Raw genomic sequence first — 288,358 nt, 5'->3', positions numbered from 1 at the left:
GTGATACATAGATAGTTAAGGTTACCTCCAGCTAGGAGAGTCTGACAGAGGCAATGGTAGTGACAAAGGAGTGACCTGGAAATGCTGCCCTTGATCATTCAATACGGAAATAAGAGCTCTGACCTTGAGTACCAGAAGCACGTTATCTCTGCACATACAACCTGGAGATGATGAGAGAAGATTTAGAGGGAAGCTTGGGGTGCACACAGTAACTGCTGAAGGAAAGTATACATCAGATTCATGACTCAGTGTGAGCATACTGACTCTGTGGAAGAAGATGGGTGCCTATCAAAATCTTCAAAGGCGCACACAAGTGCAGCAATTTCCTGGTTCTCTTAGTGGCTGCCCAGACTCTTCCACGCTCTATGTGTTAGCAAATAGGAGGTTCAAAGCTGGCATTAAAAGCAGCCTTCTGTCAAAACTCGGAAACAAAGAGTAAGATCCTGTCCTATTCCCTTAGGTGCTTTTGCAGTCATCTTGTTGGCCCATGGCTTGCTTTTTCTCCTCTCTCTACAGAAAGAGAAGCAAAGAAGGAGCGTGTTGCATGTGCGAAGCCTGTGAAAGCCTCGAGTTTAGTGCATGAGTAAGACTTGATGTGAGGAAGCTGGGTTTTCTTAGGAGTCCGGTTTCAGTGCTCCTGTGGGAAGAGCTGATTTCAGGTTCTTGGTTACTTCCCACCTGAGAAGTTATGTGACTAGGAGGCTCAAAAGGGGAAACTTAGCAGCTGTTTTCTTGGAAATAGCTTTATTTAAACCTCATATCTTTTGCAGAGTGCCCCAGAAGCATACAACTGTGCAACCAGGGACTATATGAAATACTCAATCTTTCCATTCTCCTGCAGTTTTTCCTGCTTGCTTGGCATATGGAAGCACTAGATACGCTTGCCAATAAAGAACTCCCCTGGAAGAAATCAAAGAAACCATTTAACAAGGGATGAAAATGTGATAAATGTTTTATAATCAAGGTCCCATAAGCAAAAGTGAGTGTGAGGCAGCTCTTATCCATCTGAGTGGAAACTGGCTGGAAGTTTTAATAGTCACTTGGCACTGGATTTCTCTGGGTTTTGATGTGAACAGACTTCTTCTAGTAGGCTCATTTTTACAGGCATTCATCTCTGCTGCAGCTGTTCCTGCTATAATTTTTACAGATGCTATTATTCATAAGCAGTCTTGTCTCCAATACTTTTGATGTTAAAATCTTTTTGTTGTTGTTGTATTCCAAATCAAAGGATCTATTTCTGCAAAGTATAGGTAATTCATGCAGTTTCCCTTATCTGCTTGCTGATGCTAAGGAGTCTCATCTAATTAAAAAGCTGTTATCAAAAGTCTCTTCACCCCACAGACAGCAGATAAAGTTGGTTTACCAGCTTCATTTCTAACCTGAGGACTAATGAATATAATTTTACTGATCAGGGATTTCTGTGTGATTCCCCATGTGAACTGCACGTATAATCTAATGGAGAACTAGCTGAGCTTGCAGCGACAGTCAAGTCACTTTTCATACTGGGGCAAGCCAGTATCTTTTAAATCAAATTGTTACTCTCTATTAATTACTGCAACATATTTATCTGAAACATAATAACTGGAGTGACAGTGCTTATTAACAGCTAGGCACTTGTAAGTATGGTGGAAAGATCATAAATGAGAATTGTGAGAAACACTAATGAGAGACAGGGGGATATTCAGTTATATGCAGCAAGGACTTTCAGTGTCCAGGTACCTGGCTGCTGATACTAACATCTGGCAGCAGCCATAGCACTGCATCAGCTCCCAGGGCTTTTATGGAGGCTTCATGCCGGTGATCTATCAAGGTGGCTGCCACAGCACAGCCTTTATATTTGCCTTCTCATCCAAAGATGCTGTCCTGGTTTCGGCTGGGATAGAGTTAATTTTCTTTCTAGTAGCTGGTATAGTGTTTTATTTTGGATTCAGTATGAGAAGAATGTTGATAACACACTGACATTTTCAGTTGTTGCTAAGTAGTGTTTATACTAAGTCAAGGATTTTTCAGCTTCTCATGCCCAGCCAGCAAGAAGGCTGGAGGGGTACAAGAAGTTGGGAGGGGACACAGCCAGGACAGCTGGCCCCAACTGGCCAAAGGGGTATTCCATACCATGTGATGTCATGCCCAGTATATAAACTGGGGGGAGTTGGCCTGGGGGGGATTGCTGCTTGGGAACTAACTGGGCATCAGTCAGTGAGTGGTGAGCAATTGCATTGTGCATCACTTGTTTCATATATTGCAATTCTTTTATTATTGTCATTTTATTATTGTTGTTATTATCATTATTATTATCTTCCTTTCTGTTCCATTAAACTGTTCTTATCTCAGCCCACAAGTTTTACCTTTTTTTCTCTCCAATTGTCTGCCCCATCCCACTGGGCGGGGGGGGAGTGAGTGAGCAGCTACGTGGTGCCTAGTTGCTGGTTGGGGTTAAACCATGACAGATGCTCAGGGGAGGACCGACGAAGAGATTTTTGTCCTTACAGAAAAGAAAAAGATTTAAGCAGACATGTAGCAGCTGATGAGGGTTGTATGTGCCAGTATGTGTGTAGATTTGTGCTCATGTTCAGAGATAGGTTGCAGGGGAGAATGTGTTGCCTATGGAGATGTGGTAGACTTACTGCTCTGACCTTAGGAGAAGGATCAGGCTGCTTTTATGTAATGATAACTAGATGAAAACTTGACTTGGGGCATGACATGAACAGAAGACTTCATTTTTTCACTAGGAGAAACTTGAGGCTTGTAGATGTTTTCTTCCAAATACTCAGAAGAGCAGAACCCTCAGCCAGGCCTACTGGCCTCACTGGCATTCTAGGAAAAGCTTTCATTTTGGAAAAAGTGTTAAGTTTTGGGAGGGGGGGGGAATGTCCATAGTGCTTCCCAATCTTGTAGTGCATCACAATTTTCCCGGTGCTTCATTATGCAAAGAAAGATCCACCTAAATCTAATCATCTAACCCACTTCCTCTACTTTCTAATCAGAAAATCAGCATGGTCATGAGCTCTTAATCTGCTCCTTATTTACATTCCCTGGCTAATGTCCCCAGAAATTGTTACTGCTGTTGATGAGTCAGCAGACTTACCTGAACGAGGGTTTGTTCCCTTACTACAGCTGTTAAAATCTTGGACGAAGGAAGAAGAAAATTATTCTACCTCTCAGCAGTTAAATGCTGTACTGCATGGCTATTCAATCAGGTCACACAGACCAGAATAAGTTTTCAAAAACCAGATGGTTACAAACCTCTGTAAAATCTGCATGTGTTCAAATGTCAAAGGCAGCACCTTTTTGAAAAGTCAAGTTAATTAATACCTGTGATTTTGTAGGAAATTAAATGCAGGAAGCATTCCCTTATACCTTGCTCGTGACTGGATGGCTGGAACTACAGTAATTGCTTTGTATCAGGAATGTCATTTTTCATTTCTAGCAGGTCTTGTTTAACCAGACAGGTTCTTAAATTACTGTTCATTGTCTGCTCTGTAGTGAAGCAAACCTTTCAGTACGGTTTTTCATATGTGGAAGCACGAATTCAGGAGGTGGCCAACACATACTTTGCAAAGGCACGTGCTGTGCAAAGCTCTTGCAGGCTGTGTGGCTCCATCAAAGGATTGTTTTCTAGTAATAGTGGGCTGCTGTTTGTCTTTCTGACTGATCTCAGCGGAAAGGGAACATGGAAAAACATCCCACTGTTTAACAGACTTCAGAGGTGTTTGAGGTTCTGTTTTGACCCATTGCTTGGGTCCATGGATAATTTTGTGATTGGGTAAAGAGGGGATAAATCACTAATATTCACCTTATGATCTTAATTAAATCTCTAGGGGTTTTGGTTTCTTTTTTTTTTTTTTTTTTTTTTTTTTCCAGAACCAAGATCATTCAGCTGTTACTGACTAATGAGGGATATTTTTCAGGGACCCACAATTATGCAGGAAACAAATCCAGAGAGACTGGGGAAAGAATACAACAGGCCCAATTCTAAGGCCAGGATAATTCATTGGCCACAATGGAGTTGTTTCTCCTGAAAAGCAATTCTTAAATTTCTATTTCAGCTGAACCCGGCACTAACCAAATGTCCAGGTGTACCCAGCTTTAGGCATGCAGGATTTTCATGGGACTTTAAATGAGGTGTGAGCTGGTCTCCCTGAAGAAAAATTATTTCGTCCCCTCTTTGTAATCTGAATAAATCCGGTGTATTTTCCTGTACATACTTTTTATTAATTATACCTTCCTTGATCCTTATGTTCTTTGTATCCTGTGAATAGTTTGTAGACCATGTATGATGTTCTTTGCTATTGCTGATGTAAGCTCTGCTGTATAGTTCATACATTTAAAACTCCTTAATCTGTGTGCAAAAAATGTCCCCTTACTCCCTGCATATGTTCCATGCAGGCAAGGTTGAGTTTTTTATTATTATTAAAGTCTAACATAATTCTCATGAAAATTTAAAAATCTGCTACTGCAGATGACTAGTGCGTGACAGATTTTCATCAAATACGCTTTATTCATTTACAGATGTTTAAAGGAATGATGCACTAAGAGCACTGAACTGATTCAATCCAGTGCTAAGCCCTCTGACAACAATATGAATGTATAATTCTTATGGTGAGAGCTCAGCAGAAAAGTGTTCCCATTAATATCTGGTCCCTGGCAACAGTGGGGCTTAAGAAATAGGGAAACAGCATATTTATTCACCACCTAAATTTTTAAACAGCAAACATTTTTAAAGTACTTGCTAAAATATTTAAGCCAGGCAAATAACAAGTAGATGATGGATGACAGGGAGAATAAATACCTTGACTTATTGAAGGAAAAGGAATTTAAGAACTTGGTGTGAAGAACTTTCTAGTTAAACTGACTGGTGATAATTCTCTAATTGAATTGTTTGTACTAGGTTATTGAATTTGAGAATCTTTAAAGGAGTTCCAGCCCAAGGTTGTAAACTGAGCCATCTAACCCTTGCAAATGTCATTTGCTAGCTAAGATTAATCTAGAAAGGTTTACAGAGCTGTCAGCAAGTTCACCCAAAATCAGCTTCTTGGCAAGAATGGATTAAGAGGAGCCTTTAATGTGCTTACGCTGCAACCTACCATCTCCTTCATTTTCTGCTGGGAGTGGGAGAGAGAAGTCAGGTTTCGGGCTTGTGAGCTGTCAGACTCCAAGTTCTCTATCAAAAAGGAGTTCAGAGCCTGTATTTCTGATTTAAAGCTCTTCATTCACATCTTCCCTGCCCTCCCCCCACCCCACCACCTTTTCTTATTTTACAAGAAGGAAGCATCTGAAGGGCGTCCTTACCCAGAAAGGATAGGAAGGAAAGAGAGAAGTAGCAGATGTACAGCTCTTATAAACAGCCATTGTTTCTTGGCATTTATGGGCTGCATCATTTTAACAGCTGGATATATGTTCCTTTATCTGCAGTTGATCTCTTAAAGTGGCACTTGTTCAGCGACTTTTATGAACCTCAGACTTTAGATGTCTATGCATATTTTGAACAAAAAGTGAGAATTAATAAACTACGTTAGTCCTCCTCAGAAATTTCCGAGCTTCCTAACTCTGTTTGCATTTCAGAGCAATAGCTCCAAGGTTTTGTTGGTGGAGGATGCTGTGGCTTTTCCAAAGGCAGTATGAAGGGAGCAGGTTACACTGATTTCCCTTCTGGTTTCTCATCCCATGCAGGCTAAACTGAGATACACTGGTGCTTTCCTGCCAGCAGTAGAGCTACTAATGAAGCTTGCTCTCATTTCACCTTGCAACCCTCGTGTTCCCTGTGAGCACAGGGCATAGTAATTCATTGCATCTGCGGCAGGGACTGGAAACCGGAGTGAGACGCAAATCTGAAACACTTTACGAACTTAATTTTCCTTTTATGTTTCTCTTTGTATCTGGGACAAGCTAGCAGATGCTAGCGTAAGATAAACAAGTGCACTGAGTTCTCCTGGGAGGGAAGGGTGTATCTATTTGTCAGGAACCCCAAGGAGCAGTTGGCTGGCTGACTCTAAGCAACGCTGAAAACAGATTTAGCCTACTCTTTACTGTTTAGTATCACATTGCAGCTGATGGGAAGGAGGTTTTAGTGAATTTGGGAATAATCCAACAAAATTCAGGTTGGTTCTTTATGCTGCAATGTCAAGTTGTGCTTGGAGTAGGTCATAAGGGTGGTGGCAAGATAATGATACTCCAGGTTCTAATCACAGAGCTAGCTCAGATGAACTGTGGAGGAACTAGAAGACGATGGAAGTTTTACTTCAATGATTTGGAAATAATTAGGCAGATGACTTGATATTTTTGTGACAGAAACTGTAACATCATATGCTTACACGAGCATTCATGTAAAGGTGAGGGGGCTTTTTGCTTCATGACTTTCCTTAGTCATGTATATTTGGGAGGAGAGGATAAATCAGATATAGTATTTCTTAGGCTGTGAGCCAGCAGTTTTGTTTCTGATTGGCAAATTATATTATTATGTGTTCATTTTAGCTACTTAAAAAAATCTCACTATCAGAGTTATGAACAGTCCTCTTTTGCAATGAGACCCAGCAGTCACTGTGTTCATTGCAGATTTCCCCGTAAGACATGTCTCCAGTAAACAAGCAAATGGAGGAGCTCACAAAGCAAGAGCATAACACCTGAACGGTTTAATACTTATCAGTTGTCGACCCTGAATATCACTGGGTCATCTTTTCAAGTGCATGACTGCACTAACCTTGCTGTGTCAGGAAACTTTCTGTCCAATCCTGTAATGCATAAAGATGTCCTGGTAGGAGAAAGGTAATAGAGTTTCTTTGCTGAACTCCAAGTGCAACCTGTCATTATTTATTAAAGAGCAAGTAGCTGAAAATTCAACCATTCTTGACACTTCAACCTTTCCTAGCCTTATTTGTCCGTGTGGTAAATAGTCATTTGCAGAGAAAGACATTGCCAGTCACTTCTGAGGGAGCTGAAATAATATCATTCTACTTATTTAGGAAAGGCATCTCTTTTTATTCTTGTTTTAAAGGTGGGACAATGTGGTCAATTCCCTTAATGCTTGCGGGTCTCACTTCAGCATGCCTGAAAAGGGAGAGTCCCAGCAGAAATCTTGGGAGCAAGCTGTAATTAATTGAAGCAAGCAGATGGCTCCAGCTTCTTGTGCCTTAGCAATGTGACAGCATCTCATGGAGGAACTGTGACAGCATAGGACGCTTGTAGGAGAGGGGGTGGGATGAAAGCCCTCAGTGTGCATCTGCAGCAGGCTCAAGCAGCGTCTTTATTCAGGCAAATGTTATCTCACCACTCATTGAATTATCTGTCTTGAATGGCCTTGGATAAGGGATAGCTGTAAGGGAAGGAGAAAGAGGTGAACCAAGATTTACGCTTATACTCAAGAAAGTGCAGAATACGATGCAAAGTTTGAATGTCAAGCCATTTAACTGGTCCTAATTGGCTCTGTGGGTGGTTGCTCTTATTTTGGAAGAGGAACGCCTTTTCTGAATAAACGTCTATTCTAAATGGATTAAGCAAATTCAACTAAAAATTTGAAAATGTCGTTAAAGGATGAGCGCAATCACATATGGAATCAGTGTCCAAAGTAACTTCTGGCATAAACATGACCTTGCAAGAGTAAACAAGCAGTTTTGTTTCTCTTGTGTTTCACATAGTCTAATTTAGTATACACATTCCTGATGTTAGAAGTCAAATCCTTGTTTTGATTTTGATTACTCATAAATGGGCTTATGTAGGAAGTGTTTGTCATTCTCTAAGAATTTTCCAGATCTCAAAATTGTCATTAAAAAAATGGAATTTTCTTATTTTTTTAAATAAACAAAATTAAGGGGGTAAGAAAGAGGAAGTCTGGGTCAACTAAAACATTTCTATTTTTCGACTCTTGGTATAAATTTAATTCTTATTAACAGAAGTAATTTAGACTTATTTTTTAAATACAAAACCAGAAGATCTTTCACAACTTTGAACCAGTGAAATAGCAATATCAGGCCCTTCCTCGTTACGAATTTGGTCTCTAAACAGTTATTTTTTAAAAAAAATTAAGCCAGAAAGTTGCCAGTAAGTTCCACTCACATGCCTCAAGTGAAGTACATAAAGCAGTGATTTGCTAAGCATGTGTCTGTGCCTTAGGCTGACCATCTGAACCTCTCGCATTCCTTACTGTGATACATTAATACTTATTTGCGAAGCACTGTGTGATTCCCCATACGCAACACCTTTCACAAACATAAAGTCTTAGTCTCCTTTGAGACTAGAATGAGGCTAGAAATCACACCAAAATCCCTAGGTGAAGTGTCTCTTCAAATAGCACCCTGCTTGAAGTGAATATTTAAAATACTGCAAACAAAAAAAAAAACGCTTGGAAAATACAAAATTTTACTTTTAAGCTGTGTGGTTTAATTGATGGAAGTATGATGTCAATTGGTGCTTTATCTGAAGGCTGTGTTTGGTATTTAAGTCAGGGCTCGCGCTGCGGTTTTGAGCATAGAATTTCAAGAGTGTCTTTTCTTTAGGAGACTCCTTAAGGATACATAAAGTGTGGCAGATGGAGAAACTTGCTGAATCTTGGATAAATTACTCTGACATTGCTGAGTTGCTGTAAATATTGTAGGACCTCGTGACAGCCAAAGGAGGTGAAAAAAAGACATCTACACAGAAAGGATGCAAACTGTTTGTAAGCTTCCAACTTTTAAGAAGGAATAAATATCTATCTGCCTACAGTTTTGGGTCTTTAGACCACAGTCCTCTGTGGAGAGTCACGGTGAAATAGGTCTACCCACACCACATCAGTGTCTAGAGAAGGACTGCACAGTGTTTCATTAAGTACAACCTTATTTGCTGATGGTTTAGACCCATCTAAGCCATTTCCCGGCTGTCATAAGTACCATGCCGTAAGTATTTGCTTCTGAGGGAAAATCAGACTCTGGCCTGACTCTTATAACTGCAGGTGACAGGGGTGGTTCAGTTTCCCCTTTAGTTATGTCATCTGTTTCTTTCTTTCGTTTGCATGTATCAAATTTGTGACGTAAGCTTAGTGCCATTTTCTCACGGTATCCTGAATCCACAATTAGGACAGACTTTTCTTTTTAAGATTTCTATGCACTGCAGTCAGCAGAGTTTTTCTTTAAATCCTTAGATCTTATTTAACCTCATGAGTTAAAAAGATTTTATTAATTATCTTATTATTTTATTGTTATCTTTAGATACTCTAGAGTTTGACCTGCCAGCTTTTTTGCTGCCATTTCTGTTTGTGAGGACAAGTTGTCTTGTGTGAAGACCCTGTAGAGCAGCTCCATATTCTGGATGGTTTTGTACAGCTTTCATTCAGGCAAACTCCCAGATGTGGCAGGATCAGGCCTCCTATTCTGAGGATGCTGATAATTCTAGTTGAAGCCTTCCATAAAAACTTCTTTCAAGTTCAGCATAAGCATAACTGATACAGTCAAAAAGAGTTCTCTGCTAGTGCTAAATTAACGCTCAGCTCTTCTCTTCTGACTCCAAAGAGATGGTTGGATGAACCTTATATGCCCCTTGGTGCAAATATTTTCCAGCTTTTTCTCCTACATATTTTCTATTTTTGTACATGCATACACTTTTTAAGGGAAAAACTTGCTTATGTGCCAAAAAATTCTATTGCTGCTTTTTCTTTATTCCATGGTTTCTCCATTTAAATTGCCTCACAGCAGTTCCTTTTCATTCACAAGTGTTTATCAATTTTTAACAATTTCCAATTACCATATTAATTTCTAAAATTTGCGGAAGTAATGTTGCTGATGCAATGCAGTAAATATAATGCTTCTTTCTAGCCTACCTGAAAAAACAGTGAAAACAAGTGTGCTATTTACAAAGATGTATCACTTTGAGTCAAGAGTGATCCAAACCAAATTGTTACACGCTGACATCTTTGTGATTTGAAGGAACCTAAACTAGTTCTCACTTTGTAGCCTACACCCTAAAGGTCTTTTCTGGGAAGGGTAAGTATCAAATACCTGAAGGGGTGTATTCTTAACTTTCAGTATGTTCTTAGCATCTCATCCACATTCTGCGCTCACAGTTACAAAACACAGTATCTCAAGCCATAAGAAATTATCTGAAATTGTGGAAAACTTGACCTGCATATACTTTTCCTTTCAAACTTTCATTTAATTTTAAAAAGGTCAAACCAGTTGGAGCAATAATTAGCAGAACAAACACTACTGTCCTCAGAGGAGACTTTGTCTGCCAAACTACTGACTCGAGAGAATGGTTACAGCTGAGTTACAGCCCAGACTTCTTTCCTGCTCTGGAAAACAGACCTGACTTAAGCTGGAAAATGCTGACAGACCCTGAACTTTATCTGTGCAGGTGGGTGTCACGCTATAATAAAGCACACCTCAGTCAAGCACATAAAAACAGGATTTAGTTCAGAATCTGACACTTAACTCTGCATCACCAGTCTTCCTTCTCCATATTAATCAAACCAAAATACATACTGGTTGCATCTGTTAGTACTCCAGAGCCTGTTTGACAACTGGATGCAGCTGAAAGCTCTTAATTCTTGATTTGTATTTTGGTTTGGGAGGGGGGGATTGGGCTTTTTTTTAACACAAAGCAGTTAACACAGCAAAGCTAGATGCTAAGAGCTGGCCTGTCCTCCACTGAAGTTTGCCCAAAACAGAAAACCAATGTGGAAGAGCAGGCTCTACTCAAGAGCTTGTTAAATAGAATTTGAGTGGATTGACAATTATTTGAGGCTGGTGCCTATTGAAAAATTACCCTCAGTGAGTGTTTAGGAAACACTAGTTTTCAATAAACAAGGAAATTGGAACTATTATACAGATGCTAATGAATGGGACTTCAACTCTGTCAAAATTAGTCAAATTCATCCCTGCTCTGTAATACCTAGTATTTTACAAAATAGTAAGATCTCTGGACTCTTCCAGATGAGAGGTGGGTTGTACAGAGCACTTCAGCCCTGCTAGTTTTACTGGAGGTGTGCTGATTTACATCAGCTGTGAATCTTGTCCTATTGCAATCTGGAAAAGTCGGGGGCTGATAAGTGGAAAAGTATGCAATGATGGTAGGGCCGAAGATTCAAATCTGATCACAAAGCCAGGCAGCAAATGCACGCGTTGGCCCAAAGCCAACCTTCACATGGGCCTCCGGGTACCTTCATCCCGACTGTTACGTGCAAGGTCACTGAGAAATTGCCGAGTTAGTGCTGCGGATGCCGGCAACGCAGTTCTGTTCTGTCCCCTCGCACCTCCTGCTCTTTTCTAGGCAACGCTTGTCAGATGTCCCAGATTTTGCTAAGACTGCAAGGCTTTGGGTCTCAGCCTTCTGCACTTCTCCATTAGCTGGCTTGGTGTTGCTGCAGCTGTGCTGGAGATGGGACTGTGTCCTGAGATTTGGACTGGGAGCGATGCTATAGGTCACCTCAGCATGGCAAGCAGGGAGTTTAGGAAGTGTCAGCTGGGGAAAGAGAGAAACAAGCTGAAGACACAGCAGGAGAGAGGGTTTGTCTGGCACAGCCACTGTTGTAGCTGATGTCCGTGCTTCCTCTGGCAAATGCAGAAGCCCTTTGGACAATTAGGAAGCATGAGGGTGCTCTGTTTCCGTAAAAAAGGGGATTTCCATAAAAAAAGGTCTGGCAGTTCTGCACAGCAGAGAAGGTTTTCTCAGCTGTAAAATTCCTTTGTTTCCCTTACAGCTAGTTCCCTTCCCGCTGAATTCAATGGGCAAACCAACCACTCTCCCTGTCTTTGGGGGTTCCTGTGCTTCACCTAATGCTAAATCATAACATTGTTTTTTAGACTGAAACACTGCAGCCTTCAGAAGAGAAGTGCTCTCTGGCTGCCGGGGGATGCAGGACACCCAGCTGGATGGACCCGTGGTGCAACGCAGGTCATCTCTTCTTTGGCAATGCCTGCTCTGTTAAGTGTAGCTGTAGCGGTCCCATTTGAGAACACGACTAGAGCAGAAATCCTATCTGTACACTGCAGGACCATGCAATGGGTGAGAAAATCTAGTTATGCTAAAATTTCTCTTGCTGTCTCTCTTTTGACCTTTTGTGGGATCTGCTAGCTCATTTGTTTTGCAGCACTAACAGAAATATGAGTAAGGAAGCAAAAGAAAAGCTGAGCGCTCACAAAATTGAACACAGATTCAGATGAGACTAGCAAACCTAATTTTTCTTGCAGAGATGTCCCTTATCACTTTTTTATTCACTAAGGTAAGTCAAAACTTTTCAAACTGGGAAAATATTTTTTTATTGTCTATTGAACCCAATCAAGCCACAATTCAATTAACTGGATTGAGAGAGAGAGAGAGATGCTAGTGACTTATTTGTGCACCTGGCAGTGTGTGCAGAATACTAATAGTCTGGGTAATATTCTCCAAATTCTTGATCAGCAGCAGCTGGATCAAACTTTTTTACTTTGATGAGTAGGGAAAAACAACAAAAAAATTCTATTTCAGTGCAGCGACAGTAGTATATTTACATTACAAACTTGGCAATTGCTAAGCATTACTGGAATTCAGTGGCCAGAATAAAGGCAGTGGCATTCATTTAGTTTCATTTCCAATTATAAGAGATCCTGTTGGTTTTTTTCTCCAAAATAAAAACCTTGCAAACCTAGCTTAATTACAAAACTACACTGGCTGCTAGCCATCTTGTCTGACTATGGATGTCATCATCTGTCATCCCAAGCATTTTGAACTCATTCAGCTTTGGGGAGATGAAAGGCAGACTTTGGTCCTGTGATTATTGTAAAACTTCTTTTATTTCATAGCTGAGCATGGAAACAGGCAGCCTGGTACTGCGAGGGATAGCTATCCATGGTAAATCGAGAACATCCCTCATCCCTTTGTTCACTGTTGGAGCTGAATCTTTGGCAAACAGCTCCTCTTACTAGAGCAAACGGTGACATTTGTTAAGTGCTTCCAAACTGGCACTTTGTGAATTTTCGATACACCTACCCCATATCTGATCCAATTGTCACTGAAGTGAAATCAGTGGGAGTCTTTCTACTAACTTCAGTGCAACTAAGAAAGTCTCCTGCTGTATGGTTTGTACAAGCGGGGGGTGTGGGAGCGTGTGTAATATAATTTACTGGTAGTTGGGGAATTTCTTACAGTGATAGCATTGCAAGGAAGGCTAGTGAGGACAGAGGTTATAGGACATCAGTGACCTAGGACAGCAATTCAGCCTAGTCAGTACGTTGCCTGCAGCTCCCATTTCAAGACAGGGGACCCAGTAATAAACATTATTCAGGGAAATTTGGTGGGAAGAGATATTTTAAAAAATGTAGCACTTTGGAACAAATCCTGCTGTCAGCACAGAAGTGATTTTACTGAAAGAATGGGGTGGAGTGAATCTTTCTTTTAAAGTTCTGCTCCAGAAAGGTTACTGAGGCTCTCCCTTTCTTTCCACACTGAGGAGCGATACCCCCAAACCCTGCCTGAGACCCCAGCCCTTTGACCTACCCGCAGAGGTTTTGGGGAGCAAAGGAAACTAAGTCATTGCAATAGGCACAATGTCTAAAATCTCCTGCACAGGGCCTCCTTGGTTTACAGCAGGAATGAAATATTTCAGCTGTGACATAAAGCTTCTCATATTTGTTGAGCAGAGCAATGCATGGATTGGATCTGATTCATTAATAAACTTTTGTATGCGGTAGGTCTGTTATTTCTTCAGGCTCTTGCTACTATACAATGAAGTACATGATTAAAACCAGCAAATGTCAGCTCAGAATCAATCTGGTTTGGGTAGGTCCTTTTAAATACAAGTTACTTTACAGTTAGAGTTGCCGCTTGCTGAACAGTTGGAGGGTATTGGTTGTGTTACAATTCTCAGGAAAAACTAATTCTATTCAGACCTAGTGCAAGCAAATTTTATTGTGCATGCAGCTGTTCAAGATTAAGTAATTATTTGATGAACCTTTGGAGGCAATGAATTTTAGATGAAGCATGTACACATTTTTATTATGCATACATTTTTCTTGATCAGTTTTCTCTTCATTTGGTCACTCGTTTATGTGGAAGCAATGAGCAAAATCTGCATATTTCACTCTTTAGAAAGAAAAATTCCATTTACATAACCTTAATGTTTTCAGCCCACACATCCTTCAGTGAATTTTCAAAACCCACTGATCTATTACATTCCACATAGCAATAAACAGGTCATCTCAAAAAGACCAAGGTTAGACCCTCAGCTGGGCTCAACAGTCTTTTCTCTTTTGAGCTCTTCTTGAGCTCACTTAGAACCACTTCACCTTCAGCTGAGCAGGGGTGGCTTGTAGGGGATCATGACCCTGGTCTCGTCAGGGGATGTTCTACATGCTTTTTTGTTGTTTAGAAAAGGTTACAAATCAAAAGTTTTCCCTCTTTATTTTGTTCTTTGCAGGCAGCTAAAAGTTCTTTTTGTTAAAACTGGTTTCTGAAAACACCAAAAAGGGAGAAAAGCAATTCTGAAACAATAAGCAAAACAGTGTGTTTTCAAGAAGAGGAGCGAGATGATTGCTTTTAAGCCTTTTAAATATTTTGCAGTCCATATTACCTAAAGTATATGTATGTAACTGGTCCAACCTTAGCAAAGCCAGCAGCAGCTTTGGGTTTCAGGCCAGATCCATTCTTAAGGAGGACACCATGATTTGGGCTCCAGATCACATAGAATGACTTTTACTGCCACCTTGAGCACTCACGTGCCCCCCTGCTTAGATCAGAGACTTTGCCCTGGGGCAATACATTCTGGAACTGTTCCAGCAAAGGCTGAAGATTTTATTTTCTGGTCCTTATACCAGATCCACACACTTACGGGACCATCCAGCAGCATAGATTTGAACCAGATCAGGCACGGACATGCAATTGCATCTCTAGTGAATTAGCTAAAATATAAGATAAGGAGCATATGTTTATTTTCTGGTAGCTGAAGATAGTATGGGATCTCAGAAAATGTTAAAGTGCTTCAGGCAGATGGTACGTGATCCAGCATAAAGCCTGCCAGTGAAAACTTAACCTGTCAACATTTATTTTTTTTTTAACAAATCTGAATCAGCAGAGCAAATTTATACTGGATCAGTGCTTTGTGTCTCACAGCTGCAGTAGGTTTGATCTAAGATGGATTTATTATATCATTGAACCATGATGTGAGTGTGCAGAAGATGTGAATACAGCTGAGGGAACTGTATTTCTGTCAGGAAAACACACCCGATAAGATACCTCACCCTGAAGCTGTTTGTCTCTGGCTACATTGCTTTTAAGCCTGCGTCTGAGAGCCTTTTTCCATGATTGCCTTTCCTTCAAGCCAAGCTTCCACAGCACAGTGCCATGGTGTGGTACACAGAAATATTAGCGCTCTCTATGAAGAGATTATATAGCAAGAAAGAATAGTGTATCTATGTAGATACAGGTATTTATAGACAAATACAGGTACAAAGCTCTATAAAAGAGCTCTGCTGGTTTCTTCCACGACAGCCCACACGGTGCCAGCAATATCCACCTGTTGTGTTATCCTGGGTGTCCTTCCAAGGGGATATTCTCTTTCCTGCTGTCCCTTGCAGGTACAAGAATGGACTGAGATATTCAGCTGTGCTCAAAAACCCCCTTCTCATACTCCCGGTGCCGTCGGAGGCCGCACACATTGTGACACCCCGGAGGTGCTACCAGGAGGAAAGTAGCTGAGTAATTTGCCTGCGTAAAGTCTGTTTTGCACAGGGGTGTTGGACGAGCTGGAGTACAGAAAGATGTTGAGGTGCTCCGGATCTGGGTGGGTGCTACTGCCCTTTCCTGGGGTGCTGCTCTCTGCTGCAGGCGCCTCGAGGCACAACACTTGCATCCTCACGGGAGATGACCACTTTGAAGTTCATTTCATCAGGCCCAGTTTGTTTCTCAGCATATATTTAAGAGGAGAGGGCTACAGAGTCTGCTGCTTGCCAAGTCTGTTGCCTGTGTGTATCCAAAAGCCCCAGATCTTGATTATAGGTGGGATCTTCCAGCAAGTTTCTGTTTGGTGAGTAGCACTTGCACTAATACACAAAACATCCGTTGTCTTTACTTTGACTCATATAGTGCTAAAGCAAGTTTCATAAGCCTAAACCAGGTACATATTGAGGAAAATCCTGTATTTTAGTGAGACCCATCCACACCTGTTAGGATCTGCGTGATGGATCAGTGTTAAGACCTCAGCTGACTTGTTATCAAACTCAATCTGGAGCAGGAGCACAGTTACATTCATTCAAGACTCCTGCTGTATCTCTTTGATTTAATACACCGGTGAGTATGATGGATCAGTATCATAGAGCACTTTTTTGGATTGTTTTTGGTTTTGACAGCTCAGTTGTGTGCCAGTTATCTGTGTTAGTTGGACTTGATCTGAAATCAGTGGAAGGACTGAACCTTTGACTTTGGGAGATTCGGAGGAAGCCCGTAATGGCTGGCAGTGCTTGGAAATGGTCCAGACATCTTACTGCTAAAATCACATTCGAGAATTTCGTCTGTCTATGTGGCATGAAAAGGAGTTGGTTACAAATGTTCTGGAGGGTTTATGCTTTGGGGTTTATTTTTATAGTTTTTGCCTTGGTTCCCTTTTTAACTATGTTTAAAAAAAAAAAATCTACAGGGTAAAGCAATAAAGCAGTAATGCCCTTCTCAGCTCCTGAAGCCCCTAGAAGGAACCATGTCTCTTCTGCATTGGGGTGTAACAGGTTAAATGGGTTAGCATGGTGGGGTTGTTTGTTTTCCAGCTGAAAACTGTAAATGCATTTTCTTGTTTTTATTATTCTTCATTCTTTATCTTTAGAATTACAGTAATTAAAACCAGGTCATCCTCCATCTTTCTCCAGAGTTTAACAACCAGTAACCACTGCCCTGCTGAAGGTATCCCACTGCTGGCTTTACCACATGAAATTTGTATGCTGTTTTTTAATAAACATAATAAAAAGTTTGCACATATACCCTGATACTAAGTGGTGTCTCAGCTCCTCCAAAACATAGTTTGTCACACTGGTGTCTAAAATATTGATCTGGGCCTTGTCTCAATCTGGCAGCTTCAAATCTTTGAGCATTGCTTCTCCTGGCCCCGAACACCTGTACAGGGAAGGTTTGGAAGAAGGAGGTATTTGTGGACTTTCCCTTCTGAGAAACCAGGACTTCAGGAACTGCCCACTTATGTTCACATAAGTGCTTTTCTAGTTGAAGTTCCCCGGAAATTGTAAAGTTATTTGCTTTCTTTAGCACTTACGCACAACTTGGCTTGCAGCCTTACCCATTAACCAGAGTTGGCTCATTCATAAAAATGATAGCATGTGCTCTTTCATTTCAAATGCAATTTTACTAGCAAAACTCAATTCTAAAGCCATTCTTCGTGATGAAATCATATTCGCAAAGTTAGATTGGCAAATAGTAGCCCAGAGTTACCAGGATCACCTGAGCAGAAATCAGATTGCCTGATTCTGTTAGGGATAATTTGGAGAGCTGACGATCCCAGGAAGCCCTGTTAGGCATCTCGAATGGTACTGTTTCTTCAGTGTGGACTCTCACACGTACAGAACATTACCTTGAATGACCAAATTGTGCGAGGGCTTGATCTTTACCCACCCTAAGTAGGGAGTAATACAAAATGGATGCTGGCCCAGAAGCTGCATCTCTACTGTGGGATAAGAAAGCACTTTTCAGCTGTCTCCGGGGTGAGGTGGAGCCCCGCCACACACAGTTCTCCTGCACACTCTGCTTTCAGTAGGGAGAAAACACTGGTGCCTGGGCTGGAAAGGAGTTGTGACGCTGAGATGATCAGCAGACCAGTGCCAAGTGTGAGCTGTACAAAGGTGGCTTTGCTATCCCTTATTCCTGTCCAGTCAAATGCCAAAATACGCCCTACCTGATGCATGGGTGGAGCATGAGTTGGCTTTACAAGGTCCAGCTGAAGTTCAACCAGGGAGAAGACTTATTTTTCTTGTAAATACCAGCCGGGATTCCCATCGCTGGCAGACCCTTTATCTGGTGGTGAACAAAGTTATCATAAGCAGGTGCTTTTTAGTGGTGTTATAAAGAAGTACTGTGTGCTCAAAAGTAATTACCCGTTTGTCAGGCAGGGACGAGGATGCTCCATAAGAACTTGCTATGAAATAAAAGCCTGGTCTGTAATGTAGCATTTTCAACCCAAGGGCTTTCTAGCCCCATTATGCTATGTAACAGAATACCAACAAGAAACACAGGTAAGCCCGATACATGCTACAGTAACTTCATTGTAATGTTATTTTCTGTCAATAACTCCTAAGAAAAAACTGATATTGTTCAAAACAAAGTATCTGGAAAGTGATGTGTCTTTGTGATCCTATGCACTTCAGTATTGCATACACGAAAAAGGGTAGCTTGCTGTAGAATACGTTTTATATTACTTAGACTCTGTCTTGTCTGTTCAGACTGATGCCTCTTGTTCTGTATTTTATCTAAATGTATGTTATAAACTGCTTCATATGAAGGCAAGAGCAGCAGTATGGTACCAAAGAAGCTAAGGGGCTTTGCTTATATCAGTGCGTCATTGACTTTAGTGGAGCAGGGGGTGACCCCCTAACAGGACTTTTGATAGTACATCAAAAGCCAGTGTTTGTATTGCAGTTGCCAATAAATGAAACCAGCAGATTCTTTATCAAATGGGCCTTGAAGTGAGAAGAGGTTTGCCTGGGTATACAACGATGAAAAGAAAGGCACCAAACTGTCCAAAGCTCAGCTGTACTCATTTTTTCTTGGTCTGTCACAGCCATCAGTAACAATGATTGTGTTGCTTGTCTCTCTTTCATATGTAGGAAAAACATATGAATAGGTGCAGATACTTTTTTTTTATTTGCAGCCATTGTACAATGAGAGGGGGAGGAGAGGAAAGAACATTGGTTTTGTGAACAACATTCATGAAAACTAAAACTTGAAAGAATAGCAGAAATCAGAACAAAAACATTTCATTTTAGCTTTTGGCATCCTGCACAAAAAAAGCTTTTAATGAAAAATCGTTCTGCATCAGAAAACAAAATGTCGCAGTGAAATGTTTTGACTCCTTTTCATGGTTTTTTTAATGGAGTTAAATAAAGTCCAGAAAGTTGTACAAAATAATACCATGGTGTCCCTATGCCAGTATTTCTCCTGTATGCTCCAAAAGCACAGAAAATAAAAAAAAACCCAAACCAATCATCTGATTTTCCTCTGAGGATTTCCAGTTTGGGACCAAAGCACATGCTTCAGGTTTGTCTCAGTTGCCTAGACTGGGGCGAGCTGCTGCTACGTAGTCCTGACACGCTGAATTTGTCCTCCCTAACACAGCCTTGGGGTGTGAGGCAGTACTGACTGGCTGTGGGCATGGTATTTACAGAAATGCTGCTTTTCAGAGCCAACATGCTCCGGTGTGCTCATCAGCTGCAGGTACAGTTATAGTAGGGTAAGGCCATGTTTGCAGGGACTTCTGCAGTAGAAGTTTCAAGAGAGACACAGCAAAGCTTTTGTTTTGTAAGATTCAAACCTTCCAATTTCTTACTAACAAACTCTGCTTTTATCCATGAGGTTGTGCATGAAAGAAAACTTTAGAACAATGACTTTTATGGCATCTGCCAATATTTTCATTTTAGCTTAACGGGGGATTTAAATTATTATTGAGTCTTATTTTCTGAAGAAAGCAAATGCATAGAAATTTGATTATATTGAGCCTCTAACTGCATAAACACAATACTAGCCCCAGTGGACTAATTCCATTAAGACTTGAACTATCCATCTTGAAGTTGCTCGTGAATACAAACTGCCAGAGCTTCTGGCATTGCTGGGTTTGCAAAACAACTTGTACATTTTTGTGTCAGATAATAAAAGTCAGATTTATTTAGAGAGATATTAAAATAAACAGGTTTAATAATATATTTAAAAACTTCATTGTTACTCATGTGTTGTTTCTCTCTGCTTGAATAATAGTCTTTATTACAGCTGTATATTACGTTCAAAATGCCTCTTGCTTTGAACCTTGCAAGGTGCTGAATCTGTAAATATATGATCTGTGGTATAGGCAGGTGGAGAATTTTAATTCTCGCAGCAGTAAGGTCCGTTTCAGTATTTTGCCTATCCAAACTGTGCTCTGGCTTGCCAGTTTTTCAGTTCTACCTATCTTTTAGATAACTCTTTTCTACCTAAATAACATATTACTGCTGAGTTTTGGGAGTCATTAGGGAAGATCTGCCCAATTAGCATGTTAATTAGGACCTACCCAATTCGGGGATAGGGAGGTGATTGTTTTATTAGCATTCTGTGAGATGAAAGAAAGATTAATGACTGTGCCTGCACCCCTTAAGGGGTGTAGAAGTAACACTTCTTATTTGAGATACCTGCAAGTGAGAGGAGGTATTTGAAATGGCTGGGCTTACTGAGGGAGTTGCCTGCTGATTAGTTATGCCTGGAGCAGAGAAAAGTATAATTGAGTTTGTTTCTTGATGAGAAGGAAATGATAGTACAAAGCAAACATAACAGGGCAAGAACGTCTGCTGTTATGAATAAGCGAAGTCCCATTGATAGCAATCTATCAACTAAAGGTTTGGTCCCTTGAATTGGGTGAGCTTATCAGTGGGCTGGCAGGACAAGATTCGTGTCTGTTATATGCGCTATAGGTATACGTAGGTACTTAGATGCCTCGCTGCTATGGATGGAAAAGGTTGGCTTATAACCAGCAAGGCTGTACCTCTCTTCCAGATGCTGTGCTTTCTCATGGCCACATACTCCCATACAGCCACGGAGTCTGATCCGTGGGTATATTGAACAGGTTATGCCCAGGGCATTAAAATTCAAAGGGCCTAAAATAAAGTCAGCTGGGGAAAAACGAATGAAGTGTAGGCAGGAATCTTATTGAAATGTAGAAAGAAATAATAACACTAAGCAAAAAAGAGCTCTGGGCAACATTATCTGAGACAAACATGTAACCTTTCTTTGTAACTTTATGATTGCTGTCCCTTCCCACAGCATTTCACATTAAACTAATGAATTCTGCTGCAAGAGGAAATACTATGTGCTCATAGTACGCTGAAGAAAGAAGGAAAGCGGTGTCATCATTGGTCTTTCTGTCAAACTGTTTAATCATTTCTGTCTCGTGCTTGATTTAAGACTTGTCCTTTCCTGCTTTGGTCAATGAGCTGAGTTCTGGAAGCAGGGGATAGCAGGGGACTCCAGCTGCATTCTGCCAAGTCTTCTACTACTGCCTCTTGCGACAGCACCTACAAACTCCTGCAGTTTAGCACTTCGTACACTGCTTGGTGCTGCGCACGGAGGTAAAAGGGCTGAAAGCGCTGAAGAAAAAAATGAGCTCACGTAAACAGATGTGAAAAAGCGGTCTTTTTTCAATCCTGATCTGAAGCACTCTGTGCTGCTCTTCCAACCTCGCCATGGAAGCTCTCGGTATCAGGATCCAGCCCATCACTAAGGACTGTGAAAGACCGAAAGCTGCAATGGGTATGAAGTATTCAAAGGCCTAATGAAGAGTAGGAAGAAACAGCTCTGAGTGGTACCATACAGATTTGTTCCTCTTCTCCACGTATGGCTGTGAAACTGATGCATTCCAAGATTCTCTGGCAAACGCAACTCACGTCTGTCATTTTGTTGCAAAACTCCAGCACTAATTTATTCCAGGGCTCTGAAATATTCATGTGCCCAAGGGAAACACCAGAATGTTGGTTTCTTTGCTGCTTCTGAGTTCTCCATAGACAGCAGCTATTTTGATGCAGTTCTTTCTTATATAAAAATCTTTGTTCCTCACTTCTTTTGTCAAATTCTTGAGTAAACAATATCAGCCTCTCAAAATTTAGAGGGTTGTCAGTGTGGTCTTGTCCACAAATGCACAGGAAATTGTGTTCCTGGCTTTGGGATTTGAGCAAATATTCCTTGTAAAGCAAAGGATACCTTTTTCCCAAGATTATCCTCAACAGCATGGAGGAGACCAAAAAAGATCCCTGTGGACTTTATTAGTTTATCATAGCTTGATCTTGTTACAAAGGCAGGCCATTCTTTAAACCTTTGTTCTACGATTTCGTCTGGTGCTCACACATACATCTCCATTCATACGTTATTCATGCCAATCTTAAAATTGCTTTTATAAATTGTTGCAGTGCCAGGTAGATTTGCTAGAAATAATTCTATTATATTTCTCTGTGTTTCTGTTGGCCCTGGATGTCTCCACCATTAGATGACCATAAAGTACCATCTGATGTAGTAAATTCCTGATATGAGTTCCCATTGCACGAGCACAGACCTTACGCTTTCAACAGTTTACTTTGCTTTAACAATAGGATTTTTTTTTAATCAAGTAAAGCTGGGGTGAATTGCTTTATTCATAGATGATTTTTTTTCTTTTGTCATCCCTATCCATGTGAATGCTTCTGGATCTGGACTGTAAATTAATCTCTTACTGAATTTTAAATTGGGATATGAGCAGCTTGTTCATCTCACTGAGAATGAAGAAAACTATGAGACGTGTCTCTGTGCTCATGTGAGTTACAGCCAGAGTGTTCAATAAAAAGCTGCATACAGCAATAGTATGCAATAGTAGTGTGGTTTTTTTAAAGTCACCCTGAGATGGAGTTTGCTATTTGTCAAACAATAGCTTTTTGATACTGGTAAAAACTGCATACATTATCTTTCGATACAACCAACAGTACCTGTGGGAGACCAGTTCTGTATAAAACAATTGATTCTACTGATATAAGCAAATTAGGTTTTTGTGACACAGGGAGGAGTTTTCCTTTTAGTCTAAAATGTTCCCCATTGAGAACTCCCACCAGGTGTACTATGCTTTCTGAAGTCATTAATGTAGATCAAAGAATAATTAGGCTTTGGCAAGCATAAGGGGGTTTGATTAATCAGACTAAACAGCATCCTTTTATCTCATAATGCCAACTGCCTGTTGAATCAGTGTGGTGTGGCCAGGTTTTAAGAAAGTACTTTCACGATTATTTTCTTCTTGCACAAAAGCATGGCATTAAAACCAAGCAGAATCCATCCTTTTGTTTCTTGCCTTTCCCGACACTGAGGACTAGGAACAAATGTTTATAGCAAATAGCAGATTCCATGTGGAAATAGCAAAAGGTTGTCATGAATTTGAAGCTGGTTTTTACTGGTGGTTGACACATTGCTGTTCTCCAGGACATAGCAGGTTTTTTTCTTGATTTTTTCAGAGACTGGCAGCTGACTAGTGACAAATGCCGAATGGTAGTGGAGTCAAATGCATGAATCTAGCAGGTGCCGAATCTTTGCATGTGTGGGTTGGAATCACCAAGACTTTCACAATCCTCATGTCTCCATTCCATGCTGGGGTTCAGGTAACCAGAAAATTTAAGAAGCCTTTTTTTTTTTTTTTTTTTTTTTTTTCCTCATATGAACCAGTACTTTGTGAGAAGGAAATCTAGTAAATCTTCTGAATTGTTCACTCCACCACTGTGGTATTTCTTGAAATCTGTAGCTAGAGATCAGCTCCGTGACTTACAATAAAAAAAACCAGGGTAAGCTGTGGGACTTGCCCTTCTATCAGATGGGTAGTATCAAATCTAAAAGTATCTGGATGCAAGGGATTATTTTTTCTACTGCAAGTTGTTAAAAAGTCTTGTGAAGCCCAAATTGAACAATGATTCAGACGCAGCACTGAACAGATACTGGACCTGAACACCTAATTCTTTGTGAATGATAGAGACTACCCCTCCACACAGATGTGGAAAATCCATGTAGTAGATTAGTTCCTTGAGGACAGTACCGTGCAGCGAGAGAGTGATTCTTACCCTGTATGCGTGTCATGGTTTAACCCCAGCCAGCATCTAAGCACCACGTAACCGCTTGCTCACTCTCCCCCAGTGGGATGGGGGACAGAATCAGAAGAGTAAATCTGAGAAAACTCATGGGCTGAGATAAAGACAGTTTAATAGGTAAAGAAAAAGCCACGCACACACGCAAAGCAAACCAAGCAATTCATTCCCCACTTCCCATGGGCAGGCAGGTGTTCAGCCATCTCCAGGAAAGCAGGGCTCCATCACGCGTAACGGTGACTTGGGAAGACAAACGTCATCACTCTGAACACGCCCCCCTTCCTCCTTCTTCCCCCGGCTTTATATGCTGAGCATGACGTCGTATGGTCTGGAATATCCCTTGGGTCAGTTGGGGTCAGCTGTCCCGGCTGTGTCCCCCCCCAGCTTCTTGTGCCCCCCCAGCCTCCTCGCTGGTGGGGTGGGGTGAGGAGCAGAAGAGCCCTTGGCTCTGTGTGAGCACTGCTCGGCAGTAGCAAAAACATCCCTGTGTTATCAACACTGTTTTCAGCACAAATCCAAAACATAGCCCCATAGTAGCTACCATGAAGAAAGTTAACTCTATCCCAGCCAAAACCAGCACAATGTGTCAGAGAACAGAACGGTACGTTCTTGCTCACTTACAGGAGTTTGATTTATTTCTTGAAAGCTGTTTGCTGTTCGCAGTCCATTTTTCCAAAGATTCCCATACTCCTTGCTGACACCTCTGCCATAGCTTTGTAAAAAGGGCATGCCCTGCTACCTCTGCTTGCAGATGGCTTATCAATGCCTGGGATATAAATGTGTATTTCATATGAATGAAGAGAGGCAGAAAGTCAATGGTGTTAACATGATCTTGTGTCTGTCGAGCACTAGTAAGACTGTCTGGCATAAATATGATCAGGGCTTGGCTTACAGAGACCTCCTCTGGCTTAATCACCTGGCAAAACCCTAGAAAATTACTGTCAACATTTTAAAGTACATTGATTAGGGTAGACAAAAGGAGAAGAATCAAACCAGAATATTTTTTAAATTGAGTTTGTATGCTTCTGTTAAATAAGAGCATACGGTCCTTCTTCAGGGAGAAGGCAGCTGCTCAGGTCTGTTTTGTTGTGCAGCCCTGGAGAAAGAGAGCAAGAACAGGTTTTGTTGTTAAAATTTAAGTTGACTGTAATGGCCATTCTAATGTTTCATTTTGAACAGATCCCACAGGGAGAGGATAATAGAAGTGGGGGAAATACAGTTTTTTTGACTGACCAGCACTCTGTGTCCTGAGAACAGCTGACTGTCCAGGGTGCTTCTCTCCTCTCTGCCGCTGCAAAGGGGCAGCACCCACGGGCGTTTCTGTTGTGCAGGTGTGTTATGATGTGGGTGATCTCAAGAACAACTGAAAAGCAGAAGGGGAGAAGGGGGAGCAGAGCAGGGTTTCACAGGAGCCATTTCACCGAGTGCAGAAGCAATGGCTGGGACTTGCTGTGGGTGCTGGGTATAGCAACATTATGAATTTTCACCTTTCTCCCAGAAATTATTCCCATCAAGTTGTAATGTAAGAGTATGAAACACCAGTAATGTTATTGCTGCATAAGAGCAGGTGCCTGTGGCGGTTGCTGCAGGTGTCTAAGGTGTGCTAAGAAAAGTCCTGAAAAAATAATTGGATCAGGACGTGCTGGGCTGCATCCCTCACCAGGAATGAGGAATGCTGACGTGCGGAATGGGACTTGATAGAAGACTGGTAATGAACTACTTTAACTCTAGAGGTTAAATAGAAAATAGTAGGGAAAGCTTCTCCATGTTATGTTGCATTTCCATAGGAAATACATCTAATTTCTTCCTATTTGTTGGGGTGGGAAAACTAGAGAACCATAAAATAAACTTTGCTGTTTTATGATGATAATACGATTTTCAGCTTCACTGGAAATGAGCTTTTCCTTTTTTTTTTTTTTTTTTTTTGTAATTGGAGATACTATCATCTTTCTGGTAAACTCAAGCACTGTTACAAGACCTACAAGGTCAGCTATTAGCAACTAGAAATGACAAGGTCCTAGGGACATGGGAGCTATGAGGCAGAACACCCAGAGCAACTGCAGGGTCAGGGCTTCAGCCTTGTTTCAATTACAGATTAATGGAAATTACTCAGACTAAAAATTTTCAGAGGATTTTTAAGGTTTGCAGAAGTTTCTAGTGGGTTTTGTGTCTGGTTTCCATGGAAAACGAGAGGATTTCCTTGCAGCTGTGGAGTCCGTGAGCTCAGGGAAGGTGGGAATTTGTACCCAGGCAAAGATTGACCTTGCAGTACGGTCAGATGGAAAAAATACCAGAAATCTTTGTGAAGGGAATATTCTTGAATTGGTCTCAGAAGAAAAACATCCACATTTGTTGCATTCTCTAAAAGGAGCCTCTAAATTGTTTAATTCCTCACTGCTTTCCATCATTCACAGCTCCCATGCAAGGCAAGTTAGCGTCACAGCACGCATCCTTCTTTGGTGCACCACAAAGCACTGGCTTCCTTCCAGCTCTTAGGATTGTTTTGAGTTAAAATAAAAATGATAGGAACGATTCTTGCAAGTGTGAAGATGCTTTACACAGGGAATGACGCCAAGTGATGTAGCTGGATGTGCACAGTTTTGCTTATTGGATACATTTGCAGAAATTCAGCCACCTTCTGCAAAATGGAGGCTCAGAGCTTTGCTCAGGGGAGATGCCTGGCCACGCACTCAGCGAGGAGCAGAGCCACGGGCAGGCGAGAGAGGCATTTTTTGAAATTTCTATCCCTTCTACATGCTAGGAGCAGAATTTGTCTTCAGAGACCAGGCAAAGAGAAAAGGGAAAGACTTTTCTCTTTCTGCGCTTTCTTCTGAAGTGACTGCTACTGACAAAGCAACAAGATGCAGGACTGGGGGAGCACGGACCGGCAGTTCCCGCACAGCAGATCTCTGCCGGCGCCGCTGTCAGAGCTCCTTCCCGAGATGCAAGGAAAGACAATGTTACAGCAAGTAGGCAGCATTTTCCTAGCAATATTGTATTGTTTGTCTTCTTTACTTACATCGATATTTCAGTGAGGAAACAACAAAGTGTTTCCTTCCACCAAGCAGTGAAAGAGATCTCAAATAGGGGAAGTAATGCTTTTATTACCAAAGTATCTGTGGAACAAAGTGCTTCCTTTTTTCCTATTTATTTCTAAATCACATTCACACTAACTGTTGCATCCATTTTCTGCATCTCTGTCTGTGTGAAAGAAACTTGGGGAGAAATTACCTCAATAACGTCTTTCTAATCTTCCTTGTTTACAGCACACTTTTTGTTCAAAGTCATTATGACAGTCGTGGAACATTCTGAGTATGATGCAGTTATTGAATTTTAAATGAAAACTAAATTGGCTGTGGTAGAGGGGGAAAATATTTCATAGCACAGTAATTTTTCCTCAGGGTACAGTTGCTACATTTTATTAGAAATAAGCAATTTTCACTATGTCTCCAAAATGTATAGAGCAGATAAACGTGAGGTATTAATCTAAGGAAAAAAGGCTTTTACAAGTATTTAACACCAAATGGTGGTTTAAAGTTTGCATTTTTTCTATGTTTTTCTGGTGTGCTGGAGAAGCTATTTACTCTTTTTACTGAAGTAAAACACATCTTAGCTTTCTGCATTGGTCAAAAGCCTCCCGTGGTGTCAGTTAGATGGGATTTAATTGAGCCGATTGGAGTTTTTTTCTGCTTGATTTGTGCATTTGGGAAGCGAGGAACATCATCTATATGTGAAACGTATTAAGGTGCCCACGTGGCTGATAAACAAAACCGCCTGCTGAACGGGCAGCACTCGGCTCCCGTAGCGATGCCCAGGCATCTCCCACCTCTCTATCCCCGCCAGCCCCGCACAGGGAAGAACACCCCGAGGTTGTCTCCGGGTGGTTCCGCTAGCAAGGCAAAGGGGAGGCGCTTGGAAAGATAAATATTGGGATAAAATAAATGCACCTTCATCCCAGTGTTGCAGCAGGTTGGCAGGTATTAATTTCACAGAAGAGCTCTGTCAGCCGGCAGATCTCCGCAGGGAATAGCGCTCACGCGTGGCACGGCTCGGAGGGTGCCGGGAGGGAGCTGGGAGCAGTCCGGCACGGCGGGCAGCCCCTGAGCCCTGTCCGTGGGGGAATGTCGCTGGCAGGGCCTCTGGAGAACAGATTTCTGCAGCAGCTCAAGCTGCTCCGGCAGCATAATTCAGCCATTCCTTTGTAAGCGAGCAGCGCCGATGCCCTGGTTTTATGTTCATTAGATTTGCTTCGTTCCTTCTGCAGCTCTCAAGCTCTAGTTAGGCTGCAAACGAGAGCAATATTCAAATCAGTGTTTAGCGAATTCTCATTAACCAGTATTAGTTCTCGTTCAGCTTCGGCTCCAATTATAGTTTGTCAAACTGGAAGTAGATATGAATTAATTGTAGCAGAGGAAGACGTGGATTTTATGTATTTGCAAAGCATACAAATTAGCATGGAAAATGCATCCACACACGGTTAGTGGTGTCCGTAGGGTCGCGGTTTTGCTCGGCTCGACTCAGAGCTGCAGCTGTCGCCAGCCCATAACATTGACATCGTTCCCATCCTTTGCATACGTCTGCCTTTCGGCTACGGCTCTGCTACGGATCCGCCAAACGCTGCGCAGCCCCTGTCCCGTTAACGAGCACGTAGATTTTCTCTGATAGCTCTCATCCACCAACATATGGATGGGGAACACAGCCTCTATGAGCACTTATGTTCAGGAGCAACCCCACAGAGCTATGGATTCCTGTTCCCAATCAGGCCGTGTTCGTACATGCCCCTGTTGATGGCCTCCACAGGTTTTGGTGGTGTTGGCACATCAGTGGCCCCTGCTTGTGTCTTCTGTTTGTTTCGTGGCTGTAGATCACGTTGCAAATCCAAATGCACGGAGTGCCCAGAGTAGGGTAAACGCAGCAAGCAGGCAGGAAGAGGTTCAATTTGAGCAGAGCCTGTAGGCTTGCAATGGGATGCAATTATGGAGAAATCATGGTTTGCTTGGCCCCAGGTTGCTTTGTGCTTTGGGAAGTAAAACCTGCATAGGCACTGAATGTAAAATGAGCGTTAGAAGCGCGTTCAGGAGAGTGCGGATAGAGGATTTTGTTAGATCCTCACAAACTGGTGCCATTTGCAGAAAATCTGGTCTGGGGTTGGATTTTTCACACTTTTGCCAGGATGCTAAAATAGAAATTCAGGGGAGGTTTACAAGCCAGCTCCCAGCAAACCTCACACTAAGTAAGCTAATTCAATTTATCGGTACTTATCGGATGCTGGGATGAGAGACCATTTAGAACTGAATATGTTAATGTAAGTCTCTCTCCAGATTAATCACAAGCAGTTATATTTTTATGATTTAGCAGTGTTGTTTATGACTAACATTTACAGAAGATTACTAGTAGATTTTCAATAAAAGCTTTTCAGCTAAAACTAAGATTATAACAATTTTAGAGATAATTGGACAACCGTTGAATTCAAAAGCTGGTAAATATAGGGAGTTTTTCAAAACTCTATCTTGCATGCTGACATAATGGCAGGTTAGACTTCCAGATGCATTGCTATATGATGAATGTATAGCTTGCGAAAAATCATGATACTCTTCATCGGTTGAAATAATATGTTGCAGCCTGTAAGCAAATGAACGGGGTCCCCCCCATTTCAAATTAAATCAGTTGTGAAAAGCATTTTCTTATTAACAGGTCTCTTCATTTTAGAGCAAATAGCAAAATCCCTGATAGTATATTCTTCCTTCTTCTGTTTTTTCTCTTTGTAAATATGCTAGCATGTTGTTAATCAGTCGCTTTGCTTCCCACATAGTCTGTGTGGGCTTCACAAACCGAAATGGGACAGAGACTGTATTAAGAAAAATTAAGAAAACATCATTGCAAAAACTTGGAGGAAAACTTGTGGTTCACATGTAATTTCTGGAAATAACATTTGTTCCTCCTTTCATGCTAGCACGTGATACACAGGTGCCAGTGTCCTTTGGAGGCTCTGCACCCCCAGTCGTAAGGGATCGGATTATCTCAGCTGAATGAGTGGCTGTGTAGCAGCAAGGCTAAAGTAACCATGAGCTGGATTTACGCAGCCACACAGGATAATTTTTTACCTTGCAACGAATCTAGACATGTGATCTGTGAGCTGTCACAGATAGCGGGAAAGAAAGGTAAGCTTATAGACATCACGCTTAGATAGTTTTACAGCAATCTGCATCAGCCTTGAAAAAACTTTATAGTAAACAAGTTGACAAAGGTTGAAAATCTCTAGTTTAGGGGAAAACTTTATCCCCTCTCCCTCCCAAACTGGAATTTTATGGTCTTTACATTTTGCTATCAGATTTGCTGTAAAAGCGCTGGAATTTTAGTACAACTGCTGCTTCCATTAACTTCATACAAAAACAAACTCTTCAGAATGTTTCTACATGTGTATGGGTGCATCTTTACTCCTCCATTTAATGATATTTTAATTAATTGTTTCCTGGGTTTCAGCTTCGTATTGGCTGCCACCCATTCAATCTTAGTTTTATTTTTTGGACAAACCTGGCTGTAAATAGCATTTCAATGTCTACACAACGAATGTAAATGTTGTTCTAATTTCCAGCATCATTCAAATGCCCACATAACCGTTATCCTTGTGAAAGCAAATTGAATCTGTCACGTCATCTTCTATGGCAGTCTAGTTCTTGGTAACAAAAGATATTGCAGCTGACAGATGGAGCCACACACTACATAATTAAGTCTCCAGTGTGTGTCAACTGTAGCCTTTCAGACACAATTAGAGTCTGACCAGTTCACCCATTTAGGTACTTTAAAAAAAAAAAAAAAAAAAAAATCCCTTAGGTGGGTGCGGAGGTTTCTGTGAAAAATGAACTCCAAAATGCGCTAAACAGAAGAAAATAGGATCGTGTTCATTGCCAGACTTTCCAGTGATAAAATTTGATACAGCTCTTTAAATCCTCACTTTACGTCCTTTTCTTTCGCATTTATTATGTCCTGAGTGTAGCTAAGCATAAACTCTTCTCAGTAGGGAGGCTCATGGAGGCAGTGGATGGAAAATACATTTTCTTTAGAAAACTAGCTTTGGGAACCCCCAGCTGTGCAGGAGATACAATTGTGTTAGGTTTGTAACAGTAGATTGTAAAACTTTGGAAAAAACTACGAAACAACAGAAAACTTTAAGAGAAGAAAAAAGGTGCTTAGTGGTGTGCGATGCATCCAGAATTAAAGAGGAGCCTGATGCACTACCTTGTGATCTGCATCTCAGTATCTGCCCTGCTTGGCAATCTCCATGTTTAGGACTTTTCTTCATAGAGTCACAAAGACAAACACAGAAGAGGTTTTAGGTAGTCTGTTCCACTGCTCTCCTGATAAATGGTTAGGCATCTTACAGTAATCACCTCTGAATACATGAGGCGTTCTGGCCTATAAGAATACCTGAGCAATACCAGATCTCAGGTTTTTCCTGTTATACCTGTATTTCAGCTTCCAAAGTTGATTCCATTATTTCTGATATACACTCCTTTGTTCATTCTTTCTTCTTTCACTAGAACACACACAGCAGTTGCCTGATAGTCATTATAACGATGCACCAACGGCAGCAAAAGCAGCTCTCAGAGTACAACAGTTTTTTCACATTCCTCTTCACTTTTTAGGTATGCTTTGCTTCATTAAAGAGAAGTTCCATGCTGCTTTTATTACTCTGGCTACTAATGAAGGATAGGCTTATTAATTCAGAAGTTTTAATTAAATCACTTTCAGAGGGACCTGCTTGGCATGAAAATATATTCTGTGTCTGACTGTAAGGAGTCTCCGGTGAAACAGCCTTCCTCGCTGACCGTTCACATTGGACACCTGTATTTCAAATTGGCGTTGGCAAGGAAATCGGGAGGCAGGAGACACCAGGACAGCGTGCACAGAGCAGCGCTCCCCAAATGCAGGGCTGCGACCGCCAAGCCAGTCTTTCTGTAACTGTGTCGGCCGACATCTCAGATGTAAACACCCATCCAGAAATGGAACCGGACCATGGGGAGCGTTTGCAGGCGTACTGCTGGTGCCCATCCCACAGCAGCATGCAGGAGGTGAGGTAGCCACACGCACGGCAGCTTCCCTGGTCGTGTGGGAGGGTGGTCTAGAAGAAGTCTAAACTAAATGGAGAAAAACAGGTTGCCAAGAAGCAACTCAGTCAACTTTTCCTACACAGCTAGCTTAAAATGGGATGGACTGCCTCATGGTTGGCCCTATTGAATACCTAGTTCAGGCTGGGTAGTCACTTTTAGCAGTTTAAATTAGGGCTGGAGTGGGATTTAGCCACTTTTTTTGAGAAAGAAATCTCCAGAAGGCATATACGCTTCTGTAACAACAGATCTGCATTCAGGAGAAAGGAAGCTAGGTCCCAGAACTTGGTTTAGCTTGGCTTATATGGGATAGATTAGATTTTAAGAAATAAACCTTTCCTCGGAAAAAAGAATGAATCTGTCTAATTCTGGGAACTGTACTTGATGGTGAATTTGCCCTCTGACCTACCTCTTTCATGCTGCCCACCCCAATCTGGCACAGATTTAGAAAATTGATTTAAAGACTTAGCTTTCTCATGCCATTTCCATGCTTTCCCCCAAAGTAACCAAGTTACAATGCTTTCCTCAGGCAAAATGCATTTTCAAGAACGCCATTACTCAATAAACCACAGGTGAGGTCAGGCAGGAAATATTTTTCCTTGCAGTCATTTAAAGAATAGGAAAAGCGGGAGGAAGAGTCTTGATTTCACCTACCAGACTACACCCTGCTCACTCCCCTTCTGGCCCGTCTCTCTCAGATCTGTGGTTTGAGCCATTAAAGTCCTGGTCTGGATGGGCTTTAGTACCGGGAAGGTCTGATTCAGGTCTTGCACGCTGGTGTAGGGCAGGAGAAACCCCACGGTCAGGACCTCTCCACTGTAAATCCGACTAAAAGCCATAATAGCCATGATACATCAGGTAGAAGACCTGGAAAGAGCAAATGCTCTCATCTCAAACACTGAATTTACAGTAATTAACAATTGTAAATGCAATTGCAATATTTTATAGGCTGTCCTTCCTATGATTGTGGAGAATGGAAGTTAATGGAAATACACTTGATAGTACTTGTTGGCTGAAGGGCTTACATTAGCTGATCTAGTACCTCCAAATGCACACTTAGGTAATAATGTAGTAGATGAATCAGAGAGGAATGAGATTTTTTTTTTTTTTTTGAGAAATAATAAACATGTTTCTCTCACTAGGCTCAGCTGGGATATTACTGCTGTTCATATAGCCAAGTGTTTTGTTGGAGAGATGAAGTGCTGCGTATAAACTTGTTCATTACCAGTAACCTGACAAATACTGAACTAATATCATGTCAACAATAAGCTGGGGATAATGCATTTCCTCTCCTTCTAATAGATTTTTTTCTTACATATAATCATAAGTAATACTAAAAAAATTACAATGGGAAAAAACGGCCGCCGGAAGATGTCTGTTCTCTGTGATACAGAGTTCTTTTGATTTGAAGTATCAGGGGCAGAGAAGATGAGAATAATTTGTTTGGGGATTATCTACACGCAGAAAGAAACTTGATAATCACTTGAGTGAGTAGCTGCTGTATTTGTTTTCTACCCTCTTGCCTAGTGATCATTGTTCACTTCGGTGAAATTATTGTTTCCAGGGGTGGGGAGTGAAGGAGAGTTCATTAAAGTGCCTCTGCTCCCCTGTTGCAGAAGTGTTAGCAGCCACTTAGCAGGATTTGCACGCTCAAGGAGGTGTGTTAGTTGGATCTACAATATTCACTGATCAATTAATGGTTGGTTTTTTTTTCCTTAGGGGAACACAAACACGTTAACACAAACAGGAAGATTTAATATACAGACTAGCTTAGTCCTCAGAAAAGGCCTAGTGCATCTTCAACACAACATAGCACTTAATGGCACATGTATAATTATGTTTTATAAAGATTTTATAAGAATGGCCAGAATAATATTAATGATGTGTGAACATAGGTGGCAAGACTAGATTTATGTTTCAGGCAATTACATTTTACAAGCTGAAGTAGAGAACAGAGGTAATTAACAAGAATAATGAAAGCACTACCTTGCCATAAATCACTGTTAAAAAAGAGTAAATAATAGAAGACAAAGGGATTATGAGTCAAGTTCAGTCGTTATCCATCAATTTTAGAGCAGAAGGGTGGGTTTAATTAGTGAAATGGCATAGCACTTGTTTGGTGCTTTTCAAATAATCTTGATGCTCTTCTATCAGGGGGAACAAACATCTGATTGAATGCAAATGACAGTGATTGCCTTCTCCACTTTTCTAATCAGTGCAGGAAATTTCATTTTGCCCTCCTTTTAATGAAGCAAAGGGAGCGATTAGCAGGCATGCTGGACTGGGGAATTTTGCAGTCCTGATTGCAGATGAGGGTAACAGTCTCCCTAATCTGTGAAGGAAAAAAAGCACCCAATGCTCCAGCACTTCCAGTTTCCTATGAATTGTTTAGTTCCAGTTTTTAATCTGTAATGCTTTGTGGATCAGAAAGCAAATCAGCCTCTACTGGGAAGACCCTTATCTATTAATTACTTTTTCCTCTTCTTATGCTAGGAGAAGATATTTCTCATAGTGAGCCACAGGAAGCTGATGTTGAATTGTAGTAACAGCAGGTGTTACTAGGACGCTATCACAAGTCTGAGGCGAACGGGCTCTTTGTGACCAGCTCCGGGCAGAACCCCAGCATCTTCTCCGCATGTTTTCTTTGCATGTCTTGAGGTAGCAGCTCATCTTCAGCTGAGTTTACCCTTTCTCCTCATTCTGTTTAATCTTGCGAGAGGAGTAGCTGCTTCTCTGCCCTGCAGCTGACCTTTGCAGAGCAGAAATGTTTGACCTTTGCAATGCATGAGATCGCAGAGACGACACGTGCTTAAGATACTCCTCTAGTCTGCTCTGCAAGGGCTTGAATTCACCACTGCCCTTTGTGTGAATTGCCTGGTTCAGTCCTGACAGCGGTGAATTGTCCAGGATCCTCAAAGGTTGTCAAAACCTAGGACTGGCTCTGTGCTAGGTGTTTCTGGCTCTCAGAGCAATTTCGTGTTAGTTTTTCTTCTTTCTTTACGTGTGGGATTCATCCTCAGCGCCTGCAGGAGGGAAGTATAAGATTCTTCCATGCCTGTTGTTTGTAGCTTATATTTGCACATGATGCCCTTTGGACAGGTCAGTGTTAACTTGCTATTAGAAGCCTCTGTTTTATGAAAATCTTGCGACTCCTCCGCTGCTGTGAGCTGTTGGCCATCAGCACCTGGACGCCGTGCCCATAAGCGTGCCGTGACTACTCAGAAAGCAGAGCCTAAGAGCTGTCGCACCGCGAGAGCGGGCTCACCATTTGACACAGGTGCAACAGTGCAAAGTGAGGGCCTCAGCCATCCCGGTCAGGGATAGATCTCTCCCAAACTAGGACATGCCACTGACTTCTAATATTGTGTCTCCCCGCTGCTGAATAACAAAATTGTAAGAGGTGATGTCAGTTATCCCCCAGCAAATTCTCCTTCATGTCCAGTGTTACAGGAGAGACAAGGCACCATTTCCTTCTGAGCCTTCACAGTGTACGTTGTCGTAAAAAAAGAAATAATGTGGCAGATTCTTGCTCAGCCCGGAGAGGATAGAGACGAATATGCCTGTCCCATCAACACCTGAGTCAAAAATTAAGAGTATGTATTTGGGCACTAAGCCCCGCTCTCCCAGAAATGTGAAGCTTGGTAGAAAGATCCCAGGGGAAGCCGCATGCCACTGTGTAAATATGGATTTTCCCATGGATGAACAAAATATATTTCTAAACATCTTGTCTTAACATTTTAGCTGATACAAGGACTGTTTCTTTGGAAGTTGTTTTGTGTTCTAGTTATTCATCTCAGAGCTGAGCGAATATGGGCTGAAAACATGACTGACTGGTGAGAGGGCTTTTTCATCCTGATCAGCTTGGGCTCTGATTTTGACTGACTTCACTGACTAAGGGATAAGATAGTTGCTACTTGTAGACGCATCTGATCTCTCATTGCCAAGAGGACATGCTGCCATTCTGATAAGGAAAAGTAACGCTAAGTTATTTCTCCATTCACAGAACACAAATCTGTTTTTGCAAGCAGTTTGCCAGACTGTGATATTAATCAATATAGCCTCTTTACTAATCCCTAGCTGAGGGCCATTTCATTTCCACTTGGTATCTGTGTGGTCTAGTCTGAGGTGAGTGGGGAGTTTCTTTGCACTGCTGAAGATTTGCTACAAGGCATCACGAGAGATGGCTGTTTCACTGCTGGGTGAAAAACTCTATATGTATGCAATATGTTTTGCAGAGCATTAAGGCCCCCTTTGACTGAAAAGTAATGAGAAATGGACTATTTACTATTATTCATTATTACATGTGCAAAGCTTGTGAGCTAAGTTTAATTAAATTCAATAAAGACATACGCAATAAAAATGAACAATTAGCAGCAGTGAAGGATTCTGATCTGAATCTGTGAAGACTTTCTTCATCCCTGCAGCATAGCGAGAAACAAAAAGACTGTGCAATCTCAACTGACACATATAGAAAGGGAAAGCTCTACGTTGCCCATATTGCAAGTGGGTAAGTTCAGTTTAACCTGCGTTTGTCCTTGATTACACACTGCTTTCTCCTCTGCCTATAGAGCTCAGCATAAACGTCTAGCCACCCAAGTCACTTCCAGATACTGACAAAATGCTTTGTGTCACACAGAGAGCACACCTACTAAATATAAAAGGTTGCAATGGAAGTCTAATGAATACTTTCAGGAGATTTGCTAATCTGTAGGAAGAGTCGTTAGTGGCTAGCCGGTATTGCGGCGTGCTCCACCCTGCTGACCACAGGGTGAGTGATAAATGATGCTGAAGGGACGGAAAGCTGAGCTGGGGAAAAAGGTGCTCATTCAATACTGCAGATTCTCTGTGCTGTATCATCATCTCTGGTGATGCTAGGATGAGAGTAACAGCGTAGATCCATTGTGAAAAGGTTCAATATTTCCTCGCGTACTCGGGCTGGGAAAAATCTCTGTGGTTCAGAAGCTGCATTGGCTGATGAGAATCACATTGCAGCCCTTTGGGTTGGAGGCCTCAAGAATCTGGACTTTCCAAACCTTTCTAGATCTAACTGAATCAAAAATCAAGCCTGAAAAAATATTTTGTGATGGTCAAATTTAAAAAAAAAAAAACCAACAAAACCAAACCCAAACCAAACAAGAAAAGATAAATTATTCCCATCATTACACAAAGTTAAATCAAACTCTGCGCATCACGTAACTCTTCATGGCCCAAAATCCAGATGTAAGTTTTGATATTGGGCTTCCTCCACATCCTAAACTGTCATGCAGTGCCATATTCAAAAAGGAGAGTATAGAAGGTTAGCTGTGCCTCTTAGAGTCTTGTCCTGGACAAAGATTTTTGTGAGCTCAGTTTTTCTTGCAAAGGGATGAGTGCAGCTCTGCTAGCACTGCAGGTAGCATCTGTCCTGCAACTCGCAAAAGCTGACGTAAACTTGGTGCAAACCCTAACAGCTTCAGATGTGGACTGCCAGTGTGATGATACAGAGTCATAGCTCAATAAACCAAACCAGCTTCTTCTGGTGTCCTGCCTGCTCGAGCGCATCACTAGAGCTGATTGGAAACTGGCCAAGGGAAACAGTTCCTCTGGCAAAATTCTGACGCATTAAAAGCAAAGCACTTTATGAAAATGCCTCAGTTTTGAAGAAGCAGGGCGATAACTTTCAATTCTGAGCTTCTTGGAAAGTAATGCTATGATTTTTTCTTTGAAAAAAACATTTTCTTTGTTTTTAATACTTGTACTTACGCAGTATGTATGTGTATATAGTGCACAGTGTACAAAAGAGTTGTCCAATTTCAATGACAGATTTTTTTCTTGATTGAAACAGAATGTTTCAGTTGTCTGAAAAGAAATCTCAAGTATTTTAACTTGTGGCAAATACATTTCTTTAAAAATCCTAGAGCCGCAGAAGATGAAAAAGTGGCAGTTTCATGTAAAGCAGAAAATCTGATTTCAGTTCAGCTTTACAGACAGCACTGCCCGTGTATCTGTAGCTTCAGAAGATATCTTCATATGAAAAATACTCATGCAACACTGATGTTGTTGCATTCCTATCTCTAAAGATCTGAATCTCTGGATTGACTACTTTCAATTTCAGACCTAATAGGTAAAGGCATAATAAGGGTTTTCCTGGAAATCCTTGGAGTTTTCAGTTTGTTGGGGGCATATTCTTATTCCTCGTGTTCACCTCCCTGCCTTTGTCTGTATCTAGGCTTGGTGAGTAAAGCAGAGCTGCCTTTTAAGGATGCCATTGAAAATCAGGGGAGGGGGGAAAAATCTTCAGAGGCTATTTGTGGGCGTGTGGAGGGAGGGGGGATTTTTAATGAGATTTAATGGAGCTGGGAGCTGGGTTATTTAAGACTGGTGCAAAGATCCTTTGTATTGACAATTCACTGTATGAGCCATAAACTCTTCACTCTGTGCATATAAAAGATGAAAGGACCAATTACTTATTGAGGTATTAAACACCCAGGGGACAAAGATGCCTGTCTGGCAATAGTAAACATATTGACTGAAACCTATTTGAATTTCAAATTGCCAAATGTCCCAATTTTTGAAAAGCTTCCTATGATAACCAAGGTCTGGAAAGTCAATTGAAACTTAATTCTCCTGGATATCTCATGGGGAAAAAGTACATGAGTCCGGACAGATTCAATTATTTAATTTTAATGAAAAAATAGATAGCTGCTTTATAATTTCCTTATAGAGCAGTAGATGGGAATTCAGCTCCTTTTTCTAAGGTGTTATCCTAGGATAAATTACAATAGAGGTCTGCCAAACACGGGTTGCCAAGAGGTTTATGACCAAGGATTTCCTGCTTCCTCTTGTCCCTAGATCTTTCTTTTTCCTCCATCTGGGACCAGGTCTTTCTGGCATGCCAGCCAAGTGTGGACTAGCGTTTCCTCTGACCACAGATGGTGCAGATGGTATTTATAAAGCATTGCACGGGGGGTCTGTTTCAGGGTGCTGTACATCCACACATTGCAGAAGGATGTGTTTGCTGTCTCATCTATTAGAAAGACTCTCACAGAGAAAATCAGCCACAGGTCAGTGCTGCTGCTATCAGCATCGTGCTGGTAAGATATCCTGCGACTGTCCTTGCTGGGAGGACAAAGTGAGTCCTGAAAGCAACTGGGGAAAAGAAGCCGCTCCAGTCCGCCCAGTATGCTCGCTCTGACCATCTTCTTGGGTTGTCTGAAGTCCCCCACCATCAGATGCTCTCGGGGTGAGCCAGGGACTTGCTATGATCTCAAGACCCATCAGCTGTTTGCCACGAGGTGGCTGGGCAGAGCTCCAGTTGAATGAAAAGTTACAAGTAACTCTCCCTGACTTGCACTACTCTTGTCACGTTCAGGAGTAAAAGAGTTCATCATGATTAGTGCTATTACTCTGAATACCAATGAAGTTATTGATTTCCTCTGTATTGGACAGCATTGCCTGAAACGTTGACTCCGTCATGAAACCATGAAAACACTGCTGTGTAACCATGGCTATTTGTTGTTGAATTCATTTTCCCTTTGTTTTTACTGTAACGTCATATACAAAGCAAAGGTGCGCAGCAGCAAGGTTGTTATCAAAACCTCAGAGGAGTTTATCCTCCCCTTTATATGCTCTGCACACATAGAGCGAGCATCCATAATCATAACAGTTAGCTGCATGTGCACTGCCATGCAGAAGAGACACCTACTACTGTACAACTGTCCTTGACCTTGGCATAATAAGACTTTTATCAGATACAGTCAACAAGTACACCAATCGGTGCTTCTGTCTGAATAAAACTGGTATTTGTTGTTGCTTTTGTTCTAATAGCTCCTTGTTAAATAAGAGAGGACGAGTTGCTGCATATCAGATACATTCACCTGACTGTGAAAGAGATTTCATATCTCCCCCTTTGTCTCTGGTGGTTTCTGTTGGGATTCCCATCATGCAGTCATTTTTCTGTATTCCATTTTCTCTCTGTCTTGGTGTACAGTCATAAATGAAGGCAAGCATTTATCACCACAGCAGCTTTAAATATCAAATGCTTGATGAATTTACTCTCAGCTGGCCGGAAGCAATACTGTAATTGCAGCATTTTATAATCATCAAGACTTGTTTCTCTGAGCTGAATTAATTTGCATGAGCAATGTGTTATTAGCAAAGTTGCTGGTAACCAGCATGTACAAGCAAATTGTGGAAGAAGACTCCTGCAGTCTGTGCTTTCCTTGGGGAAACTCGACTTTGTGAGATGTTTTAAATGGGTGGGTGAAGAACTGTCTCTGGGGGAAAAGGTTTAAAATGGGTGCAAGGAATCCAGCCCCATGTTGGATAAAGACTGCAGAGCCAGGCTCTACCTCTGGCCGTACAGGGCATTCCCCTGTTTCTACCAACGCTTATCTCCAGCCATAGTCTTATAGTACAGTAAATCCCGCGCTAGGATTTGTAATGCCAAGACAAAAATACAAAGAGAGACATTTTTCTTGAATAAACTCAACCCACCATTCAAGTGTGCTCAAGAATTCTTGGTGAGTTAATTGTGTACCACCAGATCAGGTATCGCCCGTGCTCCTTTATGCGGCCAGAATAAAGCTGCTTGGTGCTCTATATCGTGCATGCTGGCTAAATCAACAGAGGTAAACTCCAGCTTGCCCTTCTCTAAACCTAGTTTTTACATCTAGATGGACTGGTAATATATGGGTCTGGAAGGATGATTGGGCTAGCCTTTGTTCTGACTCCCTCGGAGGACTTCTTTTTAAGATGGTGGAATGTTTCTCTATCATGGCTGGGGATGGACTTTTGTGTCTGTGGCAGGAGCTTCAGCTATTCCTTTCCGTGAAGGTTCTTAAATGCTTCTGACAATTACTTTAAGTGGAAGGCAGTGTTCACATTTCCCAGCCTCAATGAGATTTCTCCACCTCGTTGTGGTATTTATTGCTGCGTTAATTGCTCATGTACAAAAGCTTGTGGTGCTGTGCAAAATGCTAATAACAGATCCTAATGACTGTGCACCTCCCTCTCCTTCTCTGGTCTGTGCCTTATTGGTGTTTTCATTAAACTGTCCAAACAGCGATGCTGGATGCACATACCAAAATGTTTCCTTTTCATTGGAGAAAAAGACCCTAAAAGGAATTGGTGGTTGGAGGATGCCAGACAACTAGCTCTGAAGGATGAACTCTGAATAATGATGCAAGAAGTGACGGGGTGGGGGTGGCAGAGGGAGAGGCTGTGCCTCCACAGAGCTCACAGGGAGGCAGCTGGTGGTGGTAGGATGTTAAAAGGCATTTTTACGTTTTTGAGAAACTTGTCTGAAAATGGGTCCTGATCTGCTAGGGATGCTAGGAGACATTCATCTGGTAATGAAGTATACTCTATTTGGGGAAAAAAGCATATGGAAAAAAAATCTAGTTTTTCAGATGCTTGTGTGTAATTGTAAAGGACTGAACACACATGGAAACTAATTTACCGATACTGAAGTACATCCCTTAGGAGAATCCTCTCATTGCCTCAGGAGGGAGGGAGATGCTGGACAATAAAAGCCACTACTAGAATTTCCAGGAAATTCTTCCTTAACTATGCTGAGAGGAAGGTAATGAGGAAAGCCTCTGGGCAGCTTTGGGTGCATCCTTGAAAGATAATGGGATGACCTGTTATCTTGAAGTCTCCTGGAGCCTTTCTAAAATTATTTACAAGTCCCGTTTTGCCACATCCACTACTGCAGGGTTCTTAAATAATTCTGAAAAGGGGAAAAAGCTCTGGGAAAGCCAGGAGGGTCAGGTATCAGAAGCTTTTGTGGCAGGGTAGTGTCATACAGAAAGACATATAGCACGTGCATCCGAGGCAGGTGAGACTTCCCACAGTCCAGAAGAGCAACCCCCAAGTTGCTTTTGCTCCAATACCTGAAACTTGGCTTTCTGGTAACCATTGCTGCTGTTTCTTGAGGTGGGCGGGAAATCACAAGAGGTTGGTCAGACCCTGACATGTGGTCATGGCTGATCTACAAGGACTTTCAGCCTGCGCATGGTTGCAAGTGGCAGAATTTTGTGGTTCCACATGAAGAGAGCTGATAGCTCAAGGGCCGAGCGAGGCAGGCAAGGTAGCTAGTGGAGAATGGAAATTTAAAGACATAGCTGGAGTCAGAAGTACACTCAACCTCATTATCTATAACAATGGGAAGAGCTTATGCTAATCATAGATCTGATGATGATAGAGGGCAACCATTTTATTTCATCAGAGGATTGGACCGGGAATTGAATACTACTGAGAACAAAGCCAAGCCTTTCAGTGAGATGTAGAGAACTGGCTGCAGCTTCTGAAAGTCCAAGGTTGTTAAAGTGTCTAAAGTATTCAGAATAGAGGGACAATGTGGTGGACGTGCAAGTTTTTAGTGGAATTCACTTGGAACAACTTGCATAACTTGTAATGCCTCCATCCAAAACTTGTGTTATTCTCACAGCTTTATCGTGTACCTATCTTCTCTTTATCCTTCTAGGTACATATATACATCTGTCTATGTATTTGTATATGCATTAATTTATCCTTGGTTAATGCTGCCTTTTAGAAAATAGCATAGTTCCTTTGTCTCCTAAACTGAGGACTCCATCAACCCAGTTTTTATTGGAGCTCTGGGAATGGTATATGTAAAAAGGTGCAATAACTCTTTGTTCTTTGTGCTTTTCTTTTCATCTTATGAATTTTGTCAGATGTGAGGTCAGATGTGTCACTCTTATTGAATTCATAAATTACATTCAACCTTTATTTGTCTGTTCATCAGATCACCCTCTATTTTGTTACTCCTTTGAGAAGAATCCAGTGTGAGTTTGAATTTATGAATGAACAGTGCCTCCTATGCTGACCGAACGTTCTAGGTGTTCACGCATTTAACTGTTTTCTGCAGTTTGGTCTTGATCTAGTGATCAGAAATTGCTTCTTTTTGCAGGCAGAATATCTGGAGATGTTTCTTTTGCAGCTGATGTGAGATCCGTGTTACAAAGCCCCCGCGCTGGCTGCACGGGACTCCACCAAACCTGATGGATAAGCATGAGTAATAACTTGTCGTTTGGTAGAGCTTTTCATCAGAGACATTTCAAAGCTCCTTACAATGGAATTATCATAAGCTTCATATACCAAAGGAGAAATCAAGGCACAAAGCTATTCAGGAGATGAGAAAAAGCATCCAGATCTCCCAAAACTTCCCTTCAGTGCTTTGGCAACTACCTTCACTGTTGCTCTTAACCTGTGTCTTGCTGTCATTCCGCCTTTCTGTCTTCAGTCTAGGGAGCTACTGGGGAGAGGGCAATGATGTCATATCTTCATCAGTGTCATAAAACACATAGCAGACCTAACATTACAAAATAACAGTATTTTTTTTTAATTCCTAATATGAGTTTGTGCTAGAGCTCTGTAGAAATAATTGATTAAGTTTCAATTTATACTCAGAATAATAACTGACATGGTAGTAAATGTGTTCATTGATATCTAATTTGGTGTGGCTAATTTCCTCAATGCCGGCTAAATGCCTGGGTATTTCTTATCGTGTTAATGTATTATCTGAATCTTGTTGCACATTTATTCGGTGCTTTTGTAACTATGGCTTAATTACATGGCAACTGAGTTTATACCCTGGTATGGAAGGATTGCTCCTCAGACAGTTTCCTCAGATAAACAATAGATAATTGCCATGTTCCTGCTTTAATTAATGTAAATTATAAGATTATTTGAATGATCTTAGGTCCAGCCTTGGTAAGGCACAGATCACTTCTCAAGTCATGCTGAGCTCCCGCTGAAGTCAGTACTGTCCATCAGTACAGGCTTTCATCCTGCTGTACAGAAATCAGGACTTTTGCATATGAAAATACTGTCCCTCAGTGTGAGGGAATGACACGTACATAACAACATTTAAAATTTTGTTCGTTGTGGCAAGAATTGCCTATCCCCAAGCCTCAGAGAAGGATGTGCATTATGTTCTTGCGCTGTTTGACCTACTTAAAGCAACTGGGAGTCAATATCTATTAACTTCTCTCTGTTATATCAGTCAATATTTTGTCCTTAAAGCAGTTGTTTTCCTCTCCCTACTGCACAGTTCATGATCACAGGGAAAAAGGAACTTTTCTCACCTCCATCCCCAACGCTTTTTTCCATTAATACAGTCAAGTGAGCGCTGATTTTCAAACCACACCCGAGACAAGATGGACAAACGCGGGAGGGGGACACTGCAGCATTCTCCGTGCTCTCCCCTGCTGGGTGAACAACTCCCACTTTCACAGGTTTGTTATCTCCTCCTCTCCCGGTGGGGTGGGCAGGGGCTGCGGACAGTTTTTGTCGAGATTCAGCCTCTAGGTATGTTGTTCAGCCTATAGGTATGTTGTACGGCCTGGAAGAACCAAGAGGGACAGAAAGTGCTGCTGTGCAGCACGATTCCTGAAACGATGGAGGGAATGTGCATGGAATCGGAGATGCTGGGGAAAAAACCATGAGTGATCCTTCAAGATACTTAAATAATGTTTCATGACTCAAGTGAAATGCTCTTGTTAGGCCCTCTGGAGGAGAATTTGACATTTTCTGTGCCACCTGCAAGATTAAAAGAAAATGCTGTTGGCTTCTGCATTGTCTCGTGAAAGGCACAGGGGCTGACAGAAATGTAATTAAATTACCTGCAGCATTCATCTGTTGTCATAGCAGCCCTTGCAATGAATATAACAATAATTTCATCTACAGCTTAGCTTAGTGCAGCTTTGCCTGTACCAGCTAGAAAGCAATTTTCTATCCCGTATCTGGCAGAGGGAGAGAGTTCAAGAGTTCCCATTTCAGTTTCACCAACAGTGGTCTACAACAGGGTAAAATCACAGATGATGCCTTTGCTGCATTCCTCCAACATCAGATAGCCCCCATTACCTGTGGGTGATCTCATGTGATTCAGGAGGTCAGATTAGATGATTGTATTTTCTTCTAGCCTTAAAAATCCCAGAATCACTGCATCAACTTACAAGCAAGTAATAAAAGCACAGTGCAGTGTTTTTCCCCATCTTGATAGAGTCCACCAAGAAGATCTGGCTGTGCTGCCAACATATGCCCTTCACTTTGCTGGAGCCGTGTTTGAGTTTGGATGTGTGGAGCACAGTAAGGACACAGCCGTTCTGGCACTGGTGGAGGGCACAGCAGAGTGGGTAGAATTTGTCTTTTTTGTTTTTTAACTTGCCAAGTAGTATGTTTCAAACTGAGATGTTATTGATGGACCCAGGTGGCTCCAAGCATCTCATGACTGTCCTTTGGTAAATGTGGAATGAGCTCCCTGGCTCAGTTCATTATCCCATAGGTAAGTGGTATCTATCACCGTGCTTGGCAGAGAGGGGCCAGCAGACTGTTTCTGCAGAAAGACTAAAGGGTTGAATGATCCTGAACACCTGGATAATGTCTAATACCTAAAGGTGGAGCATCCATTAAGTCCAAGAAAGGGTAACAGGCTACTAATTTTCATGACTTACCCTTCTTTGGATATGGAGGACTTTGTCATTGATTTATCACTGTAAGAAATTTCATCAAAATTCACTTCACTTGCTGATATTCAATTTTATTTTATTATTTGCTGCTATTTATTTACTACTTTCTTCTAGAAATGACTGTTATTTACCAACATTCTCAATTAAACATCCACACAATTCAGGTATGTAGGAGTAATAGTCCAAGAGAACAATTAAAAACAAGTCAAGAATAGAAGAATATGATAAATGAGACATACAGCATCTGCAAGAAATCTGTGGCTCCACCTAATACACCTGGGAAATGTCCCCTTCTTTTTGCTTCTATCCATTCCATTCCTGTTCGGCAGCTTTAGGGAGCTGAGGTTCATCCTACAATGACTTGTTTTTATCTCACATATTCAGGAATTCGCAAGTTGAAGAGTGTTTAAATACCATGTGAAAAAAGACTAACTTGTGCATGGCCAAGATAAGCTGATTTGTAAGCTGAGGCTTCCATGAGCCTGGTGTATGGAGTATTCTTCCTTCGGGCATGCTGTGCTCAGAGCATTGAAGCTTTCTCTCTCTGGAGCAACTGTGTGTAATGACCTTCCCAGGCTAAACAGTGCTAAAATGAGTTGTTGCAAATTGCTTATGTGTTATCATTTTACTTTTCTTTGTATGAATAGACCTAATAATATATCCACATGCACAGTACCTTTCCTATGATGCTCTCAAATGCTTTACACAGGTGCATAAATAGTATTTATTCCTATTTTACAGATGAGGTAAGAGGGATGGCAGTAACAGAAGAGCACAGCTGAGTATCAAGCAGGGGTAACAAGAGTTAGATGTGCCTTTGCCATGCTGGATCATACCAAGCAGTGCTTTCTTAGAGTTTGGTAAGTATAAAATAAATATCAAAGGCAGGTCTTGCCTCAGATTGTATGTCTGGACATGTACATCCATCCCTTTGGACTGACGCAGAGGCAGGTAGAGAACAGCTGTATTCCTTCAGCTAGAGAGTAAGGGAGAAATGGTGTTCCCCACCTCTTCTGTGCCCCCGCCTCCTGCTAAAAAAAAAAGGCTAAAGTATCTTTCAGAAAGGCATCGGGAGATGAAGAATCTATTATTTAACATGGTGCTGTGTTCCCCTGGTTTTCCCCTCATTTCTTCCTGGCTTGAAATCTGGGGAGCACACAGTCACGCGGTGTGGGAGCTCACGCTCCCTCCTACCGAGGGATTTGCTTAGAAAGGAAGCAGGAGGGGTAAACACAAGCACTCATCTGTCCTTTGTGGCCAAAATTAATTGCTGCTCGTATATAAAATTTGCCTTTTGGGGGGTTCAGATATGAGCTGGCCGTTGGTCAACTCCAGTTCCCATTTGGGCCAAATAGGGTAAATTCAGAGCTATAAATGATTGTGAGTTGCAGCCAAGTGAACTTGGATCCGTGAGGTTTGCAAGGGCTTGCTCACAGGGAAACCCTGCTAGGTGTCTATCAGCCAGTATCTGCAGCACACAGCTATGAAACCCAGTCTCTTTTACAAGACAGCAAAGCTCCTGAGTCAACAAAAGTTTTGCTCTGACTTGTATTGCAGGGGCCGCAGGGTTGGAAATAACAAAAAAGTATTGAGTGGCTTATGCGTCATGGCCTGGCTAACTTACAAATCACTGATTTTCCTGGGATTTGCATGTTATTTTGAAAAAGCTCCAGTTTCTCCTTTGGAGGATATTACAGATTTGAATCAATTAAATTTGACTTAAGTAACCTACCCCTGAGAGGCACCAGCAGCAGGTTTGTTCCATGGCCCGCAGAAGCTGCTCTCAGTAGCTCTGGTGTCCCTGGCTGCTCAGCGGGTATCCCGTGGGGCTGCAACCCATGATGCCTTTGAGCATCGTTTTCTGCTACGTCAGGGATCGTGGGGAAAGGAAAGGAAAGAGCCGGCCTCCCACATGTCCTTCCCAGTCCCAGGACTCCTTGGCTGTTTGCTTTACAGTCTGTTAGGGAGCATTGCAAATGGAGAGCATGTTTCGGGGTTTAACGAGGGGAGCCGCTGATGAAAATTGAGACCTGAGAAAGGACTGAATGCCACCGGTATTTCTGGTCTGACACAACAATGAGGTCGGTTGTGAAGGAGTAAATTAAAGACAGACAGAAGTTTAAAGATCCAACAGTAAATATGCTGAAGGTTGTGGGACATAACAAGTTAATAAACTCAACTGGATAATTTAATTCAACACAAAGAATGCATCTGTGTGCACTGAATAGTAGGTAAGAATTTGACACGGCAAGATGGGAAGGCTTTGTTATCCTCTTGTCTTGCTGGGATTTGCTTCAATTATGCCAAAGAATGTTACTTCATTCTTGCCCTAATAACACTGTAGAGGAAATTAAATTACTCATATATAACAAAAGTGAACTGATTTTGACATCTCTTCTAGGCAAACCTCCCGCTGTATTAGCTCCTAAGCGCATTCTCCCTCACTTAAGGTCTCATGCATATGTATGATTATCACTCATAGTAAATATAAGCACTTTGTGAGAACACAAATTAACTGCAGGATGTAATGGAGGTTGCCAAGGGTATTTTTTATTGTTGACTATAACGTGAAATCTACAATACAGGTACAATAATGAATGGATTGTGAGGCACGGAGAAATAATCCCATCAAAGGGTTCTCTGACATCAGAAACCACAACAGTGAAACTGATGTCACTAGAACCTTGAGCTGCTTTTATTGTGCCTTTATTTCATTTCATTGCATTTTAAAAGGAGCTTTGGTTTAGCTCGAAATTTTTCTTTATTTTTTATAACTTATTGATTGTTGAAAACAATTAAAGGCTGTAGAGCTAAAAAAGAATTAATTTTATTTTTTAAGGCTGACAGACCTTAGCCTTTGGTTTTAGCTGGATTAATAATGGTGGGTTGTCTCTGATGCGATGGCTCTTTCTTAACGTTTGATTGCTTTTTCATTACATTAGCTAGGTTTTCAAAGTTTTTTATGGTAAATTTAGCCTCTAGAAATAAACCTCACAACCTTGAAACTAAGGTTGAACCCTGCAAGGCGCAGACTATTGCACCAATGATCTGCTCTTGCAGGCTTTCATTACGAGGAAGCTAACACATCCCAAATAATACAGCATTTACGACAATGGAGCTTTGTTTTTAAAACCCAGTACTTTTCCCAGCCTGTTCCAAATGCAGCTCTGAACCTTTGTTCTTTCGATAAAACAGCCTCTTATTTGACCTTTTATTCAGCTCCATCCCCCAGCCCAGCAGTACCTCTGTGTTCGGAGCCTGCCCGTGCCAAGGACTGTGCCGGGAGGGGTTTCTGCTGCAGCCAGGTTTTGGGGGTAGATGCAGGTAGATTTCATCACCCATAAAGTGATGTCCTGGGCAGCGAGAGCTAGTTTTGAGACGGACGTTCCTGCAGTATTTTCTGTAATTTCTGTCTTGAGCCTCAGCTTCTTCCTATGAAGCGGGGATGGAGTTTTAGGGTCTTTGCTGGGCTTTTTGTTTTAAACTCAGTAAAAGAACCAAGAAAGGCTATGAGGAGAGCCAGGGCAGGCAGGAGGGAGGCTAGTAATTGCCCGGCTGTAGCAGATGGGAGTGGGAACAGCTCTGCCTGCCTTTTCCTAAGGATGGCAGCACTGCTGTCCTAGGGAGCAGGAGACGAGAGTCCTCTTTAGGCCATGACGGCTCTCCCCATGCACAGGGATATACTGCCATTGTCAGGCATGTCATCGTTATAAAGGAACGGATCAAAGAAAAGCAGGCAGCATATGTATTGCAGGCACGGGAGGAGCAGGAGGAAGGGAGCCGAACTTCCATTGAAAATGGCAACATCCTCTTCATCCATGATTGAGTAGATGAGAAAAATGGGAGAAAAATGGAGACAGATGTCCCTGGGTTAACTGTAACCTTGCTTTGCTGCAGTTCAGCATCACAGGCTTCTCTGCAAAGCACGTCGCGCGGGTCAGCTCTCTTGGCACTGAGCAATTGCGTGCGGAGCGAGGCGCTGAGACGGCAGAGAGTGATCAGCAAGGCGCAGCAGAGCCTGCAAGCGGGTCAGACTGCTGCGCCCGCAGCATCACACATCCAAGGGCTAAATCATTCTGATGCAGCCTTCAAAGAATAATTCCAAATACCAAGCATTATATAAGACATTTACAAAATAAATGAAATATAGAAACTAATAGAGAATGAAATTTCTGCTTATTTTACCCATCATCATTTTTGTTTCTAAAGCACAATGAGTCTGGCATGCAGACAATGGGAAACACAGTGTTTTAGTGACACTTACAGCATCCCAGAGGACCATTCAAAGCAACAAAAAACCCCAGTGATGTCCTTAAAGACAGCAGATGGTTTCTTCAAGGTGAATAATTTTATTGTTTATTGCCTGCTCTGTATACTACACAAAATGACATTTAAGAAACTGCTCAAAGATGTTTTTTCAAAGTACAAAGAAAACATTTAGGAGCCAAATTATCTATACCAGTGACTGTGTCATCACCAGAGCTTGGAGTCTGGCTTAGAGGCACGTAACAGATTTGGGAGAGTGAACTTTCGGAAAACATGGAGTAGAGGTCAGGTTTGTGTTTCTACCAACTTCACCGTCTTTGCAATGACCTCCAGAATGGGCTCAAAATCTGGAGAGGAGGGGAAAAAGAAACCACCACCCCCAGGCTGAAATCTGTATTAGGCAGCAGCAGAGCTGTCAGTCACTTCGGTGTCACTCACCGTGCTGCAGCCACGGCGCTGTTTTAAACTTGATGCCACGCAGCTTCGCTGAAGAAGCGTGTTAAAAGGCTAAAAGCACATTAAATACCAAACATAAGGCGTCTTGCAAGGAGGTAGTGGTTTCACTGTATTTCGTGGCTCAGGGGCTTTTGTGACAATGTCTTTGCTAATGAGGGGACGGTGGCTGAACTGACTTGTGTGCACTACAGTGGCCTCTGTGTGTAATGGGCTCATTCGGGTGGGATGCTCCTTCCCAGCTGCTGGAACATAGCAGAGTCCTCCAAAATGTGGCCAGGTAAGTCCTTCATCGGGGTTTAGATGGAAACGGGCCCTGAGATTCAGGTAGTGATAAAAAAAAAGCCAAGGGTTCAGAGAAAATCTCAGAACTGGAATGCTTTTACATGGCATATGAAAATACAGCCTGTGAGAAAAAAGTGTTGTTATAAAAGCAGAAGATCTTGTGAAGCGTTTATTTCATAGCTTTTTCATTTTTTCAAGAGAATGAAATACCGTTTGAAAGCTTTCCTTTTCCAAGATACTTCAAAGTTTCCAGATCTGGCCAAAAAAACAGTATATAGTGCAATAACACCTGGGAAGTGTCCTTAAATCTCCTGTAAGCTCGTGTTCAAAATTTCATTAGTACTGAAGACTTTAATGCATTCATATTTGGCCAAACCTTCCACTTAATTTTCAGGGTTGGTTTTTTTTTTTTTTTTCATTTTTCCTCTTCATATTCATATTCTCCCTTCAATTCCTGTCCCAACAGACATCTGTCACTTCTCCAGGGAAGTATTAACTCCGAATAAAAATTCAAGTGTGACCTTTTCCACGTGTAAAAAACTTACTGCTCTCTAGTGCAAACTGTTTTGAGACTCTACGTCCCTCATGCTCTGCCCAAGCTGTCTGCTGCCAATGGCTTTGACCATTTTGTTCTGACTCTGTAGTTGGATTTGAAGCCTGTAAAGCAGGCACGTGCTTTTGAGGGGCAAAAAAACCACTCTCTGAAGGTAGAAGAAAGAAAATATCTGTTTATAAATCTTTTGCTTGACTTTGGGGGGTTTTTTGGGGTTTTTTTTTCAGAGTTACTTCTGGGAGGATGGTGAAAAGGTCACAGCAGAATTACAAGAGAAAGGTGTTCATAGATCAGCTGTACAAGCTACTTTCAAAGCAACTTTTCAGGACAAAAAGATAAAACATGATCAAAGACAACTACTTTTTTTCCTTTTACCTGAAAGACCATGTAAAATTTCAGCCTTGAGAAGGATGGAGGGAGACACAATCTCTTAGACCAGGCAGAGCATCGCTCATCAGCTGTCTGCGGCAGCTCAGGCACCACATGGCTCCAGACTCCTCGCCTATGCGGTCGGAGCGATGCACCTCGGGAGAGTGAGTGTATTATTTGTCACATTTGGAGATTATTTTTTTAAAATGAAACCCCTCAGGGAGCCCATCCTGCGTGGGTGTCAGGGGCCACGACAAAAATTTAGACCTTTCTGGGGTTGTTTTTTTTCCTATCCAAAGATAGAGCATCTCTTGGAGCAGAAAGTCTGGGGCAAATTAATGGGTATGTGCTGAGAGAAACCTGTGAGTTCTTAAATGAAAAAGAAGCAGCAGGAAGGCAGAGAAAACACGGGCTTTGGGGTTATTGCTTTCATTTTTACTACTTACACAGGAGGCCTGGAGTAGGGGGTTAGCAGCTAGAAATGAGTAAAGCAGAAGCCAGGCCTATACAGCTTGCTCGTGAAAATTAGTCATGGAAACACTCTGTTAAATCCAATAAGCATACGCATGCAATCTAAAGTAGAAGTATCTCACTGTAAGAGTTAGGTGCAAATCAAATGAGAGTGAAGAGAGGGAACTTCGTACTTAAAGAGACATTGTCAGGAACGGCCGACTTGCCTCGGTGCAGCCAGAGCTGCAAGGGTGGGCTTGGCTCTTAGTCCAGATGAATACTGTCCTGCCTTTGCGCCTCAGCAGAGTGTATGACCAAACCTGCTAAGACATGTTTGATTATGTGGTTGGCTTTTTTTTTTTTTTTTTCCAAAATTATAAATTTCATAGCTTTAGCAATGAGAAAGAAAGTAGCTGGAAACACTGTTTAGAAACACTAAAATGCCAAAGAGAGAGAAAACTCCTTTTGCATAGTAAGAAGCTGTTATAACTAAGACTTGTGAGATAATTAAGGATAAGAAGATTTTGGGTTGAGTGTCTGACTGGTGTGATTTAACAGGCTGCAGAAAAAGTAGCCATGGAAGATAGTGGAATCTCATTGGATTATAGTGGAATCACCGTGATGGTGCTCTCATCTCCCATCTGTCTCCCAGATTTGGGGTCAGGTATCACAGGGGAGGGAAGGCAGCAGCTTTCCTTTGTGGGTCATCTTTGAGATTTAGATGTTGGTCCTTAGCAGACCTGCTAAGCCAGAGCTTTGTTCACCTGAGCACGTATAGTCTGGAAAAGCACACATTGCCTTTACCTTCTTTAAACCGTTAAAGCCATTTTCCTAATTGACTTACAACTGTTGTAATGTAAGAGTTTTAACACTGTGAATAAAGATTACGTATGATTAGATAAGCAGTTTAAAAGCTCAGAGACCTGAATCATTGCATTTATTAATTGTGCTCACTCATTTATCTTTGTGCTTTATTTATTATGATACAGTCCCTGAAACCTTAATAAAATTGATTCAGAAAGAAAAACTCATTACTTTACTTTAAAAAAAACGTACATCACTCTTTTAATTAGTTCAGTTTATGTGACCCTGCACGGAGGGCTCTTGCTATAACCCAGGCGTGGTGCAGAGGTTCAGAGCTGTCTGTGCACCAAAGACACCAGGGTTGAGCCCCTCTATATGAAGCAGACACGTCTTTCCCCCTCTGACGGATCGTCTCAGAGAGGATCACAGGTATAACTGGATAATTTAAACTGGTAATTTAAACCATTAAGTCTGATTAATTTGGGTTTTTTTAGACCAGTTTCTAGTCTAAAACCACTAGTCTAAAGCAGGGGCATGGCAGTCTGCCTTTAAATGCAAGGCAAAATCTTAACGTCCTTCCTCTGTTTGAAGGGAAGGATGAGGGTTTATGCTTTGTTTTGTTCCTCTGGCTGAAAAGAGATCACACTGAACTGTAAAGGAGGACTCGGGTTTTGTCTTGTGTATACATTTTTTTTAAAGAAGTGGCAAATTAGAAGTAGTGACTTGGGCATTGCGTGTTTGCACTTTCAGCCGGCCACAATAAATCTTTACACTGAACTGTTGAAAGTATTAAATTACTACAGAGAAGCTTGGCCTTGTTCTTCACTGCAGAGACAATAGGATTTTAATAAACAATATCTTTGATTAGGTTCAGCAGAAAAGCCAAGGATAACTAAGTATTTGTATCTGTCAGGGATTCAGCAAGAATCCTTGTAATTCACCTTGACTGCAAAAGCTCTTACAAATGTACGTGAGACTTGATAACAGGTTTTGGGTGTTGGTGAGAGAGGGTTTCTCTGAGTCTCCATATCTGTACTGCTGGAAGCCTATCTGTGTAGTGACAAAGGCTTTTTTGATTTTCCCTACTACATTGTAGAAAATACAGAAATATTAATATCCCACCCCAGGTTTGTGATGTGTAAAATGAAAGTGTCTTTCTAAAAATAATGGCAGCCCAACATCGGTGCATTAAAGCAAAAGCAGTATAAGTGATGCCCATAATTCACAGGGTCACCTAGAAAGCTGTTATCCACCAGGGAAAGGCTGTTGGAGTACTGTGGCGCTCGCCTTGCCGTACAGCGGCACAGCCGACTGCTGAGCTCAAGGACTCAGTGTTTGCTCTGACGATACAAACCCAGCAGGCCACCTCATGCTAATGTCAAGTAATGACCAAAAAATTTAAAAAAGAGCCGGCCGATACATGGCAGATGGCACAGAAGACCTTACCCTGCTTTAAAATACAGTAATGTGGTCCTGGCCGGGGATGCAGAATAGCACTAATTTCGTGCCCAGGAGTTGCTGCTGCTGAAGCAGAAATGCCTCCTGACCTGCCCAAGCAAGTAAAAATATGACACTGCAGCTTTTCAACACCATTAAAAATTGGGACTATTTAGGCCAGTTGCCATGGAGCTTGCTTGGTTTGAGGCTGGCTTCCCACTGGGTACTAAGGCGGCAAAAGCCTCAAGCAGTTGATGCGAGTCAGTCTGCATCCTGCAAAATATTTGGCTTGCAGGAGTGCAGGCTGGATTCAGGGCTGCGAAGCGCTCTCCCAGCCGTGTGGGAGACTACCGTGTACAGCGCGTGGTGCTCGCAACACACTGATTTTCCTTCTACCAGGCCAGCCCCGCAATGTCACGGCTTGTTCCTCTGTGCATTCATCCAACTGTAGAAGTTAGCTGGTGATTTAAGCCATAGATGTTATGCTTTGCTGTATGCAAAGCCTCTTGCTACCCGCTCCGGAGTCCGACTTCCAAGGCTTGTGCGCAGATGTTAAATACTGGAATACACCAAGTACAGCGGTGCCATCCCCTTTTGAAAAAAGAATCTCATCTTAAATACAATGGCTTGAGCCTGGGTAGAGAATACGGTGATAATAATTGCTTATTATGATAAATGGAGTCATGTTCCTTAAAGAAGAAGCAGCAACTCATGAAAAAATAGCCAAGGAAAATGAGACTCGACGGGCTGAACTGGCTTGATGAACAGTAATGATATATAGCCACAAAACAGACTTGCAAAATGCACTTTGACTTAATTTTAACATTGTTTAATATTCTCATGATATCTGTAAAAGCTTCCAAGACAGACTTTACACTGCTTTAAACATATTATTATTTATGTTCCAGCCACAAAGAAAAGGGCTGGAATAATGTGGCCAGTACTTAAAATGAAAGAAATGCTCAAAATGAAAGCGGGCAAAGAAAACTGAGAGCTTTTGTTTCAGAATAATGACTGTCCCAATGGGATAATTAATTTCCCTTAGAGCAGCTTGTTATTTTTCAAAGATATGATACTTATGCAGATTTAACTGTAGAAATATTATATCGTTGTAATTTCTCCAGTGTGATGCAGCTCTAATTACTCACTGCTCAGAGCACGAAAAGGAAATAAAAGATGAACAGCAAGTTAATTTTTATTTTAAAAATGAACAAGAAAGATAAGTTTTAAAAGAAAAACAGACCATCATGTATCAGACTGGGAGCACGGATACTCTTCATGGAAAGAGGAGCTGCAGTAATTCCGGTGTTCCTGGGAGGATGTTGCCAAAGGTGAGCTCCAGCCTGGAAAGAGGCTTGAGGTTATTTACACCAGCTACAGTGGGATGAAAGAAGCATACCCTGAAGTACATGCCACCAAGTGCAAGAACTAATGCACTGTGCTTCTGTCACCTGTTTCTTTGGATTTACCCTTAGTCTGGCTATATACATCAGTTTCGACAAATCTTCCCCAAAACTAAGAATGCCGTGGTGCCTACGGGGCCGTTCGGCTTAAGGCGGCTGGATCGGATGTGCTCCCAGGACAATATTTCAGTCTATTCAGACAACAAACCCGCGTTCACAGGCTGCTGTTTCTGTGTCTGTCGCACCTCTGCTTTGTGTCTAGGGCTTATGCTGTACCCTTTAAGTAATCCAATCATTTTTCCCAGGCTATGAAAACTCTTTTCTGCCTCATTGTTCCTTGTCTTTCCAAGGCCTTACGCGACGAAGTGCTGATTACTGCCAGTGCCTGCAGACACACGAAGCTCCTGATCCCTCTGCAGGTTGGAGCAGTAGTGCTCAATGCAAACAAATTCTTCAGAGCTTCAATACATCTGCTGAACAGCTCGGATGCTGCCTCCTGCCAAAAGCATAAGCCTTAATGCATCAGTGTGTGAGCATGGAGCAGCGAGGAGAGCTCCGTATCTTCCACGGGATGCTGGAGCCAATTTGCCTCGCAGTTTGCCCCACCAGAATTGCAGGTACGTCGCTTGCGCCCCTACAGCAAACCCCCAGAGCGGAAGGAGCAAATCCAGCAGGTCTCACCCTCGAAAGCACCCATGCACATCGCTGGAAAAGGCTTGCCATGATTGCAGTCCAAATCGGCTCTAAAGCATCCATCACACAAGTCAGTGCTGGCTGCTGCTGAGGCAGCAATTAAGGAGGTTTATTAGAGCGCTGGCCATCGATGTGCCACGGGACACTGACAGTTCCCTGATTTGATGGGAAGCCACAGCATCTGATTGTCAGGATCTTGGAAATGAGTTGCACTTGGTGCCAGGATTTCCAGATCTGCCACGCTGCCGTCACATAATGATCATCAAATGACTGTGGAGATATTTTTTTCTCTCTCAGCCACACAGCCTTACAAAAATACTCTTGATGCCAGTGGAGCTTTGCCTAGGAACTTGCACGCTTTTTCCCTCCCTGTCTTCTGGTCTCCTCCTGCGCTTAGATCTTGGGTGCAGGTATTGAGGATGTTGGACTGAACGATGACAGACCAGCAAGCTCTTCCACTTGCTAACCTCATTTCTGACCAGTCATTTCTATAATCCTCCACCACCAAAAAGGAAGATTAAATTGCTGCCCAGTTTCTTTGCCACGTGTCTTACAGCACCTACCACCCACTCTCACAAGCCCGTGTCACTTCTATCACCTGCTTGAGCTCTAGGTTCAGACTTCTCCAACTCCAGGGAGCAGAAAAGGCTGCTTTGTCAAGAACAAGCATTGCCTTTATCTGCAGAGATCTGAAAGAGATTTCATTAGACATTTTACGCACAATTTCAAGATTTAAGAGTTTGATTCAAAATGTTATTGTTTTCTATAAATAAGCCTCAGCTGCCACATGACAGGAAAAAGCCTTTATCAGAAACCCGAAGGCTGGTACCACACAAGCCTCTCTTCCCTCTTCCTTCCTCTAGCAGATAGCTCATCTTTAGGAACAATGATTCATTTTAATTAAGTTGAGGAATATCTTTAAACTGGGCATGAGAACTGAAACTTATTATTCCTGATGTACAGAACATCAAGGTTATGGTTCACACTAGAATTTAACTTATTGTTCATCCACGTAACATAGCACGAAGCAGGAGGAGAGCCTATAAGAATACATAGATTTGACGTTTAAAGCCACCAATGAGCCCACGTGGAAGTTAATCACAGCGTAGAGTACCCCAGCTATGTCTGATATGAGCTGCAAGCCATACTGGACACTGTAGCCCTCTCCAGCAGTCACTAGATGATGCACCATACTGCCCAGCAGTGCTCAGTGGCCACCCCAGTGGTCCCACTGGGGCTACGTGTGGTCTGTGATCAGAGCAGCTACTGCCTGGGTCAGGATTATGGGCATGATGACTTTCCTTCAGTTCTGCTCACCCATCTCATGAATTCAGAAATTCAGCAGCATGCAGCTAGGAGGAGGTGTGAATTTTTGTGTGCCATCCCCTCTGAATGAGCTGGTGCCTCCTGGGCTTCAAGTGCACAGCCCGAGCCTGCTCCACAGCCCACATTCAGCTGGGTGCTCTCACCAGCTGGCTAATGACTAAGATATTGGCCAGGAACCTTTCCTAGCTCAAAACAGTCCTGGAACGGTGAACCTGCCAATGCCGCATGCCTGCAAAAGGCAGCCTCCCCGGGGAACTGCTACACAGAGCTTGTATATTGAGGTGCCGCAAACAGGTCAAGGACGTGGCCCCTGTACAAAGGCAGCTAATTAAATGTACAAATCCAATAAAAATAAATATGCCACTTGAATATGCAGGTCCTGCTGTTCCCAAAGATAATAGGATGCAAGTCGGTTGCTGTAGCTACCACGATAACGGCAAAGAAACCCGGGCTAGCCCTGGAAAGAAATAACATCACCACCTAGTCCCTTTCCAACCCTCGCTGCAGCAGGCTTCCCCAGGCTGCTTCCTTGGGTCTGGCTTTATGGACTGAGTGAAGACAAGCAGCACTTCCCTGGCCATTAACTCTCTTTTGCCTTATTTCCTTATTGTTTTGCCTTCAGTACTATTTTATTCACAGCGACTGGTGGTTTTGTTCTGGAGGTGCCGAGGGGTTCACTGTGCGGTAGGATTGACGCTCCCACCGCTGTATCGTGTTGGCCTCCACTGGTGTTACTGTCTTTTGTAAATGAGAAGCAAATGGGACATTGCAGACCCAGACAGGGATCTGCAGAGCACCCGGCCACCCTCTGCTTCACACCCACCCTGCCTGCCCCAACACCCAGCCCTTGCCTGCTCCAGCCATGGGCTGCCTGGGGACGGGACACAGCAGCCATGGTTTTTATCTGCTACATTAAGAGTCAATACAGAGAAAAAAAAATCTCCTCAGCTGGGCTTTTGCCAGTCGATGGGGTCACTGTACATAGCAAGCAATAAAAAAAAAAACAAACGCAAATTAAAGTGGCAACTGCATCCGAAATGAAGTTTCTCAAACCAAAGGGATAAAATGCCACCTCATGATTACCTTTTGGCTTTCTAACCAACACTGTAGCCCATGCCATACTGGACAGGGGTGCTTAAGGAAATGAGCAAAAGCCTCATCCTAATGGAAAAGCTAGGGATGCAACAGCAAGGAGCGGAGCTCTAAAGAAGCATCTCCTCAGTGACCGAAGCAACGTGAGCTGCAGACACATGTCCTGCTCCTGGTTTCTGAATTCCAAGTTTGGGTGGATTGACACAAACTACAACCCCCACCTTATTTTTTTTTTAGAAACAAACACAATTTCTGTAAATGACCCTTTGTTATTGTATAGCAAAGCCCGGACTTGCCAGACAGCAGTCTAGGTGTCGTGCAGAGCTGGCCGTGCAGCTGGTACTCCAGATGCTCTGGCGTTTGTCATGGTCACTTGGATGCTTGTGAGCCAAGAATAGCCCCAGTACTCATCAGCAAGCTTGCAGGGAAGCAAAGGCTGCCTCTGTCCTGTCAGCTATTCAGAATGAAGCCTCAGACACAATTTAAATACATAAGTAAGCAAACACTTTTAGAAAGGAGAAAAGTATAGAGGTTGCCTGTGGGCCAGGATGATGCTACAGACCATTAGTGCTCACTCACGGGTGTGTTGGCACAAATCAAAGATCTTTGCCATTTCTTCCCACCTTCCAAGTCAGCTCGGACATTGTGCTTTCCAGCCACAGGGTTAGTCAGCACAGTTACAGCATCATGACCTAGGAGGAGAGCCCTGCCAGTGAGCACCAGGAGGTCATTTTGGCTTTGGGCTGCAGTCCTGCTCCCGCTCCAGCAGCGCCTGCACGTTTTACCCAGGCTGAGTGCGTGCTGGGGGGGGATCAGGGTTATGTTACCAGCACCATGGCACTCCATCAGCCCTCTTAAATGACGGGCACTGTCTGTGCTTATTTCTGGCTCCTAGAGAGATGCCAACGCTTCTGGCCGCACCCTTTCACAGTGTGACCCGCTCCTGCAGCATCCACGCTGCTATCAGCATCCACCTTCATCGCAGCCCCTGGCCCGGCCCGGCCCACGCTTTGGCCAAGAGCTGTGCCAGAATGGGCCCCCAGGCTCAGCGAATGCTAGAGGTGATAACGCCCATGTGTATTTATTGGCCTTTCCATAGCCAAAGCCACCTGTGGGGTCTAGTGATGTGGGAGAGGGTGGGATGGTGCTGAGCTAATACATCTGTAGGGTACATTGCGGGGCTACTGGTGCTACAGCAACAGACCCCTCAAATCTTCTCTCTGCCTCTTGCGTGCAATAAACATAAAATAAAGTCATGCTGGAGTTTTTAAACCCAATTAATACAAGCTGCTATTAAAGAAGTAAATGCCTGAGCAGTTTGTAAAAAGCCCTCAGAGGCTTTCTGCTCCGCCTGCAAGCTGGACAAACCATAAATTAGCAGTGCGCAGAGGCTGCTGGTGGCTGTACAATACATACGCACGCACACAACCCCCCCAAACCCTTCAGCCCTGGACAGACAGACAGACAGAATTGGTTCAGGTTGCTGTGTGAAACCCCACACAAGTCAGGCATGCTGCTGTTTTGCAGCTGGTGGTGTAAGGTAGTACATTAAAAGCTCATTTACGGTTCTCAAAATAAAGTACCGGAATTTGCCAGTTGTTCAGTTAGCTATCACAGTAATGCCACCAAATCCAGCAGGAGGGGGAAAAAAAACCAACAACAAAACCAACCAACGAACCAAAAAAAGGCAAAACAATACAGACCCCCTCCCAAGTTGTTTGGAAAAACAAACAAACAAACAAAGGCAAAACAATACAGGACACCCCCACCCCCCCCAGGTTGTTTGGAAAAACCTGGAAAGATACAATAAGATGCCAAGTATTCATGTTTACAGCAATTGTATCAAGTGTAGGGCATGAAATCGAGCACATCCATAGCACAGACAAAAATTAAACAGCAAATTGAATGCCATGATTCAATTCTCACCTAACAACAGCTGTAACAAGGACAGGAAATGGAATTCTTTAACTCAGTTGTCATGACAATACTCTTGAAAAATCTCTGCCATAGGATAAACCCTCACTGCCTCCATGTGACTAGAGAGTGCACGTCGTCTTTCCCCCCATTAATGCAGCACTTTCTTTCAGATCAATTCCAGGACCCAACAATTACACTCAGCTGTTGGATACGAAAGCAGTAGATACCAATGGTGCAGTTTATAATGCAGTTGCTATAATTAGTTTTTGAAACTAGCACTGCACCAGGAACTCCTCAAGCTATGTTATCGTACATATAATGGGCTAATTGCAACGCGGTCACATTATATTTCTTTTTTACTCACATTTTTCATTGCTAATATGCTTGTTAAATAGTGACAAGTACAAACGTTCGCAGCAGAAAAATGAAATGCAAATGCTATTGCCATGCTAAAAAAAAAAAAAAAAACCCCAACAAAAAACCCCAACCTACTGCATAATTTTTTTCTGTTACTACTACTTCTGGGCTGGTCTTCAGAATTACACTTCTAAGATGAAAATGCAGTGTATTTCTTGGAATATGAGCTGTGATTAGAGTAAGAAAATAGTTTTGACCTTATTCTTAGAACTTCTATTATACATATTAAAAAAGCATATATTATCTATAAATTTTAAATTTTTATAGATATGTAATAGAGGGAAGGGGAGAGAAGAAAGAAACTGCGTGTCTCTGCTGTTCAGTGTCAGCTTTATTTTAGAGAAATTTAAGAGCTAACTGGGCAGCAAGGGAAAAAAAATACACACTTTCATCCATGAGATATCCTGCTAATTTACTTCCCCTTATTGACTTCATAGCAAGGATGTTAGTAATATCTCTTCCAAAACACTGATAAACTTTACTGGTGTGTCATTTAGCCATTACTGGTATATTTTTTTGTGAAAGCAAATAGAAGGAGGGAAAGAGTGGGGGAAAAAAAGTAAACCAGAAACTTGAGAAAAAGAGCCCTGCTGGGTGATGGACAGAGTTTGCCCCAGAAAGAAGAATAGGAATGAGGAGTTGCCAAGAGCAGAGTTTGCCCAAAGTGTGTAATAGGCACGTTATCTCCTTGAATCAGCATTTCAAGGGCAAAATGAGGCAGAAAGCCTCGCTCTGATCAGTTCTGCGAGCGCAGTTCAAGTTAATCTGAGGCAAAGCAGCAGCTTTAACATATAGATCCCCAAATCATGCTCAAAACAGTCCATTATCCTTTGCAGTAGATGCCCTCGACACTCGCCTCCCCCCCCCTTTTATGAGCTGCTTTACAACCGCTCAGCGCAGAGGTCACCTTTCCCGCTGTAACCTCATCTAGCAAACAAACAAATTGCTTTAGAAAAGAGGGGGTTACATTTGAATTCCCACTTGACCCGCGCGCTCGAGCGCCTGGTTGGATCCCGGAGCAGCCGGCGCACGCAGGGTTCGACAGGCTCACCCTCGCCCGCGGCGACCTCGCGTCTCTACAAACATCTGTGCTTTCTGCTCCGCTGCGGGCTTTTGCTACAGACTGCACAAAGCTTTAAGCAGAGACATCGTACAGTGGGGCCAGAATAAAGCACGGGCTGTTTGCGTAGTAAGGTGGGAAGCTCAATAGATATGGCAGGGTCTGTGCTATACAACCGCTGGTTTATTTGCACATGTGTGTGCGTGACGGAGAGTTTTGGGCTGACCTCAGGACAGCAGCTGAATGACCCTGCCACCACCAGGCATCGCCCCGCTGGACAAACCCCTGCGTGCCCATCGCCAGGGCTTTGGGGCTGCTCACCCCTCAATACGGGGCTGAGGGGCAGGTGCCACACACGAGAAGAACGATCCAGCCCCTTCTCATTCTGAGGCTCGGTTCAGGCTGTTTTAGCTCCTCAGCAGCTCTCTGGAAACACTTGCCCCACTGATTTTTGCACTTACTTATGCACAGCGATGGGAAACCAGTTGGGGTTGGCCAGGCGGTGGGGGACGGGTGCTGGGAGGGCTGCAGCATGGGCTCCCACAGCCCAGGCAAAGCCCTGACGCCGCTCCAGCCGTCTGCCGGCCTGCTTACAAAAGCTACCGCTGAATCGCCCTGGAGAAGAGAGAATTACGATCAGATTTTCACCATATTGAGTCACCTGGAGGAAAAAAGATCTTCCTTTTGACGTTGCTCTTGATACTCCAGCAATTGGATTATTACCACTGAAGTAGGTCCTCACTAATTGTCATTTAATGAGGCCAAACGGGGCATAGAGGCGATGCCTCCCCAAGTCCTGGCAGTCGGTGGCAGCATACAGTGGCTACTGAGCTCTTTATGGAAAGGACTGAACAGGCCCATGTCTCAGGTACTTATATACAAGTATCTTTTCTTCTAAGAAGTCTAATGCCAAATCATTTCTTCTTCTAATAGTTTTAATTATTTTTAACACTATATCTGTTTACACTCCCTTCTCCCCCATCAAATCTCTTTCCCAACCCCTTTTGTCACTTCACAGATATTTTGCCTCATCTCTCACCATGCCTTTCCAAAAGCCAAGGGCTGCTCTCTGGTTGTTTGAGTTATCTGCCTCAACACCGGCACCAGCCTTAGCATAACTCCAGGGAACTGGGGTCCTCGTGAATTAACTTACACGCCTCTGCTTGCTCAGCAAATGTATTGGGGTTGCATGGCAAGGTTTTGTAGCGGGGGGCTACAAGGGTGGCTTCCCTGAGAAGCTTCTAGAAGCTTCCCCCATGTCCGATGCTAGAGCCAGTGCCAGCCGGCTCCAAGATGGACCTGCCACTGGCCAAGGCCAAACCCATCAGTTACGGTGGTAGTGCCTCTGGAATAACAGATTTAAGAAGGGGAAAAAGAACCTGCACAACAGCAACTGTAGCTGAAGAGAGAAGGGAGAATATGTAAGAGAAACAGCCCTGCAGACCCCAAGGTCAGTGAAGAAGGAGGGGGAGGAGGTGCTCCAGGGGCCGGAGCAGAGATTCCCCTGCAGCCCGTGGGGAAGACCATGGTGAGGCAGGCTGCCCCCCTGCAGCCCAGGGAGGTCCATGGTGGAGCAGATCTCCACCTGCAGCCCGGGGAGGACCCCACGCCGGAACAGGGGGATGCCCGAAGGAGGCTGTGACCCCGTGGGAAGCCCGCGCTGGAGCAGGCTCCTGGCGGGACCTGTGGCCCCGTGGAGAGAGGAGCCCACACTGGAGCAGGTTTTCTGGCAGGACTTGTGACCCCACGGGGGACCCACGCTGGAGCAGTCTGTGCCTGAAGGACTGCAGCCCGTGGAATGGACCAACGCTGGGGCAGTTCGTGAAGAACTGCAGCCCATGGGAAGAACCCATGTTGGAGAAGTTCATGGAGAACTGCCTCCTGTGGGAGGGACCCCATGGTGGAGCAGGGGAAGAGTGAGCAGTCCTGCCCCTGGGAAGGAAGGAACAGCAGAGACCATGTGTGATGAACTGACCCCAACCCGCATTCTCCGTCCCCCTGCGCCACCGGGGGGAGGAGGTAGAGAATTCAGGAGTGGAGTTCAGCTGGGAAGGAGGGAGGGGTGTGGGGAAGGTGTTTTAGTTTTTATTTCTCATTACCCTACTCTGATTTGATTGGTCATAAATTAAATTAATTTTCCCCAAGTCGAGTCTGTTTTGCCTGGGACAGTAACAGGCGAATGATCTCTCCCTGTCCTTATCTCAACCTATGAGCCTGTCATTATAATTTGTCTCCCCTGTCCTCAGAGGAGGGGAATGATAGAGCAGCTTTGGTGGGCACCTGGCATCCTGCATACACAGCTGATGTCGTCTGTTCTAAACCAGCTCAGCGCAGTAAAGGGATGGGGGTTAGAATCCCCACAGCCCGTGTTTCCTGAGCTCCTTTGTGCAAGTAGGATCTGACTCATGGTTACAGTCCTAAACACCAGGGAAAACAGGTGGCTGGCTGCTGGCCTCCTCCTCCTCCTCCTCTGCTTGCACAGGAATAAATGCCTCAGCCATGAGAAGCAAGGGAGGAGCAATATTAACTACTCCTGATTTCCACCAATGTGCAAGAAGAAGCAGGGGGTCCTAGAGCTGGGCGAACTCATGAGCAGTGTTTCTGCATTTCACCCATTTACCCACATCTTTTTCTGTAAAGGTTGGCATAACCACAATTTTTAACTGCTGGAAAAGGCATTAGCTCTCTCAACAGATCAACGCATCTCAGCAAGGTGTCATTGCGCACAGACAAATGTGTGGGTTACAGGTACAGATACATGGAAAACTTTTGACCTAGTCCCAGTAGATGAATTGCTGTTTGCATTGAGCTAGACTGAAGCAACTTTTCGACAAAACAAACAATATATGCAAGCAACAGGATGCCATGCTTTTTCTATCTTGAAACCCAGAGAGCCACTCAATTCCTGCTTAAATCAGACCCACTCTCTGACAGCTCTTCAACAGCATACTTTGAAGATAAGAGCAGATAGTACCTCAGATGATCCAAAAATGTTCCACACAGTAAGCTGAAAGTTCAAAATGAAAATTAAACCAGGACTTACTTAAACAAAAAAAACCCTAAAAAATAACCTTGCCCTTTTCTCAGATGATCTGAAACAACCTAGAGGAAAAATAATACCATACAGAAGCACAGTGTCAGGCACTGTGAGGATGTTCTCATGGTTTGGCAACACCCCGCGTTTTTTCTTTCCTTGCTATAAACGAGTTGGCAAGAGCTGTTATCTGAGAGCAAAGCCTTTGCTTCAAACCTAACCAGGACAGGGTTAATGTGGGAACGCTTTCCAGAGGTAAGGGAAGAAAAAGCCACCAGGTTACAACAGATGATAAATATTTCTTCAAGAAGCCTTTAGTTTGGCTAAGCACAAATTACAAGACATGCGAGGTGACTGAGGGGAGATACTGGAGCAAGGAGGGAGGACTGCAACCAGAAATTAAACTGTCAGCTCAACAAAACGCACCAGGCAATAAAGGTAGCATCTCCGCAGCTGTGAACTGCACGTGGGGTACCGTCCTGCTCCTCCTCCTAAAGGTCTAAAGGCCATCTACTCGTCTGCCTGGGACCGGGAGGAACTGCTTCTCAGAGAAAGCCGGAGGAGCCTGGAGTTACTGGGCACTCATTTGCAGCACAAGCAGAAGGCAACGACTCCCAGAAGACCACCGTGGCGTTAAATGGTGTGATTCTGTTTCAGTGTGAAAGGCAGCCCCAGCATAGCTCCAGGCTGGGAAGCTCTCAGCCAAAATCCCTGACGGCACATTAAGTCAGCGGCATCTGGAAGAGGGAGCGGGACGAGGACCAGGCTGGCTGGGCACAACCTGCTGCCGCAGCTCCAGCACGACACAGCTCTCGGCGGTGCAGGCTGCAAAAAACACACAAAGGGACAAATCAGATCGGATGGGACAGGCGGCACACGTACCAACACATTTGCCTTTAGTGAGTCCATTTTCAAGGTCACCAGCACCGTGTTCAGACACAGCATGAGCTGGCCCAGGACAACACTCTTGATGTTAAAAGGAAACAATCCATTAAATATACCTCTTGATGTCCTTTCATCCTTGCTGGTGATCCAGCCCACCTCTGCCAGCTCAGGGAATTAGTCATCAGAGTGGCGTAATGTGACCTACAGGTCAGCGGCGGGGATAGCAGGTACCTGCCAGCCTGCAATTTTCTAGCCATCAAATAGGTGTGGATGGCTTGACAGATCCAAAGTTACAGTGCAAGTAGGAACTGAAGGTTTTACAGGAGAAATTATTATTGTCAGGGTTTTATGGAGAAAATAACCCCGTAGAATGTATTTTAAAGTAGTAGTTTAGACAGGAGCATGATAACATCATAAACCATAAGAGGAAAACTTGAGGCATTTAAAAACATCAGAGGAAAAACGAGAGTGAATTACTACTGTCTTGCCCTTCCTAGTTATTTGTTGTCTTAAATGATATGTGTATGCCTGTGTGTGCATTTGTAAATATATTTCTTTAATTCTTTTTAGACAGATTTTACAAATGGAAGAGCTCACAGTGTTGCTTTATTAAAGAGTGAAAAAAAAATATCCGTGAGTGTGTACAAGCACCAGCTGGAAAGTACAGGTAAGTAACCGCATCGCTACAGAAGATGAAGGGTGCTATCACACAGCAGCCCATCCATCTGACTTCAGCCACCCGGGCCAGCAAAACTCCCTTTTTGAAAACTTCCCATCCCTCCTCCCTTGTGTTTCAGAAGGCACGAGCGCTCTGCCAGAGCAGGCACACACCCCCATAAGTAGGCTTGATTTGTTTGAGGACCTTCTCGGTGGTCCTTTAGGTGTCAAAACATACAAAAGCTGCATCAGTGCTGCCTGAAGAGTGAGGTGCAGGTGCCTGGGTATGACTAAGGGGGTGCAGGCACGTCAGGCACCACCAGCGTGGTGGCCTTCTGCTGCCTCTGTGGAGCAACCAAAGTCCTCAGAGGTGTATGTAGGCACAGCCTGAAGTTCGCCTTAAATTGCACTGCCCCGTGTCATCCCACATGGGGATGAGCCTTTGCTCTAACACAGCGCTGCCCCTATCTCAGATCAGGTTTCCTAGAAAGTGGAAGAGGCAGACGGCAATAACCAGGGCTGTAAAACGTTCATCCACATGCATTTCAGCATGGAGGCCGTCACATGCTCCGCAGAGCCGATGTGGGTTGTATAACATCCATATGTCTTCCATTTATCATAATTGAGTGGCATAAACAAGTGTCCTCCAGCCAGCCTAGAAAAGGAACTAAAACGTCAGCGTTTCCTGAGCCTCGTTAACCAGACACTCGCGCCGCGTCAAGGGCTTCTGAAGGAAAGCAGAAGGTCTGACTGCACAGGGAAGGGCGGTGGGAACCACCTCATCTTTCTGCGGTGGGAGGCTGGAAGCTGGTACAGCTGACTTTGGGAGCTGCCTACACACACAAGCGGGCTTATGGGCTGGGTTTGAGCTGTTTCTTACTCATTTGTAGGGGGCTGACCGTTCCTGTTAAGGTTCAGGTTAAAAGACCCATGCATGGAGATGCCCGTTCTCCACACATACCAATTTCAAGCAAGCAGAGCTGCCCTTTTGGCATTGCCTAATACGGGTAGAAAAAGGTCACCGTGGGACTGTCAGCATCCCGGGGCACTCTGTGCCAGTAACCTCATGGTAATGCAGCATTTTTCACAGATCTTAGCGCTTCTGAGGAGCTATTACTTAGTCCTTGCCAGGGAGCATCCAGGACAGCTTTTTCTGCACTGCTTTCCAGCTTCAGTTCAAAGCTCGTTTGAAGTTAACAGAAAAGCTCCCACAGGCTCTCACAGACTTGGGAACAAGGACCTAAAAACCTGGTGGCAGCTTTACCTGAACCACTGAGCTGTGAGGGTTTTCCATCTTTTCCCTCAGTTTCTAAACATGCCTAACACCCAAGGGCAGGACAGTTTTTAGCAGTGCTATAGCTTTGCTGGGAGACCAGCCATCCCTGCACACACGCAGGTTATCCCCCGGGACCGAGCGGCCCCAGGCTGCTCTGTGCTGTCTCCAGCGCAGCCAGCTCGCGTGATCCCCGATTGCTTCAGGTCCCAACAGGGAAGAACACGGGAAGAACGTACCTTACGGCTCACAGACGGACAACTCTGCACTGTAAGACATCTTCTCGTAGATTCAAACCTCCGAGTCTTTTACTTGGCTCAGATTAGCACAAATTGCAACGAAAACCCAATTTAAGCTAAAAGTGCCAAAGGATAAATACCTGTAAGTGAAAGGTACCTTGTGGTGAACAAGCAGGGTGGGAAGGTGCCCACACAGCTATTTATCCCCAGCTTAACACAATGCCGTCTGCATTTTGCCAAAAAAATCATAATGTATGTCTTCAGAAAGAGTTCAGTTATGTAGGGAAGGTAATACTACACTTAAATCTTGCTTTCTTTCTTTCCTTTAATCTGCTCTAGGTGTGTCTACATAGGCATGAGATTAAGGAGATTCTCAACAGAGGCAAAATCACCAGTGCACGACTGACTTCCCTCAACAGCATATGTGCCCTTGAGGTGATGTTCCCTCTGCCTGGAAACTCAGCCCTGGAAGGTATGGTCCCCAAGGCACCAAATCCCCAGCAGAGTTAAGAATCGAGTTTTCCTCAGCCCCCGCTCAAAGCTTTGCTCCTCTGCTTTCTGCAAACATAGATCAGGTCACACTCCTCCTCCTCCTCCTCCTCTGGCAGTCTCAACCCAACGTGCAGCACTTTGCCCAGCACTTGCAGCAGATACTTGCTTTCCTAATAATATAATTAAACTATGGAAAATGATGCATATGAACTACACAGGTTTTCACTACAATTATTTTCGTTAAAATACTGTATCAAAAGTACCGCAGAGCTGCCCAAGCTCTATTGGAGAGGTAAAGAAATTAGAAATGGAAAAGGCCATTCAATGACAGGTCCAAGAAAAAGGCTTATTAGCTCAGCATCCTGCTCTGCATACTGGCATATCACCAAAAGCTTGCGTCTGATAAAAGAAGACTTGAATGAAAATCTAAAATATATTTAAGCAACTTTCTAGGAAGGGTTTTCTCTCTTTTTCAAAATATGATTAGGATCCATTACTGTATTGAGACTCTAGCCTAACATCTTCACTGCAAATCACTAACCAAGTGGGAAGCTGATGAATGGAAGTGTCTCGCTGACACAAAGAGAGGCAAAGTGATTTCACCCTTCATGGAATCCTTGCAACTTTCCAAGGCTTCTTTCTCAAAGTCCAGTTTTGCAACTTCTGCTGGAAGTCTTGAATTACAAAATCCTGCTTCTCAGTGCAGGATACATGGAAAAAGCAGAGCTGGGCATCTCCCAAGGATGTGAAGAGCTGTCTGTCCCTTTCAAACTCACAAGCAAAGAAACCCAGCTAGCATGCTGTGGGCAGGCTGTGGCCTGTTACACGTAAATAAACACAGCAGAGCTAATTGTAAACTCAGTGTGAGACCCGGCATTCCTAGGTGTAAGGACAAAGCGGCTTCTCCCCAGAGGACAGCTTTCTAGGTGGTGTAAACCAGCCTGGATGCGGATTTCAGTGGGGCAATGCTGATTTCTGTCATTTAGAGATCTGTCTCAGACTGTTTAAAAAGTGGGTCTCTGTTAGAGCAACTCTTCACGGTGTAAGACACCCTTCCCTTGCAAACTGTCAGCCAGTAGCATGAGTTATTTCAATGGCTACATCACTTCAGACAAAGCCTCACCATCTGCTCTACCCTCTAATTACAAATGCAGAAAACATAATTCACAATCAAATCACATAAAAAAGGAAAGAAAATGAGCAATTAAAATGCACATTCTGCCAGGCAAATCAACCTTCCCTTCCCAGCCACGCAGTACCCAATACTGCTCTTGCCTCTTACAAGCAGGGTCAGAATTAGTCCCGGACCACTGGAGACTTCAGTCCTGCTGATTTCACTGACAGCAGCCTTCTAGTCTCGATCTTCTCATCTACCAGGGACTCTCTTCAGCTCTATCCTGCTGCTGTATTTACTGGTGACTCGCTAACCCTCGGGATAATGTTTTCCGAGGGACCAATTTACCTTTCCAACATACAGACATATCTTTGTTACTTCCCGCTCCCTGCCTCTCTTCCTGGCTCATAAGTCAATAAAAACTTGAGGGTTTGGGGGGAATAGGAAGGGATTGATGGTGGTGCACTTGCCAGCAAACATCCCAGGCTGAAGTCATCTTTGGTGCAACGTCGCTGCACTTAGTGAAGTTACCATCCGCTCCGTAAAGTGCGTACTGAAATGTACATTAACATTCAGGCATCAGATATACTCTATAAACAATTCAAGTCTACCGAGGCAATTTCTTGCATGTTCAAAATTCAAAGTCTCCTTCTCTAACATCATCTGGTTCAGAAGAGCTGAAATCCAGCTCTGAGGCTGAAGGGGGGTCCTTGGAGAGGGATGTTCTGCTGGGGGGAAGCATTTGACCACAGTGCCTTACCCCCACATACCTGACCCACAAGACTGGAGGACAGACAGCCCTGTCAGTCAGTCCGTCCATCACTGATGCAAGAGCTTTTAGGAGCAGCCCCAACGCCCATCAGGTCCATCCCAGAGGATCAGGGTCAGCGCTCTCCAGTGGTGCAGAGCAGGGGGGAAAAAAACCTCTGCTCTATTAACGTCACTCAAGGAATTCAAAGCTCTGCATCTGACGTGTCTACAGAGCCCTTTCTCGTGGCACATATTCCCACTCCTGCGTGGGTGGAGGAAAACCCCTTTGTGAGCCAGCACTGCAGTCTGATCTTCCTTCCCTCCCATCCCTGCTCAAAGCCTGCAAAAAGCTCACGCTGTCTTTTTGGCAACGCTCAGGTTTCCACGCTGTGCCTCAAGAAACACACAGCAGATGGTCCCCGCTGTCCCCTCATTGTATAGCTGTTATATGGCACAGCCACAGGAGGGGAAAGGGATTGGGCTTAGCACGATGGACACGCTGCCAGCCGCGCTCTCAGATGGGAAAGCCCCACTCCCATGTGTGGATGGGATGTGCTGTGGCACTCCGTCATTGCAGGGGCTTCATCTTGTAGAGCAAAACTCCAGCAACAAGTGGGCTGCCATGGACCCAGGCTGAGGGGGGTCCCTGGCTGGATCACGTTGCTAAATAATTTCTAATTTTCCTTAAAAACCTGCTCCAGTAACCTTCCTCCCCTGCCTACCTTCAAAGCTGCTCCATGAGATGCTCGTTGGCAAGGAGAGCACGAGGCTCTGATATTATTTCGGCAATGTTTCAGGGCTTCACAATAGTTTTACAATACCTTGCAGCAAAGTGGGGATTCTTGCAGCAGGTGGGATTCTAGACTAACCAATACATTAAGCAGAGTCAAGTGCCAGATCACTGATCTGAACTGAAAGAAAAGTTGTAACTCAAAAGAATACAAAGGTACCATCAGTTCTGTAAAGCAAGAAGATCTGCGACTTGTTCTGCAAGCAGTCCGGTTCCCAGATTTGCAAGCCCTTCCCGTGAGCTCGGCATGATAAAAGGAGGCGGCATTTCTCTTCCTGCACCTGATGCTGTGCCCGAGGAGGAACCGCAGCCCTGATTGCTGCTGCGGGTTATCACAACTGCAGCTCTTCCTTAGCATAAGGCTGAACACAGGCAGCCTGAGCTGAGCGCAGAGCTCGGGCAGCTCTCCCCAACCCAGTTCCCAACGCTGTGTTCGCCTTCCCTGGCCCAAATCTGCTCTTCGTGAACCAAAAATGTATGATGTTACTTGAGAAGTGCTGGGTGCGAGCAGCAACCCAAGATCCCTGCAGCTGGCCGGTTGCACCATTTGGAAGGCAGCTCCACAGCTTCCTCCCTCAGGAAGCAGCATTTGCCATCGGACACGCAGCAGACTTCTCCGGCAATTAGCAAACGGGCCTGAGATGATTCACAGCTCTCAAGTGCCGTCAGAGCGATGACAAGGCCTCAACCAACAGCCAAGGGTCACCTCACTGTTGCTGGCAGCTGGGAACTGGTGGCCGGGAGGTTGATTGGGCCATTAGGCAGCTTGCCATTAAGGGACGAGCGACCAGCTGCCTGGCTGTAAAAACCTGTGATACGCAGCTCCACGCGTGGGAGATGAGGCAAAGGGGAGGCCAGCAGCCTCGGCGTTCGGCACCGGCACTCCTGGCCACTCACAAAGTGCACTGTGACCCCCCCACTTCTCTCTCCTTTACAGCTACAATCTTAAATCAGGACTTGCAGGGGTACCGTGCTGAATCAAGAAAACCAAAGAGCTCCTAGCAGGGGAGAAGAGATCTGTCCTTCCCGTTTTCTTAACAGCCCCTGTGCTGAGTCAATACCCATCACCTATTATTGCACAAGTTTTTTTGTTTTTTTTTTTTTTTTACTGTTTGGAGATTATAAAAGCTAAACAAAAGACATGCAACAAGTTATAAATTCAAAGGAGATCTTTTTAAGTGCTAAACCGCAGCTGAACTGTAGTTATGGTTATTATACAGAAACAGACATAAAGCTATAATGTGGATCAACACATTTTATCATAGTCATTCAACAAAATACTGAGTCCATGCAGCTTAGCTATTACCTTTCTACAACTCTGAAAGATTTACCATAGTTTCAGCTTAATCTAGAATTTTATTATGTAGTTATTTTAATCTCACTGCTTGGAGTCCTATTATCAAAGTAAGATCATGTTTAGATATAGCAATGATGAATAGTGTTAGAAACAGCTAAACCAGAAACAGAATCCAGCTCTGTTTTGCTATACGCAGTAGAAAACCATCAAGAGAGCCTTTGTGATGCATTATAGAGTGATAAAGGGGTCGTTCCTACTGGGTGGCTGGGATGAGTGTTTAATTGGATGCTCCGCTCACCTCATTATTTATCTGTGTGAGCATCTCTCACCCATCATCAGACTGAAAGCCAGAGGAGACCACGAGGCTATTTTCTCTGAGCCCATAGCTGAATATTCGGCACTAGCCTGATTTTTACATTCGCTTACGCACGTTTTGCTGAGGTAAAGTACTTGTTCAGGCAGAAGGACAAACCCGCACCAGAAGATCCCTCTCCCCTCATTTATTCCGTAACACCGAAGTAAGGCTGGGACTCTTCGACTGCAGCCAGTGATGCTTGCCAATAGTCACGAGAACATGAATTCCACACAGGCTAGGAGATTGCCAGTGTGGGAGACTAACCCTAGCCCGTGCTCAGAGCTGACCATGTAGGCAGGGTCCCAGCATGCCAAAACCAGCCCTGTCCCCAGGGGCGGGCAGTTCTGGGGACAGAAGAGCTGGTCCGACACCCCCCCCCCACCAGCGGCAGAGCCTCTCCTGCAGGTTTCCTGCACGATCGCACCGAGTGCTTGGTCTTGCCGTAAGGTTTTTGGAGATGGAATTGCTGCTTAGGTTGAAGGGCGCTCTGAGAGCAAGCCTGGTACTTGGGGCTGCAGTTTTTGCCCTGTTGGTATTTTGTTCAGATGTCCTCTGGTGAGTGCTTTGCCACCCCAGCTCCTCAGTAAGGAATTCAGGGGAGCATTAAAGACATCCAAGTGCTCTAAAGCACAAATTTACATCTCATCTGCCAAGACATTTAAAGCATATCTTTAAATGCTATCCTGAATCAGAATACTTTCTTAAATTAGGACTGAAGAACTTTAGGACGTGCTTTAAAAACGTAAGGATGAAATACCACACGTGGCTACTTTGGGAAGAACCAGGAGAAGGCTGCGCACGCAGCAGAGAGCGACGCAGCATCAGCAAGCAAAGCCTTCACTGACACGAGCTCAGCCATTGCAACCGGTGACACACGTGTCACCGGGACCAAAGGAGGGTCGGAGTCCACCTTCTCACAGCCTGTAAGTCCAACGCTGGGAGGAAAAACGGGCACCGTTCATTCCAAGCGCGATCATCTCCTTCCCCTACCCCGCAACCAACACCTGCTGAGACCCCCTGTGAGAGAAGCCCAGCAAGAGCAAGGGAGGACAGATTCGCCTCCCTGCAATCACCTCGCACCGAAACGCAGCCTGGCACTTTGCGATTTCTATTTCTCCCTCCTCTCTTTTCAGCATCCGCAGTCCCGCAAAGCCGTCCCAACCCACGGCACACCGGGATCACGGCGGGGCAGTTTCTTAGGCAGGTCCGCGCCAGGTCCCGTTAAGCCCCGGGTCTCTCTGGTTTGCTGGGGGATTTACTCTCCTCCCTGGTTACAGGCCGGCGGTGATGCTCCAGCCCGGCTGGGCACACGTATTCCCAGGGGAAGCCGGAGGAAGCGGAGGCTTCGGTGGAATCTCGTAGCAAACGGGCTCCGCGCTGCCTTCGCTACGCAGCCGGCAAGTGCCATCCGTGCCGGAGCCGCCTGGCCCGGTCTGCACCGTCCTCTAGTGGCCACCAGCGCCCATTCGGTGGCCCGGCTCTGGCCCCCTCCAGGGCAGGGGGAGCAGGGAAAGCCCCCGGGCAGCTCTGGGTCACATCTGCCCGCAGGACCCTGACCGCAGCCCCGTTCCACGCAGCCCTCGCTTTCTCCGTCGCACTGTGCCCTCGCCGCGGCGGGGTCCCCTCTTTTCCTCCCTCTTCCCCCATTGAGTTGAGCCTGGGACTGGCATCGTCGCAGTAACGACTACTGCAGCTAGCGTGCTAATCTTCAGCAAGGCTCTGCTTTTCCCCATCACCCCAAAAGCAGAGATGGGGAGAGCAATTGCCGCTGTTTCTTCCACCCTTTCCAAGGCTGGGCTCTGTCCCAGCAGGCAGCCAGCCCCGCGGAGCGGGAACGGGGTGCTCAGGTCTCGGGGGGACCTGGATGGGAAAGGCCGCTGTGATGGCAACGCAGGTCCTGGGCCAGTCCTGAGCGTGCTGCTCCGGTCTTTGCGACCTGCTAACCTGACAACAGGTTAAAAATTGAAAATTACTGAAATTACTTCCCACGACAGCTCTCTTGCCCCTCCCCGCTCCATTCTGGCTTCAGTGTGGCTCTAGGACAAACAACCCAGCAGGGTCATCCTTCACCAGCAAGTTTCCAAAGAGCCAGTTCCCCCATCTTCACACATCAGACATCTTCTGAGAACAAATGACCTCACCGGTCTCCGCATCGAAATGGTGGGACACTAAACTGATCTTACAAACAGACTCTGCTTTTCTTTCTGGTGCCTGTCTTTTAGTTTCAAACCAGAGGTTTTTAATCTGTTTTTTTCCATGATAGCACACGTTGCCAGCTGCTAAAAGCAGAGGCTTTTCCACAGTCTTGTAACAAGGAGATAAGGGACCAGCAGTGGATGAAACTCCCAAAGAGCAATCGCCTGCTGCCCAGCTCTGGACAGAACACCCAGGGCAGCATTTCCCTCCAAACAAGACGATGAGCATGCGGGAGGGCAGCTGGGACAAACCCCCCCCCAGCTGCTCCCCAGGGCCTGGGTGCTGCAGAGGACCACACAGGATGGCTTCCAGCTTCGCTGGCCTGTGGGACGCAGCCTGGCAGGCTCCACATCAGCAACTCGCACTACCAGGACCAAAGCCCCAGGCAAAAGTTGCCAGTGGCAGCAATGCCCCCCATGAGGAAGACGGGGGGGGGCTTCAGCCTTCCACTCTTGGGCACCAAGAACAGGGAGGATTTTTGCCTGGAAAACAATCTCTGCTGCCGAGTATGAAATGAAGAGAAAGTTTGAAGTAAATCAGGCACTGCGGTGGGACTTCACTTAACTGCCTGCATCCCTCCCCCTGACCTCCCCCTGTAAGTCTACCTGTGTGACACAGCAGCAAATTTCACCTACAGCTTCTCTCAAGACTCACTCAACTCCAGGAGCCATTGCCCAAGTTGCAGGAGGACCTTACCTGGGCAGAGCAGCACACCCAGCAGAGATCCGTCTCTTCACCAGCAGATGAGATCGAAGGCCTTCCACTTGGGAACTGCAGTTCTTGGTCATCAAGCCTCTGTTTCTAAGACCACAGCACGTGGTATCTCCCATCTCCAGGTGAGGTAACTAAAATTTAAATCCTCACTCTCCCAATCTGCAGGAAACTGATGTAGGCAAAAGGGATCTGATGATTCATTCTGTATCTTGGAGCCCAACACTCTTTCCCCAAGAGCAGCACAGGAACGCACTTTGCCACCCACCTAAATATTTGATAAAAGTTAAATACAGTGACCTGCGATTGATGCTTCTCCTCACATAAGCACTCCAGCCACAATCTGGATAATGCGCACCTTTATTAAAGCTTCAATTATCTCTAGCGCAAGCGGAGCTACGTTAGCGGGACTGCAGTCTGCTCATTTTGATAAGGTTTGCTCCATTCGTTTAGCAACAAAATGGGGATATCAGCAGGCCATGCAGGTTTTAACTCTGTTAGGATGGAGTTGACACTCACCCCCTCTGTGCATGCACCATCAACCAGAGCATCCTGGGGTTTATTTCTCAAGAAGAGGAAGGTTGGCACTACACCCATGAGGAACTAGCGGTCATCGCTGGCAGATATCCTCCAGCTATAAAACATCGGGTAAGTTCCCGGGATCCCAGCAGCGTGCTTGTGTCTGACCGATAGCGCTCCGGGTACAGAAGGAAAGTGGCCAGAGAGCTCAGGCTTGCTGCTGAGTGGGTGATGTTCCCAAACAGCTCGAGTTTTGCTCCACTCGTGTGCATGTAGGATGGTGGCTTAAAAAACTACAGGAAAGCAAGACTGTTGTCCCAAAAGTGGGTTTCGGTACCCGGTGTGCGGTGAGCCAATCTCACACACGGAGACCAGATATTGTTTATTACAAAGTTGTGCAAGTTTGGGTGCTCGGTGCTTTCCCACTAACTAGCACACCTCGGTATTCTCCAGAGTTCCTTTTATATACATTATTTTCACTCGCTAGGTTCCCACAGACTTCCCTCTAATACTGATTGGTTAGTAATTTGCATATGGTTACACAATCTCTGTTCTCATTACGCATGCTCTATGAGTAAGGGTCTCCGCCTGGGCCGGGGTCTCCTGCCCAGTGGGTGTGAGTTTTAGTATTATAATGAGGGTAGTTCGCTTAAGGACGCAGTTTAGCTAACTATCCAAAATGAAGTACAAACATGATAATTAAAAGTACATATAGTTGACATATTTTCCAGGATGTTTCTCCTTCAAGGATAGCCAACTCCTGATTAGTAGTTCTCTAATTCATCGCTTCTGACAACCTCAAGGACGGTCATCCTGACCCTAGACATTGTGTACATATTTGGTTTTGTTAGTATGTGCAACATCTAACTTCACTAAATTCTTCGTAGATTTTTAACCCTCTGCTTGCTTAGATAACAATTCCCCCCTTTGAGATTTATACAAAGAAACTTGTACTTCCTATTTAAGTCTCATAGAATCTTTTCATATACTACTTTTCTTACAGTTGAACAACATTTAAAGTACATTTTAACACAACATATATGCATATAAAGGCAAGCAGTATAATTATTATTATAGCTATTAACCTTTTAATCCAAAAGCTCAGGTCAGGAAACCAGGAAGTTAACCATTTCCATGCTTCTTCAAATCCCCAGGATGTGTCATCTTTTTGAATTTCATGTAATATCTTAGTCTGTTTCCAAATTTCATCTAGATCAGTGGAAATTCTTCTGAATCAAACAATCAAGTCGTTCAATTCCTATATCTCTCTAGGGTCAATATTAGTATTAATCCACAAATTTTGCCATGACACATTTGCGGGAATAGGTAGATCATGGTACACTGAGCTTGTAAGCCTATGGTACAAAATTGAAACAGAATGATTCCCACAATTTGATACATATTTTAACAAATACCGAATAAACGGACCAGGTACAATTCATGAGGCTTTGGAGATCCTCAGTTTCAGTGGCTGTATCTGTTCAGAAGTCTACTTTTCTCCCAGAGCCGTTTTTACTCAAGTGTAGTGAATCCAGGAATCTATTCCCTTTAATTTGACGGCAGTATTTGTTACCAACACCACAATATACGGTCCTTGCCACTCCTCCTTTAATGGTTCATCTCTCCATGTCCAGAGATACACTTGATCCCCAGGTTGGAAGAAGTGTACTGGCGTGTTAATGGCACTGGAGTTCTTGTTCGTTTATACCTGTATAGGGGGGAAAGAGTCTTTGCCATTGACAAAAGATATTCAGAGAGCATCTGATCTCCTGTTACATGCATCTGCCCATGGTCTCCTGTTAGGTTTACGGAATATGGTTTCCCATACAATATTTCAAAGGGACTTACTTTCTCTTTAGTTCTAGGTGTAATTCAGATTCGCATTAAGGCTATAGGCAGCATATCTACCCATTTAGAATAAGTTTCTTGGCACAATTTTGCAATTTGTCTTTTTAGGGTCTGATTCATTCTTTCTACTTTTCCACTGGATTGTGGCCTCCATGGGGTATGTAATTCCCATTTTATTTGTAAGAATTTAGAAACTTCTTTCACTACTTCAGCAATAAAATGGGGGCTTTTATCTGAGGAGATTTCTTCTGGGATTCCAAACCTAAGAATTATTTCCCTCAATAATATCTTTATTACTTCTCTAGCCTTGTTGGTGCAACACAGGAAGGCTTCGGGCCACCCTGAAAAGGTATCCACTAATACCAAAAGGTACTTATATCCTCTACTTTTTGGTAACTCAGAAAAATCAATTTGCCAGTATTTGCCAGGGAGATACCCTCACTTTACCTCTCCAGGTGAAGGCTTCTTTTCTATTTTTGGATTATTCTTGCAACAAACTTGGCATTGTTTAACAAGTCCTTCAGCATACTGTTGCACTCTGGGTCCTATTGTATATCTTTTAATGCTGAAAACCAGTGTGTCAGCTCCCATATGTGTACTTTTATGAGTCCTTTCCAATAATTCTCTCATAACTGGAGCATTAACTATGCATTGTCCATTCGGGGTAACCCACCATCCATCCTTAGTTTTTTCACAATCTAAAAGTTTGGCTAACTCATTTCCTTTTTCATTACGTTTTGGAACTTCCAATTTTGTCATTGTTTCCGGCACCAGCGTGCCCATTACTTGATTAAAGGATACTCTTTTCGCAGTTTCATCAGCTTTTCAACTATCCCTAATTATGTCTGTATATCCAAATTGATGAGCTTTGCAATGTATTACAGCAACTTCTTTCGGCATAGTGACTGCTGTTAATAACTTTAAGATTTCTGCCCCATGCTTCACAGGAGTTCCTTGGGATGATAAAAGTCCCTGTTCTTTCCATATGGCTCCATGAGCCTGCACAACTCCAAAAGCATATTTAGAATCGGTATAAATATTCACTCGTTTCCCTTGTGATAACTCTAAGGCTCCGGTAAGAGCAATCAATTCAGCTTTTTGTGCAGAAGTGTGTATAAGAAGAGGCCGAGACTCAATTTCTTCATTCAGAGTCACTACTGCATATCCAGCCTTTTGTTCTCCTTTTGAAACAAAACTACTACCATCCATAAATAAGATCCAGTCTGGATTTTCCAGAGGGGTGTCCTTCAAATCTGGTTGACGGGAATACACTTGTTCAAGAGATTGAATGCAATCATGTACCAAATTCTCATCACCGGTAATAGGCAACAATGTGGCTGCGTTCAAGGAGGAAGATGTTTTCATGATTATATCATCTTGTTCCAATAATACAGCTTGGCACTGTATCATCCTGCTTGGGGATAACCAATGCTGTCCTCTCTGCTCTAATATCCCAACTACTGCATGCGGAACAAATACAGTAATTAATTGTTCCACAGTCAATTTCCAAGCTTCTTGAATCAACAATACAGCTGCAGGTACAGCCCAGAGACAGGCTTGCCACCCCTTACTTACTTCGTCTAGTTGTTCAGAAAAATATGCCACTGGTCTTTTCCACTCCCCCAACATTTGGGTCAAAACTCCCAAGACTATGTGTAATCTCTTGTGTACGTGTAATGCAAAAGGGTTTAGTAAAGTCTGGTAATCCTAAATCAGAAGCTTTCATCAGGGCCTTTGACACTCCAAAGTCCATTCTAGGACTTCTCCTGGTCCTTTTATGGCTGCATATAGAGGCTTGGCCATTAACCCAGAATTGGGTACCCACAGTCTACACCATCCTGCCATTCCTAAGAATCCTCTTAGTTTTCTTTTGGACTGAGGTAGGGCAATTTGACATACCGCTTCTTTACATTCAGTCCCCAGTTTTCTCTCTCCTTGTGATATTTCAAATCCAAGATAGATAACAACCCTCTGTGCCACTTGTGCCTTTTTCTGAGATACTCGATATCTAGCTAATCCCCAAAAGTTCAACAAACTTATGGTCGCCTCCCTGCACTGCTGTTCAATTTCTGTTCCCAGAAGTATATTATCTACATATTGTAAAAGAGTAACAGAAGGCTTCTTACCTTGCCAGTGTTCTAATTCTTTGGCCAGTACGTTACCAAACAAAGTAGGACTGTTCTTGAATCCTTGTGGTAGTACTGTCCAGCAGAGTTGCACTTTTTGTCCTGTGGATGGACTCTCCTATTCAAAAGCAAATAACTTCTGACTCTCAGCTTCCAGCAGAATGCAAAAGGCGGCATCCTTTAAATCCAACACTGTAAAAGAAATGTTATTCTCAGGAATAGCAGATAACAAAGTGTAGGGATTTGGTACCACCGGGTGGACATCAAGCACAATTTGATTTATTGCCCTTAGGTCTTGCATTAATTGGTATTCCTGGGACCAGGGCTTCTTACTGGTAATATTGGAGTGTTAAATTCAGCAGCTTCAGGTACCTGACCCCCCTTCACAGGTAGTTGTGTCCCTTTTTTCCAATTTTGGACATGCATTTTCCCAATGTCCTTCTTTTCTACAATAAGCACACTGATTTGGTCCAATCTGGTTATCCATAATTCGGGGACCACAACTTCTGCCTCTTCCTTGGGTCATGTTTCCTCTAAAGCTTCCTCCTCTTCCTTGCCCTTGACCCCAACACAAAGCACCCACTATAGCAACAGCTAGTAAAGCAGCCTGTAGCTTCCCATGTTTTTGTTTTTCTTTTTGCCTCTCTTGCTTTTTTACCTCTTCCCTATTATTATATGCTATCTCTATTAATTGAGAAATGGACATTCCCTCAGCACCATCAACCTTCTGTAACTTCTTTCAGATGTCAGGGGCTGATTGCCTGATAAACAGCATATTAAACATCATCTTGCTACTTTCTTCCTCTGGATTTAAATCAGTCCATTTCCTAGCTATTTCACACAATCATTCATAGAATGCTGTGGGTTTCTCATCTATCCCTTGTTGTATCCCATACAATTTAGAAATACTGTTTTGCCTAGGGACCCCATGGTGTACCCCATAAAGAATCAATTGTTGATATTGTTTAACCATTATCCTTCCTGTAGCAGTACTGAGATCCCAACCGGGGTCCGTTTTTGGCATGAATCTAGTAGGATCGTCCTTCACGTTTTGCCTTTCATTTTCTTCCTTAGATTTCTCTAATACTAACCTTTTCTCTTCTGGAGTAAATAGGGTATTTAACAACATCTGCGTATCTCCCCATGTGGGGTTATGATTCATTATGACACTTTGTCCCAACCTATGATTTTCAGGATCATCCCGATATGACCCTACTGACTCCTTCCAATTTAATAAATCTGATGTAGTAAACGTACAAACATAGGTAACCCTTCTGGTCCTACTGCTTGATGCAAAGGAGCTTGAATAACTGGCTGTTGTTGAAATCAGGTTCTCCCCGATATCAGGCTAAAGGTATCCAATCCCTGGATATAATCCTTCTTCTTTTATTTCAATGCTACTGCTATCACTCTCGCTTTCAAGATCCTGCTCTCTATCATTGGGTTTTGCCACCAACATTTGAGCATCCTCTTCTTCTTCACTTTTCCTAATACAGCCTTTCCCTATATCACATGCAGAACACCACCTTTGCTTTTTCTTTCCGTTATCAGCTAACACATACATGCCATTAGCATCATTATTCATCAAACCACACTTCTTTCGGACTTCATGGTTATTAGGTAAAGAGAAAAGTATATCAACATACGGAACCTCATCCCATTTATCCCTCCTTCTACAAAACAACATTAATTGTAGTATAGTATTATAATTTATGGATCCATTTTCAGGCCACACTTCTTGATCATCTAATTTATACATTGGCCGCCATTGATTACAGTATCGTCTCAGTTTTTCTTTTGTTAGGGGATCCCCTCCAAACTTATCCCAATGTTTTAGGATGCATCCCAAGGGAGAACAAGGGGGTGTCTTGGTAGAGGGGCCAGATCCCATATTGTTTCTTAAGAAACTGTATATGAGGTGCCTCCTTGTGTATCTCAGTCTCCTGCTGCAGTCCTTCTAAGGGAACAACTTCTGCAGAAATATTCAAAATCCAAATGAGTGTAACATTATGCAACAGATACCAAATCAAATACAAAACAAGGGATGTGTCCCATCATTAACCAAATACAAAATATTAAATGACAAATAGCCCCTCTTAGCAGATTCCCTATTCAGCAATATCTCGATTTCAGCATTGCAACTTTGTTTACTTACCGCCCAGCAGGGAGAGGAGCCGTCGGAGTCACCAAAAATCAGTTCGGTGTGTGCTGGAGTCCGAGCGGTCCGCTTCTCCTCACTGATTGCAGCAAGTCGATCCAGGCAAGGATTCTCAGTGATGTCCCCTGTGGGCTGCCAAAACTGTTGTCCCAAAAGTGGGTTTCGGTACCCGGTGTGCGGTGAGCCGATCTCACACACGGAGACCAGATATTGTTTATTACAAAGTTGTGCAAGTTTGGGTGCTCGGTGCTTTCCCACTAACTAGCACACCTCCAGTATTCTCCAGAGTTCCTTTTATATACATTATTTTCACTCGCTAGGTTCCCACAGACTTCCCTCTAATACTGATTGGTTAGTAATTTGCATATGGTTACACAATCTCTGTTCTCATTACGCATGCTCTATGAGTAAGGGTCTCCGCCTGGGCCGGGGTCTCCTGCCCAGTGGGTGTGAGTTTTAGTATTATAATGAGGGTAGTTCGCTTAAGGACGCAGTTTAGCTAACTATCCAAAATGAAGTACAAACATGATAATTAAAAGTACATATAGTTGACATATTTTCCAGGATGTTTCTCCTTCAAGGATAGCCAACTCCTGATTAGTAGTTCTCTAATTCATCGCTTCTGACAACCTCAAGGACGGTCATCCTGACCCTAGACATTGTGTACATATTTGGTTTTGTTAGTATGTGCAACATCTAACTTCACTAAATTCTTCACAGATTTTTAACCCTCTACTCGCTTAGATAACAAGAGGGTTATTTCTGAAGCTGGCCATATGCTAATCCAGCTGCAGGTGACTTCCACCAGCTCTGAAGAGAAGTTTCCCTCTGTTTTTCTCTCTTTTGGCTCTGCCTATGTGCTCCAGTTCTCTCTTTTTAGTGATGCAAGCATGGCCCAGGGACAGGGCTAAGAAACTGCAGAAAAGCAATTCTTTTTATTAACAGACCTAAAATTTCCATCATAAACTACACTAAGATAGACTCTTGGCTTATTAATAGCAGTAAATCTCCAAGTCCAATAGACTTCAGTTAATGAATATTGATTATGATAGTGCTGGAGAAGGCTGGTGTCAGTCGAACTGAGATCCTGTAGCCCTCTTTGCCTGAGCAGGGCTGTAAATTACCCAAGAGCTCATTTGTTTTTCAAAACTAGGTAGTGGAAAACACAGGGGTTACGGCTACACTGCAGCTTTCACTATCTCAAGGCTGGGAAACCACCTTAATACTAATAGCAGGTGCTTAGCAGGGCTAAGCATTTTCTACTGTTTTTTTTTTTTAAGCACTTGGGAGCTTGTGGATCTGGTCCCTTTGGAGCTAAGACAGGATTTATGAACTCACTCAGTGTCCGGCTCCTTTATGCTGAAAGGAGCTTATGTGCAATCCAGAGGGGCAGAGGTAGACTCCCAGGTGGTTAAGATGACAGGCAGAGCATGCACATTGGGCAGTTCCTAATATCTCCTTGAGATACCCGAGTGTATGGTGTGAAAAGTGAGTTATTTTACACACACAAGCCTAATTTCTTGGAGGACGACTGCCAGCCTGCAACCGAGCGGAATTTGTCCCACTGTGCTGGAAGAGGACAGGCACTGACTGCCCCAGAGCAGAGACCCCTCTGCTCGAGGCAAGCCTGCCCCAAGCCTCTGGCTGGCATTTGCACTTTTCCACTTATTTACGGCTGTAAATCTACACTTCCCTCTATCCCCTAATGAATAGCTTAAAAGTAAGAATCTAAGCTGATTAACACAAACACCATAGTGACTCAGACCTTTGACTCACAAGATAAATCCCATCGTGCTCTTGATGAGTGGCTCTATCTTTTACCTTCAGGCTGGGATGACTTTGAATGGCCTTTAAACGAATGAAAGCTCAGGAAAATAAACCAAGGGCAGTCCATTGCAACGCAGAGAGACCTTATCGCTATCCTCTGGTGGGGGAATGCGGCAGTGACGGGTGGGGAGGCTGGGGGACTATGTCAATGTTTTCATAAAACTATCTTTTATGCTCACTGAAATAACCCAACAACAACAAAAAAGCCCAGAACAGCCCTCTCCCCGCTCCCCATATCTGATAAAAATCAAATAATAACAGGAGTGACTTATGCGCTCTCTGCCTGGTACTTCAATCTGGCCTTCCAGTTAATACGCACTATGATTAAAGCGTCTATAATCTGCAGTCTGTGGAGACCTGTAGAGCAGTAGCAGCAGCGGGTGTGCAGCCTGATAAGGGTTGTTCACTCAGTGCAGATGAAACTTTTAATATTTATAACTGTTGATTTTTTTCCCTGATGCTTCCTATTGAGGGGAGGGGGGTGAAAGTTTAAAGATAAAAGCTTGATGAAAGACCAGGTGGAATGTTTTTCCAAGGACAGGCAGGGGCTTAAAGCTGTCTCCACCTAAGAGCTGGTTTAAGAACGCTGCTTAGGCAAGTGCAGCATCAGAGATGGGGGATGAAGTCTCTGGAAGACATTCAAGGCTTGTCTAAAGTGCACCCAGGCTTTAAGCTGTAAGCTCCTTTGAGCTGTCTGGGGTTTGTCTTGTCTGCATCAAGCACAGTGGGGCTGTGCCTGGGACTGCTAGGTATCACCACAAAATAATTAAATCACTCCAGGTCAGCTGCACATACTTGAAGTAAAGTGCTAACAGCACTGAAATGTGCCAGCAGATCTGAAAACATATTGAGTCAGCCTAACCCTCCCTCTCAACATCCGTGGGAGCTGCAACGGTTAGCACACAGGGCACAGGGAATGCACTTGAAAAAATACATTGCATCTTGCTCCAATCAAGTCACCGTTAATTGCAGTACAGTACTTAGGATCCACAGCTGGTGAAAACATTGAAGATTCTGGTGCCTTCGCAGTCTTTCTCCTGGGAAATAGCAACCCCCCCATTTCCAGCAGCATCCAAGTGTATTGATAATATTTTAGTCTGTGGTCATTTGGTCTCGGAGATACAAGGCTTTGCCCACAAGGCAGCAGCAGGCCATATCAGAGGGCAGAAGCTGCTGCTTCCCACTACTGCCCACCAACTCAACCTGTTCCATGAGCAGGGTATCCTTGTTCGGTGCCAGGAGACGCCAGGATGGCAGACAGAGGCACACAGCTTACACAGCCCTTCGGATGCCTTGTTGACAAAGACTCTGCTTACCCTCCATCCACATATTAAGAACTCAACCAAACTCCCTAATTTTCAACCCCATGAGACCTTGACTTGCCCCATGCCCAAATGGTTTAATATTTGTGCATTAAAAAAACAATCCTCACACTCCTGGAGTGTCAATATTATGAAAGATACGAATGACATTGCCCATCAGTAATTTCAGACAGATGTAACTGGGCCAACCTGAGTAAAACAAAAAGATGCAGAGAAAGGTATTCAACATATATATTCATTCATTTCAATATTCAATATATTCATTCATTTCATCTGAAAGATGATACGCTTACATACTTCTTTCAAAGGTAGCTATGTGGTCCTCATTGCTATAGCATCAGAGCACTTCAAAATGTTTACCAAACACATACATACAACACACATATGACATAGGGAGATACATTTTAGAGGTGAAATACAAGGCTTGGGTGAACCTGAACTGAGGTCTCTCAAGCTGTAAGTTATCATCTCAGCCATTCTGCCTTCCTACCACAGATAGCAGAAGTCAAAGAAAAAAGAAAAGCAGGCTGGCCAGGAAGGAGACAGTATTGTTTTTTCACCAGTGAAAAACAAAGAGCAAGACTTCTTTTAAAAGAAGAAAAAAATCTGAATCCTGAAAAACACCCGACCTGAATTCAAAAGCATCAGAGAAAAAAAAGAGAAGAGGTTGGGCTCTATACTCTGAGGACATGTCCACTGTTTGGAAAGCATGAAGAAAAGTGGATGAAGAAAACATAACACTTAGGGTCTCCAAGACAGCTGCAGTTTTCCTTGACTTAAACAGACCTATCTGCCAGAAATTAGATTTCTTGGCCTCTTTGACTGTATTTTTCTCCTCCACAAAATAAGATTTCCAAACATGCAAGCAGACTTAAAATCCAACGAGATAACATTAAGTTGTTGAAAATTATTATGAAAAAAAAAGTCCTGAGTTTATCGGCATTCTTAATAAGCAGATTACCTTAAACTTGAAACCTTGTGGGGAAAAAAAACCGCCAAGCCCTATCAAAATGAATTTCTGCGTGACTTCGGGAACCATATGAAAAATCCAAATTAACAAAACCACCTAGCATCAGTGGACTAGTTAAAACTTCATTAGCACCTGGATACACACTGGCCACAGCTCCTACAACACCTGCAGGCTGCAAACAAAACTACATCAAGCTGCTTATCATTCTGAAGCAAAAATCAAGGATTAGACATACCTCCCACTGCACATCAGTTGGCCTCCCTAGCTACAGCAGTCACCAGGATTATGCTCATTTCCAAAGCTCACAAGCATTTTGAATTAAGTAACCTTACAGCATGAGATGGATGTACATGAGGGATCATCAGCAACACTTCACAGATGGAATTACTGAGCATCATCTATGAGTTGTTTTTGACAAACCAGAGCGTTCAGTGCCTCGAACGTGGGTGTGTTAAGACGAGTACATAAGAAGCTAAACATCCCTCTGAAGACATGAGTTTAAAAGTGTATATAATTAGAGTATCATCAGGTGTTTACAGCTATGTATTGAAGTCACTTGCTACAAACAGGTTGTCAGCTCTACTACAAAAGTAACACATCTGAAAAACAAGAGCAGTAGTCAGAGACCGCAATTCCCCTCAGTCCCACTGAATCGCAGCAAGATGGTCTGTCGATGCAGTCACCGATCACAGCCAGCACCAGCAGCTTTGGAGAAAAGCGCTGGAATCCCAGCAATGAACAAGTCCAGAAAACTTTGCTCTGAGGAAAAATCCCTCCCAAATAGCAGGTGGCAGTATGCAAGTGTGAGAAACAAAGGGAAGTCCATCCATGGGTAGTGGCAAAGGTCACTGAAGAAGGCTGCACCTTTTTCAAGCAGTCCAGCTCTCATCACATGGAGAAACTTCAAAGGCAGAATTGCTGAGCACAACACATGAGCTTTGTGCATGTCCCTAAGATCAGTCAGTTGTGCAGATGTGTTTATAAGAGATCACATCAATCTAAAGTGAAGTGCTCTGCAAAAATATCATTTTTCTTCCCAAACAAACCTCGTACTTGCTCAAACTCCAAGGGAACATCAATAGCCTTTTTCTTTACTTCTTCATCAAAAAGCTACAAAGGAAAAAATAGAAGATATTGGCAAAACTCAGTACAAGCTTTTCACCCTGGCTGATACCACTGCTCACTCTAACCTCTTAAAAGATCCAGCAAATAAACCTTTTACATAAAAGCCAGCCCTGTCACCACAGCTGCCTCATACTCTATTATTTAACAGACATTTTCCTGGTTTTCCCTGGCTGTGGGTAACCAAAAGTCAGCCTAGCTCCCTGCGCAGCAGCAAGGCTGATGAACATAACATGGCTATTGCGTCCAGGAACCAGTCTCCATTCCTCTGGTTCCAATCATTCACAAAGGCATAGCAACACTACCTCATAAGCTGAGAGCTCCAGGAGCCCTGATATGTCATCCTCCATTTCAGACAGCGACTGGTTCAGGATAGCAGCTGCCTTGGCCACATCTGGGTGATAATGGTTTTGTAGAGACTGCAAAAGCAAGACAAATAGGGGATGGTCTAATAAGCACAGGATAACACACATCTATCTGCAATTCCCACACAGGTATCTGCGCCTTTGTTGGTCAGATCTTCAGTGAACATCAAATTCTGGCAGAGGCAAGTTTGCTGTACTGTGCTACTACACAGCTTCAAGAAATCCTGCTTTCAGCCATCTTTCAAACACGTCAAAGGCCCCTCTCACCTGGTTCACATCCAGCTCAAGACAGACGGACTCCTCCACAGGCCACACCTACAATGCATAACCCAATTCTGCTACCTCCCATAGCCCTGATGCCACATCCGAGCTGCTGTTCTCTGGGCTTCCTGCTCCTGCACAACATCCTTGTTGCTGCTTCAGCCCCTTACACAAAACCCCTGTAGCATTTAAATGGAAAGTGATAATCCTGGCATTAAGGTTTTAGAACCATCGGACTAATTTAACCAATTTCAACCTTCACACACCATCTTACAAACGATCCAGGTGAAAGATGAACGTTACAATCTTCTCTAGCATTTTTAAACCCATTTCTACAGGATGACCTAGCTGTACCCGATTAATTTCCATCAGTGCTCGGCAAGTTCCTCTCTCCTCTCCAAAGCAAATAAAAAGCCTCGTACATTTGCAGGTATTTAGTCTGTTTCAGCTGTTAACTGCACACTTTTCAGCTGCACAGTCAGATGTGTGCTCACAAGTCACCTACTAATTAGCATGTACTATTTCTCCAGTGTATGGAATCCTTTGCCTCTTATGCTAGGATAGATCTGATTTGTGAGACATATGTCAGCAGGTTCTTGTAAGCGGGACTCCCTACTGCCAAGATGTGTCAAGGAAGTGGCAAGGGTGGAAGAAACCCATACCAGACCAGATGTTCCTTTTTAGCTGACATACCTGAATCTCCCAGAGAGAGCTCTCCAAAGCCCTGCTTTCAGATGGCTTCTCCTCCTCCATAATATATGGATCTTCTGACATACCTAAGGAAATAGAGATACAGAGCTAATACCTCCTGCGTGATGTACATAACCCCAAAGGGAACACAGAGACCCAGAGCGGTGCTGCAGCCAGAGTTGCTTCTTCCCAAGACATTTAGGGTCCAGGAACAAGCCGACGCATCCCAGCACAACCCAAGAGTCACTGTTGGCAGCACTGCAAAACCATGTTACTTTTTTAAAGAGCACAGGAAGTAGGGCACCAAGAACATCTCGGGGAACTTTGAACGGTCACTACTGATGTTCAACACTGGTCAGTTAAGTCACAGAGAGATGAAGTAAAAACTCAGAAGACCGCTGAGGCCCTAGTGAGGCCACCTACACAAAAACACTACAGACAGAAATTTAGGAAGCTTCTGGTTTCTGCATTTGGTTTCTTTTCTCTTTTCTTTATGGTCCTGAGGTGAACAAGACAAGCTCAGTGTACGGTACAGCTCCCCCAGTCCTTTAGCACTTGGAAGTAGGCTGGGTCAGTGTGGCAGGCTCAAAGCAACCTTCACCCAGAGAATCACAGAGGCAGTGCAGCCAACTGTGAGGCCCAAGGTCAGAAAGGAGCAATGCAGGCAGGTTTTCACAGGCAGAGAACTTGCAAGAACAACCTGCTGGCTTTCCACGAACTCAAGGGACAAGGGGATCCTTCTAAACCTCAGAACCAGGGCTGGGATCTCCCCTCCTCCTTCACAGGAATCCTGCTCTTCATGTTGTCTGAAGGCATAACCCAAAACTCCCCTGGCCACCTTCCCTCTTACCTTCTGGCCCATTAGGTCTGTGTACCAGCACTCTGCATGCAGGATGCCTCCGAAAGAGATTACAGATGAAGGGAATGACCATGAGCAGAGCTTCGGGAGGAGCAGTCAGGGCCAGCCGGGAGAGGCGCTTTATAAATGCTGCCACCAGGTAGGCTGGCAAGTGACTGTTAGAAAGGAGACAGAAGAAACCAGCCTGTAGAAGTGCTAGCAAGTGAGCCAGCAGCCTCACCAACCCAAACAGCATGTCAGGTTAAAGAGCAGTGGGGCTCTTCAGATTTTCTCAGCTATGAAGTAAAGAGAGCTATAAGAATCCTGGTTTCAAGCCATAATATAGGGTCTTGTGTGCTCTCTGGAACAAGCCTGGGGGCATTTCCATTCAATACATGAATAATCTCAAATCAGTCTGTGATTCAATCCAGATGCATGGCACCACTCCAAGCACTTGCCAAGCATAGCTCTTGTACATGGTCATTCACATGGCAGTCTTTATTCAGTCCTTTTATAAACTTCTGAGTGCTTGGCCTGGCAACCTTAATTATATTCTTCTAATGTAATTTTGTGGGTTTAATTAATACACAGGCCATGGTGTTAAATTTACGTAATACTTCCAGGACTAAAGCAAGCACCACAGCTGTTAATGGGAACATAAAGCTGCTGTAATGTAAATGTGCAGGATAGTTCTTTTTTTATGGTAAAAATGCAAATTTCTAACAGCAATCGGCTCATCTAGGCACTTTCTTCAGGTCAGAAAAGCTGGGATGAAAGATGACAATTTTCAGCCACTTGGCCTTCAGCCCCTGGGGCATGCTACACCTGCAAGGCCCAGCAAAGCCACTCTGCAGGACACCTTCTGTCAGATCTTGTTACTCTCTCCAAAGTACACTATGAATACAAGGGGTTTGATATCAAGTGCCTAGTGCTGAACTGTAAAGTGTTACTCTTGGTTTATTTTATAACATATGATGGCAACTATATGACCAGCTGCTTATCTAGTTTCTTCCCTGTGTACAATGAATTGACAGCATCAAGACAGACTGTCAAACACTTTATATTTCAATGTTAAATGTCTGCAAAAGGTCATCAGTTTATTAACAGCTTTATGATCTATAAAAAGCCTGCAAATGTTACTTTTTCCATATTCATAAAGACAGACAGAAAAATCACCGCTTTCAGCCAAAGTGGAATACAGATCAAAATACATCCACAATCACTGGCAGATCAAACTCAGGTAACTGCCTGCATTTTTACTTTCTGAAACTAGATGGTTGTGTGGCAAATCTTCAAAAATAGCACAGGAAAAATTACACAACACTACAATAACTCTCTTGGGTTCAGTTTTCTTGCTAAAAATGCTTCTAATCCAATAGGCACACTGAATACGCTATATCCAGACATGTGACGGACTGTTCAAGAACAGTCTCTGGCTAACAGAAAAGCATGAAGAAAATAGTGAACATACATAATAAAGATGCAACTTACGATGAAGACAAAAACAGATCAGCCAAATGGAAAAAGCGGGCTCGGTACTTCACATGATATATAGAAGGGTCTAAAAGACTGTACAGCTTTTTGTAAAAGTCAGGATATTCCCTGTTAAAAAAAGGAAAAAGACAACGTCCATTTGTGATGTACAATGGGACTACACTGTGTCTAAATGTTTCTGTGCTTTCATTATAGACTACCCCAGACCACTGCTGTGCTCTGTTTAGTTTTCTTAGGCTTCTCTCCACAGCCACCACTTAAAAACAAGTTGTATGGTGAATTTATGGCTCTTGCAGTGCCCAACCATTTTCAGGATGTGAAGCTATGTCCATTGACTGCAAATGGTACAGGATCCAGTGAAAGGCACACCAAAGACTATGGCTTCACTGTGTAATCAGATCAATTAAGTCTATTATCAAAAAAGTCTACTTTCAAGTGCTGAGCAACCACAGTCTGGGGAAGAGGATATTTAGGCTCAGCTGAAAAAAGATCAGACTATCAAAAGAGCTCAGCATCCAAACAGCTGAGCCTCTTGTGCAGAGTTCGGCTTTCTCATGGGGGAATTTTAAAGCCTGAAGATGTGTAGAATCCATTTCAGTTCCTTTCTATAAAGATATAAATGCAAAACCCCATGTCCCTTTAAACAAGATGCTCTTTTCACTTACAGATTATGCTGATGAATCAGAATAAATAATCCATTTAAGGCTAGAAGACTGATTGCTCCACCTGTAAGAAAGGCAGGTATCGACACCATAAGAAAATAAGTATCAGCTTCAACTTGTTTCTATTATAAAACCTTCCTACAAGAAACACAAAACTAAGAGTACCTGCAATTAGAGCCAGCACAACAGCTGTAAGGTAAAAATTTCATCTAAAACCATCCAGCGGCTCGTAAGCTACTTACAAAGATTAAACTGTAGTTTAGAAGAACAGGCTCTAAAGGACTGAGAGACACAAACATACTGATCTGATCCCCCAAGAAAGCCACACTGTGTAGGCAAAGGTCTCCTCAGAGAAGACACTTCTGTAGGAATCCGTGCATCCTGTGTCCAGATGCAGGCCAGGTATCAGCATTGCTGGCTGAAGTCTAGAAGAAGTCACTCCAGTATTCTACTCTTCCCAAAGACTTAAATATAATCTTCCTTACATACAAGGAGCATCAACACTGACAAACACAGTTAAAAACATCTCATTTTCAGGGACAACAAAGTTCACGTTAGTTCCTTAGCTTCAACCCAGCCAAAAGTACATCTGTTTCATCATGCAGGCCGAGGTGTTGCATCCAGCAGCCCTTCCAAGTCCACGTGTACCATGCTGCAGAGCCTCAGAAAGAACAAAAAGACCTGTTTTCACTCACCTATGCCATAGGCCACTGTCAAGAAGTCTATCATGAGAGTGGGCTCATTCATATAAGGCAGGATGGAGTCATGTAGAATGACAAGAACTTTTTTGTAAAGGCCAGTGGGTAGCTGTAAAGGACAAAACAATACAGTGAAACAATCATTGCAGGGAGAACTCGGAGAGCAACAGCAGCCCATGGCTCAAAAAGGCAACACACAAGCAAAACGGAATGTGCCAGGACAATACAGAACGGCTTGCAGCAACAGTTCCCAAATGGGAGAGTTCACAAGTGACACCTGACAAGTTCATTCAAAGAAGCTGGTGCTCACAACTAAAAGTGTCATCACAGCTCAGAAGAGAAAGTCACCAGCAAGAAGGCTTTGGAACCTTCAACTTGTGAACAGAGGTTGTTATGCTGCAGATCATTCCTAACAGGCAGAATTGTTTAAGGTGGGAAAAAAAGGCTGAGAGTAAGGAGAAGCAGCAGACTGTACATGAGGTCTTGTTTCTCGGCAGAACAATCCAGCAGAAATGGTGACTGGGCAGTTCTCATCTGACACTGAAAGCATAGTGGGCTCCTACCAGGAGCTCCATGCAAGGACAGCCACAGCCTCTAACGATTAGTAGTTAGAAAGCAATGCAGATCAGTGGCAGAAGTAACACTCACCTTGTGCTTCAAAAAACTGAGCCACATTCTTTCAAACGCCTGCTTGTGTGCCTTAAAACAGAATTGCAAGCAGTGAGTTGAACACACTGATGTAGATAAAGCTCTATTTTAAAGTAGATAAAATTTCAACTCTGAAGCACCAAATGAACAGTTACCTGAAGCTTTGACACTTTCAATTCCTCCCAGTTATCTAAGAAGAAAGGGAAAACAGATGTTGAACTTGAAATGGATGTTTGAAAAATTAAGACAACCCTTTTTTACTTAGTTCTTTGATACCTTAAGAATTTGGGCTGAAGTCTTGTCTTGACACAAGGCCATGACAGACCCCACTGCAGACTGAGGAATGTGGATTTTGTAATACTGTTTAGAATCACTGTGATCAGAGAAGCAGACATTTTTCAGACAGTATGAGTCTTTACACAATAAAAATCTTATTTTCCTTTTCATACACAGTTCATCATGTGGAGCTTACTAACCTTGCTTCACCATAAATTTGACCATGTCACACTCTTTGTTCGGCATGTTAATGGGCGAAATGAGGGAAAATACGTTCTGCTGGTAAAATGGCAGCGGCCTCTGAGAAAAAAGCATATAATCAAACATGAAGCAAGTTCCACAGCAGATGGTACGATGCTGGACTTCAATATTGCCCTATTTCCCAAGTACTGAATATATTTAGGAAAGAAAAAGAAAAATGCTGATGGCTGGTGTATATACTGGTATATTCTCTATTGCTGCCTCGTCCTGAAGTGTTTGCCTTGTTTGCCTAACACAAAACTTATCCCTGAACTAATTCTGGTCTAACAAAACTGGTGGATCCCAGTAAAGAAAACAGACTCTTCTTCTGCACCAGAGAGAGAACAGAATTAAAAGTTCTGTGTGTGCCACCCAAGCTGCAGAGATTTGGGTAAAAGAGAAGTTAGAGCCTAGACAGGTTTTGCAAGAACAACAGTATGTGCGTCTTGAACTACTTCCAATTTCAGACTGAAGACAGTCTTAGCATAATTAGCATACACTGTGAGCAAGAAAAAAAAAAAAATTAAAAAAAAAATCAATGCCTTCAAGTGAGCACACTCATTTCTCTTGCTTCCAAAGTCTTTCCATATACCACTAGTCCCTCCCTGCTTCATGGGAAAGATACACGTTTCAGAGCAGTTTATCCAGACCCACCTCAGCAGTAACAATTTGTTACCTCTTTTGTCTTCTGCATAACTTGTCCAATGTTCTCAGTGACCGCCTTTATGACAAAGTACCGAACGTCATCATACTCCATATATTCTTGAAAGCGAGAGATCAGGAGTGACGCATCCTCATTTAAGGGAAGCAAGCCATCAACAACTACCTAACAAAAGGTTTGTAAAGGAAAGCAACAAGTCAGTGTCTTACAGTACTGGAGCAGACAGCGAGCTGTGATGGCTCCTGTCTTTCTGAAAGGCAGCTAGCATGGCTGTGTGCTGCTTGCCACAAAACAACATTCACAAGCCATTTTGACAAGCCCTCCTGACCTACAAGATGGGCCCCTTCTATTAAAAACAATGTCATTTAGAAATGACACAGTGGCTGAACCAGGGGCAGTACCTTCCCTCTCATCTCCTAATCCTTGCAAGCAAGGCCAGGGACTCCAAAAAACCACCCCAGAACTGGTACCACATAAACACTCAGGAATCCAGCTCAAACCAGTACAAGGCAGCTGCTCCCACACCTGCAAGCGGCGCCTCAGCAGGGACAGAAGCACTAGGTCTCGGTGCTCGCTATAGACCACCACCATCCCTTTGCGCTGAAAACCTCCTAGCTTGAAATTTTAGTACAGGAGAAGGTGAGCGCATGAGGTCGTGTGCGCCATCGGGTAAGCGACAGGAGGAACTTTTCAGTTCTGCAACCTACCTTAAGAAGTTCACAAGGAAAAGTTAAACTCCCCTTCCACTCTACTTTGATCAATGGATATCGTGCCTCCAACTCAACAAACTTCATGAGGGTGCAGAGTGACGATTCCTTTTAAAAAAAAAAAAAAAAAAAAAAAAACCAACAGAAAAACCCCCACCTCAACAAGGGCACCGGGGGTGAGACCCAAAGGAGGCAACTTCTAAGGGAGGAAGAACGAACTAAGATGTTCTTCGCTGAGAAAGCTGCGTGCCCGCTTACCAGCAGACTGGTGAGCTGAGGTGAGCCAGAGCAGCAGCAATGTCTTAGAGCACGGCCTGCCCACCCACACTGAAATATTAGAGCGATAATTGCTTCTGCATCGCAAGGGACCCCCCCGTGAACTGGTGTCTCAGCAGCAGGCTCAGGACCTACCTTGACCTGGAAGGCACCGTGTCCCATCAGCTCCGCCAAGCAACCCACGCAGTCGTTGTAGCGGTGCCTCATCCATATCTTGTATTTGTCCTCAGCGCTGTAGTTACCTGCAGGGTGAACCAGGGACAAGTCTCGAAAGCTCAGACCGGCCGGGACGAGCCCCAGGGAGAGGCGACCCAGGCTCAGGGCCCTGCCTCTCCCCGGACACCGCCGCAGGGACTCACCGGCGAGAGAGGCCTCCTCGGCGGGCAGCTGGCCCACGAACAGCTCCCTCCGCTCCAGCAGCGCCCCGAAGAGCCGGCTGCAGGTCCGGGCGGCGCAGAGGACGTCCTCCTCCTCCTCCTCCTCCTCCTCCCGGCCCTGGGGAAGAGCGCGTCTCTGAGGAGAGGGGGGAGGCAGGGCGGCCCGGCGCGGCCCCGCTCCCGGGGCTCGCTGCGAGCCGCGGCCCTCAGCCCCCAGCGCCGCCCCACCGGCCGCCCGGCCCCGGCCCCCCTGCCGCCCCACACCGCCAGCAGCTCCAGGATCTCGAAGACGCGGTTGGCGTTGCTGCGGCTCCCCAGAACGGCTTCCAGGCTGGAGGCGAGCGCGGCGGCCCGCGCCATGCTGCCGGCCGGCGGAAGGAAGGGCGGGCGGGCGGGCGGGAGGAGGCGGCGGCCGCTCCGCCCGCGGGCGGGGCCGGGGCTCGGAGCTCGGGGCCGGGGCTCGGAGCTCGGGGCCCGCAGCCCGGCCGCCCGCCAAGCGGATCTGTGGGGAAGAAGCGCCCGAGTGCCCCCGTTCCGCGGGGCGGCGACCCCCGCCAGCCGCGGCCGGCAGCGCCCTCCCTCCCCCGCGCGTTACAGAAGGCAGGGCGAGGCGGTGTTATAAAAATGTACACTTTATTACACCTTCAGGTAGGATACATCGCTATTCCTTATAATCCTACTGGATCAAGTACAAATGCTTATGTTCATCAGTTATTTACAGGTTGACTTCCTAACACACTCCTGGGAGAAAGACACATCAAAAGGAAAAAAGAAAAAAAAAGCGATTTTTATCTTCATTAACTGACCTAAACAAGAAACAATTGCCTCTTTAGACACCAAATCAGACCAGCACAATGATGCAGTCAACAGCTTTCCCACTGTTGGACGTGTTCCCCCCCCCCCCCCCCCGACTTTCATGCACATAATAAGAGCTAAACATTTAAAAGTAAAACTGGGGCTAACTAAGCAATATTTTTGGATGAGCGACACTATACTGTACACGGTGTCAGTTATCTGTTACCATTGCATTTGCTTTGCGTTTTAAACTATTCCGCTGCCAACAACACCAGCTTCGTGGCTAGTAATGAAGTTCAGGTAATGGCACAGACCAGTGGTTTGGCAGGGTCAGCGGAACACTACTGCATGCACAAACAGCTTAAAAAAAAAAAAAAAAAACCAAACAACAATGCCCCTGTATTTGCAGGCCTGAGGGTCCAAGAAAAAGAGGATGGAGGAGAAAAGAGGTCTAAAAAACCAAAAAAAAAAAAATCAGGAACGCTGCCTGACCCCGTGTTAACATTTGTGATCTTAACAGAATGGGCTGAACCTATCCTACTTAAAACAGAGGAGCTGACTGGGTATTCTTTCTTGTTTAAGCCATTTGGATTGCTAGGTACCAATAGGTGTGTACATACAGAGGTAAGAACAAAAGATACGCTTTCCTTGCCTTTAAATAGGCCTCCCGCCTAAAAGAGTGAAAAGATCACAGAATGGAAAAATAATTTTAAAACCATCTCAGAAAAGGAATGTTGTAATTTTGTCTGCATTTTACAAGTCATGCAGTTTTATGGCCAAAGTAAAATAAATCCATTCAAGCCACCAAGAGCTTTTTGATTCCTCACTCAGTGCTGTTCGCAAACAGTCTGGTTTTCATTTTATGCGAGAAAAGTAAAGAAAACCCCCACAGTTCTATGCAGCTTTTTGCTTGGGGTTTTTTTTTTTGTTGTTGTTTGTTTGTTTTTTTTTTTTTTCATAACAATAAGGCAAACTGATTTGGAGGAAGAGGCCACGCTCTATTCACATCCAAAATACCCACCTGAAGATACATTCATCATTAGCTTTAGTAAAAGAATAGTACAAAAGTTAGATCTTATTCTTTACACAGTTGAAGAATTAAGTCTTAGATTTAATTTCACTATTCTCCCCTTCCCCCAGCCCCCCCCCCCCCCGAGCTGAAAGCTGAGTAGAAAGTACTGAACATTTAAACATGTTGCAAGAGCAGAATGAAACTGAGAGATTAAATTTTATCAGTTGGAGATTTTCCTTGACAGAAGTCCCATGAGAAACAGCTACGGATCATTTGTTTAGCTGTATCCACCGAACAATTCTTTTACAAAAAAAATGGGCTACACTTTAATACACATCTACTATCAACACAGTATTTACTCAGTTCATGCCTAAAATATCCATTATCTTAAAGTGAAATATGAGAATGAGCGCACAGGTTGGGTGATTCAATAAACTGTACACAAAACTACTAACAAACATTTTAAAAGACTTACAAAAATGGAGAATGAAACTTTTTTTCCTTTTTAATTACATATACTTACAGGTTTTCACATTTATTGGCTAAAGTTTGCAGGGAGCACTTCAAATATGTTAGATCTTCCAGAGGCATTTACCTCAGGCAAGAACAACATGCAGCTTTTATACAGATGGAAAATACTTTGCTATATTAGCCACACTTGGTTCTTTGAATGGCTTCGCCCTGGATATCGAGCGTCCACCCAAACTATAGCAAAGAACTGCATATTCCCACGGGCAGTTTGTGGTATGCTAAGATACATGAATTTTACTGGCGTTTATGGCATATTACCATGTTACTTTTGTGAAGCTGGGCAAAATTTAAACATAAGTAATGCTTGCTTTATCTGGTTTGAATGAGCACAGAGAACACTGGCAGAATGCATCTTGTACAGATTTTGAGTGCTAAACAGTTGCTAATACGCTTAAGTTTTATGAGAGTTTCCATGTTTAAATGTTCACCAGCAAAAAACCTTCTGCTAAAAAAAAAAAAAATAGAGGTGGTTTGTCTTCATTTGGATGTTTGGAGTAGCTTCTCACTTGGCTTAGCAAACAAGAAATGCTGTGTTTCCCTGTTATTGCATTCTAATCATTAGTTCAACTTGGTTTAGTAGGTGCCTTTAATCTGACAGTGGGCGTCCTCATTTGTACTTTTGCTTGCTGATTCTGGGCTTCAGATGTTGCTGGTGTCTGGGCTGGATTCTGTACACCTGGAGCCTGAATCTGGGGAGACGCTGTTGTCACAACTTGCTGTTGTATTAGTTTCTGCTGGACGACCTGAGCAGTAGCAGTTGTTGCAGGAATCACCTGAACCTGCTGTTGACCTGCCGTCGTCTGAGAAAGCGTCACAGTTTGGGGCTGAGCTTGTACCTAGACATTAGGATGACAAGGCAATTACAAAAGAATAGTTTTGCATTAAACTGATCATTCACTACGTTTCCACTCTACAGAAGGCATCTGACTTACACAGGCATTCGCTCTCTTGACTGACAAGTATCTTGGACAAAGTAGGAAGGCTGGGAGGGATTCTGGGAACATAGGGTCTGTGGTTTCACTGAGAAACACTGTTCTGTCACATTTTCTAGAGCCGTATAAAACAGACCTAAGAGCCAAGATGCCTGTAACTCAGATCTCTGCAGCGCAAATCAAAGGACATTCCCCCAGATCCTTTACAGAAGATAGACGGAAAGTATAGAAACCCCACTGGATAAACAGGAAAATTCCCATATTGCAGAAGCAGAAGCGAAGGAACAGAGAAAAGAACAGAGGGAGGATCAAAGAGGTTAAAATGCCAACTCTGCACTCATATCATGACAATAAATACCGCCACTGAGGCTTCCTACCAGTCTCTGACATTATACTTTCAGACTACAGCTGCCAGTCTCTATTGCCAATTTACAGTGGAATAGTTTGAGCTCCATCCAGAAATCTAATTTTCATAGCTCTACCCAGAGCAAGGGAGAAAAAAATTCAACGTCTCCTTCTTCAGAGGACAAGGTAATGAAAACTGAGCAGCTCCAGCTGCCTTTGTCAGAGGCAGAAGCCAAATGAAGCTGCAAGGGCTTCTCCAGGGGAAAGTTAACTCTTGACCGATCCAAGAGGAATCCACTGGGAAGCACTAAAAATGCAGGTAAAAAGAATGCTACATACACATCAAGACCACAGTTTTAAAAATACTTAGCATAGCCTAATCCTACTGCCATTGATGTCACTGGCGTGTGTGGGAGGGGAGCTGTTTATTTGTCTTTTTACCATGGACTTCAACAGTCCCAGAGTTATGCCAACGCCAATGACTTTTGAAAATCTAGCTTTTAATGTCCCCTGAAAAATTATCTAGGAGCTCTTACTGACTACAGAGGACAACTCAACTTGTGTTGACTGATGAGCTTTCTACTCCCTGCTGTCTACCTTGCCCTTGAAGCATTCACATCTGAGGTGGTCATCAGTCAGCTTATACCACTTCATCATCGTTTTAAGATAAACAGTCACAGATTTTATTCTGCACTAAAACACTGCACTAAAATCTGTGACAGATGAAGAGCCGATTGGCTCAGATTTTTGTGCACTGAAGGCAGTAACTTCATCCACCATCCAAAGTTAAATCATTCCTGCCAATCAACTGCGTAAGTTATGCCGGTTGCTAAATGGTCTGAATGACATTGTTCTGAACAGTGTTAAATAAACTGCCTGGTATTTAGGGGAGGGGAAACCAAACCATCTGACCTTCTTTTGCCCTAGTCCCGTCTGTTATCATACCACATTCAGAACAGATCCCACACCATTCTGACTTATTGTCGTGGTTTAACCCCAGCCAGCAACTAAGCACCACGCAGCCGCTGACTCACTCCCGCCCCCACCCAGTGGGATGGGGGAGAAAATTGGGAAAAGAAGTAAAACTCGTGGGTTGAGATAAGAATGGTTTAATAGAACAGAAAAGAAGAAACTAATAATGATAATGATAACACTAATAAAATGACAACAGCAATAATAAAAGGATTGGCATGTACAAATGATGCGCAGTGCAATTGCTCACCGCCCACCCGCCGATCGACACCCAACTAGTCCCTGAGCGGTGATCCCCCACTCCCACTCCCCCCAGTTTATACACTAGATGTGACGTCCCATGGTATGGAATACCCCGTTGGCCAGTTTGGGTCAGCTGCCCTGGCTGTGTCCTGTGCCAACTTCTTGTCCCCCTCCAGCTTTCTCACTGGCTGGGCATGAGAAGCTGAAAAATCCTTGACTTTAGACTAAACACTACTAGCAACAACTGAAAACATCAGTGTGTTATCAACATTCTTCGCATACTGAACTCAAAACATAGCACCATACCAGCTACTAGGAAGACAATTAACTCTATCCCAGCTGAAACCAGGACACTTTTACAAAGCACTTGGCACAGCTTTATGAACTGGAACAAAACAACTTGTAACCCTCGATTTGTCCTCATTTTTGTAGAACAAACTCAGATGGCGTTCATTAGTTCAATTATTTGCTATCTTGACTATGTATCACAAGAAACCAATTTTTAAAAGTTCTTTCAGCTCTAGAAAATAGTTTTTTCAATCTGTTTTTCAGCTTATCTACAGTGATGAACCAATGTTGCTCCACCTACCAAAGTTTTAGACTAGAGAATATACAGCAGCTTACTCGGTATTCACATGATTCATTTTTATAGAAGGGCACTTGCTATATCCTTCAAAAATACTGCCTATGCCACACACAAGGTGAAAAACACACATATTCCAAATAAATGAGTTTTCAGTAGGATCATGTTTCTAGTGCTGTATTTGACAAGTGCAAAACCTACCTGTTGGGAAACTGAAACCATCTGTTGAATATTGGCAACAGTAGCCTGTTGCTGGACCACTTGTGGAAGTTTTGCAACCTGTAGTGACATGAAATAAAGAAAGATTTGGTCAAAATAAAAAATTGCTACTAGCAGCAAAACACCATACCTATCAAAACTGCTAGCAAGTGAAAACCTTTCCAAAGTCCTGTTCATGGTAAGCTGCAGCTTGGCATTCTCAGTGATACTGAACTTCTGTAAAACTTTTTAGGTCAGTGTATTGAAGAACTTAGCTAGGAGAGGAAGAGGAAAAGTCATATTTTCAATTTTAACTGCAACATACTCGTTTTCTCCTAACTATATATAAAATTGAAGGAAGCACAGAAGTTCTAATATGCTACATTATCTTAGATATACTTTTGAAAGAGTAAGGCATCCAATTCCTAACCCCCTTCTTTTTCCTTGGTTAGACTGATCCAGTTATGCAGAAGAGAAGACAATTGAACTGTCACCTACTCTTGGCTGCCAGAGATTAGGCTGGGAGGCAGCACCAGAAAACAGGGAGAACTCTGGCCGAATTTTCCTTAGTAAACACAGTATGGAATCCCTTGCTTAATAAAAAGGAGTGACTCTATTTATTTATTTCAACGAGGAAAGGTGAATTTACAGCTCAGATAGTTCCTCTAACCTGCTATAGGGCCACATATTCAGCACCAATGATTTTTATTACAAAGTCAATTTAAACAAACATGTGACTAGAATTAATATGAGTGGGTGCTAAAATGCTACATCACCTGTCATCTTTACAATTCTCCAGTCACAGTAGAGTTTAAAAGTGTAAACCTGTGTTACCTGTACCTGAATCTGGGCCTGCACTTGCTGGGTTCCACCTGGTTTCTGGGTTTGGGAAATTGGAGTTGTCAAGAACTGTGTTTTAATGGCAGGCTGTGTAGTATAAGTTACTTTTTGTTGCTGTGAAGTCTGCTGTTGGGTTTGGACCGTAACCTGTTGAGCATTTATCTGCAGAAGAGAAAAAAAGGCATCAATGACTACAAAATATAGGTGTATTTTAAAGAATAGGTATGTAGCTAACAAGATTAATTACATTTAATTATTGAAACAAAATCCTCCCAGGACTAGTAATAGCAAAATGAACACTAGGCGAAAGCTTTCATGCACTTATACAAATATTCTGAATCACTTAAAGTATTTACTGAAAAGGTTCTCTCTTACACACATGCACACATACGCACGCTTCATATGATCATGCACTTCCAAAAAACCACACTGGTGGCTGATAGACAGCAAAGCCTGTGAGAACATGACATTTCAGGAGAAAGTATATTTCACACAAATTCTATTGTAAACAGGGAAAATCTCTGGGAATTTTCCATGTTTGGTTATGTTAGAAGTGACTAAAGAGAATCTTCATCTTTGTTACTTGAAAAAGAAAACCCAGTTTGGGGCATGAGAAATCACAGCAAACGGCCGCCTTATTGAAAAAATTATTAAGCACCTGACAAGGCACATGAGAAGCCGTTCTCTCTAGACATACTTAAGATTCACCCCTAGAAATACTGACTGCCTCTCTAGGAGTGTCCTCGTAATTCAGAGCTGAAGCTTTACAACCACAGAAGCTTTACATAACTCAATGGGAAAGCAAACAAGTACCTTTTGCTGCACAGTAGCTTGACCCTGTGCAACCTGAGGCTGGATAGCTTTCTGTTGCTGTGCTGCTTGATGATGCTTGAGTTTTAGAAGCTGCTGGACATGCAGTGGCTGTGCAACTACCGTCTGGCCTCCTGAAAATTACAAAAATAATTAGAACTGTAAGAGTCTTCAGTGTATTGCTTTGTCCCAGTAATCACAGCTTGGAAACACAGATTGTGCTTTTTATAGACTTACACATCTGTATAGCTTTGAGCACTAATAACCCACTGATTTTAATGGGAATAAGACGTATGATTTTGACAGTGGAGGAAAAAACATTCTGTTATCTAAGGGCATGAGTAAGCCATCTTTGTGTTCAAACAATAATCTTCCCACAGGAAAAATTCTGTCCATACTAGAGGAGACTGTTATAAAATACAAGTCTTCCTATTTGCATTTTGCATTTTTAAAAAAAATGTGAAATTACTTGTCTTCATTTTTAAAACTGTATCTGCTCACCTACTCTCATGCACAGATTTAAAAAAAAAAACAACCAAAAACCCTACCACTATGGCTAAAGAATCATGCTACCCTCCAGATTAAATGGAGTAAGTGTAATTCTCTTACCTCATTTTTGAAATAAGTAGGAATACAACCTCGATCACTTTAGTTTTTAGAAAGTGTGAGTGTCCCACAGAAGACATTACTTGAAACATTCTACCTTTAAAAAAGTGGCATTTAAAACTTTATTATGTTTTAGCAAGTCCGTTGACATACCTGCTGCTTTCTGTGGCTGCCCAATGGCAACACTAATGCCTGCAACAGTGACGGGGAGTGTAGTGACTCCTGCAGATGACACAACAGCAGCTGGAACAGACACCACCGGAGGCTTTGCCAAAGCAACCTGTGCTGCTTGCGGAGTTTGGGCCTGGATCTGTCCTTGTGCTTGAAGCTGGGAAGCAGGAACACGAGTCTAAGCAGTAAGGAATGAAGATTATTGTACTGGCACAAAAAAATATTTGCTGCATATAATAAGTCATTATAAAGTGATAGTTGTGAATGTTTCTGAATATAACTGCTCCTTTACAGTAATACAATTCAGAGGTGGTATCAGTGGGTAAGTGCAATTTAAAGCTATTTACGTTAAAGCTGTATCCTTTGTACTGCCTAAGTAATGCAAAGGGCACTTGTGTGCATGAATGACCAGTATCCAGTTCATTTAAACCAGCAAAGATAGTAAGGTGTTTAAGACTGTTTTTGCAGAGTCAAAGCCAACTTACAAGACGAGCAACTTGCAGGTTTGTTACAGTAGTGCCTGTGAGAACTGCGCCAGGACGAGGTGCTGTCACAGCAGTGAGTTGTTGAGTTTGCTGTTGCTGTTGCACTTGTACTTGTGCTGTTTGCTGTTGTGATCCTTGCTGTGTCTGCTGCGCTGCCTGCTGCTGGGGAAGCTGCAGTTTCTGCTTCTGCAACTTGATCAGCTGCTCCTGCAAAAATCAAACACTTCCATCATTTCCAATCTTTTACATGACTACAGGAAAAAAATGGAGATTAATCTGAAGCTTTAAAGGAGAAACATGCTATGCCAGACTTCAGTTAAGATCAGAGAGCTAAGAATGCAACTCCTTTACACGATGGTTTGCCACTGAATAGGTAACAGTAAGTGCTTTACATCCTGACCTACTGCGATAGTGGTACTATCTGAAATGGCTAGCAGGCTCACTGCCTTCATGAAATTTTAGTAGGGTCAAATTTCAGGAAGAGCTGCATTTCACTCTAACCCAAGAAAATCAGATACAACACATACTGCTAACGATGCTTACAATAACAACGGGAGTAACATGCCACGTTACTTCAGAAGCATTTCCTTACCTGTGACAATTTCCCTACAGTTTTTATCTGAGCTGGAGACTGGGCTTGTGCCTGAGCCTGAATCTGTGGGACCTGCACCTGAGCAGCCTGCTGCTGCTGTTGCCTCAGAAGCTGGAAGTGAGCAGGGGTAATTGTTTTGCCAGACAGCTGAACTGTTGGTGTAGCTGTGAACAAAGAAAACACAAAATGCTCTGAAGAAAGATTTTCAACATTCAGTTTAATTCATTGATTTCACCTGAAAAGCCAAGCTGTTAAATGCATATTTTTCTGCTCCAGCACAGTTTGTGGACTAACTACAAATAACGACATATTAGCATAAATATGATGTAAAAGCAGAGTAAATAATAAAATATATGATTCTTTCTTCACAATGTTTTTTAGTCGAGACAGTCAGTTCTAATATTTTACTGCTGGATTATTAATAATCTTTTTAAATTGTAATGCCTAGGGGCCAAGCAGCTCTCTACTGCAATACTTTATCCAGAAATACTAGAGAAAAATGTAATCTGGGCACCAACAATAAAGCAAGTTAAAAATCATAGCACTGTTTAATTGTGCTGCCAACAAATCCAGACTTTCAGTATTGTGGGGCTATGGTGGTAAAGCAACCTACAGAAATTCTGAGGCCCTTTACGTACCCTCGGAAAAAAATCCCTAAACACAGGATTATTACCTGGTGTAACTTGAGTCACCAAAGATCTTGTCTGGGTCTGCACAGGTGTTAAGTTTGTAGTTACTACTGCTGATGCTGTCACTGAAGTTACTGCACGAACTCCCTGGGTAGATGCTATGGTCACCAGCTCTGTGGAAGCAGCAGGTGCTGCTGCAGTTCGCTGCTGGGTATGTACCACTTGTGCAGTTGCAGTGCCTCCCGAAGTCTGAAAAGGAACACAGTCATTATTTCTCAAAGTTTCCGTACCTCATATAAAGCTATGGAACCTTCTGGAAATAGACTATACAATTTTAGAAACAAACACAAAAAATGCAAAAGCATTGCAAAAGCAACGATGGTCCACATCTTTCTAACACATCTATCTGTTCAGATATGTCTCACAATCAGCATCTGGCTAAATCTTTTTCAAACAGGCTGATCACCAAACTCTTAACTACACTACAGAAATCTGATTTTACTACCTTTCAATTTTTTGCTTTATCTTTCATAGTCTTAAACCATTAAAATGGTAATAAAGATCATAATTAACAACGCACAAAACAGTTACAGTCTGGAAATAAAAATGATACAACACATTGCCTATGACAGCACTCGTCTACGAATTATTTTTAACAGTAATATCTATTAGGCACTTTTTTCTGATAAACTGTTCCAGTGTGTTCTGGTATTTTGGTAAGGAAGAGGGGTTTGGTACAGAATCACATGATGCACATGAAATTTGCAAGAAGCAGAGCTTCTGATAACATGGAAAGCTAAAGAAGAAAACAGATACACCGATAAAACATGCAACGAAGATCAGTCCAGGGACACAACTAGTGATGCAATCTACTCACAGTCAGTGTTCCAGGTATAACAGGTGAAGCCAGACGTTTATTGATGGGCTGAAAGGTAGCAGCAGGCACTCCAGCAACGGTATTTACTATGACATTTCCACTTACTGTAGCTGAAAGCAAGCCAGGATTAAATGTGAGATTCTAAAAATGAAAATCTGAATGTCCTATCGTCTCCAATGCCTAATTATAAAGTCTTCTTACCAGTCTGTATACTTGTCCCCGTAACTGCTGTTTTGATTGTGCCCGCCTATTTAGAAGACAATTGAGGTAACAGTTCAGAAAAACAATAAAAGAAAACTGAATACAGTTCTTACTCTACCATGCTGTTTAACACAATGCTGCATTCCAGAAGCGACAAAATAAGACAAATGCAGTAAAACACACAGATGCTTCTGCAGTTGTTCATTCATCAACAACAACTGATGTATATATTAGGATTCTGCCACACTAACGAGCAATTGGAGACCAGTCAAATGTTGGTAAATACTGGTCATTTGACATGCTTGTTAGCAGAAGAAGGGAGCAGTATCTTACTCTGACACACCACAGACAACCAAGTCACACATGAACATCACTGAGCAGTAGATACACAGCAATACTTATGGGTCAGAACCCATCCTCGTGTCTTTTTCTGTAAAAGCTGCAGTATTCTTGCCCTTCAACAAGCAAAATAAAATCACCAGTGCCTGCACATATTAGTATGCAAACTGGATTGGCTCTAAAAGCAAAAGCCTCAGACCTGTCATCAGATTAATTAAAACAGACTCTAGATTTAAGGAAGCCATGAAAACTTTGCACAGATTCGCAATAGAACAACCATGGTAGGTCCTGTATGATGCAACGTTCCACTTGCCTTGCAAAGGTTAATAAAGCTTTGGCTTTTAAGCCACTTTAACAGAGTAGCTCTTACAGCCACATTCTTTTTATTTTCCAAGTTCTTTGTATAAACACTCTTCACTGACTGTGTACGTGTATTTGCTCAGACTTGATTAAGTTAAATTTAAGTCTAAACTTCTAAACTGAAAAAGGCAAAAAGTATTTGCAAAGGATATGGTGTTTTTCCACCCCAAAATGCCAAGACCTATTGCTATAATGGTACAAACACAGTCTTAAATGAGCAAAAAAGAAGATACCCAGCATACTCAGGGAAAAAAGAAAGAAAGAAAGAAAGAAATAGCTTTTACCTCACTATACTGACCTAAAATTCTCCCTTTCCAGAGAAAATAAAACACACAAATATGGTACATACAGAAGAACTGAAGTTACTACATCAGAGGCACCAAGCCCTCCCTTTCTTACCAATACTGCTGTGTTGGCCACAGTAGTTACTGCAGTCTGCACTACTGCCTGTGGCTGCTGAACTACCTGTGCCTGAGCCTGCGGCTGAGGTTGGGCTTGTGCTTGCTGTACAGCTGGTTGCTGAGCTTGCTGCTGGCCAGCTTGCTGCTGCTGAGGCTGTGGACCTGTCTGTTGCTGTGCCCTCTGCTGTTCAGCCAAAGCCTAGGAAATCAAAGTGTGAGCTTCATAGTCTTCAAAACATTGCATGTAACAATCAGGATGTATTTGTTTAAAAACAAAACAACAAAACCCCTTTAATTCTAACCACGTTTTATATATCTGCGTGCAGAGACAGCATACAAATCTGTCTTCACTGTACCTCTCTAAGTTACATGACCGAACTAGTTTCAAACTACAAGCTATATTCATGGTTATATGGCTTAGAGCAGAGCACAAGCAATTTACCATCAACAAGCAAGGACAAGTATCTTTTTCTGAATAATATAAGAAAGGAGGCTACAGAATGGTCAAGAATAAAACAAGAATTTTATATGTTTTTAATGTATTTTCAAAAAAGATGCTTCTAAACAAGGAGTAGGAGTATGACATACAGGCCCAAGGAAAGGTCCCTCTTTGGACCTTGGGTATCTAAACCCTAGTCCATGAACAAGCTGCAGCTGCTCATAACATCTACTGTACTGCCAAACTTCTCCCAGGAGGCAGATTTTCTCATACTTCCTCTGTTGCCTAATTTTTTAATTACTGCAGTCATATGTATAGCTGAGATGGAGATCATACCTTTTTCTCTTTTGCAATACGTTCCGCTCGGAGGGATGCAACTTGAATTGGAGGAAGTGGCTTATCATAGTTGATTCCACTAGAAACAATGATAAGACAGAGCACACAATCATTAAAAATAAGTAACTGAAAGGTAAAAAAGAAAAGAAAAAAAGCACTTTTATGCAATTCATAACTCCTTTAAGACAGAGAGTGCCCACCTTTCTGCAAGCACTGATGCATGCTTTGGATTCTTCTGGAAAGGATTCATGCCAAGTCTGAAATTGAGCAAAACTGTATTACTGGAGACAGAAAAAACTTAAAAACATTATTTAATTTCACATGTTTTAGCACATGACGCTGCTGTTTTGGTGAAGTTTTCAAGATATTCCCACCAGTACTGGAGCCTGCACACCAACAGACATTTTAAGAAAGACTCAGAGTAAATATTAAATGAATACAGAAAAAGTTACTGCAGGAATATACGTAGAAAACAACGTACTACTAAGCAGCATAGACATCAAAATGTTTACAATTCAGGCAAATGGAAAGTGTAGTTTATAAAGTAGATTAAAAAAAACCCAACTGAGTGCTCTTCTGCTCTTAATCACATAAAACAAATTCATGCAGTGAGTAAAAGCTAACCCAAACACATGAAATATGAAGGTGTTCCACTAACGCAAGGCCAGGATGCAAGGAAAGAGATCAAGAACAGAAAAACAAAACAGCAGTTTGAAAGAGAGGGTAAAATAACTCTCGGTTGCAAAAGCAATTCAGAACACAGTTTCCAGGAGATCTGTGGTAACAGGGAGATCGAATGATCCCAGTTAAACTTACAGAGGTTTGATAGGTGGACTTCTTTTCCCTGCAATCATTTTCATCATCTCAAAATGATTAGTATAAAGTTGTGTGTGGGTTGCACCCTCATCTTGAGCATAGATCTGATTGGTACGAAGTGGGCGACTGTTTTTAGTCTAAAAAATGAAAAAAAACCAACGTTCAATTGCAAACACACCCACATGGCATTTTGTCTACGTATAAACACATGGTGCGCTTGTAGATTATTTAAAAACGTACTCCAACATATCTATCACAGACTGGTTTCTGCCTCGTGTCACTGATAACTTACTGTTACACAAAACTCTATGGGAAATATATAAAGAAAGAGCAAAATAACGAGCAGTTCTCACGGTCACACTGGCATCAGCACTTGGGGACATACAAAATGGCAAACTCTAATTTGAAAAAGAATCTTTGCTTTAGTTTAGATTTTGCAAGTTTAATTCAGTACCCAAACCAAGACCCCATTAGTTTATAGTTATGCATAGCGCACACATAATATAATAAAACCATCACTGCACTGCTCTCCCAACAAAGCTATGTTAACATCCAACACACCATGCCATTCTAATACTTGGCTTCTCCTAAGTAGAAACTGCCAGTCAGGGACAAACCTGCTTATTAGCCAGAGCATGGGACTAGAGTCAGAAGTTCTAGATTTTCTACCCAGTTCTGTCACTAAATTGCTGTATGGTTTGGAAGAAGCTGTTTATAATCATGGAATTTATTTTTGTTTCTGTAGTGTACTATCATCCTCATTTACTAAAAGGTGCTTCAAGCATTAAATTCACTATGTATTTGTAATCCACTTAGACTCTAGCATGAAGTACATTCTTACAGATCTTAAGTACCCTCATAATAATCAGGATAAGTTATATGGTGGTTGTTAGGTGGAAAAATACCCACTACAGTTTAAGTGAAATCACAAACTTCTTGCATGATTTAAAATTTATCTATCAAATCCAAAAGCTGAAGTCTGGTGTCAATCCACTGTATCAACAAAGAAAGGAAAAATAAATTTGGAATTGTAATTGATGTTTCAGAACTCAAGTAACACTCAACATGGATCTCATATGAATTATCTGCCCACCTCCATTGCTGCTAAATACCACAGTGTCTAGATTTGATTTTGAAAGAATACCAATGCACACCTTATAAATACTTTTTGTCTTCTTTTTAGGATTAGCTTCGTACATTAGCTGTAAAATAAGAAGGAAAGTTAGATGATCTTTTGTGGAAGATTTTGTTCAGGTGCTTTTTCTTTTCAAAGAAATCACATAAAATAAGTGGAAATCCTGATGAGGATAATTTTATAATCTTTTAAAAGTTATTTATTTACACTGTTGAAACATTTAACAAAAAACAAGTGTTTACGGAGATAAGGAAAAAAAACTCTATAAACTTAAGGTAAAAAAAGACGCATCATTCTATGTAAACTCACCTTTCCTTCTTCCCTTGGAATAATGACATTTTCGTATCTGTTTCGGCATTGTTTTGGTGAGCGATAGACTCTGCTGCATGAGTTAACAACATCACTAACAAGGTCCCAATTGGGAGTGTGTGCTGGCGATACAACAGCAAGATTTAAAGGAAGCTCCAGCAGCTGCTTCACTGCCTACAATAGATAAAGGTACAAAAGCTTCAGAAGACAAATCATTCCAATCTTCCAAACCTACCCTTATCTGCATGTGTCCACACACCATTACTACAACGATACAGTCGGCTTAGGGCTCAGGCTATGTTCACCTACATTCACCGAGAATAAATAAGCATAAAATACTATTATGCAGACTGATATGCAAGAAAACACTTGGAGATTGGTACAAGAGAAACAGAGAGCTGCCATTCGAGTGCTGCTCTCTTCTCAAAGGTGGGGAGAACCTTAGCTGCATTATCCAATGTCCAGCCAGCACAATTAATCTGGAACATAATAGTAAGTGTTCTCTACAACAAAAATAGGACTTAATCATGCATTTCGTAATTTAACCTTTAATTTATCCTTAGAGGAACACAAATGATAGGCAATCTGTTCTGAGCAAAATGCCAAACTAGCCATTAAGAATTAGAAATAACCTTGAAGAGATAAAGTGCAGAAAGCCATTTCTGAAATTAGAAGCCAAAATACAATAAATAATAACACCAGAAAGTGCAGGTATCATCTGACCTGCAGAAGTGCCCAGTCTTCACTGATCAACCACTCTGGGTTATCCTGTCCAGCCTCAGCAGCTGGTTTGACAAGAGTTGGCAAAGGCTTTGCAAACTGTGTTTGTTGTTTCAACAAGATGTTTTTCTTTTGCTCTTTGCCCTCTCGGCGCATTTTCAACATTCCTGGAGTTGCTCGATCAAAAAGTGAACGAGGTGGAATAACTGTCTCTCCATGACGTTGTTTTTTCTTCCTACCTGCAGCTAAGAAAAAAAAAAATTTAAAAAAAAATTCTTGGTAAATAGTTACTACCATTCTTTGATTCTTCTCCTACTTATAGCTGCAAAATGCTCCTACATGTGTACAGAGTATTCCCCACTGCCTCTTAAAAGCGGACTGTCAGTAACTAAACAAAGCCCGGTATAAAGATCAGCCTTTTCCTAACTCACATAGTAGAATGCCCATTTTTCTAAAATTGTCCTTTTAAAAACACCTATACGTCTAAATAGAAAGACACAATGTAAGAACTGAGGCTTCCAGTGATTCTATTCCTTCAAGACCATGGTGAGACAAGAATTTTCATGTCTTCAAACCTGCAGATTTATCTTTACTGGACCAGACATGTAGGAGGTATGAAAAATCCCTTGATTTTTTTAACTTTCAGCAATGAATCTCAGAACAGTTTTGAAGAAACACTTACCAGATGGATCTGTTTTGTGTCGTTTACGTTCCTTCCTGACATACACTGGAGGCAACTTTGATTCTGGAATAGGCGTGGTATCATACATCAGGCACATAACAGAATCTATGTAGATATCATTGTCATCCTGAGGTGGAGTGGGAGGAGTCCAAAGCTACACAGAACAAAATTTGTAGTTACTGCAATATTAACTCTCCACTGATCTTTACGTTTCAAAAAATTAAAAGCCTGTTTAGGCTGCTTGGTGTTACTTTTACTTACTGGCATTATTTCGGTTTGTCCATCTGGACCTTCATAGACATATTCCTACACAGCAAAAAGAGAATACAATTCAAATGATCCCACTGAACCCTGAAGGAAAAGGTCTTCAGAAAAACTCTTAAGAAATACACTATTAAGAAAAACAAGACTAATCAGGAATTACTTTGTTGTATGCATCCTCCCGAGTGTAGGTTAGAAGTTCCTCTTCATCCTCCCACAGCATTTTTTGCTCTTTTTCCTTTAACTCCTTCATATGCTGGACTTCCCATGCTTTCTTTGCAGTTTTCAATTCCATCTAGATGAAAGTCAGACTCCTTATAAACTTTATGCAGTAACAGACACTGGATTAAAGTGTATCAATTTGTATTTTACGGACAAACTCCTTGAACTTTGACATTTTCAGGCACAGAAATCTTATAGCAATTTCTTAACAGATATTTTCACAATCATTTAGAAGAGATTTTTCTGGTCTCTGTTGAGGGTCTTTAAATCCTCACAATAAAGCAAACTCAGAATTTCAGTTAAACAACCAAGACAACCAGAACACAGCTCCTTTACCCAAAAAAGCAGGCTCACTGAAATTAATGAAAGTTTTTCCCCCACTGTCAATGGAGTACAACAAATATTTGCTGAGCTGTTCTGAAGAATGTCATTCCCATCTTATAAAAAAGAAATTAAGAACTGACGCCTGCTTAAACCAAGAGAATCCCAAAATAATAAGCTCTGTGTAAGGCATTCCAGTGTTCATAAAGTACAGCAAAGAGAAGATCACAAAAGTGCCTACAATCTATTCCCTGTCATTGGAGAAACTTCCACTTCGCATTGAAAATATAACCCTGCTTGCACATACTGTGCCAGAACAACATGGAAAAGAAAGATTTGTTGTTTTACCTCATTCAACCGTGGCTCATTCTCATCAACTGAAACGTGGAAGAGCTCTAAATAATTCATAGCATACTTCTCAATTGGAGTCAGCTGAGAGAACGTATCAAGTAAAAAAAAAGTTAGTATTGAGCATAATAAAAGTTAACTGAAGGAGAGTGTATCAAAGCTCTCCTTAAAACTGATCTCCCCCTCTGATGGCTTAACATCTTAAGTCAGTAAGACGTCTCCCATCCATTTAATGGGATTATCAATCCCATAGACAACAAAGTTGCTTTAAGGCCAGACTGCAAAGAAATTGAAATATTTGAACTAAACATTACTTTTTAACCAAATAATCGTGGAAAGTCATGGTACCTGATCCACAACAGCAACTAACTCCTGCAGCTGTGAGGGCTCTTCATTGTATTTTGTCTCGCAGAGCTCTGAGATTAAAGGTTCAATGCTTGACTCGGGTCCTATTTCTTGTACACGATCATTTGACTCCTCATCCTCTTGTTCAATACTGTTGAGGGCCTTTCAGAAAGATGTATTTTAAAAATAATGAAGACTTCAAAAATATGGAAAGAAACCCCATAAGAAGTTCACTGAAATCCAACACGAATTTCTGGAATAAGTCTCTGCTGAGGCAAGAGAAACAGTCCCCAGAAAGTATACAACTCAGCTGTGGGCTTCTGGAAGTTTTGTTACAAGGAAAATGACAAAACAACGTAAAACTACCAGAAAAAGAGATTGACAGAATTTACCCAGATAAAAAAAGGTAAGGCAGCTGTTTAATACTAATGTTGCACAGCTGTACTTTTAATGTATGTATTAATAATTACCTCTATGAATGGTCTTGCAACTTTAGGTGAAATATTTTCAGCTGGAGATGGCTCTTGAGAAAGTACTACAAATTCTTCTGCTTTCACTCTAAATCCAGAATCCTCCATAGGAGAATGAACCTCAAACAATTCCTGAATCGTTTGCTTGGTAAGCAGAAGAAAAAAAAAAAAAAAAAAAAAGAGAGAAGTACATTCAGCTTTCGCGACCATTCTATTTTTTTATATAATTTTGAATTAGCTCAGGTTCAAGTGACCTTATAAATTATGGACTGACTAAAGAAAAAATAAACCTTTATCTATTATTTCTGGAAAATTGTCCATTTTCTCCTCTGTAACCTTCTCTTGTAGGACTACAGAGCAGAATAAAGTGTTAACAGTTCATTTATAGGGAAGTCAGAAATACACACTGTCTCATCCTGCACTACCATATTGGGAGTGCCAGAAGGAGATGGACTAGCTTCATCAGTGCAGTCACTGCCTTCTGCATCTTCAAAGCAGCAATTGAGAGCCTATCTCACTAACTACCCAAACTTTGTATTTCACATTTTTAAAGTTGTTGAAACCTTCATCCTTACAAGCTCTGCAGAATTTTGCAGCAGGGTGCAAGAAAACAGAATATATTAAGTCACATAGGTGATGCCTGTGCACCACTGTGCAAGTAACAGAACAAAAGCAGACGGACAGTATTTGAGAGAATGTGGCCCTAACACCTAGAGTTCAAGCAATCATTAGATCTAATATGCTTACATATCAATTCTAGCCCAAACAGATTTCTACTAAACTGTTATTAAACACTCCAACACAGATGCTTGAATTTATTAAACGCTGCAACACATGTGTTTGAACATATTTTGAATACTAACTTACCTGTGTTAAAAAGGCCATTGAATAGTCATTTCCCTGAGCAGCTACTTCTCTGATCAAGTCCTTTGTGCCGTTTTTCAAAAGCTTCTCTTCTACAGAATTACCACTGACAAGCCTAAAAAAAAAAAAAAAAAAGGAAAAAGAAAAGAACAGAAATTTGTTAAGTCATTTCCAAAACAGGTTTCAGAAACAAAAAGAAAATTTCCCTTAGAGAGTAACACTGAACTCTTAAAATGTGGTGGTTTGTGGTTTTTTTGTTTTTTTTTTTTTAGTTTTGGTACAGGCCCAGAACAAAACACATACTACCACCTCTACTTTAAAGCTTTCTTTTAAAAACTAGTGTAATTGTAAAAAAAAAAAAAAAAAAAAAAAAAAATCAAAACCCACCTCACTTAAAAAATTCCATGTAAACTAACACACAAAAACCATGCAGGTGTGATTCTTTCATTACATTTGGTATTAAGACAGACCACATTTTCACACGATAACCTGGCATCATTTTTATTAAGTGAGATGAAGTTTTCAGCACTGTTTCCACTTTATTTCAGATCATACAGAGTAGCACTATCTGAATTAACCTTACATTAAAGCATGTTAAAGAGCTGTCATTGATCTGTAACCATCACCTGTATATATGGATATCTTTACATCTCCCAATTCTGTCACACCATTCCTGAGCTTTTGCATCCATCACTGGGTTTAGATCATTGTCATAGAACACAACAGTGTCTGCCTCAACAAGATTGACTCCAGTGGAACGACTGTGAGAGGAAAGGATGGCACAGAAAATGCGCTTGTCTCTGTTGAAAATTTTCATCAGCTCCTACATAAATGGAATAAAAGCAAGGAGTAAATAAACTATACATCAAAATAAAATACCAAACCAAATTCACTATAGCCTAATAAAAACCAGACAAAAACAAGTCAAGTGTTTCAAAATGAGAAGAAACAAGGCAAATTTCCTTCTCCTGCTGCAGCGTATAAAAGCCTGAGCAGCACATATTGCTGTACCAGTGGATAACCATTAGGGCAAACTTACCTGCCGTTGTTCATGGTTAGCATATTCATCAATCCTCACAAATGTGAGGAAATGGAAATTCAGAAACAATTCCAGTATGTCCAACATCAGAATCATCTGTGACAAAATCAGCACTCGGCGCCCTTCAGATTTCAACTTTTGAAGCAAGACAGCAAGAGCTTCTAATTTTCCTATATTTCAAACAAGAAAACCAATAATGGTTTTATGTAGAAATTCCATTCCTGTGAAACAGGAAATTACTGAAATATTATCACCAAATGTCCCCCTTTACCTGAGTCATACTGCACCAGCCGGAGGTCAGGGAACTGTAGCAAGTGAGGAGTTGTAATCTGTTGCAACTGATGCAAGTGTGGAGCTGCCTTCTGCTTAAGACTGTGCTTAAGGAGTTTCAATCTGTGACTGTATGAAGGGGGAGGATTTGCTACATACAAACATGGGGGAGCAGCAACTGCAGCTGGCAATACAAAGAGAGCCCTGTGAAAAGCATCAAAAGAAGGGAATACAAGTTTTAAAAGTTACATACAAAATTATCATCTACAGCAATAATTTTCAGCCTGTCAACCATGTAATTTTACACTATTATCTAACCACTTTTAATAAAGTGACTTAGTAAGTGTTGCATACCTTCAAAGTGTTAATATTCTCTATCTCCCTTTAACTTTTTGTTTTATTTTGTCTGCTTTGATGATAGCCTCTGTTAAGGTATTTGCACTGTGACCACCGTATTCAGTCACTGGAGCTCAAACACAAGAAACACCCATCATACCAAACTTACTAAAAGCAATTCAAAAAAGTTTGAGTTCTTCTAATTGCATTTCATGTTTCTAGAAAACTGCAGCTATCGCTCTGCACACAATCCGCTAAATGTAGGCAGAAGCTAATTTAGTTAAAGCTGACACCTCTGTGTCTTAACTCTTGTTGGTTGGCTCTAAGAGGTACCTACTCGGAAGTAAATTCAAAGCATAAGAATGTAAGCTCAAGTATGGTCAGCTGAATTTGGGCTTGAAATTAGGAATGAAGCACTGAAAACTCTTTATTATAAAGATCCTAAAAGAAACAGAAGTGGTTGTTATTTTTATGTTCATACTGCACATCATTTACTGCTAAATATATCAGTCTAAACCAAACAAGCTCATGGACAGAAACAAAGTTTTAAAGCTTTTTTGAAAAGGAGTGTTTAAGAAATAACCAAATGTGTTAAAGGCTCACTAGGCAGAGTCACACATTACCTGTTAACAACATGCTTTAGAGATTCTTGTTGCTGAACTGAAGTCAGGATCATTTCTTGCAATGGGTTACTTGGGCTTCCAGAGGCACTTGAAGAAAGGCAACAGTTCACAAAGCCAGCCCACCTCCAACTGTTGTCTTCACTGGAAGACAGCTGAGAGGGCCTTCTTTCACCAGTCAAAGAACAAACACTCAGCAAGTCTCTGCCATACATTGGGGCCCGTGAACAACGTCGCTCATTGCCAGAAAATATTCTGTCCAGGCGCTCCTTCAAAAGCCGGTTCTTTTCTTCATATGTTTCCTTTGCCAAGAAAAGTTGAAAAAAAAAACCAAACATTTGCTGCTCATCAGAATCACTTAGGAATTTGAGTTTCTTTAGAATGAAGCTATCAAGATGAGAGCACTGTGTGCTTTATACCAACACCCCAGATTATAACACCTACGTAGACCAATCACAGAAGGTGTAAATTTTGGATAAAATTTGGAGACTACAGCTAAATTCAATTCATATTAAAGAGTCAATTCTTAGTTGAGTATCTTCTTGCTTTTTTTAAAAGTACATTTTCATAGTTTTGGAAACAAAACAAAATCATTTATATTTAGGGTATTTCAATTAACACACTAACTCTGATAAGGTGCAGGTTCTTGCACAGTTTAACATAGACTTGATGTTTCCCTATGCTTTATAGGTTGCTTGATTATCTTTTCTAAAAACTGGTTACGATTTAAAATCTATAAAAATCTGCCCCATTGCCTTTGTGTTCAAAACACCCAGAAAATCTTATGATTCCCCTTTACTTATGCATTACTACATAATTACGATATATTACAGTTACAAGAACCTGTCTGCTATCATAGCTCCAGAAAGCTGTTAGCTGCTTTTATACACCAGAATTTATTTTAAACTATGGATTATAGGTTGACAGATCTGATGAATTTTCATCTGAAACACTGACAAAAGTTGGGGGTTTTACCTACTCTGTAATCATCAAAGTTCCTAATTAATTCCAGCTTTGTAAATTATAGCTTCCAACTATTACATGGACTTAGTAACAATCCTGAGAAGTTCTGTTTGCATAAGAAAATAAAAATTAAGTACCTGCGATTGTCCATGTGTAGGTGCTGGTTTTAACACTGATCCCATGTCACCAGATGATGACAAATTAGTAACTGCAGTTCTACCTGGAATACAAACTGAGGATAAACCTTGTGTTTATATATTTATTCTTCTGAAGATTGGTTTCATTTATTATTTTCAATAAGTAGACATTTCATAGCTGTAACACATCATAATTGCAGACAAATTTTTAGTCTAAATGTCCACTGGGTATTGCAAATTTGTACTTTGTTACACATCAGATCTCTGACAGATATTTACACTAACTGTTTTCGCAAAAATCAAGACAGATCAATGCAATTTTACTTTGCTTTGCACCAGACCTGCTGCATTTGTAGTTTATTCAAAATGTCGCGTATAGCGCAATAGGTATTAACATTTAGAAGTTATGCTCTAAATCACAGAATCATAGAACGGCTTGGGTTGGAAGGGACCTTAAAGATCATCTAGTTCCAACCCCCCTGCCATGGGCAGGGAAGAGATTGTTCTAATTTATCTTAAACAAATCATCTAAGATTTTTCAGAAAACATACGAATTCAGTATATCTACAAATTGATGAAACTATATGATGGAATCTCACAGTAGCATTCTTGTGAATTCAACTGCTAGGAGATGCGTTCCCTGACAGCTAACGAAACTATAAGACCATTACACACAAGTAAACTAATTGAAACTACAGTAATACCCTTCATGTACTAGCAGACTACAGACACTGTGTAGCAGTTATTTTCTTGGTAAGATACATAGGTTTCTATCTCAGCCAGAATGCATTGCTCATCAGCACTGATTATTTGTACTAGAAAAACAGCACAACCCTCCACTAGTCACTGTGAAACTGTACTTAGTGGCGAGTCAATACACCCATGAAGAACCGCATTCAAGTTAACAAGCAGGTGCTAGCCCTTACAGTAAGAATAACAGACTCCAAGGAGTATGCGGAAGTTTAAGCTTTGCCTTTCTGCATTTTTATTACAAACAAGCTAATACAGATAGCCAGTATAAATCCAATTTTACTACAAAGCTACACATGAGCCCAGCAATTACAGTTTCCAATCACCCAAAGCAATGGAATTTATTTGGCATAATTCTGAATTTCCAAAATGCAGAAAGTCAAAATAAGTATTTTTAATACGCTTTACATCTTCCTCCGAAGATGAACAGCAAAAATAATAATGTTTTCTTTTATCAATTGGAAACAGTACTTTAGTAGTTATTGCTTTTCACAGAGCTCTCTTTTCACCACCATGACAGGAGTAAGATGCACGAGTTTTTGTAGAAATCTTACATCAATTTTCATTCTGAATTGTGGCCATATTAGGAGTACCTGTAATGTAATCAGAGCTGGAGGGTGAAACATTTGAGCCACAGATCTTCCAAAATATGACAGAAATCCTTTACCTCCCAACAACTGGGAGGCTGTTGAAGCTTCCTCTCCCTTTTTATGATGAGATGTTTACTCTTCAGAAAGTCAAAATATGAACTTCAAGGGCACATTAATACATCAAAAAGGAGCAGTAAACAGTCTGTTTTGAGGGAATGGTTTATATCTAGAGAAAATTACAGCAGATGGCCACTTCCAGGGAACAAACTCCTAGCATTGCATTTATCATCATTTAACAATCTGCTGTTTTGTTGTAAATGCATCCTAGACAGCAATTTCTCTATTGTTTTTTGATCAACATCTTGATCGTGTTTTTAAGCAAGGAACTGATCACATTTGCAGCAAGGCACCAAACACCTAAGCAGTATTTGCAGAGGGAAAGGGAAAACAGTAGCTTGATTAGATAGAGAAGCAAAGAAAATTAGGTAAGAGCAAAATCAATGTAGAAAAATGAAGAGGATTGCTGGACATTCTCTGTCAGTATAAAAAATATTCATCCTGACCTTTCTTTGAAAAAAGTAACAAAGTATTTCAAACTCACTTCTTCCCACAAAAATCTGACCTAAGACACAACTGGTTAAAAAAATTCCGTATATTTAATACAGTTGCAAACTCTCCCAAGTTTGTACTAAAAAATTATCTAAAATTCCAGTACACATCACACACAAATCAGAAGGATTTGCCTCATAGTTTACCTGCTTCTGAACTCACCTTACAGAATTATGATCTATAACAATTTGGAGTTATATATCAATGTGATTTTAGTAATTGAATGTTTGGATAGAGACATTTCTTCAGGCTAGAAAACCTACCTTGCTGTGTCACTGCTGTGGAAGCTGGGACACCTGCTTGATGTTGGTTTCCTAAAGCATTCAGAGCATTCTGAACAGTTCCCGCTTGGGAAACTGTTTGCATGACAACTGGACCCTGAGGTCTCAAATACTGCTGACCAGGTGCTGAAACAATCTGAAGAACGCTTCCTGCAATGGAGGATTTAAAAAAAATTAGGCTGGATAGAGTGGAAAAGAATAAATAGTGTTCTCTAGCAAAAGATACTACTGTTACAAACTGATCGTTACTGCTTCAAACTATGTTAAATTTTCCCAGACAATTTCATTACACCAATCTGATTTAAAGTTCCATAATATCCGATAGGAGGGAAACACCCCAGTCTTCACAGTTAAAGAGGAGTTTCATGTCATAGGGATATCATTCTAAATCTAGGTATTTTATATGGACTTCAGATGAAATCCAATCAACCAAAAAATTCTCACTTAGCATTCCCTCTATTTATTTTGTTGGCCACAGATAACCAAGATGTCCAGGTTCTCCTGAATTTGGCAACACACATACCACCAGCAAGGGAAATTTCAGAGTAAAATGTATTGCAGGCAGAGCATTCATGTCAGGGTAACAGTTGGGTCAAAATTCAGAGGCACACCAATCTTTAAGTCTTATTTACACCGTTTCAGAACAAACCAAGAACATCCTCAGTTTTGTCTGTTTCTGCTCATCAGGATGTTTATCTGAAATAATGCCTCACCTTACTTTAGCTATATTGCATACACGGGAAAACAAATTCAATAATAAAATCTTGAAAAACAATACAGAAAAAGAAAGTAACCGTGTCTTTCATTTGATAGGCATTTATTTTTCAAAACAGAGCTACCTTGTTATCTCTGTCTCACACAGAAAACAGATAGAGCAGAACAGTACAAGCAGGGGGGATGGAAAAATCTCCTTAACATATAGCAACAAGGAACGTGCTGCCCATACCAAAACATGAGCACTCTAAATAACGGAAAACTCCCTGTTTTGCAATAAGTACCTTGTAACTGCAAGGGTTGCCCTGCAGTGAGCTGGCGAAGTTGACTATGTGATAAAGTGAACTTGTTCCCTTGGAACTGCAGTGTTACAGGGGTCTCTGGCTGAGCGATTCTGCCTTGTGCTCCTGCTATAGAAGCCAGCTGGGCTATTTTTACTACCTCACCACCTGTTAAGGAGGGAAACAGGCATTAAGAAAAAACAAAGTGGGAGGTGGGTTGTTCAATATTCACAATTCTAAGTTTTGGTTAGTAAACTGGTGCTGAAGCGCCTTCCATGCATAATTATACTTAGTGCATCAAAAGTGTCATATAAAAGTTAAGCAGGTATTGCTTTCTATATTTGTTGGACAAACTGGAAAAAAGCTGATTGTTGAAAGGGTAAGAACATCAACATTTTAGAAGTTATCACTTTCATTAGCAAAAAAGTTAAGAGCTACCTGAAAACTCATGTGACACTTTGTAACAGAACGAGTATAGACATTAAAGTGATTTTCACTGCCTTTTCAAGAGCACGAAGGAAGGTTTAAGGAAGAGGCAAAAATATTCACACATGTAGCACTGTAAATACACATTTGAAATGGCCTGAAATTTGCTGATGAAACGGGATTTATATTAAGCGATCTGCACTTAGACAAATCAAAAAGCTTTAAAGTGACAAGGACCAAGCTTTTTGTGATTTAAATGCAGAAAGGTTAGAGGCATTTAAGCATTAAGTTTTATGATATTGAGAAAACATTGGCGAGAAAATTTAGCTTTTGTAAAGGCAGTGCATTACCCCAGAGATAAAATTAATACATCAGTGCTCAGTACTCTATACACATGCTAATAGGCAGTGCACATACAACCTTAAAGCAAAGCCTCATCGCTTTTCTCTGCCTAACAGTTGCAACGTCCCTCTCTGCGAGAGAGGCCTTTAGCAGATGGATTAGTGTTTAATATGAAAGGAATAATTAGGACAGAGCTAAAACATTTGGTCTGAAGGAAGTCTTGCCAGCAGAAGAAACATGCAGAAATAGGAGATTAAGTTGACACCGCTAATGTATGTCCACAGCAATTCTATTGTTTCTTATCCAATTTTCGATTTTCCTTGGTCATAAGCAACATACTGAGCAAGGCTAATCAGAAGAGTGAAAAAAAAACAACGATTCTGTACACATTTTAGGGTGCCTAGTAACTTAACCTCATTGTAGTACAAAGGTGGGAGAAACCTTGAAAGGGGAGGCCACTTACTAGGCAACCGTGCCTGGGCCTGAGAGGTCAGTACCAGCCTCTGAGGCAGCACACTCTGTTGGATGGTGTGCGAGGGGGCCTGTGGCTGAGCCTGGCCTAGCTGAGAGGCCTGCGCAGAGGTCTGGCCCCGCGGTTTCACAGGGTTGGCTGTGCTAGTTGCTGTGGTGAAGGTCGCTGCGGGCTGGTGTCTTGGAGCACTGGTGGAAGCCTGAGTTGTCTGAAACTGTGCTGCTGCGGCTGCAATCAATAAGGGTTGTTTGTGCAAGCTGTTAGAGGTTTTAACTCCACTCTTTTAAACAACCTGCATTAAAAAGAAACCTTCCAACAGGATATTAAAACGGCTACAGGAACGGCTTGTCCTTACAGACTGGGATTTCTATCCACACCTTTTACTCCATCCTATTTTTACAACATTATATATTTGGAAAGCATTGTTTAAAGGTTAAATAAATACACAAAAGCACTGTAAACTCCCGTCTTTGACAGAACATTACACGTGATCAGGGTTTAAATACCAACTGGGCCATATTTACTCCATATGCTAACAGTTAGGTTACACAAAGCTTAGTTTTGCATTATACTGGCAGATCATACAGTACAGACTAGTGGGGAAATTTACTGGCAATTAATCTGTTGGTTTTTTTAAGCCACTAGTATTCTAGACCATTAAGCTAGAGGGGAAAGGACTTCTATTAACAGACTAACTTGTACCCGTCTATGCAGGGGCTCAGGTAACCAACCTAGCACTAACTCTCTTACCTTGATTTGAAGACACTGTAGCTATGGGTGATCTTCCTCGTACTTGTCCCTGTTGAGTTACCGTTGCTGTGGTCACCGTGCGTTGTACTTGAGTGCTTGGGAAAACTACGGTCCTGCCCTCAGGTTTCTGACCGTACTGAACGGGTTGAAACAACCTGAAAAGAGTATGAAAAGTCGAAGTCTACAGGAAGATCACAGTTTGGCCTTTAAAAATAAACTCTTCACATGAGGAAAGTATAAACTGATCATATCAGATGCTACTCTCTTTCTCACAGATGGCTGAAGCTGGCAAGACTTATCACTTCAGCAAACCACGTGTGGACACTCTGTAAAGTCATTTTGCTAAGGCCAAGAAAGAAGAAAACTTTCATTGCCATGCATCCAGTTTAATGCAGGATGAATCAGAATTACAGCAAACAGCTTAAAGAGTCTAGCCCAATATCTGGAAGAAGAACGGGGCTCTCGTATCATTTCCAGAGAGACATCAACATGCTGGCAGGTCATCAGGCAGCTCCTTTGCATCAAAAAAAACAGTTCCACATTACTCTGAAATCACTACTTTGCTAGGAGAGAAATACTCTTAAAAAATTTACTGCTATAAAACTTCCTATGTCTCTTACAACACTGCAAGCACAGCTAACACTGTAGGCCCAGCTCAGTCTTGAAGCATTATCTCCACGCTAATTTTGCAAAACAACACTCACTTGCCATAAACAAGGACCCTAAGAATAAAATTCATTTGCTGGTGAAGTAAACACTATGGGAAATCCATAAACAAGCTTCAAATGGAATTGTATGCCTCAAAAAACTATTAAAATAGAATCCCTATTTTCCAGGGTAAACAAGAAAGCAACAGAATAATAAAATGCAAAGTCAAGTCTGAGGTTTTGTGTGAATCACATTACCAGAGATGCAGACAGAACTCTGTAAATATAGCAACAGAACTCCATTTTCCTCCTGTAATTCTAGCTTAAAAGGAGGGCAGTTGTACATACCTGCTTGGTTTGAGCTTCACTGGGTTGGGCCTAGCTGGTGGTGGAGGGGAGCTGTAGATTTCTTCAATCAACTTTCTAGTAACCTTTTGTTTTGGCAACATTTGTGCTTCATAATGAGTCATTTTGTTTTCCATTCCAATGAGATCAAAAAGAGACAGGTCTGACTCCTAGGGATATTGTAAAATAAGGTTTATTTTATGTGATGACCCGAACAGTTAAATCCTCTCTATGTTCTATCTGAATTCATTTTCTATATTTTACTTTTTAACTTGAAATAAATGCTGTAAGTTTAAAAAGTAAACTATTAATTATTAGCCAAAACTGTTTAGAAACCTTGGAAATATATCTTAAACTGATAGTCCCATTTTAAGCATCAGCGTCAGAAGAAAAAGAATTCAAATCATTAGCCAGTTATGGAAATCAAAGCAAGGCACATTTAACAGTTCTTCATATACCATAATTTCCAAAGAATTAAGTAGAACTCTTAGAAGGTGTTTGTTAACTATCGGGCTCAAATGCCAAACTATAAAGGTACACATATAATTTAGTAGAAAAATATGAAGGACAGAAACAATATCAGCCAAAAAGATCATCTCATCTGCTCCATTACTCATGCTTCTCTCTAATGCAATTATTTCCTTTGATTATCTCAAAGAGGGGGATCACTTCTTTAATGATAACACAAATAGCAGTACTTCAAATGGATTGACAGAAGTATACTAATTTAGTCACTGAATCAATATTCACTCTTATGTGATAAGTCTTGCTCTCCTTTAGCTACTGAAAGCAGAAAGAAAATTACAGAATGCCATAAATATGCACTGTGCTACCCAGAGTGTTTTCAGTGTTGGAAAATTACTGCAAACATGAGTATGATGAAAGCAAAGCTAATTCCTCTTTGACCAAGTAGTTCATGAAAAATTACTGATTACAAACCACTTGAAAAGTTCAAACTACTATTACAAAAAAGAGATGCAGTAAGTATGCACTTGGTAGGCACAGTTACAGAATAGTGAATTCTTTCTATTTATAAACTTCAGGTAGATGTAAAAGAAACAATATTAAGTACTGAAATTCAACAAGGGCACTAAGAGAAGAAAAAACAGTTTACTCTTCTACTCACCTTCCAAATATCCCTTTCTAGGGCACTCAGTACCAGAGACGCAGTTCTGTATTCCAGTGTTTCTGATACGTAAGAGGTACTTGAAAGCCGAGGGTTTATCAGATCAGGGTGATTACAAATCCGTTGCAACTGCATCAGGACATGCAGGACACTGATGAAATGTCCACTTTTGAGGGCTTCTTGGGTTCTACCAAATAATTTATAGAGAAATACATTAATTTAAGTATAGCTTTTATGGAGATGGCCCCAAACCACCAAGGTGAGAATGTGCAATGCAGTATGTTATGCAAAAGTCTTAAAACAAGCTTAGATTTTACTTAGGTCTTTCTAGAGCATTTTAAGTAGCACTGTACCAAATGTAAATTTGGAAACATGAAACTTAAGTTTCCAGTGCTACCTTACGGTCAAATACGACCTAACCACCTCCCTACCCTCTACCGGCTTTGTTTCTGTTTCATCCCTGCACCTATCAATAACCACTTGATACCACACACAAGTAAATGGGTGGGTGCAAGGAGAAACACTTTGGGCTTTAAGAAATAAAGAACCACTCATTAGAGACAAATCTTAAATGAAAATAGCACAGCAAACCTGACCATTACAACTTGATTTTTAGGTTCCAGAGGTAAATGCGTATTTTCCACTAGGCCCATAGCATCACTTGCCTGTAATTTTAGTTTTCAGTGTAATCACATTCTATTCACTGGTCACAGTGGAAAATTTCAGAAAAACACTAAAACACTTCCAACCATGACAATCATTTATCATCTTGCTTAAGCACCAAAAATGACAGCATGTTTTATTTACTGTTTAACTACTTACCCTGGTTGTAATATGACATCTTCGTACATAGCTTTTTGTCGACTAGAAAGGCGACACTTTAGCACATGTTCATATTTCTTTGTTAGCTGCTTTTCAACGTCTCTCTTTGATCTTCGCAAAATAAATGGCTGAATCATCTGAAACATTTCATAATTGAGGGAAAAAAAACTTCTCACTTCAAAGATGCAGTTTTACAACAGGAAGCTAAACCTATTCACACCTAACACATTTGATGTGATAAACCTCATATGCCATATATATTCATATTGCTATGCTCAGTTGTATAGGCATTACTTTGTTCTTTAATTTCTCAATGTTATGCTTCAAAATCTGAGCCTTGTATTATTTTTTTAAAAGAAATCTCCATACTATTCCAGTAGCAGAAACCCCTGCTTTCAGCAGGGCTTTCTGTCTGAACTGAACAAAGTGTTAAGAAAGGCCAGAAATTTCAAGCTGAACCACATCTTTTCATTTCTTCCTTTTTTTTTTTTCCCCCAACAGCTTAACTACTGTAGTAGGACAGATGAGAAAAAATTACAACATACTCTGTGTAACCTGATGACCAGTTTATGGCAATAATCCTGGTTCTCCTCATTAGCTGCTTTTACTGGAAAATCTAGATAAGGTCTGGAAATTCCCGGAATCAGAAAATGTACCATGGTCCACAACTCCATCAATGTGTTATGCAAAGGAGTGTCTATCAGAAGCAAACGATGCTGGCTGTGAATAATAAAAGAAGATTTTTAAATGATACAGCATTTAGCTAGTATCATTATGAAAAGGACACCAATATTCAAAAATACTTTAGTGTAGCTTTAGGTTTGTCAGATACACAGAGGAAATAAGTACTGCTAATAAAATTAAATCTAGAATAAATTATCTTTTTAGTCTTGAATATACCACCAAACTAACTTCCTCACTGCAGAGTATCAGAACATACAAAGAGATCTGTTTGGGACCACAGAGTATCAGCGAAGAAGAGTTACAGTGTTATCACAGTGGCAACAAAAACATCCTGACCATGTCTCTGAATCCTAATTGTTTCAACTAAAGGCACCTCTGCAAGTGCATGTTGCACAAGAATTTGGGCAGACCAAATCAACAGTTTTTTTCTCAGTTTTCTGTTGAGAGAACTGTGTGACATGAAGAGAGAAAAACACACTGCCAGCAGGAAAACGATTTTCTGCTCCATACCTGCGGAGACTGAAAAGCGCCTCCCAGTGTTTCTCAGTCATGTTCTTTATTTGTTGCATCTCATCTACTATTAAGTATTTCCATCGCATTTTCATAAATGCTGGGTGGCCTTTGAACAGCTGTTTGTAGGAAGTGATACACACATTGAAGCTGTTGGGTTCTGTCCATTCCTACAAAAAGGAAAGAGAGGATGAGACAGAAAAATTAAGGCAGAACTCTCAAGTATCTTACAACCAGCTATTTCTTCACTAAGAACAGAAAGATGCTATGACCCAGAGCGTTCTAAAGGACAGTCTTGGCCTTTGAATTATAGTCAGTTCAGAAAGCAGGTTAAGTATTGCACATATTGCTCAACACCAAGGAGTTCCAAAAATGCCTTTGAAAATCTAGAACCGTTAGGTGTGAATCTCTTTGTAAACCAACTTGTAGTGTTAAAAACTTCTCATATCCCATGAGGATGTAAGGAACATACAGATAAACACAGGTTAAAGGTCTTGCCATCTAAAATGCTAAATACAACAGTGAAAGAGTTGCAAAATACAGTACCTGTCTTTTTGCCCTAAGTTCCCTTTGGCTGCCGAAGTAGAGAAGTATTTTCAACCCTGGGCACCAGCGTTTCAATTCCAGCTCCCATTTCAGTATGTTACAGCTCCGTACAACAACAAGGTGAGGGCCCCAATTACCTACAGAAGGCAAAACATAGCAGTTAACAGTAGAAAGAGACTCCTGACAATTCACGTGGCTTATATTCTTCTCTGATTTTTAAGTGCAGTGCACTAAATTCATCATTAAAAGTTAGATCAAATAACAACAGAGGTATTTTAATGACTAATCTATTCTTTATTATTTTTCAGACCTCAAGTACCCCTTGTGTACCTATTTTTCCCTCAACTACATCAACTGCTTGAATACGAGATACTACCTCCACAACAAGCTTTGCCTTACTTATATTCTTAAACCATCCTCAGTACAATACTATTAGTAATATCTGAGATGATATACAAGACACACTTGTCCAATTGCTCATATTTACTCCTTGAATTTAACCATCTGTGGCCATCTAGTCATTAAACAATTTGTAAGGCTTTTTTATATTAATAAAACTAGGCTTCAGAAGAATTTTGTCACCTAGAAGGTAACAGCAGATTGATCAAACAGTATACTTGATAAGAAGGCTCCCCTATGTCACACAGTCTAAGAAAGTTTTTCTGACATAATCTTACTCTGTGCATTAACTAAAGTCTGATATGGTTCTGCAGAAAAAAATGTGACCCTAGGCTACAATTCGCAACGATAATGCTGGCCCAGTACCTGTCTAAAATTGTTAGGCAAATGAACTTACCTTCATTACAAGCCAAGTGGGCAAAAAAGGCGATAATTTGTACTGTTTTTCCAAGCCCAGCCTCATCTGCCAGAATGCCATTGAGATTCTTCCTGTACAGCTTTGCTAGCCAATCCAGCCCAATCTTTTGATATTCTCTGAGAGGCCCATACAGCAGTGATGGAGTATTGTATTTTACCTGTAATGTGAATGATTTGATAGGTTTTTTTCTGAGTTAAATTCATGGACCATGTCATAAAGCATAACCATTCTATAGTTTAATAACTAGAAAATATTTATTGTAATTTGTTGCTAAAATCTGCATAATCATAAAAAAGCATTCTTTATGTAAAAGCACAAATAGTAGCAGAAAATAGGGAGTCTTACTGCTGTTGTTATCCTAGAGCTGCCTTTAGGTAACAGCATTTCTGCTGCAGCAGCAACTTCTGCTATGTCTCGCATATGCTTCTTTGGAGGACTTGATCTGTCTATACCCTTGTACTGGTCAATGCTGAGAAGGGAGTCTATGAGGACAACTTCTTTCTGAGGACTTTCCCTATCAGAGATATGGTCTTCCATTTCTACGAGAGAGAAAAATTACACTGGCATTTAAAATAAAAGTCAGTAGCGGTTACACAAAGGAATTGAGATGGTTAGAATTCAGGCAGGGGTCTAAAAGGAGGCAGCTAACTTCCAAAAACAATTTCATGATTTTCAGGCTACTCAAGCTAAAATGAAAATAGCCTATGCTCAGGATCATGTTCATGTTCTGGACATTCACACCAGCTACACTAACATGACCATTAGCTTTTCACAAGTCCTAGGGAGGTCCTCTAATGCTACTTAAAACCTACCCTCAAATATGTAATTCTATCATCACGTTAGTACAGAACAGACGGCAAATATGTAATAATAGCTAGCTATGAAGTGTGCTGTTTAATTCAGTGTAGAGAGGCTCTTCTATGGCTCACTATTGTTCCTGAGAATCTCATACATCTTGACTTTAAAACAGGCAACCACCACCCTCCTTTCATAAACTGAGAAATGAAAAAAAAAAATAAAAAGGAAGAAATTTGTCACAGACCACTATCCAAAAATACTTAGTAATAACAGGAATAAGACTAATTTTTCTAAAGAGCATTCCAAATCCTTAGCAAGAAAGCCACTGTACTTTCCATTCATTCTTATATATAACATTCTTCTTCACTTAAAAAATAACATTTTAAATGTGATTCACTCAATATTTGTTCTCCCCTAGTATAAAATGTCTTTTAACAGAGACCTGAAGAGCCAATCAACTTATTTCACCTTGTAAGTCAGCACAACTTCTTCTAAACAAAAAGTAATTTACCTTCCTCACTGCTATCCTCTTCACTGTCAGGCTTCGGCTGGGGCCAGTGAAAATTTTCTGCAAAGGCACCTTCATACATCTTTAGTAAATCTTCCAGAGGCAATTCAGCTGAAGGTCATTAAAGAATGTAAGTTTAAAAATATCAAAACTTGTAACAATCAATACTGTTGTTTTTAATCTCACTATATTCTTCACAATTGTATAAAGCCAGTTTGCTAATCAGAAGTTAATTGAAGAGGTAATCATTAGGTGGATGATGGCAGTATTTATTTAATGACCTCGATTACAGAGAACACTTGGCATTACATCAAGCAGTTTACTCACCCAGAGTGCTTTTTACTATATTACAAACCCACCACACAAACTGACAGTAAACCACTGCTTGGGGAGGTAGGGGCATCAAATCCAGCTGAGTGGCTGGAAGACAGTTCAAGACTTCAGAATTTCAAAACCGAGCTGTACCTCAACCCTGCTAAACAGTATCTCCACGATCCCTGGTCTGATCTGTTGAAGCAGGAATGTGCATGCTGGTGGTGGCCAATCAATCAAGAAACATCCTCATTAGGAACTTGGCTGACTGGCCAAGAGTTATAATCCCTCCAACTGGCCAGCTGGCTGCAGCCACTAAGCTGCCAAACAGACCAAACAAACAGATTTGGAAACTGCATATTAACTGCCAGGCGGGCTTAGCTTAATGGGAAGCTTGCCTCTAAAAATCAGCAAGGTTTTTACCACGATAAGTGAAGTGATCCCTATGGGATGCTTTGCATACATCAAGCTCCCCATAGCAGTTATTGTTACGTTGCTAATGAAAGAGAGCTGCTAGCCAGAGCATTGTTCCTAAAAGCCCCTTACCTTCAAGCATTTATACCGCCCCGCAGACCAGCACTTCAGGGCCCTTTCAGACCTATCAGGTGGGTCACAAAACCCTTCTGAGATACTCAAGACAGTTGATGATAAAATGTTCATATTCAATCTGATACACTTCTGGTTTTTAGTATTTATGATGCACTCCTAGAACTTAGGTTGAGAGTCTTTTGGTGTGAGGTTTTGAAGAAATGCAGTGCTTCAGTAGAGAAATACTTTTTCTCAAGCCACCTTGTGTGATAACTAGTATATAAGTATACAGACCGCTTTATAAAGTACAGATGTCCATCATTATCCCATAAACTGCTACAGCTTTCCAAACAGCAAAAAATAAATTCAGATTACATATGACTGAACATCTGAATGCATTCAACTTCTCATCTATAACCCTATTTACAAATACAATAACGGCTGTGTGTTTTCACCTGTTGTTTCAGAGCCCACCACAGAGAAGAATCAAGCTACATGCCTACCTTCTTTGGCTAGATTAGACAATTCAGTTTGATGGTTTATGTTTCCTTCTCTAGCTTCTTGTTCTTCAATTGTTTCTTCTTCATCTTCAACTAAAATGAAAATAAATGCTAATCTTGGCATTCAAATTACACAATAATTCAGGAAGTTTGTAATTATATACCCCTGAAGTGTACTAGTATAGAATATTACAAGTTAGCAGGATTCAAAAAGAATGAGACATGTATGGAAACCAAGAAAATCTGAAAGCAACTATATGTAGAACTTAAAAGATAAGTGAAAAGGAGAGAAGCACTTCTGCCTCAGGTCAGAAGGCAGTCTTGAACTGTTAAATGTTGGTTGACAATGGTCACCAGAGACAGATTATTCTGTAGCTTTAAACTGGGGATTTTCTTTGTCAGAAACATGACACAGATGTCATCACAAGAAAGGAACTGAACTAGATGGGTAATTCAGTCTGAAATCCTCAAAAGAAGTTTAAGACCACTAGTAAGGTTTAAGAAACAAAGGAATGAGGACAGAAAGAATTAAAATCCACTAACAATGATGCCAGTGTGTTTTCAGGGAAAATTTTATTTTCAAATTTTCACTGAAGCCCTTTTAAGGAAAATTTACTATCTAATCGCCTGTCTAATCTCTCTAAGAAATGGATAAAGGTTGGTATTTGGTTTGTGAAAAGCATTGCATCCATGTAGTAACAGACTGAAAACCTGTGGTTTCAGGGTTTTAATATACAACTTATGTACTACGCTATAGATGCACAATTTTGAAAAGTGACTTACCTTCCTCATCAGTCAAAGATGTGCTTGCCTTTCTTTTCCTTCCAGATGATGAACAACCCTAGCATTAAATAATTAAAATATTTAAAATAGTAGAAAACAAAGTTAGGGAGGTTTCTTGTTTGTTTTTTTAAAGAAAGCACAAAGTGCCTTGCAATCACAACAACATTTGCTATAGACACTTAACACCTATTAGTCCTTTCCTGGTCGTGCAAAAACAGATACTCTGCTTCTGTATTGAAGGCAGTGTGCAATCAGCCACTTCAAGTGTTTGTGGTTCAAATTACTCACGTCCAGCTGTGGCACAGAGCCATAGTACACTCTTTCCCTTAGAAACATTACTGAGGAACAAAACTCTTACCCAGGTTGGAATCAAGGACTAAATTTTCACTAGTCAGTAAAAAAAGAGATATGGCACAGGCCTACAACTGTTCACTCTCAGCTGTCCTGCATACTCTGTAGCATGGTTTGGCCTGTGCAAATTAACACTCACAGACAGTGCTAGGCCACAGTTTGGCTGATAACACATGCTAAAGCTTGTTCCTAACAAACAGGAAATTTAGATGCAGGCATTCTGCTTGGTGAAAGGGGAGCATTTCAGCACGTGGGCATCAGCTGTGCCATGCCAGATGGCTCGGGGCCTCGGAACAATCCCTCGTCCATTTTTTCCAATTGCATAGATGTAGCCAAGGAGTCCTAGCACACATTTTGTTTAGGGCAGAAGATATTTAAGTTTCATTCAGCTTGATCCATTCCGTAACATATACCTACAACTCTCAGTAGATAAATCACCATTGAACAGCTGAAAACATGCTTTCATGCCCCACAAAGTTTACCCCTGGTTACAGTAGACGAAACTCCTGCCCAAAATGAATTGGCAATTAATTTGTACATTTTTTTGGTCTTGCAGCCTTAGAGTGAATGATTCAAAGCCACTCAGTAAGTATGAATTTTTACTTTAAAAGACATGTATTAACCGCAATCTACTTCCCCATTAAAAGTTGTGGTTCGTAACCAGAAAAAAATTATATTTGTGCTTATGACCATATGGTCAATTGTTAGTAACTACACAGAAATCCGTTTATCATCACCGTATATTTAAGGAAAACACTTCATGTTTATAAAAACTTTATAAAAACCATTTATCAAAACTTTTTCATACAGGTAGTCATATTTAAACTAATCTGATGGGTTTTTTAAGAAACAAAAAGACTTACCATTTCACTTTCTTTTTCCAATAAAAGGTCTTCTGTAGGTTTTGTATCCTTACCTGGAAAATTATTATACTCGATGTATGCATTAGTCACTTACCAATTTTACGTTTCTTACATTAACTTTAAATGCATTCAACATAAAACACAAGAAATATTAATAAAATCTAGCACAAAACCATGAAAAAAAACCCATATCTCATAGTTCAGATCTGCTTACAACTTATTATTAGCATCTCACAATTCTACACCAACAAGATTAAACTCCACTGAGTGAAATTATGTGAAACAATACCATCAGAATTTATACTGGACTTCTTATGAAATGGAATACAATTACCTTTCCTTGAAATTCTCTTTAAATTCAAAGCTTTTTTCCTTTTCTCTTGAAATTCAATTTGCAGTTTTATTTCAACAACCTGAAATGTAAATCAAGTCTAATAAAGCACTTACACTTTATAAATAAATTACTGAAGTTGAAAAAAACAGTACAACTTGCACAAGTATTAATAACTCAGTATTTTACCTGTTCAATGTTAGACCAGAAGTATTCTATTTCTCTAGCAATTGATGCAGCAATTCGCCTTAGTTTGTTTTGTTCTTCCCTTTTAGCTCGCTCTTCATTAAGTTTCTTTTCTTCATGGTAACGAGCCACAGTTCTTACCATCTAAAATACCATGAGAGATACTGAGTTAGGTTATCTCAAAGTACACATCATTGCATTTTTTAACATTATAGTGGTTATCAGCACCCAGATGTTGACCACAGCTTTAAACACATAGCACTTACCTCCAATATTTCTAATTCTTATCATGCCAGTAAAACAACAGACATGAAACTCAAAGGAAAAAAGAAAATACAAGAACTGTAACTAAGCAATCAAGTAGGAAACTCTTAACCCACTACTCTCAATACAAAAATTAGAAAAAAATGTACTAAAATTAGCAGCAAACACACAAAAGAAAACTTTTTTTCAGACAGCACATACGAAGTCATAGAAATCACAGCACAAAATGTCAGAAACCAAAAGTAAAATGAGTTCAAAAAGAGTGTACATACATGAGTGAAAGATCGGTTAATGGCTGTTAAAGACTGACTCGACTGCAACCTTTAGCTCAGGAGGTCCCTAAAACATTGACTTCGAGAAGTTTGAAGCATACTGCCAGGGAAAGGATCATATCACATTTGCCCTTCCTGTTTCTCCTATTCTTAAAAACCCACCATTGGCCACAAGTGGAATAAGTGCTTCAAATCCAGATTTAAATTATATTCAAAATGCAGATCTTCGTTTTACAAAATGATACACCTATTTCAATACTTTGCTAATAAGGAAGAGAGTTCTGAGTTTCCATCATTTCAGAATATACAATAGAAAACAACATGGCAATTTAAACTAATGACCTTCAGTTGCTCTCTTCATTACCCCAAACTGGTCATAAATGTATCAAAAGAAGATGCAACATTGCTAGAATCCATACAAAACTCTTGCTTATTGCAAACAAACAGATTTTACATATTTCATCTCACACCACCCCAACTTTCATGCCATCACTGACTTAATTATTCCTACTGTGCTGCTCTCTTCCCCTATGGAAACAGTTCTCTATCATGTTTCCACTGCTGTCCTTAGAACTCCATGGTTTCTCCTTCATCTTCTTCTGAGATTAAGAAAGAAGAATTAGACAGACAACCACACCCAATGGAAGTTATTTACAAAACTCTACATTTATTCTTCAATGAGAGGGAATAACTGACTTGTGAGACAGGCATGATAGCTGTACTTTTTAAGTATGACACAGTCAACAAATTGACTGGGACCCCTAAACAAGCTATTTGATTTCCCGAGGAATAAAATCCACAAAATCCAAAATTATCACAATCAATACAATTATCTAGTCTGTTTCAAATGCTAGAATATCCAAAGCTGACAACATGGCTTCTCATTTAAGTTAAAAATCAGTGCCTCATATTCGGATCACTTCTATCTGTAGAAAAAGATCATTTAAATAGCTTTGCTACAAAGCTGAGTGATACCAAGATCAACTGTTCTGAGTCAAAAAATGTTTTTCAAGTACCTTCTTAGCAGTTGCCATCTTCCACTTTCTCTCTTGGGCAAAATCAGTTGCCATCCACTGCATTTCTTCCAGCAAATAATCCCAGTGAGATTTTGGTCTTGGAGCCTCTTGGAGTTTAGGCAATCGCCTGAGGGACCATAAACCTTCCTTTCTCAGTTCTGCTATTCGCTGATGGATTTGATTTTCCTTAAAAAGAAGCACATATAGTTAACAATGAAGCTGCAGAATGCACCTAAAATAGTAGCCAAATAGAAAAATAATAATTGCTGCCACTTCATCAAAATAATTGACAGCAAAAAAAGGTGTAACAGCATGACACATGCATTACAAAAATCAAGTCTGAACACTGCATCAATGAAAAAACTACAGGACTAAATTCAACTTACACGTAAAAAGAATCACAGTACTTCAACCTGTATTACAAGAGGTACTTTATTAAATAACAGGATAAAAAACATTCACTGGGCAGCACAAAAAACAAGTTAAGAGACATATGCAAACTGCAACCAAATAATCCTTTCTTTTTTTTTTCATAAATTGAAATTGCAGATGTATTTATCCACAGAAGATAAATACCTCTTCATTATTAATACTGCTTGATTTTGTGAAAAAACAAGTTGTCTATGATGTTCCTGTTAAATAAGCAAAACAACACCTCCAGTTAGCTATAAAAATAAATAAGGTTGCAGTCACCTCGAATGAGTAGATAGAATCAATATAATAGAAAGAGAAAGAATGCAACAACAGTATGAAGACCGGTAAGCCTTCAACTTCTCTGAATGCTCATAAAAGCAAAAGTCAGTATGGCAACCAGACTGAAAAAAAAAAATAAAAAAAAATAAAAAATGCCCAAAACCACCACACACACCACCCCTCCCCCCCAAAATAGTCCATTTTCATAACTCAAACGCATCTATCATGTTAATTGTTTTCTATGTGTTAACTGTTCATAAGTTTCAGGGAAAACCAAAAAATCTTACCAGCTTTACTTGCTCAGCAAGCTTGTCTTGAGAGTTGTCCTGTGGTAATACTGCTGCATTCTGAGCTGGACTTTGTGTTTTAGGCGCTGCTGCTACTGCTAAGCCTGGGGGTTTTGATGCAATAGGAGACAGGGACTTGTTAGTTGCTGGAGAGGTCCTGTTTGTTTGTACTGGATATGCAGAAGGTGGTGTTGTGCCTGAGATAGTTGCTGGCACAACGGATGAGGTAGGTGGTAGTGTATTTGCCGTAAGACGCTGAGAAGTCTGAGCAGGATCTGCAGATGGTCGTGTCAGAGTCACAGTCTGCCCAAGAAACACATTTGTTAGTGATGAGTTTAGGATTCAATACTGTCTTAGTCTACACTACAGCAGAACATAATGCAGACTTTAATTTAATAAAAAATGTACACCTGCATTTTTATAAGGAAAGGATTTAAGTGTCCATTGGAATTAAAAAACATTAACATTTTTCCTGTATTTTCAGGAAGATAGTGTTAGACTTTACTGGGCATTGAAACAAACCTATTTTCACCCCAATAAAGTTCACATACCTGTTGCTGTATTGTAGCTTGTGGCTGTGACACTTGGTTTTGTGTCTGTCCTTGCACATGGATTGCTGGTGGCACCTGCTGTTGAAGTGGTGCTGGAAGTGGAGCAGAAGTCAGGGGTACACTCTGAGGCTGGATCTTCACCTGAATCTGAGGCTGAGCTGGAGATTCCACTATCTGTGGTTGCTGCTGTGAAAGCTGCAGCGCAGCTGGGAGAGATGTCATAGGAACATTCGCAGGTTGCAGTCTCCCTGGCAGCTGCGGCGGAGGTGTATGCAGACTTGCTGCATTCTGCACAGGAGGGCCTTTAGATGGGTCATACTGTTGTTGACTCTGTTTCTGTCCAGTCAGCTGTACAGTTTGAGGAGTGGGAGGCATTCCACCTACAAAGCAAGAGGAAACACAGCACAGATGAAACTAAAACATCCAATGATCTTTACTAATATAAACAGGAAATCAACTGCAAATAGACCGATTTGTTACTTACTTTGCCACAAGACACCATCACTTGAAAATACCACATCACAATCACAAAATAAATCACTATTACAATAAACAACAAAGTATTTCATGCACAGGACTGCAACTAAAATTTGGAGCACAGCAACTACAAAAAAAAATGTCATTATATGTCTTCTGAATTTCTTATACTTAAAAAAAAAAAGATCCGTGAGCTAATGGAATTTAACCTAAAATAACAGCATCAAGTCTAAATAATATTTAGTTCCTAACACATTCACTCTAACACATATTCCAAAGCTTGGCATGACTAATGAATATAAATTTGTCATGATGTTGCAAATTAGGAAGTTTGCTTTTCATAAATCATTGGCTCAGTTCCAGAATTCTCAGATTAACCATTTTGCATCAGCACCTGTGACGTATTTCCATGCCCACATGCACCTTTGGAGCCCGTCACTCAGCTCCTTAAACAAACCAGGCATTGCATACCAAGTATTAATTTACATGGAGAAGTGTGTGGTGGGACTAGGATCTTGGAATGCTGGAAGCCCAAGTTTCTAGTCCCATCACTAACATCTCCTTGTTAAATTAATGTGCAATTGGCATGTGGTGACACAGTACCTTGTGCCGTTGGCATTAGCTGTTGAAGAGGAACTCCTGAAGCCACACCCGGGTGCTGAAAAACCATCCCATGACGGCCCACTTCAATTCGTGGTCTCTTAGACGAATCTGTGATATTCAAATTCCATTTATGGCATGGTATAATGGAATGGGTTCAATTTTACAAAGCAAACTACTACACATGATTCCAACATCAGCTCAGAAAGCTACGACTACTATACATGTGTAGCATTTATGAAGAACATGCTTCAAGGGCAGAGTCCCTCTAACTTCAGGTTGGCCATCTCCAATCTTCTTAGCCAGAACAATCAACCTAACAATGTCTCCATGCCTGCCAAATCCAGTCCTATATATTGTGAGTGGAGTGCACTCTTCACACAGCACCATTCACAACAGATAGTCCTAAGGATCTGGCATTTCCCAAGGTGAGGCAAAACTGTATTTCAAGAGTTACAGAACAGTGGGCTCCATTAACTGTTTGGAAAAAAAAAGAAAAGAACCAAAGTGAAATTCTGTCTGCGGAACGTACCTGCTGGTGCAAGTGCCTGCTGCCTCTTAAAAGCTTCAATTTCTATGGTGTTCACAGTCCCCGTTACTGGAGTCCCTGTATGCGTTTGCTATTGGAAAAAGAAAACAAATCACAAAAGTTCAATCTGTAGATAGTCTAACACCAAGATGTACTTTACAAACAGATCTAAAGAGGCCAGCACAGAACAAATCCTTCAGAACAGTTGTACAACGAAGAAAACAAGACTCATTCAATATCTGCTATAAAGTTTTAGATGTCCATAATGCACAGATGCTCTTCGTTGAGTTTAAATTTTAAAATGGTAACTAAACTGATGAAGTTGGTTATATATAATACACGTCTACATTTTTATTAAAAGTGATACCAAACCCAGGGAAATGGGATATGTAAAAAATAAACTTGCACAGTATTTTTTATTTCTTTTTTTTTTTAATAAATGGAAATTTTCATTAGTGTATTACCCTTCGTTATTTGCATAATGCTGCAATGAAGTCAAAAGGACGCATTCATATAGTATATAGCTGCAATAAAAAGCTGACGTGACAAAAATGAAACATGGTGACTTCATTACAGGATTAATTAGAAGGGAAATTAGATGAGGAAAGAGAATTTACGCATAAACTGTATCATAACTACCAAGACACAAAAGTAAGAAATGAGAGTCAATACATTTGTGAAAGCTAATCCTTTTCACTCTGTGAAACATCAGTAACACAAGTTAACTCTCATCGTGAAGACAGTTTAAGCTTACTTGAGTCTCTACCACTGTCACTCTCAGGATAGAGCTCCATGAGAGTTAGCCTTGAAATATTTCAGGAAAAACTGCTAAGATTCGGAAGAGGGAATAAAAGAATCTCAGCCAAGTTACACAAGTTCCAATTCCAGTTTTCCAGATCCTAGACTTGTACTTGTTTGCACAGCTGGCAAAACGAGTACCATGAAGAAACTCAATGAGGAGAAACACAATATTGCCATAAGGCTAATGTGACATCAGAGCTCATTAGAAATTACTAGACATTTTGTCTCAGGATAAACAACACAGAACTATGAATTAACACGCCTGGAAGGGCACTATTGATACTGAGATGCAAAAGAAATCACCAGGGTTTGATTCAGCAAGTTGGAGTTTAGCTTCAGTAAGATTACACAGTGCATTAAAACTTTATTTTAAAATTACTACATTTAATATTGGCAACGATGGCAGTGAATATATCCTAGATAATCCTTTCAGCGTCAAACTCGGACGGCAGACTCATGTACAGGATTATTGAAGCAAACAAGTTTGGGTACGTGACTATTTCCATGCTCTTTGGGCCCTCAGCACTACTGGCAAATACTTACTAATGTCTGTTAGTGTTTGTGCAAGCCCTATGCCTTTCAGTGAGTTTCCAAGTCATATTTTTTAATTCTCCTCAATATTTAGCCACACTATGCCCAATATGCTACTATGAAACTTAATATGAGAAAAATAAGGGCTATCCCAAGAAAGGTCTTAAGAGATTCTATCAGAAAACACAAACACAGGCCTTATGTATGGCAGCCTCTACATCCTAGAAAATGAGCTAATTTAGCACTCAAGTTCTCCAAGTGCAATTTTCTGCTGGTGACAGCCCTTGCCATATCGACGTACAGTAAGGGTTTGCAAATGTTGTGAAAATTTATTATGACAACATAGCAAAGACAGCAATTTCCCAAAAGAATCTTCTAGTTTATTCACAGGTCTTTTCTCTGACTTTTAATACAAATTCTACCAATGTAAATTAAGCCTAAGGAAGTAAACACCAGTCTATATTGAAATAAAACATAGCAGTCACAACCCTGCACCTTCAAAGCTTCATCGAACGGTATTAATAAACATAGCCAACATCACCTAAAATGACTGCGTTTCAAAAACTCCTTTTCGAGCTGAGTATCTCTCACGTCACTCAGATTCTATCAATAGCTATGAATTAGTAGCATCCAATCTCTTTGCTACTGTGAGGGCATCTACGGCCACTCTAGCAATACAGCTATAGCCTATAGGTCCTGCACATGGGTCGGGGCAATCCCAAGCACAAATACAGGTTGGGCGGAGAATGGATTGAGAGCAGCCCTGAGAAGGACTTGGGGATGTTGGCTGACAAGAAGCTCAACGTGACCCAGCAATGTGTGCTTGCAGCCCAGAAAGCCAACTGTATCCTGCGTTGCTGTATTGGGTTTGTACGGCAAGGTTTTGGTAGCAGAGAGGCTACAGGGGTGGCTTCTGTGAGAAGCTGCCAGAAGCTTCCCCCATGTCCAACAGAGCCAGTGCCAGCCGGCTCCGAGACGGACCTGCTGCTGGCCAAGGCTGAGCCCATCAGCAACGGTGGTAGTGCCTCTGGGAGAACAGAGTTAAGAAGGGAAAAAAAGTTGCTGTGGGACAGAAACGGCAGCCAGAGAGAGGGGTGAGAACATGTAAGAGACACAACCCTGCAGACCCCAAGGTCAGTGCAGAAGGAGAGGGAGGAGGTGCTCCAGGCGCCGGAGCAGAGATTCCCCTGCAGCCCGTGGGGAAGACCATGGTGAGGCAGGCTGTCCCCCTGCAGCCCAGGGAGGTCCACGGTGGAGCAGATCTCCACCTGCAGCCTGGGGAGGACCCCACGCCGGAACAGGGGGATGCCTGAAGGAGGCTGTGACCCCGTGGGAAGCCCACGCTGGAGCAGGCTCCTGGCAGGACCTGCGGATCTGTGGAGAGAGGAGCCCATGCTGGAGCAGGTTTTCTGGCAGGATTTGTGACCCCACGGGGGACCCACACTGGAGTAGTCTGTGCCTGAAAGACTGCAGCCCATGGAAGGCACCCATGCTGGAGCAGTTTGTGAAGAACTGCAGCCCATGGGAAGGACCCACGTCGGAGAAGTTTGTGCAGGACTGTCTCCCGTAGGAGGGACCCCATGGTGGACCAGGGGAAGAGTGAGCAGTCCTGCCTCTGAGGAGGAAGGAGCAGCAGAGACCATGTGTGATGAACTGACCACAACCGCCATTCCCCGTCCCCCTGTGCTGCTCAGGGGGAGGAGGTAGAGAAAATGAGGAGTAAAGTTAAGCCTGGAAAGAAGGGAAGGGTGGGGGGAAGGTGGTTTAAGATTTCTTTTTTATTTCTTATTATCCTACTCTGATTTGATTAGTAATAAATTAAATTAATTTCCCTCAAGTCAAGTCTGGTTTGCCCATGATGGTAATTAGTAAATCATCTCTCCCTGTCCTTATTTGGACCCACGAGCCTTTTGTTATATTTTCTCTCCCCTGTCCAGTTGAGGAGGGGGAGTGAGTGAGCAGCTGCGTGGTGCTTAGTTGCTGGCTGGGGTTAAACCATGACAGTTGCATTAGAAGTGTGACCAGCAGGTCGAGGGAGGTGATTCTCCCCCTCTACTCTGCTCTCCTGAGACCCCACCTGGAGTATTGTTTTCAGCTGTGGGGCCCCCAACATAAGAAGGACATGGACCTGTTGGAGTGGGTCCAGAGGAGGGCCACAAAAATGATCGGAGGCTGGAACACCTCTCCTATGACGACAAACTGAGAGAGTTCGGGTCATTTAGCCTGGAGAAGAGAAGGCCCCAGGGAGACCTTATTGCGGCCTTTCAGTACTTAAAGGCGGCTTTCAAGAAAGCTGGAGAGGGACATTTTACAAGGGCATGTAGTGATAGGACCAGGGGTAATGGCTTTAAACTGAAAGAGGGTAGATTTAGATTAGATATAAGAAAGAAATTCTTTACTGTGAGGGTGGTGAGACACTGGAACAGGTTGCCCAGAGAGGCTGTGGATGCCCCATCCCTGGCAGTGTTCAAGGCCAGGTTGGATGGGGCTTTATGCAACCTGGTCTAGTGGAAGGTGTCCCTGCCCATGGCAGGGGGGCTGGAACTAGATGATCTATCATTAAGGTCCCTTCCAACCCAAACCATTCTATAATTAAGATGTGAATTTTGGTTATAAGAATGTCTGACTTATATTCTTCCCTAATGGTTCACTGCCATCTTACACTCAATATGGATTAAGTTTTCAAATATTTGTCTTCTCACAAGGCAGACATGCAGCATATTTCAAGTCCAACAGCCAGTGTCTGGCAGAGCATCACACACTTAGGCATTTATAGAATTTTCAAAAGTCACAAAAACTTATTTTGTACAATGCTACTGAATTAGTTAACAAATTCAGCTTATGTCCCATTTGCATCAAATTCTTTCTGGGATATCAGTTTAAGAAAGAATGTTTTCCAAACTCTGCTTCAAATGCCATTTATTTCACCTGCACTCTTACTCTGGATGATTGCATACTCACAGTTTCAGGCTGCATCTCTACTTCAGGATTTTTGACTGACATTTTCTTAAGAGTATGCCTCCCAGCTGTCTGCATTATCACCACTTAATTTAGGCCAGACACTTCAAAGAGCAAAGACGTTATGTCTTTATAAACTGTAGTCACATACCACTAATATTAGACTAAAACTGTCCTAACTTTAATTAAAATAATGTAGTTCTCCGGAGGTCATGATTATGCAGCACGCCCACAATAATCATTCTGAGTGCTGCACTTATGCACTCAAATTTGAATGATGATGCTGATCGGGACACATTATTTCTCTATAAACAGTTCCAAAGAGAAAGACTGATGGAAAGAGATGATACTTTTCTGTTAACAGTTTGTGCTAAAAGGTATTATCACCATTACACAGAGTTTTGTACTTTTTTAGCATGTACCTGCTAGTTTCCCTGAAACAGGTCTAAAATGGTGTAATACTTTCAAAAGTACTTCATCACTGCTGTAGCTATAGCTTGATAATAACCCTAATCACTGTAATAAATAACCTGATATATTACACGTTTTAAACAGCTTAGATGAAGCCTGACGACCTAAGGAGACTTCCAAGACATGTCAGTATTGGCCATAACGAAGAGCTCTCGGTGCAAGCCCCTTTACTATGCAACTCATTTGTAAAATATCACAGTGAACATCCCATTTGTTATACACAGTAATACAACCCATTTTACATTTCATTTAACTCTCCATTTTCCAAAACCTACATGAAGGCAGCACAGACTGTGCAGCTTCAATGGTACATCAGAGTAATTCAGCCTGTAACACCTGCTAAGCACATATAATTGAGATAAAAGGCAAATATTTCAGTTGCAGAGGAATTACGGTATATTACTTCTCAGGGTATATATAAGCAATGGTGTCTGGGTAACACAGAGTTGAAGGTAGCTGCATAAACCCATACTAGCCTGAATTTAAAAGTTGCATCATCACTGATCCACAAAAATTTTAACTGGTTATCACATTTATTTCTTTACTTTGTTCAGTATTCCCTCATGAAAAAAAAAAAAAAAAAAAGAAAAAAACCTGTGAAAAAGGACTTATATAATAAAAATAAGCACTTCAGTTTCTTTTTCCCAACATTTATGGTAGAGCTAATGGAAAGCAGTTATTTTAAAAAATTATGTCAGAGGTTATTATTGCTGTTTAAAACATTTCAGTGAAGGCAAATCCAAAACCTTCTGTAGCAATACTCAAAACCTTTAATAGGTAAGGAAAAAAAGAAAAGAAATTTAGAAGAAATCCACAATTACAATGCCACAGACAAAAGAATCCATATCATCACTATGCAGAATGCACAAATGAACCAAATGCATTAGGGAAACAAAAGACAAACAAACCAAAGTGAAAACATTCAAGCTGAAAGTTAATGAAATAAGCCAGCAACCTGGAGACAAAGATTTAACTTCCTTAACTCAAGGCTTCATTAATACTGATGCATCTGAAGATTGCAAAGTTGTTTTTGTTTTGTTCAGATGATAAGGCATGGGCTTTTGGGAAAATTCTAATTCATCTAAGAAATATCAAATCTGAATGAAGAAAAAAAATCTGGGATGAAACTACATTTTAGAACCATTGAAAAGTACCTGAAATGGTTGCTGCTGGGATGAAAAAGCAGCAGAAACATTTGGAGGAAGCTGGGTTGCTATAGCGACAGGAGTACCAGTCTGCCCATCCTTTCCTGTCACAACCTTTACCTGAGAGAAATATTTTGGGAAAAAAAAAAAGAAGGGAGAATCATTTTCTTTTTAAAAGTTTTTCTTCTTTTTTTTTTTTTTTTGAACTGTTCAACACACTCATTTTGTACTGATGGTACCTCACTGAAGAGGGGATTATAACTAAACTGCCATCAGTGCAGCTTGGTTTGAGCGCAGGCCGTTTTTGAAGAGTTCTGTCTCACTTTTAATAGCAGAACAGAGTACAGCCTTGACTATTTATAGTGACTTCTTGTCACTGGAAACCTTTTCTTAAATCCAGTTAACATAAAAGTGTGTTTTAAGTTTAATGATTGCTGCTCCTAACGGACAACAAATTAGCATGACAGACAGTTTGAACTTAAGAGAGCTCCAACATTTATTTAAGCAATGAGCACAGCCACCATTCGCTCTCCCCTTGAATTCCCAAAGTGATCAACCTTTCCAGGCAAGGGATGAAGTGCGTTGCTTTAGCAGAAAGTGATAAAGAGAGGGGAGGGGGAAATAAAAGAGAAGACGACAAAAAAATACAAAGAAAGAACATACTCAAAAGATGTCTTAATCTTTCAAAAGGATTCATCATTTGAAAACACGAAAAGACTTTTGCTGTTGCACTTTGCAAAATTCTCCAGCAGTTAAACGGACAAGCAGCTTTCACAAACAAAAGATGACCCATCACAAGAAGGCAGTGAAGTACAGCAAACTCCAAACGCGAAAGACCGAGGGGTAGAGCCTCAACTGATGTAAATTGTAGTAGCGCCACTGACTTCAATGAACCTATACAATTTACACCCGCTAAAGATCTCTCAAAATGTGCATACTGTAGTTCAAAATACCTGGTATTTCAGCTGACAAACACGCAACCCAACAAGAACACCTAAACAATTTGACAAAATACAAACCAGGTGAAAAAAAGATATTCAATATCCATTGTCAATAAATTACAATAACAGGCTAGCTTTTATGTTACTATATATAGAAATTATTCCTTCAAAATTATCAATAACTATCACAAGCAGAAATACATTCTTCCTAGTCAAGAAGTTTAGACTACAAAGCAATGAACAAATTAAACTTCAGCTGTTATACTGCCAAAATTTCCCACAAATTCCAACTGAAGATATGATCGCTAATGATTCACACCTAAGAGAGTCATCAATTTTCACTGAAGACACTCATTTCTAGCAGATATTTCAAAGCAATATGAGTTTCTTTACATAGCAGGTTTGATTTGGTTCAGTACAAACTGGCAACTATACACCGATACATATTTTTACGAATTTTGAAAGATATTTATGCGTGCCAAGTGATTCAGTGGCATCAATGGTAACTACCCTGTTGCAACCACTTGCCATGTAGGCTTGCACGTAGGGTCTGCCCAAGACACGCACCGCTCCAGCACCCACGGGGTGCTGCAGGTCAAGAGCTACACGAATGGGTACAAACGTGCAGGAAAAGTTGCAAGGCATCTGTCTGTGGCAAGCTTATTTCAAGTACTTTGCCATTAATAAACAGTGAATTCAAGTTAGTAATTTTAAACCTTTGCATAAATAACAAAGTTAATTTCTTAATGTCCAGTCTCAAAGTGCTATTTGTTTAATCATTTAGACAGCAGTACATGCACAGAGGTCTAAGACGGCCTAAGTAACCTGATTCATTACTATGGACCCACATACGTTATGATTCACATGTTCTCTCTGTGTAATTAGATTAATTCAGGTTTTTTGTTGGCCACAGCAACACTGAACTTCAGTAACATCTATGGTTAGAAATCACATGAGTCAAGTAAAGGTTACAAGACTCTTACAAAACTTTTTGCTCATTCTTTTTTGGTTTGTATAAGTCTAGTAAGTGAAATTTAATCTATGATTCCTATTCATATTCATTCCGATAGCTTAAAACAGCTTCTGCACCAATGCCATCTTTATCTGTGTGCTGGCTTACACACTAACTACGACAGTGAAAGCTCCTTTCACCTCTCTATTCTGTGCTTTTAAATACATACATCTAATGGCACGCTCAAGCTGACCTGTCGAATCGCACTACCTAGCAGAACTGCATTCTCTCAGACCAACTATTTAAAGAAAAATTGCCGTACTTCATCAAGTAAAAATTATTTCTCAGGTAGTGTCACATTCTCTAACACTTCACAATCCAGGTGCCACAACTTCAATCTACGATTTTATTCCAAAACATTAACCAACAGATTTCTTACCTCATCATTGATGACCTCAGATTGTTCTTCCTCTTCTTCCTCCTCCAGATCCAAGTCATTTTGCCTCAGGTATGCTTGCAGTGGAACACAGTGTTTCTTCTTAAAAGCTAAAAAGTCCATCATATTCCCTTGAAGATGTTGCAGGAAAAACAGTTCAATCAAACATTCCTTAAAAGTTTCCTTAAGAATTTCCATCTGCTTGTGGTGATGATCCAAACATTGTTTTCTCATTTGAGCAGTCTCTTGGTTGGCAGGAGGAATCTCCTCCAACTTTTTGGGTTGTTTTTTCACCGTCGTATTAACTGTAGGAGTAAGAGGAAGACTCGACAGCCCCTGTGGCACAGTGGCCCGTGAAGGACTTGTGGGAGGAGGCGGTGATGTCATTCCAAATGCACTAGGTCCTCCAACTCCCGCTATCAATCCACCAGAAGTCCTGTCATATCCAATGGGTCTACCCAGCTGCTGCCCTTGAAGCACTTGCTGCTGTTGCTGCATAAGTTGCCCTTGGATAATATTGCTGATTTGGGGTGGCAAGCTGGTGGTCGTAATATGGCCCGGGCTAGTCAAAGATTGCATATTTGCTCCGCTAGCTACAGGACTTTGAGGACCGAGATGATGAATGGTGCCACCAGACTGCGAATGAGGTTGTGAAAGCCTGCGTTCCCGTACCGTAGCAGGTGTCCCCGAAGATGGAAGCTGTACTTGTGCAGCAGCTCCTTGAGCAATTTGTGCAATTCCTGGTCCTTCTTGATACACAAAGTGTCCACCGTTTGAAGGACTCAGGCTGATTTGTCTCACAAGCACACTAGCATCTACGAATCCTCTAGTGGGGCTCTGGCTGCACATACCCAAGCCAGGGCCTGGAGTGCCTGCCCGAACATTTGGTAACGTTTGCACCGGCACAGGGTTAGGCTGTGTAGGGCTTTGAGACTGAACTTGTTGAGGCAGCGGTGAAGTAACTTGAATATACGATGGGGATCCATGCTCAAACCGCCTCTGCTGAGGACTGAACTGAAAACTCGGTGATGTTGGGTTTGGAATTGGCAACGGGGTAAGGGTTATCTGCTGGTTTCCTGAAGCCACTGGTCCAACGTTTTGCAGCGTGATGTTCACATTCTGCCCAGCTACTGGACTTCGACTCATTATAAATTGTTGTATTTGGTAACTGGGGGACTGGGGTGCAGATGGACTTGCAGAAGGTGCAAAAGAAGCTGCAGGTGACTGGGGTAAATTTGCCTGTTGCTCTTCTCCCTCACTGCCTGTGAAGGACCTGGACCTCTGAAGCTGGCGCTGGGCATTCTGAGGACCATTACCATGGTGCATCCTCACTGTTCTAGGTTTTTTACAGTATACGCTAAAGAAATACACAAAACCAGAAATTCAGGGAAGGTAAAAATATTTCTGCAACTGAAACTATTTAGTTACTACTCGAAAGACTACCTTATAGTAAGAACTCGGTTATTCTGTCTTTGCACTTACTTAAAATGTTTTACGTCCTCAGTCAAATTATCCAAACCCCTCAGCACCACAAAAACTCACTTAAATCTCTCATATGTTTCTCTAGCTAACAAAGTGCTGTTGAATGGTTTTACAAATGATACATTCCTCTTAGCTAGTTAGACTGACTTCAAATAATTAAAAAAAGTATTTCTACCCGTTCTGTGGAACTTCAAGAATCAACAGTCTCCAATATCAAAAGTATCTACTCTTTTTTGTGCTCATTATTCCCCATGTTTCAGTGCTTTTAACACTTAATACAATGTTCTTGATAACACAACAGTTGCTTAAAACGTACAGTACATTTCTTCAACAATAACTAAAAATACGATAAAAATGGACACAGACTATTCAACTTTATTGCTCTAGCTACTAAAGAAAAAACGCATCGTGAAAAATCTCCCTACCAAATCATCTAGATGTTTGAAAAAGTATTGTTCTTGATACTTAACTCTGCCTTCTCTTTCCTTCAGGACACCAACCCCTCAAAGAGATGAAAATTAATCCAAAACTGCATTTCATTTAGAATGCTGTTTATTGAGCCGAGCTATCCAGAAATCCAAAAACATTCTGGTTTTATATTTCAGTCATTGACAAACAAAAATTCCACTGACGTGCACTGACAGGTAGATTCAGTGCTGGGTGTCACATAGCAGTAGCAGCAAAAGAGAAATTAAACCTGTTGTTTTTTTTTTTTTTTTTTTCCAAAATCTCTCTCATATTTTGAAAACGACAGTTTCATTTTTGGCATTACAGGCCAAACACACATACGACTATGCTACCGTGCCTCTTTGCTCCCAACTCGAAGTCGGTTACAAGTGGCAACGGGCAGCAGCAACATCCAACACGGCAGCACTCCTGGAAAGGGACGCGATGGAGCGGCTGACTGCCTGCCCCGCTCCTCGCCCGTGGCCGAGGCAGGGAAACACAACACAACCCTTCGGCTCCCCCGTCCTGGGCTATCTGCAGCAATCTGCTCAAGCCCTGGGGATGGAGATATTCCCTTCCTTGCCCCCGAGAAAAGAGCCGGCTTCCCGGGAAGGTGAGGAAGCAGAGCAGCGCTGTCACACACGTGCTAGCGATAGGAGGCTGCAGAAGAGGAAAGGGGCTGCCTGAGAGTGGGGGATCTCACACGCCAGGGAGGCACCGCGGAGCGCAGCCTGCGCGGGGACTGAGAGGCAGCGCCGGACAGGTTTCCTCTCTCCCGCTCCGCCGAGCTCAAATCCGAGGGAGATCCCTCAGCACGGCGGGAAGGGAAAAAAAAAATTCCGCTCCTTACAGGCACCTTTTCCAACCGATTTAATAATACTGCAACACTTCGTGGTATGGCGACTCTTTCGTAGCCCTGGTACCAAATAATTAAGATTCCGGCGATATCACCTATCGCCAGCAACGAGGTCTTATTATTTTAATTACCTATACCTCGCTAACATTTACGGCCCAAGTGAAAACACTTAATTAATTACACGCTGATAAGGAAGCGTCACCAGCGCGCTGCCGGCCTCTGCCTGCCCGGGGAGAAGGGATCGCCTTTTGTGTGCGAAAGCCGAACTGTGCAAACGGCCCGCGGGCCGGGCCCACGGCGACCGCCCAGCGCCCCAACTTCGCGCGGGGCTTCCCCCGCCGAGGCCCGCGCGGGTGCCCCCCCCCGGCTGGGGCAGCGCCCCGGGAAGAGCCGCCGAACCCCCTTCGTCGTCCCCCGTCCCCCCCGCCCCGCGGCGGGACGCGGCCGGCCCTGCCCGCCCCCGGGCACGGCGCCCCCCCCCCCCGCCCCAGCGCCGTGCGGCGGCGCGGGGAAGGCCCGTTCCTCCGCGGCCAGCCGCCGGGACCGGTGCCGCCGGGCCTCGGGCCCGAGGCCTGCGGGGCGGGCGGGGAGCAGCGGGGGCCCGGCCGCCCCCCCCCCCCCCCCGGCCCTCCGAGCCCGGCGGGCCCCACTTACCGCGGGCGCCGGGGCCAGACTTTCCATTCGCTCCTCACAGGAAGCGGGGGCGGGGGGCGGCCGGAGCGGCAGCCGCTACCAGCGCCGGCAGGAGACAAACCGCGCCTCCTGCGCCTCGCTCGGCTCCCGGCGCCTGCGCCGCCGCCCCGCCGTCCGGACCGCGCTCGGCGCCTGCGCCGCCGCCCGGCGCATGCGCGCCACTGCCCGAGCCGCCCGCCGGGCCCCGGGCTCCGCTCGCCCCCGGGCTCCGCCGGGCCCCGGGCGGGAGGAAGGGAGGGAGGGAGGCGGCCGGGCGTGAAGCGGCCAGGCGGGCGGCCCCCGCGGCCCTGGCTGTGCGTCGGGAGAGGGAGCGCTGCCCCGGGCGGGAACGCGGGAAGGAGACGCGGGGACAGGGCAGAAAAGTAACTTTTATTGTCGTGCCGGCAGGGGAGCGTGATACGCGTTCGAGGAGTCCGTGCTGCCCGGGCGGGTAACCGTGCTGACCCTTTTCGTCAAGGTTTCGCGTAGAAATCCACAAAGAAAACGTGCCTACGGGCAGGAGGAAGCGGAGAGTGCTTACCTGGAGCACCGGCACCACAGTCCTCGTAGGACGGGAAGGGAGGAAAAAAAGTAACCTAGTTGCTCCTCTTGACTACAGTAACATACTGCCAAAAAAAACCTGGGGAAGGGCTCAGCAATAAAGGAAATAAAACTTCCACCTGCCCGATAACGACATTCAGTTCTCATTTACAAAGCAGACGTTTCACTACTTTCAGCATCCGCTACTGAAGGCGTCACGTACTCCGACTCCAGGCTGTACGTAAGCTCTGCTTTCCAGAGGTTCACAAACACCTGCAGTCTGCCATCAGGGTAACCCCTGTATTGATTTTGTCTGTGGCAAAAAAGTCACCGTGGGCTGAGGATCAGGACTTGGTTCCTGGAACTTCTTGCGACTAAATCTAAAATGAAATTTTAGACGAACAGTGGTTACTAGCTCAAAGTATAGAGAGAAAACAGTCTAAGATAAAACTGAAAATAAGTGACAGTATACAAAGATGACAGTGTTTAAAATTCTACGTAATTGAAATTAATTACACTTAAGTAATACAGCATCTCGAGATACGCTATTTTCTAAAGAGTAGAGGGCTTACTGAAAGACTATTCCATCCTTTTCACTTATCGTCAATGAATTTTAAAGTGAGCAATTTATTTTCAACAGCAAAACGTGAACTGAAAATAAAAAGTAAAAGGTTACCTGATATAAGCGAAGTCATCAAAAGCCATCTGCACAGTTGCCATCAGAGTGATGGTTACAACTGATGCTGTCAAATGCTTCTGCTTGAAAAAACTGGCTGGGGGTTGAGGGCTGCAGCTGTGCTGGAATGGCAGGTACCACAGACACTTGCCGTAACACAGCTATGACTGCAGAGAGTGTACGTCCCAAAGCCTGAAAGTGCCATGAAATATACTGTATTTTTAACATTTAGAAGTGTTCTAAACTGATCACAAAAGAGGGTGTGAAGTTTTAAGAAATTCTTCCGATGAGGGAGGTAAATATATTGAAAATGTACAACTACATTAGTACCATAAAATTACATTTGTTCCAGTCTATATACACGTGTCCTGGTTTTAGCTGGGATAGAGTTAATTGTATTCCTAGTAGCTGGTATAGTGCTATGTTTTGGATTCAGTATGAGAAGAATGTTGATAACACACTGACATTTTCAGTTGTTGCTAAGTAGCGTTTATACTAAGTCAAGGATTTTTCAGCTTCTCATGCCCAGCCAGCAAGAAGGCTGGAGGAGCACAAGAAGTTAGGAGGGGACACGGCCAGGAAACCTGACCCAAACTGGCCACAGGGGTATTCCACACCATGGGATGTCACGCCTAGTATATAAACTGAGGGGAGCTGGCCGGGGGGGATTGCTGCTTGGGAACTAACTGGGCATCGGTCAGCGAGTGTGAGCAATTGCATTGTGCATCACTTGTTTTGCATATTCCAATCCTTTTATTATTATTGTCATTTCATTATTGTTATTATTATCATTATTAGTTTCTTCCTTTCTGTCCTATTAAACTGTGTTTACCTCAACCCTCGAGTTTTACTTTTTTCCCCCAATTCTCTCCCCTCTCACAACTGGGTGGGGGGGAAGTGAGCGAGCGGCTGCGTGATGCATAGTTGCCGGCTGGGGTTAAACTACAACAATATGGAATGCCTTTTTCAGCATCATAAAATCCACTCTGGGATGAAAGCCAAAATCCTGTATCTTTAAGAAAGAGCTTGTCTGTAATTATTCTTTGAATAGTATTCTGATATCCTTGAACAACAAGACTGTATTTTTTAAGTAGCACTTAAATCCATCACCTCAGCTCAGATAAAATGAAATGTTCCTGCTACTCAATGTCCCAATTCTCCAGATTTGCCGAGAGTCCTACACACAGCCTCAGCAAAGTCAAGACAGATGCCCTAAGTGCACATGAATCTGGACTAACAGATTCATTCAGCTGGGAGGAACATATTTCTCTGCCTACAGCTGCAGGAGTGAAATGAATTCACATACCACACGGCAATCATGTTTTTGTTTCTCACCTGTGTTTCCCCCTGTGGTTGACACTGGGTTTGGGTTTGCTCCATTGTTTGTTCTTCTTCTTGTTTCTGACTGGGCTGTTGCTCCTGCAGTTGTGGAGCTATTTGTTCTTCAGTGAATGCCTATGACAACAGAACCAGATGGAGGGCGGGGATCACAGTGATAGGCTTCTTTTTAATTATTTTAATTCTGAGTAGATAAAAACCATGACTGTTACCATGAAGTCATGTAAAGATTTACCCTGAAATGAATTCCTAATTGTCTATACCAATAATTGCAACAGAAAATTCTGACTTGACAAAAAATTATTATATATCAGGGCTGCCTGCTTCAGACATTGCTAAAATACAAAAAAAATGAGACAACCACAGAAGTGTAAAGGAACAGATCTGGAACGGACAGCTGATGCACTGAAAGGGGATTAGGCAGTCAAAACTCATACTGAACAATTTTCAGTCTTGCAAAAACTCTTGTTATTTTTCCTTATTCCCAGCCTTTGCAATTGTTTTTACGTGAGAAAGTAATTGAAAAGATCTGAAAATTGAAAGGATTGAAAAGCTATTGAAAAGAACGTACAGAGTGGAATTGACCTGGAAAAACTGAACGGACCTTTTCCTGCATCGTCATAGGCTCTGCACAGATGGAAACAACCTCAGACATAGGTAGTAGCTTGTCATAGTTCTCTGCACTGAAAGTAAATGAAGTAGCTTAAGCTAACTGAATTTTGTGCAACTATTTCCATATTCATGATATTTGAACACAAAGAATTTTAAAATTCTGGAAGAGGAATCTGCAATTAAGATCTGAAAAAGCTAGGGATTAGCAGGGAACTCCAGCCAGTTCTTTACCTAGAAATACGACAGCTATATTATCAGACCTGAGAAAAGAGTTGAAAGCCTGGCCTGACCCTCCTGATACATCACAGGGAGCAATTCTGAAGCACTTCAAGCTTTTCTTTACCATCAGCACAAGCACAGGTTTGATTCTTTGACAGTAAATGCACTACTTTAAGTTAAGGCTGAAGGTCATCACAGCGCTTCTGACAAGAGAAATGCCCCTGTGAAATACATTTCTGCTTAAGAGAAAAAAAAAAAAAAAAAACACCAATCAGGCCACCAAACCGATTAAATGTTAAATCTGGGAAAAATTATCATTGACAGTAGGAATAAACTTACAGAAACCTATTTGAGGAACTTCTCTTTCTAGTAGTCATTGTCATCAACTCAAAGTGATTCATATAGATTTGAGAACGCTCAGAATTCTTGTCTTTAGCATAAGCTTGTCTAACACGAAGAGGATAACCACCTATATTCTGGAATAAATAGAAATTGAAGGCTTAGGTACCAAAAATACATAGTCTTAAGTGCCCTGTCTCAAAAATCATAGTTTACAGTAGTCTTGACTGAAGACAATTCATACCCTGCCACTTAAATAAAAGTTAAAATAAATAACTCCCCTTCCTTAGTTTTAATATAGTGATAGTGCAAAGTGATACATCCAAGGTGGTATCATTGTCACAGCACTGGGGAAATTCATATTCTTAAGCGTATGGAAACTGCAGTAAGTATAAACTATAGTAGTCATACTGACAGGGGAAGTTATTTATTAGCATTTCCTTGTATACCAAGCTACTCAAAATTCTAAAATACAGTTATCATTCTGCTTACTAAACATTCGTGTAGTCCACAAACAGCAATGAGGAATTAAACAAAACAAAACAAAAAAAACCCTAGTCTTCACAATATAATGCACATTTCAACATAAACTCACCTCTCCTTCTGGACCTACAAATGATTTTATGTAATGATTTTGGCATTGCTTCGGGGAGCGATAAACATAGCTACAAGAGTTAACGACATCGCTGACAAAGTCCCAGTTTGCCGTCTGTGCAGGTGACGCCATAGCAAGGTTTAAAGGAAGTGTCCGTAACTGTTTCACCGCCTAGGAGGCAGAGAGAAATCAAACCAGTGTAATGTTTCAATTAAATGCTTTTCTTGTGTGCACAAGCATGTGTCATGCTGTATTAATCGAGGTCTATGGATGCTGTAACAAACTTCCACGTAAAAAGTTTTTGAAGTCAATAAAAACAAAGTACGATCTTACTTTTAACAGTGCCAAGTCTTCAGCAATTAGCCATGCAGGGCTATCTTGCCCAGTGTCAGCAGCTGCATTGATGAGAGCTGACAAAGGTCTTGCAAAATACGTTTTCTGTTTTACCCAGAGGAGGGTCTTCTGAGCTTTGCTCTTCTGTCGTGTGTTCAATATTCTTGGAGTCACTTGATCAAAAAGTGAAGGTGGAGGAGCAACCATCCTTCTATAGCAACGCTTCTTACTCTCACCTGAAGCTAATTGGCAGGACAAAGTTGTTATCTCCAGTGAGAAAGGAACTATGTGCAACAAGATCATGACAGAAAACTGGTTGCTGCAAATCATCTGACTAATGATAAGTCTTTTGCAGTACTTTTCTGAATGCAGGTACTTTCAACCTATAGTCCTCTAGTACAGTATTTGACTTGATCGGTCATTTTTAAATAGCTTCTCACTTCACTAAGAAAATAAGCTTAAAACCAGACCAAATGGATGAACAGGAGTCTCATTGCTTTACTCCTGCTCATTTAATTCACCCATATTTCTATTTCTAGTTTGTAAGGACAATAGCAAGTTTTCACAGTGCAGTCCCTCTGCTTGCACTCTACGTTCAATCATTTTGTCTGAGTGATATCAATCTTAACAGAGATAATGGTACATGCATGCCTAAATTTTTAAACACAAACTTAGAGATGTTCTTGCAAAAGAGTTTTCATATTGTTTCACACAAAAATGTTACCACACCTTCCCATGCAATTTTGAATCCAACTTACATGACAGATCTGTTCTCTGCCGCTTACGTGCCTTCCTAACAAACAGAGGTGGAAGCTTAGACTCTGGAATCGGAGTACTAGTATACATCAGACACATAACAGAATCAGTGTAGACATCATTGTGATTCTCAGGTACAACAGGGGGAGTCCAAAGCTACAGAAAAACCCAAACCAAAACAAAAAATCAGCAACAACAACAACAAAGAAAAGCCACAACCCATAGTTTGCCATTAATTAAAGTATTTTAGGTAAGGTTTCCTTCAGATGAAGCAAGAGCTACTGACTTACAGGCATTATTTCTATTTCTCCATCTGGTCCTTCACAGACAAATTCCTGTATGAGAAGCAAAGAATTTTTGATACCTCAATACATCATCCAGCCCAGAACCCAGCATAAACTTGTTTGCAATAACTATAATTTTAAACTTACAGTAGAAAAAAAGTATTTTAAGGAATTATTCTTAATTTTCAATATTCTTCTCAAGCTCTTCCTTCAGTTGTTATTACCTTGATACATTAACTGTGCATTTCCATTCCAAGTCAACCTACCAACCCACAGTTCTGCCAAAACAGCAACCTGCTACTCTACAGCATTAAAACCATCTACAGAGTGACAGCTTCAGTTTCAAGAGTACAACAATTCTGCAAGGCCACAAGACTAGTGCAACATCAACCCAACACACATACTTAAATACATGGTTCATAGTCATAATATACAAATTCTTCGAAAAGCAGGGACTTGGCAATCCCTTGATGTTACCATGTTATAAGCATCTTGTCTGGTATACGTTAAGAGTTCCACTTCCTGCTGAAATTTTTCTTCTGCCTTTTCCAACTCCTTGGGATGCCGATATTCCCATTTCATATTTGCAGGTTTTAACTCCTTTTAGGAAAAAAATTTGCACACTTTAAAATATTACCACTTTTCACAATAAATACGCTAACAGCAGTAAATTGCCACTGATTTGAGTCTCACCTTTTATAGGCTAACAGTGATAGCAAAGTTAGTTAAACTGACTTTTCATTCTTGGATAAGGCCCTCATACCAGTAAAAAGAAAGGGAAATATGTCTACATGTTAATTAGGAACCAAAGTGTTTTTAGACCACGATCATTTTGAGCAAAATTTCAGTGCTCATAAATGAACAAAAAACCCCAATAAACAAACCAAAAAAACCAAATAAACAAACAAAAAATAAAATCTGACAACAGTTGGGGTTTTCTATTTTGTTTTTATTAATTACTCAGAAAATGAAATATAGTCACTTACCTTGTTGACTTTCTGGCTTTTTTGATCATTCAAAGTATGAAACAATTCCAAGAAATTCAACGCATACTTTTCAATTGGCTTAAGCTGTTCAGAAAAACATTTTGACACATTGCTAGTTATTTAGCTTTTGAATTAGAAACATGAAAATAACCAGTGATTTAAAAACAAGCAGAAAAACACCCCAACAAATAAACGTATTTATTTTGGTTGCAAATAACGGCACCGTAATTAAGGTAGAAAAGAGATCTAAGGACCAAAAATCTGACATTCTGGTCGCTAGCTAGTCTGCTCACATCCCACCCAGTATCACTGAGAATAGGCTCCAACTATTGGCTTCCATTTTGCTAACCGGATTGAAAAAAAAAAAAGAGAATCCCATCCAAGTTATTAAGCACACTCTTGACTGGTTGTTAGTAAGCAGGCTGCTACTTGGGTTTTGCACAAGTAGCCAGAGGGAAAAGGAGACAATCAGAATATGACAGAACTCAGGGAATGCTAAGAATAGGCATTTCATGGTTAAGAAGAAACAGATCCAAGGCCTTTAAGAAAAAATACAAGTATCTGGCAAAGCACAGGACTGTAAAACAGTTTTATATCACAAGATACAATTTAGTCCACTGCACTTCACAACCCTCAGGAGAACGTTTGATGACTTAAATGTTACAGTACGTGAACAGATCTATCAATAAGCTCAGATTTTCTCCCAGGATTGCTGCAGTATTTAAATTTGCACAGAACTGTTTCATGTAAATGGAGTGGAAATAAGATACTTTATGAAAGCCACTTGATTGTTGCACAGGAAAGTAAATTTCAAATATTTCTAAAGGTTTACATAAAACAAGAGAAATCATCATACCTGATCCACAAAGCTAGCCAGCTGTTCTAACTGTGAAGGAACCATGGTATTTCTTGAATCACACAACTCTGAGTCTACATCATTTCTTATGTCAGACAGTGTCTCTTCTGTAAACTTTCTGGAATCCTCTTTTGCATATTCAGAGCAAAGAACCTTATGGAAATATGTTTTCAAGTAATTGATAAGACAATGTATGATGTCTAAAGTTTTTTAATCACCCTAAAACTGAGTTTAGAAAAGTCAGGTTACAGACACATTTGATACCTTTTGCTGCAGGAGAAGTTGTTTTTGTTTGATTAAAACAATGTCAAAAATAGTGTAAAATTACCATTGGAACAAACACAGTTTTCTTTCTAGATATTTTTATCTTCTGATTTTCTATGTGAGCTAACAATTCAGGATTTTTACTGATTTTAACTGTGATCACATACCACTGGCCCCCAAACAAGTCTGGAAATAAATATAAAACTAAATGATGTTTAAAATTCTGACTCTGATCTAGTAAAGCACTCATTTTTTACATATCATTAAATAACTGCTCACATTTTTAATGTTACAGTACCTGAGTTAATAAGTCTGTTGAACAATCATCTCCCTGAGCAGCCACTTCTTGAATCAAATGTTTAATACCTTTTTTCAACAGCCTCTCTTCGACAGAATTACCACTTACAAGCCTGCAAAACAAAGAAACTCATTAAATACTGTTCCCTAGAAAACAGTGACACTTTCTGAAACTCAACTGTTTCACATCTAATATTCCTTGCCTACGGCAGTGAGCACCAACACTCGTTTAGATTCTGTCAGGTATTTTCATAGGAAATTTTGTATTCGTTATGTAGTTTCTTTGAGGAAAGCTTTCTTTTTAGATCTGATTTCGTATTCTCAAAACACTAGGTTCTTTTAATTTCTTCTTTTTGAAATGCACAAGAAGCAGTATTGTCTTCTATACAACTGGATTTTTACAAAAATCCTTACAATAGCAGGGTATTCGCTAAAAGTGTCTGCACTGCACACAAATGCATACCTGGCTAGTGGTGTAAGGTGAGCAAGAGCTCCCCTCTGCTCTCAGCATGTCCTTCCAGGAAAAGAAACAGTCACTTGAGAGAAGCTTTCAAATACATCTTAGAACTACACGGACATCAGCATCTCATCACTAATGGATTTGAAATCCAATGATAGACCATCAAGACAGACATTCATTGTTTATCAAGAGCAGAAAACACCCACAGATATTAATGTTCGTTTTGACTGTCCCAACATAGAAAGCCAGATGGCTTATAAGATGAAAGTGGGAGTGAAAGACAGGAATAGAAGATGCAGTCAGGGGAAGGACAGGGTTTTCATTTTCTCTTTAGTCTGAAGGGAAGAAGTATGTATGACTGATCCAATCTTTAAGGGGATCTTAAAAGACCAAATGACTTAAACTAGAAGGATGACCTCAACCAAAAATCCTAGTTTCACCTTAAAACATCTTCCCTCTATTCTTGACTTTAAAACACCTATACTATTTCTTAGCATAAAAGTCACCTGTATATGTGAGTATCTCTGCCTCTTGCAAGTTTATCACACCATTCTTTAGCCTTCGTATCCATCAGTGGATCTAAATCAGTGTCATAGAAGACAACAGTATTCGCATTTACATGGCTGACACCTGTGGAAGGAGTGTGGGAAGAAAGAATAGCACAGAAGAATCGCTTGTCTTGGTTGAAGTTTTTTATGGATTCCTAAAATGGGGAGACAAGCGACTTAATTACAAATTCACATTAATAAAGCATAAATATCTAAACAAACTTTTTTACAGAATGAGAAGATCAGAAAAATTGCTTTCTTATTACTTCCCCAACCTACATTAAGCATGCAAACATTTAAAGTTATCTGACTGCCCACATTACAGATCTATACAACTCAAAATTAATTTGTGTACCATTAAAACTATTAATTTATGGTGCAGTCAACCAGATAAAAATCTAAAGATCTATTACAGTAGTCACATTATATCCTACGACTAAGCACACCTCACTGGCTTATTACATTCTCTGTGTGTTTCATCATTTTTCTTGTCTATTAATAGACTAAATTGAATCCCTTCTATTGTGCTGCCTTGTGTTGCTTTAAGGCAAAGTATTCCTTCATGATTTATACTGCATTTGACAGAAAGCATAACAATGCAATTTGAAATAAAAAATAAGAAAATAATAACTTAACTATATTGTTAATGTTTGCTCAAATTGTAGGCCCCAGAGGATACTGAGAATCTTACTGGGGAGGGAAATGAGCATACTTTCAATTTATCCTCAGGCAATGCCAGGGCACTCGACAAAAAACAAAAGCCCCTGGAGTAAGGCTGAGGAAGTGCCAACATAAAAACAGCAACTACACTTAAAGTACTAACAATATAGATAGCTACAGATAATGAAAGGAAAAGCAATTATCAAAACGCTATTGTGAAATAAAATGCCTGTATTTCAAGCACAAATTACTCATAAATGTAGCACAGCTAGTGGCATACCTCTTGGAAACACCCTGATGCCTCATCAAATAGTAGTATGACTGACATATTTCATATATAATTACATATTTTGTGCTACAGCTACACAGATAATTTGCTTAAATAACTAATGAAATTATGCAAATGAATTCTGCAAATGTATTAGACTTCCCTTTAGCATTTTCCCTCCCACTATGAGCATCTATTAACTATTAGCTTGAGTAAGAGGTCCTTTTACCAGATAATGCCAACCGTGAGCACCGCTCTCATTAACTCTTATGTACGTGAGAAAATGGAAGTTCAAGAAAAGCTCCAGTATATCAAGCATTGGAATCATCTGTGTCAAAATCAACACACGATGTCCTCTTGCTTTCAGCTTCCGAAGCAAGACAGCCAGAGCTTCCATCTTGCCTGTTTATGAAATAAGAACTTGAAGGTTCTGCAGGTAGCATTCAACAATTAAGAGAAAGCACATTTGCACAGTTATAATAGGTGGTGTTTTCTTTAATACCTGAATCATGCTGCACCAGTCGAGGATTTGGAAACTGTAGAAAATGAGGCCTTGCTATATGCTGCACTGAATGGAGGTAGGGAAGTATCTGTTCCTTTAGATTAAGCTTCAAGACCTTCATTTCGTGGGTATATGTATAAGGAGGATTTGCTACATACAAATCTGGAGGAGCAACAGCTACAGCTGGCAATACACATAGGTCTCTGTAAAGCAAACCAAAACTTTAATATACTAATTTTTAACAGCTTGGGCTATTAACTACTCAAAACCAGCAGATGTCTGCATGGAAGCATAAAGGACCTGGCTAAAGGTAATTGAAAGTAAATCAGTAGATGAAGTTTAATGTTAACATCAAGTAAATGCAAAAACACTCCAGATCAGAACAAGACAAGAGGAAATTACCACCATCCATAAAGTTACCAAGACAAATTGACTTACAACTCCTACTTTTTTGTAAGTATTCACACAAAAAATACAAGATATGTCAAAATAAAGTAGAATTGCTATATAACAAATAACAATTGCCATGGAACTATTAAGAGTTTTAAAATCTTAGAATGATCTAAAATTATACATCAGGCATGCAAATAGATTCTGCATAAAGGAATTTAGCCTGCAATAAGGATAAAACAAGGCAACTCATTCATCACTTTTAGCATTTTACAGTACTTACATAAATACCCTGGTTTGGATGGTAGTAGACACCCGTGAAATTTGTGCAAAGACTGCAAATGCATTTGTCTCAATTACCTAGTAACAACATCCTTCAGGGCAATCTGTTGCCGCTTCAATGTCAGAATGAGTTCTTGCAATGGATCCTTTAGAACCTCTGAAGTGCTTGAGTATGGAAGGCAATTTGCAAAGCCAGCCCAGCACCATTTGTTAATCCTGGCAGAACAATGCTGAGACATTTTTCTTTCACTGATCCAAGAGCAAATTTCCAACAAGTCTCTGCCATACAGGGGGGTTCTGGAACAACGACGCTCATTCCCAAAATATATTTTGTCCAGGTGTTCCTTTAGTTGTCTTTTTTCTTCTATGATACCCTTTAATTCAAAAATCTTATCTGAATGTATTTTGACCAGACAAAGCTTATGTGAAAAAGAAATTTATGCAAAAGAAAGTAGAAAATAAGGATAATTTAGTTAATGCAAGTTCTATGAATGACTATGAAAGGAGACGTGAGCAGAAGAAAAGCTGACGATTAGAATAGTATTTGTCATACAAAGACTGACGTAAGGTTTGATATTTTAATGAAAAATAAATCTGCTTTCCTAGTTTATGCCTACTGGCAAAAATATAATGGGACTTTCAAACTGCTATTGGAGAGTCCACTAGTACAGATGGATGAGACTAGGCAATTACAATATTCTACATGCTTTAAATATTAAAGCTTTGACTATTTCAGCGAACAGATATGCACACATGAATCTTGTAAACTATACATTGTTCATGATCAAGTATATACTCTATCATATAAAGAGTTAGCGTAGTACCTGAGTTGGACACGAAAGTGTAGATACCAATTCAGATTTAGTACTCAAGTCATCCACTGTCACATTAATAAATTCATTTTTCCAGGAAAGCAGCAAGACAAGAAAAATATTTTAATGAAGAAAAATAATTTAATTTCACAGACACATGATATTACAATATGAGGATATTGTAGCTTCTAAGATTTTGATTTCTCAATAGTTAAAAAGTTAAAAAGAACAAAGAAAAAAAAAAGAGAGAAAAAAAAGAGAAAGATGTGAATTGAACCTTGTAGCACCTTACTTTACCTTGATGCTTCAGAGACCGTCTACCAATAAGCTGACAGAACTGACTGTAAGACAAAGTAAATGTTTTCCCTCTAAACTGTAATGTTACAGGCTTCTCTGGCTGAGCAATTCTCTCTTGTGCTCCAGCTGTGGAAGCCATTGGGCCGAGTACTATCTTGCTGGCTGTTAAGATAAGACAAAAAAGGTACAAGGTTTAAAAAGAAGACTTTCCTCACTGTACACTGCAGGATTTGACTGATTATCGCATGCATATAGTGTGCCCTATTTCCAATGAAGGGCAATTTTACTCCAGGCATAACTCTTGGGTTGCACTTCACTGCAAACAGACTAGGTCTCCGCCTAATACTGTGTGTTCTTAAACTACACATGAAAGAACTACACTGTTCTTCCCCTCAGTACCACTGGTAGACCTCTTTAAAAAAAGGATGATTTCCTAGATACAGTTTGACTGGTAGTTCACAGGTGTACTCATTTGATTTGACAATGTACAAACTTTGCAAGGGCTTCAAGAGTCTGCACAGGTATATTTCAAGCAAAGTCTTGGGGGAAAACAACCACAGAATAAGAGATCTTTTCCTGCACAATTCATTTTTAGCAATGAAAGAAGTTCTTAGAACAGTTAACACCACAAAAGAATAATTATCAGATATAATTTTCAGTCTCCCTTCATACTGAATGCTTCCCATTCAACCGTGCAAAAATTTATACTGTACCCAGCTGAAATCAATAGGTAGAGAATTTAGAAAAGGCCTGAAAAAGAGTGTGCTTGAAATACTGCACTACATCCCCAATCATCTGAAAATGGTCTGTTCCACAGGGCTGTATCATATCAAAAAGACCCAGTTAATAATGACCTTTAGTAGTGGCTCAGCAGATACCCAGAGAATGGGACAGTGGTGGTGCCTAAATCTGCTCAGTCAGTTAAGAATGACATATGTGAAAAGCTGTCTCACGCACTGCAGGTCAGGTCTGAAGGGAGAGTTTCATTAAGATGGTATACCTGGAGACCAACACAACTGCCCGCAAAATTTCCAGTGTTTGCACAATAGTATCATTCTGTTTATAAAAGAGAGACAGATAGATAGTAAGAAATTTTGTTTTGATTTTGTGAGGGAACTGCTGTTAGAAAACTGCTAATGGAACTTGATATTCAAATATGTAATGCACAAACGCATTGAGTACAACTTAATTTCTTCCCCAAATTCAAGCAATATTAAAAAAAAGACAGCAAACCAGAGAGCAACGGTTTATTATATATACAACACACCTTTCCTATGCTGATTTTCTGAAAACATGGCAAGGGGTTGTGGTCCTTGTATTTTCCCGTGATGATCTGCCATAACCATTGCTGTGTCCACTGTCTGCTGCAACTGAGACCTTGAGAAGTCTCTAGTCCTACCTTCAGGTTTCTGTCCATATTGCACTGGTGCAAATAACCTAAAAATTAACAAATTGTCTGTCTACACATACAAAAAACATAAATGAGGAAGCTGTTAATCCTTTCATCCTAATACAAAAATCAAGTTAAAAAGCAAATAGTTATTTTTAGTCAGTAATCTGAGCTAGAAGAGGTACCCAGCTGCACAGCATACAGCAGGAGGGATTCTGCTTCTCTCGACATGCAGAAGAAACACAATATACTGTAAAATACAAGTACACCAAATGCTCTGAGGCTCCAGTCTTCTCTGAAAGATTACATGGAGGGGTACAAGCATGACAGAACTCCCATATTCCTTAATCTTCTCTGTCTGGAGACAGCAAGAAAACTCCCCAAAAGATGCCAATAAGGATCAAACTTCTTAATGGAGCAAAGTCTTAACTATGGCTAGGTGCGATGTTAAGTACAAAAAGCAGGGGATCTCTACTTCCACGCATCTTTAGGCAGTCTGGTTTTAAAAACATACTGCAATTGTAAAAGCTGACTTCACAATAACTGTTTCATATATACTACTTCCGGGAAACTAAAGATGTCTAAAAAGCAAAAGAATGAGTCCTTTTTCTGCTTTACATATATATTTTAGCTATCGCTTCCAATTCTTAAATTTCATTAACTGACAAAGCTCCCTTCTGGCAGAACGTCCTAATAGAACTAGTGCAGGACATCCTCCTTGTCACCTGTTACAGCCACGTGTTACACAAGCTGTCTTGGGCTTCAGCAACCATACTCTGCTCTTATCAGGTTAATTTATTGTAAAATGTTGAAGTCTACATTGCTCTACAGCAGAATTACATTTACTCCAAGACACAAAAATGAACCCTCCCAACTGCTCTTCAGAGAAGAGAGTCAATAACAAAACCAAAAAAGTCAAAATTTAACAGAACACCTTTTTTCCTTCCCCTTCCCCACCCCCCCGCAGAAAAAAAAACCCCAAGATTTCTTTAAGTGCTTTGCAACCACATCTTAGACTTAAAATTAACTAGGAGGAGAAGATTTAATTATTCTGCTTAGGAAACTCTACTGCAGAAGTCACTTTCACTGTTTGATCAAAACTACAACAGACTTCAACCCAATAGAGTTTGGCAGGAAAGATCACAACTGAGCCTTCGTGAATGAAAAGAACTATTAAGTGGTAAAAAGCAGTCTGCTTTCCCTCAGAAGACTGGCATACAGTCTTTAGCAGTGATCAGTTTGGACACAAAAGATAACAAGAAAACCAAATGCTTCTGAATGAACCCTCTCAGCCCTCAGAAACATTACTCATCTTCACCTGTTACTTAAAATAAATAAATAAATCAATCAATCAATCACTGGAATACTGCATACCTATTTGGTTTGAGCTTCACTGGCTCAAGTCTGGGTGACGAAGGAGAACAGTAGATCTCTTCAATAAGCTTCCTAGTTACCTTCAGTTTTGGCAGTATTTGTGCTTCGTAGCAAGTAATTTGGTTCTCCATCCCAATCACATCAAAGAGAGACCAGTCTGCATGCTTAAGTCATTAAAAAAAAAAACCAAACAAAAAAGAAAACAAAAACAACCTAAAGGAATATTTCTACTACCATTTAGTTGCAGTAAAAAAAAAAAAATAGTAGTAATAATACCACATTATCTGAGAATGATTAAAAAGCTCACAGCTGATGCCAGAATTAAACCAAAACATGGAAGAGCCAAGTGTCATGTGATCTTGCAGAGAGCAGCTGCCGTTACTTTAAAAGGTTTCAGCAACCTACACTATGAAAATAGAGCATTATGCTCATGTTACCAAGAGTCAAAAACAGGACACCACCCTCAAATTACAAGCTCTCCAGTTAATTCAATGCTTGTAATTAAAACATCTGTCTTCGTAGAACTGGCATTCCAGACTCGTCCACTCCCACCTTGATACATCAACCCTACTTCCTTCACAAGCCTTTGACACTCACTCTGTCAGCCCCTCAAAATGATTTTTCCAACGGACTTAAAGGAGTAACTATTTGAATTTCCCAGGACAGATAATGCTACTGCTCTAGCTTTGTGCAGTCTTTCTTAAGCCTCTAGTATTGCTACAATCACTAGGAAAAAATAGGATGAAACCGCTTGCTATTTAACTATAGTCTGTTTGCTAAAGTTACAACTAAACCGTGGAACCTGATACAGCTTCTCATCTCCAGAGCTGTACACAGCTTAACTACACCCTTAACTACTTCTCAGGACAAGACAAGAATGGCACCTTTCTCTTGATTTCAAGACCCATCAGTTTAGGTTAATTGGGGACTTTAAGCACAACCAGAAAAGGTTGCAAAATAGCCTGACCTTCTTTGACAAGGATAGCAAATTCCCAGCATACCTACTAAATTCAGTACTACTATAAAGTCAATGGTTATTATTTATAATCTTAGCAGTTGCTTCTAAAAATAAATGAATTAGCAATTCAGATTTTGAAATTTAATTGGAACTTGAATTATGTGTGAGAAATTTTATGTCCTAAGCCACCTGCTCTCCTAGTCAAATCAAGTCAAGCACAAGAGAATTACTTCCCCACTCACCTTCCAAAGATCCCATCCTAATGTATTCAGCACGAGAGAAGCAGTTGTAAACTCCAGCGTGTCTAATATACAGGAAGAACTTGGAAGCCGGGGACTTATCAGATCAGGATGATTACACACCCTTAGCAGCTGCATCAGAATATGGAGGACACTGACAAAGTGCCCACTTCTAAGACATTCTTGAGTTCTGTTATTTAAAGTGAAAATATAATTTAAATTACCTTTAAAAACAGTGCTTTTTAGGAGCTTAGGTCTTTCTGCACACTCAAATTGTTTTTCTGAATAAATCTGGTAACACCAAGTTATCACACTTAGAAAAGTATGAGTTTAAAAATGCAGTCTTCCATTCCTCCAGCTTCTCTCACATTCACACAAACTTTTAATAATTTATAGAATATATTCCGATTTTAAAACTCACATTATCATAAACCTGAATTTCTCAAATAACCACTCTATTTCAAATGGAAATGACATTGGGTAATATACGAAACACATATTGTCAATATTAAGGCCTTTTTTTTAACACCTGAATATCTACCACTTTAAATTATCAAACTCACTGGAAAATACAAACCAGACATATCAGAAAGCAATGTAACATATAACCTAGGACATTCAGTTCCTAAATAACTTAAGAACTAAATTTAGACAAAAACGGTGACACATGGTCAATTGTCTAAGTTATAAATATTTTGTCCCATAATCTGCAAATACTGTTTATTTATGCTTCTTTTCACCCTGTCAAACAACTGGATATAAATAAACAAACACAGGATGAAGAAATGGCTGAATGCAGTTACCACTTAGTGTAGAAGATAATTAGCCCGCACAGCACTGTGATTATGCCAATGTGCTTTAATCTCCAGGTTTGCCCATGACTCACTTAGAAATAACACAGTAGCAAACAAGCTCTCTTATTGTAACTGAAATAGTTCCTAACTTTAACGATGAATCAACAATTAAGAACTACTCAACAGATGTACCTTGGTTGAGACAAGATGTCCTTATACATTGACTTCTGCCGATTAGAAAGAGTACATGTAAGCACGTGCTCATATTTCCTTGGTAACTGCTTCTCAACATGAATTTTGGACCTCCGCAAAATGAATGACTGCACTACCTAAAAGAATACAAAACAATAATTTCCTAATTAAGGAAAATTGTCATTTTCCTCAGAGAAAGAGATGCTAGTATTAAGACACTATCCTCAAGGGAGACGTACTCTCTGCAGTCTCACTGCAACTCTCTGGTAATGATCTTCATTCACCTCCACAGATGCTACCTTCGTAAAATCCAGATAGGATTGGGACATCCCTGGGAGCAGAAAACAGGCAATGGCCCACAGATCTTTTAAGGCAGTAGGCAGAAGCGTATCCATCAAGAGTAAACGAAGATGACTGTGAACAAAGAAGATAACAATTAACGTAAGATCAATTTCATAACTTAAATTACATCACAGCAAGAAAATTTAAAAAAAACTGCAGTCATAAGTGCTGAAGTTATTTCAGGAAGTAACTGATAGACAAAAGCAGAAAGAAAAATTTGAATGAATGCTTCAGACCTCTGGAGATTGAATATTGCATCCCAGTGCTTCTCTGTCAGATTATTACCATTCTGCCTCTCATCTAGAACTAGGTACCTCCACTGTACTTTCATGAATGCTTCATAGTCATTAAAGAATTGCTTGCAGGAGGCAATACATACATTAAAGTTGTTAGGGTCAGTCCATTCCTGCAATAAAAAAACCACAAAAATCCTAAAGGCTTTTTTGATGGCTTTCAGAGCAAAGACTATTACGCATTTCCTCTTCTGGAATTAAAATAGATTATATTGCACTTTATCCCAGTGCAGTTCTTCAAAGCATTCAAAATCCCAAAAGGGAAGAGAATGCTCAGTTTAACTCTCTGGTAGTGATGTTTGAAATGTTATATAAAATATCCTTAAGAGAAACTGTTTTTTAAAACAAGAACAAGCTTTTCCTATAAAACACATAGACCAAGTTTCCATCCAAAAACAATTGGCAATGAAAAGCCATCTTTCCTTATACATTTTTAAATTGTTCCTTGAAGAGTTTGAACACATTTCAGAATACTTATACTTGTTGTTACAGGTTATCAATAGAATTCATACTTAATGGATAAACTCTAATCTCTAAGATTCATATGCGTCAATCTTTAGGTAAATTCTACCAGGAAGGATCAAAATTATCATGGACTTGATCACAGAAGCTGCCAAATGTGTGAATTAACATCCTGATATTTACTTTCAAAGGTAAATAAAAAATTAGACACACAAGACACAAAGATAAAATTGCAAGAATGGAAGGAAAAGTCATAGAACTAAAGGAATAAATATGCTCAAAGCTATGGCAATTTTGTTAATTTTCTTCTGCTCTGCTCAGGTTACAAGGCAAGAGAAAGTTATTACATGATTTATATGGCCCAATTCTACAAACTTAAGAGAGAATTGAAAAATTGCTAGTCAATCTAAGATTATATGAAGGACTCCAAGAAGGAAACAAATTGGAAAGTAACTGGAAAAGACACATCATCCCAGAAGGAGGGATAAAAGTTGTATGTTGTAAAAACATTAATGGAGGAACCCAAGAAGTTCCCTGTAATTATGGAAGTTGAAAATGCAAAAAACAGAGGAGAAAAAAAAAAAATCAGCAGCATATTTTGCAAATAAGTTTAGTGAAGTTTTGAAGCCCGAAAACACACACATGGCTTCTAAGCTACAAAATACACACCAAACTTCCTGTTGCTTCTTCCGGATTACACATCAGTTTCCCATCCAAATAATGGCTAAAGTCAACACATTTTCTTAATAAACTTCTGCAAATACTAAAATGAGGTATAAGTCACTGGAGCAAAGATGTGAATTTCCCCATACAGAGATCAGGTACTAGTCAAAAATATCCATGCAAAGGGACATCATGCTAGTAAGTGCATACACACAACTTAAAAAGACTAGCCAGACAGTGCTGGTAATCAAAGCAGATTTTATTGGTAAATATCAAACTCTGCTTATGAACTAGCATTCATGAGATGAAAAAATATCTTCATTCTTCCAGTATGCTACACAACAAAAGAGAAAAGAACCAGGTTGCAGTATCACTATACTGAAGTTTTTAACCACAATGGTATAACCATGACCCGGGCTGATATTTTCTTTCTGTGTAATGCTTATGTTACCCAGTACATGTGTAAATGAAACAATGTTCCACAATACCTGTCTTTTTTTAAAAAGTTCTCCTGGGTCCCCAAGATACAGAAGAATTTTCAAAGCAGGACACCAGCATTTCAGTTCAGTCTCCCACTTCAGCACATTAAAGTTTTGTGAAACAACAAGAATAGGTCCCCAGTTACCTATACAGATAAAAGGTACAGCATGACTGGAAATGACTGCATACCATATCTGACTTCAGAACTTAAAGGAAAAGGCAACTGTGTATATACAAACAACGTACACGTGCACTAACAATGAAAGGAATTGTGTATCCTTTTTTATAAAATTTATTCCAGGTACATTTCTTTCAGTTATACATATTAAAAGCAATTCTTTTTCTTCTCTTACTGAAAACACATTCACTAATGAACTGTTAAAAATATAGATTTATAAAATAAAAGATCTACAATATTTCATACCTTCATTGCATGCCAGGTGTGCAAAAAAAGCAACAACTTGCACTGTTTTTCCAAGTCCAGCTTCATCAGCCAGAATGCCATTGAGATTCATCTTATACAGCTTTGCCAACCACTGTAGTCCAGTCTTCTGATAATCTCTAAGAGTGCCGCATAATAGGGAGGGAGTATCACTTTTTACTACTGTTGTGATTTGAGCACTGCCTTTGGGTAACAACGCTTCTGCAGCAGCACCAATGTCTGCTAAATCTGCCATGTATTTCTTTACAGTAGATATGAGAAGATCTGGAAGTACCACTTCCTTCTGAAGGCTCCCTTTCTTATTCAAAGGGTCTCTTATTTCTGCACAAAATAATAAAAATCATGGTGCTGACATATCTGAGATTAATAATTCATTAACAGATTTGATGCCATTTACAACTAATCCAAGGTCTAAAGAACACAAGAATTCTACGCTATAAGAACACTCCTAAGTTTGTCAAACTTGACTACATAAACAAGGGCAAACTGCAGTAGGACATGGATGCACACGTGATAGTTTTAGTGAATTCAGTCTCATGCGTGGCCCCCAAGAGACATAAAACTAATCCCTGATACAAACAAGAGCTCAGCAACAAAAAGCTTTTACAGTGCTTTTATCAAAGCTTTAGTAAGCTACAGGAAGTTAGCGAGCTAGAGAAAGGAGATATTTATGACTGAAAACTAAGACCAAAATACTAGCTTCTAAGCATTTATTTTGGTAAGCTTATACTACTACTACTACCAATAGGCAAAAGAAAAAAAGTCATGCAAAAAAAAAAAAGTCCTAGGTTCTTATTACCTTGTTTTGAGATGTTCTGAGAGTTTAATGCTTTCTTCCTCCTCTCTTCTAACTCCACTCGCAGTTTTAAATCTACCACCTGAAATAGAGAGAGATTGGGTGGAAAAAGAGCAGAAGAAAATGAAAAACATGAATCCATTTAGCTTCACATATAGCTATGAATTACTTAACATTTCCTCAACAGTAAGACAGAGATCAGACATGGCTACAATGCAGAACACACAAATCAAAAAATAGTGTGTACAAAACTGACCATGAATAGAAGTCATCCACATAATAAGCAAGAGCTACCCAAGAATAACTCACATCAAAACTTAAATGTCCACAGCGAGCCAACTGCACCAACTAGGATTAGCGAAGCACTCTCCTTCATGACATATAAGGCCTGAAACTATTCGTGCAACCACAACATGAAGCTATCTTTACAAACAGACAATACTCACCACGTGGGCTGAGCAAAGCTCAGTTGTAAGGTTCTCGCTGTTATGGTCCAATAGGTTTTTATTCAAGACGTCTTTAGATTTTTTTTTTTTTTACCTGTTTAATGGTGGACCAGAAGTGTTCAATTTCTCTAGCAGTAAAAGCAGCTACAGCCCTCAGTTGCTTCTCTTCTCTTTTCTTGCATGTTTCCTTATGAAGTATCATATCGTCGTGATGACGAGCCACACTTAAAATCAGCTGAATAAAAACCATAAAATTCTTTTAAGTTTTTACTCTGTTGTATCTAAAAAGCATATTTCTAAAGAAAGAAAAAAAATACAGTCCCTTTAGAAGTACTGCCCAAACTTTACAAACACAGTGGAGAGGCAAACCAAAACTCACACATCCTCAGTGATCACGTCCTAACCATGAAAATGCTGCCTATTCTTCCCCCCCTTTTGTGGTTGAAAATATCAAATTCACGTTACTCTCTTGGCAGTTATCATCTTCCATCTTCTTTCTTGAACAAAATCAGTTGCCATCCACTGCATTTCTTCCAAAAGATAATCACGGTGTGATTTGTACCGTGGAGCCTCTTGGAGTTTGGGCAGACGTTTCAGAGACCATAAACCCTCTTTCCTCAGTGCTGTTATTCGCTGCAGAATTTCATTTTCCTTCAAGTAAACATAATTATACCTATGTTTCCTACTGCACAACACAAAACCAAGACAGAGACACTGTGAAAAATGTTACATGAATAACTAACAGAAACACTATTCAGTCCTTGGAAACATTCTACATTGTTTGAAGTTGCACTTTATTAAAAGATAATGAATAACACATCTTGTGCAGATTTATGTAAAGTCCCTGAAGGACTTTGTGATGCAGCGGTATTATGTAAAATCAGTAGAGACGTTTGGGATGCAGTGGCACTCAGTCTTAAGAACTTTATTTTTTCCTCCTAAAATATAGTACCTCTAGATCTCATCAGAAGAGCAGAGCTGATTCAGTGAGAATTTTCACGGAATTGAAATGTTCTGCCAGATGGCAGATGGACAGAATTCTCTAAGAAGTTCATAGAAAAATACATTTAGTTATGGCATTTTTATTAACACATGTAAGCATCCTGCAACTGCTGGCAAGTAAGCACAAGCAGCACAAATTTTCATTGTGATTCCTCCCCTCTTATTCTAAATATGCTGCATGAAAAGTTAAAATAATTGATTCAGTTTAATTAAGTCTCCTTCTAGGATTTCGTTACAAGAACAAATTCCACTTCCTTAGTGAATCTGCCTGATTCCTTCTCATTCCTTTTCTTTCTTCAAGAAAAATCATATGGCACGTCTGCACCACTAGTTAAAACCAAAAGAGAGATACAGCTATCTACAGAGCATTCTAAACTTAAATGAACACAACATTTTATTTTAAGGAACGTTTCATACCCAGCTGTGCTATACAACAGCTATCTGAAGCAAATTATTAGTGCTTGATAAAGTCTTTTGCAAAAACTACTGAAATTATTTGCTCCTTTCTCCCCAGGTCGGAGTAATAAATTCTGTCATGCACAAAGGAAAATGCTGCCAGGACACAGTGAGAGGTTAGCACGCTGTTCCCTCTTGCTGCACCTTGTAACTGACTTACCTGCAACCTTCCACATGTCTGAAGTTTACTTTGAAGCATGAAATGAATTTGATTCAATGACAATCCAGCACAAGAATATTTAAACTGAGAGTTGGGTAGATATCGCAAATGACATAAATGAACAGATATTTTCTTCACAGAAGTAAAATTTAAAGGGAAAGCAGCAGTAAAGCGCCAAAAATTAATCTTGTCTAGACTTTCTTAATGAGACAGATGTTACTGCGCTGTTTCTGAGGATACTCACTTCCCTGTATTCAGGCAGACTATTTAATGGTGCAGAATAGACCACAACAGCAATTACAATACACAGAAAACCAGCCATTCAAAGCTGCATACAATATAATATGCAAATCTGATACCTGTTGTTGTACGGGAACTGGAATTGGGACCAAAATCCCATGCTTCTTATCACAGCCTGCTGGTTGTACCTGCTGAAGAAAAGCTGGGCTCCTGCTGTGTGGAGCAGGTAAGGAACTATGCAAACTTGACAAGTTTGGTCCATTTTGCTGTTGGTTTTGCTCTTGGCTAATCTGTTGAGCCACTTGAGGAACAGGAGACATTCCACCTGCAGGGAAACTTTTAAAAATTGCTATTTCAGTAATTAAAATAGCGGAATATCAAAAACAACCAATGAAACTGGCAATATAGACTGTTACATAGTTGCTCAAATCAACTTTCTATCATACCACAATACAATTGCATACCTAAAAGGTATAAAGATGCAAATCAATCAGCATGCTGGTGTAGAATGTACTTATCTGCTCTTTAACCTGACAACATGAAGATCTTTTTTAACAACATCCCACAGAGAGGTGATAGCTAGGCAACCAATCTCTATCAGGGTATCAAATGACCAAAAAGGAAAAATTTCATTCAACAACATCAATTAAAGAAAACAACAAATTAGGCACAGAGGGTACAAATTTAAGCCCAATGCATGGAAAATGAGATGTGCAGTGCTCACTGAGGTTTCTAAGATTTTCTCCAGAGGGTTTTTAAATCATATGATAATTGGCATTAGATATAATGTTACAATTACAGAAGATCTCATTAAAGCAATTATCTTTAATTATAAAGGTTAAAACTTACATTTGATCTTAAATACTTTATCATAAATCATTAATATATGTAGTCGATGTACCAGCATTATTTTAAAGGTCGTGCCATTTTTTTTAAACTGTTATCAAAGCTAATTATGAGTCTCTATGTGAGGTACTGTTTTGGAACTAAAATGAAGTTAACCTAATAAAGTATCTTCACTATCAATAAAACGGTGCATTGGTCTACCACTTCCAAAGCTCTATCCGCATTTACCTTTGATTTCACTTTTACATTCCCTTTATTTTGCTATGAAATGGTTTTTATGGCTACAAAATTGCTTCCTGCCCAACTTCTATAAGGAGAGTTCACCCCAATCAATGGTCATTGACCTTTTAACTCAATTTAACCACTTGAATTCTTTATCATTCCAGTAGGTTTATGCAGTTACTTCATTTCTAGCAGTCAGACACAGAGGATTCCTGCAGCACATACTGAGTCTTGCCTGGATACGCCCGTACTTTGAAGATGACGCAGGAGAGTCAACAGGCGCTCGAGGCTTTCTCCAGCACACGGACCGGTGACGACCAACACCGCCGTCAGCGTGGAGGTCGAGCGAGGCCGGTGCTCTCGCACACGGTCATGTGGAAGCTGGAACAACAGGGCGATGCCTGGTGTCACTCATGCAATTCCCAGATCTCTCGTCTCGTAAAGCGCTGCCGTTTGAGGGGCAGAATGATTTATCCTATAAATACGTTACAGCCACGTATGCCATTAACACAAACCCGAGCGGGGTTTAAATGCTGCCCTGAAAACGTGACAACGTCTGCAGCGCGACCGGCCAGGCTGCGAAGACGCTTTAGTGCAAAGATAAAGTTATCTGAACGTACAAGGGCAGCGCATTATCAAACCTCCTCTGCTGCACGATACACCAGAAACCCGCCGGCGCGTTACCTGCACCTTTCCCGGCAGGAACTTTCCAGCCGGCCGCAATGCAGCGCCCGGCGCTGCACGGCCCTGACCGACCCCGCACCCCGTCACGGAGGGGCTGCGGTACCCCAGGTAGGAAGGAGGCAGTTTCCGTCTGCCAGGAAAGAGAAAAACCGCCGCTAACCCCCAGCTCGGCAGCCCTGGCGCGGCGTCTGGGTGCGCAGGGCGAGGCGGGGAGAGCCCTCCCTCAGCGCCCTCACAGCGCCCGCGCGACCCCGACCTCTCCGCCGCCCCCGGCCCCCTCGCCCGCCTCTCGCACCACTCGGTGTCCCGCTCCCCCCCCGCCCCGACACGCACCTGAGGCGCCGGGCCCCGCCTCTGGCACCGCTCGGTGTCCCGTCCCCGCGCACCGCACCGCACCGCACCGCACCGCACCTGAGGCGCCGGGCCCCGCCGGGCTCGCCCCGCCGCGCCGCGCAGCGCTCCGCGGGGAACAGGCACCGCGGCGCCCCCTCGCGGCCACGGCGGCAGCCGCCCTTCGCCCCGCCCCGCCGGGCGCTAAGCGATACCATTCCCCTCTCACCTTGGGGGGGGAGGGGAGGGGGAATAACCCCCCCACCCGCAGAGAGGGCGTGAGCCGCCGACCTCGGCGCATGCGCGAAGCCCCAGTGGTGGAGGCGGAGGGGGGGAGGCCTCCTCCTGAATGGCGGCGTCAAGTCAAATTCGGGCAGCAGCAAAGAACCTCCATCTCCCGTGAAAGAGAGCCTTTCCCCTCAGGCGGCTCGCAAGCCGCGTCCCAGAGCCTGCCCGGGCTCTGGAGTCAAAGGGGCCCGCCGTAGCCCTGCTGCAGCCTGCGCCTGTCCCCGCGGGCCTCTGCCCACAGCTGCGGCCTTCTGCGTCCTGCGCAGCGCTCAGCTTTTATTTTCTTCCCCGTAACACCGCTTAGTGCTGCACCCTTCCAGAGCCTGGTTTAGAATTCAGACCACCTCCGTATCTTTAATTTTTTTTTATCCGGCTCCTGCAATGAAACTGGAGCTGAAATACCAAATTAATAATCCCCTTGAAATAAAACAGCGCACATACCAAGAGGTAAGAAAGATCCCTTCTTTTATTATGATTTTGTTTTCTCCAAAGGCCATAAATAGAAGTTCTTGTTAATTTCAACTGAGATACATGTCAGTTTGGGGGCCTTTATTTTAAGTAAATAAAGGGGTTTTTTTTCAGATTGAAAGGGATAGAAGGCTAGGGCTTTGGATAGAAGACTAATGCAGATTAGGTCAGTAGTATGAACAAGCAAGGGATATAAATGAAAATCTACCTAGAGTCCCTCACCAGAACACTTTTACACACTTGCTCTCATAAAATAGAGCAAGACCTTCACAATAAAATAAAAAGCTGTAATTAAAACCCAGATAAAATAAACAAGCAAATCCTTTTTTAAAGGAGAGCTGTGCTCTGGAAAAAAACAAAACCAAGAAAAAACAATTCCAGAAGGAGCCATAAAATTAGACACTTTGGCCAGAAACCACTGAATGAAGGAGCAGAGTTGACTGCTCATTTTCAGTAACTACCACGTTACAAAGTCTCCATACGGACCCCAGCTAGGGAAGCGGATCAAGCACTTGTACAAATACCAGAATGCTTGGAGAGTCTTGTTCCACCCCTTCCGAAAGTGTTGTACAGGCAGGGAGGGCAGGAGGGCTGCTGCCTTTACTTGGTTTTTCTTCCACCACCTCCACAGAGGGTTGGAAACAAGAACCAGAAGTCAAACCACAGTTGGGGAAAGGAGAGCAAGGACCCCAAAACACAGAAAATTAAAGTCGATTACCAAAGGAAGACAGTCATCAGACATGTGCTTCCCATGTCATTGCACACATTCCTCTATTCTGAGCAGCTTGTTGGGAATTAAGAGTTCACACATACAAAGTGAATGCAGACTTGATTAAAGCCCAGAGGAAGGCAGCACCATTCCTTTCATGCATGCCAAGTGATTCAATCCCAAATCTAGCAGATGGCTAGACAGTTTCCACTAAAACCAGAAATACTAAACCAGCAGCAACACATTTAGTGATCCACCACAGGCAGTGCTGGAACGTTCATGGCTGCACACGTTGAACTGCAGTCCTAACAATTAATTTACATCTTCTCCTCACGTCTCAACTACAGGTGTGTGAAACAACACCTCAGGCAGTAAAGGCCCAATCACACAGGTAGCTGCAGATGTATATTCTCGAGTCCGCCCAAGCATGCAGGCAATACTGGGAGGATGACATGTCCCAAAGAAAAGGTCTCACCTTGAAATATATGGTTCAGTCCACGTTCCAAAATTAAGACCTCTCACTGAGTAAGGAATAATTTCTTTTAGACTTGCAAAGCTTTAGAAAACACAGAAAATGTGTTTCAATGCCAAAAGAATTCACAGTGTCAGCATGATAATGAGTTCCTAACCCATTCATGTTATTCCCCAGGGAAGTCACAGACAACATGGAAAATAAAAGGTTAATGGTGTTTAGAGATCAGGTTAAGAAAAGGTGAAAAAAGTAGTAATTAAAAAAAAAATAAAAGTTCATGGAGTCATAACTTCATAATAATAATAAAAAAAAGAGTGTATTAAAATGTTTTGCCCCATCTTTTTTAGAGATTATACATACTTAAAATACTATTTTCCAGGTAAACATATAATAAAAACATTATTCAAATAGCAATTAAGATATCTCGCATTACAAGATTCTTTTAGAAAGCTTTCTCGTTACGCCATTTTCAAGTATACCAGTCAGGTCAATCAGTCAGTGGTATAAAAAGCTTTTACTTTTTCTACTGCACTGTTTTCCCCATGCAGTTTCTCCTGGGCATCCGGTTCTTGTTCTGCAAGCACACAGTCCCCTGCTTTACGGGATTCTTGGATTTAGAAAGGCCACTTTTTTGTAGACAAAGGGAACTGCAAGCAGTAAGGGTCCCAGGTCCAGCCACTTACTGGCTCAGTCGGAATCATCATCACAACCATCACTGCCTTCAAGATCGCTGCTGTTCTGTAAAGTAAAATGGAAAATAGTTTGTATTTCATTTACATCTAGAGACTGACCTAAATCAGAGACATTGACTTTAAACATCTCCAGAAGTATAAGAAAATGGGGCTAGATCCCAACTTCATGTCTTAGACCCATCTATTGTAACAACCTTCTGTGATGGTAAATGATGCTTCTTGGAAAAAAAAAATTGTACATTGGACTACTCACCAGCAGAAGAAATTTCTTCTCATTTATATTTACAACTGCACGATTACATCTGGCAGTATATAGGAAACTTAAAAGTGCGATAATAGCATGAAATGCTGATGTTTAAAATAAATGCAGGTGAGACAAGGTAACAAGTGCTTTTTTCATGCAAGTCCCTCGAAAGCTGTTTGCTACATCGTCTAAAGCCAGATTTGACAATTTTATTTGTCTGCTGCAGAGAATTTATATCAAAACTGTATTAGACATATGCAAGGGCTCACCAATACTTGTTGAAAAATTAAGCCAGTTGTACAAAGTAGTATTAGGGAAATACAAATGTTAGCAACTTAGAAAGGAAACCGAAGTCTGAGTTCTTAATTGGGAGCCACTCCTTCAGGAGTAAGTCAGTACAGTGCAATAAATTAGGGAGGTTTACATAATTTTTTGAAGCAAGTATTTTGACTGATATGATTGGCAACAAAGGATTTTATAAAGAAAGGCTAACATGACAATATGCCTGTAGTTACTCCTTTTTTTCCTCACCACCACTTGCTGAAAACATATAAACCTCCAAATCCCATGAATTTAACATTGACAATTTAATATCCTACTGCAAAAAAAAATTCTGAGAGACTTAGACAGTTGCCTTTGTAACAGCAAGCACAGCTTATTGAAGTGCCAACAGCCTGCAAAATCTCAAAGGAGTCTGTCATACCATCCTTTATTTATCCTTCTCCAGACAGCTTGTTCTAACTATGATGCCAAAACTGTATTTGGTCAAGTTCATCTAAAGCAAGCAGACCTGCCTCCTACTAGCAATACATCAGTGATTTTGAACCTGTCAGCAGTAAGTCCTGTCAACATTATCATCAAGACCCCTGAGTCAGATAAGGACTCTGTACCACATGGTCTCTTTGGGTCCCATTTAACCAAACTCATGTGGCATTTGTCATAAAGTCCTGTCACAGATGTCCTCATACAGCAGTATACTTCAGAAAAACAATTACCACAAGTACAAAAATAACCCTGAGAAATTTCTGGTATTTTGCTTGTACTATTCAACAAGACTGTAAATTTTATTTTATATGCTGAAACTCTTTCTCATACTCAAAAAAAAAATGGCAGAGACAGGATTAAACCTAACATTCTTCAGAGCAGGATGATTATCTGCACAAAATAAAGCTAATTTTAAGGACTCCATTAAGTGAAAAAAGGTCATTATTTTCTTCTAAGTTGCACTACATGGAAGTTTTAGCCCTGCCCATCACTCATCCTTCGAGGATCTGCCAGCCCTCTGACCAAGAAAATTTGAATTACATGTAGAACTGTAAGGTATCTTCAGGTCACCAAGTCCAATGCCCCACTCAAGCAGAGCTTGCTTCAAAGTTAGATTGGGTTGATCAGGGACTTGTCCAATCAAACACTGCTGTATTTTAAGTCACTCCAGTGGTTGTCAATTTAAAGAAATACTTTGTGAGTTTGACTCAAGCTTCCTCATGTGGTTTCCAACCTCCTTCTAGCATGCCCCAAACATCTTTCAGCTCTTTTCTTGTGAGGCTATTCTACATCTCAACCAGAAAAAACATTTAACTTAAATTGAAATTTTCTTTTTGTTAAAAACGTATTCTACACCTTTGTTTTATTGCAACTTACAGCCGACAGCGTTCCTATTGTCAGAAATCAGATTCCGCCATATCCCGTTTCACTCAGTAGGAGTTGTTCTGATGAACCATTTTGAGCTCATGGCAGATTTACTTTAAAAAGCTGGTCCTAAATTTCACACCCCCCTCCCCCGATTCCAAACCTTATCTAGTGAACAGGGCATTACACAAAATGAGAATTAGCCCAAAATCAGAGAATACAAAAAGCCAGCAGGTATTTAAAGAGAAATTGTCAACCTGAAAACTAGTCTCTCAAACAGCTTCACAATAGCAAAGGCTGGTAACATGTCCACAATTTCTGTTGCCAGTTTATGATTCTGCAAATTGGCCTGTGCTTTAAAGCATTCCTTCCTCCCTCCCTCCCTCAACTGCCCCATGCAAAACCCTGCAAAAATAACACTCTGTACAGTTCATTCCACTATCATCAAGTGCACAAAGACGGAAAAGATAACACACATTTCATACTCCAGATGACTGTCATCTTCCACGGCATATTCACGGAAAACAAAAACGTTACTAAGGGAAGAGCCACTTCAACTTGACAGCTTCCATTTGATAAAATAATAGCTTCAATCATTACCTTTGAATTTTTGTTGTTAGCTTGCATCCCAACAGCAGAAGAGTTGAAGTCATGAATGGAGAGGGTGTTTAGCCAGTTTGCCATGGATTTCTCCTCCCTTTCTGTGTTGATAATGGTAGGATAGATATACTGCTCTTTGAAAACAGCAATCTTCTCCTCCTCCTCTGTCCACTCCAGTGGCTCATGCAGCCCATCATTTCCAAAACGTCTGTTGTATTTTTCAAAGTGTACTCTTTCCAAGACCAACCCAAGTCCTGGGGCTTTGGGGACATCTACTTTCTCCTCTCCCCAGCTGCGCTCTATGATAGACTCAGCAGCATAACCTTTCACAATAGCTATCACCAGCCCAATCATCTTCCTTATTTGGTGCATCATGAAACTCTGACCTTTCACTCTGATCACTGCAAATTCCATGTTTTCCCTCACAAACGGCTCTCCACAGTACATCTCCATTATGTACCGCTTGGCACTGGGGTCCCTGGGTCCCTTCTGAGATGTGAAGTTGTGGAAGTTGTGTGTTCCTTTATAGCACGCAAGCAGTTTATTGACCTTTGCAAGGGTCTCTTTGTCCAGTCGATAAACCTCTTCTTGCACATCGTGGTCTTTATGGGCAAAGGCAAATGTTGGCAGCATGTAAGAGTAGGTTCTGGCATCACATTTGTTCTTGGAGTTGAATCCTCCAGTGACTCTCTTCAGACCTTGTTTTAAAAGTGACATTAGTTTTTTGAATCGGTAGGTTAAAACCTGATTGTGATCTCACCCCTACCAACAAGAATATTTTTCAAGTAAAATACAATCAAAAGATAGACTTATTTTATAGGACCCTAATTTCAAACTAAGGGAAACATACGGATTTATGTTAAAACTAAACTGCTTATGAGTAAAATTATAATGGTAAGGGAGAGACCTTCTGCAGGAAAAAGCTCTTCTTTGAAAACATTTTCTCTGCCCATTCCAGTATCCTTACCCAGAATTCTGATGTGAGAAGGAAGATGGTTATTGATCTTTTCTAAGATGTCATCTATTAGCCTGACCTTTAGCGACACAATCTGTCCAGCTGCAGACACACCCTATAAAAACCATAAAACACACAAACACATAATTATGTACCTTGGAAGCTCTGGGATAGCACTTGCAGAATTGAAATAGCTGAAGAACAAGTTTATTCCTTTTTCTCACTGGTCATTTCAGGCTGAAGCGAGGCAAAGGCAAGGCCACAGGCAGAAATCCAAGTCGGAGTACTCCTGGAAGACCTGCTGGTGCTGTATAGCCATACAGCACCTTAGCAGTCTTAGATAGCAGAACACTGCACTCCCTTCCATGCCATCTCACTCTATTTGACTGCTATTAAGTACAGCACCAACTGAAAAGAAATTACTTATACATAAGATCAGCCACGAACTCCAGTTCAGACTCAGAATCCCACTGTGGCAGGCTTAAAAACAACTGAGATGCAGCTAAACTCTCAAGCGCCGCAACAACCAGGCAGCAACAACAATGAGGAGCAGCAGCAGCAAGATGGGAGGCTGAAGCAGATGAATGTGACAGAAACACAAAGCTTAGGTATGAAGCACCAGCTTTACAAACACCATCTAATCAATATCCTGCGCTTTCTAAATATTTGCTTGTTCTTAAGTTTAGTAGTGGATGAAAGGAGAAGTTTCAAGCAACATTCACTGTGAATAGTATTTGCTATTGGATCTCACTCTAGACAATGCTTTACCAGTCAATCCCCGCAGCACCAGCAGGGGCACACCAAAGTTTATGAGAGCACAGGCCCTAACCAGTGTACCTTATCTGTTCGAGCACACCGCTGAAAAGACATTTTCTTCATATCTTCCCCATGGTTTTCTGGGATACAGCCTGACTGAACAAGGGCAGATACTAAGTCATCTTCAATTGTCTTGAACTGCGAAGATCCCACGTTTCTCTAAAAGAGGATATATAGTAAAAATAAGAAATAGAAAAAAGAGTAATAATTGGATAACTGAAGATGACAACTGAAAAATTTTGTTAATCAAACATTGCTGTGAAATTCTTTAAAAGTCTTCCCTTCACAGCCCTAAAAGCACTGCCATTCTCTAACAAGACTAACTATACTTTACCAGAGCGTGTTAATGAAATGTCTACATTCTGATTTACTTTTGACTGTTATTGCAAGTAAAGGATCATTTCTAATTTCACTGTGCAATACTTCCGCAATGGAGTTTTTTGAGGATTCCTTCAACTGCATGAAACAGCACCAATTAAACGCTGTTTCAGTGCATGCAAGTTCATAGCTGCTGCTCAAAACCTAGCCTCTGCAAATTCTCTTTCTAAAAATTAGCTTGGGTTCTTTTGCTCAGTTCACCTGAGCTGTTGTGTAACGCAGACTGGGGTTTTCTGCAGTGACTTCTGCACTCAACTCACAGATGAACTTAACAGAAACGCACAGCCTTGTGTGTAAGGCTGCAAAGCACACACCCTTGACACATACCATTCAATTACAAGAGCAGTAAAGCTGACAGGCACTTACACGGATGTGCCCACAAGCATAAGGTTTACTGTTGTTGAACAAATCTACTTTGCTGCATAAGCATGAAAGACTCCCTTCCCTGTCTGTTTGCAATCTTAGCAATTATCCCGTGGAGCTTTTAAAGTACGCCTCAAGAGTGTGTATGAGGCTTGCAGTACGCCGAGAGGAGCAGAAGATGGAGCAACATCATCCCCTTGCTGCCAATACTGTGTGCCGCAAGACCATCCCTGCACCGGCAGGTCTGGTGCTGGGGCGATGCTCGAATGCTGGTGCTGTAACAAAGGAACATCCCTTTTCTTCCACATGCAAACATAGAAGTCTTGCAACAGTTTTCCTGTTTCTAAACTGCTACAAGCCACCCCATTAGAGTGCATCAGAAAAAGGAGGATTTAAAATGTCTTCAAGTACAGGTAATCTTTTTAAAAGTACAAGAGACGGCAACATAGATGCAAATTTGTTTCATTCAAATACTCAGCCCAGTTCTCCAGAATCTGTGTGTAGTGAGACAACTTGAGGTCTAACCTAAAAGAAACTTAGCCCAACTGCTTTGAAATGTAAAGCTTCAACCAGAAGCTGGAGCACTGGTGAAAAGGGGATCACTACACAGCGCTTCAGGTTTTGACAGAGCTGCAGAGCCCGTGCTTTCAGTCTCCTCAAGTCTTCTCTGCAGCAGTTTTTGAGAGATCTTCTGCTGATGCTCTATACTAAAGGCAGACTCACTAGAATCACCAAGTATCAGAGATGTACCACTGACTTTTTTTGTTCAAGTTACTACCGAGCCATTTGAATCCAGGCATACACTGTTCCTGCCCCGGCTTTTCAAGCTGCAACTGCTTCCCTACTTAGTCACGATGACTACAGTTATGAACTTAACAGACTTCAGAAAAAAAAGCTGGCCACGTTGTTTTGCCAAACCACGTACTTGCATCCCATGGTAGCCTTTCCCTGAATACGCCATCAACAGCACAATCTTCCTTTTGGGTGACTTTTTACTCTGATCCTCCGCGTCTTCCTCATCCGCATCTCTCTTCAACCTTTTATTTTGATGTCCGTTCTCTTCTAGCCTTTCAACAACCTCACTGCTGCTGTTCAGTCTCTTCGTCGGGCTGGCAACCGCCGCTCTCAAATCCTCAGCCATTGTGAGAACCTGCAAGGGACAGGACAGCAGAGAGGACTCGGCAAGAAGCTGAGGCAAAAAGCGACAGCTCCATCCCGCGGAGCAGCAGCGGGGGGCACCCAGGGCTGTTTAACAAGCTGCAGGCAGGAAGGCCGCCCGCCCCCCGCTCCCTCCTAGGCCGCGTCGCCTCCCCCACGGCAGCCGCCGACCGCCGAAGGAGAAGGGAAGCAGGGCCTGCACGGCCTGGCCCGCACGGCAGCCCCGCGGCCCGGCGGGCCTGCCACGAAGACCGGCGAGGCGAGGAGGAGGAGGCGGCGGCGGCGGCGAGCCCGGGCGGCTCCCCCCGCGGCCCACCCGGCCTCTCCCACCTCCCCCCAGGGCGAGCGGCGGAGCGCGGCGGGTACGCACGCTGCGCAGCCGGCGCCAGGGCCCGCCGCACGCCGCGCTCCCCGGGGCGGAGAGGCCGCAGCTCACAACCCTCAGCCCCCACCGCAGCCGCAGCATCGTCCCCGAGCGCAGGCCGCGACGGGCGGCTCCGACGGGCGGCAGAGGCCGCCACCGCCCCCCTCGGCCTCCCGCCTCCCGCCTCCCGCCGCCGCTTACGCGGGCGCTGCGGAGCGACGCCACCGCGCGGACGCGGCGCGACAGACCCACGTGCCGCCCTACGGCGGCCGCGCGGGGACAAGGCGGGGCGAGGGGCGGGGCGGCGCTGAGGGGAGCGGCGCGGCGCGGCGCGGCGCGGCCCGGGGTTCGGGGCCAGGGACCCGGGTTCGGGGCTCGCGGGCGGCGGGAGCGGGTCCCGCGGCCCGGGCGCTGCGCTGGGCCTCCGGGAGCCGAGCCTGGGGAAGTCCCTGCGGCTCCGGCAGGCGAGCCTCGTCCCGCCCGGAGCATCTGGCTAGGCAGCGCGGTCTTTCTCCGAGTTTTAGAAAGGGAAGGCAAGGTGGCCCGAGGTCTGCCGGCGGGTTCCCGGCCTGAAGAGCCGGCGCTGGCGCCCTGCGGCCCGGCCGGCCTCCGGCCTCCTGCGTTTGCCATCACCGACGCGCCCTTGCTCTCGGGGGCCAACACGTGCCTATTAATGCCTTGACGATTAATAAGTCAAGCAACAGCAGGGGAAAAGGCAAACCAGCGAAGGCGTTCCTGTGGTAAATATTAGCTGTGTAAGTAAACCAGCCCGTTTTTTCCCTTGCAAGCCCACCTGGGGAAAGTAGCGCTACTAACAGCATTGCAGTCACGGTGAGGCGAGGACAAGTGGGAGGAAATACTTCACGCGACACACGGGTCTGTCATCAAAAGCTCATGGTTCCTTTCCCAGAGGGGTGTAACGTTGGTCCCTGTCCCGCCCTTTCCACGCAGCTTCTGCTTGTGCCAGTATCGAGCACAAGCACCTACGGTTTTGTTTTCCTGTCAGGTTTTCCTCCAGCCGGCTTTCTCAAGCAATCGTTGTGCTCGTGTCTTCTGCAACAAGTTTTATCTGCAGTGATGCACTTAATGGGAAAGCTGAGTACAATAGGCACCCTTATCAGGCAACAGCATGTACCTCCCGAAAAGCCAAATGCACCTGGAAATTGTTTTGTTATGCTACGAGCTTCAGTGCTTTATAGGACAGAGCTACCCAGAGAGGACACGGGTTCCCTGGCATGCTGCAAGATTAGCGTAAGAGAGCTCCATTTATTCATTCAGATGGAAAATGGAAGGGTTGACGTTTCCAAGCAGGCCAGATTATTAAACATAGGCTTGTTATTTCTGCTAATAAGGGGAAGAAATGCAGCATGTCCTTTTTTGAACTGACACTTCTGAGTTATTTCAGTAGCGGGATGGGGCAAGGGGAAGATTTATCACACAGTCCCAGCTGCACTTTGTTTAGAGAAGTGATAAAAGATCGCCTGTCACAGTGCAGCACTGCTGCCAAGGGAAACGGGAATACAAATTTCTCTATCGCTTCAACCAGGGCGTCTGAATCTTTTTTTGCCTCATTTCCTTAGGAAGTGAAGCTTATGCAATTGCGCTGCCTGTCTGTCCACCGCCATCGCTTCCTCCTCCCTCCCTGCTGTGATTTCTGAATTTGGCTCATTTCAGCTAAATTTGAGAGCGGGAAGAAGGCCCCAGCTGATATGGAAAAACAGTGGTGGGACAGGAGAAAGACTTACATGGATACCCCAAGAGGGAAAAAGCTTTGGTATCCCAGCCTCTTACCCATTCCAAGAGCAGCAATGGAGCTCCAGAACTGGCAGCACAAGCTCTGCTCTCGACCTGCCATGACACGTGCTGCCTCTTTCTTTTTAATTTATCATCTATTTTATTTTTAAACAGGTAGCTACCAAAGGCAAGGAGACGTTAAAGCCACTTGCCAGGGTTGCCCCTGGTGGTCAGTTCTGTGGGAGTCGGCACCGGGGAGGCAGACCCTCAGGGATGTATAGCTCAAGCGAAAAGGCGGCAGAGACACGGCTGCAGTTTCTGGCGTGGAGCAGAAGGTCCAATTGCAGATCTCCGTGTGGGGTCTGCGAAGCCAGCGCGCTTGCTTGGATTTGATTTGCAATGCACAGCGAGCACCTAACATCTTCGGGAATTAAATTAACAAGGGGTTTCATTCCTCTCACACGCATACCCAGGATTAAATTGGAATCGGTGCAAACAATTCGCAAAGTTCCCCGCTGTTTATGTGAGGAGCAGAACATTTCATACATGTTTAATAGGACTGGTAAAATTAAACTATGTTGAACGGTACATCTGCTTGGCCTTAAGTGAGAGTGCTGCCATCAAGTTTACTCAGCAGTGAAATCAGCCTCGTAAAAGCTTTCTAGGTACAAGCGCATCTGGGGACTCGCCGACAATTGCACCTTTGTCAAACAGCTACAGCCGGCTCGGGGAGCGAGGCGGCTGCGGGAGAGGGGTTCGAGCGCAGTCGCGTTCTGAGGCATATTAATTTTACCTTCATAATGACACCGGTATCGCTGCTCGCTCAAAATCCGTTTATAGGCGCGCTCGCAGGGGGTCCTTCAAAGCTGCTGTGGGGCAGTTCCCCGCCGCATCCCTCCCTCTCAGGGTCACGCCGCTCACCTGGGCGGCCACCCCGGGGCCGGGAAGCGGCCGCGGCCCCGCCGGCGGTCCCGGGGAGGGCGGCTGAGGGTGCCCGGGCGGCGGCAGCCTGCAGGTGGGGCTCTGGCAGCACGAACCGGCTGCTGCTCCCCAAAACTCCCTCCGCCCGCCGGCCTCCTGCTCTCTGCCTTCTGCCGGGGAAGGCGGCGAGGCTCCGCTGCGGTTCACGGCCCCGGCTCCCCAGCTTTTTCACCGCCGGGGAGCTTCTGACACGCAGCTGCAGCCCCTGGCCGGGGACCCGCTCCTTCCACCCCCAGGACGCGCGGGTCGTTCCCCCTCCGGCGGGCAGAGCGGGTCCCGCGGCCACACGCCGTGCTCAGCCCCGCTGCAGCTGGCCTTCCCCTCCAGAGCAGCCTCCTGCCGCTTTGCTGTGGCGACGAGACCCCGGCGACTTCCTCGTCTTCCTCCCCGAGGCCTGCTTTGAACAAGGACTTACTTCTTTCCAGAGGATTTGCTTCAAATTTTCAGAGAAATGTAATTTGTTTTAAATCAATAAAAAAAAAAGCTCTGAAGAAACACTGTGTTTTGAGGGACGTTTTCTTCAAATTGTTTTCTGTTAAAGGGAAGGAAAAAACTGCTCAATTGATCTTTAATGAGTTTAAGGGCTGGGGTGGGGAGTGCAGCGTACCCAGAAATCAGCTGTAGCAACAGACTTCAGCTGAGGATGAAGACCAACAGCGCTTCTGTCCCCCGGGAAAGAGGTTGGGGCTGAGGGTTAGTGCGTATCCTGGGACTTGCAGCGGGAAGATCTTCACTGCAGTGCCAGGCAAGCAAATCCAAAGCAAATTTGGGGAGATGCATCTTTCTCATTTGGACAAATATTCTTTGCTGCACGGCATTAGCAGTTCAGGAGATACCAAACGTTGTAGTGAAAAGCTCTTTACCTCTGTGTTGGGAACTGGAGACATGCTGCACTGCAAGGGACAAGGAGCACCTTAGTCTGCAGTTCCCCAGCAGCTCTGTATCAGGGCATTACCTGGAAACAGCCCCACAGAAGAACACAAGGGAAAAGCACTGGAAACTCTTCCAGCTGTGGAGAATGTTCCTGTTTGAGACCAAGCCAAGAGCTCTTCCTCCACCAGGTGTAACACAGGCCACTCCTTTCTCACTTGGAAGTGACACAGCTGCCTAAAACAACATCTGAATTGGGAGAAGTTTAGCAACAATTCACTTATAAGTGTTCCAAGGTTACCTGCAGCAGGAATCCTAGCAGACTTGTAATTCCCCACCACAGTGTATTAATGATCCCTCTGCCAATGTAAGCAAATATTCACGCACAGCAGACGCTGAGAAGCCGCCGAAGCCACGAACCCCACACGCCGTAGGTCTGCGGCACGTTGCCTCGTGCACTGCAGACTTGGGGATGACTTTTTGGGAGCTGACTCTTCTTGCACCAGGGCTTTGGATCTGAGCCATATTGTGGACACAGCCAGCCACGTTTACCAGCGCGTGACGTGGCTGGGTCCAACTCCAAGGGATCTCCAGTAGTAGCATCTGGGTCTCGGTGAGGGCTCATGAAGACCAACTGTGAACATTTGGAAACTCGGTCACCCTCTGTCCACAGTAAGGGCGGAAACCTGTTTTTGACATTGCTTGCTTTCTTCAGCTCGTTCTTAGAAATAGGTTATTTAACATGTTTTCTAAAAGCATTCAAATCCCCTGCCGGGTTTCAGCTCCTAGGGCAGGTGGTGGTTCTGACGCTATTGTCCCTAAAAAAAGCTGCTTTTAGAACAGAAATGTCCCAGGGAAGTTTGTATCTCTGCACTACGTGCCATCCCTCATGCAAGGAATGGCACCCATCGTCAGCGCTACATTTATGGTAATTAATTTAAATAAATCCAACCTCTAGGATTTGTCTGGAGAGCATTAGCTCCTGCCCTGCAGAGCTGTGGTAGCGTGTTGCCTCCCCGCCACGCAGCCCTTCCCCTCCTTCAGCAAAAACCCTCCAGCCCTTACAACTTCCACGACTCCTCACCCCGCTCAGGTGAGCGGGACTATCAGCCAGCACACAGGAGCGCGCTGCAACCAGGCACAGCGTGCCGCCGCACGAGGAGAAGATGCCGTCGAGCTAAACAGTGCAGCGCTAAAACATGCTGTGAAGGAGTTAACTCCTCGTGAGCTTTAAAAGAGCTGGTAAAAGCGGAATACTTGATCTTTGTATTGCCTTGGTTCAACACACACCCACCCGTTTCTACTTCCTTGATGTCACTAAACCACCTCTGATCTTTCAGAGTTGAATAAGCATGTTTTTGCTGACGTACTTACCAACAACTAAATATAAAATGTGGGAACGAAGCCAAATGCCCTGGAAGAATTGCTCGGGTTTGTTTTCTCCTCGAATCAACAGCGGCGTAACGTCACAGTCAACATCTAGAAAGTTGTGCAATTTTCACTGGTGCTTTTAAACTGTTCAGGCCCCATGGTTTAGTGCTTTTAGAAGAGATTGTTTATTTCTGTTGTTTAAGTCTTCCCAGCTAGCACTTTCCCCCCTTTGCTCTGCTGCCTATGAAAGAGTCCCATGGATTCAGCAGAGTATTCTCTATCCACCCGGGCATGTGACACACAGTGGTCCACCTTTCATTCGGCTGCAGGTTTTCCACCTGAACCTTTAAACTTCTTCACAGGCAGCTTCAAAAGAAAGCCCCTCCCTTACCCTCAGCATCAGAAATTTGTATGTATATATTCTTTACCACAATCCCATGCTGCAGGGAACAAACACACACAAGGTTTTTCTACAAAAGGGGGCTTTACATGTTAAAAACCAAAGAAACAAAAAACCTCATAAAACCCCCGCCAAAACCCCCAAAACAAAGATCCAAGTGTGCTGAACTGCCAGACTTTAAGCAACGCCAGCATTTATATTTATCTAGCTCTGACCAGCCTTCCAAGGTCTCGCCCGGGTTGTACCACCACGACGCTTTCCCCGCATTGAAGTGCAGCTTCTCAGAGTTGTCCCCAACACCGATGCCGCTGCGGCGTGGGGCAACTCTGCAGGGAAACGGAATTGACTCTCCCCGCGCGTGAGTCAGCGTAAAGGACAAGTGACCAGAGCCCGGCCTTTCCAGGCAAGACCGTTCTCATGGAGCGAACGTGGCGTCCAATTCCCTGTGGTGGGAAAGGCAGGGGCAGGAAACAGAAGTTATAAATAGGGCTGAGCACGAAAAAACAATTCCAGCTCATGGTTAATTAAGATTTTGAAATAGGGTCTTTCCTCACAAAAACACAATACAGTCCAGAAACTGTACGGGGTGATGCTGAGTCACAGGGGGGCTGGTGGGCAGGACTCTCCCCAGGGATGCTCACGGCCAACAATAACACGCGCAGTCCAGCAACCGGAGTTTTGGGAAATGTTTGGTGGAATTACGGTATTTGGCTTCTGAAAGTTTACACCTCTTGTTCTAAGAGCGGAAGGACTGGACTAATTCATTCAGGACCTCTCTCACCTCCCAGATGCAGAGCTTAGCTTTTCATCCGAGAATATTCTGAATCAGGCAGAGCAGGGTCTACAGCTACCCGTCTTGCACCTGAAGTCACAACCAACGCTCACAGCATTCTTCTTGTACTTTTTGCCACGTTCAGTGATTTTTTGCACAGCTAAGCGGGCAAGAGAAAGCAAAGCCACATGCCATTCTGTTCCAATAACAAACTGCAATAAGTACAAAGACGTACACTGCGTCCTCACCCTTCCATACGGCCACCAGACACCCCTGCTCCAGCGTGCTCTGCGCTGGAGCGCCGAGTAATAAATAGCTACGACAGGTGATCTTGCAAATGCTGAAACATGGGAGAAATTTAAGCATCTAATGGGATGGGAAGGGGTCTGCTATCAACTCCTGACAGAGTTTCTAACTGTAGCGGGAGGAGAGCATAGCCAGGTAATAAGGACAGATGAACCACGGACTACAGCTCCCACCCAGAAACTGGCTTCAACTTTTCCAAATTCAAAGGCTTCATCTGCGGATTTAGGCAACGTAGCTTGTTTTGTCGCAAGTTTCACCCCCTGTGAAAAGGGGTTAATAGCACTTTTTCACCTGAAAGGGCTGGTAGAACCAAATACATTAAATACCTTACTCGGATACCGCACTAAACTGGAATTACAAAGTACTGAAAGCAGGCCACTAACAATTTCAAATCAATTTTATTTTCTTAAATTGGTGTTGTACAATTTAAAGCCAAAAAAAAGTCACACAAAACACAAATAAAAAATGTTGACAAAGTATCAAGCATTACCTTATAAAGAACATCATCATACGCTCTCACAAACCTGAAGATACATGTTTATTAGACTGAGGTTTCTTGAAATCTATTAAAGACGCTAGACACAAACGCTGCAACAGTAACAAAGCCATGACAATAGCAGGTGGACTACACTAGCAACTTCAACAATGGTTGGGGAGTTGGTTTTGGGGTTTTTTTCTTTTTTTTTTCTTTTTTTTTTTTTTTGCATACCTTATTGTCTACAAAGCAATAAATATTTTTCACCAAAAAAGTTGGTTTCACGCTACATGCAGTTAGATAAAAAAGTCACCAAAGTGATGGCAAAATAAATCACCTGTCTGATTTGTTATTCTTTTTTTTTTTTTTCCTCCCCCATTTTGGGTTTTTTTTTTGTGTGGTTTTTTGTGGTTTTTTTTTTTTTTTTTTAATTCAAGCACAGTGGCTAAGTTTCAAGTATTGAGAGAAAACATATATATATACACATGTTTGTGTTTGTGTGTGTATCTATATACATACACACACATACACACACATATCCTTGTATGTATATACACAAACACATACATATATATTGGTTGTAGGTCTGTAAACCACAATTTTTTGGAGCAATATATACTTGTATACATTGAATGTGGACAACTTTGATACATTCAAGTAATTAAGTACAGCTGGAAGGTTAGTGCTGAGCTTGCCACACACAGAGATCGTTACACCTGCGGCAGAGACATGGATCCCGGGCTGTGCTTCTCCTTGGCAGGAGGCCCTCGGCGTACGCTCGGGGTTTGCCGGGAGGGTTCGGGGTGTCTGTATTGCAGAGTCAGTCCTGGCTTAGTGCTTTCGTGCTGCCTCCCGGTGCACCGCTCCCGCCTGCAGCATAGCCCTTTGCAGAACTGGTAAAAGCCTTTCGGAAGCAGTCTGGGTCTCCTCGGCATTTCTGTCCACAGGCTGGGGGGGTTGGTTGGTTGTTTTTGTCTCTTTTTTTTTTTTTTTTTCTTTTTTTCCCAGGCACAAGCACAAACGGCCACAGAAGCAGCAGGCTGTGAACGTATGATGTAACAGCAGCCCAATACTGAAGCATTTGTGAAAGCTACACTTAAACTTCCCTGGTTGGGGCAATTGGAAATATTTTTAAATTTCTTTATTGGCATTTCTGCTCTGTGATCAGAAACACCCATGTTGCCAAAGATGACGCCAGCTCCAAAGCCAATTCAGTTGCTCCTGAAACCCTTGTAAAGTATCACACTGAACGTGCCATTATCGAGAGAAAAAAAGCAATGAGGACTTAACCACCATGTGCAAAATATTTTTAGATCCCCAAAAACAAAGCCTGAGGTTTCGAGTTGCTTTCAAAGATACTTTTCTGCCCAGCGCTAACAAAATACTGCCACAACTCTGATAAATTAAGACACACACATGCGCACGCAGACAGACGGAAAGGCAGCCAGCTATCCTCTCACGCACATGCTCACAGCATCCGAAGCCTCAACCGGAACTCGAGCCACTCGCACCCACAGTCTCATTTGGCTACAGAGTCTCCCTAAAAGAAATGCTGAACATAAAAATGAACACTACAAGATTTCTTTATAAAAAAAATGAAGCAGCAAATAAAACTTCTTAAAAAATGCGTTTCCAATTGTAAGAGTGTAGGATCTTAACGCCTGTTCTTGAGCTCTTAAAAAGCACGGAGCTTTATATTGACTGTCCTTAAAAGAACATTTAAATAAAAAAAAACCAAAACAAAACACATCTTGGTACTGCCAGACTGCAAGTCAGCTTTGCCTGGTGTGGAGGAGGAACAGCACAGACTCTGCAGTGCTTTTTGCCTCACACTCACAAGATACAGTACAGTTAAATACGTACAGTTACACACAAACCATATATATATATCAATATATATTCACCCTTAGGAATACATATTAATATACGCACACACGTAGTGCAATAAAACAACCAGGAAGCAAGGAAAGGAATAAAGAGAACAGCATTCCTAACAGTCGTGATGTTCCTGGGTTGTTGTGTGATGCAAAGTCAACTTCTCAAAGTTCCCATAGTGTGTAAAGTGCTCCTTTGATTCACAAAGCTAGTGTTTTCAGTTTGGGGGGGGGGGGGGGTGGTGGGGGCTCCAGGAAAGGGGTCATTGAGCCAACAGCTGAAAGCAGGACAGCGCTAGTGCTTCCTCCTGGTAGATATGTACTGACAGGCCGAGCTGAACAGCCAGGAGTCTTTCACGTTAATCCCGCTGCGCTCGGGGACCGAGGAAGGAACGGATTCGTTTTGGCTTTTCACAAATACAGGAGCGTTACACTTTCTGTCGTCCTCCTGTTTCCCGCGCAGAGTCTCTTTCCCTGTGTCGTTCGCCCATCCAGGCAGAGAGGCAGTCCACACGGCAGCCACGGGAGATGCAAACTTCCCCAGCAGCAGCGTGTCCTCTGCCTCGCTTGGTAAGTCTGTAGGAGGTGGGAGCTGCTTCAGCAAGGCTCAGGCAAAAGGGAGCCGACTCCCTCCTCTCTGCCATTCTGTAAGCTCTCCAAGGCATAAACACGTATGAGAAGGGACAAAGGAGAGAAAGGAGGGGAGTCTCGGGTTGCCAGGAAGCTTGAAGATGCCTGGCTCTCAGCTAGGATAGGGGAAAGTACACAAACTGGCCTTGATTTCTGAATGACACCCTCCGACGTTAACTGAAGCCAGCAGTTTCAGCACATCCATTGCCTGCAATGGACACAGCACTGGAATACCCTGTTCTTAAGCAAGAGGGATAGGCAGCAGTCTTATCCTTCAAAGTGCTGGGAAGAAGCAGACTTCTATCCTTCATCCCCTCTGCCAACGAGGGAACCTTTCCAGATCGGCTACGTCTTCGCCGAGGCCTTTGGGCAGGGAAGTATTTGTGCTTGCTGCAGTCACACATCCCTACAAAGGAATCCAAGTCTGTGAAACAACTTCCCAAAATGTCAAAATACAAAACACTGAGCAGTTCACCCTCCAGGTCTCCTACTGCCAAAATCGTTTCCCACCACAGCAGCAGGCCGTTGGAAACAAAGTGATCGGCTGGGGCGAGATGTGTGAACAACAACACTGAAATCAGGCACAGAACCCCGACAGCAGAGCTGACAGCCTGCGCTCGATGCACAGTTTACCTGGGAGACAGAAAAAAACAACAAAAGAAATCAACTTCTCATTTTCCTAGCAATATAAAGACTACCAAAACATGCCGGAGATTGAAGAAAAAAAAAAAAAAAAAAGCAGAACTTCAGCAAATCTAAGCAGCCCTTCGAGAATCGTTACCGGGTACCGATTTAGACTAGATGAGGACCTGACTGCAAACACCATGCTGGGAAGGGACAGGTCAAAGGGTTGAATAATTGGGGATCCAACAACAAAAGCCAGGAGGCAGCAGTTGTGATAGAGGTATCAAGACGTTATAAAGAACCACCATCCACCGGGAACAATTTATTCACTTTTAGTTATTGGAGCGGCTTTTGCCAGCAGGCAGGATGACTCAAGGTCTCCAATGCCATTTGTCATGGCTTACAACTGAGAGACTGAGCCCAGCCCAGCACAGTCAGTGCCAGATTCTCATTGTCTGAGCCCAAGACTCTCTCAAAAGCTAAATGTTCGGTGGGATTCATTGCTCTCACAGGAAGACTTGCTGCATTTCTAGGTTCATCATTTTACTTTTCAGAAATAAGTAATCATATACCTGAGATCTAAAATGAAATGTATACCCACTACAGTCTACCAGAGAACAGCTCAATCAGGAAGCTGGAACATAGGGTAAAACAGGGAATACCAGGATATCAACTGGGAAAAGAAATCTATTAGATGCATTAACTGTATCTCTGGACAAAAGATGTGATTCAGGTTCGGTAAGAAATGGTACAATAGAAACTACTTAGTATTCCCTATTCACTTAGCCTTCCAGTACCACACACCACCCGACAGTCTCCCTTTGCTCTCCTTCAGTGAGCCTCATGTCAACTGTGAAAGTTGGTGATAATTAACTGACTGATTGCCTGTGAGCCAGAAATCTCTTCTCTCATTACCCATCCGAGAGCTCTGCCTACACGGACGACTAGAGCAGCCTGGCAGCTCTCTGGACGCTGGCCCAAGAAAGGCACTTGGTAGCCAGCAGAGGGGAGAGGCACGGTTTGCCAGCTGCGGCCTTTCCCTTCAGCCGTACTGAGGCCAACAGGAACTGCTGCGGATGGGCTGGTTTAGCTGTGGCAGAGCAGAGCCAAGGCCAAGTAAAGCTGCTCTAACAGATGATGGCTATCCCCCATCCCCTCTGCCCGCCTCCCATACAGAGAGATGACAGGGGTGATTAAACCCCAGCCATAAGGGCAGGGAAAGTGCGCTCAGAGCAAGTGAAATCAGTCCTTTTCACTCCACATGGAGTGCGGACTTGCGGAGCCTGCAGCAGCGGAGAATAACATCCTTCATGACAAAGGGAGAGCGCAGGAGAGATGACAGCTTGGAGCAGCAGACAGAGGAGTCCATCTGTCCCTGGGATAGGAAGCCAAATGATAGCAAGTAGGTAAGAGTTTGGCTTTCACTGCTACAGAAGCACTTGCTGATGAGAAAAATACGTCTGCTGCCTTCTCAGCCAGGCCTGGCGCTGGGGAACCAGACAGGCGAGCAGTCCTGTTTCAGGAGACGTGTTGGAAGGAGCCCTCGCTGTGCTCATCGGCCATCTCTGCCCGACAGCTGCTCCAGTTTCACGTTCCCAAGTGCTCTGTGCAGAGGGATGGTTCCGGCTGGAAACCAAACCCAGGCCCCTGCTGTCACCAAACCAATTCCTTCAGCGAGTTCTTTCACACATCAAAAGCTCCAACAAAGCCCTGGCAATCGCTCTGCATGTGAAGCTCTCAAAACATGGCTCAGAACAGGGACCTGCATTTCTAACGGTTTTCCCGCTGGGAAAGTAGACCAGGCTGCGAGGGGCTACAACAAGCCAAGAGATCTCTGCTATGTCCACCAAGAAGCAGCCAAAGGAAAAAAGGATGCTGGGTACTGAAATTTCTGATCCATGGAGCTAGAAAAACACATGTTCTAGCGGGAGGGAAAAAAAAGTCACTGAACACTCACATTTATTGATGTTTTCTATGTCCCCCTGTTCAGTGATGATGTTCAGGAGCCCCTCCATCAGCAGCAGAGCCTTGTGGTACCTCTGTGCGCAGTCCTCTCTGTGGTGGAACATCTCATCCAGGGCTGCAGACTGCACCTGCAGGCAAGAACCCCGTGCCAAGAGGTTACTCCCAGACCAGACCCAGCTCTCCCAGCATGGCCCCTCAGCTGCATGAACACCTCCCTCGCCCAGCCTCCAGAGGCTGCACACAGCACCACGAGTAACACCATCTGCTAAGGCCACCAGCAGGAACCATTAATGCCTGACACTTGCTCTGCACTATCCCTGATTCCAGGCACTGTATGGTTATTACCATTTGCACAGCATAGCTGAAGATGAGCTTCTCTGCGGTGATGCTGTTGATCCGATCCATGAGTTTCTGTTTGTCCAAGAAGAACCTCTGGAGTCTCATGTTGAGGCAGTGGCAGGATGATACACTGGATTTATAAAGCTCATTCAGCTTCTTCACAACTAGAGTAAAGGAAAGAAACGCTTTAGGCGCTACTTCCACTTCTCCCTGTACCTCCCGATCTCCACAAGCAGGACCCCAAATGAGTAACTTCAAGACAATGGGGTTATGTGAAAGCCAAAAGACTGGCAGGAAAGTATTTGCTGCACCAACAGGGTCTTTTTCCTTTCGTCTGTCACCTTCACCAGTTACAAGCCTGCACGTGGCAAAGCCTACATATATGCCTAGTTCACCTCAGGCCAGGTCTATTTTTGTTCCCTTCAGCTGCCACAAGGCAGAGAGCAGTCTGCACCATGCAAGATGTCTCACGCACCACCAGAAGCAACAGACGTGCCAGATACAAAGCTTCTGCTACTTTGATGGGCGATGACGTGCCATGAAGAAGTACGTGACTTGCATGTGGTAGCTGTTGGAGCTGAGTGTGGATGAGCAGCACTGACTAAGCAAGGGAATCTCTCTCGGGACTCTGCTGTCCCAGAAAGAAAAGACACTGATGCCTGTGAAAGGCCACCTTCTTTCCTGAACAACGGCAGCTTGTATGGGAAGGTGACGGGACAGAAACTCAGGAATCAAATATGATTCTGAGGAGTTAAATAACAATCCAAAACAGCAAGTGATGCCACAGGCTTGAGCCTCCCGAGCTGCATGGCATGCTCTACAAAAGTACTGAATACAAACTCCCACCAACATCTTATGAGTATTAACTGCTATGTGCACATTTGAAAATCCCCACACTGCATGATTTGCTCCTGGGGGAGGCAAATTAACCCATACCATGAACCAGCCTCTCTCAGCTACGATGCAGAGGGGCAACCTCACATGACAGCCAGGCCTTGCAACTATATCTAGCCTTTCCAGGCAGAGATGAGAGAGCCAGAGAAGAGACTGCCTCCAGGAAGAAAGGCTGCTGTAACTCTTCATCAGAGAAAAGGACCAAGGCACAAAAACATAACCCTCTCAGGGTCAGACTGTCAGATCACCCTTGCTCGGAAGGAATTTGAGAGGGAGTGGGAAGCCTAAAGCTCATGGGTCACATCAGGAGGGCAAAATGAAAAGCTCCACGAGAAGAGAGTCAAGAGAGACTGTTTAAAAACCAAACCCAAAACAACACACAAATACAGCAACATCCTCCTCCACGGAATTCAATCAGAGCTCTGAGCTGTGCCCAAATTATCAGGAAAAAAGAGAATGACTGTAGGTAGGGACCCTGCCTGGCACATGCTGCCCAAGGATACTCCAGGGCAGTGTCCTGTTGCACTTCCCTGCTTTTTCCATATACATTGGACCCAAGTACCTTGTAAACCCTCTTGTCCTCACTGTGCCCTGAAAAGCCTCAAGGGAGCAGTACTTTGTGGGGAGAGAAACAAGAAAAGACAGCCTTGCCCAATTCCCACACACTGAAGGACAAATTACACTATGAAGCTAGAAGTTGCAATCTGCCCTGAAAAGGAGTAATTTATTTGGGTTATGACAACTTTCCTGTTAGCCTGAATTTGTGGAGGATGTGTAGCTAAACCTGTGTATCTTGCTCCATACTGCCTGCTACAACGTATGTGTGCTCAATGTATTTAACTTCTGTTTTTTTACACCACATCCAAAGGGAGCATGAGTACTTCCAAAGACTAAGCTCTTGAGGAAGGTGGCTGGTGGGTCAAGTACTTCAAGTGCTTCAAAAAGCTCCCTCAGTAATATTACAATGGTAGTTTTAAAATTATTTCTTCTAATCACTGAATCACAGCCAACTTGCATGACAAGCCAGCCAGTCAGATGCAAATGTAAGGCCGTTAACACTAGCAAAGAAGTGACTCTAGCATTACCAGTATTTTACTTCCTGTGTTTTTGTTTCACTTGAAAAATCATCACTGCCAAGACAGGTCTCCATTTGCCAAGTAAGCACTTCCTAGGACATGCACTGTGTAATTAAGTTGGACTTACGTCACGTACAAATAAGTACCTGAGACAGAGATGTACAAGGAATCAGGTAAGATACATTCCCCTCTCACTAGTGCTGAAGATTCTCACAGGGGCATGAGCAAAAGCTTTGAGACATAAAATCAACGTGAAGAGAGGAACATTCCCCTCAGTGTGAATAAAAGACCTGGCTGTGCAAGTGGACAATAAGAAATAAGCCCCTGGGCATACCGGTGGGGGTTCACACTCACTCAACCCCCTCCATACCCTTTGCGATCCTTTTAATACTTCCACTCCAGGGAAGTCCTTTGCGCCATGTGCCCAGCGGCCCCTTACCTTGCTTGACGGTGGAGGAGAGGCACAGCTTGCCAGCTTTGATCTGCTCTATGGCCATCTGCAGCCCTGAGGACAGAAGCTCTGCTACTTTCAGGTACAGCACAAGCTGCTCTGCGTAGCTGCAAAGAAAGCACATCGCAATGCAAATAGATCAATGGCACAGTGGCAAGTGGCTCGAAGGACTTCTGGTACGGACTGATACATGGGGTGGGAAGAAGTGACAGAAGACTTGGGAGCTGGGCGGCTCTCTCCTCGGTCCTTACCTCCACTCCCGGCTGAGGAGGCTGATCTGGTCGGCCACCACGCTCTCCTGGAGCTGGTACTCAGATGTCACTGAACTGCTCATCTCGCTGGAGCTGCCTTTAAGGGCGGCAATTTCCATCACGTAGTGCACAAAGGCCAGCGTGAAGCGGAGGCTGCGCAGGATGTCGGTGTGCTCTTGCTGTTGAAGGGATGCCAAGGTGGGGGTTACAGAGGGAAAGCTGGCATGCCAGGGAGGGCTGCTCCCCTAGAGCTGTGCCAGTGACACATCCCAGCTTACAGAAATAACACCCGGGCCCCAAAGCCCCCTACACCTCTGCTTTGGGCAGGGACAGCCAAACTGAGCCCTGAGCCTGCACACTATACCAGTTCCTCCTCCACGGTAACAGCAGCAAGCAACCACCCCAGGCCAGAAATTTCCAGGCAGCTCCCTGAGAAGCTGGTGAGACTTGCTCCAAAATGACATGCCCCCTTCCCAAGGAGGATCCCAGCTCTCTGGAACTCTTTCAGAAGTCAGCCAGGAAGGGGGAGAGACCATGTGCACCACAGGCCCAGCTCTGGTCCCCACCACAGCAATGCTGCTACAAAACTGAAAGCGGGTGTGGATTTCATAAGTGACAACCTCCTACGCCACAGAAAACTGCAAACGCAGTGTGTCCCACCCCACAGCCCAGCCCTCACTTAGCCCTTGGTCTTTATATCCTCCCAGTTCAGTGCAGTGAGCCCTGGGTGAGATCCTCTGAAGGGACAGCAAGGACAATCTTTTATCTGCAACTCCTTGCCACTTAGCGAGTGGCATACACACTGCTACGTTCATTTCAAAGCAGTTGTTCCTCCGCTATTACAGATCAAAGGGGATTATCCCATTTCTGGGAAGCTGCATTGCTTAAGTCACTGAAAACATTTTTGGGAAGTTAGTATTTGTGGAAAAACTGAATGCCTGTGGGTCCTAGAAAATGAATTGCTGCCTGGAACAGACACAACTCCATTGTTCAAACTCTTTCTGTAGAGCAGTAGCTAACCTGCTTGATCTTCAAACATTCAGTGGCTCGATTCTCTCAAAGGGGGCTGGTAAGGATCTCTCCTACATGAATTTATCAAAAAAACCCCACACTCAAGTTCTACAAGCTTTTGTTTTTCATTCACTGGCTCAGACACTTGGGTGCTAAGGCAGCTTTGACTATCTGAAATACAAATCTCTCCTCCCACCATCTTGCTACCTGGACAGTCCAGTAAGGTCAGGAAGTGTTATCTCCATCTTCCTCTGTTTTCTTTAAAAGCAGAGGAGGAACTTGGAGATTAAGTAATTGCTAAGTCATACAAGAAGTTTGTGGCAGGGCAGGAAACTGCTGAGATCTTGCAGGTCTCAGCCTGGTATCTCTAAGCAATGCACAGGCCTTCCTCTCTGCTTATACAGTCAGCTTCTACTCATTATGCTGGCATTTGTAGCCTCATTTGGCATCAAAAGAGTCTTTCCTTCCGTAGCCATCTCTGTATTGTGTTTTTAAAGCACTGCAAAAGAAACTAAAACGTAGCCTTCAATTTGCCTTGTCTGCACCCAAAGAAACTTCTACAAAAGATGGAAGAACCACCCATCTGAATGCAACAGCTTTGCTCAAGATAAAAAAGGGTGCTTAAACAGTAAGATTTCAATGCCCTGAACTATCAGCAGAAATCAGAAAATCTGCCAGGTTTGCATTCTGGCCAACTCCACAGAGCACAAAGGGTCTCAATATATGCTGTAAAGGTTTTGCAACATGCAAATGGATTACTGTGCTCAGCAGAAATGATGACCGAACACAAATGACTCATTACAGACACAGAAACTGAGTTAAGTGCTACTAACAAGATAAAGTTGATACTTCCTTAAGACACCTCTCTTCAGACCAGTGTCTGGAATTGGTGGCAGCTGGCAGGGCCCCATACTTCTGGGACCTCGCACAGGCAGGATCCTCAGTCAAACTCACTACTATTGTGATCACATCAATGCTGAAAGTCCTAGCCCTGTGGCTCTACAGGTAATTAAGCAAACGAATGCAATTCAATGCATAATTGACAAAAAAATTGAGCTAAATAACATCTGAAGCAGAAGAGCAAACCCACATCCCTGAAACAATGTATGCATATCTCTGCGGGTATCTAGGGGTTTTTAGCAACACCAGCAAAATTCAGATACAAAGAGCCTTCCTCAGTCCCAGACAGCCTAAGGAGGTATGACGAACAGAGCTGAAACCATGACTGCACCTGCCTCCCACCTCTACTGCAAATGGGCAGCCTGACCTACATTTCAAATATATCTCAGCTACAAAAGCATTTGCTCTGCTTCAGCCTGTCTTCAGCCTGCAGAGAAGGGGAGCCTGGCAGCCTTCTCACCTTGACAATCTGGTTCAGCTGTTCTGGTGCAGAACATGGTGTCCCCCTGCTCCCATCAGTAGCATAAGTGTCAGGTTTGCTTTTTTTCAGATACTTTCAGCAGAGGCCGTATCACTGCCTGACTCCCCAAGTGCATGCAGCAGGCAGTCATTTGATACACTAAGCTACTCAGGCTCTCAAGTCAGCTATTACTAATGTTGAGCCTTTTAAAAGAGAAAAGGCCCAAAGTACCCAGGTTTTCTTCAGAAACTGTTAATACAGAATGCATCAGATAACTGATGTTTCCAGCCTGCAATTTCAGCTTTGGAAATGGTGAATTTTAACCCCAGTCATGGACTGTCTCATCGACTAAACAACTTGGTAGCAGGCTCAAAAGTCACTGTGCTAAATATGCCCTGGGCTTTCTGAGCACTGCACTGGCCTGGCTCTCTTGAAACCAGTTTGCTCCATCTTTGGAAGCAACCCCCTTGGCTCCAAACACGGAGTCATCTGACCTCTGGATTTGCTTTACTTTTATTCCCCCCGTCCTCTGCCCCTAACAAGTCCCTGGGATATACCCACCTCCATGAGTGTCTCTTCGGGCAACTCTGGTGCCTCAAATGTAACAGCACCTTCCAGGTTGGCGGTGATCGGATCAGCAAAAGCATACCGGAGACTTGAGGTGCCTTCCACAGCATCCCCACCAGTTCCCACTGCCAAGTGCCTGCCGGTGTATGAGCCTCCAGAACTGAGAGAGCTGGAAGACCCTACTGAGAAGAAAAATAGGCAAAAGAATTACTGAAGATAATAATAGTAGGCCAGGTATTCCTCACCCAGCAGAGAGGACTATCCTGTAGGATCCAGGAACCTGGATCTGATAGGAGCCAGCAACAGGTACTTTGGAGGAAGATGCAAAGACTCTTGATGTAGAATAACCACTCCCCAACATCACCTCCTTAGCGACTCAGGTAGACCAGCTTACAAGCTCAAGCAGATTTAATGCACCTTCCAGAATGTCTGTCATTTATGGAGACAATTCAGAAATACTTTTTTTTTTTTTCTTTTTTGTCCAAACCCTTTCTGAATCCTGCCACAATATCTTGGGCTGACTTTTATCATACACCACCATAGCCAACTTCCCCATCTTGGGTCAGTGTGGTTTGAACCCTGGTTCCCTAGTTTTTACACTATCACTGAATGAGCACCTCTGACAAGTGAGGTTTTTATCATGGTTTTAAAACACCAAACACTTACATGAAACCAGGAAAGCTTTCTATTACATGGCCTGCACTTCTGCTTCCCCCTCTTTACAAATAGGAGGCTGGGCAGAGAGTAAGTGACTTCAGCTGAGTCAAGACCCTAACCTCAGGATTCAGGAGACCCTGTAAGTATGGTGTCCATCAGACAATTCCCTCACCATCATCTTTTCCCCTTCTCGACCACTGAATCCACCCTAAGAGCACATTGCGTATAAAAGATGGAGACTTCAAAAGGAGTTTCTGTCTCAGGGTATTCATAATACATTCAGATTCAAATACTTCCAGAAGGCTTCATATCCCCTGACACACTGCCACAGAGGGATATATGCTGTCTGACGGGGGGATGCCAATACCAGCTACAATACTCTGCTAATTCTACCAAGGCTGTATTCTCCACTGTCACTGATCCTTTGGAGGGAGATGTTTCTCTTCTACCCATGAATTTAATATGCTGCCCTACCCTGCCTTCAAAAGGTTCAGCAATATAATAATGCACAACTGATCTGCAGAGAGGCACAGTCTCCTCTCCTCCCAAAGCTCTCTCCCTGTTAGCAGCTATGCTTCAAAGCCAAGTGGATCATCAAAGACTGGCAGAGTATTTCCAGATCTTTCAGCGAGAGGAAAGGACCAACAATTTCACATTCTGGATACCCTGTAATTCCAAGAGGCTGTTTGCAGAAATTGTTGACCCATGAAGAGGCTCTGCCTTTATATCTGTCAAGTGATCTTACTCATGGCTTGTCCAAGCACTTCGGGTGCACAGTTTCAGCTTGCAAAGCTCCCCTTTTCACCATTAACTTTGTGCATTAACCATAACATAACGAGTTACTGCACAGACCTAATAAACAAAGCTTGTCAAGCAGCACTGCTTTGACCGCATTGACCTAATGCTGTGCATGTGTTGTAGGTGCACTATTCAACAGCCTTGTCTTCCAGGCATCCCATCTGAGGTCTTGACTGTTCGGCAGACCTTAAGCATCCAAATCTCAACCCACTAAAAACTGGTGCTTGGCTCTGCTTCCAAATTGCTATTATCCTTGCAAAAAGCAATACAGGAAGTCTGAATTCTCTATTCGTAACATTTCAGTACTAGCTAGAGGCTGTAGCCAGGATAGTAACCCCATTGTGCTACAGAGGCCCGTCAGACACTTTGTAAGAGTCTCTGCCCTACAGAGCTTACCCTCTAAATAGATGAGACAAAGAAAGGATTATGGTCCCAACTTTCCAGACAATCAAGGATGTGAGTGGTTTTAGTTATGATGGAAATCCAAGCCATACCCAGGAACTGAGCCCATGTGTGTCCCCCATCCCAGTCAAGCAGCTTATTCATAGTTACATCCAAACCTTCCCTACAGTAATTAAGAACAAGAGAGTCGACTGCATTCAGATGAGCAATAGCCAAGACGAGAACCCAAACAAGCCAAAAATGCAAATAAAAGTGTCCAAATATTTTCTTAAACTGAACATAGACTCCAGCTCACAGACACACTATCCCAAAAGGGCCAATTACCACAGCCTCAACTGTGGGCTGATAAGGCCAGAGCACTGGCATCTTAGAAGAAGTATCTGTCAAGCAGGAGTGCACTTCCCCATTTCCTACTTAAGTACCTCAGAGCGTAAGTAACACCACTGATAATTTTGCATACAAAGCCATCCTGGCCCTTTCCCAATGATACTCGTGTACTGAAATTGTTGGGCACGGATGGTCATAGTCATCTTTTATAGCTCATCCAAAACCCATGGGGAAAACGATCAGAACACAACACAACCTTTACGTTTGTTGATCTATCAGCAACACTGGGTCTATGAACAGCTGCAGCATTATTCCTGAAGCAGAGAGCAATGAAGTAAAAGAAGAGTTTGCCTGTCTCTTCCAAGTACCGGAAAACCACTGTCTGGCATTAGTCCTTGTGCCAGCGCAAACAGTTATCAGCAATAACTGGGGTTGGCAGGAGCCAGCACGAGAACCTCAGGCATTTAGACCAGCTGAGCTCTACCAACTGTGCTCTGAGCAGCCCTCTGCCACCAGCAGCAAGGAATTCAACACATCGCTCTGCCCCCAGGCATTCCCACTGGAACAGGCAGGTAGGTATCAGCCCTTTACCTGAAAACATCCTGGTCCTCGTGGTCTGTGGGGGGGTTGTTCCACTGGGAGGGGATCCGACAGTAAAAATCACTGGGGATGGGCTGGCAGAGCCCCCAGCCCGGGCACCAGAGTGCAGGGTCCCTCCGTAAGCACCTGAGGGAGCTGGGGAGACAGTTGAAAGGTGCAGACTGGCATTACAGGAAAGTTACTGAGAGCATGGTGTGCCTCACCCAGCGGTTTTATGTTCCTGCAGACTCTCTTGGGAGACAGTGGTTACCAGCACAGGCCAGCACTCCCTTTGGAGGCATCCCCCAAGAACACGACCAGGCCAGGCTGGCATGAACTACAGGACACGAGCCTGGGCAGCGTTACGCATTGCTGCAGCTGTTCTCCCCTCCTCGCTTCCCAACCTGCAAGCCCAGGAAGACCCACCCTTGCAGAGCCATTCATATTCGAGCCGCCTAGCAGAAAGTCCCCACTTCCACACGTTACCACATTCAGAAGGGGCCAAAAGAGGAAGCCCTGCCTACAAAAATCACACCACTAGCCAGCAACTACACAGCACGCGTAGCCCACAGACCTTCGAGCACTCCACAAAAGAAAGCAAACATCATTACACTCCTCACACACGGCAGTCACTTCCTTTGCCAAAAGCCATCAGAAAAGCAGCCTCCCATTTGTAGAAGGCATGTAGGCAAACTGTTTGCCCCAACCCAGGACATCCTGCCAGATCTGCCTGGCCTCCCCACCTACCTGCAATTTCCATTGGCTTCTCATTGTTCAGGCTGTCGTTGCTGCCAGCTTCTGAGATCTGTGCCCCAAAGGCTGCCTTCAGAAGCAGGTCAGTGAGCCTGCCTGTGCTCAGAGATCTAAAAAGAGGACATACAACATGATGCAGAAAATCAACAGGTGTTAATTTTTCAGCTACCTTCCACTCCAGTTTGTGCCATTCCTGGTCCACAACCACTTAACACTACAAAGCAAATAGTCTGAAGCTGAAATGACCACTCTTCCTCTTTCAACAGAGCATCTGAAGCACCTCCTGCTACTTGTAGGAAGTATACAACTACCGTGACTAACTGCAGTAATGCAAGCACTGACTACAGCATTATTACAACACAATTTTTCTTTGATGGAAGATATGGAAATTAACATCAGAGGACTCCTCCAGATCACTGGAGAAAGCTGCAGTCTGCAGAGAGGCATGTAAGAAAAACTTAACACTAACACGCGAATGACTTTGTATCCTGCAATGCTCATGACAGTCAGCACGTGGCTTTCAAGCAGATCTCTGGTCTGAAGACCTGTGCCCACTGTTTGATGGACAAGGAGCACCCATAGCACCCTCTCATCCATGACAGGCACAGGCTCCGCAAAGACCAAGGCATGCATCTGCATAATTGCAGGGAGACTGGTCTAATAACAAAATCCTGCATCCCCACTTGATGAAACCCTGGACACTAAACACAGCGTGAAGCTGCAGACAATCTCTCACTTTGTAAAATCTAGGCCATGGCCCGCCCCTGTAGAGGAAGAGCAAAAATCTGCATCATATCTGCTTGCAATCCAAAGGTGCTAGCAGATAACTACAGAATGTTTAACTTCAATGTTAGCTGGAGTTTGAAATTTGCCCCATCTGTCCTGTATTAGGGAATGAAGCACCACTGTATAAACAGGCTATAGCTCACCTGCCCTTGATCTCTTCCACAGGCCTCAATCCCAAGCCAGTTTGCTGGCAGTGGAAATGACCCATCTCCTTCAGATCTGGCAAGGTCTTGTTCCGTGTTGGAGTCATCATGACCCCCTGATGGGCCAAGAGGGTGAGGAGATTCTGGGAACTTGGGGTTTTGGGAAACTCAAATGGGGACACAGCCTAAGAAAAACAGAAAAAACAGAAACCTTTCTTTAAAAACAAAGGACGAAGGTTCCCCTCATCCTCCCATTTGTTTATCAAAATTAAATTGTATGCTTAACAACCTGCCTGAAATAAAGAGATAGAAATCCCACCCCACGCAGTTACTTGTCCCCAGTACCAGAAAGACTAAAACAAAAGGACAACAAGCTCTGCTGAAAATTTGTAGCAGCCTAACATAAGCAGAGAAAATGCTGTCACAGTGCCAGCTTTGCATGAGACACCAGGGCTGTCACCTGCTTAACTGTCTGCCGTCTCTGTTGGGGATTCCTACTGGACACACACTTGCGTCACAAGCCGAGCTGCTGTGTGCAAACCAGCCCAGGCACTACAGTTCACTAATGCGCTTCTGACTAATCTGGGCAGCTCCTTTTCATTGCCTGTTTGAAACCCTGGACTCTGCTCAGATGGTGAACACTGCTACCAAGTGAGATCTGTCCACTAAGAACTAGGACACTACCTCATTTCACACAGATCACTAAACAGCCCTTGAAGAAAAGCGAACAAGCAGTGATAAATCCAGGTCAGAGTTATCTGATCATGCAGCGGTTCAGCCCCAAATAACCCAAAAGATTGAGCTGTGAGGAACCCAAAATCAGACTCCTTGACATACCTTTGTAGGGGAGCCCATTATAGTTGGCAAAGGGCTTCTCTGCATGAACTCAGACAGCTTCGGTGAGGATCTGAGCTGCCGGCAGTGCTGTAAGCCATGAATCTGCAGAGGCTGGCTGATTGGGGTATGACCGAAGTGAGCAACAAGAGGATCAGAGTGCTGCTTGGTTATCTTCTGCCTGCAGGAATGCAAATCTGACAGGTTGGGAGCACTGTGGAGCCGGGAGCCCATCCCTCGAGGAGAGTGTTCGGGCGCCGAAGAACCTGGAGAGCCCAGAGCGACAAACCACATCATTTCACAAAAAGCCAGCCTGATCCCAGGATCCACTGCACAAACATCTACAGATCAAAACCTTCCGTGGATGGCTAAGGATGGCACTCTGATCAGTGCCACAAAACTGCTAGGCCTGATTGGGTTTTGACTCTACAGGAAGAAGAGATATGAACAGGGAAACAAAAGTGTAGCTTCTTCCCTTCGCTGCAGCCCTTACAGAGAAAGGGACTCTGACTGTCAGAGCCCAGCAGCAAGGAAATTACACATCAAGCAGGCCACTTGGCAGAGGGGGTTTTGAGATGCTTTTCCTTCATTCAATCCATTGACTTCAAAGTCCCAAGTTTCAAGCTTTTGTGACACAGGCTTTGTCAGCACTGGAAGACACTGGCTGACGGGATGTGAATGGATCAACTCCAACTCCTACCAGCACACAGAAATCCTGGCTGGCCAAGCATCAAGAGAAGCTGCTGAGAAATCCTGGCTGGCCAAGCATCAAGAGAAGCTGCTGAAGGAACATACCCAACCTTGAATGCCCTGGGACTATGGTTCTGGCCTTATCCATAAGAATAATGAAGGAAGGTAAGGACCAACGCACCAGCGACAGGAATCCTGCTTCTCACTTCTGCTCCAAGATTAGACGGGATAACAGTCTGGCTGGGCTGCTCTGGGATTGTTCCAACTTTGAGAGAACACAATAAAAAAAAGTTTATTTGGTATTAAGTTTCCATAGGCAATAACAACACTATGCACCATCTGTTTTATAGAAAGATGCTAGTTATCTCTTTCATCTTCTCAGCCCTAGCTGCGTGGTGAAAATATCAACAAATCCTGTAAAAGGAGTAAAAAAAAAACTTCTGTCTGGTATTAGTTTAGCAAGTTTTAGTCTGACTTTGCAGTGATATTAATTCAGAGGAATAGAATATGAATATTCTGCACTTCCCCACCAGCAGAGTCTAATAAGTATAGGATTGGAGACACTAGGGTTATGGAATAGCTAGTTGCATCAGAGTCTGTTTCTTTATAGAAAACAGCAAATTGCACTAGTTGCACACTGGGGTTTTTCTTATCCCTTTCCACTTGAATTGCTTGTTAGCACCTGGATGCAGCTACCAAATATTCAGACAGCTACTTTTCAGTTTGAACAGTGAAGTTCAAGCCCTTCCAAAGCTGGTCAGAATTTTGCTCTGACAACAATTGGCTTACATTTTTTCTCACCCCAGCCCAAGCCAGTAAAAAGATACTTTGCACTTACAGAAGCCCTCTTCAGAGGGCAGCAAAATGTTTGATGCAGACACCAAAACAAAGCTTGTCTCTCCTGGGGCTAATAGGTATTTTCCTCTCCATTTTACTGAGGCCAAAACACCTGTCAAATGATCTATTGAGAAGACCCAGGGAGAACACAATAATCTGAATTCCCTATTACCTGGCAGCTACAACTGGTCATAACCTCCCTCTTTACAGTACAGAGGCACATAATTTTATTAGGGCAGCAACATGCCAGTTGACATCTTACCTTGTGGCGATGGCATAAACGGCTTGGCACCGCCAAAGGAGAGCTTTCTAGAGCCGGGCACAGATCCATGCTCTCCAGGATAAGGAGGGGAAGCACCAGTTTTAGGAAAACCAAGAGGACTTGTACTGCTAGACCTCCGGACCGTACCAGACCTTACAGAAAACAACAGCAGCACACACGTTACTCCAGGTGCCAGTAAAGAAGAGTAAGGAGAACAGTATCACCAGACACTCACAAACACACTCAGCTACTTCCACAGAAGTGGAGCTTCATGGCTGTTTATTCTGGATAAAAATCCCACTGTTCTAGGACTACATGAATACAGATTAAGATGATAATATTTGTTCTCAAGAATTTCAATCCAAACAAAATTTTGCAAACCAAATAAAAAGAATGAACGAGATTAGTTTAGCTGTAAGCAGGAAAGCCTGTCATTTTTCAGAAGTCACTTTTAGATGCTTTCAATCAATCCTGAACAAGACAGTTTCATATCTTGCCACGTCCAAGGTGTTTATTTTAGACGGTGTCTTCAGAACACCCCGAGAGCGCTTTATTCAAGTGTCCCTCCTGTGCTGAGCTACTCACCTTTTTATCAAAGCAGCCGTTTAGGCAAAAAGCTCCATGCGTGCAGGTTGTATGATGCGGAGGTAAGCTGTGCCAAAGGCACTGCTCTGCAACAGAGCTTTGACTCAAATCAGAAGCTACAGAGCAAAACAGAGCAGTGTGTGGCTGTCAGATCTGAAACAGTTCAGTACTACCCAGAGGAACTTCTTTTTGGGCTGGATACTCAGAATTGCCTGGGCTCCGAACTCTGTTAACTCCTTGTGAAGCCTCACCTTAGGGAGTTAAAAGTAATTTGTACAGCCCACACATGCAGGAACCTCAAGAATTACCCAGCTGCTAAAATGAAACAAAAGAGGAAACTAGACTAGCAGGAAAGTGAGTACAGCCACACCACCACTCTGGAGAGAGATGGGATTATTGTAAATGAATTATTTCTCAGTATTTTAATGTTTTCACCACTCGTTAAGAACACACAACCTAAATAATATTTACTGAAATGCCATTCTGCTTCTGCAGGCTCCTTCACCAAGATTCCTATTACACTTGCCTATATGAGAAAACAGTCTTTTCATCAAATCTTTCATTCTACTCCCAATTTGAACATTTTTTCCTTTGTTGAAAGAACATTAGTCTCAGCCAGTAGGTGGTTTTCTTGACAGAAATCAATGAATATGCTGAAAAAAATCCTCTTTGCTCAAGGCACTGAAAGATGCTATCACCAAGGTATCCTGCCTCCTCTCCCAGTGACGCTGCATTAAGCTGTCCATACATACCTGAACAGAAGGAGCAAAAGCGTATGGGTTTCAGCAGTGCAAGCAGGGCTAGCTACATTACCCAGGAATGGCAAAGTCATCCTGATGAAGTGTCAGACCTCTACTTAACAACACTGCTAGATGTATGTTTTACGTTATGCCACATTTCAGAAAATAAATAAATAAATAAAAATAATTAAAAATAAATAAATAAAATCTATTTCAGTAGTTGAGGTATAAGAATTTGATCTGCCACCCCTCCACCCCCCCTTTTTAATGTGTTACTACATTTCTCAGCTAAATGAATCCATACGTGAATTTGCATGCTTGGAAAAAAGGAAATCCTTTAGAATTTTAACCTAAAAATCACTTCTCTTCAGGTTGCTCCAGATTCAGAGGCCTAATGCTCATCAAGTGCCTGACCCTGAAGCAAAATGAATACATAACAAGGAAATGGCACACCTGGCAAGCTGAAAAGATACCTAGACGTTTAGTGGCAGAAAGTATTGCTCATCCGTGTTTTTAACTCTCCAGAACATAAGCCATCCAGAAGGCTGAATATTATCTATCAGGAACTTGCAGAAAAAAACACCAGCTGACTGCCACTGCTGAAAGATATGGAATGTCAAATGCCACCCTACAAGACATGGGATAAGCAAGCAAGCAGACGAGCAGGACAGGTGATGTGGCCAAAAGTACGCACACATAATTACCACCTCAACAAGGAACATATCTATCCACAAACAAACTACATTACATAGGCATACACCAGCCAGTCAGATGACAGTGGTCAATTTTTCAGAGACAAGAGTGTACGTCAAGGTTTGCAGTCAAATGACTTGGCAAACATGATGAGGCACTTGGCTGTAATGACCTACTTGATACACCTGATGGAAAAGTGGAATCACACACTAAATGCTTGATGAAGATTTCTCCTTCCATTCCTGAAGGGTGTCTACTGAATTTGCTGATTAGAGGAAGTGATGGTGAGAGATAAATATGGCTTCCTGGGGCAGAAAAAAAAAACATTGAACGCCAGAGATTTTTGAGAAGATGCTAAAAGCAGAGTGTGAATCATCCTGATTGTGTCCATTCCTCGAGTTCCTCTGCAGGGACAATGCTAATCTCATCATTACACAGTGGTGACTAAAAGGAGCAAAACATGACAGTTTGATCCCTGACTGGTAGCTGCAGGCTGTGAACCTGAACTCAGCAGCCCGTCACCAGGCTTGGGGTAGGCACAGCATGCCTACGTGCATCCTCTGCACCTTCTCCAGAGCTCTCACTTTATACGTCACATGGATAACCAGGACTCTTTTGTGAGTTCCAACACTAACATGGTCCACAAGTTTTGCTGTAAAAAATAAAAGGCATGTAGGAAACAGAAAGGAGTCTACCACAAAACCTGCCACACACTTGAAGAAGTGAGCATAAAATAGTATTAAAGTAACACTGGCACAAAACAATCTCTCTGCTGATCCTTGATTACTATCAACATACTGTGTCTCTACTTATGGGTCCACTGTGAATAAGCTTTATCCTGAATTAGGCTGGCTGAAGCCCAAACTTAAGCTGACATAAGTATTACCCTACTTCTGAAATCTAAACTTAAACTAATCCAGATGCCAAAGCAACTCATCCAAAAAAAGACACACCACCTCATAGACACTTCTGTTTGAATGCCCCTGCTGTACAAACTCTTTAAGATCCTGTATGAGTCTCCTTCCAACCAGTCTACAACCTGGGCTGCTGCTGTCAACCCAGATTTCAAATCTGTAAGAACCAGAAATTATACGTGAGAAGAGACAGAAGCCCTATGTGTCTTGGATGTACAAGGCATTACCACTGAACTTAGAAGGTCAGCTGTACGGCTGAAGGCAGGCATCCGGGTCTTCCTGATGGCCTTCAGAAAACATGCTCTCCCTCACAGGCATAAATTGCTCATGATTTAATCACGCCTGGCTGCATAACCACATTAATATGCAACTCGTGTAAGACACATCATCTATGGTATGACTAGCCACAGGAACTAATTAAGGTAAAGTCAGGTAAGTTTTGCAGCCCCATCCATTTTAGTTGTTTATCTCAACTTTTTCCCTTTATAAAGGCATCCGACAGATGGATGGTTCTCTGCTTGGAGAGACCCAAACCATAGCTGGCATGGGAAAAGCCATCAGACTCAAAGGGGCTCAGCCTGCACTGAAAGTTGACAGGACCTGTCTCGCATACATGCGCACAGATAAAATTTACAGAACTTGGTAACAAAATAAACCTCAACATCACTACAAAAGTACCCCAAAACCATGTTACTACGTAACACCACGCTGGCTCCCTACAGCAAGGAGGAGAGCCCATCACAGAGGGAAATTTTTAGACGTACAGAGAACAAACTGTGAAACAGTTTGGTTTACAGCCCTCGAGCTGTAATACAGGAGCCCCTGCACTGACGTTGCCCCATCCTCCCAGCCCCAGCACTTACCGCGGAGAGGCGTATTGATTGGGAGACTGCAGGTTCTGCTCAATCCGCCGGTAGTTATGAATTTGCGTTGGGACCGGAATGGGCACAGAGTGTCCGTACTTGCTGCTAGAAAATTGACCTGGCCGGCTGTTGAAAGGAGACACACAAAGAAAGCCTCTTGTAAGGGGTGGGCCGTCAACTAGGTAATTGGAGTTTTTATCTTCATAAAGCAACCGTTCCCAGGGAGCGTCCCCTTGGCTGCTCTTGGGTTGTGGGTTTATACTGGGAGGTAGTTCAAAGTCATATCAAAGGGAAGTGGCAGCACACATCTCCTGAAAACAGGCACCTTTCTTCCAGCACGATTCCCACCCACAGACTGAAGTTAAAACATACACCCAAGCGCACCACTCCCTCCAGGAAAATTGGATCCCTACTATTTCAGGCCACAACTGGCCTAGTTTCCAACAGCTCAGATCCACAGCCAAAGAGCACATCATTGAACAGGGGCTAAACATTTGTGGCTCACAAAGGATACCAGCAAAGATTTTGCTGCCAAGAGCTACTTGCAATTCATGCAGAGGCATTGCTGCAGCAATGGCATCTCCGTGAAAGTCTCAGCACGCCAGGAAGAGAATACAAACTTGCGGTCTATATCAGAGTATTTGCAAGTTAACTACAGGGTGGAGAAGGCAATTTGGGAGAGAATAAATTTGGGGGACAGAAGCTGGTATCTATATACCCATTGAGGTCAGCTAGAATGTCACACAGACAAAATGGGACAGGCCCATTCTGCAAACTTCAGACTTCTTTCTAGTTCCATCCAAGCAGGTTAAGCAGCTCACGTCTGATATCTATTCCCCCGGGTGACAGTTTCCCCTGTTACACTTAGCCTGTACACCACACCACACAAACCACGTTATACAAAAACCATGCAAACACGACATTTAACTAAGTAGCCGCCTAAAGTCTTTTCCCAAAGGCTCCAGAATTCTGGGATTAATTGCCATGGCAATGCTATTTACAACTGCCAACACCAATTGCAGGGACGTTGCACAACTACAGAAAGATCTTATTGGTAATGAAGGCTTCTGCAGTCTTCCTTGTTGTCAGTCAAGGACGCACGCCTGGATCTGCCCCTGAGAAGCAGAACGTATCACTTCTTTGGGTCTAACACTTGGAGTGGAAGTGTTTTACATAAGGTGAAAGGAGATATTCAATTCAGCAAGAACGTACATTTTGCACAGGGGAAGAGAGAAGAGTTTGTGTCTTATTTGGCAAAGCATCCCATTACCAGAATTTCTTTTTTGGGGAAGGTCAGCAGTACTCTGTAGTTTATGGTCACAGTGTTGAACAAAGCTGAACTCCAGGAATGCGTCTGCAGATCTCCACACTGTGTACATGAAGACGCTCTTCCATCACAACAGAGCCAAATAACTGAAAAAGATCTTTCATAAAGGCTGAAAGATCACAACATGATTCCAATTTCTTCATTCCTCTCTCAAGATGTCTACTAATTTTTTAAGTTCTATATATTCCTCCTTATTTTTTCCACCAAGAGAACAGACTTCTAATCTGATGTCTGACTCTAAAAGGCAGCATGGAAGCCTTGATTCTTCATTGACGTACAATAAAATACAGACATTCAAGGTTTCTGATTGCACAGTGAAAAGGTGAGGCTTTGGTGTCTCTGCCTTCCATCAGTGTAAGACATGGAGTCAGACAAAGCAAACAGAGCTTTAACCAAGAAATCTGAGGGTTAACATCAAACTTTATACATATCCTGACTTTCAACATACGTTTCAAACACTATCTCTTCAATCTGGCCAAAATCCTTTGGGGGGAAAAGTAGTTATCTGGTAAAATGATCCCCCCTCTCTCCAAGAGTTATAGGAAGTCCTTATAGGAGCCAGGTTTCTCCACAAGGTGCATGTTGCAAAAGAAAGCATCCAAATGAGGTGACATATACTAAATATGCTAACTGGCTTCAAGCCTTAAAGACTATGATTGACCACAAATTTGCAAAGATCAAGAGATAAAGCTGGGACATGGAGTTTAGTTACTTGGCAGTAATTAAAAGCTCTTTGAAAATGGTATTAAATCCATTGCTGTGGGATACATCCAAGGAAGTACTTTTTGTTAGACTTATTAAGCATCTTCAAGGGAAAAAAAAAAAACAAAACCAACTGACAGCATCTTTTAATTCTGCCTAGTCCTTATACTCTTAGTTAAAAACAAGGAGAGCTGCTTTAGAGCACACCATGACATCCTGAGGAGAACCCACTGCTGGCCACTCTAAAATAACCTTTGCTTTCTGTCCTAGTTGGACTGCATCCAGCATTGCTTGCTAGCCTAGAGCCACACATGAAAGGGAGAACTGCTGCTTCCAAGTGAGCAAAGACAGAGAGAAAATCAGGAGCCCTCTGCACCAGTGAAGCCAGGTGCTGAACCAGTGGGCCTCATGACATCTACAGTGAAGGGCACCGAAACCCATGTGAATAGTAAGGGCATACCTGGGTGGCACCAGTTCAAAGCACTTTCAGGGGACAGATCAAAGATAATGCTTTACACTCTGGATTCAGAGTGACTGCTCCAATCTTTCATTACTTATGTCTTATTCCCCATCCTGGACAGGGTAGGAAGTAACTTTTCAGTGTTTCTTCAAAGCAGATAGAAAAGTGAGAAGTAGCACTAGGGGGTTTGGCATCTGCTCCACAGAAGCTGCTGGGAATGAGCAGGAAAGACAGCGAGAGCAGAAGCATGTTTAAATCACAGCCGCTGACATCGACTTGCCGCCTTGTGATCCAGCAGAATACAGTGAGGCCGGTTTGGTGAAGACAGCAGTGAACAGTGAAAAGTAGGCAGCATTTGTAGTCAGCTTCCATGAATTTCCACTCACTGCTGTCCAGAAACAAGGCCAAATCCTTTAATAAAGACTGATCCCCAGAATGCAAAGGAATCAGTTAAGGAATAAGCTGTTAAAAAGCTTAGCAGGCAATGGCATAAGAAGCCTCATGCAATTAAACTCCACACTGCAGTACATGCTTGCCAATTAATCTGATCACGTCAGCAAGGCTTTGAGCTATATTCTTCTCCTTTAAATTTGTATGCTTTGAGGCTATGTTTTGTCATTTTCTAGGCTCTGTTTATGTGACAAGTGTGTTCAACACATAGCCTGGGACTAGATTTTCTTCTTAAAGATTTGAGAGTCATCCATCTTCCAGTGTGAAATCCCCTTCAACTGCTCTCCCCCAACAGGTGCCATATTGACAGAATAGAAGATAAAAGCTGTCCTGCTTCCCCAGTAGGCAAGAATGAGATGGGAAGCAAGACCGCCAAGCTCCCTGTAAGCTAAACACATACCATAAAGCTTCAAGCTCTAGAGTCAATGGGATCACCTTCCACAGACCATTAATGTCTCCTGAACATAAATGTGTCTGAAGGCACTGGCAGTACTGGGCAGCTGGTGCTGTTATGTGCGGGCAGCTGTCACTTACAACATTTCTGAACACCAAAGCTAAGTTTGTAGCAACTGGTTTAGTTGGAACTAAACCTATGACCATGCCTGTTTGCACTTGTTACTCCTACTGCACCCTCTGTTACTAAACAAGGCCCATGTAGCAGCATTACTTTACACAGACATAGTGCAACGAGCTGTTCGGCGCTTCAGGCAACTGCAAACAACTAAGTAGGCCCAGATCTGTCCTTCAACAGCAAGGAGAGATGAGCAACACTCCTCCACATTTGCCCTCCTACCCCTTGCCCAGTAATTCAAGCCCATAGTAGTTTCAGCTTTGGCTAAAGTGTTGTACTCTAATTCACTGCATGAATTTAGAAGCAAGGGTCTTTAGCTGGAATACTCGCCGCCTCTGCAGGCTGAGCACAGAGGGGATGAGTAGCACATACGTGCCAGTGGAGTACATTTACTTTCTGCTTGAGAATAATCCCTGGCCCTCCAGGGAACAGAGTTAATTCCAGCTCTACTGCATTCTCTTCTGGCCCCTCCTGAGGGCCAGAAGGAGAGATAAGCTCTATAGTTGGGACTGATCAGTGCCCACGGCTGGGGAGTTTCTCCTGGGTGTTTCTTGTTACCCTTTAATTAAAGGAGATATGCAGATCTTGCCCAGCACACCAACATCTGTAAAATCCCCTTGTGGAAGCCAATGGGTGTTCAATTAATGAACGTTTCATAGTCACCACTGAACAGTCTTTCTTACCTAGATGGGCTAGGAGAACTGCTGTACGGGGGTGAAGGAGATGGTGTCCTTCCCTGGCTTTCCAAGCCTGCTGAAGTCACCAGAGAACTCCTGAAGAATGATAGAAAGAACCCAGCGGTTAGAGCCTGGGAACAACCCTGCTCCTCCCCTACAAAGCATAGCAACAGAGCTGTGTCCGCCAGCACCCTCTGCCCAGCTGAGTCTAGTCGTAGGAGCCCTGGGGACTGTCATGCTGCCCGACATACACTCTGGTATTCAGGTGCCACTTGCTGATCAAACTGAAAATGGTCAGAACCAGGCAGGTGACAGTTATCTCTGAAACGAAAGTTCTCATCAACATTTTTCCTCCCATCCACCAGAATCCAAAAGTCTCTCTAATGCAGAGTACGCTCCAGCGGCTAAGCAATTTCGGTTGCCTTAGTGGTCTTACCCGCTGTACATCAGGCTGTCTTGGATTGGTTTCCCTCCTGCAGCCTCAGCAGTTAAATCACCTGAGGAACAAGGAAGTGCGGAAACATTAATTCGAGATAATTTTCTTAAAAATCTTTATATATTCAGAGCAACTGAGATTTTGGGGGAGAATTTCCTGCTCCTCCAAGACCTGCTGAGCTGCATCTGAAGTCAGTGTTTTGCAAAATACATGTGGGCTGATGTGGATGCTGCTAATCCTTTGTGCTGGTTTTGGCTGGGATAGAGTTAATTTTCTTCATAGTAGCTACTATGGGGCTATGTTTTGGATTTGTGCTGAAAACAGTGTTGATAACAGTGTTGATGTTTTTGTTGAGCAGTGCTTACACAGAGCCAAGGCCTCTTCTGCTCCTCACCCCACCCCACCAGCGAGGAGGCTGGGGGGGCACAAGAAGTTGGGAGGGGACACAGCTGGGACAGCTGACCCCAACTGACCCAAGGGATATTCATTCCATCCCATATGGCATCACGCTCAGTATATAAAGCTGGGGGAAGAAGAGGGAAGGGGGGACATTCGGAGTTAAGGCGTTTGTCTTCCCAAGTAACCGCTACATGTGGTAGAGCCCTGCTTTCCTGGAGATGGCTGAACACCTGCCTGCCCATGGGAAGTGGGGAATGGATTCCTGGTTTTGCTTTGCTTGTGTGGGTGGTTTTTGCATTACCTATTAAGCTGTCTTTATCTCAGCCCACGAGTTTTCTCACTTTTACCCTTCTGATTCTCTTCCCCATCCCACTGTGAGGGAGGTGAGTGAGCAGCTGAGTGGTGCTTAGTTGCCGGCTGGGGTTAAACCACGACATCCTTATACCCTGAAGTTTTGGAAATTTTAGGCTGAAAGGCACTCCTTTTGGAAGGGGAACCAACACCTGACAGTCATTTGGGGCAACAGGTATATGCCCACATGGTGCAAGCAATTAGCTGCTGTGTAAAGAAAGTGGTATATGTTGCACGTAGGGCTTTGAAACATCTGTGTCCTAAGTGGCAAAAATCCAGGGCAGCCAAATGAGCTGGCAGCTTGATACACAACATAGGGGAGTTTGTGCCTTTGCCGTAATGCCTGAACACTGGAAACATGACTAGCACAAGACAAGTGTATACTGGCCCCACTGCTGTTCCCAGGAAAAATACAAGCAATGCTGAGCTCTTCCTTATCGTAAGGATTGCACAGCAGAGACCTTTCACAGATTCCAGTTCTACCCCTCCAAATTGCTGTTTTAATACAAGTAGTGCAACTGTAAAAGGAGGAATCACAGCATTTATCACCAAGTCCCAACTCAGCAAAGCATCATATACATGGTCAAGGTTGAACAACATCCTTCTGGTAGTTAAGTAAGGGCTTGTGCATGGACATACTTAGGCATGTGGCTGAACTGGGCCCCTGGCCTCTATGTACATATATATTTTCAAGCAATTCCCATCAAAGTGTAAACACATAGAGGTGCCAAAATGAAATTTAAAATGTTTGAAGAAAAATCCAACATCTTTCAGTTTTTCTCAGGGATTTTTTTCAAGTGTAAAATCCAGCTTGCTAGCTGAAATCCTGTCTTGGACTGTGATGCTGAGTGAAACTGAAGGCAGGATGACACAGGAACAGCTTCTGTGAGAGAAAGACGTATTCCTGTGAGCCTGCTTATCTTCTTTTCCAGTTGGATTTCCAGGTTCAATCTCTTATTGAGGTCCCTGAGTAATCTTTACTCTCAAATCCTATCTTTGAAGGTAATTACAAAATATCCTATGAAACTAGCCAGTGAGACAGATGTCTCTTCCAGCTTGAGAACAAAACCATTCCTGTTATTCAGTCAAAACAGACAGGTTTAATCACTCTTTCAACTTTCTAGTAACTATCCTTAACATCCACAGCCCCCTCTACTTAGAATATCTGCCTTTCCAGAAACCACCTTACTTGAGAACTGTGCTGGGACCATAACGAAGTCATCTGTGTCACAGGATGAATTCTTACTGCTGCTTCCAGCAGAGTCCTTAGATCCATGCAGAAAGCCGGGGGAATCCTGGGTAGGAGATGCCAGCGCCTTCTCCTGCAGCTGCTGCTGCATCTCTCCAAGGGACTGCTAATTCAAGAAGAAAACAAACACTGGCTTCAGCACAGCTACTTCAGCATTCTGCTCGACCCCTTAAACTGAGCTGTACAGGGCTACAAACAACATTTTGCTGATAAACCAGGGCTAATAGTTTGCCAGCAGCAGCTGTTTAGTTTACTGAAAAGGAAGAGCCTTTTATGTCCGTGTCAGAACAGTGCATCTTTTGTTACACAAAACATACTACCAGCATGTCCGATGCTCCCCAGATAAGAAAAATTCACTTGAGGTATTGCATCCCTCTGCTAAGGCTTTCTGGATCAACCACGCATTTTTCCACCAACTCAATTTTCCACCAACTCAATTTAGTATGGCTGTGAAACAGAGAAGAGCCTTTAGAGATAGTTTTGGTTGTTCTTTTGGGTTATGTTTTTTTGTCTCGTTGTTAAACATTAAACATCTAGTCTCCACTCAGGCTTTTGCAGTAAGCAGCACTCAGGAAAACGTACATAAGTGTCCCTGCACTTTCAGGACAACTCTGTTTTGCTGTAGTGCTAATAAGGAGTTAAAGAAAGGCCTGAAGGAGGCTAAGCATTCAGTAGATGAACACCTCACAGCCATCAGAGGCAGGACAGACCCTAAAAAGTCCCATTTTTCTGCTTCCTTCAGCCAAATGATGAATAGCCCCACAATCCTCATGTTTTGCAGACAGATGGAGGAGGCTGGATGCTTTAAGAAAGCTTTAAGACAGCTGAACTGCCCACGGAGTAGATCACAATCTTTATCCTAATGCATTTTTAGGCTGAGAAAGACTCGAATCAGCTTTCACTTGGGCCCTATTAAGGCCTTGCTCACCCTCCAGAGATTCTCCTGCTGTACCAGTGGGGACTCTTTCTCACTGTACACGCAGTACATACAAGCAGAAGGAATTTTCCAGCTGTCAAAGTTGTCTCTCTTCCACCCAACTTGCTAGCTCTGCCCTGCAGACATGGCATTTTTCACATGCTGGGCCAGTACACCTCCATCAGTAAAGCTTCAAACTGCAAAGTGGGACCGGTGCAGTACACTTCTAACATGGTACTCGCTCCTGGTCTGGCAGCAAGTCTGTACCATCCCCAAGCTTCCCAAACCAGGAAAGCTCAGCGGAGAGAGAGTCTGCTTTTCACACCATCTACCCTTTCCTGGAGTCTTATGATCAGGAGGGCCTCAGCCTACTTAGGGCTGCAGGGGGGAAGAAGCTGTCAGGGATACAGTTACACAACATTCAGAGGAGAGCAGACCTCTCCCCTCTGCCAGCCCACATCATGAGCACCTACATCAACTTCTGATAGTGCCTTTCACCCTTTCTCACACTAGGTTCAGACACCTCGGTCCAGGGAAACTCAAAGAACAAAGCAAAAAAAGCAGTAATACCAGGGAAGAAAAAATTCAGTTCTTCTCCCTTCCCTACCCATCACACCACCAGCATTCCTGAGTTCAAAGTCAAAAGGCAGCTTTCACCAAGAGCCTCCAAAAACAAGCTTTCAGTTCAGTGAGCTGGCGGAATGTCACTTCACTGGTCAGTTAATATTCTGCCCTCCAGAAAAGTTTTCATCATTTCAGGTAACCAGAGAGAAAAACCATCAGTTCAGATCATCTCTCACAGGACCACTGGACTGTGGCAGGTCTGGTCTGGGCAAACAGCTTTGCTGAACGTCCCTCTGTGGTGCCTGGGAATGCTGGTCAGAAAGTGGGAGGGTCACCTTACAAAGAAGGGTGGATATGCTGTCAAGCTGCAGAGACTTTGCTTGAAAACAGAGAAGTTACTTTGCAGCCAAGTAAGCAGCGCTATACCCTGAATTAGTGACTGTTTTTTGGTTCCAAGGAGCTTCCCGTCTCTGCCAAGACAAGCTAGTGTCTTTAATACTAACTTCTTTCATAAAAGATTTTCATATAATAGGCCATGGCAAATTGAAATATTTCTCGTGGAGAGAAAGACAACCTTCAGGATCCAAACTCTGAACAGAGTGGAGAAGACACTGAACCAAACCCAGGCAGAACTAAAGCGTTCAGTGACTTGCACCAGGAGACAGCAAAAACAGAGGCTTTGTTTCAAAGCAGCAAGCAGGGAGACCATTGACACAAGCAGAGCATCCTCTGGGCTGTACTTACAGGAGGCGATGCCAGGTGGGAAGTAGAAGAGCTGCTGGAGGAACTACCGGAGCCTGAACTGGGATAAGAAGGCATTGGCACGGAAGCAGCTAAAACCAGCAAAAGACAAAACCAAAAGAAGTTGTCAAACTAAGATCAATCAATAATAAAAGGTCTTTTTGATCTTTTCCCATCAGGTTTATCTCATGTACCGTCATGTATCTCATGTATCCGATGTGGCCAATTAAAGCAGAACAGAAGAAAAATTAGCATTCTGTTCAGTTGTATGATTCACATCCATCCACTCCTCCGCGCACTATTTCAGTTACAGCTCTTGGGGTGGAAGGTCTCAGAACACCTGACCAAGGTCAGATGCCCACTCAACAGCTGACCTACACAGGTAGCAAGGTGGTTTCTGCCCTAAAGAGCCTCCAAGGCACGTTTGCAAATGAAGGGAAAGATAAACAGAAAAGTGGACTGAGTTACTCATGTCAGGAGCAGAGCTTAGAAGCTAGACCATACCCTTACGGTTTCTTCTTTATCAGACCTTGTGGCTTAGCACACATACATCAAATGTTGGGAGGTCTGTGCTAAGTTAAACACATGCCTACTTAAGCCCTCTGTGCTTGCTGCACCCAAACAGTTGGGCATCCCAGACCACATGCTATAAACCCCCCCCCCCCCCCCCCAGAATTAATCTTTCCACAAGGAAATAGTTCATCGCTTCCTATACCTCAATACGTTCTCCCTCAGTCACTTCTGCAAGTTAAAGAGGTTTTGCTTATTTAATCTCTTTGTACAGAAATTGTTCCACAGCACAGGCTATTCTTGCATCCCTTCCTTTTATGTGTTTTTGTTCAATATCAGAACTTACCATTTTATTCACTTCATTGTTAAACTGGCTTTTGTAACTCTCACAGAGGCATAAAGCTCACAGTGAAAGGACTAGTTAGCATTGACCTTCAGGCAGAAAAGATGATTAAGGCATCACAGAAGAAAAGAATATTTAACTCCAATTAGGCAAGTGAGGTTCAGTAAATAACTTAGAAGAGGTCAGCTCAGCTGAGGAGGGAGACAAGTCAAAGGTAACGCTAGCTCTTCAAAAGACTTTGAAGTATTTAGTGGTTCAAATTCCCCAGTCCACCTGCACAAGACCGAACAGTGCAGAAGATGCAGAAGAACCCCAACATCCCCACTTCAAGGCAGCCTGAACTCAGATTTTACTATGTGACCATTTTGGTATTTGACTGACTTAAGAGAGAGATCAGAGGCAATGCTTAAGTGAGGAGAGGAACACTTTGCTTCTCTTCCATTGTGCTGGCAGAGAATTAGCACCTTGTATCAGATTTCTACCTTTGCAGGATCTGTACTAATGACTCCATACTTAATACAAGGAAGGTTAATAACACCTAGAAGAAGAATGCTTCTGTTTGAAGTAAAACTACCTCTGTCATTAATGACATTAGATACTACAAAGTCCTTACTCTATTCAACTGGCTAGAGAAATAAAAGTACATCTCTCGGCAATTAACTGTTGAAACAGTGTTCTAATGATAAAAGAATGGGAAAATATGCCTTTTAATAAAAGGCTTTAAGAAGTCTTGCCATGTAGCCTATCAAAGAAGGCTAAAGGATGACTGGACCAGTGTCTCCTAGCACAAAGAGAGCAATCACTTAGATGCTGAATTCCTCGGTCTGACAGAGACGTAACAAGATCCAACAACAGAAAAATGAAGCCAAAATGTAGGCTTAAAATGTATGTTTTAACAGAAATAATCAACCACTGTAACAGTTTAACCAGGGTCATAGTGATCTCCTCCACCCTTTGCTAACATTAACAAAACCCAAATGTTTTTCTAAGGAGGTTAAGTTAGACTGCAAAGAGAGATTGACTCAGCAGAGTCCTGGGGTTCGTGCAATAGGAAGCCGTAGCAGGATGGCTGCATGGGCCCTGTGTGCAGTGACACACACCCACACAGATGCCGTCCCCTCCTGTGTTGGGCCATACTGGCAGAGCTCACTCTGCCAGCATTTTGAGGGTTAGGTCCATAACGAAATAAATCTTTCCAAAGCTTTGTGAGAGGCTACTGTTTAGCCTCTGCATCTATTCGACGCTTGATTTAGTGCCCTTGACGGACTGTGCTGTTAAAATGCACTGTCCTGGCTCTGGTAAAGGAACAGGGACCACGGTACCCTGACGATGGGTTTTCTGGGAGGTCAGTCAGGGGCTTGGCATGGAGAGCTACACCGTCCACACCCCACGTGCTCTTCCAGCACAGCTGGTTCCCACTCCCCACGCCCAGGGAACACACACAGAGGTCTGAGAACTTGCCTGTAAAACGGAGAGCTCTGTCCTGCCTACACCACACTGCTTTTGATCTCTGCGATCTTCCCACAGAGCCTGCAGAGCAATCCCTACTACCTTCCCTGTATATTTAATACCAGAAATCTGAGAGGGGGAAGAAAGTCTCCCCATTTTTATCCTGCCAACTGTTACAGAACAATTCACCCTTGTACAGACAGACCTTCCTATTATGGTATGGCACTTCTAAGAAAAGGTAAGCGATTTCTGAACTGTATCCACACATGCCTGCTGCAAGACTTGCATTGCCATTCATTTTTCCTGGAATTAGTATTTTTGTTAGGGTCAGTTCTCTCTCAAGGTCTCCTCCACTCTATTTTGGTTCTGTGTTTATTATTGATTTAAACCTGGCTGGAATTGAGACTTTTCTATTTTTGTCTGTTTGCTTTGGACAGCTTTCCATTAATCTAGGAAGGAAGACAAGCAGGCAGACTTCGCCACTATCATCTGAAACTTGAGTTAAAACTCTATCTGCATGAAGCACACCTTTAGATACAGCCTCTATTAATCACTGTTCTGATCTGAAACCCTGTAAGCTCCCCAAATTCACACTGTAATGCTGTGAGGTCCAACTCAAAAGGTCCTGACACTAAAAACAGACTTTCATGCATGTAGAACCACAAGGTTTGGCTCTGACAAACTCTCTCTGACCACCACATCCCTGTTGGTGCATTTTTCAGCATCAGCCACGCAGGACAGCTTGAAAGCAAGACGCTTGCTTCCATCGCCTCCACACACCCAGGCACTCCCAGTTTAAAATTAAAAAGGGTGCAAGCACTTGGCTCATCATGTTTTCAGCTGAAGTCTGAATGCAGGGAATGTTAACATGGATTGTAGGCCCCCACCCAAATCCAGAAATTGCTGGATTGTAATTGTAATGTAAATAAGTCTGTTTTCATAATTGTCATCTCCAACTTGTTCCAGCAACAAAACAGTCATGCTGTATGTTGCATAACCAATGCCAACTGGTTTCAGAATGGGAGAGCTGGAAGCCATAAAGGCAAGCCTGTGCTCCAGCTGTGTGGATCTTGATAGTGGATCCTACACCTGCAAAAATCACTTCTGACAAATCATCCTACCAGGGGCTCTGTTGTCCTAAAAATATCCGAGTCTCAAGCTTTATATAAAAGTTTTATTTGGAATCTGTGTTTTACACACACTGGAGATGCATTTTTGTGATTATCTGGATTCAATTAAAACCAGTCATCAAAAAGTTATTTAATTGCAGTCTCTGACAAGGCAATAGTTTGCGTGCAAAAACTGAATGGACTTGTCCAAAGAATAAGCTGCTTTTTGAGAGTTTAAGAATTTGCACCACTAAAATCTTTTATATGCAGAAGTCGTGGTGATTTTTTTTGCTAGTTTTTACCTGTTCTATGTACAATAAGATTATAAAGATGGTAAAAGTCATGTTAAGCCCGAGAGATACTCCAGACACTGAACCACCCGCACATACACTTCTGAACCATAACCACTCATGTTTCATGCTCTCTTAACTCAGAGTAAAGGAGGCACCAGCTTACCATTCATTAAAGGCAGGAGCAAAAAAACTTCCAAAATATTCTGCATGGGTACCAATTACAATGTGTTTACTGAGAGAAGACTTGCACAAGTGTCTAATTATGCCTTCTCATGCATTATTACTGTAACACACTGCCCCATACCATATGCTGATCAGACCTGGCTAGAGACAGACACATTCTGACCAGACACAGTATTTTAAAGACCTTTTATTAATAAATTTTTACACATCTAAAGTACATGCTTAGTCATAGGTACAAAACCCACAATATAAAGTAAAATATAAACAAACAAACAAAAAATAAAGGACATGTTTTAGTTAAAGCCCAAGGTCCTGAACCCACTCTCCAGGCTAAAGCCTGTGGCAAACAGAGCTTTGTGGTACACCCTGGATGGCAGCAGACTTAACGTCCTTGCTTCAATAAAGGAGTGAGATAAGAGGAGTGACATGAGAACAACCAGCCCTCGAAACCACAGTGGAGAGGATGAGCTTGTCAGAAGAGTCATATTTAAAGATTTTTGACAGAAATGTTGATTTTGCTGAAGTGTCTTGAAAAACAGGCAAATTTATTTAAACAAGGGGGACCCCCTGCCATAGCAACTTCAAAATTATCCACTTAAGTGAATTATCCATATTTGAGGCTTCCCCAATTTTCTGGAATTCCAAAATTACGTTATATTAAAAAATTTCTTTACAATTCCATGAGACAGTGTACTAACACGTATCCACACAGAATGAACAGCCGATGGCTCTCACTTTATCTGTAATCATTGTGTGACCAGCTCTGGACCAGCCTTGACGGGGTTCAGAAGCTCGGGTGATGTGCCCAGCTCTGCATGCTGGTGGCACCTCTCCCATTCTGCCCTTGCCACCTGAGGGCAGATTTGCCTGTAGGGGTATGGAGACCACCATGTTCTGCTCAGACTGCAAAATGTTCTCATACGGAAAGGAAGTGTCTCACCTTAAAATTGGTTTGGGACCTAAATGGATGCAGAGTAGCCTGCATCTGCAGGGCAGGTGCCTCTGAGCTGGAGGGTCCTTTAGGCAAAGTCTGCACAGTGGATCCCTAAGCTTAGCTGAGGTCTCAGTGCATTCATCACATAACAGCTACTACTCCAAAACACAGATGCTGGTACAGATCATCCAGCAAACTCTCCTAAGAGAAACCTGCTCACTCAAATGTGAATGACTTAGTCCTGCTTCCACCAAAGTCAGTGGTAGCCCAATTATCAGCTCCCAAGGAGAACAAAAGCACAAGGGCACCCTGTTCCTGCCCCCAGCTCTCCACTGCAGGCCTGAGGACTCTAATTCAGTCTGAGCATGACCATCATGATTCAGATGCAGCTGTATCTCTTCTCCTCTTTGATACTTCCTATACTCATGATGCTGAGCCTCACGTTGCGATGAAGTAGAACAATAAACTTTTGGACTCATCTTAGTTCTGCATGCAAAGCCAGGGGAGCTAGCTGCTGAGCAACTGCAACCTTGGTAAGTCATCTACTTCAGATAAAACTGTGCAGATGTTAAGCATGCTACCGTGTTAAGCAGCATTCCACACATCTCAGGTGAATTTTTCTTATTGAGATCACCGCAACCCAGACCTTTGCTGACACACTGGCTTTTCTCTCGCCTATTCAGAAATCAAAAGGACCACCACTCCCACATGCAGCCTTTCTCATCCAGGCTCTTCACTGCATTTCCCAGAGGCCTTCATCCATCAGTGCCATCTGGCAGTAGCAGAGACCTCTACAGCAGACTACAAGAACCATCTTCTCCACTAGCACATTTCTGTGCGCAACAACTTGAAGACCTCTGGCAATGGAGAGATATTTCTCCTCTCATCTTTTCAAAACCAGTAGTGGTCTCTCCTGGCTGGAAAGGACTCCAGGCTGTGGACATATGCCCGGAGGTGAGGACCAGCAGGGCAGCAGAGGGGTCTAGAGATCGTATAGTCCTTACCTGCCTGTAGAGGTGCTCTTTTTATTGGGCCTTGACCCCACACCATTAACTTTGGTGCAGCTGGGGGCAAAGGCTGAGCTACAGTCTCCTGCTCATAATGGTGCCTCTGGTTTCTGCACAGCAAATGTGTAGAAGTTGGAAACTGAGGCCAAGTCAGGAGAACCCTCTCCTGTTTGCAGGGGGTTTTCTGTTCCCCTGGCCAATGAAGCAACAGAACTGCTGGAGGTAAGAGATGAGCTGGTGGGCATGCAAGAACATCCCGAGGGAGTTCTCTGCCTACAGGGGGATCAGAGTTTGGAAGGCTTTTCCCACACAGCAGTGGTATAGCAGGTGCTGAGAGCTGAGCTGGCTTAGGAGCAGTCCTACAGAGGCAGAGTCCTTTCCTGCCTGCAGAGCAGTCCTGTTTTACAGGACCTGCCCCACATCTTGCTGGCGCAGATGGAGATTTGGGCCTGGCTGGCTTGCAAGCTCCCCTAAACCAGAAGCGTCTTTTCTTGCCTGCAGGACGGTCACCTAAGTACACAGTTAAAATCTGTATCAGGAACAACTGAGAAGTCCTGCTCTGGAACCAGGAAAGCAAGAGACTGTCAGGAGTGACATGGACATCAAACAAGGGGCATCCACCTACAGCATACATCCAAGAGGGGCTCCGTGTTCAGAAAGCATTGGACATGCTTCCTCTGAAAATTCCAGCCCTTGCATTGGGCACCCCAAATCAGTCACAGATGAAAATTCTTGGCTCTATCATTTACTCGGGAGATTAAAGGCCCAGGAGGATCATTCCAGAAGATGACAACCATACACAATTCCACTAAACCAAGTCTCTTGGCCAGAGGACTCTTATCTTCCATACACTAGAAGCAATTCTGAATTGTTTTCCACTGAAAACAAACCTCTGAATCATAGTGTATGTGGTTGGAAATTTTCAAAAGTTTTGAATCAAAAGAGGAAAGAAAGAACTTTCAATGGAAATCTGTCTTTGTTTTGGCCAGTTGTCACAAAGCACCCAAATTCAACCCTTCTAAAACAAGACTTATCAAGAATTTGGAGGTAAATGCTGAAACAAGATTTGGTAACCAGAGCTTACCATTTTGCACAGCTAACTTAGGGTACCACCTGGCAAGCAGGGACAAGAATACCAGTTTCCACCATTCACTATCATGAATTATCCTATGGATGTGGATGAAAAGCAAGATCATGCTGCATAATCCTGTTTACCTACAAGCACCCCCACGGGCCAAGCACTGGCACAAAGCAGCTGAATACATTTCAAAGCTACATTTACTTCTACTTTAGGTTTCTAAATAACCCCCTAATCACCCCTTTGAAGATAACTCAGCAAAATTAAATACATTTCGATGGCAAAATCTGGACATGACACAGTAACAAACGCTGAACCCCTGTCTAAATAACTAAGAAAACATAAAGCAGTCTTTTCCCTTCCTTTTGAACTAGCAGCAAAGGAAGTCATGTCATGGTTCAAAAAGAATTGTAATCAAAAATGCAACACTTACATTTTTTCATAGAGGCACTTGCATCCAAGAACGGGTGATGGAAAAATTCATCTGAAAAAAAAAAAGAATCAAGAACAATGACTCAGTGAAAGGAAATTACTGTAAGAAGTTTACAAAGCAGTTAAAGCATAGCAAGTTACAGTATTTTACAGTGATTTTTCCACACAATCCAGTCAACCATGGAAGCTGACTGACTGCGGTTGCATATAGTAGTGGTCAAGAATGCAGACTGGGGACTGGATGGAGGACCTACTCATAAAAAAAGGCTGTGAAATTATTTGGATCCAGGGATTGCTATGTAAGTATGAAAAGAAAAGTGGCTCCTCTGCTACCAGCCACCTCTGCAAAATCAGCTGGGGGGAGGCGGGGGACGGGCAGAGAAGGGAAGTCAGCTGGGGCAATTACATGAATAAAGGGAGGGGGGAAAAAAAAAAGTCTTTGCCGAAAGTATGGCCAAAGGACATGAAGGTTTGTACCTTGGGACTCCACACCAGTACTAACGGATTTTCCTTCCCCACAGGGCATTACAGAACTTAGTAAGGTTTTGCTGCAAGCTACAACCCTGGGATGACGGGGAGAATACACTAAATTAACTGTTAATGCTCCTCTGTCTTGCAACAGCTCTTACATTTGTAGGAATGGGAATCAGTTATTGAGGGTCAGATAGTGTGACTATGTTGAGACCTGGCATAGCCACATTTCTGCATGTGCATCAAAAGCTCCTATCAGCAAGAAGAGTGAAATCCTCAGGCGCAAAGTAGCACTAAAAGACAAAGTCCCTGCTGATCAGGATGGTAAGTCACCCTAATTGTAGCGACCCAGGGGAGCTGTATTTATCACACTGTGCTGCCACTCATTCCACAGAAGAGGAACGATGGACAAAAGGACTTCCACTGAGTGATCTTCCATCACACACAAACCCAAACACATCATGCACTGAGGGCAGAAATGCATTTTCTAAAAGGTCACCACAGAACGACAGCCCAGAACTCCCTTCCTTTCACATCCAACACAACTGCTGCATTCTCCACTCATTACAGGAGGATATGCTACAGATCAGGCCAAGAAATGCTTCTGTCCTGGCTTGCTGGAGACCCTCTACTTGTTTGCCTGTCCTCACAAGTAGGTACCCCTCCTGACTCCTTTGTCTCTGATCCACTGCAGCTCTATGCCAGAGTCCTCTTCTATCACAATCAGCAACTCAGCCTTTCAGGAGCATTAGTCATGGATCAACACTGATTATTTGGCTAACTGCGGGCAGTTCAACTTGTTTTCCCAGCATAGATTTCCTGTTGCAACACCCAAGGTTTACAAACTTCTGCTTTCTGTAAACAGCAACTCTTTGGCCAGTGAGCTTTCCAGAAAGTAGCAACTAGGGTTTTTTTGTCTGTCTGCTTTTTAAACATAAACAATCCCTCTCTCCCCAGCTTCTCCTTGCCACTGCCAGGCCAGGGCCCTGCAGCCAGAGTGCACTGGTCTGGAGTTTAGCACAACAGAAGTGATGGAAGTCTCTGGCAGAGAAAGCTGGAATCTCACAGATTAGATCTGCTGTGCATAGAGAACATCCCTATCCTGCCAGCAGCTGCTCAGCTTCTGGAGTTTCCTGCTTTTGCTTCAGCCTGCTCCTCTAGAGGGTACCATCCCTCAGCTGAGCCGATTCAACTCAGGGGGTAGAAATGACGATTTCTTTCACTTTTACCCCCCCCCCCCCCCCAAACCACTTAGTTGTGCTTGCAAAGCAAAATTGAAACAACCCTGCTTGTAATCATCAGCAGGAAACTTGCAACTTGAAACCCTCCTGGCTTTCCTCTAGATAATCTTGAGATTGCGAAGACCATCAGTTCCTGGTAGAAGAGCAGCTGAGACTCACAACAAGTAAGTGAAGTTTCAAGCTTATGTGTTGCTATTGTGTGAATCAACTGAACTCTGGGGGAGCTCCATGGAGGGCACTGCGCACACCTTCAGGCAGACTACAGAGGGTCTCAGGGAACAAGGAGCAGCAGGACACTCCGCTCCTCTGGGGATGGTGGCTCAGGAATCATCCCTGACCCAGCAGCGCACACGAATCTTTACCTTACAGAGCGCAGGAGGGTAAAGTCACAGTGAACAAAGGCACCAGCCATTGGCCAAGGTAGACCTTGTATAAATAGCATAGGCAAAGAGAGCAGCCTATGGTTAGTTTGCCAGCAGGAGGACAAAGCACCTGTCTACTGGGAGCCATCTAAGGGAAGGGAGAGATCTCCTTCAGACAGGATCCAGAGCTGTGGGACATTAACAGTTTGTGCACAGCTGGCCATAGACAGCAGCTGAAAACATGGCAATAGTTGGGCACAGAGAAGTGCTCTCATTTAAGTATTGCTACTATTTTGGCAAGGGGCATGATCTGGGGGTCTCCTGAGCTGACACTCTAAGGAAAGGAAGAAGGGTCCATTCAGTAGGTGTAGGTCAGAGAGTCTCCAAGCCCTCAGGAACATAGAGAAGCTGAAGACCGAGCACCAGCAGACAGCAGGGAAAGGCAAACAGTTGTGTCACAAGCAGGGAGGAAGCTCAGATGCTTTGGCAGAGAGTCAGAGGAGAGGAGGCAGAGGTGGATGAGACCAAGAATACAACTGGATGCTGAGGAACTGGTCTAAATAAATCATGGCTCTGGTACTTGCTCTCCTCTCAACTGACAGGAGATATTAAAATGTGGCATGGAATGCCGCACAGCCATTGAGATCTGCCTTCTATAAAGCACAAGGAATATCTCAAATATAGGCTTCTGTAAGAATATATTCACAAACCCTCCTTGAGAAACAATTACATCTTACAAGCACGTGCCAATTTGTAGAGAAAAAGATCCCACATGTGATTAAGGGCATGCAACAGTCTCAATGCAGCAAGACGTGCTGTAACTGTTGTCCTGAATGAAATTAAAGTCTATTATCTCAGTTTTCCAAGAGGTAGACACTGACTCATGCAGTCTACTCCCAAGAGGTACAGAAACAGCTTATGGGGGGCTAAAGATGTTTACCAGACTCAATTTCTGACAGCAGGAAAACAGGAACCTCAAAGATACTTTCTTTTGAAATGCACAGCAGCATGATAGAAGAGGTAGAGATCCACAGCCCAGATAGACAATCTGCAGGGAATAATACTGAGAGGTGCTTATATTCAAGTCAGTCTGTCAGTAGCTTCAACAACTCCTTTTTCAAAAGGCTTGTTTTCTCACTTCTGCACCCCAGTAACCAGTCCTTTACATTCAGCACTGGATAATTTTATCAGCCTCAGTTAATCCACATGCTTGCTTCACCCAGGTGACACCATCCCCAGAAAGGCCTTCCTGGTATCTCTAATCCAAAAGTATAACAGAGGCTGCAAAACAATTTCTCTTCATCAACTAGCATATGCTGCCCAGCAGTAAACAATCCACCTGAGCAGATAAGCAACAAAAAAACCAATAGAAAACCAACCCCCAGAAGACTGAAACATCAAACCCTTTTACCCCAAGCTTGACTAAAAAGCAATATCCTGAAAACACACAGCAGCACACTTTATTTTCAGGTTAAAAAGGTAATGTCTGTGCAAAAAGCAGAAAGCTCTATGACTTGCTGTGATACTTCCCACCTGATACTTAACACAAATCCATAGGCTTTGGCCCCGCAGCCTTGTTTCAGGAAAACCACTTGAACACGCTTGCCCAGCACCAAACCTTATTTGAACACAGAGGCTGAGGGGCAAACTTACCCCTTCCACCAGCAGCACTGGCCCACAGAAGCAAAGATGCTCCCTGCTGTTCTCCTCTGCACTCAGAGACACACCACTAGGACCAACTTCCTCGGTGAGAGACAGTATTCACATCCTGATTTTTACCTGAGACAGGTCTAGACTATCTTGGCCCAAGGGGAAGGGAGAGGTGGGGAGAACAATAAAAGACCATAGAGTTGCCTTTAGATGACCTGGTCCTTTCAGGGGGTCTAGGAAAGGTTCTACCTCTGCCTGCTTTCCTCTATGGCATGGCTCACCAGAGGTTCTTCAGACCTTTTGGCTCAGCTAGACACATCTGGAAGAGGCTGCCAAAGCCAGAACTGCCTGGCACGTAATGATTGCTCTCAGTCTAGAAGGAATTAAGAGATCAAAAAAAAGGAAGAGGAAATCTTCATGCCAGCCCAGTCAGGAGCCTGAGACACAGGTCTAAAGGGAGAGCCGAGAGACTGCCATCTTGAGCCCTGATGAGAACCAAGGCATCCTTCCACAAAAGCCTGGAGGAGGAGGGAAGGGACTGCAAGCAGCTACAGTCTGGCTCAGATTATCACTGCAGACCCTGAGAAACAAGGGCTATTGACTGAATTGTTCATTAAATGGGTGCAGCTTGCAGCTTTGGGAAGGAACTATGACAGAGAAAGAACATGGATGCAAAAGATCCATGTTTCACCTGGTACCATACTTAAACACAATAGAAGTTCAGAGAGATTATAAAAGCAGAAACCAGGAGAGGGAATGCAAGTAAGAAACTGTACTGGGTTTGCATGGCAAGGTTTTGGCAGCAGGGGAGCTACCAGGGTGGCTTCTGTGAGAAGCTGCTAGAAGCTTCCCCCATGTCCGATAAAGCCAATCCCAGCCGGCTCCAAGACGGACCCACCACTGGCCAAGGCCAAACCCATCAGTTACGGTGGTAGCACCTCTAGGAGAACATATTTAAGAAGAGGAAAAAGAACCTGCACAACAGCAACTGTAGCTGAAGAGAAGAGGGAAAATATGTAAGAGAAACAACCCTGCAGACCCCAAGGTCAGTGAAGGAGGGGGAGGAGGTGCTGCAGGCACTGGAGCAGATTCCCCTGCAGCCCGTGGGGAAGACCATGGTGAGGCAGGCTGTCCCCCTGCAGCCCAGGGAGGTCCATGGTGGAGCAGATATCCACCTGCAGCCCGGGGAGGACCCCACACCGGAACAGGGGGATGCCCGAAGGAGGCTGTGACCCCGTGGGAAGCCCGTGCTAGAACAGGCTCCTGGCGGGACCTGTGGCCCTGTGGAGCGAGGAGCCCACGCTGGAGCAGGTTTTCTGGCAGGACTTGTGACCCCACGGGGGACCCATGCTGAAGCAGGCTGTGCCTGAAGGACTGCAGCCCGTGGAAGGGACCCACACTGGAGCAGTTCATGAAGAACTGCAACCCATAGGAAGGACTTATGTTGGAGAAGTTCATGGAGAACTGTCTCCCATGGGAGGGATCCCATGCTGGAGCAGGGGAAGAGTGTGAGGAGTCCTCCCCCTGAGAAGGAAGGAGCAGCAGAGACAACGTGTGATGAACTGACCACAACCCCCATTCCACATTTCCCTGTGCCACTGGTGGGGAGGAGGTAGAGAAAATTGGGAGTAAAGTTAAGCCCAGGAAGAAGGGAGAGGTGAGGGAAAGGTGTTCTTAAGATTTGGTTTTATTTCTCATTATCCTATTCTGGTTTGATTGGTCATAAATTAAATTAATTTTTTCCCCAAGTCAAGTCTGTTTTCCCTGTGACAGTAATTGGCAAGTGACCTCTCCCTGTCCTTATTTCAACCCACGAGCTTTTTGTTGTATTTTTTTTTCTCTCCTCTGTCCAGCTGAGGAAGAGAGTGATAGAGTAGCTTTGGTGGGCACCTGGAGTCCAGCCAGGGTCAACCCACCACAGAAACATTTGCTGAAGGTGTGCCAAATCTCTGGGTTTACAAAACTGTACTGGAATCAGCACTGACCTTTCCAGCACGTACACTAAAAAACACAAGATCATGCAGTCTTCCAGACACAGGAGAAATCCAGGTGTCTGGATGCTTCTCCTAGCACAAGCCAGAAGTACAGGGGTTTGTGAAGTTCCATAGCACAAAAGAAGACACAGACAGGCAGCAGAACTAAAACTGGAAGGAGGTCTTACCAAAGTCCATGCGGTCCTTATGATTACGCTGCAAAAGGCCCAGCAGCAGCTGCCTCAGGTGGCTTGACGTTTCCCTGGGGATGCTAGGATTGAAAACAAAAGCAAAATAAGAGAGAATTGCAGTCTCCTTAAACTGCTTTTACATATTCAGGAAGGCAACCTGCAAATGCAAACTCACTTTGTGCCTGCTGGGCTAGGAACATAAGAGGAGCTCACTGGAGAGAGGCTGAACAGAAACATCTCTATTTGCATCTCTGGCTTTTGCTCCCCATTGTCATTGTTAAGGCTACAGCTAATCTAGCTTTAGTGGCCTCTCCTGTGAGCACCTGCAGATCCTTCCCTTCCACAGCGGTGCCAACATCATCCACCTGGTTCTCAGCTAAGTCCACTCAACATGCAATATTTTGCACATGATAAATAAAATCTCTTCCACTTGCTCTAAAGGGAATAAGGAGGTCATTAAAATGAAGCAGTTACCAAGGAGAAGCTTCCAATTAAGACATTGGTGGTGAAACATATCACCAATTATTACCATTTTATTAAGGTATTTCTTTTTCAATGCAGCTTATGTAAGACTGGCAAGTAACCTTTATCTATTTGCTTCCTTGATATACAGCATTTAGTAATCAAAGGCCACTAAGATGTGAGCAACTGCCACCTGAGCAAGCTAAAAGTAGTGCTGCTATTACCCCACTTTCTGTATAGCTAGGAAGAAAATACTCTTTTCAATGACCACTGCAGCACAAAAGAGCTAGTAAATCATTGTGCTCTCCCTCACCCCACAAGCAGATGGGGGATGGGCCAGGGCAGCTCTTCACAACCCCAGTAGATTGCAAGAAGCAGGGAATAAATGAACAGATTAAGGCAGGGAAAGCAGAGTTCAGCTCTTGCATAAGTGGATTCAGCTCTGCTGACTTTCCTCCATAACCAGAAGCACTGTTAGGAGCTGTAGCAGCCGGGCCCTGCCTCCAGCCAGAGCAGAGCTCTCCAAATGAAGCGTAGGTGGCTCCAACTCCTTTCAATATTGACTCTGTTTATCATGGCTGTGCCCAGCACGGCCCCACGGTCTGCCAGGCTTTCCCCTCGCCCCATGCGGGGTCAGCCGAGGTAATGGCATGTGTGCTCAGCACAGTAATTTTAACTGCATGGAGCCCAAGCCTGCTCAGTAGCACAGCACGTGGCTCGCTGCTTGGGCAGGGCTCCACTTTGCTGGGCTGGCATCACTCACTGCCCTGAAGCCAAGCCTGACTGATGCTGGGAGAAACAACCCTTCATTTCCACCAACTCTACCCCTGCCACAGACAGGGTTAAAAAACAAAGAAGCTAGGACAAAAAAAGTGGGGGGGGGGGGGGAAGAGGTGCTACCTAGCACTAACAGACTCCCGTTCAGTGAAACTGGAGATGTGAGGCAAGGTACGTATTTATAGGTTTCAGTACTACCCAGTTATTTTTCTGTGAAGCCCTAGGCTTCGCTGGTGCAGGAATTTGAGCCCAGCAATTCCTAGAACAGAGAATGACGGCAAGCAGCCCTCATCCTTGTTTGTACTGGAGGAGTTGCTTTTCCATCCCTGACACTAGAATGGTTTCCATGCACCTTCCCAGGTCGACAAAGGAGAAGGCAACCAGGACTCTGGAAGGGATGCAGTTAAACTGAGACTCAGTTTGAGCCAAGAAAAAACACCCTCTCATCAAAAAACGTGTGCCTTAGAAGCACACTGCGTAACGGAATAACCCTAGATACCACAGCTAGCAGAGCCTCCTGAAAAATACATTAGTGCTGGAGACCTGCAGTCCTCCAGCATTATCGTCATAATTTATTTATCCATGACACATAAAGCTCTTATCCAAAATGAGTCCATTTCCCAGCAATGACTTTAGCTTTAGTATGGTTTTATAGCCAAGAAACAGGCAGGTCAAGTAGTAGACCTCAGATGTCACAACACAGACTGAAGATTGTGCAGATTAACAGCCTGTTTGCCTCCTCTTCTCTCTCACGTCTAAAACATCAAGCTTTGCTACGCTACAGTATTATTTTCCAAGGCCATCTCTTTAAACATAAGCAACAAAACTGCCTCCTTCCCCCCATGATCTAGAATGTACTTTGCCGTGCAGATCAGCACAATGAATGTTAGCTTTTCAGATCAGTGCTATTAAAATTGTGAGGCCTGTGGGCTTTCTCATACTGACATGGGCTCCCCACCTCAGAATGGCATTTCACCTGTCAGCAACAGCACCAGCCCAGCAGGCAGAGACCACTGGTGAGCATTTAATGAGCTCTTCTTCCCCACCCCGTTCCCAAGCCAAAACACAGCACTTTCCATGGTGATGCTGGAGAGGTGGGTGCCAGCCTGCCTAGCCCCAAGGAGAATGAAACCAAATCCTGGCACTGCTGCAGTCTGAGAAGGAGGTCTCCGGAGCGGTTTCGTGTTTCATCCGGTATTGGCAGGGCTGGCAGAGGCAGTTTATTCATGTTTACTCAGGAAATAGCACAGATTGCAGTTCATGTTAAAAGAGACAAACTGACTTTGGAAAGCAGGGTATCGGCATTTACACAAAGGTCACTTCAGATATGACTCCCATGGTGAAAAAACAATGGGCTTAGATCTAAATTTTGGAGGAATTTGGTAGTTATAAAGTGGAGACAAGTAAAAATGGTAAATGCAGACTGCGTAAAGGACTCACAACAAAGGAGAAGGACTAATCCCTACAAGAACAGGCATGCTCTCCTCTTACAGCTGAGTTTCTTTTCCCCTTGCCTGCTTCCTACTGCATGCACCAGGAGCCAAAGCAGCAGCAGGGCAGCGTGATCAACACAAGGAAGCTTATTAATTTTAGGGGTTAATTTCTCTTAGTAAGAGGGACTGCCTCAAAGGTGAGCAGCCATGTTTTAGGCTGTGTAGGGGAAACAGAAGCTCTACTTTCTGCTCACACAGACTATTTGGCTCCAAGTATGCAGTGGTGTTTTTGCTTTGAATTGTTCTGTTTGGGTGTTTTACTCCATTATGCCCTCTGGTTCAATCCAGCAGAGTACGCAGATGCCCCAGATTTAATCCTGGTAGAAATTTTGTCCCTTCTCCCCAAATCAAAAAAGGAAGTACTTAAAGGGAAATTAAATGCATGGTGCAAGCCATTGATAAGAGCTCTAGCTTCTTGACAGTTCCTCCTGCTATCTCTTGGAGCTGTCTAAACTGATAAGGAAAAAAAAAAATCCATACACAGCAACTCAGTGAACTTCCTGCCTATGTGGCTGCATTAGCAGCTCTGCCAAATGGAAGCTAACATTCTGGTTAAAAAAAGGCCTTCCAATTTTTGGATGTATAATCTGGAACTTCAGTCCTGTCTCTATACCAGGCTGAGGTTTTCAGAGCAGGCATGAGGTTCTGCTTTAAGAGCTCAGAGATCAAAAGGAAAGACCACATCAACAAAACCAAAATACACTGACAAATCACAGCACTGACTAGCTAGGTAACATACACCCTGGTGGGACGAAAGCAGTTATCTTCCCCTTGAAAACTGCAGCAGTGTCCATTTCCATCGAGGTTATAATATTTCCTCCTATTAGCAGGATGGACACAAACAGTTGCTGCCCTGACACGTGAGAAATGGTAATGTGATCTGCAGTCAGGTATGGCAGGTTACAGGAGAGACTGCAGTCTGACTGATTGCATGATTCAAGAATTGCCATGATTTCTTCCCAAGGCTCCCAGCCTCAGGGAAGCCATATGTGGGACAAGACCCCTAGCTGGCTCTTGAAATCACTAATGATCCTGAATTTTTGCCATGTAGGAGAGAAGTAGGATCTGCAGACAGAGAACACCAACTCTGGCAGTCTGCTGCTGTCTGACTTTCTCTGGGCCACATCACTGGTGGTTTAAGGAATGGGGGAAAGCAGGTGGCCAAATATTTCAGTCACCTCCCTGAGTGACAAGCCAGGAGCATGTAAGGACAGGTATAAATACAGAGTAAACAAGTGCATACAAACGGCGACACTGGAAAAATGCTTACTTCGGCATCAGCATCTTATTTTTCTCATAGAAGAGGCGAAGATCCTGTGGACTGCTGGCCTGTAGAGGAGAAAGAAAACCAGTGCATGAAGCAGTTGACAGTGAAGGAAAGCTATTAGCATTTCTATTTCACAGTTACTCTGAAGAGCAGAGTAAAGCAGCACTCTTCAATTGCTGAACCAGCACAGAAAATGAGAACCTGCAGCTTGCTTGAGACTGAAAAGCCAGCACTGTGCCAGAGTGAAAATACAGTATTTCAGCCCACTGTCTTTTTGTCCCTGACCTGGTTCTGTCCTGCTCTCCCCTTCCAAGGGCTGAGCTTCGTTGCAGTGGGCTCTCATGCTCAGGTCTGAGCTGGCCTAATAGCCTCACCCAGGAGGCTAAATAATTGCAGACGTGAGGAGTCCCAAATGATGAATGGCAGATCCTGCTGAGAACATGGATTAGTGCTGCAGGGCATTTAGAAAAGGGGCAGGGGGCCTCTTGACAGGCAAGGGATCTGTGAAGAGACCAGGAACATGGGGAAACAGCAATGGAATTAGGATTTTCTACTTTAATTCCAGGAAGCCAGAAGGCCTCAAGCCACAGCTCCTATTTGGGCAGTAATACACACAACTGCTAGGGATGTTGACAAGATCCCAAATTCTGAGAGATGGGATTTAAAAAAAAAAAGGGCTAGGCACAAGAAGAGGTTTACAGCTGAGGTTAAAAATAAAATCACCAGTATAGAAGCACAAACACATAAAAATCTCCTAACGTCATTTCTCCATTTGCTTTTATGCAATGGATAATACAGGCCAGTAAATTAACCGTCGTGTCTCAAGCTTTTCTGCTTAGGCAAAGTCTCTTTATTAAAGGCAGAGCAGGCTGGCTGGCATGACACAGACATGAAGGCACATATAAACAGGGAAGGAAGATCAGAGAGATTCATCTGCAATCAATTATTGGTGCAGCAGAGTGTGTAGGAAAGTGTGAACGAGGAGGCAACAGGCAGCTTCTCCTGATGTTCAGGGCAGGCTCAAAAAACCCTCGAGCCTTCCACCTACTTCCCTTTCTAAATTAGAAGCATTTAAGGTCAATTAAGATGCTTAAAACGGCAAATCAGACAAGCCAATCTGCAGATGGCCATCAAAATACCACTAACACAGGATGGCTGGAAAAGCAGCCACATAAGGTGCTGTTTCAACATCACCTACTCCCTCTGGCTGAAGATGAAAATTAAGGATAACTGAGAACTCAGTACAAAACCTCAAGAGAAACCAAAGGAACAGTCTCAAAAGCTGCTAACATCAATAGACTTGTGTAGTACTGATCAGGACAGTATTTCTTGCATAGTCTTCACAACCCAAGCTTCACAGATCTATCAATTTGTGCCAATAGGAGCTACTGGATTCCTAAAAGACGGAAATAAGAAAGATTTCCTGGTTTTCCTTTCTGCAAGAACATATCCTTTACTGTTCACAGACACAGCAGGGACCCAAACAGGAGGTGCAAAAATACTTTCTTCACAAACCATTAAAATGAATGTTATTTACCAAAGCACTTTGTTACATAGATGCCAAACTGCACCAGAATTTCCAATCACTGCCAATTAATTTGATTTGGTTCAGTAAAACTCCATTTTATACCTTTCCCCTTGCAGATCTTGCCCTATAATTACATTCTTAGTATTTGGCAAACTATAACAAGGCCAGCGTACACACTGCACCAAATGGCTTGCCCACAACGCTCTGCATGATGAAAAATATGCCTGACAGACATAACATACAAGGAGGAACAGAACTCCACTGCAGGGAAGCAAAGTGCTTGCTCACATCAGAGAGATACAAGCCTTGGCTGTTTGCTCTGTTCATTTCCTGTCACAACTACTCAATTGTTTCACAAATACAATGAAGCTCTGATCTATTTCAAACATTGTTCTGTCAGAAATTTTCCTGGCAATAAAGACAGAGTATATTAAAAGCAGCACACATGCACAGCCCAGTTCATTAGAGAGGGTTTCTAAGCACTGGCTTGGATAGAAACAAAATCCTCAGTAAAGTTCCTCTCTTCTTTGTACAAATTAAAGATATCCCTGTAGGGATGTTGTTTCTCCACATTCTGCTGTCTCAGTACAATTCCCACTTGTTCTGCAAGGACCATATCCAGGGTGTCAGGCTCCTACCCACCCAGACAATGTTTTCTCACTAGGGCTGTCCCCAAGAGCCCAAAATTCAAGGCCGGTCTCTGATACAGGTAGCTGCCTGCTGGGGAATAGAGTCATTTTAGTGAGTGCCCAGCACAGACAACTGTGGATCACCACTGATTTGGTAAAACCAACTGCATCTTCACGTAACTTCATTATAAATCAACTGAGTCACACAGTTCTGTTCCTAGCAGCAGGGTCCCAGGGTTGCAGTAACATGCCCACTGCTCTCGCTGCTGTTAGCATCCACTTCATAAAGCACTGGTACCTTCATCCACTTTGCTCACCTCTTCTTTCAATAATAGTGCTTCTCTGAGAATCATGGAAAAAACTGCAGAAATGTTTGTAAGACACTAAAAATATCATTTGAATTCCTTCTTTGAGGAAGCTAAGGACTTAATTTGAAATGTACCTTCCAGGCAGATACACCCTACCCAACACCAGAAAAAGCACATTTTAGGCAGCTAACAATTAGGCCATTCAAGGTACACAGAGCCAGCAACCTGTAAGACAGCATCCATCTGTCAGAAAAGAGGGATGCAGAATGGACAGCTCAGTTTTCCTCAAGAACAGGAGACACCACACCGGCATACCAATTCATGCCCTTGTTCCCCCTCTCATGTTACTATGGAGCAGCTGCATTAGTGTAACTGGCTCTGGTTTTGTCTGTCCTTTCTATATATAAAGACAATTGGACAAATTCAATCCTGCCACTCTGTTACTCTGTCCTGAGCAGCAGTGGAAATATGTTGAGCCAACAAAGGCATTCAGCGTAACCCTGCCAAATCCCATTCGGTGCTGGCTGCCTGCAAATGAATTGCATGTGAAAAGCACGCAGGGTGGTGTTTCCAAAAGCACTCAGCACCGGATTTGTTGTGCTTGGGCAAAGGCTGGATGCAAGAGCCCAGTGCTCAGTTAGAAGAGGGCCAGAAACATTCACACCCTCCGTGAACAGCACTGTCTAGTCAACACTTCATAGCAGGTATATGGTATCTGCTCTGGTTCTTTAATCCTTTCCTTTAGGATTCCTGGGGATTTGGAGCTGCAGAGAAGGGACTCAGATAGCTTAGAAAAAAAAAAAAGAAATAAGTAATGGTGTTTCTAGCTCAGTAGTTCTAGGGAAAAGCTTGAAAACCTGCTGCAAATACCTTCTGCTTGTACAGTCTTAACAGTTGATATTTTAAGACTCCCACAACTAAGTGGCTGGCATTTGGGGGAACCTGAAAGCACAAGGACCAGAAAAAAACCAAACAAAAAAACCCCTAAACCTTTTTCTCTAGCTGTCCATGGATGTTCTTCTCTCTACTCCCAACAGAGCAGGAACATACCCACAAACACTGGTCCAAAAGCCAATGGCTCACTGACTACAGCAACAAGTCAATCACTGCACACCATCTCAGCAAAATAACCTACCACTGCCAGGAATACCTGTCCCCATTGACACAGGACAGTCCAGAGGAACAGCTTTGGGAACAGAAGAGCAGCCTGCCTAACAAATAAACCAAGAGTTCAAATTCTGGGTGTAAAATCCTCCCTTCTCCCATCTTCCTCAAGGCCCATTTCACAACATAGCAGTTGTTTTAAGTGATACATAATCCTAGTACTTATGCAGGCAGAATTAACCCAGAAACAAAGCAGTTGGTACACCAGGCTTAGAAATTAATTTTTCACCTAGCTGGGATGAGAACATATGCAGGCAGGTTAACTCTTTCAGAGCAGGCAGCAAAACTTGGATTACCTCTCTTCTGACTTCCCTGCTCCCCAGCTCACTCTCCCACAGACACACCGCATCTGTAAAGCAGCTAGAAGACTCATGCAAAGGCTCAGACAGCAGACAACTAGGTTTCATGGTCCTTAGCAGGACCTGATGTCCAAGTGGACCTGTGCCACTGCCAGAGACAACTCTGACACAAAGTGCACGTGCTTGGCAGCACGTCCGCTTACCAAGAGCTGACCAGTTTTGAAAGGGGTCACACAACAGGAACCACCAGGAACATCAGTGTGATTCTCTCCACCACCACACCCCCCAAAAAAAAAAAATTTGAGGTCATTTAACTCTAATCACACTTAAAACACCATCTGACAAGGACTAGATTTGTTTTGGAAGATATTTTAGACCTTGTGTAAATCTTTTTCTTCTCTGCTTCCAGTTTTGCTTCTGGTTGTCACTTGTCTACACAGCCTACGTCACCTCATGGTGGGCACTGGGTCCCAATCTTTTCAGCTCAGGTGAGGACAAGAGAAAACCACTAGACTCTCAAGGCACTCCTCAGTACCGGTCAGCAAGACCAGGAAACACACTGTCCAAAGTCCTATCCTCAGTGACAGAAATGAAGAGATGCAAGTGCAGACCACTTAAGCAAGGCAAATTAACAATTCCACATTAATACAGTCCTCAGCAAATCTGTTTATAGGGATTATGAATCCCATTAATCTCATCCCTATGGCAGTCTCACTGTTTTGTTTATGGGCATGTTTAATACAAAAAGCTCCTTAACACAGCTTCACCAGCCATCCTACCAACCGTTCACATCTAGGCATCAGCAGCTTCTTTCTTGTCTGCGTGCAGTGAGGCAGGGAAGGGACAGGAATGGCTCTGGGAAGTTGCCTTGGGTGACCCAGCTATAGTTAATTTTAACTTTGAGACAGCTAGAAATCACATTCACGCACATACATACATCTCTGTCTTGATTTACAAGCACTTTCTGGATTGACAGCTACCTCAGCCTTTTCACACATTTGATCTTTTCTCTATCTAGCCCAGCCCCCGAGAAACCCTATTTTATTTTTAGACAGCTCTTTCCTCCTCACTGCAGATAACAATGGAATCCTTTTGGTTTGCATCCTCATGAAGGTGCCTAACTGGCTCATGCAGCAAACAGCTAGAGTGCTCAAATGCAGCATGTTTCATGTGACCAACTATGCTACAGATTCCCAAGGGAATCTCAGCTAGACAGAGGTGACGGGCTGTCCTTGCCAGCCTGCGAGGGAAGGCACAGTGAGGATTTAGCCTGAAGAGGTTAACATCAGAAATCCAGTTCCTGGCTGCCCTGTACAACTGGGTCTGCTGGTGGCTATGTGGAATCAGCCTGTTATCTCCCCACGCATCTGTAGATGTCCCTCCCAAAAGCACTCATTCCTATTCATGGTCTCCCCATCACCTCTGTCCACTAGCCCTCTCTCCTCCCAAAAGCCCTGTAAACAATAGCTTCTTGCCTGCTCAGTGACCATCAGCAAATTCTTACAACACAGTCATGCCAACAAAGAAATAAAACCAGTTAACCTTTAACTAGCTTTCCAACATCTGCCCTAGACAGCCTTCTTTCACCTGAAACTCGCAGCTAGAAGGCAATTTGTGACACACATGGTCAAAACAAATAGATGGTGCAGAGAACCATCTGGGCTGAGCTCTTCTCTCTCCCTCATCAAACAAACCCACAGCTGCTACTGCAGTAACAAATGGGGCCTGGCATTTTGCTTCAAAATACAAACCCCAAAAGAGGAAAGGCCGTGGAGAAAAATTTAAAATAGAGAAACAAATGATCCCATCCCCAGTCCAACAAATGTTAAATGTATACAGGAAAGAGAAGTTATCCAGGCAGGCAGGCACAAAGCAATGATCAGGACCTGCTGGGCAGGGACCAAAATGTCCCCTTAATGCCCACCGTAAGGCAGGGTACTGCCAAGCCTCAACCAGAGGGACGCAGGCATACAGGACTCACCTCTGTGTGAGCCTGAGGACACACGTATAGGCAGAGAGCTGATGGTTTTCTGACCACCTGCCCTTTCAAAACCATGGCTGGAGAGCTGAATGAAGCTGACTAGCATTCCATTTTATTTCCTGTAAAAACTCTTCTCTACAAGAACAAATGTTTTCAGAAGAACATTTCTGTGACACGCTTCAATGACCAATCCTAAAAGCTACCTAATTCTTTTCAAAGAAATCAGATGCCCCACGATTGTGTGTGAGCTATTAAGCAAAGAACACCTATGATAAAGTCACCACGTTAAATGATAACTAAATCATTTGAATGAGCACAGTATCAAGGTGCCTTTAGAGACTAAAAGGCACCAAGTCACAAGACAGAACGAGTGCAAGGCTCTCCTATAAATGCAGAGTCAAAGCTTGCTTTCTCCACCCCCACATTCTTTTCTTGATGTACAAATATTTATTTTCTTTTATCCTAACAGTCATTTTCTCCTCTCAAAGACACCAACGCTTACAACAAGTGGATGCAGCCAGTAAACAGGAGCCATTCAGGAGTTTCGGTGTACTTTGTAGGGGTGTTTATAAAAAAAGAAACATGCAAAGGAAATGAAGTCTTGCTCTAAATGCAGAGCAAGCTGGTGGACAGAATATAAAGCACTGGAAAGGAAGATTTTTACAGCAGCAGGGAAAAAATTACCCTGAAGGAGAAAGGTGTTCTTGGCTCTAGACAAAACCAAAACATACCATTAGTTTACTTCTGTATTTGCCCACTCTTTCCTGCAACAGATTCAGAATTCACTTTATCCTTCCTGATGATGTAACTGCATAAACATTCAAGGTCTTCTGTGAAATTCTAAAGAGCTGTGGAACTACAGCTCAGGAAGTCCTGCACTTCATAAAATTTGTCTTATTACACGAGCATAGATTTTCCACCCCCCCCGCCGCTGACACTTTTTTGTTTGGTTTGTTTGGGGGGTTTTTCGTTATTTATTTTTGGGTTTGCTTTTGTTTTTTTGTTAGGGACTCAGGATAAAGAGATGTCAGGACATGAGAAAAAGAGGGCCACAGTTCACATTTGCCCTAACCAATCTGAGAAGCTGAAAAGTTGGCATCAACTGACACATCAGCATGTAAATTTGAGGTTTGGTCTTTTCCCATGGATTAGAGACGAGCTGTACAGAGCTCACACAGAGAAGCAAAAAAGTATCAGCAACTCAAGCATCTCTCTGCTATGCTGTAAGACAGCAAGGAAAAGAACCTGACAAGTACAGTACTTTAAAACAGTGGTTGCAAGGGAGAGTTTGCAGATTTCATTCAGCACAGAAGCAAACTAATATGCGGTGTGGCACACTAATGATTGGGAACAAGAAAAATGCACTGAGTCTAGATGAACTCGAGCTATATATAAGATTACAAATACATGAAGTAATCCTGAAGCAGCTTCCATAAGGCTGTGATGAATTCTCCGTCATTCAGAAATTTAAAAATCAGAGAATGTCTTTTATGAAAGATACGCTCTAGCTCATCCAGAAGTTATGGCATAAATTACAGGGTGGAGTTTTACTGGACTATGTTGTATTTGGAGGGGTTTGGACTTGATGCACATAAACATTTCAGGCTGGAAGGGATTGCTGTGAGATGACAGATAAGATCCTTTTGATAAGATCCTACTCAACTGCTCTAAAATCAAAGTCAATTTAGCTGCAATACACCAGTTACCACCACATCATCCCAAACTAACTTGCAATTACAATCTTCCTTATTGTCCTTCCATACTGAACAGAATTGTAATTATAAATTATACACCAAGTACAGCTGTAAATAGAAACTGATTTTTTAAGTGTGGGCCTGGAAAAACAAAACCACTGCTTTAACTGACTCATGATAATTTTCTGAAGAGATGACCCTTCCTAAGGATTGATAACCACGAAATACATTTCACTGAGATAGAGCCCAGAGAAGGAGAGTCACACTCTAGTAACACATTCAGCATTACAACATATAAAGCACCACACTGTCAAGGTGTGGGACAGCCAGACCTCCATGAGGCTGGATCTATGAGAGTTAATATTCTACATGACAGAAGGCTTAGAGTAAGCGGATTAAAAGGAAAAAAAAAAGAAAAAAGCAAGAGGGTGTCAGAAACATTAGATCTAAGCAACTCACCTGAAAAGGAGCCTTTCCTGTCAAGCACTGATAAATAATGGTTCCTATGCTCCAGAGGTCAGCTTTGGCATCGTAGTGTTGAGACATAATGACTTCCGGTGCCTTTTTGGGGAGAAAACAGAAATCTCTTATAAAAAAATGTAGCTTTTTTTTTTTTTTTTGGCAGCTGCAAGAAAGAAACAGAAGTCACTATTATGCTTTAAAAACCCCTGAGGTAGATTCCCCAATAACCATGAAAGATTTGTTCCCAAGACGACTATAACACCACCTTGAAAGGGCCAATTCCCTATCCAAGTGGGGGAAGCAGAGACTTTCACTCAGTCAGACAAAAAATACCAGATGCTGGTTCGCTACTGTGGGCAAACTCAGTACATTCCCTTCTCAGAGTACTATTTTCTGCTGAATCCACCTGTGCTCAGAAGAAGCCTCACTGAAATTGCACAGACAGATCTTCTAAACTAAAGCAAGTAACAGGTAAATGATCAAGAAAAGCAAAGGCTCACACTGCACAGGTAAGCTTCAGCCTCCATCCTGATCTGCATGACTCATTTTGCCTAAGATGGCAGCATATTAATTATGCTCCAGAGCCTGCTGCCAAGGTCACAGTTTGGGTTCAAAGGCAGATCTGTCCATTTCAGTCCAACAGCTTGAGTCCTGCTGTGCTTCAGACTCCGGTTTCTAATCTCACACCATGCCCTCGGTTGCCCCCTCCCAGGCTTGTTCCAAAAGCTGGAGATGGTGCAAGTCCACAAAGCCCTGTGGCTCAGGAGGCAGCATGCCTTAGGAGTGGCAGCAGAAGAGGGACAGAAGGGCAGGCTTGCTAATCCCACGTGTTTGTAACAACAGATTTCATCGCGGTGCTGCCAGCATGGAACAGGATCAATTTTCTAGCTCTGTTAGAAGTAAAGGCCATGTGTAACAAAAAAAAAATGGCAGCAAACAAGTTGTGGACAGGAGCTTGGTCTGTCCCTAAGGGAAGCAGGCATGACACCAAACAAAGCCAAGGAAGCAGGACAAGAACTGCACAAGAAGGTCTGAAGTCTCACATGGCATGGATCATAACAGGGTTCAGACAGAAAGCTCATTCTTTCTTTTTTAGAAAATCCCTTTCTTTTTTAAAAGAGCGAAATTAAAAGAGCAGCAGTGGGCTACAAGCTAAAGCAGGGAATAAGGGCCTGCCTTGCCAGCAGATGTTCCCAGGGCTACCACACAAGATCCACAATAGCAGCAGGGACAGACTTCAAACACCTCCTGAATCCCAACTGAACCTTCCATCCCCATCTTCCTTCAAATCCATCAGTAAACAGAGAACAATACAAAACATTCCGAGATTCCTTGTAATGTCCACAGTTGCTTAAAATAAAAAAGGTAAAGTAGAAAAAGGTCATCACTGGCTTCCTCCAGCCCTATCAAAAAATAAGCTGGGTGTTTTCATTTACTTTCACAAGAGACTCTGAAAGAAAAAGTATCACTAAAAATAGACAATTCAGGAAACTCTCACAGGAGAAAAAAATTACATCATCTTCACATATAGCATACTTCAAATAAACATCAGGCTTCAAAAAAACGGAGAGGGAGGAAGTCTGTTTTGCTTAAGTTAGTACTGTGGAACAGACTACCAAGCACACTACCCCTGTGCAGTGCAGCACAGTCCAGCCTAACTCTGCCCAAAGAGTATAGACAAAAAAACCAACCAAAACAAAAAACCCAAACAATTTAGTGGATTAGACCATGTTCAAAATCAGGTGCCCACTGCCCCCAGGGCACTTCTAAAAAATTCAACCTAAATTGATCCACATCATCTTTTTACTTTGAGCTCAGACAGCCACATGTCCAGGAACTACTACATGGCTGGCTTTGGCATTTCTATTTCTGGCCTGGTTTTGTCATTTTTAATTTCACTGACTTGATTCAACACTGAGATCTTGACTGCTACCATGAGTACAAATGAGAGATCACCTCCTCACATCCTGGTCCCAGAGTGGAAAGTACAAAGGGAGTGAAAGGGATCAGACACATCTGTTTCACAAGCTAAGAAGTCATCCTGGAAGCAGCTGGTTTGGTTAAAGAATTCGTGGGGGGAGGAGGGTTAGGAGTGGGAATGCACAAAACAAATTGCAAATAGAAGCAGGTGAGCTCCATTTACACCCATCTGCTGAGTTGTACAGCAAAGCATACTTAGGAGTTAACCAGAATGGCAAAATCTCTGCCTGTATAGGTCCATAGATCTGACGGGATTTTGCAAGACCAAAAAGAGCTAAAAACAGTTGGAGATTTTACAAAACTGCTGTTAAACAGGGACTTTGTTCCTGATGCTGTGGCCTTAGCAAAAATGACTGCAAAGCCTAAGGTGACAGCAGGCTTGTGGAACCACTGTCTCATAAAGGGCCTGCTGAAGCAGTGATTTACTGAGGTTCCTCTTCAAGGAAGCAACACTTCAAATATAGCCAGATGTGTGAAATATCACCCCAGCCCTCACTCTCTTTTGTTGTTGCTTTGCTCACAGCAGAGGAAATACATTTCATTTCCCAATGCCTTCAGTGGAGAGGCCCTGGTCCCCTCTGGAAGATGCAGTTTCTGAGAGCAGACAGCAATCAATACTCCATTTTGTTCAGTTTTATTTATCCACAGCTCACCTGAAAGTTGAGCACCTGTTGTCCAACATTACCAGCAGTTAGAACTTTATGAAGTCTCCCTGTGTAATAGCTGGTTTCTGACAAGTAAATAAAATTTCACCTCTGGGGGAAAGACTAGAAAGAAACGAAAGCCTTGCTTCTGGGGTACAAAGCACGGACAATACAGAAAAACCTGTAGGCAAAACACACTTACCATGTACATTGGTGAACCACACAATGTAGCTGCCATCATATTATTCTGCAGGTATCGGGCAAACCCAAAGTCAGCTACAAAGAGAAACAGAGGTAGGTCAGGATCAGACACCAGTTCTAGAGACCCTACACATTCTCCACCTCCCTTTCACTTCCCATGAATCTTCGCAGTAAGTGAAGTACCCCATCTTAACAAGACTTTGATAGCTCTCTTCTTGAGCAACAACATCCTTGTGCTAGTTATTAATGCACACTACAGACACTAGAAAAGGACAGACCAAGCCACAAAAAAAAAAGTATTCAGAAGAACAAACTCCCATGCATTTTTCAGAGATCAACAGTCACTTCCTCCTGTACCTATTTGCCTGCACTCCAAAATGTCAGCTGCTCGAAGCTGGTAAAGCTCTCGACTCCAGTGAGAGCACGCCAGTTTATACTAGCTAGTTCATCTGCTGCTATCTCAGCTTTTAATTTGGGGAACTAAAAGTTCCCTTCCATCGAAAAGGCTGCATGTAACAGACATCCAAGAGAAACCACCACTCGCCACCACCCACATTTCTAGATCAGCCCTACTGAAAACAGTCTTGCTCTGTTCCTTTAGAAGAATTTCAACAGTGCTAACTCCAGCACGAGGACAGAAAGCTGAGCCATAGTTCACCTGGTGGCTAGAAAAGCCAGGGACAAGGAATACCAAGATGAATTACTTCTGCAGGTTACTCAGCATCTGATCATACGATACTCAGAGGTTCTCTCAAGGTTACCAGATATTTCAAGCTAGGAGATTGACACAGCTGTTTACACTGTCATCTGTCACTAATGAATTGGTACAGCAAGCTATTCCCTGGACCACGTACTCTCAGGGAAGCGGGAGCAAGGGGTTGAAGCGTACATCACACCCAAGAGCAGCCATGCCCACAGCCCTCCTGCCTGCATTTGGAGCTCCCACACACTTCCACCTTCCAGATAACTCTTTACTTCACACACACAAAAACCAACCAACCAACCACCCACCCATGCTTCAGCCAAACAGGCAGCAACATTTCAAACTTTTCCACTGGACCTCATTTCTCAGCTGAATGAAGGCATTAACACTTTCTCCACAGCAGAGTTCAGGTGAGGAACAGTTTTATCTAACTGGTGTCAGCTTCAGCTCATGAACTGTAACACAACCAGAAGTCCACATGTTGAGGGTGATATCATCCAGCACGCATTTCTGAGGGACCACAGGGGATACGTGTGCTCTGTAACTGGATTTCTGGAGCATGTCCCAACTACTAGTCCATCTGTGCCACTCGCCTAATGTGCAAAAAGCTAATTTCTTCAAGATACAGCTGAGAAGCCTGCCTCTAATGCGGACTGTGGAAATGTCTGCTTTTAGGTGTGCCTGACTCCCATTGTGCTCTCTGAGGCCAGCCAAGAGAGCAGCTAGTTTCAGGCCTGAAGACACCAACATCTACCTCAATACTATTAAAAGCTGAAAACAAAAGTCACAATGCCTGCTCATATCTTGGTAAGCCTGGAAATTAAAAGCCAGTTAGGGCAGGCTGGTATTTGATTTTACCGAGGGAGGCACTGTTCAGCTGGAAGTGGAGCAAGGCCTGCCCAATTCTTTTGTGTTAGTCTGTGTCCTGGCAGAGCAGAAAGCTCTTGCTCCTGTGTGGAGTCAACTGAAGGATATGTCTAGTAGAGGAACTAAGCAAGGAAGATGAAAAATGTCAGGGCTTTTTAAGAAGTACAGCAATTCTTTCCTTCTCCTAGACAGTTCCCCGAAGAAAGACTGAGGCTTGCCACTTGTCTGTCACTAAACTCTCCTGAGAGCGCTTAGGGTGACATTTGTAATGAGGTCTTACCGATCTTTATGCGAATGTTGTTGGGATTTGATTTCCTGCCTCCAGCATAGGAAAGGAGGATATTCTGCGGTTTCAGGTCCCGATGGATGATGCCTTTGCTGTGCAGCATTTTCATGGCACCTGCTATCTGCTGGAGAAAGAGCCTGATGGTGTCTTCGCTAAGTGTCCGCATAGCTAGGAAGAAGGAAAAAAAAAATAACCACAGATGAAAAAAATTACAGTGCCAGTTCTCTGAAGAGCCTAGAGGGCAGATTCTCCACAGCAATTAGCCATAATTTGTCATTTTTATTTCCATGTATGGTGTTTTTTTCTCCACACACCATTTCTGAATGATTCCTATAGGCAACAAGGAAAAGCGTTTGCATTCCCAGCTTATTCTGTAGTCAGGACTGTTTTCAGCCCCGAGTCTCTAATGGTAAACTCAGGCCAGTGGCAGGTGCTGAATTTGGGTCATCAACTGGGTCCAAAAGCGACATTTGGTGAGGTTTAGGGTTTTCCTTAGCAAGAGCTGCCAGCCAGATCTAGGCAAGCATTAGGCAGGGCCTGTGGCCCGAGGAGTTGGAAGGTCACTAGCTTTGAGCTATGGTCGGTAGTGGTTGGACACCTAAGGTCAGAGGTTTATCACAAAGAATGTCTGAAGGTGAAGCTAAGAGGAAAGGCAGTTAGGATTAGGATTTATGCCTGCAAGAATCATTAAGGCTCATGCTGGGCCTGGAAAGGGTTGATAGGTTAAATTCAGACAGTCTGTTAGGGTACCTGGCCAGCAGGGATCTGTAACTTTGGGGTATGAGTCCAAGTCTAGGCCTAACCCTTGTGCATCATCACCTGCTAGACCAAACCATAACTCTAATCTCAGACCCAGGATTAAAGTGAATCACAGTCCAATACCTAACAACATACCCCTTCCAAATGGACTCTACAAACTGCCACCTGACACCCTCCATCTTGTATCCATAGATGCAGCAAAAATGTCTCAGAATGCTTTCATAAGCAAATTAAAAAAACCCCAACATTAGTAATCAAAGTCTGCAAATATGGAAGCTCTGAATTGCACTCTCCTGAGATATGGGCTTCCCAAGAACTGAGGCGTGAAAATAAACATTGAGGGGATTAAAATAAATTTTCAACTGGCTCTTCTAATCAGAACAACGAGACATTAGCTCTCGTTGTTTTAAGAGCTATACGTATGAAACTCTTGCCAAAGCTGGGACCAGCCTGCTGAACAAACCCCAGGATCAACAGTGCTACCAGCCTGCCTCCTTGTCAGTCACTGAGCAAGTGAGGCTTAAAGCAAGCACCATTTCACTTGAATAAAATAATTTCTTTTGTAAAAGGTCCCTGTAAATTACTTGGGACTTCATTAGTGTTTTTCCAGCTGTTCTCTAGTAAGACATTAAAACAAGCTGGCAGGAGCTTCAAACTGCTACTCTACCTAGTCAGCTAGAAGGGAGGAATTCTTATGAAAACACAGATGAGGTTGCACACAGCTTTAACACAACACAGGAAATTAAAAATCTAACTTTCAAAATACATGCATGGGAAACAGCAAGGGACACAGATAAGTTAAACAGCACTTAGAATAGAAAATAAACTCCCACCACTCCCAAACCTCAATGTTCTAGAAGGAGGCACAAGCAGAGCTGAAATGTCACCACAGCTATCAGCTGGTCCTAGACTCATACATGTGAGACCAGTGCACATGTATATAGAATTTCTCCCCCCTCACTGGGCCTTTTTCCTCATGAACTGGCACTCAGCTGGAATTCAAGAGGCTCCTCCGCAAGAAGAGGAGATTCTGTGAAGGGATTTTAAGGACATTAAGAGGTAGCTCAGATGGAAGTCTTCCAAACCCTCTTGCATCTTCTGAAAAAAAAGCACTGCCTCATCTTTAACAAGGCTTTCCCTGACCTCCTTCTGAAATATATCAGCATACTCAGTCCTGTACCATTTTCTGTCTATTAAAGGTCCAGCATCTTAGCTGTGCTCAATCTTCTCTCCTACAAAAGGTCCCTGCAACATTTCTGCGATTCCTATTCAAGGAAATCTATTCAGGAATGGTTAAAACATCATATTTAAACAAAACAGCAAGAATTCCAAAGTTTTTTGCCCAATTCAGCTCAGGCCCAGGAAAGGACAGGCTGTCTTATCATCCCCCAAACATGAAGCAAGACTTGAAACTTGGCAGTTCTTAACATTATTAAGCTAGCAGGCAATTACAAAATCCTGGCTAAATACACCCTGCCTCTAGCAGAGAAACTGTGTTGTCAAGAGCCTTGTTCTGACCTGCAGTCCCAACAGCATGCCACATCTTTAAGGCGTTACCCTCTCCTTTATATAATTTGGTGGCTATAAGGTTAACACAGCACTAGCCACCATCCCTCAGCAAACCAGCTAAGCCTCCCTAATGTGGATTCTAACTCTTCATACTGAAAACAACAACATTGCTACAAAGATCAGAAAAATTCATTCACCCGAAGAAAATATGTCCTCAGCTACTAATTTCTGCAGAATTTAAGCTTTTCCACTTCACAGAAGTCTGTACAAAGCTCTCATCCCTGCAAAGGTACTGTTTTCCTGACACACGCAGAATCTAAGCTGGTGTCTTCAGCCTGCAGACAGATTCCCCCAGCGCAACTGCTGTGGCTTAGTGCAGCTACCATGTTCCAGCACAGCAAAATTAGACAGAGGTCTGTTGGATCTGCTGGCAGCATTAAATCTCACAAATCCAGGTAGTGCAGCAAGGCAGGACTGTGAAATTGAGATGCTGCCCTCAGTAACAAGAGAAGGGTCAGTCAGTTACTTGGGGAGTGTAGGGGCATACCCTTTTACCTCCCTCCATTAACAAACAGGCTATAACACAGAAAAACAGAAGTCCTTATCTCTCATACTCAGCCCATCAGTCTACTGCGTGACAGCAGCAACCTCCAACTGAAGGACAGAGACATAAATACAACTGACACCTTCAGTGACTTCAGGATATTGGTCTGCAAAAGATATTCTAGATCAGCTACCATTGGCAGAGGGAGGGAAAAGATACAGAAGACTCATTCAATTTAGGTGCCACAAAAAAAAAAACCACCACACAACCAAAAAAGATGTGAGGAACAAAACATCTCCCTGGCTTTGCTACATCCCAAATAGGGAACTTGCACTTCTGTCCACATAAAAAGGGGATATTCTCATCTTCACCAGAAAACTGCTGGCAAAACACTAAGCCCGCACTGAAGTCTGGGCATCCCTGCGAATGTCTGTGGTGAGCAACACATTCTTGCAGAGAATGCTGTTTCACAAGCCTTGCTTTGCCATTACTGAGAAGTAATAATATCCCTGTGTTTATTTTCACGGGCTCCACTTCAGTGATGAGGCACTCGGCTTACTGCCTTGGGAACAGCAGCTACACAGGTCAGTAGATCAGAGCAAATATTTACTGTGGGTCAGTGTGGGGCCCGCATACCTTGTAGCTCTTGAGGCGTAGGAAAAGGATGAAACCACCTAAAAAGTGCCCTGGTCAGCCTGTGCCGAGATGTTCAACCTGCCAAGAGGCTGCCAGGTAAACTGTAGTAAACAGCCCTTGTCAGCTGATCCAAGGGTAGATGCATTGCAATAGACACGCTGATGTTACATGACAACACCATTTTGGAAAAGTTATTTAGGAAAAAGAACTTCTCCTCTTACCCACAGGTGCCACAAGTATCTCTAACATGAGCCCAATCCAAATCACACTGAAGTCTGAGAGACCAAGCTGATTTATGTGGGGCCTGTCTTGTAACTACCCCAGCTCCACTTGTGCAGTGTGGCCAGCGAGAGTCCTGTGAAGTCTTCTGTACAAGTCAGAAGACTTATTGCAGATAGGTCTAGTCTCATCATAGATATTTCTTAATTACCTAGCTGTAGAGGGTAAAAAGTTACACAGCAGTGCCTCCCTCATACCTCTTGTTTGCAAAAGGGTCCCCACGCCACTTGAGATGAATTAGTAAGACAACAGCTCCTTACGCGTTGTGGTCAAACCTAGAACTGCCTTGCTCTAACACAAAGTTTTCTTCACAGAGATGTGCTCTCCAAGAAGCAGCTTTAAGAAAGGTCATGAATATGCACTTACAAAGTGTCCATAACAGCCTGTGTCAATGCCAACTCACAGAATTTAAGAAGGAATTTTAGATCAGCCTGCTCTGACCTCCCCAGTACTCAAGGCCACAGAACTCCAGTTATTCCCATAGAGGACAGTCACTTCTGTAACACTTCCCACAGCTCTACCACACACAGCAGCCATCTGCCAGTCTCAGCTCAAAACACACCCTATGGTGGGCTTTAAATGAAAGCAACATCCAGAGATCTATCAGAAAGAAAATTGCATTGTACCATTAAAGAACACCACCACCACCACAGAAGTTGTGCTTAGCAGAACACACACAACCTTGAGTTGTATCAAAGAGATGGGGCTGACCAACAGCCTAACCCAGCCAAAATGCATATTGCATTGAAACGTGCACATATGCACGTCCTCCAGTTATGAAGACAAGGAGAATTAGAGTGCCTTTGGATTCAACACAGAATTACCATATTGCCTAATGCTTGTAATTAGAGGGCAGAATGGATTGGGAAGCTTATAAGCATCTTGTTCAATGAGAAACAGGGGATTTGCATGCACAACTTGCATAAGTGTTACAGGAACTGCCAGCAAAAATGTCTGAGGAGTCAGTGGGAAAGTAGATGTTGCAATTAAATACCATCATTTAATTATTAAAATAACTGAAGCAGCAAAATAACCGCTCAATAGCGATGAGCCTCCTGCGTACCAGTGAAATGCCCTGGAAGAAATCTGAACTTTCCAAGATGAGCTTTCAGGAAAAAAAATCATTATTGTCAAAAGCACCCCGAGCATCTGCAGAAACCGGGAGAGGAGATACCCCAAAGGAGCACATGGTGGAACGGAAGAAGCCATGTGATGCAAAAGCCGAGACTTGTATCTAGGCTCTGGGATCTAGAAGATCCAGATCTCTGCTGCAGTGATGGGAGTAACTAACTTTCTTGCTGCAGTCCCTTACTGACTGCTCCCTCTGGAAATCTGTGCCTGCTGGGTTCTCTTTAACTCTTAACATCTGTGTGCTGGTTGCCAGTAAAATAAAAGTAAGCACCAATTTCCCAGACACAACAGCTGCTCTTTACAGTTGTCAAGGTAAAATGTTTTCTTGGTAAAAACAGAGCTAAAGGTAACTTTTTCAAATTAACTCAGGCAAAGAAGGATCAAACCTTAGCCCAGGCAACACTTAAACAAACCAAACTGGGATAAAACTGAATTTTATTTGGAAAATACAATTCATCCTCACTTTCTCAAACTAGTGACCAATTTCCTGAGTGGTCTCATTTGATAAACAAGGAAGTAAGCTGTATTAATAGCCTAGCTAATTGCACAGTATGTTTCACTTTTTTTTTTTGGTGGGGTGGGTGGTGGGGCAGACAGAAGATGACAATGGACACATACAAGCAGTAGTAGGAAGAGGAAGATTTTCTATAAACCCAAGTTTCTATAAAACATACAGTCAGAAGCTGTGTTCTTGTTCACATACATAGCTTTACAAACAATAGTGCACAGCCCAGTGCTTTAACATAAAAGGTTCATTTCACGTGCACGAAAGCTAAAAACTTTAGCTTTCAAAGCCAACACATTGGTAAAACTGAAGTTTGACTATCTTTTAAAAGCATTTCATTATTAAAATTTGCACTTGTATTCAAGGAGAAAAAGAAGGTATCAAAAAACCCCATTTTCACTTGGTATTCATAACAGCATTTCGCCACCACCAAAGATGCTCCTATTAAAGCACAGCAATACCCACCAGATGCAAAACAACACTACTTATCCGAGACAAAGCACACTAAACCTGGATTTTAAAAAACAAATGCCTGTCATTTCTCTCACCCACATTTTAAACAAACAAAACACACGAAAGGCAGAATATTCCTTCATTTTCCTTCAAGTACTAAATCCTTTCTGAAAATTAAAGTCTACAAATGTAATTCATTACCCTGTATAAATAGAGTGCAACATACTAGCATCAAGCCCCAAATAATCATTCTAGGGATACCAACACTAGCTGTAGGGCAAATGTAAATTTAGCTTTTAATCCTTCAATTTTTGCCATTTCCAGGCATCATGTATCTCAAATAAGGAGCCTGAAGTGTTATCCAGCTGACTAGCTTTGAATTTGAACAATGTGCACAAACTTTGTTTAACCATGACCCAGAGCCACACCAGAAATGAGATTAAAGTTGTCTCTTCCCATTTAGTAATCTTCTAGTTAACATGCAAAACAACAAGAAAGCTACTTTAATAAAAAAAAAAAAAAAACAAACCAAAAAACAGTCAGGCCAACAGAAAATAAGGGCTATGTCTGACTGCAGCTAAGCAACTTGTTCAACATGTTATCTTCCTACCATTTAGGTACTCAGGTGCAATGTGATTTTCATATAGGCCAGGATCCTGTACCTGTGCAGTGGGGTGCACTGAAAAATAGCTTGCGAGATTGAAGCCTGAGTCCCAGCAATACAGCTGGATAACAGGCAAAGCATGTTTCATTTGGTTTGATGGCAAAGGCACACTTCAGTCTCACCAAAAGGTTCTTCAAGGCACCACAGTCACAGATACCTGTGCTATATTCTCCAAAAGACCCTGAAGTTGGTAGTTCTCATCACCTTCGCAACACTGCTGGATACACTACAACCACCCTCAATACACTGAAGTAAGAAATGTATTCTGTCCTAGATGTGGGGACACCCTCAGGGGTAAACTTAAAGGAAGTGAAATATAATCTTGGGATCTTATTTTAATCCAACCCTACAGAACTACAAGGCTTCAGTATAAATAGCTTTTTTCCAGTGACCAAGAAAAAGACAAACCATGTCCCTAGCAGTGTTAAAATATGTTTAATCTATAAGGCTATTGTAACTAAAAGACATAACTACTGACAACAGTCACTACAACCTACATAGGAAAGACTACAAGACTAGCTTTTATTGTCATGGATTCTCGGTTTTCAAATGATTATCAAGGGTGAAACTCTTGCAAAAGGAACAGTGATACTCTGTTTATTTTGCAGGAATTATATATAAAAAAAAAATATACAATCTGCTTACTTAGACCTTCAACAAACCCCAGCAACTTTAATGAGTTAAAACAGCCAGTGTGTTCTTCTGAATACAGAGGATATTCTCCATATTGTTCTACTTACTGTGAAGGTAGTCTGCCAGGTCACCACCATTACAGTACTGCAAACAGAACAGAAAGCTCAGTTAATGCAGGGCAAATCAAAGATTAAAAACAGTAAACTTCACTAGGATGGCAGGTTTATCATAGTATTTAAACATAAATAATCACATATGTCAAAACACATATTCAGAAGTTGGCAGGGAAAAACCCCATTCCTGTATGTTCCTCTTCTGTCCCATTTCCCCAAAATGTTATGTTGCATTATAATAAACCAGTATGAACTAGCTTTTGTGCATATGCACATCCATGTACATACACATCAGAGAGCAAGATAAAAACAGAACAAAGCAGAAGGGTCACCACTGGAGACACCACCAGAAAGCTGGTTGAGGAAACCCTGGGAGTAGCCACAGCTGAAAACTGAAATTCCCCACATCATGTTCCACATCAGTAAGGAAAGCCAGCAAGACCTCAGAGCGAAGACTGCAGAGGAAGGAAAACGTTCAAAAGCTTTGCAGGTAGGCTGTGTTGAGAAAATTCTCTTTTTGTGCATCTTTGATGCAGATACTACCCAGCAACACCCACCTGACCCTTGAGGTAAGACATCTGACTGACTAAACCTGTGCCAGCATGACCTTCTGAGAGCAGCAATATGAAAAATCCCCCTGGCTGCTATCTTCACCCACACTGCTCCAGTTCTCAAAGGCATGCAGCTGGAGATTAGGTTAGCAAAAGCATCACAGGTGAGACTTGGAGCAGAAAGCACTACTTGTGTAACAAGCTGGTCTGCTTTAAATTTTTTTTAAACTTGTTTTAAAAAAAAAAAAAAAAAAAAAGGAAAAAAGAGAGAAAAAGGGAGGGAAAAAAAAAAAAAAAAAAAAAAAAGAGACACACACTCACCTCCATAACCAAGTAAACAGAGTTTGCCAGTTCCTGGTAAGATAGAAAACAGAAGAAATAAAAGATGTATGCATTGAAATATTTGACACATTTTACAACTGCCACATTTCCTTTTAAACAGGTAAACTGTGCTCTGTTATGTTATTCAAACTGAAGAGAGGGTAAAAACTTCATTATAGGTTAATTCCTGGAAGACTGCTTGCTTTGAAAGTGTCAGGTATTTAGGGATATTATTACCTTCTGAGTGTGCATCTGTTTAACCAAGCAGATCTCCTGGATTGCGGCTTGGGTCTTTATGTTCCTTTCGGGCTCTTGGGATTAACGGCGGCACGCAACGCAGATGCTGGCACACTACTATCTTAGAGCCTTAATCTTTTCCACATTTAACTTGGCCCTTTATAGCAGCTATGCCCACATCAGCAGCACTAGTCTGAACAGAGACATGAGAGCAAAACAACTTTGGGACCTGCAATTCAACCCCACGGCTGAAAAGTGCCCCAAAAAATTCACCTTTGATTTGAGGGCAAAAAGGACAGATCTCGGGTCAAAAATGCAACACTGGCCAACCGATTTCTACACATGCATTAACAGAGTGCCATTATCAAGTGGCTAAAGCTTTCTGGATTATCATGGGAGTCAACACCAGTGAAGTCCAGGCCAAATGCTCGTCTTCCTAAGTTTGCTATAGGTGCTGCACTGTGATGCTTTTTACAATCTTGAGAGTCTACCTCCAGCCTTAGCTGATCTGCTCCACTGGCTCCCGGGCCTTAAAAAGCACGTACAAGGTGGTATACCCACAGTACAAGCACAGGATACTGCGGAGAAGTGTCCCACAAACATACAGCGCCACAGAGCCGCGTTAGGAACTTTGGTGGCTGTGCAACACACGTGCTGACACCAGTGGCTGCCTGGCACTTGTTTAGCAGAGAACAAACATGAGAACAGCCAGATGTTTCAACCCTGGGTAGACCCAGAACGGTGAATGACTCTAAATCCTCTTGTTGAAACAGAAGTCAGACAGAAGCAGACCTACCACATAAAAGCCTGCACGCTAGAAGTCACTCCTAAACTCAAGGCCCAGGCCTGGACAAGCGCAGGCAGCAATTACCTGGGTGAGTGGAGAAGCTCTGAAAGCAGCAGCAGAGCAAGAGACTCCACTCCATTTCCGTAGCTCTAGGGCAGCATGCCCTCATTTACAGGCTGTTTAGACACCTGCCCGCCTGATTCCTCTTCTGAGCCCGACCACAATTTCAAAAACCCCAGCATCCACCCTACCAGCCTTTTAGTTTCCAAGCAGTCTCCACTGTCTGCTCTCAGCCCCTTTCATTTTGGTCTGCCCACAGGACTCTACCTCCTGTCAAGCCTGTACCAAATTGACTGCCTTTGTCAACGCCTCGAGTCCTCAGCACCTCCCATCGTTTCTCTTGCAGTCCTCTTTTAACCTCACAACGTGAAATCTGAGTTTCCAGATGCTTGCTGGAAGACTGGCTGGAGCAAGGCAGGGAGAGGGGAGGAAAGCTGAACTACCTGCCATTTGAGAGACTCAAGCTACAGCTGCATGCAGCACGGGCCACCTTCCCCTGGAGGGGCTCAAGGCACCGGGCAGTCCAGCAGCCTCGGCTCACACGGCTCCCCTGGTTCAAGCATTCACCAGACCCCAGGGCCGGCCATCCCCAGCTCTTACAGCTGTTCTGACTGCCAAGCCCAGCTGAGCTTTGTGAAAGTCCCCTGGTTTGTCCAAAAAGCAATTTTCTGTGATACTTCAAGGTGGCGTTTGCTGCATTTCCTTGCGTGACAAGTATTGCTTTAAACAGGCTTTGTTTTCCAATCTCTGCATTTAAAAGCAGCACACGTTAAGTCATCCACTTTCACACACGCTTCAGATGAAGTGGGAAACCAGCCTGTGGTTAAAAGCACTAGCCCAGGTAAGCAGTGCAGAAAGAAAACTCCAAGCATCATCACAAGCTTTGCACATGACAAAGTGCTGGGGGGAAATTTTCAGAAGCATTCAAAGCCCACCAGCTCCTGCTGTCCTTAGCAGGAACAGTGGAAAAATCAACATTTATGAAAGACATCTCAGGCCTTTCACTTCTCCGGGAACTCCAGCCACAGACGTACCAGAAGATGCAAGGACACACCAGAAGTGCAGTGCAGCTGCTCAGGGCAGCAGGCCAGGGAGCTCACTACGGGGCAATTGCTGGGCATGGAGGAAGTGTCCGAAGTGCGTTTTGCAGCCCAAACCATGTTCATCACTGTCACAGCACCATTTTTCACAGACCCTTCTTGTCTAAACATGCTGTGATCATTGCAGCTCAGTAACTCTACACATTAATATGTATAGCGCCAGCAGGGTTTGGGGAAGCTTAATACATTATTATCTATATAGAAAACGAAGAGGAAGTTTAGCTTACACAAACTAAGTCCAAAAGGTATTTGTAATAAGTTATTAGCCAACAGCTAATGTACACCGTACAGTTTGGTTGTTTTTCCACTGTATGTTATTTAAAGTCTCTGCAAACAAACATCATCAAGCAAATCATTGATTTTTGGCAGCCAGTGTGTACAGTGACTAGGGTTAAATGAGGACCTACACAGGCAAGAGGGATGCTCTGCTCAACTTCCCCAGCAACAAAGTGACCTTGGTGGTTGGTGGTTTTATCCCACCAACACAGGGTGAAGAGATAAGAGGGCAATGCCCAAAAGGCTTCTAGGAGAGAAGTAGGTGGCTCCCCCAACCATTCACTGGCAACAGCACCCTCTGAACATTCAAGCCTTACCAGGAAGCACTCTCCACCCTGCTGCACGCACACCCACCGCAGCAGAGGAACATTTAGCAAGTGTATTTTCAGATCACAGACGCCTGTAGCAGGGATGACACAGCCTCCACATTTGCAACTTCAGCATTTCAAGACCCACTTATCAGAAAGAGATTTGTAGGAATTTTGCCAACAAAACTAAACATTCACTTCAGGAAGGGCCCTGGAAGCAAGCTCTTGTTTGGAAAAAGCCTTCAGCCAGTAGCTTACTGTGGTTACAATGAATACAACTGTCTAAAGAGACTTCTGGTTTCTCAAATGGGCTGATGGACTTCTCTCAAGCTGATTCAGCAGCAGAAACTACTTCTTTTCCATTTTTATCCTTCCACAGTATTTATGATTTGTTCATTAACAAAACAAGGAAAAAATACCACAAGCCCAATTTTGCAGGCTACCAGTCTCTCTGAAAAGAAACAAAATGCCCAACCCACTCATTTCTATATCAGTAACAAGAATAATATTAGTTTATTGTACTTCTGCAGAGGCTTATGTCCAAGAAGCGCTACAGATAATTTACTCTGGACCTCTTAATCACATATGCCAGTCCGTGCAGCCAAGGTTAATCCTGTCACTAAACAAGCTTAACGAAGGGAACAGCATAGAAGCAACCCCCTAACTTTTCCTCTCATCACAAAGTGCAGCAGTACGCTGATCATGCTCCACAACAGCACCAAAAGGCCTCTGCCAAAGATATTAAGCTGATAATTAATCAGTCTGGATCATTGCCTCACTCATAGTTCTTGCAGCAGAGGCCCCAGCGATGAAGTTACAATTTAATTGAGTGTAAAAATAGGCAACAGCCTCTACTGTCTACAAATAACGCACATCTGCTGACAGGACAAAGAAATGAAGAAACTTCATTTAACAGCACAGCATAAATCACCCCAGGACAGTGCTGTGTTACAGTTCCTCACTGGGATACCAGGAGGGATGGCGTTACAGACATCAAGACCCAGCAGTCCTGTCTCCCTTTAAATTTTCTCTCCACCCATATTGGAAAGGTGGCATGATCCTCTTCTTGGAAAGTGTGTGTTAAGGTGTGTCCAAAGGGAAATGTCTGGGAGTACCCACAGTTAGTCATCCTCCTACCACAGCTTAAAAAGTCTGCAAAAGGAAACTTCCATAGAGAAATCCTCCTCTGCACTCTACCCCAGCATCTAGCCTGCCACCAAGTTTAGAAAGATGTTTAGGAAGGGAAAAAAAATGAAGTTTAATTACACAACACTCCAAAACTGTCTCAGCAGTGCAGTGTTCTCACCAATCTGTGGGGGACCAGTGTTGTAATAGACACTGGGGTAAAACCAGCAAAGAATGGCTTCCACCTCACACAAATCCTCCTTTCTAAGAAGACTGGGGGATGCAGGAGGAACACTTTGAAGATGAATGTAGCTCCACCATTATGCCCAGGTACCGAGCACCATGTGGCTGACAAGACTCCTACTGCCTACAGGAGAGGAGCTGTATGGACTCAAGTCCTCAAAATCGGTCTTGTTACTCTCCTGAAGAGCAGTGTACCACCGCCTGTGTGTTGGCCTCCCTCCAATGGCAAAGGTCCCCGTTTTGTACCTCTCAGAAGATATCTACCACGCGTTGCTCAACACTGCCTCTCAAACAGCACCCAGAGCAGCTGCCAAGCAAAGATAATTGCCGCACACAGATCTCTGTAAACAGGGCTAGGACCCATCAAGCACCAACACAACAGAAGCACACAATAAAGCTGAGGGTCTGACAGTGGAAGATAAACTCATCATCAAGTGAAAGCTAAGCTTCTCCACTTTGTTTTGGGTTTTGGTTTGGTTGTTTTTTAATGCCACTTCCCCCCCACTCGCTGCAACAGAACCACAGCACACCACGTCCTCCTGTTTTGCCAGTAGGATCTCATGGAACCAGCACTCTTTTAGCATATGGTCTCTAGTCATCGCTCTTCTGACAGTGGCACTGGAGTCACAAACGCAGGCTGTAATGAACACAATTTTGCTTTGCAGAAACCAATTCCAAGGCCAACGGCACCTGGAAAGCCTCTGGCTAAGGCAGGGGCTCCCAAGCCCACTGCGCTCAGGAAACAGAACCTACTGCTCTCAAGAGAGGGAAGAAACTTTCCAAACAGCAAAATCTCTTGGTATAATTTCACTCTGGCTCACAGCTTGGCTTGAGCAGGCTAACCTCTAAAGAGGGAAAGGAAAACTGTCATGCTATGCAAGGATTATCTCTTGATGCAACTATTTGAACAGAAGCAAGATAAAAGAGAATAGTAACATCAATCTAAACTGTGGGAGCACCTACCAATGCTCAACCTTTGGAAAACAGATCTAAAGCAAATAACTAGAAGATATTCACATGCTTTTTGACCTCACACAGAAGGAAAAATGTGTCTCCAAGACTATTGTGTTTCTCTGTTCTCTGGCCCTGGTCGTTCTCTTCACTCCTTCTGAACCTTACCAACAAGGATCTCAGGAACATTTCAAGCAGGTTTCCAATTCAGGAGACAACAATTAACTCGGATGAAGGAAGGAAAGCAGGAAAGGAAAGGAAAGTACTCATTCACTGCAGTATAATCTCCTCTCTGCGCAGACATACAATACCACAAAATGTTTCTCAAACCCAGATTAAAGCTTTACAGTCAGACAAAAGCACATTTTAGGACAGACTTTTGGGATTCAAGTCATGCAGCCAGCGAGGCCCTGCACCAAGAGAGCTAGCACTTTATAAGGAACCAGCAGCCTCTTTCTTCCTGTGTACAGGCTACACTGGAAGTGATAAATCTTGGGCTATGGTAGCAGTCACACATAAGCACGGTCCAGGAGATGATATGCAAGCAACAAATACCATCATCCAACAGTCTACTCAATATCTTTGCCTATTTTGGCACATCCAGGTCCAGCAATGAAACCTACTGCTACTGACTGGAAAGCATTATTACTATGGTCCACAGATGTTTGACGGCCCAAAAGAATGAGGGCTTCTAATTTCTTCATGTAGATCCCAGGGAATAAGCGTAAGAAGCAAGACCCAGAGAGGCCCACAGACTTCTGCATTGGCTCTTGACTACATTCTGCTTCCTACAGACCCGTCAGCTTGCTCCACGATGCTGAGCACCAGCGCAGGCACAGGGCAAGCAGAAGGGAGGCCCAGTAGCCCAGAAGTGGCTTATGGCCAGCCTTGCAGCAGGCAGACTTCTGTAGGACCAGAAGAACAATGATGCCAAGGGCCAGTGTTACCCCATTCCAGGCACTACGGTATTCTCTGCTCATAAAACAGATGAGTTGTTTCAAGACAGGTTGTACTTCAGGGCAGATTAAAAACAGCAGGAAACCTATCCTCTGGTTCTACACAGGCTTCAGGAAGGGAGGGAAAGTATTTCCCATCCCCCTGGCAACAGTCCTAAAGTCTGACTGCACGACATTAAAAAACAAACAAGACAACGTCATGTCCATGGAGCTGCTGTTTGCCAGGCAGCTAATACCACCACAAACAAATGGCAAGACAGCTAGTAGGACGGCTCAATCTTCAAGTGACCTGAAGAAACTTCACCATCTCTTCCACTGGACACGAGCTCGCTGCAGCTTCCTTCAAACCAGCCCCAGCGCTCTCCTCCTCTCCTCTCCACCTCCACCTCCAGACAGCGGCAGGCGGCGGTGCCTGTCACAGCCCCACTGACTGGGCAGTCTGCTGGTGGCTCCACGCAAGTTCACTGCAGCCCTCGACCAAAGCGCTGAGACTCAACGCGCTCGCTGGATGAGCGATGGCTACAGCGCCTGCAGAGAGCTCGAACAGGAAAACATGACTCTCCTCCGGAGGCAGACCGGGCCTCTGCAGAGCAACACGCTACAGCAAGTCAAAGCTGAGAGCTGCACCGGGGCCTAACCACAGAAACCAAAAGACGGGATTAATGTCATAATAAGAGTGCAGAGACAAAGTGGCAGGTTCCACAAGTCACAGAGCTTCAAGGCGAGACCAAAGCCATCTATCGGAGCAAACTGAAGACTCACGCTGCTGGGACACTGAAAAGCAATCGCTTCTTACAGCAGTTGTGTTCGTCTGGGGGTAAAGCTGCACCACCTACACCAGTTTGTGCCCCCAGCTGGCCAGCTCTTAGGGAAGTCTTGCTGCCCGAGAACAAGCAGCGCAGGTCACATCCGTATGCAGCAGCCCAGCAGGGATAAGAGATTGCAGAGCTAAAAAGTAGCAGAATCCTGAAAAGTCTGGACTTTGGCATGGATTGGAAAGAAGTAGTTACCCCTTTGCCAACAGGCAGAATAAGGCTTAGAAGCTTCTTTAAACAAAAGCAAGCTCTTTTTTGCAAATGGCAATGTATTATGTTAATGCTATCAAGTGAGGAAGCTTCAGAATTCTAAAAACAATGAAAAAAATATCAAAGATCTGATTTGTTTTTCTGTATTTATTCCTCATCTCCTCTCTATATCACAGTCTTTTTATAAAATGAACATTTAAGGTTGAATTCCCCATTACCTTAAGCTCAGTCACATGTACTGGAATGAAATCCTTGCATACCATAAAGTTGTATTTTATGAGCCTGCCCAAAGAGCAGGAGTAGCAGGGGGAGTGCTGTGCGTCAAGGCAGACAATAAGGCAGGCTACAAGAGTGAACATTTCAGTTTTAATCACACACTCGCTGAGACATATTCACTTACTGAGATATGTGCAAATACAAGCAAAGCAACTCAGTCTGGAAGTTTGATTTTAGAACCAATTAATGTAGTTCTACTAATAAAGTTGGGAACGGCTTGTTTTTCTAACAGTATATCCCAAACACAATCTGATACCCTGCAGGGGATTTTTTTGTTGTTGTTTTTAAGCAACTCTGGAAATTAGAGGCCCAACCTCCACATGGTTTTCTATGGCAGCTGCATGACTGACTAGCCTTTGCAAGTCGTCTTTTTTACATCCATTTATTTCATACTTCATTTACCAGATTTAAGAAAACAAACACACACCACAAAGGTGCATGGGTTTTCTTTCAAATAAAACCGGTCTTAAATTAAGAGGGGAAAAAAATCCAGTTACTGGAAGCCAGAGTAACATGGGCTTGAACCTGCAGTATTTAAAAACCAAAGAGAACTGAGTATGTTTTGACGTATTTAACGTGCTGGCTACAATTGCCAACTAAATGAAAAAAATATCAAACACAAATGAAGAAGCCTCCAGAGAGAAAGTAGCCCAACTGCCCAGCTGTGTGCACAGTGACATTAAGCAGCACACACACATAGGAAACATATACAGGCTCCATGCTCCAAGCCCCGCCAGCAGCCCAGCAGGGCTGTGTCTCAGCCCTGCCCGACACCACCTCACCTCGCCCTCCGCTGCGATCCCTGGGGTTTCCCATCACACCAGCAGCTCTCACGCTCTGGGCCACCAGCGCATACCGAGCCGGCTGGGAGGCCTTCCCTTCCCGGAGATGTAAGACGCTTTGCTAAATAGGATCTGTAATGACTTAAAATTCTGCATCTTTCATTCCCCCCACCGGAACCACACTGTCTGGTTGACGGCTAGTGTGCCAGCTCAGCTGACCTAATTCCTCCTGTTATTCTGATGCTAGGAGACAAGCCAGGTGCTCCTGCAGCCAGACAGAACATTATTGCCCTAAGCAATCACTGATGCAGAGTTTGATTCACTTCTATCAACCCCCCTTGAAACAACCTTGCTGAATAAACAAATGCAGCTTTGAGATCGTCACTTTGCATTTTGAGAGCATCTCTTTATGTTTATGGTGGTATTTAAGGCTTGCACATCATAAAGCAGGAGACATCACACAGTTAAAGCACCTCTTTGCTAAACACTAAACACAAAGGAGGTTCTAAAGCTATTTGTTGGCAGGGCTCTTCCCTGGATTCTGCTGTGGACATTTATTATTAAATTTCTCAGACAGGAACCATAACAACTGAAGGCTATTAAGGTGGCTTCTCCTAAGCAAAGTATGTTTAGGTCTGTACCTGAGAAACATTGCCTTGGAAGACCACATCACTTATACTCATTTTCCATCAAGTTTGCTATTTACTATTGCTACATGAACAGAAATAACAGGGGAAAAAAAACCCCAAACAAAACAAAGAACACCAACCAAAAAACCACCCAACCAACAGAAAACAACAAGCAAAAAAGTACATACTTATTCTGAAAACAAAACAACCAAAAACCTCTCCTTGACTTTGCAAATCAAAGACCACCACCTCTGCTGACCACCCCTGTGCTGAGCTTCTCATTTCCCACTGTATTTTCTGCATGCCTTGTGATGAAGGCAGTCTGCCTCATGGAAGACACACTTCTGCTTCAGAGGACAAGAGGTTCTCTAGGAGTTTCCCCAAAGCAAACCAAAGCCATCCAGCTCAGAATCCTACCACCAACACCAACCCTATGTTTGCTGTTTGCTAGTCTGCCTGTTGTGCAAAAGCTTTTCAGTTGGTATCAACCGGTGGGAAGGCATGGGGTGCAGGAAAGGGACAGGAAAAAGGAAGACTCATGAAAAGTGAACTGTATCCTCCATTCTCTACACATGCTTGAGCATTAAGATGAGCTTTTGAAACACACAGTTTTATTGCAGTTTCACGGTTTAGGGTCACGTCCAGTCCAGCCACAAATTTAAATCTTTTAATTGGGCTTTGGTTTGGACCTATAAATATTTGAAAGAAATTCAAACAGTGGTTCTCCATCTGAATTCAATCCCACCCAGCCACTGATTAGGAGGCACCTCTTCCCATCCACCTTCCAAATCTCCACCTCCTTGCTTTGCTCACTCCAACCAAATGCATTCAATCATCATTAGGATTTGAACAGTGGAAGTTTTCATAATGGAAACACTGATGGAGCCTCCAGAAGAGCAGTACAAGTAGCACCTCAGCCCTTACCAGAGCTTTGCTGTCAAACTGTGAACACAACAGCCTACCAGTTTCCGATTACTCCTGGGAAACATTCCTTAATCTGTCATTATAGTCTGAGTAATGCTACCTTCCACAGGAGCTTTAGAGACTATTAACTTCCACGTCGCCAGCTCTTCCATGACATCCTAATCATGTGAGAGGAACACAGGTATGTGTTTTACACACAGGATGAGTAAAACAGTGATCATAATTTCAGAAATGCAACAAGACCACTCCCTCTAAAAAAAGCCCATGACTCCTCTGAGGTCTATATTTAGTGGTCAACATTTGCTAGATGTTTCTGTGACCTGCACAGTGGGGTACTTAGTTAGTGAAGCCAACTTTAAATAGAACTTCAAGACTATAAAATTCTCTACTCTCCATAAACATAGCCATTTTGGTCCACTAAACTCCCAAGCCTCATCTTACAAAACTACTGGCAGAGGGTGGCTCAGTTTTTGTTCTTTTCCCCTTCTAGCTCTAAATTAAGCCAGATCCAATCTTCAGTAACAGAGTGATTCCCTTCAACAGATGTGAGGATGCTGATGGAGCAGGATAGCAGACACCCCATTCTTGTCCGCAGCGCAAACAGAAAGAGGATTGCTTGGCAGTTCAGAGAAGTCTGCACTTTACACCCACTCACCAGGCAGCTTGCCAGCTTTGCTCGGGGATGGAATTAAAACAGGATTTAACCAGGCAGGCAGCCTGACCTCAGGAGTGTGATCTCCCAGACATAGAGTGCCTCCTTAGTCATTCCAAGTGTCACAGTGGAGCCCTGTCTCCCAAGACAGGGCACCCGAACAGCAGTGCCTGAGGAACAGAAGATCCTGCATTAGGTGGCACGAGAGGTGGCGAGGCAAGGAGGTGACACTGCAGCAACACTGATTCATCCGACATCACGCTCATCAGTGAAGTGCTGCAGCAGAAGCGAGCTGTGCTGGAGGGCACACCAAAGGACACTGCCGTACACAGAGCTCCGGAGGTCCCTGGGGACAGCAGGAGGCACGTACACAAGATGTGGACTAGCAGCTAAAGGCTCCGTGTCAGAAAAGGGTGATGGTGCAGACAGCACAACAGAACATCACAGCCCAACAGCCACGGTCCTATTGATCACAAGGACTTTCTATACAGCAAAAATAGAACAAGCCTGTTATTACTTGGCTCTCAAGACCAGCCCAGGGTGACTGATCATTAAGCTGAGAAGTGTTTGTTCTGCCACCCATGCCGTAATCCACATGCGCAAGTAAAACTGCATTGCAAGGACCCTGTGTTCTTTGTCTCCAGGAGCTCCAGGTGACAGAGTCACCCCAGCAGAAATATTTTTGGTGAGTCTGTACTGCACGAGTGAGTTAAGCATTACTCTCGGCTCATCCCGAACTGGTGAGTACAATAAGCCAACCTGACACAAAATTATGGAAAGCAGACCCTCAGGTAACCTAAGCTGAACCAGAAACTTAGCAGTGCAGTGCCCTGTGTGACATTAGCAGCTATGTTTCTACAACCAGTCCATCCCACTCGTGCAAAAAAATTGGGGGGGGGGGGGCCAAAACAAGAAAAAAAAAAAACACCCAATACCCACACAAGCACAGTCACAGCTAGGCTGCTCTAAGAAGCAAGCTCAGATCACAGCACACAACTTGGGAAAACATGCCAGTAAAATAATCCTTCTTCCTATTTCATGCAAGAAAACGCTTTCTAATATCCAAAGCATGATTTCTGTTCAGGAAGAACAGATTTTCTGCCCCCGCACCAACACAGCCACATGTGAGTTCTTCAGTTGACATGTATTCAACCAAACTTCCTGGGGCAGCTGGCACAGCACAGGGAAGAAAACATACCCAGGACCTCCCATTCCCCCCAAAATACTAGTTACATGTAAGAACCTACTTCTTACTAGTGCTGGAAGAAGCTGTCTAGTGCATGGTGCTCCCAGGATCTGACAAGTTCAAGAGTTACCTTCCTACCATCGAATCCTTTTAGCTAATCAAGAGGTCTCTGATCACAGATTTGTATTCAATGTCCTGAGTCACAACAGAAACCCAAGCAAGTCCCATACACCAAGACCACACTCTGCTAAGCTTTCAGTGTCAACATGTGTTGAGAGTTGAGCTGATCCTCAGAGTTTTGGAAATTCGTTTTCCAAGAAACCTCATTTCCAGACCCAAGTCCTCATCCAGCAGAAACCATCATTTTTGTATCCTTGCTGTCACTGATTTCCACCTTAAGGAACAAGAGCTCATTTGGCTGTCTTCAAACAGAGTACGAAGACTGCTGGTATCCAGATGTTCCTCTAGACTGCTGTACTCCCCTTGACTGCTGCAGTCTTAGAGACCCCAACTCCAGCCCCTCTGCAAGCCAGCTGAGGAGTCAGGGATTGTCCAGTAGCAACTAATGCACTCCACATATGGTGGAATACCATTTTTTACCTCATCCCAAACATCTCCAGCACCTGGGAAAAATCTGCACCACAACTCCATACAGACAGTACTTTCAGAAATGCAATACAATATGATTTATCCTCTTTTTGAGCAGGGGTTCTTGCATTAGGCTCCTAGACTATTCACAGCACCTCTCATTAATACATGAGCACATAATAATGGGAACACGCATATTTCATTTTGAGCCATTCTCATGTAACGATGCTGCTCTTAGGACTCTGGTGAGGGGATCTATAAAAGTCCAGACACTGCACTTTTATGCATTAAACATTCACCAGTATCATTTATTCCTACAAAGCTCCTTATTTTGTCACTGTTTGAGAACCAATATCACAAAGAACTATGAAACGGGAAGGAACACAGCAATTTTCCTAGATTTGAGGGATAAAATAAGTGTGCCAGGGTAGGAGCTGCTGTCACTATTAAATATCAGCACTGAACGTGTCTGGGGCAAACCTGGCATTACATAAAAATCTTGAGTTGTATGAGGCCTGGTTAGCATTAGCTTTTAACTGGGAAAATGCAAACAAACTCCTCACTGGGTGTAATCACTTGCTTACAGCCACTGTGGTTTTGGCAACCATTTCCTTGTGTGTAAGGAACACACGAGTAAAAGTTAAAGTCACTGTTGACAGGAGGTGCAGAGGAATGGACAACACAAAATGCAATGACAGACAAAGCTACAGAGCAACATTAAGATTCACAGGAAGTATTTTTTCCTTTTTGGCCTATGATGTTGTAATACAAACCTCTTCAGTTTTAGAAAGCTTAAAAGTAGGGGCTCAATTAACTGCAACTGCAACATTTTTGAAGGTAAATATCTATACAGCTATGAACGAAGCAACCGTCTTGTATCAGAGGAACAAGGTGAGTAATAAGTAGTCTTTCCCACAAAGTAAGGAAAGGTGCACAGAAGCCAGCCTTCCACGGAACTGCACTTTTACCTTTGCAGATAATTTACTCTCATACAACTCGTAAGCAGGCACAGAGCAAGGCCAAACACTCAGACACATAACACACACAGCCTACGTGGGTGGACTGCATCAGACCGTCTCATGACCCACCACCTTACACCAGAAGAGACTCCACACCCTGGTAGCACTATATAACATCCAATGGCACCTAAATTATCTCATTTTGTCCAAGAAATCATATTACCCAGGTCATACAAGGACTCTCTGACAAAGCTGTAACTAAACATATACCTCGGCATGCCTTGAGCCCAGGACCATGCTCAAGTTCCTGTTTTGTGGTATCTTATACAGCTAATATCTCACCAGGTTACACTGCTATACACAGAATTTAACTAAAGCTCATTTGCCATCACATAAGGAGAAAAATGCATTCCTGCATTTGTAACAGTGATGAAATCACTCCTTTTGCAGGACATGTCTTTGAGCTGCTTCCTACCCTGCAGTTATTTGAAGCAGGGCGAGGAACAGAACACGAACAAAAGTTCTGAAAAATCTGTAATAAGCAAATCCAGCAGCATAATGCTTCACACAAATGCAAACTACAGAGGAAGCGCAGGAGCAGCCACTCGCTCCCTCAACTGAAAAGTTATTAAGTAAACTTAGAAGGTACAGAGGAGAATGAAAAAACACAAGACCTAATGCCCCAAGTGGCCCGTGCCCAGAGGAAACTTCCCCAGCTCTCTGACCTACTCTGCAGCAGCACGCGTCAGGCCAAAGGCGGTCACTGCTTTGCAAGACCAGCTCTAAAGGGTGGTTCAGGAGCAACACACAGCTGGCCTCTTACCCAAAGGATATTTCCAAGAAGCAGTCCCGTTCCCAGCAGCCTTGCTTCCCTCCCAGAGCAGCCCGAAATCCCCCACGTCCACCTCCCGTCAAAACCACGCCAGGCATTAAACGCTTTCCAAGGACCTGCCCCACGTGCAGCACCTTGCCATAACCCGCTGCTCCGGTGGAGGGGGACACGGTGGGTGACACAGCCCCGGGGGGCTGCGGGGCCGGGGTGACACGGGCAGACTACAGCACCCAGAAAGCATTGCAAATAGGCTGTACCAACCAGCTGGGACTCATGTTTGGGGTGACGCGGAGGCCACCGGAGCCAATCCACGGGAGAAGGAGGAATGTCAACAAACACGGCGGCCTGCAGGACACGTGATATCAGGGACAGGGCAGGCAGATCCAGATAAGCCACCCCAGGGCCACCCAGGAGGGGTCCACTGAGCCAGCGGTCACACAGCCATCACTCACAAATATCAGACCTGAGGGTGGCACAGGCTGTACCGACGCACCGCACACCGGCCCCTCCGTCCAGAAACAGAAGGGCTCCATTTTAGGCTTTTAGATCCTGCAATGTTTTTTTAAAAAAGCATCACGGATGTCAGAGAAAACTTAGCCAGTGAGCCAGCAGGGTTTTTTAACTAAAAATTCAAGGAAAAAAAAAAAAAAGTCATCGGATACCTTGGGTTTCAGAGTGGATCAGTTTTTAGCGCCTTAGATTAGATCTTCAGAGCTGACTTTGAAGGAAAAAAGCAACTGTGGGAAACCACAATAATCTAAAAATGTCTGCTGCAATTTTTAACACTTAGTGATTGCCACAAGGACAACAGAAAAATGCAAATGAAAATCCTCTGGAACTGAAGACAATCATATGCTACAAAGTCATGCTCACACTATTTTTACATTGCCTAGGAAGAAGAAATTTTCTTAGGGAGTGTATCCAGACCAGAGAAAGAAAATAAAAGGCAGGCTTGCCAGGAATAACTACTGTAATTTTATTTCTAACATTTTGAGAACTTATAAGCTTCCAACACAGACATATTCAACACACGCTGCATTTCACTGCATAACAAACATCCTGGGAGCAGGAGCTCCCACCTCAACTCCCAACTGCATAAGTGTTCTGTGGTCCAGACAACAATTAATACACGATCTGCTCAAACGTGTTTGTTTGTCTTTCCCCATCTTATCAGAAGACTTTTTTTTCCTCTCCCCAGAATGCATGTTTGATTACAAAACATCTGTTAAAAACTGAAATTCCACAAACTCCATTCAACCTCTCCCCAAAACCAGAATGCTTTGCCGTAATTGAATGTATTTACCTGGAAGTCATACAAAGCAACGATGTTTTCATGTTTCAATTCCTAGAAAAAGTAAAACAAAGACCATAAGCTAGGAGCAACAAAGGGCATACAGAACAAAGACTGAAGAAAACAAGTCAGTCTACCTTTACCTTAAGTATTTTTATTTCCTTGCCCAGCAGAGTTTGAGATTTTGCAAGGTTTTTCTTGTTAATGCATTTCACAGCTACTTCCAGCTCAGGTTTCTGAAAGAGTGCATATGCAATTCAAAGATAAATGTAAATTTCACCATTCATTTACATTAGGATAAGCAGCCTCTTAACAGATTACAAATACTGCTGAAAGAAGTGTCTTGCAGCACTGGTAAAGGCCTCCTACTTTATATCCTAATGCCTATCCCTCACTTGTTCAGGCTTGCCCTTTCCCGAATTATGCTTGTCAGCCCAAGGAAAAAAAAAAAACCAAGGTTTGGGTTTTTGTTACTACTTTATACAATGATTATCCTCTTATTTAATCACTAGAAATAAACGCACTGTGGGAGCCATGGCTTATCGAAAGCCCTAATGATGGAAAATCCACTGCCGGATTGGTATCCTTTTATTTACCAGTGAGCGATTTTCCCTCCTCTTGGAAAAATTAAGTGGAGAAGGATGAAACTTCACAGACACAAAAATAAACCCCAAAGCAAGATCCCTCTCACGCTTCATAGACGGGGGGGGGGGGGGGGGGGGGGGGGGTGGTGTTGTTTTTTTTTTTTTTTTTTTGCTTCTTTTCAAGGTGAGGGCCAGTTTGGGGAGCAGGACATCTCTGCGGACACCTCCGCAGCAGCCTGCCGGCCTCCAGCCCCGCTCGCCAGCCCCAAGGTGAAGGCACCTGCCCGGGTCCTGCTGGGGCACACGCCCGCCTCCCAAAGAAACTCCGAAGATAACAATAATAAATGATAATAAACATGTCTACCGGCAGCAGAGCCGCCCCAGAGCCCGGGGCTGATGCCCAGGCTAAGAATAGCCACCGCAGCCCAGCGGGGACGGGGTGACCGGGACGTGGTGCCCAGCTCGGCCCCAACCGAGCAATAAAAAGCAGGGGAAAAAAAGGAAGAAGAAGAGATTCTTCACCTCTTTGTGCCTGCCTTTGAAGACGACGGCGAAGGCTCCGTGCCCGATCAGGTCCTTCCTGCTGAACTCAAACTTTCCCACCGTCTCCATGGCGCTGCGCCGGGGGGTCCCCGGAGCCGGCGGGGGGACCGCGGCCGGGACGGCTTCAGAGCTGCAAAGGGACCAGGAGGAGGAGGATGGCGGTGGTGAAGGAGCTGCCTTGAAAGAAAATTAAACCTCTCCCAATCCAAACACAACGGGGCACCCCCCCCCCCCCCCCCCCCCCCCCCCCCCAAAGAGCAGGCAGGAGCCGGAGACCCGCTGGCGGGGGGGAGCCTCTCTCCTGTCAGCCCGCCGGCGGCTCAGCGCCCGGCCGGGCTCCTCTCCCCCACCTCGCCCTCGTCCATGGGCTGCCTCTTCCTGCAGAACGGCCGGGAGCTGGTCATCGTTAGAGCCCGGGGAGAAGTCGGCTCCTCAGCAGCGGGCCTTCCCCATCTCTTCCTCAGCACAGACCGCCGCGGCTCCTCCGGCAGCCGCTTCAGGCGGGGCTCCCCATGCCGAGCCCCGGCCCTCCCCGCCTCGCAGGCGCGGCTTCGCCGAGAGTCCACCTTAAGCGCGATCCACCTTAACGCCCAGTCCACCTTACGGGAGCGGTCCACCTTAAGCGCGAGTCCACCTTAAGGGCCGCCCGCGCCCCCTGACTGTTCGTACACGGCGGGGCCGGGGTTTAACCCCCGGGTCCCGCCGCACCGCCCGGCCTCCGCCGCCCGCCCGGGCCTCGCCACCCGGTCGGGCCCAGACAAAGCTCTGCCGAGCGGCGGCGCGGACGAGAGGAGAGTGCCGGCCGCGGCGCAAGCGCGGTGCGCGGCAGTGGGGGAGGCAGGCACGGAGGCAGCGGCAGCGGCGGCCACCTGAGGCGGAGGGGGCCGAGCCCGACGCATTTAAAGGCGCCGCCCGCGGCCGGCCCTGAGTCAGCGGCGAGGCACGGTCCCTCGTGGCCCTCCGCTCCGGCGGCTGGGGACGGGAGGGCTCCTGCCAACCCTCCCCTCCCCGAGCCTTTGAGAAGTGTTTCCCACGAGTAAAGAAACGGGTCCCTTCGGGTGAATTTTTAAAAATTCACCACAGGGGCCGTGACAGGGCCCAGGCGGGACCCGAGGGGCTGGGGGCACAGGGGCACCCCGGTCCCGCCACCCACAGCACCCCATCTTCTCCCAGAGGATGGCCCATCTCCTCTGGCCTCCACGCGCGCCTGTGCTGGCGGCCCGCAGCTGCTCCTACCCCGCTTCCTCGGCGGGGAGCAAACCAGGCCTCCAGCTCGCCCTGAGGAGCGACGGAGGGCACCTCCATCAAGCTCTGCTCAGAGAAACCTGTCTCGACACCCTACTCTGGAGGTCAACGTGTGAGGGCACCTCCATCAAGCTCTCCTCAGAGAAACCTGTCTCAACACCCTACTCCGGAGGTCAACGTGCGATCGCTGTTGCAATGACAAACCTTTCCCAGCCTAAGCCTGCTACTGGGTTTTGGGCATTGTCGACCTCTCGCTGCGCAGTAACCCACAAGTTTTGCCCTGTGGCTGTGGGCCCGCAGGTCGCTCCCTCCGTTGCAGGACCTTCTCACGCGTTTGACCCATCTCCTGCTCCGGGCTGCCCAAACCCGCTCCCACCAGCTGTGGTGGTATCTAGACCACTTGTGCGCTTGGTCCAGTTCACCTGCATCCGTCTCAAAACGTCCAAAGCGGAACATCGTATTCCAGCTGCAGAGAAAACAACGCGCCTCACAGGCAGCGCCCCTGCTCACACGCTCCAGTCCGAAGCCTGCTTTTTATGCAATTGTGTGGTACAGACCTGTATCAGCGCTGCGATACCAAACGCGTGCTGCTCTTACAATGCCGGTGGCTCTGCAGATAGCCAGTGCGGAGGGTGCTCAGTATCGTGACACTGAGTGTCTGCAGTTATCACTGTTTTCAGCAAAGATTAGGAACAAGCAGCACCTCACAGCCTCAGGCCTTGTTTTCTACACAAAAGCAGTGGCTGACTGATACAGCATCTGGCCTGTGGTCTGTTGCCCTTGGTCACTAGCTAAGTCATGTTCAGGTACAATCCTGCGCTTAAAACCTTGGTGAAAAAATGACAGCATATACCAAACACCGGTATAAAAGTAGCAGTGCCTGACTGGTAGTAATTTGCGTCTCAAATTCCAGCAGTCATTTAGTCGTTGGTGGGAACTGTAAAAGTGATAAGGGTATTCTTCGATGGGAATTTAATAACAGCATCTGTTGAAGTAGCCCTTAAACCAAAACAAAACTACAGTACCTTTGTGATTTCAGCGGAAATGAATTTAAAAACTACTTTTTAAAAAAATACAATATGCTTAACTACTTGTTTTCTTTCTCACTTCTAGGCCTGTGCCATCCACGAGGTCTACAGTTTCAGGCTTTTGTCAATGATCACAAGGGGTTAATTCAAAAATTAACACAGAAACCAGTAAAAATGGCAAGCACCATCACACTTGCAAAAAAATCAAGCTACTTGGCAAATGACAGACACAGGAATTTATTTTACCAGTTGTTAAAAGCCACTGTCTCTAACGCAGAAGATAACAGTTGCAAAAGTTTAAGGCAGGAAGTGATGAAAGTATTTTGAAACTTCTTAGATGATTTGTAGGCAGGCAAAATCTTGCATCCTCCTTCACTGGAAAATAGCCAGGGCACCATGGTTAGCAAGTGTACTCTTGCAAGAGCTGCGGTAAAATCTCTAGTGACCACAGGTGTTTCTGCCTTTATTTTCCTAGCACAGCAAAGACACGCAGTCCTAGTGCTGGGCGAAGAAGGAAGTTGATATGACGGCTGTTCAATTAGAGGCCAAAATATCACAGTGATGAATGTTCTTTGTTCTGTACTGTGTGTGCTTATTTGTTCCTTCACGTGCTGTTGGTTGTGAAAAAAATGTTTCACTTAGATCGGTTTTGATTAAATGTGGGTTCTAAGGTAGCTTTCTGCATGCAGCTATATACAGAGCCAGGTGGCAGAGTCAGCCTCCTCTCTGTTGACATTTTATTTTTATTCTAAGCAAACTGGGTTTGTTTTCAAGCAGACTCACTGGGTATCTTTCTAGTGAGTACGTGGAACTTCAAAGTAGCATAAGAATTGTGAAGGTACTCAGAGGTCTCTACAACGATCAGGACCAAGTTGTACTGGATGCTATGTGCACACTCAAGGCACGACACTTTCTTTGAACTGAGAGTTTAACATTTGTAGCAGTTAAATGTCTCTCAAATGTGTCTTCCAAAAATAGACTAGTGAAAAGATTTGAAACTTCTACAGAGATTTAAAAACTTACCCAAGGACAACTAATAAAATGTAATGCCACTTGACAGCATACACAGGTTTGAGATATTTGGAGTGCACTTTGCAGAAATGTGGTATTAGCAAAACATTTGTTCGTTTTGGTACAAAGAGGGCTGAAAAGCTTTTTAATTAAAAGTAGGATTCCTCAGATTTTTTTCTGTGGTTTGCTGATTAAATGCTTATGCTCTATCAATTCTTCTCTGATGTCCAGAATTCAGTGAGAGTATGTTTAGGCCAACATCCAACACATGCAAATTCTGTTCTCCTCCTACAGCCTCCCATTTGCTAATGATGAAAGTACTACCACCAGCACGTATTCAACTACTTCCTCAGATGGAGGCATTAATCTTGGAGGGGACAGAGTATATAGTTCAATTTACTAATGCAAAACATGACCGGGGGAAGATCTATTGCTGTGATTTACGATGGGTGGAGAAAAATATAAGCATGCACGCAACTGTGGGAAACCTTCGAATATTTTATTGAAATTCTTTATTTAATTTAATGCAACTTTATTCTTTTTTCTCATTCACGCATGAAGGAAAGCAACAGACAACTGATATCCTGGTGACTCAAATGATACTCTTTTCTAATACTATGTTTTAATCAGTAGTCGTAAATATGGCTGATTCCACCTACCGGAATCTGAGTCCCATCCTTACCTCTGGGCAGCAGAGGTACGGTATAATTATCTCTGATACCACCTCCATGCTGTGGAATTGGTTAAAGCTACAGAAATATGAGGGAATTATGCAAGAACAAGCAAACTCAGAATAAAGATTTCCATCTAGGGCTAAATTGTTCTCATCAGAGTCCAGCCTATGGAATAAGTTATGTATGTACCTAACCAGTAGTTCAAGGTGTGACTGAAGCTCATGTAGGTACAACTACGCTAGTTTTAAAAAAGCTAACTCTTTTACCAGTAACCTGGAGCAACATAGACTTCATTGTGGACTGCAAAGCCTGATTTGGAAGCTGGGTGGATGCTAAGGAACGCTGGCGCATACTCAGGTGCTTGCTGCTATGTGTACTTTGCTGTAGGTACCAAAGCTTCCGTGGACACTCACGTGAGACTTCAGTCCCATCCTGATACACCCAAAGAGCAAGAGGTATCCATTTGACTGTGTCTTCTATGACAAGTGACATTTTACATTTGCTCCTATACAGCAAAGACCTGTGTTCTCATATCCCAAAGAACCCGTGTCAGATGTGTGACATGTTCCTTGATGCCTTTCTAGACAGTTTTAGCTACTTACTACAAGCATCCTCTGTGGGCCAGACAGCTGTATTTCCCAAGATCCTAATGTTTTTGCTTTTCTAGTTCAGCAACTGCATCCTCGTGTTCCCCACGCTGTCCGATGAGAGATCAGCCAGCCATGAAGTTGAACCACTGTATCTGGAAGGCATGGGGAAATCCTTGGCCAGATACAATCACAAAGAACAAGTTCTTTCCCTTGCTATGTATCTGTACTTTGAAATCAATGTTCTGCTCGATGCAGAGGGAATCTCCAAGGCCCTCCTGTGTAATCTTTTTATTACAGCAGTTGCCTCATAGACAGAGGCACTAAGGGCCAGGAAAACAAATCAGTATTTCTGGAGGAAGGGAAATGCTGAGCTATGAGGCTTGGGCACATGAGCAAGATGTGACTGAACAAGTTACTGCACATGGGCTGAGCCTTATAATTGGCCACACATCTCCTCTTTGAGTGAAATGAACACTTAAGCCTGAAGGTGAGCTTTAACATGAGCAGTAGTGCAGTTGTAGGTACATAGTCGTAGGTAGTACTGCTGCTGGGTAATTAATTTTCTTCACAGAAACGGATGCTTGAAACTTATTCTGGGTACTTCACAGCCAAAAAAGATGGAGAGAGTAGCACAAGAGGAAAGATCAGGTATGGCTTAGTTTCAGAGTACATCTGGATGAAAAGCAGACACTGTATTCACACAAATTCAAAATCTGATTCAAATTCAGGCATGTTAAGACAGTTACACATCCGCTTTCCACAAACTTCCTAATAGCTGAGCATAATTGCCAGTATCTGGGCAGAGCCAACAGTAACCTGAATGCTGGAATTTTTGCCAGATTCATCAGGAAGGAGTGAAGGAACTGAATATGCAGTACTTGGCTGAAAATCAGGTTGGTGGAAGAAATATGTGGAAGGTCTACAAATATCTGTAAATAGTAAAAGTAAACATTAGCCTAACATTAATGACTAGAAGGCAAGCCGCAGGCTGAATTTAAGGGAAAATTAAAATTACATCTTTTAATCGTACCCATTTCAGATGTCTGTTAGTAGGTTAGATTCTGGCTCCGTTACAGTAAGGGTAAGACACAGATTACAGTAGAATTGCACCAAAGTCACACCAGGGTAAGTGAGTTTTGAACACAGCCATGTTGTGTTGCATTCCTGGAGAGGTTGAATGAGTAGATTAATTTGGAGCCCTGAAACCATCTGTAAATTTACAGCAGTGGTTTAAGTTATGTCAAGAGTATTTGTTCATACCTCACCAAGGATCTGCAGAAACAGCATTCCAACTCTGGTAAAATGCTTTTATCTTAGAAAGGGAGTAATCCTCCACTCATGACATCAGCTCTTGATCAGTGAAACTAGAGACACTCAATTAAGTGATGGAGTTTACAATCTGCTCCCTACCTTTCACAGCCAACTGCTCCCTCCATCGCACACACAGCTGAATCGAAGACATTTAGGTGACATCTAAACATGGAATAACACAGCTGGAAAGACTGGATGTTTACACTATTAGAGCACTGGGGTTATTCAAATACCAGTTGCTGGAGCAGTATGGCACCTAGCATCACGCACCAGAGAGGAAGAATCACTTTCCATGCACTTCCACAGCCCTGTCATATTACATTCTGGATTTATTTGCACTGTGGGCCCCTTTATTGATTAATACTGTTGAGAGATTTAACTAGCCACTGAATTATGCTGGCAGGCCAGGTCTGAGATGTTTTATTACCCCCCTCCCCACACGTATACACCAGCTCACTGAACAGATTTTATGAATTATTGAAGGCGGCGTTTTAATGTACTCGGCAAGGTGCTCTGGCAAGGGGCTTCCTAGGTTCCCTTTGCATTTTAATATCAGATGCATTTCAGCTACTGGCAGAGGGCTCTGGGCACTAAAGGCTGTACTCAGTGTTCAAATCTGTTAGTCCTCACATCAAGGACCATTACCTAACCTGCCTGTCAAGCAGCTGATTATATTAAAATGAGGTTTGCCAATAAATAAGAGAGAGTCTGCAAATGCTCCACCCAGAGCAGTCTGTTTTCAGGCTAATTGGAAGCTATTTCTTGCCAGAACAAACATCGCTTGTCCATAAATCAGCAGGTATCATCATGCAGTTCCTTCCAAAATGTCATCTCTGTCCTGGATGAGAACAGACCCACGCTCAGCACCCTCAGCCTCCCTCCACATCCGCACACACACTTTGGTCCATGCCATCCATGGGGCCCCTTGCATCAGTCCTGGGGAAGCCAAGGTTTGTTGGGAGGGGACATGGGCCTCGCTTTAGCCTGTGCCCTGGTTCTCTGGGACCCCCTCCAATGCCCACTCGAGTCAACAGGATCCTCTGCAGCAGCTCCAACATGCTTCAGCACTAGCCCTTGCTTTGGTGACCTCCATGTTAAAAATAACTGCTCATCTCACGGCAGGAGGAGGAGGAGGAGGAGTGTCATGTCCCTTATCTTTCAGATCTATGGAGTCATACGTTTAGCAGGCCAGAAGAAGGTTGCTCAGCCTTCAGCCTGGGCTTCTCTCCAGGTAGGGCAGGACCAAGGTGGGGTGAGGAGGGGGCATGACTCATACAGTAGAAACCTCCAGGTTTAAGGACCATATCCTTCTCCAGGAGAGAGCTGAAAATCATGGTCAGAAAGAACCTCTCAGCCCAAGAAAGTGTTTTCAAAGCAGTCCAGGTGGACAGTGAAGTCACATTTACCACCTCAGTTGTCTTTGGCCTTCTCAAAAGCAGCCTTAAGACAAAAATCACCTATGAAAGCTAAAATATTAGAAGCCACCAGTGACTTCCCAGAGAAGCCTGTATCTGTCCTGTTATGAATCAGAGGCCTTGTTCTTTTTCCTGCTCCAGGACCTGCCCATCTGAGAGTGGGTTTAACACCCTTTCCCTACTGGATTATAGCGAATAGCTGCAGAAGCATGCAGGCTTAAAGAAACAGTCACTTCTTCCTCTTCATCACGAACCTGGGAAGTCCAAGACTTGCAACGGCTTAAAAACGGGATTCTCAGGCATTTTCTTTGCAGCTGGGCTCTTTCTGGGGTTTGGTGCATCAGCATCGCTGCCTCTGGGGAGGGGAGGCATGGTCTGGAGCACCTCGCGCCTGCGACCAGCTCACCTAGGTTGGCTGACTGCTTCCAGCAAGCTTTCAGCCTCACCTCGGGAAGGAACTGGTAATGAAACTTTCCTCTTTGTGACTAACTAGCTTGGAGGTGTCTGCGTTTTCAAGTAGACCAGTAGCATATACAATTTCAAGCAGGCATCGCTCCAGCCAAGGCCTTACTCATCCCATGTAAAGCCAGGGCAGAAATGATAGTTTCATTTATTTACAGACATATGTAAATAACAGCTGTAACAGTGAGGAATGTCCACAGCAGATAGGACAAGACATAATGAGCTTCAGCAGCAATGAAGGAGAACTCCCCCCTTGCTGATGGGTTCAGGAGGGGAGCGGGCTGCCCGGGCAGCAGAGCACTGTCGCTGCTGGAGCCTTTCTGGGACAGGTTGGGGAAACATCTGGTAGGAATGACACAGGCAAGGTAAAACCGTGGCCTTGGACGAGCAAGCTACGTCATGCCCAGCTCTCTCCCCCTTTCTGTGGTTTGTTTTCAGTGTTTTGGTTTTGGGCAGAGGCTGGCAGTTTCTCTCCCTAAAAGCCCAAGATGAGCAGTTACTCCTAACTCAGGCCTTGGAAGTTATCATCCTAGTCCCATGCCTACGGATACAAAGAAAGATCACTTGGGAAAAAAACTCGGGCTCTTCCTCTAGACCTGTTATCAGCCAGCTTTTTTGACTGACAAGGACAGGCTGCCTCACAGAAACTAAAATTCGGCACAGATGCACCCTGCAGTGAGTCTGGACGCTGCTGTTTGCAGTGGCAAGCAGCTGGGATCTGTACCCGCGTTGCAACACTCCAAAGCAATGATCCCTTGTTCTTACACATTTCTAGGAAACCAGATGGACAACGCTCCAGCACAGAAGCCTGAAGCAATGAGTGACGTGGAGGAAAAGTTTTCAGTGGAGCAACAGAAGAGTTTCTTTAATGTTCAGTGCTTTCAAACTCATTTAAAAAAATAAAAATAAAAGCCACTGATCTGCTAAGATGTCAGACCCGCCCATATCCGTACCCCAGCACCTGCTGCCTCACAGCAAAGAGGAAGACCTAAGGGCAAGGAGATAATGAAATAAGTTATTTTTGATCTGATTTTTTTTATTTCTTTCCTTCTTTTTTGCACATCTGAGCTCTCTGCTCCGTAAATTCACATAGCAATTGGCCAGGAAAGCAGTTTAGGTGAAGCTATTGGCTGGGACTGAAGTTCTGTAGCTGCTGACTTTCTGCCTGACTAATCAGAGGTGCATTTCTGAGAGGTATTTAGGTACTTAACTCCCCTAGATTGCTGTCTCTTCCTTTCCCTCATCTGTGTAAATGGCAAGGTCTTTGAAGACCTACTTTCTCATAATTATTTCTGTACTACTTTGAATTTGGTAGTGACTGTAATGCAGTAATGGTTACGTCCAATTAAAGATCAGAAACGTACACATCTCAGCATTTGTCATTTGGCCTTTGTCAAATGCAACAAGGTACAATCACTAATAAAAACAAACACCTGAATGAAAGCAAGAGGAAAAAGGCTAACCCTGATTTAGGAATTCTCTGTCCATATCTAATGCTTTCCCCAGGGCTAGGTAAAAGCTGTGAGAGCTCTTCAGCTAATATGCCAGGTTAACCCTAATGTTTCCCAGTAGAGGATTTTGTTTTTATTGACACTATAAAATGTTGCAGGATGCATTCGTGATGTATATCCAGGCATTGGGAAGCACCTGACCTGGCAGTACTGGACAGCAAGATCATCCAGAACTATAAGGGCTATGGAGCTTTCCCATGACTCATGAAATTGTAGTCAAATATTCCATGGCTCACGGATTAACCTGACAAAACCCAGAGGGAAGAAAAACTATTGGGTTGTTGGTTGACAAGAGCCTTTTAAAATTAACATGGCATAATAAGCAGGATACCAACATCCTCTTTCTGACTCTCGAGAAACTCATAAGGAAGAGTTTTATCCACTCACTTATTACCAAGGGACCTCAGCTGAGGTTATGTAATTAGGATGGGACACTTTTTGCAGCTTCGAGGCTTGAATAGCAATATTAATATAATCCAGTTACGGAAAGCATGACCACATGCAGCAAGCTATTAATACTACCTTATATTTAAATGCAGTTCCCTTCCATTCTACTGCAAATAAACAAAATCTATCAGACAAATACATAGAAACCAGAATGTAGCCATAAGTGAACCACAAGATAAGATACAGTAAACAAGGTTAACTGTCTCCCTGTCTGCCAACATGTTATGTGCTTGCTTAACACTGTAACACAAATAGTCTGACCCCATGGACAGGGCATGGAAGGGCAGTCTGAATGTAGATTTCCAAAGTCCTGGGTGCATTCATGCTCCCTGCTTTGCGATGAATTTCCTGGGAAGCTCTGGGCACCTCTGCAACTACAACAAGATAATCACGCTGGTAAATTAAATAGTGCAGGCAAACCTCTCTAACCCCACTATACCTCTGTTGTTTCTGTAAAAATAGGGTGAGTAGAATTGCAGAGTAGAGAGGATGAAATACATTAAATATTGTGGGGCCAGCGATCGATTGCAGTAACAGAGGCCATAGAAAGGCCTGGGATGCTGCTGGTCCAACAGATATAAATTCCAGAGGAACACAGATTGGCAGTTGAAAGCTTGTCCACTGTGGGAATAATGGGGCACTTTCTATCCCCTATATTTTTAATTTGGCATTCAGTCTCGGCCTGACCCTTACCATATCTGGGATCCTAATGGTCTGTTTGAATTCTCTTGTATAGACGTAATACTACAGACCTAAGTCTAGGGAGCAACACAATACATTTTGTATTTAAAATACCACAGTCAGTTTGGCTTCAATAACATATATTGTATCATTCCACCAATACTGATTATAAGTTAGAGATGTACTCCTTCAGAAGCTATGATAGCTAAAGAGAAAAAATAGGCAGAAGAATAAAGTTTAAATGGATCTAAGGGAAAGAGAGGAACACTGGAACTATTTGTTTTAAGATAACTTTTTTATTTTTTGATGACATTATCCTGTAGTTTATAAGACTAGGATTTACTTAGCATAGCTTCCTTCAGAACTCAGGGTTTACATTGTGAATCAGATTTTTCTGTCAACAGTCTTAATCTTTTAAACTAATATAGTATCTTTCATGAAAAACTCCAAGCAAACTCCAAGCACTTCATAGTCCTCAGGTTGTATGTTTTAAAGCTATACTCAACCATTCTCAATTTAACGTCACACTCATATAGGAGCCTAGAGCCTCAGCCAGATGAAACAATTCTAATTATACTGACTTGCACCAGCAGAGGAGCTGGCTAATGCCAGCCGACATGCCCAGGAAGAGAATCAACTTGAAAGACATGTGTAACCACTGTGGCATCAGCTTAATGTGTCACAGGACACCAAATTAAGACCATAAGAAAAAAAAATAATCTGCTGATACCTGTGTGGGTACAGACTGTTGCGTAAGGCACAGAAAGGCTATCCCTGTGACTCTGACACAGAAAAAGCCATTGTACATGAGTAGGAAGAATAGCCATAGCAAGACGCACACTCATTTTCTTTCATGCATGCATATTCATTCTGATCATTGCACGGGAGTGAGAGCTGGGAGGATTAGGTCTTTGTAGATGGGAGGTTTGGTTTTTCTTACCGTGAACTTCAGAGGAAGGGTCCCCCATATCTAAACAGGATACACCAACACCATTTAAAGAAATATATAAAAAAAAGAAATATACCAGAAACAATCAAAACATGAACATTACCAGGCACTGCAAGTCAGCACTGTCACTGAGGATGAGAGTTGCCACCCACGTCAAACCAACCTGCCTAATTTGATCAG

The 288,358-nt window shown here is 43.2% G+C and overlaps 5 protein-coding genes, 1 long non-coding RNA gene and 1 other non-coding gene across 46 annotated transcripts; all 7 read right to left on the bottom strand.

Annotated features, from left to right (window-relative positions):
* Positions 1–74,000: 74,000 nt before the first annotated feature.
* Positions 74,001–82,561, bottom strand: LOC115346005. Of its 2 annotated transcripts, none has more exons than XR_005933276.1 (4): positions 82,309–82,561; positions 80,154–80,345; positions 75,646–79,364; positions 74,001–74,697 (listed from the first exon to the last, which is right to left on the bottom strand). It is a non-coding gene; the product is annotated as an uncharacterized LOC115346005 (long non-coding RNA). The 2 variants fall into 2 exon arrangements; XR_003924989.2 differs by having other exon boundaries at positions 75,646–77,887.
* Positions 82,562–85,681: 3,120 nt separating this feature from the next.
* Positions 85,682–96,146, bottom strand: NOC4L (nucleolar complex associated 4 homolog). Its single transcript, XM_030024385.2, has 15 exons — positions 96,010–96,146; positions 95,728–95,863; positions 95,504–95,610; positions 95,093–95,200; positions 94,401–94,550; positions 93,685–93,784; positions 93,364–93,398; positions 93,209–93,259; positions 92,558–92,669; positions 91,866–91,926; positions 91,198–91,308; positions 89,719–89,882; positions 88,872–88,954; positions 87,858–87,971; positions 85,682–87,540 (listed from the first exon to the last, which is right to left on the bottom strand). The coding sequence occupies exons 1-15, from the start codon at positions 96,103–96,105 to the stop codon at positions 87,424–87,426; spliced, it is 1,545 nt and encodes a 514-aa protein (XP_029880245.1). The 5' UTR covers positions 96,106–96,146; the 3' UTR covers positions 85,682–87,423.
* Positions 96,147–96,361: 215 nt separating this feature from the next.
* On the bottom strand, positions 96,362–150,668 carry LOC115345507 (E1A-binding protein p400-like). Of its 21 annotated transcripts, none has more exons than XM_041125911.1 (55): positions 150,536–150,668; positions 147,100–148,453; positions 144,777–144,887; positions 138,865–138,952; positions 138,336–138,443; positions 137,256–137,635; positions 136,705–137,007; positions 135,725–135,910; positions 134,176–134,316; positions 133,990–134,068; positions 133,656–133,708; positions 132,442–132,499; positions 131,662–131,751; positions 130,322–130,429; positions 129,358–129,551; positions 128,992–129,169; positions 128,196–128,332; positions 127,650–127,819; positions 127,001–127,175; positions 126,456–126,592; positions 125,634–125,820; positions 124,511–124,677; positions 123,516–123,670; positions 122,757–122,993; positions 121,529–121,693; positions 120,513–120,680; positions 118,301–118,395; positions 117,204–117,502; positions 116,246–116,448; positions 115,975–116,144; positions 115,562–115,758; positions 114,939–115,050; positions 114,072–114,215; positions 113,605–113,763; positions 113,257–113,340; positions 112,529–112,660; positions 112,366–112,410; positions 112,105–112,258; positions 111,426–111,667; positions 110,703–110,876; positions 110,413–110,460; positions 109,259–109,395; positions 108,643–108,699; positions 108,443–108,521; positions 107,666–107,866; positions 106,568–106,613; positions 106,367–106,476; positions 105,534–105,738; positions 104,861–105,024; positions 104,269–104,475; positions 103,766–103,961; positions 103,010–103,140; positions 102,191–102,358; positions 101,360–101,437; positions 96,362–98,919 (listed from the first exon to the last, which is right to left on the bottom strand). In XM_041125911.1, the coding sequence occupies exons 2-55, from the start codon at positions 148,420–148,422 to the stop codon at positions 98,647–98,649; spliced, it is 9,408 nt and encodes a 3,135-aa protein (XP_040981845.1). In that variant the 5' UTR covers positions 148,423–148,453; positions 150,536–150,668; the 3' UTR covers positions 96,362–98,646. The 21 variants fall into 21 exon arrangements, with proteins under 21 accessions (XP_040981845.1, XP_040981846.1, XP_040981848.1 ...); XM_041125912.1 differs by having other exon boundaries at positions 102,197–102,358; XM_041125914.1 differs by having other exon boundaries at positions 103,766–103,940.
* Positions 150,669–150,924: 256 nt separating this feature from the next.
* Positions 150,925–175,010, bottom strand: LOC115346057 (E1A-binding protein p400-like). 10 transcript variants are annotated; one of them, XM_030025698.1, is made up of 32 exons: positions 174,890–175,010; positions 173,716–173,932; positions 172,204–172,389; positions 171,833–171,973; positions 171,296–171,374; positions 170,479–170,817; positions 170,063–170,199; positions 168,393–168,562; positions 168,054–168,228; positions 167,815–167,951; positions 166,832–167,018; positions 165,632–165,795; positions 164,135–164,304; positions 162,868–163,029; positions 162,583–162,638; positions 161,837–162,132; positions 161,087–161,289; positions 160,814–160,986; positions 159,615–159,811; positions 158,650–158,761; positions 158,088–158,240; positions 157,232–157,315; positions 156,723–156,845; positions 156,252–156,296; positions 155,964–156,117; positions 155,206–155,447; positions 154,873–155,043; positions 154,278–154,414; positions 153,712–153,790; positions 153,105–153,224; positions 151,770–151,961; positions 150,925–151,473 (listed from the first exon to the last, which is right to left on the bottom strand). In XM_030025698.1, exons 2-31 carry the CDS (start codon positions 173,914–173,916, stop codon positions 151,788–151,790), a joined length of 4,767 nt encoding a protein of 1,588 aa, XP_029881558.1. In that variant the 5' UTR covers positions 173,917–173,932; positions 174,890–175,010; the 3' UTR covers positions 150,925–151,473; positions 151,770–151,787. The 10 variants fall into 10 exon arrangements, 9 of the variants coding, with proteins under 9 accessions (XP_029881558.1, XP_029881560.1, XP_029881561.1 ...); XM_030025700.1 differs by having other exon boundaries at positions 173,716–173,921; positions 174,890–174,973; XM_030025701.2 differs by lacking the exon at positions 174,890–175,010 and having other exon boundaries at positions 168,114–168,228; positions 173,716–173,916.
* On the bottom strand, positions 160,302–160,440 carry LOC115346671. Its single transcript, XR_003925198.1, has one exon. It is a non-coding gene; the product is annotated as a small nucleolar RNA SNORA49 (small nucleolar RNA).
* A 1,404-nt stretch (positions 175,011–176,414) lies between the features above and the next one.
* On the bottom strand, positions 176,415–185,034 carry PUS1 (pseudouridine synthase 1). 3 transcript variants are annotated; one of them, XM_030025956.2, is made up of 6 exons: positions 185,016–185,034; positions 184,218–184,442; positions 182,573–182,710; positions 181,748–181,850; positions 180,781–181,478; positions 176,415–178,353 (listed from the first exon to the last, which is right to left on the bottom strand). In XM_030025956.2, the coding sequence occupies exons 2-6, from the start codon at positions 184,431–184,433 to the stop codon at positions 178,303–178,305; spliced, it is 1,206 nt and encodes a 401-aa protein (XP_029881816.1). In that variant the 5' UTR covers positions 184,434–184,442; positions 185,016–185,034; the 3' UTR covers positions 176,415–178,302. The 3 variants fall into 3 exon arrangements, with proteins under 3 accessions (XP_029881816.1, XP_029881815.1, XP_029881817.1); XM_030025955.1 differs by lacking the exon at positions 185,016–185,034 and adding an exon at positions 184,821–185,009; XM_030025957.2 differs by lacking the exon at positions 185,016–185,034 and adding an exon at positions 184,903–184,982.
* A 6,773-nt stretch (positions 185,035–191,807) lies between these two features.
* Positions 191,808–277,677, bottom strand: ULK1 (unc-51 like autophagy activating kinase 1). Of its 8 annotated transcripts, none has more exons than XM_041125714.1 (29): positions 277,205–277,677; positions 276,834–277,031; positions 275,871–275,963; positions 275,740–275,781; positions 260,541–260,573; positions 259,663–259,699; positions 252,437–252,610; positions 250,588–250,661; positions 247,759–247,860; positions 239,700–239,758; positions 235,695–235,777; positions 229,811–229,861; positions 222,475–222,563; positions 220,191–220,353; positions 218,252–218,312; positions 217,822–217,911; positions 213,629–213,754; positions 209,834–209,985; positions 208,916–208,999; positions 208,048–208,310; positions 207,211–207,395; positions 206,276–206,391; positions 205,541–205,684; positions 202,760–202,947; positions 199,828–200,006; positions 199,565–199,683; positions 197,162–197,319; positions 196,809–196,944; positions 191,808–194,860 (listed from the first exon to the last, which is right to left on the bottom strand). In XM_041125714.1, the coding sequence occupies exons 1-29, from the start codon at positions 277,256–277,258 to the stop codon at positions 194,805–194,807; spliced, it is 3,309 nt and encodes a 1,102-aa protein (XP_040981648.1). In that variant the 5' UTR covers positions 277,259–277,677; the 3' UTR covers positions 191,808–194,804. The 8 variants fall into 8 exon arrangements, with proteins under 8 accessions (XP_040981648.1, XP_040981649.1, XP_040981647.1 ...); XM_041125715.1 differs by having other exon boundaries at positions 202,760–202,944; positions 220,191–220,356; positions 277,205–277,676; XM_041125713.1 differs by having other exon boundaries at positions 220,191–220,356; positions 277,205–277,675.
* Positions 277,678–288,358: the final 10,681 nt, after the last annotated feature.

Source organism: Aquila chrysaetos, chromosome 9, assembly GCF_900496995.4.
Source record: "Aquila chrysaetos chrysaetos chromosome 9, bAquChr1.4, whole genome shotgun sequence".
NCBI lineage: Eukaryota > Metazoa > Chordata > Aves > Accipitriformes > Accipitridae > Aquila > Aquila chrysaetos.
The sequence above is the reverse complement of the archived record's forward strand: the minus strand, read 5'-3'. Positions and strand labels throughout refer to the sequence as shown.

What these genes read in the sequence shown, in the direction of transcription:
- NOC4L (XM_030024385.2), bottom strand. Translation starts at nt 96,105, where the DNA reads ATGGCGCGGGCCGCCGCGCTCGCCTCCAGCCTGGAAGCCGTTCTGGGG. An exon ending in CGAGGAGGCCTCTCTCGCCG is followed by an intron (nt 95,611 to 95,727) that starts GTGAGTCCCTGC and finishes TTCACCCTGCAG; the next exon opens with GTAACTACAGCGCTGAGGAC. An exon ending in GATCTGTTTTTGTCTTCATC is followed by an intron (nt 89,883 to 91,197) that starts GTAAGTTGCATC and finishes CCTTTCTAACAG; the next exon opens with TCACTTGCCAGCCTACCTGG.
- LOC115345507 (XM_041125911.1), bottom strand. Translation starts at nt 148,422, where the DNA reads ATGCACCATGGTAATGGTCCTCAGAATGCCCAGCGCCAGCTTCAGAGG. An exon ending in GCTAATGCCAACGGCACAAG is followed by an intron (nt 137,636 to 138,335) that starts GTACTGTGTCAC and finishes CTTGCTTTGTAG; the next exon opens with GTGGAATGCCTCCCACTCCT. An exon ending in ATGAGCCACGGTTGAATGAG is followed by an intron (nt 112,661 to 113,256) that starts GTAAAACAACAA and finishes ACTTTCATCTAG; the next exon opens with ATGGAATTGAAAACTGCAAA.
- LOC115346057 (XM_030025698.1), bottom strand. Translation starts at nt 173,916, where the DNA reads ATGTCTCCTGTTCCTCAAGTGGCTCAACAGATTAGCCAAGAGCAAAAC. An exon ending in ACTGGTGCAGCATGATTCAG is followed by an intron (nt 160,987 to 161,086) that starts GTATTAAAGAAA and finishes TTTCATAAACAG; the next exon opens with GCAAGATGGAAGCTCTGGCT. An exon ending in GCAGAGAACAGATCTGTCAT is followed by an intron (nt 155,448 to 155,963) that starts GTAAGTTGGATT and finishes CCTGCCAATTAG; the next exon opens with CTTCAGGTGAGAGTAAGAAG.
- PUS1 (XM_030025955.1), bottom strand. Translation starts at nt 184,916, where the DNA reads ATGCTGCGGCTGCGGTGGGGGCTGAGGGTTGTGAGCTGCGGCCTCTCC. An exon ending in AAGGCTACCATGGGATGCAA is followed by an intron (nt 182,711 to 184,217) that starts GTACGTGGTTTG and finishes ATCCTCTTTTAG; the next exon opens with AGAAACGTGGGATCTTCGCA. An exon ending in TTCTCACATCAGAATTCTGG is followed by an intron (nt 181,479 to 181,747) that starts GTAAGGATACTG and finishes TTTTAAAACAAG; the next exon opens with GTCTGAAGAGAGTCACTGGA.
- ULK1 (XM_041125713.1), bottom strand. Translation starts at nt 277,258, where the DNA reads ATGACCAGCTCCCGGCCGTTCTGCAGGAAGAGGCAGCCCATGGACGAG. An exon ending in AGTTCTCCTAGCCCATCTAG is followed by an intron (nt 213,755 to 217,821) that starts GTAAGAAAGACT and finishes TCCTTTCAACAG; the next exon opens with CCGGCCAGGTCAATTTTCTA. An exon ending in AAGCAGGATTCCTGTCGCTG is followed by an intron (nt 208,311 to 208,915) that starts GTGCGTTGGTCC and finishes TGGGCTCTCCAG; the next exon opens with GTTCTTCGGCGCCCGAACAC.